At 37.1% G+C, this 288,358-nt stretch overlaps 5 protein-coding genes, 1 long non-coding RNA gene and 2 pseudogenes across 23 annotated transcripts; 4 read left to right on the plus strand and 4 right to left on the minus strand.

The window, feature by feature from the left end:
* Positions 1-899: 899 nt before the first annotated feature.
* On the plus strand, positions 900-16,693 carry GEMIN2 (gem nuclear organelle associated protein 2). Its single transcript, XM_061159199.1, has 10 exons — positions 900-1,079; positions 1,458-1,542; positions 2,948-3,037; positions 3,307-3,366; positions 6,270-6,383; positions 7,931-7,975; positions 9,127-9,195; positions 10,471-10,581; positions 11,930-11,988; positions 16,284-16,693. The coding sequence occupies exons 1-10, from the start codon at positions 910-912 to the stop codon at positions 16,321-16,323; spliced, it is 843 nt and encodes a 280-aa protein (XP_061015182.1). The 5' UTR covers positions 900-909; the 3' UTR covers positions 16,324-16,693.
* Positions 16,694-21,199: 4,506 nt separating this feature from the next.
* Positions 21,200-32,300, minus strand: TRAPPC6B (trafficking protein particle complex subunit 6B). Of its 2 annotated transcripts, none has more exons than XM_061159200.1 (6): positions 31,929-32,300; positions 27,009-27,076; positions 25,956-26,073; positions 24,816-24,899; positions 23,057-23,150; positions 21,200-22,341 (listed from the first exon to the last, which is right to left on the minus strand). In XM_061159200.1, exons 1-6 carry the CDS (start codon positions 32,007-32,009, stop codon positions 22,310-22,312), a joined length of 477 nt encoding a protein of 158 aa, XP_061015183.1. In that variant the 5' UTR covers positions 32,010-32,300; the 3' UTR covers positions 21,200-22,309. The 2 variants fall into 2 exon arrangements, with proteins under 2 accessions (XP_061015183.1, XP_061015184.1); XM_061159201.1 differs by lacking the exon at positions 31,929-32,300 and adding an exon at positions 31,810-31,872.
* LOC133068732 (U4 spliceosomal RNA) lies at positions 24,960-25,091 on the minus strand (annotated as a pseudogene).
* A 3,584-nt stretch (positions 32,301-35,884) lies between the features above and the next one.
* Positions 35,885-42,884, plus strand: PNN (pinin, desmosome associated protein). The gene is made up of 9 exons (XM_061159202.1): positions 35,885-36,062; positions 36,717-36,788; positions 37,174-37,242; positions 37,764-37,836; positions 37,949-38,043; positions 38,203-38,278; positions 39,289-39,444; positions 39,521-39,659; positions 40,419-42,884. Exons 1-9 carry the CDS (start codon positions 35,950-35,952, stop codon positions 41,789-41,791), a joined length of 2,166 nt encoding a protein of 721 aa, XP_061015185.1. The 5' UTR covers positions 35,885-35,949; the 3' UTR covers positions 41,792-42,884.
* A 17,472-nt stretch (positions 42,885-60,356) lies between these two features.
* Positions 60,357-149,057, plus strand: MIA2 (MIA SH3 domain ER export factor 2). Of its 12 annotated transcripts, XM_061159203.1 has the most exons (30): positions 60,358-60,681; positions 62,392-62,525; positions 65,326-65,412; positions 71,654-72,881; positions 79,056-79,274; positions 79,379-79,479; positions 93,836-93,964; positions 99,445-99,466; positions 99,554-99,642; positions 104,262-104,333; positions 105,799-105,825; positions 106,377-106,487; positions 107,133-107,204; positions 108,098-108,202; positions 112,366-112,488; positions 114,537-114,657; positions 116,134-116,180; positions 116,928-117,018; positions 119,434-119,572; positions 120,217-120,318; positions 121,328-121,388; positions 122,011-122,046; positions 125,314-125,381; positions 126,603-126,685; positions 128,296-128,424; positions 131,375-131,533; positions 142,365-142,484; positions 146,391-146,449; positions 147,108-147,342; positions 148,454-149,057. In XM_061159203.1, exons 1-30 carry the CDS (start codon positions 60,567-60,569, stop codon positions 148,618-148,620), a joined length of 4,251 nt encoding a protein of 1,416 aa, XP_061015186.1. In that variant the 5' UTR covers positions 60,358-60,566; the 3' UTR covers positions 148,621-149,057. The 12 variants fall into 12 exon arrangements, with proteins under 12 accessions (XP_061015188.1, XP_061015186.1, XP_061015187.1 ...); XM_061159205.1 differs by lacking the exon at positions 128,296-128,424 and having other exon boundaries at positions 60,357-60,681; XM_061159204.1 differs by lacking the exon at positions 105,799-105,825.
* LOC133068454 (mortality factor 4-like protein 1) lies at positions 96,827-98,783 on the minus strand (annotated as a pseudogene).
* A 6,136-nt stretch (positions 149,058-155,193) lies between the features above and the next one.
* Positions 155,194-180,134, minus strand: FBXO33 (F-box protein 33). Its single transcript, XM_061159215.1, has 4 exons — positions 179,323-180,134; positions 161,816-161,926; positions 160,509-161,194; positions 155,194-157,327 (listed from the first exon to the last, which is right to left on the minus strand). Exons 1-4 carry the CDS (start codon positions 179,922-179,924, stop codon positions 157,056-157,058), a joined length of 1,671 nt encoding a protein of 556 aa, XP_061015198.1. The 5' UTR covers positions 179,925-180,134; the 3' UTR covers positions 155,194-157,055.
* A 148-nt stretch (positions 180,135-180,282) lies between these two features.
* On the plus strand, positions 180,283-239,188 carry LOC133068137 (uncharacterized). 6 transcript variants are annotated; one of them, XR_009695455.1, is made up of 5 exons: positions 180,283-180,413; positions 191,099-191,378; positions 196,640-196,703; positions 196,945-197,040; positions 205,313-212,190. It is a non-coding gene; the product is annotated as an uncharacterized LOC133068137 (long non-coding RNA). The 6 variants fall into 6 exon arrangements; XR_009695454.1 differs by lacking the exon at positions 205,313-212,190 and adding an exon at positions 237,912-239,188 and having other exon boundaries at positions 196,640-197,040; XR_009695453.1 differs by lacking the exon at positions 205,313-212,190 and adding an exon at positions 235,284-236,585 and having other exon boundaries at positions 196,640-197,040.
* Positions 239,189-288,358: the final 49,170 nt, after the last annotated feature.

The following is a 288,358-nucleotide window of genomic DNA, read 5'->3' on the forward strand; positions in this document are numbered from 1 at the left end:
AAATAATAGTACCCCCTCACAAGATTGCCCCGAGATTAATAATGATAACTTCTGGGTGTTGGCATTAGCTTTGTTCTTTGCACTATTTAAGAAATCTTTCTTAAAAAAGAAAAAGGGATGGCTACTCTAGTAATAAACTTCATTTTGGATAAATATAAACTGATCTGTGGCACAACCAAGTACAAGAAATTCCTCTGGGATACTAGTTTTACATTCATTTGGCATCAGATAAATCTGGGTTGGAATTGGCTCTTCTCTTCTGTTGTTCTTGTTCATTGGTGTCTGACTCTGCGATCCCATAGACTGCAGCACGCCAGGCTTCCCTATTCACCATCTCCCAGAGTTTGCTCAAACTCATGTCCATGGAGTTAGTGATGCCGTCCAACCACCTCATCATCTGTCACTCCCGTCTCCTCCTGCTATCAATCTTTCCCAGCGTCAGGGGCTTTTCCAATGGGTCTTCTTTAGAAGAAAGTTACAATTGTCCTTCACCCCTCTTTCAGTCGATTTCCTCCCCCACAAACCTTGCATAATACCCCTTACTTTAAAAGACAGTAAAAATTAAATGAGGAAATGCAGGTGATGTGAATTTAAAGCTCAGTAAATGATCGTTACAGTAACTGCTCATTAACTTAAAAAGCACTTACAGTTCCCTCAATACTAATGATGCATAAAAGTTAATAACCCTCGGTCTTAGAAAGGTATAAGAATAAAACCCAGAAAAAACTTCAGAACCACTTCTACCAGGAACTAAGTTCGCAGTCTTCACTACAGCACCGGACCCTTAAACTCTGGGACAAGCTTCAGGTTTGCTCATGCGCAGTTACGCCCCCTAAGGCCGGCCTCTTGCTCAACTCCGCGCCTAACGCGCCTCCATGTGCGCCTGCGCTGTGACCCCAGCTCCGGCGCATGCGCGGGGTGGGACGCTCTTCATTGAAAACTATGGCGTGGGTACCTGCGGAGTCTGCGGTGGAGGAGTTGATGCCACGGCTTTTGCCGGTGGAGCCCTGCGACTTGACGGAAAGTTTCGATCCCAGCGTACCTCCGAGCACTCCCCAGGAATACCTGAGGCGGGTCCAGTGAGTGTTGGACCCTGTGCGGGTGGGCCGGTTGTCCTTACGCCCTTGGGCACAGTACCCGTACCCCGCTCGACCCCCAAGTGCGATAAAGCCCCACTTCTGTTCCCTTCCCATACTCGGTCAGAACAAAATCCCTTGATTACATCTTTGTGTGAGTGAGTTTCTGTGAACTTCATTTTATTAAACTTGATTACTCGTGACAAGATACATGCTCTTAGATTGCTTTCAGTCCAGATAATTTCAGAAATTTATTGTTTAGAGCTTCAATTGCAATTCTGAACTTTGTAATTTTATATTGAACTGTAGAAGTTGGATCGCTTGTTATACTACACGTGAACAATAGTAATCACGTTTTTTGCATTTATTACTTGTTTGTAGGATCGAAGCAGCTCAATGTCCAGATGTTGTGGTAGCTCAAATTGACCCAAAGAAGTTGAAAAGGAAGCAAAGTGTGAATGTTTCTGTGAGTGTTATTACGCGTCAGGGGATTTTTTTTTTTTCCCTCCCCACAAATTAAAAGACGGAGGCTCACCGTATAGTCAGAAAGTATCAGACAGGATCAGTTACAGTGTAAGATTTGACTGCTGTATGCTCAGTTAGACAATTGCTTGTACTTTAGCCCCCAAAAGGACAGCTGGCGTTTACTGCCTCGAAAGAGGCTCTCAGTAACCCTGACATTCGTGGAGTTTTGCTCATAACAGTTTAGGAGCATGATCCGATCTTCATGGAGTCTTTAAATAGGTTGTTTATGCTAGCCTTTATTTTTAAGGTACCTTTTACCAGTTCATAATTATTATTGGGCTAGCGTTTAATCTTACTTAGAGTAGTTTGTATGTTTTGAATTTGACTAGGTTTTGTTTTTTAAAAACAGAAAGCCAAGTGTCACACTTTTCTACCTACTTGCCCACTGTGAACCTTTTCATTCATTTATTTATCCAGCACATTTTTTTTAACTAAGCAGCTGTATGCGCCAGGCACTGGGAATACAACAGAGGATGAGACAGAAAAAGTCCCTACCCTTGTAGAATTTGCTTCTCCTGAGGAAGACATTTAAAAAGCAAACAATTATATATTGTGTCTGTTGCTGTGAAGAAAGTTAACATATAATGACCAGTAAGTAACAGGGAGAACTAGTCTGGATGGGGTAGCCACAGAAGGTCCACTTGATGCTGTTTAACCTATGGTGGAAGGAGAGCAGCATTTTTTTTTTTTTTTTTTTTGAGAGCAGCATTTTTAAAATTACCACAGTTCCTTTTCCTTTTTTGTTCTAAGTAATTTGTTTATCTGATGTTTATTAGGAGATTTTAACTCAGACACTATAATGTTTCATATAATTCCTTTACAGGAATTTTTAGTTGATGACAGATGCTATCTTGTATACCTGGCTTTTAAAATGTACCACACTCAGTTTTATTTCAAGGCAATATGTGATCAGTTGTGACCTATGTGCTGTTTTGAAAAAACTCAAATGTAAAGTCAAATGTCTTGAATTATTTGCATTCTGCTCATACCGGAATGTTTTATTTGCATTATGTCTTTTTGTTTCAAACAGTTTTGCTATTATAGAAAGGTAGTACTGGGTTATATCTTTAGGTCTTATATTTGGATTTTGTAGAAACTTCAACTATAAACTGTTCCAGATTGCTTTTACTAAAGCAACTATATAAGGATCTTTTCCTGATGTTTTAAACTCAAACATAAATGAATTGCCTCCTTTTTTACATCTGCAAAAAGTACTTCCTTTCTTGTGTAGTCTTACTTGCTTTATTACTCATTTTTCCTCTTGATTCTGCTTTCACTTTGCAGAGGCTTGAGATTCTAGTGGTAACACTTAACACTGATTCTGAAATTTATGAACTGATCTCTAGCTTTCAGGATGCCAGCCTGCCCCGGAAGGATACTCCCCCACTCTTCAGTGGCAACAGCAACAAGTGGCACAGTTTTCAACTGTTCGGCAGGTAGGTTTGTACTTTTATCATTTAATCAAATTAAAGCCTTCCTTCAGATTTATTTCTGTTCTTAGACTGTAGTTGGAAAATTTGGGCCACTAAATATATAAAGATAAGAATATTCATGAATCAGTTACCAAATTAATATTATAATCACTCAACATAATACAATTTGAAACATTTTCCAGGCTTTAGATTGTTAGAATGTTGTGCAGCAATTGATTTCTTTTGAGTTATCCATTCTATGAAGATCATTTGTCTGATTTCTCTTCCTTTAGAGTGTGAACAGACATAGAAGTCACTGGAAATCACAACAGTTGGATAGTAATGTGACCATGGTATGTAAGTTTCTCTCTTTCCATTGTACAGTGTATAACTATTTGAAACAGTCAGTATTTACTTCAGTTCTTAAAGATTCTCTTGTTTAATCCATGTTATTTTAGTTCTCTCCCATCTACTATTAATAGTAACAGTTCCGTTGTCTTTTCACCTGAAAAGGATAGAATAAGTAATGCAAGTTATGTTTATGACACCCTTAATCCACATCTTGAGAGACTTTGGATCACTCTCTACAAGTCTGTAAAGGTCCTTCTAGACATTTGGTTTTCAAGAAAGTAAATACATTTTTAGTATTTACAAAAAGATTGAATAAAGGTGCCTTGGATTTTCCTGATGGGATAATGGTGCCAGTACCAGTGACTGACTTTTTAGTAAAGTTTGTCATGCTTACTGGAAAGTACTGCTTCATATTTTATCAGCTTAGACTAATTTTTTAAAATTTTTAATTGGAGGATAGCTATTTTACAATATTGTATTCGTTTCTGCCCTACGTCAACATGAATGGTATACATACATCCCCTCCCTCTTGAACCTCATTTGCACCTCCCACCCCATCCAACCCCTCTAGGTTGTCACAGAGCACCTGATTTGAGTTCCTTATCTCATCCAGCAAATTTCTACGTGCTATCTATTTTACGTGGTAATTTGTATGTTCCATGCTGCTCTGCAAATTCGTCCCACCTTCTGCTTCCCACACCGTGTCCCCAAGTCTGTACCCTATGTCTGTATCTCCACTGAAAAAGTGAAAATGTTTGTCACTCTATCGTGTCTGACTCTTTGCGACCCCATGGACTGTAGCCCACCAGACTCCTCTGTCCATGGGATATCCCAGGGAAGAATATTGGAGTGGGTTGCCATTTCCTTCCCCAGGGTATCTTTCCAACCCAGGGATTGAAGCCGACACTCCTGCGTTGGCAGGCCGATTCTTTACCACTGAGCAACCAGGAAAGCTCTTTAATGTCTTAGGGAGTCTCCTATTCTTCTGGAGGATCAAATGAAAGCTGTTTATTTTCAGAGGGGGGAAAATGCACCTATGCATACAATTTTGCTCATTGTTTCACGTGGTTCATAGATTTCAGGGGGTTTTTTGGCCATGCTGCGCTCCCCGTGGGATCTTGGTTCCCTGACCAGGGATCAAACCCATGCCTCCTGCAGTGTAAGCACAGAGTCCTAACCATTGGCCCACCAGGGAATTCCCCATAGATTTCAGATTTTAGAAGCTTCTTGTAGGCAGTGCTTCCTAACATCTTTTAAATGATGTCACTTTGGGATAAATGGAGGAAGCTGCTTTCATTGCTTAAGACTACCAGCTGAAAACAGAGATTCAGTAACCTCTGTCTATGCTTCTGTATACTAGTTGGAAACTCTGCTCTAGAAAAAGTGTGAAAGACACTAACATCACTTGCCCAAGATCATTTAACTCATAAAATAAGTATAGCTGAGATACAGACCAGACTTTGATTCGAAAGCCTTTCACTGTACCGTGAGGCCTCCTGGTAAGAAGAGGGGGAGGGCAGTAGGTAGGTAGATACATTTTTTTCCTTGCTCAAGGTAAGGACTTTTGGGTACCTATATAATTCAAAAAGAAGCTGCATCAGTAACATGATGATGATATAATTTTGTCAAAAAAGAAATGACAACATAATTGACTTAATAAATGAAGATCCTCCATCAAAACAGTGGAATATTACATAGCAGTAACATATATTCATCGTGGCAGATGTGAAACATGTAAATAATAATATGAATTTTTAGAGCAACCTCTGAAGGCAGCTATGTAAATATGAATATTGATTGATTGATTGATCTAATCATTTGTTAAGCACCAACCATATGTAATAATTAGGATTTTCAGTGCTACCTGAAGTAGAAACAGTCTCTGACCTAGTGGAGTAATGGGAAAACATTGTCCCAGGACAGTAAGTAGGCTTTTACCTTTTAGGGGTTTTGTTTTCCTTCTGAGAATCTAACTGCATGTGTGTGTAAAATGATTTGTGAGGTGATGTGTCCAAATAAAAATTGTTCTGTTAACTGAATCACTTTGCTATACACCTGAAACTAACTCAATATTATAAATCAACTATAAATAAATAAGTATTTAAAAAAAATTTTTAGGTTCTGTTAAGATTGAGCTGAAAGGTCATGCTTTTTTCCTCTGACAGTGTAAATCTGTTCCTTCTTTGATTGGACAGCCTTTTATGTGAAGTATGTAATTATGTCTCCTTCCTTGGGATAAATAGGCTTTATTCTTGTAAGCACTCTTAGTGTATTTTTTTTAATACAATTTTACATCTTTATCACCCTCTTTTGAGCACGTACTTGCTTGTCAGTGTTCACTAAAGTATGATCCAGACTGAAAAGGTCCCACATATGGTGTGACCACTTGGGTCCTGTATTGGTTTGCTAGGACTGCTATAACAAACCACCACAGATGGAGTGGCTTAACAAACAGTAATGTATTTTCTCACAGCTTTGTGGGTTAGAGGGCTAAGATCAAAGTTTCAGTAGGTTTCTCTAAAGGCCACTCTTTCTCTCTGGCTTGCAGATGGCCATCTTCTAGCTGTGTCCTCACATGGCCTTCTGTGTGCATACGCATCCCTCATGTCTTTTTATCCAAATTTCCTCTTCTAACAAGGCTGTCAGTCAGATTGGATTAGGACCCACTCTACCCACCTCATTTTAACTTAAATCACTGCTGTAAAGACTCAGTCTCCTAACTGTCACATGCTGGAGGTGAGGGTTTCAACATACGAATTTTGAGAGGACACAGTTCACTCTGTTACAAGCACTATATGTTTGTGTGAGGTGGTGGGAATATGAAGGAATCCTCACTTGTTTTTTCATTGATCAGTATTAAAGAAAATACATAAGTAAATTCTTTTTTTTTTTTTTTTTTTTTTAGCCAAAATCTGAAGATGAAGAAGGCTGGAAAAAATTCTGTCTAGGTGAAAGGTTATGTGCTGAAGGGGCTATTGGACCAGCTGCAAGTGAAAGTCCTGGAATCGATTATGTACAAGTAAGTGATACTGTGACTAAACAAACAAAAAACAGGTCATAGTTTTGGTGCGAGATTTAGTATAGAGACTTAGCAGAATACAGCTTAGGCCAAATCCAGTCTCCTGACTATTTTTATAAGCTCATTTGCTAAACATAGAAGCATAATAGCTTTTTTGTTTTCCAAGTTTATAAAAAAATTTTAAAAAGCAAATAATATATGACTGATTTAGATCAGCCTGTTTTCTAAAACAGTGTGTGCTTTAGCTGTTGAATAACTTTTTGAGCTAGATAGGACTTTTTTTTTAATGATTAGGCAAGGGTCAAACAATGAGTTCTGAGTAGTCAGAGAAACAAAGGAAAACATGACTCAGGTGCTTAAAAATGCTTAATAAATTGCATATTCTGGCGGTGAAATGTTGAAGCTATATTTATATTTTATAAATATAAAGATTATTTATGTTTCATATGACTTTAATAATAAATTATGTGGCCAGCTGCTTCTTGTCCTTCAGGATTCACCTGCCCCCAAGCTTGCAGATGTCCATACATCTGCATTACTGGTAACTCCCTATTCCATGTTGTCTGTTCTGTTGAATAGGTATTTATTGTTTTCTCTTTGGTGCCACGTTTTGTTTTTCTCATTTAAAATTAGTTTATCCCCTAAATATAAAAGCAAAGACCAAGACCCCAATTGAAAAAAAAAAAAGGCAAAGGATGTAAAGAGACATTTCACAGGAAGGAAATGTAAATTGTTCTTTTATGAGAAGACGCCCAAACTCACTTAAAATAAAAACATTACTTACAGCTCCATTGAGCTGGCATTTTTCATTTAACATTGGTAAAGCAAGTTTGACACACTCTTAATAAGGGCTGGGAAAACAGGCACTCTTAATGCATGGTGGTGGGAGTGTAGACAGATTGAGTTCTCAGAGCTAGTTTGATGCTGATTCTTATACAGCATTTCGTCTATTGGATTATATCCCTAATATATGTTACTTTTCAAAATTTTAATTAATTTATTTAACTTTTTTTCAAAATTTTTTAATTTAGCAAAGAATGTATATTTATTCAGTTTGTTACTGCAAAATATACTTTAATTCGTGTCCACTTAAGTTTCTCATAAGTCGGTACCGTTTTCATAATCAAAGCTCCCAACATTAAAGTCCAAAATAATTTTTTTTATTTAAAGCAGATTAGGTTTGAAAGAACTCATTCAAGTACCCTTACTTCCCCAAAATGTTTGATTTAGCTAAAAGTTTTTTGAAAGAGTGCACAAGTTATTAATATCATACTATGTTTTTAATTACATGCTTTATTTTAATATCTTCATTACTCAGATCATTCTATATTTTTACATTTATGTATTCAAATGTCAAGACATTGTTTTCTTGGGCATTATTAGCATAATAGTTCATGGAATGTTTTATTGTAATATATAATGAAGGAATTTTATCTATTTTTTGTTTTTATAAAACGGCATGTTGAGAAATTCACCAATTTAAAAAAATGAAGCCTCCCCGCCTTTGTAATACCACTTAGTAAACTTCAGTCTCATTTTTCTTTCAGATTGGTTTTCCTCCCTTGCTTAGTATTGTTAGCAGAATGAATCAGGTAAAATATATCTAATAATAATAAGAATATATGCATTCTTCTGTTTGCAGTGTGTGTTAAGATATTTGAATACATTTATTTAATTTTTACAGTATGTAAGACCCTGTCCTAAACTCTTTAAAATTCTTACTTAATCCTCACTACAGCCTTATATGGGGAATTATTATTAATATCCATTTTTTTTTAATAAATGAGGAAACAGTTGGCGATTAAGTCATTTGCAGGTGGTTTATTAGCAAGTTTTACTGGCAGCACTGGAATTCAGTCCCAGGCTGATCTCACTTCAGAACGCATGCTCTTTATCATGCTGCTAAACTATTCATACGCTTATGTTTCAGTTATAAGTCTTAGATTATGGGGTTTGAAAAAATTACTAAGGTTAGATTGCTATTTCTAGTTCCAGATGTTGTGCACACTTCATTAAGAATTAAATTTGAATTTCTTAGGTCAAAAGGGAAGCAATATGGATTTTATTTGTTCAGTCTCTCAGCACTAGGAACTCTGTTACCCACTTAAAGAGCAAATAAAACTTTGATTGTTTGTATTCACATATATTGGCTACCCTTGGAAGATAAATTTTTTAACAGGTCATACTCTGTTGTAAATAATATACTAGCCTACAGTTTTACTTATTTGATCATTTACATTAAGATACTCAAATAATTATATTAAATTCAATGAGAGTGAATTTTGTAAGTGTCCCATCTGTATTAGAATAAGCTAGAGAATTTGGTAAATTCTCTCTGTATAGCTTTAAAATTAATCTTTCTCTAGCTAACTTTGTCTTTAGATTATTTGTACTTTGATTTAATGAAAATAAGCTGAAGGTATTTATGCAAAGACCTTTTTTTAAGAGTAGGTGAAATTTTTAAAAAGTAGTTCTGAACTAAATTAGTAGTTACTAACTAAATCCTAGGATTTAAACCGTGTTGATAATTGAAAAATATATAAAAATATTTGTCAAAAAAGCCTTATCTCACTGAGTGTTCCATCTAATCAAATTACTAAATAGAGTCAAAGGTTTCTCTTTAAGTCTAAGGAAGTCCATTTTAAGCAGAGCTGCTTTCTCACTGAACTTAGTGTAACTCAGCTTGTCAGTGCTATATTACTAATGCTGTTCTCCCATCTCTTCCCCCTCCCCCTTTTTTTAGTCAACAGTAACTAGTGTCTTGGAATATCTGAATAATTGGTTTGGAGAAAGAGACTTTACTCCAGAATTGGTAGTACTGCATCTTTTTCTTTTCATAATGCAGACAAAATTATATATACTTACCTTATATGTAAGCTATGGCTCTACACTATTTATATATATGTATGTGTTATTCATCTATATGTATAATGCCGATAATGCTTGTTTGCAGTAAAATAAGGAACTTACAATAGAATGTTAATCAACATAGTACTTCCTTCATTGAGAGTCTTGCATTGAGGAGGAAAAAAAATCAACCAAATAGTTGGTTTATATCCTGGGAGAAGCTGCTTATCTTTTCACAGATCAGTAACAAACAGAATGGCTACCAGTCTGCAGACCCCATTTCAAATAGTCCTGGCTTAGAGAAGTTTGAAATGCATTTGTAAAATGGTTTTGAAATCCAGTCCACTAAAGAATATCAGAAATAGGAATAATAGCAAATATATGTGCCAGGCTTCATTCTAAGGATTTTATGTATAATAACTCCGTGACTCTTTCAATAACCTATGAGCTGTTATTTCCATTTTACAGATGAGGAAACAGCTCATAGGGATTCAGTAACTTGCCTGAGGGCACACAGATTATATAACTGGCAGAACCGAGACTCATGCTGGGGCAGTCTGGCTGTACTCTGATCAACTATACTGTACTATCCTTCTATTTTATTGCATTACACTCAGAGCTTAAAATTTTTTCACCTTCAAAATTGGGTAAATTTGACAAGATGTTATGTAAATGAATTGCCCACTTAATCCCCTAACAGGAAATTTTATCATCCTTTGCAGTTAGAATTGATTTTAAAAACAAGTATTTTTCACCATTGAGGATACTTGCAAAAAAGAGTATCTGAAGCTTCAAGGCTCCCAGTCAAAACAAGATATAATCTTGGCCGTCCAGAATCTTCTGGTCAAGTTTAAATGTATACCTCTCTTTTCACGTAGAAGAGAATCCCACTCACTCTTTGTGAAAGGAACCTGGATGTGAATCTTTTTGTTCAAGAAAAAGTCATTGAAATAAAGCTTGAATAGATCGAAACCATTTTTTTAAAAAAAATGGGAAAAAAAGCCATTGACTTGGGGTTGCTTGAGGAGCTACCTTAGTGTGTTGCACAGATTGCTGTTTAAATTTTGTTCTAATCCTCTTGAGTAGTCCCTGGAGCGATGTGTTGCTCCAAATAAACTCAGTCATGTGTACTGCTGGTGGAATATAACTTGATACGGCCTTTCTGAGGTACAATTAAGTAATTATAAATTAAACTTACGGTGTAGTTTGCCTACTTACTACTTTTTTAAATCCTGTATAGGGAAGATGGCTTTATGCTTTATTGGCTTGTCTTGAAAAACCTTTATTACCGGAGGCTCATTCACTGATTCGGCAGCTTGCAAGACGGTGCTCTGAAGTGAGGCTTTTGGTGGTAAGTTCAGACTCACTATTTCATATTGGAAGTACTCAGCAGCTTCTGTGGTGGTAAAGAATGATTTCAGTGAAATAACAAAACTTGGACTATGTTGTTAGACAGGATTAGATTTAGCTGCATAATAGAAGAGTCCAAAATAACATTATCTTAAATAAAATGGAAGTTTTTTCTCAAAGGGAGTATGAAGGTAGGCAGATTAGATCTAAGGTGGTGGTAACACAGGCCTTCGAGTTCTGCCACATGTGGTTTCCCTCCCCAGACTCACTTCATAATCCAGGTTCCGCCAGTATGTTTCACTAAAGGAAGCTGGAAAGAAGAGAAGGTCCTTCCCTCTAAAGAGCCTTCCCAAAGCCTCTTACAAGCACATCTGGCCAAAACAGCTCATTGGCCAGAATTTGGTCACATGACCATAAAGAATTATAGGAAACGTTTATTTTGGTTGGGTGACAGTGTACCCATCTGAAAATGAGCTTCATTTGCTACATAATAAGGGGAATCAAGCCAGAGTGGTCAACTAGCAGTCTCTGGCATGATAATGGTTTTGAATTTTTCTAGTTAGACCCTTCCTCTTAACTCATGCCTGCAGCATTACGATATAAATTAATTCGATGCAGACTAAGTTGATTTTTTTTCATTCCTCCTTTCACCTGCACAAGATATGTAACTGTTCTCCACTGACTACTCCAAAATATTTTCATTAAACTTCCATGAGATGGCACAGACTAATTTAAATGGCCTGTACTCTGAGCAAAATGTAACTTATTACTCACTGTATATTTAAAGTGAATTTTAGGAAATGTATAGTTCAGGAACAACTTCCTTCATCATTGAGAACTCTGATCTGAAATATTTTCTTTAAAATATGTCTATATATTTTGCTTCCATTAGTGTCCAGTTAGGACACAGGCTTTTTTCAGTCTTATACTTGGAATCAGGAAAAGTATATCTCCCAAGTTATCCTCCTTAGAGCCCTCAACTCTTATTCCTTTCTAGAACCTATTCAGGAGCTTTCTTTAAAAGATCTTAGATGTTTCTCAAGGAATCATTAACTCTACAGTTTCTCTCTTTTCTTTGATGTTTCCTATATCCATGGGATTATGATTGTCATATAATAAAATGTTCATGTTTTGCACCTTAAAACTTCCTTCAAAAATAATAGGTGGTTGGGGCTTTGCTGGCAATCCAGTGGAAGCAAAACTCTGCTTCCACCACAGGGAGCGTGGGTTTGATCTCTGGTCAGGGAACTAAGATCCCATATGCTGCGAGGCCACAATAAAAGAAGAAGAAAAAATTAGGGGATAACAGACTACATTGCAAGCTTTCTTTTTTTCTTTTTACTTTTTAGGACAGCAAAGATGATGAAAGGGTTCCTGCTTTGAATTTATTAATCTGCTTGGTTAGCAGGTAAGTAATCCTTGACTTCTTTATGAGCTTCCCTGGCGGCTCAGATGGTAAAGCATCTAGCTGCAATGTGGGAGACCCGGGTTCGATCCCTGGGTTGGGAAGATCCCCTGGAGAGGGAAATGGCAACCCACTCCAGTACTCTTGCCTAGAAAATTCCATGGACGGAGGAGTCTGGTAGGCTACAGTCCATGGGGTCAAAGAGTCAGACACGACTGAGCGACTTCACTTTCACTTTCTTGCTTTATAATAGCATTATTAATGGTGGTAGAAAGTATTGTTTCCATTTTACAGTGAGGAAGTTGAGGCATAAGGAAACAGTATTATATGTATCACAATTCCCTTTATTTCTAGTTTTTCTCTATAAATAATGCTGCGTTGAAGATTCTTATACCTACAGCTCTACTTATTGCCAAAGGGCAAATTCCTGGAAATAAATTAAAGGACTTGCATGTACTTGTAAAACTGAGATGTTTATTGCATTTGCCTTCTAGAAAGATCATGCCACTCTGGGTTCCCACTAAAATGTTGGTGAGAGTGCCCATCTACTATTCAATGCTGAGTGTTTTCAGTTGATGTAAATATTTGCATTCTAGTAATAAAAAGATGCAGATTATTTTTATTTGCTTTGTGTGGTTATCCATAAGGGTAGAGTATGTTTCATTTTATTGCAGTTTTTTTTAATTGCTTGTGTCCTTTGTTCATTTTCAGTTGGAGCATATTTTTATTTAGTTTATTTTTTATTTCATTTCTTACATTAAAATTCCACCTGGAATTTACATGAAAATGTCTTCATATTCTAAGTTCTTGTATGTGAATATGTGTATACATACACATACATATTTATTTTAGGTCTCTTTCTGGACTTGATATTTTTGTTCATTGGTCTGTGTTTTTAGTTTCTTGGCCTATAATAATTATGCTAATGATAATAACTAATACTTGCTGGTCAGTTGTGCCAGGCATTTTTCTTAGTGCTTCAAAATAGGAACTCATTTAATCCTTAGAAGGTAGGGCAGAAGTTTCTGAGGCTATAGACTTCACTTAGGAAAACCTATAGGTTACAGCAGGTTTGAAAACCATATAACATAGGCCTTGACTCTGTTTTAACTGCTTCAGTGTAAGCAACTTACATGGTTATAAAAGTCTTCTGTGTTTTTTGTTGTTGGTTTTCTTTCGATAGCTTTAAGGCAATAGCTGCTAATTCATAGAAATACCTTATCAGATGAGTAGGATCGCACTCACACAGGATCCAGTAACTGTTGTGTGTGCCTAGTTGCTTCAGTGTAGTGTCTGACTCTTTGTGACCTTACAGACTGTAGCCCACCAGGCTCCTCTGTCTGTGGGATCCTCTAGGCAACAATAGTGGAGTGGGTTGCCATGCCCTCCTCCAGGGGATCTTCCCAACCCAGGGATCTCACCCAGTCTCCTGCACTGCAGGCAGATTCTCTACTACTGAGCCACTGGGGAAGCCCCCCAGTAGCTATTAGCCACCTTAATTATTTTACCAATCATAATTATTTTTTATGCTCCTTATTATAGAGATTTTTAAACACATAAAAATATTTTAAACAAATATTGGACATATTATTTCTCCTGTTTTAGTGTATCTGACTGATAAAGGGCTTTTTAGAAAAATGACTGTAATATTGCACTCATAACCAGTATATTTAGTATATTTAGTGATAACTCAGTATCATCGGATGCCCAGTTGTGTTTCATATTCCCTAATTATCCCAAGAATGTCTTTTTATGTTAGAATTTCAATCCAAGATCCAAGTAGGATGCACTCGTTGCATTTGTCTGATATGTCTCTTAAGTACCCCCATCAACACTTTCGGTTTTTTTCTTTGCTATTTATTTGTTGAAAAAAATGGATCCTTTGACTTGTAAAATTTCCTGTATTTTGGTTTTGACAGCTAACTTCATGGTGGTGTTTAATGGTTCATTTATCCTGCATGTTTTCGGTAAACTGGTAGGTAGGTCTAGAGGTTTGATTACATATAGTGGTGTTTGTGTGTTTGTTTACAAGACTGTGTGCTCTTGTGTCACGTCAGGAAGCATACTGTATAGTTTTCTTTCGTAGAGTGGTGTGAGGATGATCTTCACATTCAGGTAAAGGGATATAGCAGTCATTCTTTTTGATGCTCAAATTGTTCTATCTTTGGATAGTGGGAGCCCTTCAAATCAGTTCCTGTGCTTTTTGGTCTATGACCTCAGTGGTCTTTTGATAGCTTTCTTACTTTCTGCTCTGCCAGAATGACTCAGTTATATCTTGGGCACTTCTGGCTCCAGATCTGGGAATTAGTCTTTTCTCCTGGGAGTGCTGGTTCCTCTTTCAAAGTAGAAAGTGGTATCTAGAGTCCATAATTTGAACATTAGGGAAGCTAGATGTTTTCGGGTTGGTCATTGCATTTAGACCTTTTCACTGAACAGAGCTATGAAGTATGTATTTTTTAGAAAGAAAAATAAAATCATAGGTCCAAGTTGATATTTCAGTTCTAACTTAAGATTACTTGATTTTTCTTAATAACATAATTATTGGCTTTATCCTACAATATTCACATAGTAGTTTCAGAATAACAATACTAACAATATTACCAGTAGTAAAACTGTTGAAGTCCCTTTAAGAATTCTTTGCAGTTCTTTTTGTCTTGGTGTATCTTACTAGTTACATATATCAGAACATCATGTTTAAAATTACTTGGAATTATTCTCCTATTTGGTTTATGCCACCAACATAGTATAGGAGAAGATTCATTTAGTAGAGTCTGGTTAGTGATTTTATCTTTACTTAAACTTGTTTTATAATTTCATAAAATATTTACATTGTTCCAAAGTTAAAATTGTAATTTGTATTGGAGCATTTTAGAATCCACCTTTATCCTCTGTAGTCTCTTTTCTCCCTTTTGTAGTTATCTGTTTTATTGTTAATTTTTGATTTATCCTCCCATTCACTGTTTTCTTTTTTAAAAATATAAGCAAATGTATATATACCCTGCACATGCTTATAAAACATAACATACTTAGCTTTCCATTCTGTACTTTGATTTTTCACTTAATGAATCCTGGGAATTACATGGTTTCAGTGTAGATATTTTCCTCATTCCTTTTTTTATAAAAGCCTTGTAATATTTCACTGTGTAGATGTACTATGGTTTATTCAGCCAGTCGCTTTATTGATGGATATTTGGGTTGTTTGTAGTCTTTTGCTATTACAAAAACATTATTTTTTATAGCTGAGTAATATTCCTTATATATGTATATAGATGTATCCTTTTGGATATGCTACAATTAATATTTTTAAGTATACATTCATTTTTAAAAATTGAAATATAGTTCATTTACAATGTTGTATTAGTTTCTGGTGCATGGCACAGTGATTCAGTTATGCATATATATATATATTCTATTTCAGATTTTTTCCCTTTATAGTTTATTATAAGATATTAAATATAGTTCACCATGCTGTACGGTAGGACCTTGTTTATTTTGTATGTAGCAATTTATATCTGCTCACTGGGAACTCCTAATTCAATCTCCCCTGCCCTGCCCCTCACCTTTCTCCTTCAGTTACCATAAACTTGTTTTCTATGCCTGTGAGTCTGTTTCAGTTTTATATCATTTTGTTCATTTGTATCATTTTTTAGATTCCACATAAAAGTGATATCATATGGTATTTATCTTTGTCTGACCTACTTCACCTTGTATGATAATCTTTAGGTCCATCCATGTTGCTGCAAATAGCATTATTTCATTATTTTTTATAGCTTAGTGATATTCTTTATATATGTATATACATGTACCTTTTTAGAGTTTTCTCCAGATAAATGCCCAGGAGTGGGATTACTAGATCATATGGTAACTCTATTTTTAATTTTTTTTAGGAACCTCCATACTGTTTTTCCATAGTGGCTGCACCTATTTCCATTCCCACCAACAGTGTAGGAGAGTTCCCTTTTCTCCATACCCTTTCCGTCATTTGATGATGACCATTCTGATTGGCGGGAGGTGATACCTTATTGTAGTTTTGATTTGCATTTCTCAAAAAATTAGTGATGTTGAGCATCTTTTCATGTGCCTGTTGGCCAGCTATATATCTTCTTTGGAGAAATGTCTATAGGTTTTCTGCTCACTTTTTTTATTGGGTTTTTTTGTTACTGAGTTGTATGAGTTGTTTTTTTATTTTGGAAATTATACCCTCATGGATCACATCATTTGCAAATATTTTCTCCCAGTTCATAGGTTCCCATTTCATTTTATGCTTTCCTTAGCTGTGCAAATTCTTTTTTCACCAGGTATTTTGACCAGCGTGACTTAGCTGATGAGCCATCTTGATGTAGCTGATCTCTCAGAGATAGAAGATACTTGTGATGAAGACAGCCTGAGTCTGAGGAATGCACTGCCAGTTCAAGTGCAGATCGCCTCACATTTTCAGCACCGTGTGAAGAGTCTTCAACTTAACCTGTGCAATTCAGGTTGATCTTAGAAGATAGGTTGTATTATTTTGAATATCTGAGGTATCTTTGAAAGATCTTACCCAGTTTTTAATGAATAAGCAGTTTTCTGTAATCACGTGCTTTTAGAGCAAAAGTAAAAGGTTTATTGATGAAGCATCCTACACAGAACCTGTATGGTAAAATTGTACAGAGGTCTTTGGTGCTGTTTTGTTATGTACATATACACATATAAAATTTTATTGAAAATATGTTTTGGTTACTAAATTTTGTTTGACTCTTTTAACAAAACAAAAGACAGCAGACTAATGTCCTTAGTATTAGAATTAAGATAATCTAGATTATATGACATGTGTATTCATAGTTAGCTACAAAATTAGTCTGATGTTTTCTCTTTATGCTCAGTACTTTTATTTTTTAAAGTTTTCTTGCATAAATGCAATTTTTTCTTTACAAATCATTTTCTGTAATATTATAAAAGGTCAACACTTAATTTTTCTGTCACATCTTTTATCGTATCACTTACAGTTTTTCTACTTCTATATCAGGTAGGAGTGTTTCATACTTTAAGTGACAGAAGATCCAAGTAGCAATGGTTTTGCAAATAGGGATTTATTTTTCTCATGTAACAAAAAAACCTAGAGGAGCTGGCATTGATTCAGTGACTCCACTTTACCAAGGTCTCTGAAAGTCTGTTAGTTTTTCCCTCATGGTAAGATGGCCACTGCAGTGCAGAGCGGTGTGTCTGTATTCAAGACAGAAAAGTGAGGGAAGGAGGCAGAGCCTCCCACATCTGATCCTTTTCTCATAAAAGCAAAACCTTCTCCAAAAATCCACAGCAGACTCTTGTGTTCATCTGTTGGCCTTGAATGTATAAAATCATTACCTCTAGCTCCAAGAAGAATGGGAAATGAAATTGTAAGCTTTTCCAATCTTTCTAATGGGAAATGGAAAAGGAAAAGAGGATTGGGAATAAATGTGGATCGGGCAACCAATAGTTTTGCCACTAGTTATAAATGGAGCAGATATAATTTTGTATTTTAATCTTTTCTACCGTGTTGTCTTCCAAAAGTTGGTTTTGGCAGTGGGGGAGGGGGGTCGCGCCCAGTGGCTTGTGGCATCTGTTACCCAACCAGGGATTGAACCCCTGGACCCTTAGCAATCAAAGCAAGGAGTCCAAACCACTGGACTGCCAGGGAATTCCCTCAAAAAACTGAGTTTTAAATGGTAGCCTAGTAGTCTTAAGTTGTGTTTTACCAGAATTTAAACATTCTCTCATTGTTGGATATTTAATCTGTTTTCAGTGCTAATCCAATATAGAAAGTATCTTTATGTACAACTTTTTCCTTTCTTTGACCAGAAGTTCCCAAGAGTAGGATTGCAAATCATAAGATTCCAACAGTTAAATATTGCTTTTGAAACTTAACTAAGGTTTTAAAAATTAAGAATTTATTTTTTTTCTCATTAATTCTGGTTTGAGAAGTTCAGGGCTGGTGTAGCAGCTGGTTGTAACAATATCTTAAATATCCTAGGCTACATACAAATTTCTCTTTCATCAATCTTAGAGGATAGTTTTCATGTTTTTGGTCATGATATGGTGGTTTTATCTTTTTGAATCTACATTCCAGGGAGGATAAAAAGGTATCACACTTCTTGATGTCACATCAGGGGAGAAAAGTATTACAAGAAATCCTCAACTTACACATTATTTGCCAGAATTATGATATTTTCTACTTAGAATGAAGGCTGGAAAATGTAATTATTGGTGAGCACATTGTCACTCCTACCAAAAATGGTTCTGTTAGACAAGAGGTGAGAGGGGCTGTTGCAGCCAACAGTGTCTACCTTGAAGAGTTTAGATTTCCAACCAATAACCACAAGTAGCCTTGTAATAGCCACATGTTCTTTGCTATTTGATCTTTAGTGGGTAAGGCTAGGGACTGACTTATTAATAGTAAAGGTATAAAGTGTCAGTTTTTGTTGTAACTAATGTATAGCTTTTCCATGGCTAGTGGCTGAGCATGTAATTATGGTCACTACTCACACAGAAGAATTAACTTTCCTGAGGACTTGAAACAAAACAGGCAATTTTGCATGTACAGAAGACAATTGGTATATGAAATTATTTTAATGCTCTTACACCTCTGTTTTCCAGCAAGCTGTAGGTTTCTAATATTTAACTGAAAATTTATTTTTGTAATAACTTTACTTGGCATAAGGATATTTTTCAGGAATGTAGAAACAAGATATTTTAAGCCACAAATATAGTTAGGCAGACTACCAATATAGCTGAAGGGTTTATCAAGTCTTTAACAAATAAAAGTATCTTCTGATGTTAATGAGAAATTGAAGAGGAAAATTTTTCCAACTCTTTGACACAGAAATCTTTTAACTTCATTGAGAAATTACACATTTTAAATACAGAATTTAGAGGTAATTATTTTGAAAATAATAGCTACCATACAGTAGTTTAATCAGGTCTGTGGCGGTAGGGACTAGATAAATTGGATTGCACCTATTTTTTTTTCACATAAAGATTGATTACTTCTTTTGGTCAGGAGGACATTATGCATTCATTAAATTGTGTTTGTACTTTTATTGTATTCATTTTTTAACATAAGATTATTTCATCTGTATCTCTTAGCAGAATTAGTCAATTAGAGACTGAACTAGATGAAAAGTGGTTCAAGTTACCAGTTCTACCATCTGGGGACAAAAATAATAAAAATGCGTTCAAAATTGAGAAAGATGAGTATAGCAGTATTAGTAGAAAAGCAGACCAAATGGACCAAGACAGGTTCTGATGACATCTCCAGGCTTAAGTTCCTTTACAGAGGTTTGGATGGTAGACAAGGGTTGAACTGTCGTCATGGTTAGTATAGGCCACTGACTACAGTTTATAAAAACTAGTTTATAAAGCTACCTCATAGTTTGTCATTCATACAGTATATTTACCTTTGAAACACACACCTGCTCTTCAACACAAGTTTACAGTTCACTTAGGGCTGTTGATGACTATAATTAAAACATAAAGTTGTACAGAAAGATACCCAAATAAAAATATCTTTATTGTGGGATTACTTTAAAATAATCTACTGTACAATTTACTTACACCTTTCAAGTCTTTTGGATACACTCATAGTCATGTATATTTATATTTTACATATTGCATGTGTGGTATCCTGTAAAAAAAACAAACCTTTCTCTCTTAAGACCAATTAGCATCATTCCATGTAAGCAAATACATACAGCTCTATTTCATCCTTTTTACTGGCTGCACATTATTTCCTGGTTTGCCAGTACAAATCAAGTGCCATCAATGAATATAGTCAAATAGTGAAAATCCTTATACATACAATGAACATTTAGGTTGGTTCCACTTCTTGGCTATTGTTAACAATGCTGCAGTGGACATGGGAGTGCAAATAACTCTTCAACATCCTGATTTAAATTATTTGTAATAAATACTCTCAAGTGGGATTGCTGGAATATATAGTAGTTTTAGTTTTAAATTTTTGTGAAATCTTTATACTCTCTTCCACAGTGGCTGTATCATTTTAACATTCCCACTGAGAGTGCACAAGGGTTCCAATTTCTTCACATCCTTGCCAACACATATTTTCTGGTTTTTTTAATGGCCATCCTAACTGGTGTGGGGTAGTAACTAGTGGTGGTTTTGATATGCATTTCCCTCATTAGTCATGATACTTAGCATCTTTTCATATACCTGTTGGCCATTTGTATGTATTTTTGGAGTAATATGTGTTTCAGTCCTCTGTTCATTTCTAATTGGGTTATTTGAGTTTTTTTGTTAGTTTTAGTTCCCTGTATACTTTAGGTATTAACCACTTACCAGGGAACATGGTTTGCTTCAATTTTCCGCATTCCACAGGGCCACTTCACACTCTGTTCTTTTTTTTGCTGGGCAGCTTTTTGGTTTGATAGTCTCACTTGTCTGTTTTTGCTTTTGTTGCCAGTGCTTTCAGTGTCAAATCCAAGAAACCATTGCTAAGACCAATATTATAAAGCTCTTTCCCTGTTTTCCTCTGGGAATTTTAAAGTTTCAGGTCTTGAGTCTTTAACACAGTTTCAGTAGATTTTTGTGTATGGTATAAGGGTCCAATTCCATTCTTTTGCACGTGGATGTGTATTCAGTTTTCCCAGTACCATTTCTTGAAGATACGCTATTTTTCTACTATTTGGCTTTATTTGATTTTCTACAAGTCTTTTTTTGTGTGTGTGTGACCCCATGGACTGTAGCCCACCAGGCTCCTCTGTCCATGGGATTCTCCAGGCAAGAATACTGGAGTGGGATTTTCTACAAGTCTTGAAAAGGCCTTCTCTACTGCAAGATCATAGAACCTCATATTGTCTTTAGCACCTTATGGTTTTATTGTTTTAAATGTAAACCTTTGTCTTGCCCTCCCCCTATAGAAAAAAGAAAATTCAATATTCCCAGACTGTTTCTTGTATAACCTAACTTTTGCCTCACCTCTACCAAGACAGGCCTATTTTTTGGCTACAGGTGGTGGCACTAATGGTAAAGAACCTGCTTGCCAATGCAGGAAACACAAGAGATGCAGGTTCAATCCCTGGATTGGGAAGATCTCCTGGAGAAGGAAATGGCACTCAACTCCAGTATTCTTGCCTGGAGAATTCTATAGACAGAGGAGCCTGGCGGGCTACGACTAGTCTATGGGGTCGCAAAGAGTCAGACACAACTGAGCGCACACACACAACAAAATACACAAAAGGGAGACTGAACAATATAAGGAATTTATTATAAAAGAAAAAGTCCAAAGGTATAGCAGTTCCAGGATTGGTTAATTCAGGAGCACCATTCAGGTGCTTTCTGTCTGCACCTGCTATCCTCGATAATGACAGCTTTCATCTCCATGCTTGTCCTTTCATGATCATCATGTGAAAGAAGAGGTAAGAGATACACTAGATGAACACTGACCTCAACCCACAGAAGCTTACGGGCCCATGAATACTGGTGTGACTATCGATTCATCCACCCCTCTGCCCTTGGGGAAGACTAAAAGTAAGGGGGAAAAGTACAGATGTTAGAATCTTCACCAGCACTTCCACATATGGAGAGAGAAACGGAAAGTCATGACTAACTGGAGTAAGTATAACAATTCCTTCCTCAAATACCTATTATTCTTTGGCTCTGGAGTCACTGAATTCACATCTGTATCCCACTTTGTCTAGATCTATATTTTACTTTATTATATTAATGGAGCTTTCAAGAACTGAATTCTATTAAAGTAAAATAAAGTTTTAAAGCAATTTAGGCAGTTAAATATATATCACACACAACACACAATGTATATAATGAAATCCTTATACATGCATAGAAACTCTTAATAGAAATAAATTATAAGCAATAAGATAAAGTTTAAAATTTAGTGTACTATTTGCTTTTTTAATAACAAATTCATAAACCAAAATTTGTTCATTTTTACACAAATGATTCTGATTGGTGCATACTTTTCTTTATGCTAATTTACCAAACCCTGAGTTTTGCTTCTCCATTTCTGGTTAAATACGTATCACTCTAAGCAAATAAAAATGTTTAAATAAGGGTCCTGCATTGGTGTTTAGTTATTTGAAATTAGATTTTCATTCTAAATAGTTTCAGTAAAGTGTATGTTATAGTAGAATGTCTCTACTTGCTTTAAGGTCTGTCTTAAATTGATAAAATACAACCTTCCTCTGCTTAAGCGTGCATCTTTCATTATACAAGTTAGCAAATAGCTTATATCAGTACAAATGTCCAACAATGTAATCATTGCCTTCTGAAATATTTTATACAGGAATAATTTATCTCTTTACACTAGTAAAGCCTTGCATTTCAGTAGGTTCTATAGCTTCTGTATCATCACTTGAAATTTACCTAAAAGGAAAACATGAAAATCATTTTGATTTCAGGTAAAAGGTAAACATGTCTAAACATCCATTTTCTGCTCTATTTATTAAGTTGTTTCAATCAAGAAACTTGCTATATCAAATGACTTTTCACACTTCACACTATTTGATAAAGTCAATTTCATTTTTATCATGATTATCCGGTTTGTGAATGAATGCCTTTGTTTCTCTGATTTCTATATTTTAGGTATTTCATTGCTAGTTACTATGAATAGAAAGGAAATAGAGTGATGCTCAATCCAATTTTATTCTTGGTTAGTAGCTGTGGCAAAGAGATTTTTGAAAAGGAGTTTAGTGATAAAAGACTAGTTGGCTTTATCTAGCTTTATATAATAGATATATTTGAGAAAATTTTTAAAAAATCTTCAACATTATAAGGAAATTTGCTATCTTAAAATTTTCCTTTAAAAATTGAGTCACCCTTTAAGTTGTCTTATAAATTTACATTTCCTTAACACATTTTCTTAAATCATGGTCTCTCATGAATTTTAAAATCATTGACTATAAATATAAGTATGCTACATATAACTACATTAAATGTTAAAATTGACAAAAGTAAAATGAAATGGTTTTGGCATTTTAAATGTCCTCTAAGTAACAAAAACAAGAAACAAACAAAAAGAACACCAGACCTGATAAATAACTGCTAAAAACATTTGTTAAGAAATATGAAGTCAACTTACAGGCAGGCATTGAAGATACTTCAGCTGTTACAATACTTTTTATCCCCAAGTTTGACAAGCCACCTCTGATTAAGCCACATGTAAAAGCTAAATACTAAAAGGAACAAAAGTGTGAAAAGTATTAAGGGTTTACTAAGACAGTAAAGGTATTGATAAATATCACATTTAGTTAAACCTTGATGTTAATAAGTCACTTATTTGGAAAAGCTATGTAATAATTTTTCAAACTATCAAGAATTCTTGCTATTAGATTTCCCAGCTCCTTGGCAACTAAACATGGACACATGACTTAAGCTCAGTCAACTCACTGGCCCAGTCCATGACCCTGAATCTACGATGAGTGACAGAAAAAGCTGGAAACAGGTTAGAATTTGTTCTAGAGACAGCAAAGGTGGTTTGTGTCTACTGTCAGTGCTGCTTGAAGGATTCTAACTAGACTCTCCTTGTGCAACGATCTGGCTGCTTTAACTTCCCATGGTGTCTTTTTTTTCCTTCTTTAATTTTGGCCACACCATGTTGCATGGCTTGTGGGATCACAGTTCCCTGACCAGGGACTGAACCTCGGCCACAGCAAATCCTAACTACTAAACCACCAGGAGATTCCCCTTCCCTGGTCCTTGCCTGTTTTCTGAGCCTTCCCATCAGTTCTGTAAGCTAACTAACATGATTCCATGCAATCAAAATTGGTTTCTGAAGTCAAGAATCTTGTTCAAGACTTATAGCCTGCCACAACAAAGACTTAACCAGTTTAAAGGATCAAAGTGCCAATGTTGAGAAACTCTGTTAAGGAAACAAGCAAATGGGACTAAGCCATAGCAGAGACAGCACAAAAAGAGAACCAAAAATCAAATAGTCCAAGGTATCATCTACATTTTTGAGTTGCATGATATTCAACAATATGTATGAATAATATAAAAATTATTTTATAATATACATAAATTGGTACTGATAGGTAATCAGATATAGAATCATGAAATTATAAACTGGGAGAGAACTTAAGAGATTGTTTATAATATACTGTTACAATCAATTTTATTAATAAGGAAACTAAGGTCCAGAGGGGATCTATAAGTTGTGGAGTTAGCTTAAAATCTAGATTTATTTGGTCCCAAGTTCATACTCTTCCCACTACACCAAACTGCCTTTGTGTTAGATTAATTTAGGTGTGGACAAATTATACAAATAAAAAGCAGCTTTTACATACTGCCCAATGTATTTTAATCTGTAATACATCTGGCCTATTTATTGATTCCTACTTGAGACTGAAAAAATAATACATGAAACCCTGAAATGCAGATATACTTAATACAAGACATATATTCTTAGAAACAAATATTAACTATATTAAAAATTTTTTTAATTTACTGACAGAGATTGTAAATATGAACTCTTGAGTTGAATAATTTTGTATAGCTAATACCAGTTTTTTAAGCTTGAGTATTTTTTCTGATGTATCCATACTATATTTGAGTACTATCTCATCATTAATCTACATTTTTAATGACATTTAAACGATAGTGTTTCTTGAATTGGTCATCATAAGCCTACTTAGTTACAAGTTAATATAAACTATTTCAATATGATAAATATCTTTGTATTTCGTAGAGAAATGTTTAGGCAAAAGGAACAATTTTAAAACATTTTGAATTCAAGTCTACTGTGATTAGCATTGTACTTTTCCCTACATTTCTACTTGTTTCATAATAAAAATGGAATTTTTTTTTTAATAAAAAAACCAATCTTTTATTCCATTAAGTACCTTTGATGCATGTTCTAAATACTGTTTTCCTGCAGACATTTGAGTAAGCAGGCGAAATTTGTTGTCCTGAAGTACATAGATGCCCTGTCCCGAAAACAGAAAGACATCCAAAGTCAATGTAATCTGTACTCTTCCCTTCAAAACAATTTAAGAATTTTTAAAAGTTATTAAAACTTTCCCTTCCATTGGTCAAATTTTCTTTTTTTTTTTTTCAATTAGCAATAATCGCGCCTCAGATAAACCTCATTGGCTATGATACTGCCACTGCGCAAAGCTGGTCAAATTTTCTTTATACAAAGAAGTTTTGCAGTGTTCAAGTTGAAGAGCTGTTCATCATTTATAACACTAATATTTACTGAATGCTTTAAAGATACTGAAGATACAATGATACATAAAACAGTTCCTATCCTTAAAGAATTCAGTCTAGTGTGAAAGAATCAAAAATACATTCTAGGTGAAATTAGCAGCTATATCTAATTAACTCATACCTAGAAAGCCAATAATCAGTGTCACTTTTTCACATAAGCATTTCAAGTACTTTTAGGTTAAGGCTGATGTTATCTGTAAAAATGAATTCTACTGGTAGCTAAGAGATAACATTATTTTCATTTTGTATACTTTAGTAAATGCCAAATATATTCTAAATATCTCCTAAAATTTTATAAGTCAATTTTTGCATAATCTCTCATGCAACCTATTAACTTTTTTTTTTCCTATTAACTTTTATATTAACAAAATATTTTAAGAAAAAAATACAATGGCAACTGAACAGGCAAGAATTACAATGAGACTTCAGGAATTATTTGAAAGACAGAAATGTGATATATCTATGGTTCTGCATATTACCACCACTAAGTAAGAATAATGAAAGAACCAAGTCCTAAAACTTATCATTCTGATATTTGCTACTTTTTAAAACTTAAAATTTTATTGAGAGAAAGGGACAGCTGTCATTACAGATAACTGCTCTTGTCTTTATTCACTATACCCTATTAGAGAAAAAAAAGTAATGATGTATTAATAACATAGAAACATTCCTCAGTTTCTGAGAAATTAAGTTTTATATAACAAGTTACTAAAATAGGACATTTATATTAATATAAAGGACTTTAAAAAATAGGCCTTAATTTATCTAAATACCTGATGATTTGTCCTTAAATTGTCGATTTGCTTCTTGAATACTGTAGTCCAAAAATCTTTACAAATGAACTTCATGATATCTAACTCATCCTTGAACCTTGCAGTATCTTTTGTAAACCTAAAAAGATCAACTAGAAGTAATACAGTACTTTTCATCCAGAGAAAGGAGGGACAAATTATTCACTAATTTCCAAATGCCACAATAGCACTGAACATTTACTGACAGTCATAAAGTGATAAGCACCAAGCAACGTAGTTCCCATTTCAGTGAATTCACATGCTGTTATATAATGATGGGGCTAAAATTAGTCTTAACAGTAAACAATTTTAGGTACAGCTGACACATTTTTTTAAAAAAAAAGCTGAGCATGATCATGGTACTGTTATATAAAATATGAAAGAGAGAGGTCGCTCAGTTGTGTCCGACTCCTTGTGATCCATGGTGTAGCCTGCCAGGCTCCTCTGTCCATGGGATATTCCAGGCAGGAACACTGGAGTGGGTTGCCATTTCCTTCTCCAGGGGATCTTCCCAATCCAGGGATCAAATCCAGATCTCCTGCATTGCAGGTGGATTCTTTACCACCTGAGCCATGAGGGAAGATCAGGAAAATATAACAGAGTTCAGTTATTTCAGATAGTGAGAAAGGAATACTAAAAGAAATTGATCTGTAAGTTTGAAGATGATCACATGCATAAACAGACTCTTAAGGTACACATTTAAACCATATTCCATTTAGGATAAAGAACCTACTAGAGCTTAAGTAGGAAATGCAACAAGATTTTAGATAGTTGTTTCAGCACATCAAAGTTTTCAGGAAAAAAATTTTAAACAAATACTTATTTTCTTCAAATTTTGAAACATGAAAGTTGGATAACTGAGTTAAAAATAGCATCAGACCTAAAAAGAAATTTCAATCTGTGAATAAAGAACAGAGAATAAATAAAATTTAGGAATTAAAATGAAAGTATCTCAAGTTTTATGCAATCTTTCGAAATGGATCATCTTTGTTCATAACCTACCTGGAAGAAAATTTTCAAATCCATACTGCTCACCTTTCTATCAATCCTTGTCCCACTCGAAACCCCATGTTTTCCAGTTTAGTTATACAGCGTCCATTTTCCTATTTAAAAAAATAATAGTTTTGAATAATTTTAGAATACCAGAATGTAAATATTTCACTGAACATTGTGAGAAAAAGTGAATTACAGGTCATATTTGAATTTTCTTAATAATTTTCATAAGGCAATAAGATAAACAGAACTGTTACTACTTTTCAGAAATGCCAAAGCCTCTTCCCAATTACTCTTCCTGCTTTCCCTGGCTTTTTCCATTTTCAACTATTCTTTCCGTTATAAAATTGAGGTCAAGGTATCGCTTTTGACTTTTTTCTGTCGTTCCCTTTGTGCTGTCACTAAGTTCTAAGTTCTGCTTCAAAATGTCTCTTAAGAGTCACCCAAGCTTTCCATTTCCCAGTATATCTTAGTTGGTGACCCCACCATCCTATTTCTGGAATCATGCAATTGCCTCACTCTTCCTTTGACAATCTCATCCACTCTTAAGTCTTTAAATAACACCTATGTCAAAGACTCTCAAAATCCTCTGGATGACCTACAGAGCCCTATACAATCCAGACTCCTGTGCCTCTCTAACCTCACCTCCTCTTCTTCACTCACTCCATCCAGCTTCACTGATTTCCTTGCTGTCCTTAAACATGCCAGGCAGGCTCTAGGCAGCTCTCCATCTAAATAACTCACATGACCACCTCACTGGCTTTAGGTCTTCACTCATAAGTCATCATCTCAATGAGGCCAATTTCAGTCTTTTAAAACTACAGTATCATTCCACTTCAGAAACTACCTAATGATTCTCAAAGTGTGTCCCAAGACTAGCAACATCGGCATCACATGGGAACTTGCAAAAATTGCAAATTCTGTAACCCCACCCCCAATTCAGTGAATCAGAAACTGTTCGTATGGGTCAGTAACCTGTGTTTTAAGAAGCCCTCCAAAAGTGATACTGATGCTCTGATTTCTCTGCTTAATTTGTCTCCAAGGAACTTCTTTCACCATTTAACCCAATATACATGTTACTAATTTTATACTGTTCATGTTCCTCCATCCCCACCTACTAGAATACAGCAATAAGAGGGCAAGAAATTTTATATATTTTGAAGCCTTTGTCTTCCATTAACACCACAGGCCTCGTTATCTGCTGAACTTTCTTCTAAGTACTCCACTAATAGGGCTGACTACTAAATCTTTATTTTTAGTACAGATTTTAGCAGACACAGTCATCTAGCGGTCCCATTGTGTGCATGCTCAGTCATGTCCAACTCTTTGCAACCCCGCTGACTGTCACCCATCAGGCTCCTCTGTCTGGGATTCTCCAGGCAAGAATACTGGAGTGGGTTGCCATTGCCCTCCTCCAAGGGATCTTCCCAACCCAGAGATCGAACCCATGTCTCCTGCGTCTCTTGGATTGCAGGTGGATTCTTTACCACTTGGGAAGCCCCGAGGTCCCACAGGCCCCTTAAATACGGCATGTTCAAAATGATATTATCTTAGCATCCTCAGCTTGCTCTGCCTCCAAAATTCTTTAACCTCACTAATGGCACCACCGTCTATCTAGTTAGCGTAACAACCAGAAAACTTCCATTTCCTTCACCTCTGTGCTGCCAAGCCTACATACACACTGCAGTCCTGTGGAGCCTATCATCTACATGCTTCCCCAAGTCCATCTTCTCTCTCCTGACTGCTTAAATTAGCTCTTAACCTTTCTCTCCTGGTCTTCAGTTAGAACCTCCTAACTGACCTCCTTGTCTCTAGTTTTTTCTCTTTTGATTTATTTTCTGTATTTATGCTATCGACTTTCTAAAAACCAAATTGTGTTGTTTCTCCACTGGACCATAGAGCACCACTCTGTTCATTTCCACACCCGTTTCCAAACATGCTCAGGTAGAATGACCTGTAAATCATGATGCTCTTTGTAGAATCACCCAGGAATATATTGATAAGCAGGAAATATGCTTACATGCAGACATTCTCAAATCTTAACTATGAATCACATGAACTCTTGAATTAAGCCCTAGGAAAACCTTCTGATGTTACCACATGTTCATTCACTTTGGCATCTGTGAGTGCTCACTAGTAAGTACCAAATTTTTAAGAAAAACTTAGGAATATTTTATCCATTAATGTAAAAAAAATTATTCCCAATAAATTGCTAAATGTCCAGTTATTCAATTATTAGATTTAATACCTCTTTGGTGCAGTTGGAAAATTATTGAAGTGTGAGAACATTAGTCTTTTCCTTGATTTCACTTAAACTTATGACTTCACGTCTAAAAAGATATATAAAGGCCATTTCTGAATGATAGAATTATGTCTTTCTTTTACATTTTTTTATTATGAAAAATTTGAAGCACACACAAAGTAGAGACGTTACCAAACCCTCACACACCAAGATGCCAGTATGGATTCTAATCATCAAGCCTACTACATAACTTTTTAAAAATCCTTTTTGCTTATATGCACTTAAAATTTTTTCCCCACCAGACACAACTGCAATAGGAAAAGAAAGTTATTTTTAATGATTCAAAACTTTTGGATTTCCTTTCTCTTATAGGACTAGCACATCTCTCAAAATTATCAGTCACGATTAGAACAACCGTTTTGTTTTATTTTGGCTAACCCATTGGGGGGGGGACATTTTTAAAAAAGGTTTTCCTGGGCAAGAGCTGAAAGAGGGAAAGAAAGTAGAAGAGAGTAGAATCAAGCAAGCTGATGCATGTGTGGTGGGGCAGGGAGCAGGGATTTTATGATAATAGAGTAAAAGAGATGTGTTACTAATTATTCTCTGGGGAAAAGGATTTAAGGAATGCTAACTCTACACAAACACAAATGTCTGCTACTCAGCACTAGCACTCAGCACAGATGCTAAACATTAACTACTGGTTGTTAATGATGTTAAAGTCAAAAGTTTGTAATTTGGAAAAAATCTCTTATTACTGATGAATCTGAATAATAGACTTTGTGGGATTCCCTGGTGGTTCTGTGGTTAGGACTCACTGCCGCGGGCGTGAGTTCAATCTAGGAACTAAGATCTTGCATGCTGCAAGGTGTGGCCAAAAAAAAAAAAAAGATAAAATTTGCTTTATTTCCAATACTCTTCCTGATATCTTCCTCTTAATATCTCTAATGCATAATTAATACCATAGATTGACTGTATCTCCCCAAAATTTGTATGTTGAAATACCAACCCCCAGATGGTATTAGGAGGTAGGGGCCTTGGGAGATGATTCTGTCTTGAGGGTGGAGCCCTCAAGAAAAGCATTACTGCCCTTATAAAAGATACCTCAGAGAGCTAGTTAGTCCCCTTCTACCATGTGAGCACACAGCCAAAACACCACTATCTATAAACCAGGAAGCAGCTTTCACCAGACACTGAATTTTCTGGTGCCTTGACTGTACTTCCCAGCCTTCAGAACTGTGAGAAATGAATTTCTGTTGTTTATAAATCACTCTGGCATCTTTGTTGCAGCCCCCTAAAACAGACAGTATCCTTCTTACAGTTCACAAACTGACAGCCACTCTTCCTGGACGTCCTAAGGTACCACAAATTCAACCAATCCAAAATAATTCAGTATCTTCGCCTCTTCTTTATTCCTTCTCCGTCCAACCCAGCAGCTCAAGCTAAACACCTGGGGATACTTTTCAATTCTCATTCCTATACCTTATCACGTCTTAGAGATTCGGCCTCCTATCTCTCAAACCGTTCTCTCCTCTTCTCTTTATCCAGATCTTCATCATCTCCTGCCTGGACTCCTACAATAAGGAAGCTTCTCACTACAAGAGCTTCCCTCTCCAGTCCAAAGAATACTTTCGTCTTTCTGAAATGCAAATGGACTGTGTCATTCTTTTTAAAAATCCTCCACTGAGAAGGTCCATGTTTTTAATCATACAAGGCTCTTTCTAGCTTCAGCTTTCAATACTTTTCACTCTCCACCTATTCAATCTAGTCACAGTGAATGCTCAGGCATATTTAAATACTCTACACCTTTCATTCCACTATGACTTTACCTTTGCCTAGGATGCTTGACCTGCCCTTAATTTCTACCCCTCTTTATCAACAGCATTATAGAAACTAGAGCTTCTGACCTGAGCATGACTTTAGAATACTTTATTTATGAAATCCTACAACTCCATTATTTCATACCACCAAATACTGTTAACTATTCACTGAACCACATTCCCCAATGACTCTGAGGCAGGGACTTCATCTTATTAATCTAACAGTGTCAGGCCCACAATACACTTAACATATTTTCTAAATGAATCAATTAGTGAATGAAGACTCACATACATTAGAAGTAACCTCCAGGAGGATGGGGCCATTGTTTGCTTCTTCATTACTATATCCCCAGCGACCAGCTCTGACATATAATGCACACTAAATTTTTTTACATTGTGTTTCCTAATCATAGTAACACATGCAAAGTTTCCTTTGCTTCGACCTCAAATCTCATTAACGTTCTTTCTCTGAGTTTCCTGGAGTGTTAGTGAGGGTTAGGGATGTGGAGGGAGGGACAGGATTCTCAGGCTAGGAGAGATCTGTCCAGTGGACAACTGGGAAGTGCTGTTAGTGACACTGTAATTAAGTAGGGGTGCCAAAATCAGCAGTTAACTCTTTCGCAAATCAGGGCAGGGACAACACATGGAAGGGACAAAACTAAGAAAATCTGTGGCCTGCCAGACACAGATACGGGACTGGACAAAAAGGTGTCACAGAGTAGAAGATACGAAAGAGACAAGAATGCAAGACTGGACAGCTGACAGGTTCTAAGGCTTAGGATACCTGAAAGTGTACCAATTCGTCTACACTTCGGGAGGCGACGAGTGGCATGCGATGGGACAGGGGGTGAAGGAAAGAACTGAGTGGAAACAAGCAGTGTCAGGGCGTGTGGCAGCACTCACCACCTCCCCCTGCTCCGCGGACTTGTACACTCCAGACACCATCTCGTTATGCAGAAGCAAAAACAACGCCTCGTCCGCCATTTCCTGCTTATTCCTCCAAGCTCGGGGTTTCGGCTCCCGTTTGGGTCCGGCTTGGGGATTCTGGATAGCGCCCCAACTGCTTGGACAAGCTACGCGGCTGGCTCAGTCCGCGGCCGGGCCCTCGTTGCTAGGAGACCGAGGAATCCACTCAGCTTCCTGAAGGCTGGTAATGGAGTGAGTCTGGTCCCGGGGCGAGCTCACCCCAGGGCCACTCGGCCCTGCGGCTGAACGGGAGAGTCTGACAGCAACGGGAACCAAACCCAGCCCGGGGAGACCCGATCCGGCCCCTAGGCGGGGAGGTGAAAACACAACATCCGGTCCCCTCTACCCCGGCGTTCCGCCAGCTCTATGGTCACAGAGTTCCTTCCCCGGGGTGAACTGCTGGCGCCGATAGGAAGAAGGATTTTTCGTGTGCTAAGTGGCAAAGTTGGTAAGAGAAGAGAAGAGCTCCCGCTGCCATCTCTGTTAATTTGTTATGTTAGGCACAACAATGTCTAACAGCTTCATTAAAAGCTTCCACTTCTGCTATATGTTCCTAAATATGAAAAGTTGTAAGGAGTGAATAAATCGTCAGTTTTCAGGCTATAAATTTTAGGTTGGTGATGGGCAGGGAAGCCTGACGTGCGGCAGTGCATGGGGGTCGCAGAGTCAGACACAACTGAGGACTGAACTGAACTGATAAATTTTAGGTATATTGAGAAATCATCCCAATCCATTTTGGATAAGCCTAGGTGTAAGATTTAGAGCCATTTTGGCCGCCAGGAAGTTTACTGGAAGTAAGGGACAAGAAAGGGAAATTTGAATCAGAAAATGCAAATAAAAGACTTCAGAAATGCGACTGAAGGGATGGAGTTCATATAAGAATCTATGGCGGATGTGGGACAACTGCTGCAGACGTGCAAATACAAATGTTAGACCATATATACATTTTAAATTTGGCAAACTTTGTCTTAAACGTGTTGCTGCGCCTATGATTAGTTCTTTTCTTAGTAACTTACAGAAAAGATTTTTTGCCCAATGAAGTCATTGCTTCCCTCAAAGTGCTGAGTTTCTCAAATTGTTAACCTTTCAACTCTTCATATCCTTTCACAAAATTTAAGACCATGTACCATAATTGGAATAGAGGCGGGTTTGTTTTGTTTTAAAACAAGTCCATTCTAACGTTTCAATCAGTTTGTTCAACCACACAAAAAATCAAGCATATGTTTCAACAAACCCTTTGAAAATAGACTAATTTTGAAGAGTATTTTGTAATCTTAATCTTGATTTTTCCAGCACTAAAATCTCCCATTTGTGAAATCAGGTCCTTTATGTCCCAATTGTATTCTCCCTTGTCACCACCAGCAAGGTCAAAGATTAGGAAAAAAATTGGTGTCTTACTAAGGTCTATTTCCTAAACCACAATAACGGTGTCTTCGGATATTTCGGCGACTGGAGGGGAAACTAATATTTATTGAGCATTACTAAATGTTGGACGTGGCATTCTACTGATTATCCCCCGTAAATGAGACTGTTAAATTTCCCAAGGATGTTAGTAATAGAGTCTAAGGAAGTAGGACTAGATCCTACCTTTTTGGCTGACTCTAAAAGCATCTTCCCATGGAAACACTGTTACACTTCATGGCACTATTACCACACTCAGATTCCAAGTACTGTCTACTACACAGGATTGTGGTAAGGATCCATGAGACTAAGCATGCTGACAGTCAGTTCAGTTCAGTTGCTCAGTTGTGTCTGACTCTTTGCAACCCCATGGACTGCAGCACGCCAGGCCTCCCTGTCCATCACCAACTCAAGGAGTTTACTCAAACTCATGTCCATCGAGTTGGTGAAGCCATCCAACCATCTCCTCTGCCTTCAATTTTTCCCAGCATCAGGATCTTTTCAAATGATTCAGTTATTTGCATCAGGTGGCCATAGTATTGGAGTTTCAGCTTCAGCATCAGTCCTTCCAATGAATATTCAGGACTGATTTCCTTTAGGATGGACTGGTTGGATCTCCTTGCTGTCCAAGGGACTGAGTCTTCTCCAACACAACAGTTCAAAAGTATCAATTCTTCTGTGCTCAGCTTTCTTTATAGTTCCAAATCCATACATGACTATTAGAAAAACCATAGCCTTGACTAGATGGACCTTTGTTGGGAAAGTAGTGTGTCTGCTTTTTAATAAACTGTCTAGATTGGTCATAACTTTTCTTCCAAGGAGCAACCGTCTTTTAACTTCATGGCTGCAGTCACCATCTGCAGTGATTGCTCACAATCAGAACCATGTAATTTTTTCCCCCCATACAACAGCTGCAAGCAGAATTTTGGTTCTCCAACCAGGGATCAAACCTGAGCCCCCTGCAGTGGAAGTTTAGGAGTCTTAACCACTGCACCACCAAAGAAGTCCCAGAATCATTTAATTACTTATCAAGACTCATCCTTCTTGGCTTCCCAGGTGGTGCTAGTGGTAAAGAAACTGCCTGCCAATGCAGGAGATCCCTGGATCAGGAAGACTCCCTGGAGGAGGGAACGGCAATTCACTCCAGTATTCTTGCCTGGAGATTCTCATGGACAGAGGGGCCTAGGGCTATAGGCCATAGCGTTGCAAAGGCACGACTGAGCACACACGCATCCTTCTTACCCAGCTTTACATTTTCTTTTTTTGTATAGCACTTAACCCATTTCTACCACATTTTATAATTTACTTATGCTTTTGTCTGTCTCCTCATTCGTCCCATCACCAAGCTCCTTGTGGGCAGATATCTGTATTGTACAGTGACTAGCCAAGTGCACATAGTAGGCATTTCATAAATATCTGTTAAATGCATAAAGTACAGGAAGCATTTTGCTCCCTGAAAAGCCTACAGACTTCGTGGAAGCAGGAACCACAGCTATCTTGTTCCAGGATTTTTCCAGAGTCCAGATTAACAGATCAAGAACTTTTAAGGATTGTTGGATGAATTTAATGGTAACTCGGATTAAATACTGCTGGCCTGCTAAGCTTAGTGCACGATGCCTAGCTAACGAGTGAAGGATGAGAACATAAAGATTATCCATAACATTGTTCTTCAGAACCCATTTTGAACCAACCAGCTGCAACCTAGGTATAGAGGCTAATACCCGTTATCGTCGCTTTCTTTCTTTTTTTTTAGTATAACCCTGCACATGATCTCATCATTTTTTTGTAGTACAATCTGGCACTGGTCTGATCATAAGGTGATTCTGGACCGGCGTGACCTAGGACAGTTACATTATCTCCAGATTCAATTTCCTTATCAGTAGTAACAAGCCTGAGTAACAAGTTTATTCAAGCCTTTGGCTCGTGGGGGATAATGCACGTAAAGTGTTTCACAGAGTACAAAATAATTGTTAGCTATTAGGAGGAATGACTTTTCCTCTTCACTCGCTTCCCTCCGCTTTTCTAAGGTTTAACCTAATCAAGAGAAGTCTGCGCCCCGCCCACCGCCTCTCTGGGCATGCGCACCAACGGAATGGCCGCACCCTGTCCTAATCAAATCATTTACCGGGGGAAGACGGGGAAATAGACTCGTCTGAACCCTACTCTGAGGGGATCAGGTGGTAAAACGATAAGAGGCACGTCATCTACAGGTTAAAAGGACCAGGAAGACTCCGCTCTCCTCACCAGAAGAGGTGGGCCGCGAACCCACGCCTCCGAGGACCCAAGTAGTCTCAAACCCGCCCCGGCTCTGCGCTAGAAGCGGAGCCCAGCCACCCGCAGCTAACTGGGGAGGGAGGGGACCCCTGCCTGACTTTTCATTGGCCCAGAGTCACAAAGGCCGGCAGTTTCTCCCCCTTCCGGTTGCTGAGTGGTTGAGGCCGAAATACAACTCCTTTTGCCATTGGCTGAGCCCAGCTGTCAGTCCTCTGGCGTCTTGCGGCGCGACACAGGCAAGCGCGGCCTATAGAGCAGTCTCGAAGCCTGCTGCAGGGAGAAGATGGCGGTCGCAGTGAGAACTTTGCAGGAGCAGCTAGAAAAGGCCAAAGAGAGCCTAAAGAATGTGGATGAGAATATTCGCAAGCTCACCGGGCGGGATCCGAATGACGTGAGGTAAGGAGTGGATGGGGGATGCTGGTTCCCAGAGGCGGCCGTGAAGCCGGGGTGAATTGGGGGCGGGGAGGGCGGTCAGCCCTGAGAAGACTGGAACATCGAGGCCTGTTCCCGGGCAGCCGTGGGACCCTGTTCTCTGTGAGGTGGGAATTTCCAAGGCCTTCAGCGTTAAGTCCTGGGTGCGTGAGGAAAGAGAGCGGAGCCTGGGTGCACCGGGATGGCCTCCCGTCCTGTGGGAAGGCCGGGACTGCTGATTCCCGCCCTCGGCTCGGCAGGCCCGGAACTGCAGCACAAAGCCTTCCTCCTTCCCGGGCTACCCGATTCAGGGTTGGCCCTGGGACCCTCCGGGGACGCGGTCCGCCGCCCCACCCTCCGGCTCTTGCCCACGTGCAACTTTCTTTGGGTTGGTGAAATTGGAACCTGACTCAGGTCTGTTAACGTGTAGTGGTGTTGAGAGAAATACATTTCTGTGAAACTGATCTTGGGAAAACGAGGCAGTTAGTAAAGTGCCACTTGCCGTGTTTCAAACACGTGGATTTGAAACCTTTTTCTTAGAACTTTTCTGTTTATTTTCTCTTGATGGTGAACCGCACCCGTTGAAGTGTTTGGTGCTGTTAGAAACGATTGTTGCACTGATTTGTAAATATTTTGTAGGCCCATCCAAGCCAGATTGCTCGCCCTTTCTGGTCCTGGTGGAGGTAGAGGACGTGGTAGTTTATTGCTGAGGTAAGATTTCCTTAAAATTTAATACATTGGTACTGTACTAAATTAATGAATCGGTTTAAACAAATTTCGTGCTAGAGTTAGTGTTAAGGAAAGTGGTTTGTTTGAAGCTGTGATTAGCTGTAGTTTTCTCTATAGTTAATTTCATTTACATTTACAGCTAGAGATTGAAGAATATAGTAAGTATATCAGTTATGTGCAAACTTAATTTATTCTCATAGAGCTAAGAGAAATGCTATAAAAACATCCATCTTGAAGTAAATGTCCATTTGAGGTTACTTTATTTGGAAGAGGAGTTTTTAATAATTGCAACTAAATTATCTTCTTAAGTAGAAATAACCATTTTTCTTAATTTTCATGTGCTTTATGTTGGACATTTTTATTGCAGGCGTGGATTCTCAGATAGTGGAGGAGGACCCCCAGCCAAACAGAGAGACCTTGAAGGGGCAGTCAGTAGGTATGTTGGAGGACATGATTCTGGAAGCATACTTTATTTTATGAGGTAGACTATAAGTACTTAATATTGTTGGATTGAGTTGTATTAGAATTGAGTAGTATCACTTACTCTGAGTCTTTCACTTGGTATTTGACTGAACTGAGACAGCCAGTATCCCTGAAAACTCAGTTCTTCATGGCAGTAACAGAAATCTTAGCACATGGAGAAGGAAATGGCAACCCACTCCAGTATTCTTGCCTGGAAAAGTCCATGGACAGAGGAACCTGGCAGGCTGCAGTCCATGGGGTTACATGACTGAGCACGCATGCAGGATAGATATTGGAGGGAGATGGGTTGGTAGCAGTAAACTGATAGAACTAAAAAAGAATGAAAGCACAGTAAAGGTCAGGAGAAAAATAAGATTGAGGAAATAGTCAGTTTGTGTTACTTTCCTGTCTTACACTACAAAAGCTTAACTGGATTGAGAGCTCTAGGAAATCAAAGTTTGAATTGGCCTTTTTAAATTCCCTTTCCTATGTCAGGCTGGGAGGGGAGCGTCGGACTCGACGAGAATCACGCCAAGAAAGCGACCCAGAGGATGATGATGTTAAGAAGGTAATTGAGATTAAAAGAACTTCATAGAGGGTGAATGTAGTATTTTCACCTTGCTACATTTAGTAGAGTGCTACTGGTATGTTAGATTACTGAGATTTCTTTTCTCCTGCAGCCAGCTTTGCAGTCTTCAGTTGTAGCTACCTCCAAAGAGCGCACACGGAGAGACCTTATCCAGGATCAAAATATGGATGAAAAGGGAAAGCAAAGGTATCTTGAGTATCTTTCTGGAGGAAAATAACTCTTGTTAAATAATGCAATTTTAAGAAAATTTTAGGAATTGTTCAAGTGTATACTGTGCTGCTTATAGGACATGGCAGGCTCAAATGAAGTAGAACCTTTTGAAACTGGATTTTTTCTTTTCTTTAGGAACCGGCGAATATTTGGCTTGTTGATGGGCACCCTTCAGAAATTTAAACAAGAATCCACTGTTGCTACCGAAAGGGTATTTATGCACTTTTTCTTTTGCTTCCTTTATTAAGCTGTCAAGGTAGTTAATTATGTGTTAAATGTTTTAAAAAATCTTAAGATTTAATTGCAAGATTCATAAAGTGTATTACTGATATTCCTAAGGAGGGAAAAAGATTTAATTGCCAGCCTAAAATAAAGCTAAGGAAAAACTTAAAACTTTCTCAAGTTGTTATTAACTGGTTCTTTCTGAGGTGCTGCTAAGTAACTTAGTGAACTTTTCTTTGTTGTTCATTGAGCCTAATCTGACTCAGGAGAATCTGGATTCAGGTTTTCAGCTCTATAGCAGTCTCACTTTCAGGTCTTGGCCAAGTCTCTCCATTTCTTCAGGCCTTATAGTACTTTCTTTAAAACAGCAAGTTGAACTTATTAATCATTGTAATTTATTAAGTAATTATAAATTCTAAAACACACTCAGAGGTACTCTAGAAGCAGAAGCATAAATTATATTTCCTGCTCTCCTGAGTTTATTTGTCCTATTTCTGGAAGTTTTTATTTTACTAAAGCTACAAAATTGTGTCCTTGGAGTTGAACACCAAGTTACTGCTTCTCAGGGGAGAAGGGAGATAGCAATTCAGTTACAGGAAGTTAATCAAGTTTTATTTCAGAGAGAGTGAACTAATTGTCTGTTCTAGGATATCACTTGTCTCCAGTTTTTTGCTTTGGAAAGAGTAACTGAAAATAACCTATAAAGACAGTACTCTTCTCTTTCAGGTGAACTTTTAGGTTAAGTTCTTTCATATATTGTGTTGGAATGGAATAGTAACTGATATTACAGCTGGCAGCTTTAAAATTTAGAATTTTTACATGAAAAGGCTTCAGTCCCCATTTCCTGAAAGGGAAACTGCAGTCTGCTTCAGATGCCTAGTTTGAATTAGCTGGTGTCCTGAATTGCAGATGTGACACATGTTTGTAGACATCAGTAAAATTGCAGTGTTTCACATCAGGGTGCATAATAAGCTTTTAAAGGTTATTGTTTATCCTTAGCAAAAGAGACGCCAGGAAATTGAACAAAAACTTGAAGTGCAGGCAGAAGAAGAAAGAAAACAGGTTGAAAATGAGAGGAGAGAACTGTTTGAAGAGAGACGTGCTAAACAGACAGAACTGCGACTTTTGGAACAGAAGGTTGAGCTTGCGCAGCTGGTGAGTATATTTTGGAATTCTAAGATTGGTAATCTTTCATGTTGACAAAAGCACTGACCTTTTATCTTTTCTTTAGCAAGAAGAATGGAATGAGCATAATGCCAAGATAATAAAATATATCAGAACTAAAACAAAGCCCCATTTGTTCTATATTCCTGGAAGAATGTGTCCTGCTACCCAAAAATTAATAGAGGAGTCTCAGAGAAAAATGAATGGTAAGTATAAAGAAGAGGTCCCTTGAAATTTCCTTGGTGGGTAAGGTAACAGATTCATACATATATACATGTTTGTTTCTTTCATGTAGCAGTTGCAATTCGTTAATGTTTTAGAACGATATTCTTAAGGTGCTAACATGTTTCGAGTACAGGATCATTTGTTTCATGACAGATATTAGGTACAGGAAACTTAACATATTAGGTGGTACTTAATGCATGTTTGTTTCTAAAGCATTTGTGTGAGCTGACCTCGTGTTTTGCTTGACATCCTTAGTAGCCAGGTTCAAATGCTGATGATTCAAGAAAAAGGTGAAGATTGATGTAGTCTATAGAAGAAGTATATACATGGAAGGGTAGATACTACTAAGATTGTGATTAGCTCATTTGTCTCTTTTTGGGATCAGAAAAGTTAATTCATGGTATGATACCATGAAATTGATTGTTTAAAAGAAGTTTTGTTCTTTTTCATTTAGTCTGCAGTAAAATAGCAAAAGATAGTCCTGTTTTTCCATCAATTAGATAATATGTAGTTTTGCCTGCTACTGATTTCTTAAAGTGTATAGGTTTCCAGTGGTTGTTTGCTTTTGTCATCTTATATCAATTTGGAATTACTTACTTGACATAATCAGTCTTGTCATCTCTTTACAAAAAAGACATTTAGATAAAACTCCAATGACATTCTGTGACCAGATGTCAAATTATGACTTTGAGTTTTTTAAATCTTAGTAAATTTTACACATGTAAATTTTTATTCTTTAGCTTTATTTGAAGGTAGACGCATCGAATTTGCAGAACAAATAAATAAAATGGAGGCTAGGCCTAGAAGACAATCAATGAAGGAAAAAGAACATCAGGTGGTGGTGCGTAATGAAGAACAGAAGTCGGAACAAGAAGAGGGTAAGGTGGCTCAGCGAGAGGAAGAGTTGGAGGAGACAGGTAATCAGCACAATGATGTAGAAATAGAGGAAGCAGGAGAGGAAGAGGAAAAGGAAATTGGTATAGTTCATAGTGATGCAGAGAAGGAACAGGAGGAGGAGGAACAAAAACAGGAAATGGAAGTAAAGATGGAGGAGGAAACTGAGGTAAGGGAAAGTGAGAAGCAGCAGGATAGTCAGCCTGAAGAAGTTATGGATGTGCTAGAGATGGTCGAGAGTGTCAAAAATGTAATTGCTGAGCAGGAGGTAATGGAAATCAATCAAGTTGAAAGCATAGAACCGTCAGAAAATGAAACTAGCAAAGAATTGGAGCCAGAAATGGAATTTGAAGTTGAGCCAGATAAAGAATGTAAATCTGTTTCTCCTGCAAAAGAGAATGCTAGTACTCTAGAAATGGAAAATGAGCCCGAGGAAAAAGAAGAAAAAGAATCTGAGCCCCAACCTGAGCCTATGGCTCAACCTCAGTCCCTGCCTCAGCCCCAGCCCCAGTCTCAACCTCAATCCCAGTCTCAGCCCCAACAAGTACTCCAGCCCCAGCCTCTCTCTCAGCCTGAGAATTTGCCGTTAGCTGTTTCACAGCCACCACCTCAGGTTGTTCAGGAGCAAGGGCATTTGCCACCTGAGAGGAAGGAGTTTCTTGTAGAGTCTGTAAAACTCACTGAGGTGACAGAGCCAGTCCTGACGGTACATTCAGAGAGCAAGAACAAAACCAAAACTAGGAGCAGAAGTAGAGGTCGAGCTAGAAATAAGACAAGCAAGAGTAGAAGTCGAAGCAGTAGCAGCAGTAGTTCCAGTAGCAGCTCAACCAGTAGCAGCAGCGGCAGCAGTTCCAGCAGTGGCAGCAGCAGCAGCCGCAGTAGTTCCAGTAGCAGCTCCAGTTCCAGCGGCAGCAGCAGTAGAGACAGCAGCAGCAGCACGACTAGCAGCAGTGAGAGTAGGAGTCGGAGTAGGGGCCGGGGACATAACAGGGATAGAAAGCACAGGAGGAGCGTGGATCGGAAGCGAAGGGACGCTTCAGGACTAGAAAGAAGTCACAAGTCTTCAAAAGGAGGTAGTGGTAGAGATGCGAAAGGGTCAAAGGATAAGAATTCCCGGTCTGACAGAAAGAGGTCTATATCAGAGAGTAGTCGATCAGGCAAAAGATCTTCAAGAAGTGAAAGAGACCGAAAATCAGACAGGAAAGACAAGAGGCGTTAATGGAAGAAGCCAGGCTTTCTTAGCCTATTCTTTGCAGCAGAAGATTTCTTGATGAGTTAAAAGGATTACCTTTCCTTGTAAGGAGAATGCTGCCTTAAGAATTGCATGTTGTAAAAAATTTTTTGGAAAATACAGACTGTTTGTTTACCAGACATTCTTGTACTTTTGCATAATTTTGTAAGAGTTATTTATCAAAATTATGTGAGGTTCCAAAATATGTAAAAACAATAATAATAAAAAAAGATTAACATCCCTTGTCATCTTTTTTAAATATCCTATACTCTTCAGTAAGAATCTGTATATTTTAATAGGTAAATCTTTAAGTCTGTTCCCTTCTGTATCATACATTGCTTTTGTAGAAATAAATGTGCATTTCTTTCATTAGCTTTGGGATGTCCTCGTTGACGCTTGTATAATAAATACCCTCTTGATACCATTTTCAGCTTTTATCACTAGATACTAAACGTGATTAGAATGTTTTTGAAGGTTTCCTCACATTTATTTGCCTTAGACAATTATTTTGAGTTGTCAAAGTCAGAACTTTCCGGCTCTGATGGGAACATAGTTTGTTGCCCTTCAGAATCACTTACCACATCTTTCTAATCTCTCTTGTTATTTTAATCTAAGCATTTCCCCATTTTTCCTGTTTTCTCATATTTAAACCATATATTTGGTAGATAAAACAGTATGACTGGCATTTTCTTTATGATTATGGGAGCATCTTTTGTCTCCATGGTTACTTCTGTGATACGGCATATACATCTGTTAAAGAAAATAATCACTTTCTAGGGGAGGGAGGTAGAAAAGTATATTCTAAACTTGGATTTTAAGTTTGTGGTCTTGTCTTAACTTTTGTGTTGGCCCTATCTGAAACATGCCAATATGTGTTTTCAAGAATTTTTGTTTAAGTATTTGTGTGAAAGTTTACAAAATGAAGGAACTTCATCTACACTTGAATCTGTAAGCAAGATAACACGCAAGTGGTACCAAATGATTATTTGTTGTTTTATAAATTTGTATGAATTTGGAGTATCTGTTGCCCATTACTATACATGTGCAAATAAATGTGGCTTAGACTTGTGTGACTGCTTAAGACTAGTACTTGTATTAACTTTTTGATGCTTTATACAAGAGAGCGCTTAAATTGCAGATGGTCTTTGAGTTCATAATTTTTTGTTGTGACTGTAGCTTTAGGCTTAATTTTGAATATTCATTATGCCTTTTCTTGACAAGAAAACGGTAAGAGTTAAAATGTCAACACATTTCCAGCATTGTGTAAATGATAGTGAACATGGTAAAAGACCTTTTTAAAAAATACTTTCTTGAAGCAGTTATTAAATAGTAAATGTGTAGAACTTCTCAAGCTGCAAAGCTAGATACCTGCATCCCTGGGCCAGTTGTTTCTAACAGTCACTTTACCGAGGAATTGTAATGCTTTTCAGCATACAGTATAAGCTTTATTTTCTTGTGTGCCATTATGGGAGGAAGGTTGGTAAACACTTAAAAGGGATAACCATAGGACAACCTGATTCTTTTCTTAAAGCATCCTTGTTCGATGAATCTAAAATACTTTCATGTATTACGATCTTAAACGAATTAAATGTTGTTCACTCATTTTTATCCAGAAAATTTGAACTGTTGTCATGGTGCTTATACAGAAGATTATTTTGGGATTATAATGCATAAGGAGAAAAAAGGAAAAGATCTTTGGAATATGCAGAACAATTTTATTTTGGTTAAGCTATATTGATGATGTATATAAACAAAATTCTAATTGTTAGCTTTTTAGTGATATGCATTTATAAATGAGAAAATTTCATTTTTAAAATTGGGGTTTGCTTTGTCCTTGTAAATGATACTTTAAGGAATTTATGTTTAGAGAATCGTGTAATTGGTTCCTTAAAAAGATACAAGAAATGTTAGAGTATAATAAAAGTAGTGACAGTTTCTTAGGGGAAAAAGACATACAGGAATCCTATTAGAAATTATTTTTATGGGAAAATTTAGAAGGGTAAAAGGGGTACATTTACTGACCAAGGACTGAAATTAGTTTGGAGCTCTGTTAATTAGAGACATCTAAGAAGCTGTTAAGAAAACCCTCTGCTCTAAGAGTCCAACGTTTGGTATGGCCACAGAAATTAGAAAATGGTAGTCTTCGATGAGCTGCATCCAGTCTAGGGCTTGTCTTTGCACTATCGAACTCTGGTAATTATACACATGTTTTAGAGCCAAGCACTAATGCAGCAATTGAATGAGTTCGTAGGCTGCTGAATTGACAGTTGATTACATGGGATAGTAATGTAGCCCAGTGCCCTCAGAATAGCAAGTCACTAGCATGTTTGGGGTTCAGTATCTTAACATGAGTTTTTTAGATCATTTTTTTTAAATCATTGAATAAAAGTAAAATCAGTTTCCCATCTTGAAATACTGCCATTAAAGCACTTAGCCCAGAAAACCTGATGCCTGTTTACATGTTTGGACTTTGCTTCTGTAAGAAGTCAATGGGGAGGACTGCAGCTTGGCAGACCTGAGGTAGCTGAAAATCTCAAACACTACTCTTTGTCTCACCTAGCATACTTCCCATTGCCACTTCAGGACCTTATTTAAGTTACAACACCCTTACTATCCTCTTTATTTTCTTCCATAATACTTAGTGTTATGTAGTTATATTGTACTTCGATATGTTGTATATGTCCCATTAGAATTCAAACTCCATGAGTGATTTTTTTTTTTTTTTTAATCCCATTGCTGTAATTCAGATACCTTGGATATGGCCTTGTTCGTTTTAGGCAATATCATGAATAAATTATGATGGGTAATTAATGTTTGTGTGATTTGATCTTTTTCTTTCCAGCTCACTTTGCCTCTCCTATCACATTAAAATATGCTTCTTTAAAACAATGAACTGTTTCAAATGTACCAGCCATTGTAGCTGGACCCAAGGAGACATTCTGGCTTAAGTTCTTTAGCTTTTGTTTATGGCATGTCATTAGAGAGTTTTGAACAAAGAGGTTAAATGATAGGATTTAATAGAATTACTTTGGCTACTGTGCTGAGGAAAGACTAAATGGAACCAAGGCCAGTGACAAACTGTTAAGGAGCTACTATAATTAGGCACAATGTAGTGATTTGGTGGTAGCAGTAGAAGTTGTTAGCAGATTCTGGATATATTTTTAAGATAGTTCCTTTCTTGTGGACAGTATGTTGTGAGAAGTCAGGGGTGATTAAAGATTTTACCTGCACAACTAGAAGTGGATTGCTAGTAACTGAAATGGGAGAGATCAGGATGAATAAATAGATTTGAGAATAGTGAAGGTGAGTGGGTCAGGAATTTAGTTTGAGATTCCTATTGGATATCCAAGTGACAGTATGCAGTAAAAGGAGCAAGACATTTTACTGGAAGTGAAAGTTGATTCAGGAGATGCTTTATTGGAAGTACAAATTCGAGAGTTCTGAGGGTATCCATGGTAAGATCACCAAGGGTAAGAATAGAAGAAGAGTTGTAATGAGAGTCCTGGGTGTTTCAGCTTTTAAAGAGAATGGGAAGCTAAGGAGAAAGAAAAATAGGGAAATAGAGGGGCGTTTTTGAAGTTCAGGGAAGGAAGTCTTTCCAGGAGGAAGTAATAATCATGTGCCAAGTGGTGCAAATAGGTTAATGAAGAGTAAGAACCCTTGAATTTAGCAACAGGTCACTAGTGAACTTCAGAAGAACAATTTAATAAAACAAAGCCCTAATATATATGTAGCACAGTGAAAATATATTCACTATCCTGTGGTATAGTGGAAAAGTATAAAAAAAACAACTGAGTCACTTTGCTGTACAGCAAAAATTAAACTATTAGAATAAATTTTTTAAAGAACAGATTCAGGACAGTGATGGGGTAAGAGCATGATGGAAAAGAAATGTATCATTTCCAGTTAAGGTAGTTACATTGGACCTATCTCCCCACTGAGAACTAGAAAAGCTGTGACTTATGTATGTGTATGTCTGTGTATATATATATAGAAAGAAGTATAGATATAAACATCTGAAACCTTCAGAGAACCACCAAGGTACTAAAGAATTACAGGGCCAAAATCTGAGAAAGGAAGAACAAAGAGGTGCTTGGTGTTTGAGGCTATTTTTCCCCAGGACCTATTCTGGAAGAGGCTACCAAGAAGCTGAAAAACAGATGTACAGAATCAAGTGCCAAGCAGACAAAACCTTGATTCAGTGGTCACTAAAAAGGGGAGCCCTTTTAAGCCTCCCATGCCCCAGGCTTTGATTGGGAACCCCAAGTTACTATATACTCTAGGTTGAACCAGAAGTATTAATAGACTAGTCTTCAAAGGGACTGAATGAACCTTACTGGATTATTATCTGAGATTCAGAGGAGCAAAGTTGTTTTGTATGAAGATAACATTACTGGTGTTTCAAGTTTTTGTGCAATTTTTTGTACGTGATCAAATATATTTGATCCAAGAGTAAGAGAGATAAAGACCTGGTCAAAAGACAACAGACACAAAGGTGACAGAGTCAAAGGGAATCCTGATAATATGTAATCAATCCTGAACTTTAACTGCTTAATATATACAAGGAACTAAGGGAAGATGGAGAATTTAACAGAATGGAAAATTAGTTTTAAGAAAGAGCAAAATGGAAATTCTTAGAACTGAGAAACTTTTTGAAATCAAAGAGTTCAGTAGCCAAATTTAACAATAGATAGAGACAGTCACTGAACAGTGGCTGAGGATCTCCCACAACTGAGGAAACACAATAAAGCCATAGTCTTGAACCTCAAGTGAAATAAGTAAAAAGCTATTAAGCATGGTAAAACTTTTCAAAACCAAATCCAAATGTATGGGAATTTTCTAGTATCTTTTTATTATTGATTTATAGTTTAATTCTGTCATTAAAGAGCTTATTCTGTGTAATTTCAATTGATTAAATTTTGTTGAGAATTACTATTAGGTTAGACCTTGCATATGTTTAGTTGACTATTACATGGCCTTGAACAAAACAGTGATTCTGTAGCTATTTGCAGTTTATGGCAATTAGATTCTTTTTATTGGTGTGTTGCTTAAATCTTTTATATCCTTATTTCTTTATTGACTTAGTTACCAAGAGGTGTGTTATAACTTGCCACTAAGTTCATGGATTTGTCTTTCTCGTTTTGTTTTTATTTTATGTATTTTTGAGGCTGTTGTAGTGCATATAAATTTAAAATAGCTTCTTCATCTTTGTGAATTGACCCTTTTAGAATTTTCAAAGGTGTTTACTTCTAACAATATTTTTTTCTTAAAGTCTACTTTGCTTGATTCTAGTATAGCTACTGAATCTTTCTTTGGGATAGTGTTGGCATAATTTCTTTTCCACATTTTACTTTCAAGCTTTCTGTTATCCTTGTATTAAAGATGTGTTTTATAAGCAAGATATTTCTAAAAACCAACATGATAGTCTTTGTCTTTTTTTTTGGAATAGTCTGCCTAACTTTAATTATTGACATATTTAGGTTTAAATCTTAACATATTAATAATTGATTATTTTTCTTTCCTGTTCTATTTCTTTATATTTCTTGACTTCTTTTGAACTGAATGAGTAATTACTAATATTTTGTTTTCCTGCTCTATTAACTTGATACATTCTTTTAAAGTTTCTTAAGGGCTTCCCTGGTGACTCAAATGGTAAGAAATCCGCCTTCAATTCAGGAGACCTGAGTTCAATCCCTGGGTCAGGAAGGTCCCCTGGAGAAGGGAATAGCTACCCAAAATATTCTTGCCTAGAGAGTTCCATGGACAGAGGAGCCTGTCAGGCTACAGTCCATGGGTTGCAGAGTCGGACACAACTGAGCGAGTAATACTTTCACCTTTTCAGGTGGCAGTCCTTTAATTTACAATATGTATCTATGCATGAGGCAATACCCTTAGAACATTTTGCTCCATTTATATGCTAGTTTTTTCATATAGTTTGTCTATTTATGTTTTAAGCCTCATAACACATTGTTATAGATTCATACTTTCATATTCATTTACACTTTCCATTGCTTTTTATACCTTCCTGCACCTTCAAGCTTTGATCTGGGATCATTTTCCTTCTGCCTGAAGAACATTCTTTAGTATATCCTTCAATGCGGGTCTTCTGGTGATGTAGTCTCTGTTTTTATTTATCCTAAAATTATTTTATTTCATCTACATTTTTGCAGGATATATTTGCTCCGCATAGAAGTTTGGGTTGGTAGGTATTTTCTTTCTATATTTTGAACAACTTGTTTTATTGCCTTCTGTATTCATTGTTTCTGTTGAAGTCAAATGATGGCCTTATTTTTGCTCCTTTGAAGGTAATCTAGACCTTTCCCCTAAGAGGAGAGGGAAACATCAGAGGAGAAAATTCCAGGCCCCACTTATTTCATCAGTGAATTCTATTAATTTGACACAGACCCTTACAGAGAGTAGAAGAGCAAACACTTCAGAGCTCATTTTGAGAGGCCTGTATAACACTGATAGCAGTATGACACACGGATATTAGACGAAAGGGAAAATTACAGTGCAATTCACTCAACCTACAAATGTAAAACCTTAAACTATGGGAAGGTCAATTCCAGCAGTGGTTAAAAATGATACACAGCAGTAAAATACTCTGCACTTTATCCTTGAGATTAAGAACAAAAAAAGATTCATTATCTCCACCTTTATTCAACATTTTACTGAATGGACAACTCTAGTGCCATAAGGCAAGAAGAAAAAATAGATGGTAGGAAGATTGGACAGGAAAAAAATTGAAAACTACAGAGAAAACTAAAAGATTATTGAGAGAAGTTTTAGAAGAATTAAGTGAAAGAATGTACCAGATTCAATCATTAAGATTATTATAAAAATGTTAACTTCCATCAAGTTGGTCTATCAATTCAATATAATTCTAGTATAGGTTCCACAAGTGTGGGGGGGAAGGGAGAGGTGGGGTGTGTAAGGATTGACAGGGATCCCTAAAATGTATATGAAAATAGAAAAGGTAAAAAACCTAATCCTTGAAGAAGGATATCTGGATATCTACCAGATACCAAGACTTTTTATAAACTAAAGTAACTAAGACTGATATTGGTGCAAGTACAGTCAAACAGACCAATGAAATAAAGTCCAGAAATAGATGGTCACCACAGTAGCTAAAATTAAGAATGACAATGCCATATGCTGGTAAAGTTATGGGGTAAAGAGAACTCTCATATATTGCTGGTGAAAAAGTAAAAAAAAAAAAAAAGTAAGTTGTATAACCAACCTACTTAGAAAACTGGCAGTATCTGCTGAAGTACATTTCTCTGCAGATCCTATATCCAAGCAATTTTATCACTAGGTATAAATCCAATAAAAACAAGATCGGGAGCTGACTGTGGCTCAGATCATGAACTCCTTGTTGACGAATTCAAACTTAAATTGAAGAAAGTAGGGAAAACCACTAGACCATTCAGGTATGACCTGAATCAAAACCCTTATGATTATACAGTGGAAGTGACAAATAGATTCCAGGGATTAGATATGATAAAGTGCCTGAAGAACTATGGACAGAGTTTTGTGACATTGTACAGCAGGCAGTGATCAAGACCATCCCCAAGAAAAAGAAATGCAAAAAGACAAAATGGTTGTATGAGGAGACCTTACAAATAGCTGAGAAAAGAGAACCTAATGGCAAAGGAGAAAAGGCAAGATATACCCATTTGAATGCAGAGTTCCAAAAAAATAGCAAGGAGAGATAAGAAAGCCTTCCTCTGTGACCAGTGCAAAGAAATAGAGGAAAACAATAGAATGGGAAAGACTAGAGATCTCTTCAAGAAAATTAGAGATATAAAGGGAACATTTCATGCAAAGATGGGCACGATAAAGGACAGAAATGGTATGGACCTAACAGAAGCAGAAGATACTAAGAAGAGGTGGTGAGAATACACAGAAGAACTATACAAAAAAGGTCTTCACAACCCAGATAATCATGATGGTCTGATCACTCACCTAGAGCCAGACATCCTGGAATGCGAAATCAAGTGGACCTTAAGAAGCATTACTACAAAGCTAGTGAAGGTGATGGAATTCCAGTTGAGCTATTTCAAAAACTAAAAGATGATGTTAAAGTGCTGCACTCAATATGCCAGCAAATTTGGAAAACTCATCAGTGGCCACAGGACTGGAAAAGGTCAGTTTTAATTCCAATCCCAAAGAAGGGCAATGCCAAAGAATGTTCAAACTACTGCACAATTGCACTCATCTCACACGCTAGTAAAGTAATGCTCAAAATTCTCCAAGCCAGGCTTCAACAGTGTGTGAACCATGAACTTCCAGATGTTCAAGCTGGATTTAGAAAGGCAGAGGAAGCAGAGATCAAATTTCCAACATCTGTTGGATCATCCAAAAAGCAAGAGAGTTCCAGAAAAATATCTACTTCTGCTTTATTGATTATGCCGAAGTCTTTGTGTGGATCACAACAAACTGTGGAAAATTCTTCAAGGGATGGGAATACCAGATCACCTGACCTGCCTCCTAAGAAATCTGTATGCAGGTCAAGAAGCAACAGTTAGAACTGGACATAGTCCCTTGGACTGCAGGGAGATCCAGCCAGTCCATGCTAAAGGAAATCAGTCCTGAATATTCATTGAAAGGGCTGATGCTGAAGCTGAAATTCCTCCAATACTTTAGCCACCTGATGCAAAGAACTGACTCATTGGAAAAGACCCTGATGCTGGGAAAGATTGAAGGCAGGAGGAGAAGGGGACGACAGAGGATGAGATGGTTGGATGGCATCACCAGTTCGAGGGACATGAGTTTGAGCAAGCTCCGGGAGTTGGTGATGGACAGGGAAGCCTGGTGTGCTGCAGCTGCAGTCCATGGGGGCGCAAAGGGTCAGACATGACTGAGTGACTGAACTGAACTAATAAATCCAATAGAAAAGTATGCAGTCTTCACCAAGATATGTACATAATATCTCTAGCAGCCTTGTTTATAGATGGCCCAACTGTAAAAATCCAAATTCCCTCAACAATGAGATGAATAAATTGTGACTTACTCATATGATGGAATGCTGTTCAGCAATTCACAGTTACATCATCAACATGATACCTCCTACAACTGCAATATTGAGCAAAAGAAATCAGTGAGGAATACATATCATGTGATCCCATTGACACAAATTTCAAAAACTAGTCCATAGTTTTAGAACTAATGGTGTTAGAAATCAAGACAGCGGTACCTTTGGGAGGAATGGAGAGGTTAATGACTGAAAGGGGTCATGAAGGAAACTTCTAAGTTGCTGGTAAAGTTCTTTCTTCGCCTGGATAATGGTTATATTTGTGGGAATCTGCTGCATTGTATAGTTAAAACGTGTACTTTTCTGTACCTTTGTTATCCTTAAGATCATCTCAAGAATGCTTATAGATTATTACTACTTCTAGATCAACCCAAACAAGTTAGTCTCTCAACATAGCAAAGTTAACAATCTGTTGAGTGATTCAATTTAGGAAATATTTATTGAAAGCCTATTTATTTTATTTTTGTATTATTTATTTTTTTTAGCTACAGTATGTGGGATCCTAGTTGCCCCAACCAAGGATCAAACCCACACCCCCTGCATTGGGAGTGCAGTCCCTACCATTCGTCTGCCGGGGAAGTCCCAAAATCCCATTTATTCAGTAAAAGGAAGACATTGGAGAATGAGAGAGTGAGTGGTAGTCCTTGCCTTCCATTACTAAGAAAAACTTGAAGCTGCTTTCATTCTCTTAAGAACTGATAATAGTCCTACATTTATTGAGCATCTGTTCAACACAAGATGCTGGAAATGGAATATATTCACATAGACCTCACTGCTTCTTAGAAAATAGTCAAGATTCATATGTTTATAATGCATTGTGGTTTAGCTTCTACAGATTTTTCACAATCTTCCCATAAGAATACTTAGCAAACCTGGTTCTAATGGTTACTTTATGGAATTAGTTTCCAGTGAAAAGTGAAAGTGAAGTTGCTCAGTAGTGTCTGACTCTTTGCGACCCCGTGGACTGCAGCCTACCAGGCTCCTCTGTCCATGGGATTTTCCAGGCAAGAGTACTGGAGTGGGTTGTCATTGCCTTCTCTGATTGAAATAATAGCAGTGTTCATTTAATGAACAGTTAGGTGCTTTCAATGAGAAATATTGTATGCTGGGCGATTTTGGGAAAAATCTTAAATGTTTTTCCTTTTGGAAGAGATTAACTGGGCAGATTGGTGATACCAGCAAAAAACAAACAAACAAAAAGCCACATTTGTATATATAGGCAGTCCTTGACTTATGAGGTTCAACTTAATAATTTTTTGATTTTATGATTTTTTTTTTTTTACTTTACCATGGTATGAAAGCAGTATATGGCATTCAGTAGAAACTGTACTTCAAATTTTGATCATTTCCCAGATTTAACAGTATCTGGTAGGATGCTCCATCATTCAGTGCACTGAATAGTCATCTGCCCAAAATATAGACCTTCCATTTTGGCTTAAATAGTGTGACACTCTGAAAAAGAAGTTAATCATGATAGCAATAGGACAAAAATCGGAAGAAGTCAGATGAAAATGCACTGCCAACTCCCACGTTACTCATCTCCAAAGGAATTTCCATAAAGATATTCAACAACATCTGAAAAGCTAGCCATGGAGATACATCTATAAGTGTGTTTGCCACAACGTGACTCATTTAACATGGCATATTTTTAGAAGCCCACACACAGTTTGTAAGGTTTCAAAGTAAAAATTTCTAAGCTTTTAAGTAGCTCTTTATTACTGTGAATTTATAATAGTCTGAATTTTATGTGCAGGTCTATAAGAAGCAATACTTTGTAATTTGATAATATTTCTAATTATTTTTGTTTGAACTACTGCTTGATTACTGTAACTCGACATGACTTTCCTATTGAGAATGAAAAATCAGGATTTAATACTGGAGATGCAGGTCTTAAGTCTTTTAACATGCACCATTTAAGTTTTTATGCTCTACAATACGGGGAAAAAAGTGTTCTACAAATGTGAGGAAAGCAGACAGGCAGAAAAGCCTCTTTGGCTGACATTTCACTCTTCACATGCTTTAAGTTGAATTTTTGGAGAAAAGTTTTTTATTATCACTAAATTTTGAAACATATGTATGTAGCTCTAGGTGCCGATTTTGCTGTAACGGAGTCCTGAAGAATGCATGAAGGCGACATGAATTCTCAGCAGGACTGTTGTGGGGCTTGAGTGAAAGTAGATATGTTGGATCTAGTTTACAGTACTCTGTAGAGTGTAATCCTGTGTAAGACAGGTCTCGACCCTTATATGAATGGCTGATATATCAACATGAACTTTCTTATGAGGCAGTTCTCTGGCATAGGCCCAGAAAGCAGTCCTAAAGTAAAAGCCCTTCAATGTCTCTAAATTGTTGATCCTGAAAAAAAAAAAATGCTCACACTTTTGTCACTTGAAAATATTATTTCTTTTAAAATAATTATGGAGATAATTTTCTGTCAACAGGTTATATAAAACAAAATCTGCTCAAGTGTTGGTAATATGTTTATTGATAAGACTAAAAGCATTTTCACAATATATTGGCTTTGTTCCAGCATCATTCTCACACCTTGTCTGAGAATATTAGAAATACAGATCTAATATAAAGTTAATCTCAATCCCCTGATTACAGTGTGGGTGGGTTATAGATTTTTGTAACATACCTTCAGCAATGCAAATTTAATGAAAAGGATCACTTGACTTTTATTGAAATGAGAGAAAGAAGCAGTTGAGCCTCACAGCTGAAGATACAGTTTCATTTAGCACTGGGACATGACGAATCTTGCCCTTGAAAAGAAATCAGTTTGTTTACTCATTCAGGAACGTGTTAATTTATTCACTTAATGAAAAATTGAGTGATATATTCATTAAGTGATTTAACTTAAGATACTTGAACAATAAGTAGGGGTTGGTAAAGCAAAAAAGTGAGGTTATATATAAACACAAATAATGTCAGTCCCTTCCTTAAAACTTCCTATGGCATCCCACTGCACTTAGAACAAAGCTCATTCATTTCCAAAGTCAAAAGTCCCTACACGATTGGATCTGTGTCTCCTACTTCATCTCTGACCACTCTCCACCTGCCTTTATGTTTCATGATTATATATGCCAAGTTAGTTTGCACTTTAGAGCCTTGTTTCTGACATACTATAATGCATTCAATGTGACTTTTTCATTTTTTTTCTTTACATCTTTAGTAATCAAACTTCTGGAGAAGGGAATGGCAATCTACTCCACTATTCTTGTCTGGAGAATTCCATGGACAGAGAAGCCTGGTGGGCTACAGTCCATGGGGTTGCAGAGTCGGACACAACTGAGTGACTAATACACACACACACAATCAAACTTCAGACAATGAAGTAGACTTTCTCATTAATTCTCCCCTCTGTACACAATGTTCTGCCTTCCTGCTCCCCGATCTGAAATCAAACGTCACTGTCCAGAAATGCCTTTCCTTGCAATTTTATCTTAAGCAAACTTACATAACAAGTTATCACTACTTTCAGTTATCCTGTTCATTTATTTGCTTGTTTGTTCTTGTCTGTCTCTCTTCACTAGCATACAAAGTCCTTGAGAGCAAGGACTTTGCCCTGTTCATTCCTGTACCTCCAGTCCCTAGAAGGGTGGCTGACACATCACAGGCACTCAATGAATAATACCCATCCTGGAAGGTGAGATTTGCATGTGAAATATTAAGCTTATTGATACAGAGCTGGTGTTCAACAAACTTTAAATTCCTTTCCTACCCACTGATGAGACTTAACCAATTCAGTCCCCTGACCAGCAAATATCAACACACATGCCATCTTGACTATAGAGGATATTGCATACTATCATTCAAAAACACACAGTAAAGGAATAATGACAACGTGGAGGGTATTCTTTTCTGCTCCTCCCACTCCACTCTTCCACTCTGCTCTGCATCTCTAGAACACAGAACTTTAGAATGGCTTCAGAGTGTTCCCTATTCGCTAGCTTCTGGCTGGGTTTGATGGATTGGAGATAAAATCAGAAGATCAGAAAAAGAGAGATTCTCTTGACTGAGTTCCTTTACTGAGGGTTTCAAGTTTGTTTTGGGCAGTACTTTCCTGGAGTTCTCTCCAGGTTGTGGTTACTGTTCCTTCAGGCCTGGAGATGTTACACCCCTGCTGGTCTTTCTTAACCCTGCCCCCACCTTTGTTATTAAAAACTCCTCAATCACTCAGGAGTGCCTCCCTCAAAATGAAATACTCATCTGTCTCCTGGTAGAACTCTGACTGATAGAATAAGAGGAAGTGGTCAGAATTAAAACATAGCCTTCAGCAACACAAAACAACACAAGCCATGGAGTGACTAGCACCAATGGCAAGTCAAAGTGTGCACTTTCTCCTCGTTTTGCATCTGCAGATCACTAGCATCTGAGATTGGGTCCTCTAGGTAATAAATACCGAGACAGAGTTTTGGGTTCAAGAGATTAACACCTATTAAAGGAGAGGAGAGAAGGAGGGACTGGGCAGAAAGGGAAGTCAAACTCCAATGCAGGCTCTGCAAACTTCAGTCAACCCAACAAGGAGCTCTGTAGTGAGGAATGCCTGTCAGAGTGTCCTGCCTTAGGCTGAGATGATCCTGCTTTTGTATTCACTTGTCATTTATTAACAAGATTCATCAGATCACCCAGGAAGGGGTGATCTTGGGTAAGGTGGCTCTCTGCAGCTGAGGCAGACCTGGAAATAGGTGCACTGTTAGAAGTCATATGAATGTGGTCTCTCTCTCAACATTTCTTTTTTTGTTATTAATTTTTATTGGAGCATAGTTGCTTTACAATACTGTGTTAGTTTCTGCTGTACAAAGTGAATCAGTTAAATAAACATATACATATAATATATATATCTCCAATCTTCTTTGGATTCCCTTCCCATTTAGATCATCACAGAGTATTCAGTAGAGATTCCTGTGCTGTACAGTAGGTTCTCATTAGTTATGCATTTATATATAATAGTGTGTATATGGAGATACACAATCTCATACACAATTCCCAGTCTCCCAATTCATCCCACCCCTATTTCCTCCACTGGTAACCACAAGATTGTTTTCTACATCTGTGACTCTATTTCTGCCTTGCAAATAAGTTCATCTGTAAGTCTGTACCATTTTTTAAAGTCCACTATGAGTGATATTATACAGTATTTGAGGTTTCTCAGGTGGCTCGGTGGTAAAGAATCTGCCTGCTAATGCAGGAGACGTGGGAGAGGCAGATTTGATCCCTAGTTTAAAAAGATCCCCTGGCGTTGGAAATGGCAACCCACTCCAGTATTCTTGCCTGGAAAATTCCATGGACAGAGGAGCCTGGCAGGCAATTCATGGGGTTGCAAACAGTCTTGCATGACTGAGTTCACATATTTGCCTTTCTCTGGCTGTATGACAATCTGTATGTCACACTGACTGTATGACTCTATGACTGTATGACTCTAGGTCCATCCTGTCACTACAGGTGGCATTATTTCATTCCTTTCTGTGACTGAGTAATATTCCATTGTATGTATGTACCACATCTTTATCCATTCCTCATTTAATGGACATTTAGTTTGCTTGCATGTCCTATTGTAAAACAGTGCTTCAGTGAATATTGGGGTGCATGCATCCTTTTGAATTATTTTTTTCTGTATATATGCCCAGGAGTGGGATTGTTGGATCATATGGTAGCTTTATTTTTATTTTTTTTTGAAAGAATCTCCATACTGTTCTCCATAGTGGCAGTATCAATTCACATTTCCACCAACAAGGTAGGAGGGTTCCCTTTTCTCTATACACTTTCCAGCATTTATTATTTGTATATCTTTTAATGAAATCTATTCTGACTGGTGTGAGGTGATACCTCGTTGTATTAATAGTTTTGTTCTGCATTTCTCTAAAAATTAGTTATATTGAGTATCTTTTCATGTGTTTTTTGGCCATCTGTATGTCTTCTCTCTCCAAGCATTTCTTATTGTACAAATTTAATGCCCTTTCCATCTTAACTAAGCATTTACCAGACATTGTGGGTGTAACTTTTGCATTTTGAAGTGTGATAGCAAAACCAGCACAAATTTCTTTTTCCTTCTTCACAATTTCACAGATAGATTTGTTTCTACCTTAGATCTCAGCAATCTCAGCATATGATTTTTTTCTGCTTATTAAGTCAAGTACTTTCCCATTTTCACCTAAAGGAAGTGCTTTATGGCTTCTCTTTGGCATACCCAATTTGCCAGCATCGTTACTCCTGTGTTTGGGGTCATTTTTAAGTAAACCAAAGGCTCCTTGAACACAAGCACTGTGATACCTTGACAACCCATCTGATAACCAAGGTGGCTACTAGGTGACTGATGGACAGGATGTACTGGACAAAGGAATGATTCTGAGCAGGAGGGAGAAGGACAGCAGGAGATTTCATCACACCACTCAGAACAGTGCACAATTTAAAACTTGTGACTTGCTTATCTCTGGAATTTTCAATATAATGTTCTCAGATCTCAGGTAGCAGAATCCATGGAAAGTGAAAATATGGATAAGATGGGAACACTGTAATCAAGCTTCTCTATTTTATAAACTGCCAAGGTAACAGGCAGCTGGTTGAAGAAGTATGTTCCCACTTTAGGAAATCTGAGGCACTAAGAGAAAAGGTAGTACCACATAGTATCAGAAATAACATCACCAAGCAGTAGAAGTGCAGCATTCATGATTATGTCTGTATATTCCCATGGGAAGGTCTGCTTTGTCATACTACCTCTAAGATACTGAACATTCGTGGCTTTGAGGATTGATTCTTTAGCTCAGTGCAGTAGTTACTCTTACATCCTGTGTGGTTTCTGAAGAAAGCTGTTGTTGCTCAGTCACTAAGTTGTGTCTGATCACTCAAATATAGACCCTATGGACTACAGCATACCAGGCTCCCCTGTCTTCCACATCTCCCAGAAGTTATTCAAATTCATGTCCATTGACTGACTGATGCTATCTAACCATCTCATCCTCTGCTGCCCCCTTCTCCTGCCCTCAATCTTTTCTAGCATCATGCTTTTTCCATGAGTCAGCTCTTCGCACCAGGTGGCCAAAGTATTGGAGCTTCAGAATCAGTCCTTCCAATGAATATTCAAGGTTGATTTCCTTTAGGATTGACTGGTTTGGCTTCCTTGCAGTCCAAGGGACTCTCAAGAGTCTTCTCCAACACCACAATTCAAAATAATCAATTCTTCTGTGTTCAGCATTTTTTATGATACATTTCTTATAGCTGTACATGATTACTGGAAAAACCATATCTTTGACTATACAGACCTTTGTTGGCAAACTGATTCCAATACTGATTTGGAAGAAAGCCTTCCAAAGGCCTATCTTTTGGAAGATAGGCCTTCCAAATCAGTGTTCCTGACTCATACTATGAAATCCTCCTCAGAAGCAGTATTATATTTTAATACTGACACAACACTTGAGCTGCAAAATGCATCAGCCATTATATAACGTCTGACTAAGTTAATATAACTATTTTTGCAGTGAAAATTGATACTTCAGTTTCTTTAAACTAAATGTTCTCATCCTTTTCATATACCACCTCTTCATCTGGATCTGTTAGAGACAGTTGACATTATGCTACCACATTTTCAGATTTCTTGTTAAAATATATTTGAATAATAGTTTGAACATAAAATGAGATCATTTGAGTGCATTAAGTAGTAAGAAAGTGGGAGCATTTCTAGCAAGAGTAAATCTCTGCAAGGTGGTATCTTAGGCAAGGATTTTTCTCTTGTTTTTCTGGACTCAAACAAACAGACACATTTCTCTGGGTTCGTCTGTCTCATAATGGAGAACACAATTAAATTAACTAGTTAAGAATTTAGCTTTAACATTTTTTAATACTGAATACAGAAAAGGATGAAGTACATTAATTATTGAACATTCTTGATTTGATACCACGGACTATGTAAGTAATTCTGTGCTAAAATTTGAAGCTGAAGAGCTTCTTCAATATCTTTGACAAACATAGTTTACAGATTTGCGAAAGTATTCAGGAAACAAACCTACACCTTTTTGAGTGTGCACATGTACAGCTATGCAGTGCTCTAATTGTAAACCAAAGGACCCTCAAACTCACGCTCTGTCAGATTCTTTCTGAAGAGGCAAAAATCTTTGATCTCAGAGAACAGGTTTCCTACTAATTATTGGTTCTGGAAAACAAATAGAGAACACACATCCTTTTATTTAGGACTTTGAATGCAACAGACTTTCACTTTAGCTTGCTCAGGCACTAGAGGGGAGTGTGGTGTCACACAAGTGTTGCAAGTGCTGCATTCTGCAAAGTGCATATATGTTGGCATGCCCAGACACTGGGAAAAGGTACAGCAAAGAAGGACTAAGAAAAATATTCCCCTAAGATTGAAACAGGACAAACTTAGTTTCCAAAAGTCTACTTTGACCTAGTGTTTTACACAAAAATTCCCAATATAGGGATTTGATCTCCTTTAAGGGACAATATCATTCAATTTGGAGAAAGAAATGGCCACTTACTCCAGTATTTGTACCTGGGAAATGCCATGGACAAAGGAGCGTGGAGGGCTACACTCCATGGGGTCACAAAAAGAGTCAGACGTGACTTAGTGACTAAACAAGTCATTCAAGTAATTTAATTTCCATAACCTTACTGTTATTTAAAAATGATATATGCTTACTTATTTTTAAGAAGAAAATTAAACAATATAGAAAGTACAAAGAGGAAAGTGAAAACAACTGGAACTCAAACGATATATTCTCACCGTATGGGGGAGGAGTCTTTCAGACCTCTCTCTCATTCACCCTTTACATACAGAAATACACATATGGTTTTAAATACATTAAATGACACTGTATGTATGTGTTGTATGAAACTGCCTTCTGTTTCTGGAATGGTATTGTTGCAGAGGGAATAGACATCTTTCTGTGGTCGTGAGAAGGAGGAGTCACAGGACCTAGGTTTAAATTTCTTCTCCATGCACTATGTGACGTTGGGCAAGTGAGTTAACCCATCTGCATGTACCTCAGTTTCCTCATAATGCAAGAATAGGGATGATAATGTCACCTATTTAGACAGTTGATGTGAAAGTAAAATCAGATCGTGTAATTGTTTAAGACAGTACGTGGATCTTAATGAGTACTTAATACATTTTAACTATCTTAACTGAATACACGTTTCAACCTCAGAGTAACATGGAAGGTTGTTATAATATGAAAGTGGGATTTTTTTTTAAATAGCTTTCATCATGATAATCCTGAATGATGCTTTTAATATAAATTATTATTGCTTCTACATTTAACTATATCTTCCCTGACGCTGGTATTTACATGCAGCAAATACTATGTACTTATTTACTGATCTACCCGAAGACTTTAACAGAAAGAGATAAACTACCTTTTGTGGAGGCCATTTAAGAATTGTTCTGTGGAACACAAGGTGCCTTTAAGCAAGAGAATTTTCCGTGGGCTGGCTTTATAAGACATGACTCCAGCTAAAAATCCCTGTTAATTATTAAACCCTTATGTATAATCTGGATACCTGACTCTGCAGATACTGAAGACTGAGAACAGAGAGTGTTTGCCCCTCAAGTGAAGCCTAAGCACCGATAGAAGAAAGTAGTTATCAAGAGGGTGGAAAACCTCAAACCTTTCCCCCTTACATTTAGAAAATAGGCTGGGTTATCTCCTGTTTTGGCTGGCATAAATACTGCCTAAACGATCAGTTTCAACCTTGTTTGGGATTCCTGCTTATTTTAGCATGGCGGATCTTAAAGTTCACAGGATCTTCCTTTTGGTTATTTCTCTGACAACGTGTTTGGAGAGCACAAAACTGCTGGCAGACTTAAAAAAATGTGGCGACTTGGAATGTGAAAGTAAGTTGCTTTTCTTTTTTTCCTCTTAAACTAAAGCTCTGAAATGATATAAAATGTTATTGTGGACATGTATGATAAAAAATGAACATTAATATCATTGGGAAATATTTGTAGTTATAAGGTGTAGTCCACTATAAAAAGGACATGCTAGAAGCAAAACATTTTGTGATAGTTTTTAATGTAAATATAAAGGAGTAAGGATAACCTTATATATAAATATATCAGAAATTATAAGGATATTAATCCAGCTTTCAAAACAAACTAGAACTTTTACTACTTTTTAAGATAAATGTAAATGATTTGTATTTAAAAAAAGCCATTTGATAGCTATTTTTATGAAGCTCTTACTTTTTTAGTTTCTGTTTCAAAATCAGAAGTTTCTGACTCTCATGAGTTTTCTAAGACTGTTTTTATTTCATACCAGCATGATTTATTGTCTAAAACTTTATCAAACATTAATCATTTTTGCATAATTTATTATGTAAAAATAAGGAAATCAATTTTAGGAGTTGAAAATTTTATTTATGTCTGAATATTAAGCTTTCTCCTACAATGATAAATTAATTTTCATTTTGTTCTTTAAGAACTTATTATGGTACAGAACGAATAGCATCTTTCATCCCAATATATTAGAATCGCTTTAAACCTTCTATCCCTCCAGTATGTGAGAATTATTTCTAATTTGCAACATGGAAATTAAAAATTTAAAATATTATTAGTATTAATATAAATAATTTAAAAGTAAATTTTTATGTGTAAACATTTTCCTTAATAATTTGGATATGTAATTTAATATAGAAAGAATGTTTACTAGATGATAATAATAATATTATTATTATATAACCATTATATAATTATATTATTATCTAATTATATAATAATAATTAAAACAATTTTTATTTCTTTCTTTACAGCCTCATTTTAGTTGCCTTAGGGTTAGGCATATATCATGTAAACAGAACATTCACATTTATAGTAATCGATAAAAGTTATTTTAACTTTAATTGCACAACTTAATCAAAAGGTTTTACATATGTCAGTATAATTATAATAGTTAATATGATATGTATATTACTTTACATGTTGAAGGGCTAAATCTAGCATATGGGGATATAATCGTTCATAGTTACTAAGGGTCTGTTATGTGCTGGGTCTGCAAGATGAGGGATGTGTATCTAAGCAGAATAAAATAAAATGTAAGATAAGTTTCTCTTCCTCCAGGGGTTTTCATTCTAGTAAATGATGATAAGACAGGTCAATATGAAATAGTAAATAGGGGTATAACATAAGAATAATAGGTAATTTTGAAATTCAGAGAAGGGGCAGAGTAGGCTGGACCAATTAGGGATATCTCATATAAGAAGTAGAATATGAGTTGTCCATTAAGAGAGACTGATGGATTTCTAGAAAGGTTTAGGGAAAAACAAAGAAAAGCTCAGAATATAGAAAGCAGATGTTGCAGTGAAAAGAAAGTCAGTTCAGATCTGGCTCCACTATTTATCAGGTGTGTGACCATCTCTTTGAGACTTAATTAAAGGCTCATTTGTTAGTCTGAGATGAGATTATTTACCTCATAGGCTGTTTTGAGAATTTAATAATAACAAGGATAAAAGGTATGAAAGAGCTTATCATGATGTCTGGAGTATAGTAGATGCTAGGAAGAAAACTAATTATCTTTTCCTTCCCTTCTCTACTTTGCATGTTACATAGCTTTAATAAGCAGAGTCTCAGCCATAAGAGATTACAGAGGACCTGACTGTCGATACCTGAATTTCACTAAGGGAGAAGAGATATCGGTTTATGTTAAACTCTCAGGAAAAAGGGAAGACTTGTGGGCAGGAAGTGTAAGTATCTAACCTTATAAATCAAATACAGAATAAATGACCAGCTTGCACGAAGAAGCCTTGTTTTCATCTCTAAAAGAACTTTAAACATTTCAAAGTACTATATATATATATATATATATATATAACTTTTGATATATTTAAACAAACAACATGGACATGTTCACTATTGGTTCCAGAATTTCTATAAAAGTAGCTTTGGGGAAGCCAGTCTGATTGAGATGAAGGCTTAAGAGTGCCTTGAAGTTATTTTACATAAAATGCATAGTTTTTTAACTTAACTTTTATATTTGTTTGGAGAGACTTTAGAGGTATTGATGGAGGTTACCAGGTGACTAGGTAAGCCCAGCCATCCCTTGGTGCTACCAAGGTTTAGGAGAGACTGGGAAGTTTTAGTTAATCAGATTAAAAGACATGTCTTGGGACTTCCCTGGCAGTCCAGTGGTTAGAGCTCCATGATATCACCTTTCACTGCCAAGGGTGCAGTTCCATTTCCTAACTGGGAAAACTGAGATCTCACTTGGCCAAAAAAATAAAAAAGACATGTCTTTCTGAGCAAATAAAGGTCTGAGTTGCTATTGAAGAGGTCCTCTGAAAGATTAGTAGCCTAAGGAAATGAGATATATTAATTTTTCATGGAAAAAAAGAATAGCTGAGACACTTTTATTCAGCCCAAAGTCCTATTACACTGAAATTCCGAGGATCCTGAATCATCTTTCTGAATGCATAACGTAGAAAAATTAATGATTAATATTTACAGTTGAAAATAGATTGGTATCTAAGATTATATCATTATGTTTAAGAATGAAAACATACCATGACACATGATTTTATTCCCAAGCTGAGCAAGCATGACCAAACTATACATACATCATTTCCATATAGCATATGCATAAGATCTCTTCGTTGTATAGCATCTAAATGGGAAGCCTCTGATCTTTATTTGAAGGTGCAGATTCTATGTGGGTCAATCCTGCTTCTTAGCATTAGAGGCTATATGACTGAACCTCAGACATTGTTGACCAGAATTGTTTACCTGGACTTTGCAGCTCCCAAGACTTCTTACTGCTTATGGTTCTTTAAACACACTATTTCTCTGACTTGAATGCACTGGAGGTATCTAATGCAACTATAAGAAAAATTAAACAGTAGGTATCATAAGAAGAAAAGAAAGCATTCTTTCTTGTCTGCTGCTAAGTCACTTCAGTCATGTCTGACTCTGTGCGACCCCATAGATGGCAGCCCACCAGGCTCCCCCATCCCTGGGATTCTCCAGGCAAGAACACGGGAGTGGGTTGCCATTTCCTTCTCCAATGCATGAAAGTGAAAAGTGAAAGTGAAGTCGCTCAGTCATGTCTGACTCTTAGCAAACCCCATGGACCGCAGCCTACCAGGCTCCTCCATCCATGGGATTTTCCAGGCAAGAGTATTGGAGTGGGGTGCCATTGCCTTCTCCGTCTTTCTTTCTTGTCCACTATGTGTGAAAATGATAGTTCCACACAAAGCAAGATGTAATGTGTGGAGCCACGGTGAAGTTTCAAGCACACTTAGTTTTATGCTTTAGGTGTCTAGTCCAGGCAGATAGTCATTTAAGCAGCCACACTGTGGGCTTCCCTGGTGTCTCAGCGGTAAGGAATCCACCTGCCAGTGCAGGAGACACGGGTTTGATCTCTGCTCTGGGAGGATCCCAATGCTGTGAAGCCACTGAGACTGTGGGCCACAGTTACTGAACCTGCACTCTGGAGCCTGGAGTCACAACCACTGAGCCCACATGCCACGACTCCCGAAGCCCATGTGCCCTCGAGCCCATGCCCTGCAACAAGGGAAGCTGCTGTGATGAGAGGCCTGCACACCGCGACTGGAGAATAGGCCCTGCTCGCTGCAACCAGAGAAAAGCCTGCATGGCAACAAAGACATAGCACAGCCAAAAATAAGTAAATAACTAAAATTAAAAGAATCCACACTGTGTGATTAAGACTCTGGGCTTTTGTTGCTGAGGGCCTGGGTTCAATCCCTCATTAAAGAACTAAGACCCTGCAAACCAGGTTTTGCCACCATAGAAAAGGAGCCACACGGTGGAGTTCGCTTTGTCAGTTTTCAAATATTTGCAGCAACTGAAGAGCTGGAAAAATCAGAAATGAGGTGTAATGGTGCTAAATCAAAGGGCCAAAAGAAATACACTCTTTAAACTTGGACAGGGGTAGGAAATGGACTGACAGTGGCCGTGTGAAGCCTTCACTCTTGGGGGACATCTTGAAGGCACTTAAACATGATTGAGAGGACCTCTGTCACCAAGGTACAGAAGTTGAATGGAACCCAATCCCCTCTGGAGGACTCATAGATCTTTACTATCTTGATGAATCCATCTTGGCCTTTCAGGTTTAAACATCTTATCTTATTTTGACATCCTGACAATGCTGAATATGTCACAGCTCCATCTAGCTTGGCTACTGTCACCATTCCCTTGTTTTTTCATATTCCAGGTTTATTAGTATAAATCTGTGGTCCACTAGGCAAGAAAGGTCATTAAGAACAGAAAAAGGAAGAAAATGAGTGGTTTTCCCTCTGAAATCTGAAAAAGTGCCATTTTATAGCTTGCCCCTTTGTTCCCTCAAATTAACCCTGTTCTGTTGAGTAGCAAGCGGAATATGATTTAATTGGACTTTCTTTTAGATAGTAAATGAAAACCAATAAATATTTGTGATTTGAAATACATGAAAGTCAAGGACATGGAACAAAATTAGACTCAATAGCTATTGCTTTGATCACTCTTGTTAATATTTATTCTTCATTTTGATAGAAAGGAAAGGACTTTGGATATTTTCCCAGAGATGCAGTCCAGATTGAACAAGTATTCATATCTGAGGAAGTTCAAATACCAACAAAAGTGAGTAAACAGATTTTGGTTGTTAATTGAACTTATTTATTTTTTTAAAGTAAATTTATGATTTTTTTTCCCTAACAAGAATTCTCTTTTCCAATTACCCGTTTTCTTTTTCTTCTTTCTCCTTTTAATGAATGTATTCTTTATTTAATTTAATTTATTTTTTAATTAATTGATATGGGAGTATAGTTGTTCTGTGTGTGTGTGTGTGTGTGTGTGTGTGTGTGTGTGTGTGTGTTAGTCATTCATTCATGTCTGACTTTTTGTGACCCCTTTGGACAGTAGCCCACCAGGATTCTCTGTCCATAGAATTCTCAAGGCAAAAATATTGGACTGGGTTGCCATTCCCTTATTGGTTATTAGTTGAATTTAAAATTTCTTGATTAACACAGTTTTCTGTGGTGTAAGTGCCCATTGGTTATACATCTTATAGAGTGGATACATAAAATAGTCTTAAGAACTCACGCTAGGAATAGTTTGAGTATGTGAATAAAATCAGGTAAGACAGGGTTAATGACAAAGATTTTGCTTACTGAAAAATTAGCAGGCAGTAGAATATAGTAGTTTAGAGCATAAATTTTGGAGTTGGGCTGGGTTCAAAGCCTGACTTAGCCACTGAGTTGTTATGTGATCTTTCTGCCTTTTTTCTCATTTGTGAAATGAGGATGATGATTATAAACTTACCTCATAAACGTATTGAGGAAAAAAGAGCATATGAAAGCACATAAAACAGCATTTACTAAATGCTATGTAAATGTTAGATATTATTACTAATGTTATTGTCTTCCTGAGACAGAGTTTATCTCCCATCATACTCTCTAGGTCTCCAATCTATAAACTTCTTTTGCTGTTGGAGCTTTAACTGAGTTTGATAATGCTGGGCTTGATAATGAGAAAGGGAATCAGAAGGTGACTCTTCAATACATGAATTTGACTAGTGCATTTAATTCAGATTCTGGGTTCGATCCCTGGATCAGCAAAATTCTCTGGAGTAGAGTATGGCCACCCACTCCAGAATTCTTGCCTGGAAAATCCCATGGACAGAGGAGCCTGGCAGGCTACGGTCCATAGGATCACAAAGAGTCAGACACAACTGAAATGACTTCGCACACATACATGCAGGTTAAGCCAGTTTACCTTAAATGAGGTCAGTGTGAAGTCAGTTCTGCCTGGTTAAGTAAACTGTCTATTATCTGGCTCTTTCCCAGCACAAATTCTGGGATTACATGTCTATTCACTGTGTAACTATCGGTCCTGCCAGTTCTGTCTCCAAAATATATCTATCTGTCTTCTCTTCATTTTTACTCTCCCTATAGCTCTGACTCAAAGCATAATTACCTCCTGAGTAGAACCTGTAGTAGGTTTCTAACTGGTCTTTTTACCTTTACTTTTGCCCTCTTCTAATTCATTCTCTAAACAGCCATGAATCTTATAGTCATGGATCAAAATCCAAAAAATCAGATCTTGTCATTCACTTGGTTTAAAGCCTTTTAACGGCTTTGCGTTGAATCTGGAATTAAGCCCTGACTCCTTACCTGGCTCTGCATGATCTGTTCCTGCCCTCTGCTGACCTTGTCTTATGCCCTTCTTCTGGCCCCGACTATGCTCCTAGCTATGCTGGCCTATTGACTGTTCTTAGACCATGCCAAGCCCTTTCCCCGCCTAGAAACCCAAATTGGTCATTCCCTTTGTTTGGAATGCTTTCCCTAAGTTCTTCACCTGGTTAGTCCCTCCTTATCCTTTTGTTGTTGTTGTTTAGTCCTTAAGTTGTATCTGTTATTGCTTAGTCGTTAAGCTGTAGGTCGCAGCTTAAACATCAGTGCCTGGGAGAGCTCTTCCATGATGATTCTAAACGAATTAATGCTTCTCAACCACAACTTCCTATTTCCTGCATAGCACTTATAACAATCTATTATTTATTGTTTCTATCATTTACTGTAGAATTTCAGTACTTGGCACAGAGCAGAGCACATAGTAGGCATATCAGTTCAGTCAGTTCAGTTCAGTCCCTCAGTCATGTCCGACTCTGCGACCCCATGAATCGCAGCACGCCAGGCCTCCCTGTCCATCAAAAACTCCCAGAGTTTACTCAAACTCATGTCCATCGAGTCAGTGATGCCATCCAACCATCTCATCCTCTGTCACCCCCTGCTCCTCCTGCCCCCAATCCCTCCCAGCATCAGGGTCTTTTCCAATGAGTCAACTCTTCGCATGAGGTGGCCAAAATATTGGAGTTTCAGCTTCAACATCAGTCCTTCCAATGAACACCCAGGACTGTTCTCCTTTAGGATGGACTGGTTGGATCTCCTTGCAGTCCAAGGGACTGTCAAGAGTCTTCTCCAACACCACAGTTCAAAAGCATCAATTTTTCGGCACTCAGCTTTCTTCATAGTCCAACTCTCACATCCATACATGACCACTGGAAAAACCATAACCTTGACTAGATGGACATTTGTTGACAAAGTAATGTCTCTGCTTTTTAATATGCTATCTAGGTTGGTCATAACTTTCCTTCCAAGGAGTAAGTGTCTTTTAATTTCATGGCTTCATTCACCACCTGCAGTGATTTTGGACCCCAAAAAAGTAAAGTCTGACACTGCTTCCACTGTCTCCCCATCTATTTCCCATGAAGTGATGGGACCAGATGCCATGATCTTAGTTTTCTGAATGTTGAGCTTTAAGCCAACTTTTTCACTCTCCTCTTTCACTTTCATCAAGAGGCTTTTTAGTTCCTCTTCACTTTCTGCCATAAGGGTGGTGTCATCTGCATATCTGAGGTTATTGATATTTCTCCCAGCAATCTTGATTCCAGCTTGTGCTTCTTCCAGCCCAGCGTTTCTCATTATGTACTCTGCATATAAGTTAAATAAGCAGGGTGACAATATACAGCCTTGACGTACTCCTTTTCCTATTTGGAACCAGTCCGTTGTTCCATGTCCAGTTCTAACTGTTGCTTCCTGACCTGCATATAGGTTTCTCAAGAGGCAGGTCAGGTGGTCTGGTATTCCCATCACTTTCAGAATTTTCCACAGTTTATTGTGATCCACACAGTCAAAGGCTTTGACATAGTCAATAAAGCAGAAATAGATATTTTTCTGGAACTCTCTTGCTTTTTCGATGATCCAGCAGATATTAGCAATTTGATCTCTGGTTCCTCTGCCTTTTCTAAAACCAGCTTGAATATCTGGAAGTTCATGGTTCACATGTTGCTGAAGCCTGGCTTGGAGAATTTTGAGCATTACTTTACTAGCGTGTGAGATGAGTGCAATTGTGTGGTAGTTTGAGCATTCTTTGGCATTGTATTTCTTTGGGATTGGAATGAAAACTGACCTTTTCCAGTCCTGTGGCCACTGCTGAGTTTTCCAAATTTGCTGGCATATTGAGTGCAGCACTTTCACAGCATCATCTTTCAGGATTTGAAATAGCTCAACTGGAATTCCATCACCTCCACTAGCTTTGTTCGTAGTGATGCTTTCTAAGGCCCACCTGAAAAAAAAAAAATAAGGCCCACCTGACTTCACATTCCAGGATGTCTGATTCTAGGTGAGTGATCACACCATTGTGATTATCTGGGTCGTGAAGATCTTTTTTGTACAGTTCTTCTTTGTATTCTTGCCACCTCTTAATATCTTCTGCTTCTGTTAGCTCCATACCATTTCTGTCGTTTATCGAACCCATCTTTGCATGAAATGTTCCCTTGGTATCTCTAATTTTCTTGAAGAGATCTCTCGTCTTTCCCATTCTGTTGTTTTCCTCTATTTCTTCCCACTGATCACTGAGGAAGGCTTTCTTATCTCTTCTTGCTATTCTTTGGAACTCTGCATTCAAATGGGAATATCTTTCCTTTTCTCCTTTGCTTTTTGCTTCTCTTCTTACAGCTATTTGTAAGGCCTCCTCAGACAACCCTTTTGCCCTTTTGCATTTCTTCTCCATGGGGATGGTCTTGATCCCTGTCTCTGTACAGTGTCACGGACCTCTGTCCATAGTTCATCAGGCACTCTGTCTATCAGATCTAATCCCTTAAATCTATTTCTCACTTCTACTGTATAGTCATAAGGGATTTGATTTAGGTCATACCTGAATGGTCTAGTGGTTTTCTCCACTTTCTTCAATTTCATTCTGAATTTGGCAATAAGGAGTTCATGATCTGAGCCAGAGTCAGCTCCTGGTCTTGTTTTTGCTGACTGTATAGAGCTTCTCCATCTTTGGCTGCAAAGAATATAATCAATCTGGTGTTGACCATCTGGTGATGTCCATGTGTAGAGTCTTCTCTTGTGTTGTTGGAACAGGGTGTTTGCTATGACCAGTGTGTTCTCTTGGCAAAACTCTATTAGCCTTTGCCCTGCTTCATTCCATACTCCAAGGCCAAATTTGCCTGTTACTCCAGGTGTTTCTTGACTTCCTACTTTTGCATTCCAGTCCTCTATAATGAAAAGGACGTCCTTTTTGGGTGTTAGTTCTAAAAGATCTTGTAGGTCTTCAGAGAACCGTTCAACTTCAGCTTCTTCAGCATTACTGGTTGGGACATAGGCTTGGATTACCGTGATACTGAATGGTTTGCCTTGGAAACGAACAGAGATCATTCTGTCATTTTTGAGATTGCATCCAAGTACTGCATTTCAGACTCTTTTGTTGACCATGATGGCTACTCCATTTCTTCTAAGGGATTCCTGCCTGCAGTAGTAGATATAATGGTCATCTGAGTTAAATTCACCCATTCCAGTCCATTTTAGTTCGCTGATTCCTAGAAGGTCGACATTCTAGGCATATAGGAGGCCCAAATTCTTAGGTCAAGTCCCCTGGGAAATAGATGGACTTTTGCATCCAAGAAGGGTACTGGGGAGTACTCTTGGGAATAGCACTTGTAAAGAAACACCAGAAAATGCAGGATTGGACAGACAGAGAAGTTGAACTATAATGCAGTTGCAGCAATGATTTCAGGTGATTCTATAAGGAACTTAGAAGCTGAGATGACTTTTCAGATTTGTTCTGAATAGAGGCAAGGGGATGAGCCTTTTTATCCTTGCACGACTGGCTCATCTAGGGTAGTATAACCTTGGGCTACATTAGACTAGTATTTACTAGAGACAGTTTCTATTTTAAGTACTTGATTCATTTAATCTTTTACAACAGCCCTATAAGATATTATTTTTCTCATTTTGCAAATGAAGAGACTGAGGCATAGAAAGGTCATCTAATTCACCCAAGGTCACAGAGCTAGTAAACAGCAGGATTAAGATTTCAATCCAAGGGTGAAACAGATCACCAGCCCAGGTTGGATGCATAAGACAAGTGCTCAGGGCTGGTGCACTGGGTAGACCCAGAGGGATAGGATGGGGAGGGGGGTGGGAGGGAGGATCGGGATGGGGAACACATGTAAATCCATGGCTGATTCATTTCAATGTATGGCAAAAACCACTACAATATTGTAAAGTAATTAGCCTCCAACTAATAAAAATAAATGAAAAAATAAATAAATAAAAAATAAAAAATGAAAAAAAAAAGATTTCAATCCATAGTGTTTGGCTCCAACATCTATTAATCACCTACAGTGTTGTAGTGCCAAAATTATACTGTAGAAATTGCAATTCTGAAGTTTTTTTTTGTAAAATTCTGAGTTTTATTCTCATTTTATAATGGTGATTACCAAACAGCAGTGCATATCAGTGTCTCATACCTTCAGATAAAAATAATAGCTTTTATCACTTTATTCTTGAAAATTCGGTTTTCTGTGAAGTGAGCAAGGGGATCCTTGTCTCCATTGGCTGCTTACAGTAACTCAGTTAAAGAAGCCTGAGTGTTTTAGTGTAGCTTCTAACCAGGCCATCATGCTTTGGAATCTGGTTTTTCTGAGCTGTGATCATCTGCTGTAAATTCCGGTCTGAAACCACTGCACAGCTCCAAATGTCCATTCAGTGTACCCTTACAAGGAGCAAGATTTTGTGGCCATGTATGCCTTTTCATTAGAGTTTCTTTGCGGAATATACTCAATACTGGATTGTCTTTTCTTCTAAAGTTCTTCAACTATTTGATCACAAATCCTAATGCAAGTGGATCTTACTGAGGTTTATATCACTAACCCTGAAAAGTCAGTTAGGATACAAATGTTTGCGATTAGGAGTTTTTGCTCAGCTATTGAGCTAGTTGTGTGGCCTTGGGAAAATGACACTCACTTGGAATGATTTTGGACAAACAAGGAGTTTCAGTATATTAATGTCAATCATATATATATTTTTCCTTTCAGGAATCTGACTTTTTCTGTCTTCTTGGAATAAACTATGTATTTGAAAATGAAGCTAGTGAGTTAAACAGTGATAATAGTGAAAATATGTATCCATATGAAGAAGATAATGACCCCAAATCTAGTGTATATGAAAATGATTTTCAGATAGAACCTGGCTTTTATTCAACTTCTGAAGGTAGTTTGTTTGAAGACCAATTTCCAGCTTCAGAGGCTCCTGAAGATATCAGAAGTACTAGTCAATCAGAAGATTGGGAAGCAGAAGCTGGAAGTATGGAACAGTATCTTATTCCAGAAGGGGATCATGTCCCACTGTCTTCAACTGTGCCTGAAGTGAAAGAATGGTTTGGATTCGGAAAGGACCAAACTGAAGAAAAGACTTTTGAATCAGTTATTGAACCTCAAGAAGAAAGCTCATTTCGAAGTAGACAAACAGCAGTGGAAGATGGGAATGACCCAGAGGAATTAAACAGTGGTAAGCCCCAAACAGAACATAAGCAAGAACTTGAATCAGAGTTTGATTCAGTACCAAAGGAACAGTCTGAACTAGTATCTGAGTCAGAGCACATTTTCAATCCTCAAGACACTGGTTGGTTTGGTGGTGGATTTACAAGTTATTTGGGTTTTGGGGGTGAGGATACAGAGCTTGAGTTATTGTCCAAAGAAAGCAACCCACCTTTAGAAGATGTTCCTAGTTCCATATCCTCTGAAGAAGAACCCACTGTTCGGTGTACAGAAATATTAACAGAAAAAGAAGACATAATCACTAATAACAGCTCAATTCTCAAGCCAAGCTGGTTTGATTTTGGTTTTGCTATGCTAGGCTTTGCATATGCTAATGAAGATAAAATGATATCAGATGATGGAATAAATGAAGAAGGAGGTGTGGTAGATAAACATAGACATCCTTCAACAAGTGAATTTGACCCTCATGAGGAACAAGAAATAAAACTAATAAAAATTACGGAAACTGAAAATCAAATAGTCAAGGAAAGGGTCTTAGAGAAAACAGATGATTCTGATACTGTACCATATTTTAAAAAGCTATTGTATAAATTTAACAATCGCTGGAGGTTCCAGAACACTCCAAAGGAAACGGAATTGACATTTCCCAAACAGACTCTGGATGAAAGTAATATAGGTGAAAACGATAAAACAGAAGAATTTTCAGCTGAAAAGTACCCCACAGATAATATAGAAGATATGTTGAAAAGTGATTACAGTCAGCCAGGTTAGTATAAAATATCTATAATGTGATTTCTTTTTTAAACATAGGAAAAAGTGAAATTGCTAGTTGCTCAGTCTTGTCTCACTTTTTGAGGTGCCATGGACTGTAGCCCGCCAGGCTCCTCTGTCCATGAATTCTCCAGGCCAGAATACCAGAGTGGGTAGAGATTCTCTTCTTCAGGGGGTCTTCCCAAGCCAGGGGTCAAACCCGGGTCTCCCGCATTATGGGCAGATTCTTTATAGTCTGAGCCTACTTTTAAAAATACAAATCACATGAAAAATCCAGGAATCCTTGTTTTTCTAAATAAACAATAATCAGCAACAACCTTATCAATCACCCTTTTATCAATATATCTGGTTTGCTCTGGGACTTAGTAGATCTTGAAGTGAAGTGAAAGTCAGTCAGTCATGTCCAACTCTTTGCGACCCCATGGACAGGCGCCTGCCAGGCTCCTCTGTTCATGGAATTCTGCAGGCAAGAATACTGGAGTGGGTTGCCATTCTATTCTCCAGGGGATCTTCCCAACTCAGGGTTCAAACCCAGGTCTCCCACGTTGCAGGTGGATTCTTTACTGTCTGAGCCACCAGGGAAGCCCTTAGTAGATCTCAATATCATAAAATCTCAAGGGGCAAGGAATGATTGGATATATATGGATATTTCAAGGAGATCTCTAGGTATTTTACAATAAGTTTTAATCAAACTGCTATATGTAGACAGGTTTAAAAATATATGTAGTGCTAAGGCTTTTTTGATTTTTTTTAAACAAAAGCAATTTCTGTTCCCTTTGTCCATCTCTACTTCCACCTCTCTCCCAAGGATAATAATTTCTTTTATTTTTTAGAGAAAATTTATTTTAGTGTTTATCTATTTTCTAAATAAAATATTTATATTGTTCTTCTTTGATTAACCTATTTTAGATAATGTCCATTGACTTCTTGTTCTGTTAGGTGATAATTTTGCTTATTAGGTTATTCTAAAAACACCTTTCATTAATTTAAAATAGTCTTGGTTTCTAAATTATATTTTATTCTAGATCTATAGTTCCTCACCTCCCCCCTAAGAAGATCTGTGATAACAAGGGTTTTCTTTAAGTGTACAAGATAATATGGAAACTCAAGCAAAAACAATGTAAAAAGTTTTCCACATTCTCCCTCAAGTCTCTCAATTCTGGGAGCTCAACAGAGGACAACAGAAGAGGGCAGAGTAGCAGAGGAGACTTCTAGGTGTCCAGGCATCAGTGACTCCTATGATTAAAAACATGTGGATTATATTTTAAGTGGAGTTATATAACATGACTTTCTCACATCTCCATTCTGATGTCTTTATGATGGACAGATTAGAAACTCAACAAATATTGGCCAATAATACAGACACAATTGAACTTTAGAATGACAGAATAACTTTCACAAGAAGAGATCAATAATGCAAACTCAGAAAGAAACACATTTCTTTGGAGCTAGTTGATTTTCTTGAATTTCCAGAAGAACTATATGTTATTTCTTAATATTCTACAAAATGTGAGTTCTTTACTTGATCAACATCCTCTAACCAGAATATAGACTTTAGATTCTAAGTGAAGTGAAAGTATTTGTTGCTCAGTCATGTCAGACTCTTTGAGACCCCATGGACTGTAGCCGGCTAGGCTCTTCTGTTCATGGAATTCTCCAGGCAAGAATACTGGAGTGGGTAGCCATTCCCTTCTCTAGGGGATCTTCCTGACCCAGGGATCGAACTTGAGTCTCCTGCATTGCAGGCAGATTCTTTGCCATCTGAGCCACTTCTAACACTTTTCTAAATAAGAAAGGTGTAGATATGATGATTTTCATGATTGAAAACATTAGAGACCTAGCTTTTCAAAGGCTAGAGGAAATCATTTTATTCTAAGCTTGTTAGATCCTAAAGAGATATTTGTGAAAAAGCAGATGAGAGTAACTGGAAAGAAGAGAGACTAAAACAAAGCAATATCAACCCAGAAATATAGGCGAAAATTTTTTATAGATATATAAAAATATTTTAGAGCTTATTTACAGAAACTTCAGGGCATTCTGAATATCATTTTAGTAGAATTTATTTCATGTAGTGATGCTGGGAGAATAACTTGGTAAATAGTCAAGCAGTGCATTTATGCAACTATAACTAGTTTTGAAGGATTTTTATAAAAGTGTTAAGAAATTCTTTTAAGGTTCAGAGAAAAGATGCCTTACTCTACAAATATTTCAAACATTTCACTATTAACTAAATGAAAAGCAAACTAGGGTCATGCAAAGTTTGCTATTGAAAAAGAGAATACTAAAGGAAGGATTCAGTTAATGCCACAGAGTCTATTTTCTGGATATTGGAGAAATAGCTAAAATAGCCAATATTTTCAGATAATTTCACTAACCCTTTTAGGGAATAACAAGTGAAAACTGGACTTAATTATAAAGAATGCATAAGAAAAATGAACCACTGATCTTGAATAAGTATTTGTGAAAAGCTGAGACTTGAGATAACACATTGACAAAAAGCCAATATTGCTGATCTAAGAATTTACAAAATAAATTAATTAGATAAGTTATTTATATTACAATATTAATAGCTATTTTACAAAAAGATTCCAACTGAGCTTATTTAAATAATGAATTTTTCAAGTACAGTTAAATAGGAAAGAAAATTCATTATTTTATTTGAATTAAAACTTTATTAATTTATTAACAATTGTAAGAAAGTCATAACTGTATCTAATGTAAATCTTTTTAAAAAATTGAATTATTTACAATATTTCAGGTATACAGCAAAGTGATTCAGTTATATATAACAATATATGTACATATAAGAACATATATGAGTACATACATAAGAATATATATTATTTTTCAGATTGTTTTCAATTACAAGTTATTATAAGATATTGAGTATAGTTTCCTGTGCTATTATTAGGACTTTGTTGTTTATTTTATATACTGCTGCTAAGCTGCTTCAGTCGTGTCCGACTCTGTGCGACCCCACAGACAGCAGCCCACCAGGCTCCTCTGTCCCTGGGATTCTCCAGGCAAGAACACTGGAGTGGGTTGCCATTTCCTTCTCCAAGGCATGAAAATGAAGTGAAAGTTAAGTCGCTCAGTCGTGTCTGACTCTTGGAGACCCCATATATACTACTGCTGCTACTGCTGTCATTTCAGTCGTGTCTGACTCTGTGCGACCCCATAGATGGCAGCCCACCAGGCTCCCCCGTCCCTGGGATTCTCCAGGCAAGAACACTGGAGTGGGTTGCCATTTCCTTCTCCAATGCATGAAAGTGAAAAATGAAAGTGAAGTCGCTCAGTTGTGTCTGACTCTTAGCGACCCCATGGACCGCAGCCTACCAGGCTCCTCTGTCCACGGGATTTTCCAGGCAACAGTACTGGAGTGGGGTGCCATTGCCTTCTCCACCCATATATACAGTAGTATATAAATGTTAATCCCAAATTCTTAATTTATCCCTCCCTTTCTTTCTCTTGGTAACTATAAGTTTGTTTTTTGCCTGTGAGTCATTTCTGTTTTGTAGATAAGTTCATTTGTATAATTTTTCTAGATTCCACATGTAAGTGATATCATATGATATTTGTCATTCACTATCTGACTTCATCTAATATGATAATCTCTAGGTCTATCCAATGCTGCAAATAGCATTATTTCATTCTTTTTTATGGCATGTAGTCCATTGTATGTATTTAATACATACAATCTTCTTTTTCTGTTCATCTGTTGATAGACATTTAGATTGCTTCCATGTCTTGGCTATTGTAAATAATGCATGTATGTTTTCAAATTGTAGTTTTCTCCCAGTATACGGCCAGGTGTGGGGTTGTTCGATCCAATGGAAGTTCTATTTTTAGTTTTTTAAGGGACCTCCATGCTGTTCTCCCTAGTGGCTGCACCAGTTTATGTTCCCGCCAGAGTACAGAAGGCTTTCCTTTTCTCCACACCCTCTTCAGTATTCATTGTTTGTCGACATTTTGATGATGGCCATTCTGACTGGTGTGGTACCTTACTGTACGTTTGATTTACATTTCTCTAATAATTAGCGATGTGCTTCTTCTTGGCCATCTGGATGTCTTCTTTGAAGAAATGTCTGTTTAGGTCTTCCACTCATTTTTGATTGAGTTGTTTGCTTTTTTGATATTGACCTGTATGAGCTGTTTGTATATTTTGGAAATCAATCCCTTGTCCATAGCATCATTTGCAAATATTTTCTCCCATTTCATAGGATGTCTTTTTGTTTTGTTTATGGTTTCTTTCGCTGTGCAAAGATTTTTAGTTTAATTAGGTCCGATTTATTTTTGGTTTTGTTTTCTTTACTCTAGGAGACAGATTCCCCAAAATATTGCTGTGATTTATATAAAAAAGTGTTCTACCGTTGTTTTCCTCTAGGAGTTTTATAGTATCCAGTCTTGCAGTTAGGTCTCTAAATTTTTTGTGTATGGTATTAGAGAATGTTCTAATTGCATTCTTTTACATGTTGCTGTCTAGTTTTTCCTGTACCACTTATTGAAGAAACTATCTTTTCTATATTGTATATCCTTATCTACTTTGTTGTAGATTAATTGACCATAAGTGTGTGGGCCTATTTCTGGGCTCTCTAGACTACTCCATTGATCCATGTATCTATTTTTGTTCCAGTGTCATACTGTTCTCATGATTGTAGCTTTGTAGTGTAAGCTGAAGTCAGGGAGTATGATTCCTCCAGATCTGTTCTTCTTTCTCAAGATTGCTTTGGCTTCTAATGTAAATCCTAAGGCTTGCGTTTGAGTCATGTAAAAATAATACCTCAGAAATGTAATTAAATATGAAAATAATATAGGAAGTTTTTGGTTTTTTACATATATTTATTTCAAGTGTATTATCAGATAACATTTTAAAAAGAATCAATCTAGGCACACATAAATTTTGGGAAATCAATTGTTGAATAAGTCTTTTTTCCTCTTATGCCATTAAACATCATTGTAGATCACTATTTGAATCCTGTATTTACAATGGTCCAATTATATTCAGACTCCTGAATTGATTGTTAATTTTAAATTTTAATGTCCACATGTGATATTATTAAATTACAGGTATCTGTTTGCTCACTGGGGACTTTCTTCTTTTAAACAATGCTAACTAAGTGTCAGCATGAAAATGATATGTTACATTCATAACTCAAAGAGCGAAGTTAGATATTGAATAATTCAGTTAGGACTATTCTTTAATATTGTTTTTCAGGACTGCAATGATAGTTATCTATCTTTGTCTTAAAAAGTAACTGAGAAATAAATTCCACAACTTACTTGACTACTATACCTCAGGCTAGGACTAGTTAGAACCTTTTTTAAAAAAAAAATCCTGTTTGATTAGTTCATTGAATCAAGTGATCAGTTTAAACTATATTTGAAGATTGAATTGATGGCTGTGTGACATGGCAAGCACATAAATATATGGTGCAACATTACAAGTATGGAAAATTATAACACATATATTTCAAATTAAATTTTTTTCTTAATTTTGGAGAAGGGTAATCCTTTTTAAGGGCTTCCCAGATGGCTCAGTTGTAATCTGCTTGCCAGTGCATGTCGGGTTCACTTTCTGGGTTCGGAAGAGCCCCTGAAGAAGGAAATGGCAACCTGCTCCAATAGTCTTGCCTGGAATATCCCATGGACAGAGAAGCCTGGCAGGCTACATTCCATGGGATCACAAAAGTTGGACACAACTTAATGACTAAACATCAACGACAACAATCCTCTTTAAAATGAATTTTCTTGAGATATGCATATAGATATATATGTGTGTGTGTGTGTGTGTGTGTGTGTGTGTGTATATCTTCATATATACAGGGCCATGAGCCAAAGGATGCAGATGGCCTCCAGAAGGCAGAACAAGCAAGGATATGAATTCTCCTCTAGACCTCCAGAAGGAACACAGCCCTGCCAAAGCCTTGGTTTTAGGATTTCTGATTTCTAGAAATATATTTGTGTTGTTTAAGCTATTAAGTGTGTGTTAATTTATTATATCTGCGTTAGGAACTAATACAGACTATAAATTTGTTTCAATGAATTCTTTCCATAATGAAGTATCACAATGCCCACAAAGATTCAAAGGATGACCTGCCTAGAAAAAAATAGGAAGCCTACAACAAAGTAAACATTATTAAAAACCCTAAACATTTCTCTCTATTTGCAGATATGGACTCTGAAATAGAGTTCCCTATGGGAATTCATGAAGAAGCTCATTTCAAAACTCTATCTTCTGAAAATAGTGATGAAAAATTAAAAACGTCACTAGACACTGAAAGGCCTACTCAGGTGGAAATGGACACATCTATGGAAAATACCCTGTCAAACAGTCAGATCCTTTTAACTGATAACTCTTTATCTCCTCAAAATTACATTGTTAAAAAAGGTAAGAAACAAGTTATTTGTTCTCTAATGCAGCAATTAAGGAAGAAATTAAACTCAAAATTTGTATCTTATCAAGTATTAACATTTTAATTTATAAATTGACAGAAGATGCTTCTTGGTGTCAGCTTCTGGAATATTTATTTCAAATTGATGTTTATGATTTCCTGAATTCTGCATTTTCACCAATTGTAATTCTTATAGAAAGGGTAAGTTGAAATTTTAGATATTTTTCAATACTTTTATGTGTGTGCTAAGTTGAGTCAGTTGTGTCTGACTCTTTGTGAGGCTATAAATTGCAGCCTGCCAGGTTCTTCTGCCTATGGGATGATGTAGGCAAGAATATTGGAGTGGGTTGCCATTTTCTTCTTCAGGGGATCTACCCGACCAAGGGATTGAACCTGAATTTCTATGTCTTTTGCATTGGCAGGTGGGTTCTTTATCACTAGCGCCACCCAATAATTTTACCTATTTTACTAAATATAGGAGTAACTGAAAATTATGTTTGAGTGAATCCTCCATATGTAAATATTATTGATGCATAACATTTCTCTTTGCGTAAAACCTTACATGAAGCTTTTCCCTTACATGAATATTTGCATGGATGTTCTTAAAGATGTTTTAAAAAACCTTTCCTTAAGCTTTGTTGATCTTGAGCATTAGGGTTTTTTCCTTCTCTCTTTTTTTAAATCAGAAGAAATCATACTAAGATTTAACTCAGAAATAATATGAACTGAAACTTAATCTTAAGCAAATTACTAATATTTGAATAACAGCTGTGACCTCAAAATGATGTAATGTGAGAATCTTGCAAAAACAACTAGTACTTCAAAATTTAACCAAGTCATAACTAAAATTCTAAAGTTTGTCTGCTTTTTCATTTATTGTAACTTCTATTAAATTCTATCTCATTTATTGTAAATGAAATATTACAAAAGCACCTAGCCGTAGTATTTGGCACATAAGGTCTTTTGCAAGTGTTTGTTCCTTTTCTCATTTACTACTATTATATAAATAATTGAGGAAGCACTTGTATCTTCTCATTTACATTTTAAGATGAAACTTAACAGTGGTTGCCTTCAAGGAGTTCATTCCCGTTGGACACAGGAGAAAAAGCAATAACTGTACTATGTGCTGTAATGGCCACAGGATGCTACTGCTACACAGGAGGAGCTGCCTGGTAGACTGATTGGGAATGGTAGGTAGAGAGAGTGGGAAGGAGGAGCCTGGGAAAATGTCCCAGAAGAGATCTTACTTGAGCTGATGTTGAAGAAAGAGTAGCAGTTAGCCAGGCAAGAAAGGATGAACATTCTAGGCTGAGAGTGCATTTTTAGAAAGCACAGAAGTGGGAGAGATTCTGGCATTTCTAAGCAATTCAGTCTGATTGAATTTATAAGCAATAAATTTATAAGCAATTTATTAGTAATTCAGTCTGATTGAATATAAAGTGAGACTAAAGTTGAATATTGGGATTAAAGAGAAAGGTTAGCTTTGCATTTGTGATAGGAAGTTGAACTCTATCTTTTCAATAATGGGGCACTATTTTTTAAATTTATTTTTAATTGGAAGATAATTGCTTTAAGTAAAGTGAAAAAGTTTCATGTATGAAGTCTGTCAACCCACACTGTCAATATTAATAAGAATTGAATGAAGACCAGAGGAAGGGAGACCAATCAAGAAGTTATCACTTGAGTTCAGGAAATAAATCGTGAAGGTCTAAATTAGGGTTTATAAACTCAAATGAAATGAGTGCAGCACAGGTAAAGGAGAGAACTGTAGCCAACTATAGAGTGTACGCCTTCTCCAAAGGATATAGGTCCTTCAGTCTGATTTTTTTTTTCGAGATTTTCTGATACTTCGAGAAAAATTGGAAATCTAGATTTTTGTGTGTGTGAAATCTCCCATTTTTAAAAAAGAACCTGCTTTTTAAAAATAATATTTAAAAATGTTTATTGATTTATGGCTGTGTTGGGTCTTTGTCGCTGCACAGGCTTTCTCTAGCTTCAGTGAGTGGGGGCTGCTCTAGCTGTGGTGCAAGGGCTTCTCACTGCAGCGGCTCCTGTTACGGAGCACAGGCTCCGGTGCGAGGGCTCCGGCGGTCACAGTCCACGGGCGCAGCAGCTGTGGCTTGAGGGCCCGAGAGCATGGGCTCAGTAGTTGTTGCACTTGGGTTTAGTTGCTCTGCGGTATACGGGATCTTCTCTGACCGGGGATTGGACCTGTGTCTCCTGCATTGGCAGGTGGATTCTTTTTTATTTATTTATTTATTTTTAGTTGAAGGATAATTGCTTTACAGTATTGTGTTGGTTTCTGCCAAACATCAACAAGAATTGGCAATAGGTATACATATGTCCCCTCCTTCTTGAACCTCCCTTCCACCTCCCTCCCCATCCCACCCCTCTAGGTTGTTACAGAGTCCTGGTTTGAGTTCCCTGAGTCAGACAGCAAATTACTATTAGCGATCTATTTTATATGTGGTAATGTATGTTTCTATGTTACTCTCTCCATACCTCCCACCCTCTCCTTCCTTCCCTGCCCTGTGTCCATAAATCTGTTCTTTATGTCTGTGTCTCCATTGCTGTCCTGCAAATAATTTTATCAGCACTATCTTTCTAGATTCCTTATATATGTGTTAGTATACGCTATTGGCTTTTCTTTTTCTGATTTACTTCACTCTGTGTAATAGGCTCTAGGTTCATCTATCTTATTAGAACTGACTCAGATGTGCTCCTTTTTATGGTTGAGTAATATTCTATTGTATATATGTACCATGGCTTCTTTATTTGTTCATATGTTGCTGGACATCTAGGTTGCTTCCATGTCCTAGCTATTGTAAATAGTACTGCAGTGAACATTGGGGAACATGTGTCTTTTTCAATTTTGGTTTCCTCAGTGTATATGCCTAGTAGTGGGATTGCTGGGTCATATGGTGGTTTTGGAGAAGGGAATGGCAACCCACTCCAGTACTCTTGCCTGGGAAATCCCACGGACAGAGGAGCCTGGCGGGCTATAGTCCATAGGGTTGCAGAGTTGGACACAACTAAAGCAACTTAGAAAGCACACACATGGTGGTTTTATTCCCAGTTTTTTTTTTTTAAATCTCCACACTCTCTTCCATCATGACTGTATCAATTTATATTCCCACCAGCAACGTAAGAGGGTTCCGTTTGCTCCGCAGCTTCTCCAGCATTTGTTTGTAGACATTTTGATGACAGCCATTCTGACTGGTGTGAGGTGATATCTTATAGTTTTGATTTGCATTTCTCTAATATTGAGCAATGTTGAGCATCTTTTCATGTGTTTGTTAGCCATCTGTATGTCTTCTATGGGGAAATGTCTATTTAGGTCTTTTCCCACTTTTTTCTTTCCATTTATTTTTATTAGTTGGAGGTTTTTCCCACTTTTTGATTGAGTTGTTTTTCTGATATTGACTTATATGAGCTGCTTGTTTATTTTGGAAATGAATCCTTTGTCAGTTGTTTCATTTGCTATTATTTTCTCTCATTCTGAGGGGTGTCTTTTCACTTTGTTTATAGTTTCCTTTGCTGTGTAAAATTTTTAAGTTTAATTAGGTTCCACTTATTTATTTTTGTTTTTATTTCCACTACCCTAGGAGGTGGGTCATAGAGGATCTTGCTGTGATTTATGTCATAGAGTGTTCTGCCTATGTTTTCCTCTAAGAATTTTATAGTAGCTGGTCTTACATTTAGGTCTTTAATCCATTTTGAGTTTATCTTTGTGTATGGTGTTAGGGATGTGGGTTCAATCCCTTGGTCGGGAAGATCCCCTGGAGGAGGGCTCAGGCAACCCACTCCAGTATTCTTCCCTAGAATATCCCCATGGGCAGAGGAGCCTGGTGGGCTATAGTCCATGGGGTCTCAAAGAGTCGAACATGACTGAAGAGACTTAAGATGGTGCGAGGAAGTGTTCTACTTTCATTCTTTTACATGTAGCTGTCCAATTTTCTCAGCACCACTTACTGAAGAAGCTATCTTTGCCCCACTGTGTATTTTTGCCTCCTTTGTTAAAAATAAGGTATCCATAGGTGCATGGGTTTATCTCTGGGCTTTTTATATTATTCCATTGGTCTATATGTCTGTTTTTGTGCCAGTATCATACTGTCTTCTTGATGACTACAGCTTTGTAATATAGTCTGAAGTCAGGAAAGTTGTTTCCTCTAGCTACATTCTTCTTTCTCAAGATTGTTTTGGCTATTTGGGGTCTTTTGTGTTTCCATATGAATTGTGAGATTTTTTTGTTCTAGTTCTGTGAAAAATGGCAGGTGGATTCTTTACCCCTGAGCCACCAGGGAAGCTTGAAATCTCCCAATTTTTAACTGCTGGCAAATATTCAGATTAAAAAAAAAAATACCATGCAGGTCAGACAAAATGTTCTGTGGGTTGAGTTTGGGCTACTAGCCATATTTTTTAACCTCTGACCTAAGTATCTGATAATGGTTATTAAAATGATTGGAAGAACAAACTAGATAGACCTTTTGCAGATAGACTACTGGATTTAGTGATTGATTGAAAGTAGCAAGGAGAAAATGAAAAACAGGAAAATTTATGAGATTTCTAGCTAAGGTGACCAGGTGCCACTGACTGTAAGAGTATTTGTGAAAACTAGGCTTAATGACACATATTGTTTTGCTTTCAGAGGCTTCCTCCTCACTTTATTTGGTGGGTTCCAGAGAGTTGACATTACCTAGTAAATAAGCTCAGAGAAATGATTAATTTACTCAGTATGATTTGGTGTTGAAGATGTTGGTTAAAAACATTACTCAGAAATCTGCTCTAGCATAGGAGAGAATAAAAACTAATGATGATGTAGTTTCTAAAATAGTTGTAATAAAACTTTCAACTGCTTATTTAATTCTATTTATTAGTATGTCCTACTGACATAGCCCTTACTTGTCATCTCCCCATAAATTATATCAGTGAAGTTACTAAATTAAAAAATAATTTATTGCTACACCATATTAACCTTTCTATACAGTAAAGTGCTTATTTAATATAGGCTGTGCTAAGTATGCTTACTTTTGTGGACTCAGTAAATTTTGTCAAATACATTTTATATGAACATCTTGTTTGAGATTCTTTAGACATGAAAATATTGACTTTAAATGTATTAATTATCTTGTGACCCTGGAAAGTCACTTATTCTCTGGGGAAGTCTCAGTTTAAAACTCTAATATCAGAGCTTAGATGACAGGCTACTGGTCATAGACTGGCTTGAGCTTTGTGTAAAACATTATGAATCAGTTGCCTGCACTTAAAATGTGCATTAATAAAAAAAATCTGGATTTCTGCACTCTGTTGAAAAAGTAGAAGACTGTAATACATAGTCTCCCATTCTTCTACGGCAACAAGAAGTTCAAGCTGAATAGAGCTTGTACTGAGTAGACATGCATTTTTCATTTCCCTACACTTATTTCAACTGTTTGGCCTCTATATGGCTTTAAGTTCATAATGTTTGGACTAAATATTCTGAAGCGTTCCTGTCAGACCAGGAATTTCAACAATCTTAATGTGTCTAATAAGCACCAATAAATTTAGGTGAAAGGGTTTCCTTTTTTTCTTGCCTAAATTGTTTTTATTTGTTGATAAGTTCAGTTAGATTTTGTAAAAAAAAAAAAAAAAAGCTTAAGCAATAGGAATCAACACTACTTTTATCTACTTTATTTTATAATTGAAGAGGCTCTTTGAGTTCTAACATTTATGTATTCTTAACTAGAATGCTTCATTTATATATAGAATAAACAATGGAAATTACCCAACTCTTGTTCAACAGGTAGCTTCTGATTTAAATGTTTTGAGAACAAACTCTTACATCATTAGCGAATGAAGATGTGGCTCAGCATGTTTGACTTTCTTTTGAAAGACTAGATCTTATAGCCAGTGACACTGACTGTTTAATCAAAAGGGAGTAACTAGTATTTATAGTTTAGCAACAGGGCCCTTTATAAGGGAAATCAGTTTCTGGATTGTGGACAAAGTTGGTCTTGTATGGGTTCTTGTAGCGGTCACAAACACTGACTGCATGTGTTCTCCATTTCCTTTTAGGTAGGCCTATATAAGTGGCAAAATCCCATATCTACTTAAGGAAAACAAACTTTGAATGTAAATATGGTAAAAATCATATACTCTATATGAATATATGTTAAAACATTCAATTTTATTTTTATCAAAGTTACCTAATCCAGGATTTCTCTTTTCAATTGTAGATTTTAAGAGAGTAGTACTTGCATGATATTTAAAGACAAAAATTGACCAGGAGTTTTGTCCATGAAATTAGATTATGGGTTGGTAGTCACAACTCCACCTATAACACCCCTTTACCACACAAGTGTCAAAACAGGATCACAGTCATTGTAGAAACAGAAAAGTGCAGGATGTATTAGAACCTGAAATCTTTCTCAAAGATACGAGGTACTTACTAGAATTTTACTTACATATTAGGATATTTTAACATGAACTTTTTAAAAAATGGAATTGAAAGATCTAGAGGAAGAGGTAAGTTTCAATATGACTATTAAGTGTCTACAGAAATGAGGTTCGGATCTGGCATTGAGTTTAAGGTTTACTGTTTTTGCCATGGGAAATTTGTAGATTTTTAAAAAATGTCACTTATCCTCTTGTCCTTGATCTATGTTTTTAATATTTGTGGTGGTAATTATTGTTAAATTAGAAAAAAGCACAGACTGTCTCTGGGAGAGCAAAGGGACTTAAAAAAAATGTTTTAGGTTGTAAATAAGTCCTGAAAGCTGAAAGTAATTCTAGAGTTCTCTGAAAATGTTCAGATTTACTGAAGAATTTTCATCCAGTAATACAAGGTTTTGAGGCATACTTTGTTCTAAGATTCTTTTAAATTTTAAAGACAGAGTTTTAGTTTGGCTTCTGTTTGAATAAGCTATGCATATAGTTTAGTTTGAGTATATACTGTCCAACACATATAAAGGTTGTGTAATACCTTAAATATGGGGAATTATTAAGCAATTTCTGCTGTTTTTTGCTACCGATAGTTCCTGAAACTCCTTAGGCTGATGTGGCAAATGAGAGTTCCGAAAATCTAGGCGGCATTTTGGTTCCGAAAATCTTCCATCGTGAATTGGACCATTTTTGGATTCTTTATGGCACAATGCTTTTGTTGTTGCTGGAGCTAAACATTAGGGAAGTTTCCTAAGGAACTAACATATTGTTCAACTGCTGAGTTCTCTGAGGTGATTTGTTAAGGAAGACGTATCCGTTCCGTTCCTTTTCTTGTTGCTTCAACGAGGACTTCAGTTGGAAAATGCAGAGATGGGCTATAAAACCCATCTCTAAGAACAGAGCCATCCCCGGGTATTTTATTCAACAGATCTAAATATAGGGTCCTAAATTTAGAGGGCAAGGTGCTACTTTTAGCTCCCGTTTTCAGAGAACACGCGCTCAGCCGAGGTTCACACGGGTTTGATTTGGCGTCTGGGTAACTAGGAGCTCATGGAGTTTAAGAGTTTTGCGCAGCAAGTGCCCAGGTAACTCAGGTAAAAGTGAGTAAGCCCCTGGAACCCTCCGCTGGGCACCGAAGGCCCGATCGATGTTCTCTTGCGTGGGAGAGGTTAAACTTTGCCCAGATCACAGCTGACCCAAGACGCCTTCCTGTCCAAAGTCCGGACACGGTTGGCAGGACGCAGAGGCCCGGGCCTCGCAAGCCATTTTGTGACTGCAATGAAGACGGCGGTCGGTTTCCCTGGGCCGGCGAGCTCCCCCGGGGTACGACGCCATCAAGGCTTCTGTGGGGTGCGGACAGCAGGCTCTTGAAGCGCTGCGAGATGAAAGCATTGGGGGCTGGGCTTGGGCCAGGCGCCGGCAGTCGGGCAGAGGAGGCGCGTCGCGCTGACCCAGCCGGGCGACCCGAAGGGGCCTCCGGGAGAAGTCTAGCAGCCGCCAGTCCGGTGGTGGGGATTTCTGGGCCGTGGTCTTGACGTTCGGTGGGGATGTCTGGGGCCCGGGCTACAACTCAGGGCCGGAGGCCGAATCCTTCTCTCTCAGCCCTGAGCACCTCGATTTCCAAGGATGGCTAGCTTCTCTAGGTAGAGGGCCGGCCCCTTTAAGAGAGAAAGACAAGGACACGTCTACGAACCTCGCGCGAAGAAGGAAGGGAAATTAACAGAGTCCCCGCGACCCCGCCTCCCCGCCGCGGCCCGGCCGAAACCAAACCGCGGGGTAGGGCGGCAAGGAGAGTGTAGATCGCAGACTCGCGCGGGCGGGTTTGAACCTTCCCATCTTCGGTACGCAAAGCGTAACTTGGGGTGGGTGGCGAAGCTCCCCGGGTGGTCAGCATGGACGCTAGAGGCACGGCGGCGCCATTCATCTCCAGCACCCCCCTGTAGCCGGCTCCGCAGTGGTCTGCTCCGGTTGCCGGGTGCAGGTTTGGGTTCCGGACCGAACGCTGCGTGTTCTGTTCATTTGTTGTGGCTCGGCCAGGCCCTGGATACGGCTCCGATTGCCAGAGCAGCCTTGGCGCTATGGAGGGGCCCGGGAGTGCCCCTCAGCCGTACCTGGGGCTGCTCCTGGCAAAGCTTCGCTGGGTGAGTCCAGGAGCGATCAGGGTTACTTGGCCCAGGGGTCGCGGGTGCCTCCCGGGGAGGGAAGCTGCAGACTTTGGCTTTGGGGTCTGAGCCGCAGTGGTCGGAGGTCCTGAAGCCAGTTCTCACCTGCCGGCGGGGTGCGGCCTGTGTCCAGGGCAGTAGCCAGGTTCCTAGGGTGTTTGGGCGGCTTCTGATGTGGTGTAGGGGGACCTGGAGATCCGGAAGGTGAAGAGAGCATTTGCTTATGCTTAGCAGGACTTTAGAAAGGTGAGTTTCCTGATTTCTAAAATCAGTTAGCCTTTCGGTCACGTTATTTATTTTGATGACACGTGGTTTCCCAGACTGTGAGAAACTTGAGGACTGATCCTCTGAAATGAGTTCCTTTTAAGTGCTGAAACTTCGCGTTGCTTGAAAGGACATCTAAGCCTGGATAGGGAATTTGGATTCTAATTCTGCGGTTTCTTTTAAGAAAGAATGCTCTTTTGAGGTGCTTTACCATAAGTGAGATTGTTCGTTGCTTCTTTCTGTCTTGTTAATGTAAACGGTCTTGTTAACGTCAAGATCTGGAGATAATGAGCTCCCAGTGTTCACAATTTCTCTTTTGTTTTTTAAGGTTCAGTTTATAATCAGGTTGCAGGGATTTTTCTCAGTAACTTTACAAGTGTCTTTGTTGACATGTTTAGGGGCATTTATGTCACCGTATTTTTTTAAAAAAATATTTGCGTTAGAAATGTCAAAAGCCCCTTTAAATATTGGGGCAATTACAATTTTTGGTTTCTTATACGTAAATTAAAAAGTTCTATTGCCCTGGTATTCACTGGTGTGTCTCGTGTCTGTGTATGTGTAGATGTAAACACAGATGATAGTTACATGGAGCGTCTAGATAGACTAAGACAGGCTGGGCCACCGCTGTCCTACTGTCAGTTACGGGGGAGGAGACAGAAGGAGTAAGAGGTAGAAATGGATAAAGTGCTTACTGAAGCATACATACAAAGTGCTGAGGAAGTTGAGGGGTGGGAGAGAGGACATTTTCTTGAGTGATTATGAAAGCCTCTGCAGACTGAGTGAATAGCCTAAGCGAGCAATGAAAACAGCATGGTGTGTCCAGCCGACTAGAAGCCGTGTTACTGGAGTGTAAAGTGGGCTCAGGGAGCAATATGCAGTGATGCTTGTTGGAGACATAAGTAGGTTCCAAGTGATGGAGGTGCTGGAGAGCCTTCAAAGTATTTCAGTGGTTAGGCTTTTGGCTTAAATAGATGTTCCTGGTAGGAGGGTGTAGGTCAGATGTAAGAACAACCCAACTAGGAGCACAGTGTACGGGAGAGGTGACAGACTTGTCACAGAGGGATAGAGAAGAGGGTGTGCTCATGCTCAGTCGTGTCCGACTCTTTGTGACCCCATAGACTATAACCTGCCAGGTTCCTCTGTCCATGGGATTTCCCAGGTTAAGAATACTGGAGTGGGTTGCCATTTCCTTCTCCAGAGGATCTTCCCGACCCAGGGACTGAACCTGCATCTCCTGCACTGGTAGGTGGATTCTTTACCACTGAGCCACCTGGGAAGCAGCGAAGAGGGTACTGAATGGGAAATATTTAGTAGCGAAGTGCTGTAGTGGGTAGGAATTTATTGACTGGACACAAAGGATCAGAGAGAGAAAAGTAATGTAGAATGACTCCCAGGTTTCTGGTTATGGCAGCTTTTTCATTCAAAGAGATAGTATATGTAGAAAGGGAAGGATTTGTGGGATGAGAGATAATTTCAGGTTGCACATATTTCCTTCTTCACGAAAAACAACAATAATCAAAACTTAATTTTTGTGGGACTGTCAGTGGAGAGAGACATGGAGAAGGGTAACCAAGTTTTGGGTAAGTTGTTCTACTGTGTGAACAATATCTTTACCTGGATGATTTTTTTTTTTTTTTTGGCTAAATACACTATTCTCACAAAACTAGCCTGGGGCCTAGGATTGCACAGCACTGCTCTACTTTTTAATTTTTTAGATAAAAAAATAATTTATTGAGATAAAATCAGATAACATAAAATTTACCCATTTTTAATGCTGAATTCAGTGATTTTTTTTGGCGTATGTTCACTGCATTGTGCAACCATCACCACAATTTTGGAATACTTTTATCATTCTAAAAAGAAACCCTGTCCTTATTAGTAATCAGTCCCAATTCTTGCCTCACTTCATTCCTTCAGTTCAGTTCAGTTTACTCAGTTGTGTCCAACTCTTTGCAACTCAATGGACTGCAGCACGCCAGGCTTCCCTTCCATCACTACCTCCTGAAACTTGCTCAAACTCATGTCCATCAGGTCGGTGATGCCATCCAACCATCTAATCCTCTGTTGTCCCCTTCTCCTCTGGCCCTCAATCTTTCCCAGCATCAGGGTCTTTTCAAAAGAGTTAGCTCTTTGCATCAGGTGGCCAAAGTATTGGAGTTTCAGCTTCAACATCAGTCCCTCCAATGAACACCCAGGACTGATCTCCTTTAGGATGGACTGGTTGGATTCCTTGCAGTCCAAGGGACTCTCAAGAGCCTTCTCCAACATCATATTTCAAAAGCATCAATTCTTCAGTGCTCAGCTTTCTTTATAGTCCAACTCTCACATCCATACATAACTACTGGAAAAGCAAAAGCCTTGACTAGACAGACCTTTGTTGACAAAATAAGGTCTCTGTTTTTTAGTATGTGGTCTAGGTTGGTCATAACTTTCCTTCCAAGGAGTAAGCATCTTTTAATTTCATGGCTGCATTCACCATCTGCAGTGATTTTGGAGCCCCCAAAAATAAAGTCTGACACTGTTTCCACTGTTTCCCCATCTATTTGCCATGAAGTGATGGGACCAGATGCCATGATCTTAGTTTTCTGAATGTTGAGCTTTAAGCCAACTTCTTCACTCTTCTGTTTCACTTTTTTAGTTCTTCTTCGCTTTCTGCCAAAAGGGTGGTGTCATCTGCATATCTGAGGTTACTGATATTTCTCTCAGCAATCTTGATTCCAGCTTGTGCTTCTTCCAGCCCAGCATTTCTCATGATATACTCTGCATATAAGTTAAATAAGCAGGGTGACAATATATAGCCTTGACGTACTCCTTTACCTATTTGGAACCAGTCTGTTGTTCCATGTCCAGTTAACTGTTGCTTCCTGACCTGCCTACAGGTTTCTCAAAAGGCAGGTCAGGTGGCCTGGTATTCCCATCTCTCAGAATTTTCCACAGTTTATTGTGATCCACACAGTCAAAGACTTTGGCATAGTCAATAAAGCAGAAATAGATGTTTTTCTGGAGCTCTCTTGCTTTTTCGATGATCCAGTGGATGTTGGCAATTCGATCTCTGGTTCGTCTGCCTTTTCCAAAACCATCTTGAACATCTGGAAGTTCACAGTTCATGTATTGCTGAAGCCTAGCTTGGAGAATTTTGAGCATTACTTTACTAGCATGTGAGATGAGTGCAATTGTGTGGTAGTTTGAGCATGCTTTGGCATTGTATTTCTTTGGGATTGGAATGAAAACTGACCTTTTCCAGTCCTGTGGCCACTGATGAGTCTTTCAAATTTGCTGACATACTGAGTGCAGCACTTTCACAGCATCATCTTTCAGGATTTGAAATTAGCTCAACTGGGCTTCCATCACCTCCACAAGCTTTGTTCGTAGTGATGCTTCCTAAGGCCCACTTGACTTCACATTCCAGGATGTCTGGTTGTAGGTGAGTGTGAGTGATCACACCATCATGATTATCTGGTTAGTGAAGATCTTTTTTGTACAGTTCTTCTGTGTATTCTTGCCACCTCTTCCTAGTATCTTCTGCTTGTAGTTTTCTTTATGCATAGTAGTTTGTACCTCTTACCTGCCTTCCCTTATCTTGCCTTTTCCTGTCTCCCTCTCCCCACTAGTAACCACAGATTTGTTCTTTATAACCTTGAGTCACTTTCTGTTTTGTTGCATTCATTTGTTTTATTTCTTAGATCCCGCATATAGTGATAATTCCAGTGTCTGTCTTTCTTCGTCTCGCTGATTTCGCTAAGCTAATACCTTCCAGATTTACTCATATTGCAAATAGCAAAATTTTATCTTTTTTATATATGACTAACATTCCATTGTGTGTGTGTGTGTATACACTACACCTTCTTTTTGAATTTTTTAAAATTTTTATCTTGTATTGAGGTATAGCTGATTAACAGACAATATTATGAGAATTTCCAGGTGTACAGTGAGATAGGACATGGCCATACATATACATGTATCTGTTTCTTCCCAGTATTGTGTATCCAAATACTTCTTTTTCTCAGAAACAGAAATAATTTTAAAAAATTATCATTAGTTGTGTATAGTGATGTCACAGTTCTGTGAGCTGGTAGTGGGTAATGTAGGGAAAGGCAGAGGTAAAGATCAGGGTAAAGGGTGTTTTTTTGTATTTTGGAAAGGTATAAAATAAGGTTTATTTAATACAGCTTAATGAACTGTAGATAGCATATATGGATCAGAGTTATAAAAAAGATTTTAAAAAGGAGAGTAGATATTGAAGGGTGTTTTTCTAGATAGAAATGGCCTAAAAAGGAAAGATTTGCCAATAGAGGTTTTGGATTGAAGTCTGGAAAGTCTCAAACCTGATCAAACTTCAGGTTGTTCTTAAAAAAATGGATATTTTTCTCCTATTCCCCTACCTTTTACCTTTTTTTTACCCTGTTTATTTTTGATGGCCCTGGGTCTTCATTTCTTTGCGTTGGCTTTCTCTAGCTGCAGGGAGCAGGCGCTTCTCTTAAGTGTGCACAGGTTTCTCACTGGACGCCTCCCTTGTTGTGGAGGAGGACCTCTAGGTGCTCTGGCTCAGTAGTTATGGGACAATGAGGTTAGTTGCCCCGTGGCATGTAGAATCTTCCAGGACCAGGGATTGAACCCGGGACCCTGGCATTGGCAGACAGATTCCTAATCATTCAACCACTAGGGAAGTCCCCTCTTACCTTTTTATGTGATTGAATAATATGTGGGGCCTGGTAACAAAGAAAAAATAACCTCCTTGGATGACAGTGAAGACGAATTGACCCAGAGAAAGGTAAAATACAGAAGGAGCTGCAAAAGCCTTCCACTGTTTTGTGCTGAAGTCTTGCTAGGGAAAGAAGTAATGTGGAAAGGCCATGGTTACAGTATCATGGTCTTTGGAAGAGGAATAATAGAAACAGTTACCTGTATTGAGCACCTGTCCTCCATGTTCAAACAGCATTATTCCCATTACAGATCGAGAAGGTATGGTGAGGGATTCAGATTCTAAAGCCAAGGTTTCATCAGTAGTTTTTAAACTTTAATAAAACAGCAGATCTGTTTTTTTACCCCCTAGGTAAATCTTATATGGAAGCCAATATACACTATGGAAAAAACCTAAAATGATTGAATCAGGATAAGAGTATCTGATTCAGCTTCTTTCTTTGGCCTTCTCTTACTCTCACTTTCAGGCATCTCTGTAGAACTCTGGTTTAAAAATCATTACATTTCATCCTACTGTTTTCCTTCATCACTTGGTGATAGTGGTTAATAACAGGTCATTTTATAAAACAGGTTTTATACATGTAAACATGTAAAACAGGTGTTTACATGTAAATTTGTACTTATGTTTATGTCTTAGTCTGACAGGGCTGCTATAACAGAAATGCTGTAGACTGAGTGACTTAACAAACATTTTCATCATAGTTCTAGGGGCTGGGAAAGTGAAAGAAAGAAAGAAAGTGAAGTCGCTCAGTCGTCACCGACTCTTTGTGACCCCATGGACTGTAGCCTATCAGTCTCCTCCCTCCATGGGATTTTCCAGGCAAGAGTACTGGATTGGGTTGCCATTTCCTTCTCCAGGGAATCTTCCCAACTCAGGGATCGAACTGGGGTCTCCCACATTCCAGGCAGACGCTTTAACCTCTGAGCCAGGAGCACCATGATAAAGGTGCTGCAGGTCTGGTGTGTGGTGATCAAAACTTTTTAACAAGTTAATTTTCTTTGTCTTGAAGGCTGTGGCAGCATTGCCTGAAGATATGAGACAATCCAACTTGTATGGTTTTCCATGGGAGTTGGTGATATGTGCAACTATTGTTGGATTTTTTGCTGTTCTCTTGTTTTTGTGGAGAAGTTTTCGGTCGGTAAGTAACCTATGCTAGGTATACTAAGAGAATGTTCGTTCAGTCTTCACGTTGAATAGGTAATATGAGAAACGTATCTTTTGTTTTAAGGAAACAGGTTGTCGTTTTGTGGGCTACTCATGTTAATGTGTAGAAACTCAATATAGATTTTAAGAAATTTTTTTTTTCTTTCATTTTTTGGCCACACCATGCAGCATGCAGGATCTTAGTTCCCTGACCAGGGATAGAACCTATGCCCCACTGCAGTGGAAGCATGGAGTCTTAACCACTGGACTGCCAGGGAAATCTCTAGAGGAATTTTTTAAAGTGCTGAAATTAAAAAAAATTTCTTTACACGAGTATTCCATACTAACACTAAAACCCTGCCTTTATTTCTTATTTATTATTTGGGTGGTGTTTGTTTTTAATAGTCTACTAAATATCTGTGAATATATGACCCACCTGGAATCAAAGACATTGACCGTCACTTATGTTTAGATGCTCCTCCTCATTTCATCCCCCTGCCTCCCTGAAGTAGAGGTAATCCTGTTCAAGATCCTGTGTTGATATTCCAGTGCCTCAAAAAAAATTAATTTTTGTCATATGTATTAAATACATATATCCTTCAGAAGTATAGTAATTTTGCTTAGTTGCATGCCAAATATCAAGTTTTGGAACTTGTTTACTCCATCCTATATTGCTAAGATTCATCCATATTTTTGGCTCATTTTGATTTAATATTACATCATGAGAATATATTACAGTTAATTTATATTTTTTATGGTCTTGGGCCTTTGAGTTTACAGGTTTTTTCTATTACAAATCATGCTGCTGTGTAAATTCTTATACTTGTCTCCTGTTGTGTGTTTGTAAGTTTCTCTTGGGAATATACTGGGTCTGAGATTTACTTGGTTTAGTGCATGCTGGAGGTTCTACTTTTAAAAGGTAATGCTAGATTCTTTTCCAGTTGTCTGTACCAGTTTATCCTCCCAACAGCAATATATAAGAGGTCCTAGAGATCCATTTGATCTCTGTCCTCTCCAACAGTTATTATTGTTGAAATTCTTTATTTTTGCCACTTGAACGATATCTTATCGTTCTGATGTACTCTTTGATCACTAAGGAGATTAGAAACTTAATTTACTGGCCATATGTATTTGTTCTTCAGGGAAATATTTTGTTTATTATGTCTTATGCCCCTTTTGAGTAGTTTGTTCTTTTCCTTTTTATTTGTAGGAATTTCTTATGTTTTCTTTAAAAATTTTTTTTAATTGGAGTTTGATTGCTTTACACTGTTGTGTTGGTTTCTGCTGTATATCAAAGTGAATCAGCTATAAGTATACATATGTCTCCTCCCTCTTGAGCCTTCCTCCCATCCCCTCCTTATGTAATCTTGATGATATCCTTGTTGATTATGTCTATTACAGATGTCCCAGTATGAAACATCTTTTCATTGTTCTTAAGATGTTTTCTGATGAGTAGAATTTCTTAATTAAAATAATTTCCATTTAGTACAGAAGTGCTTGATTCATTTTGAGTTAATTTGCTGGTTGGTGTAGGGTAGCAAGTCTGTAATTCCCCATCCTCCTCACCCTACCCCCCAAATAACCTTTTTCCCAGCTTTGTTTATTGAATAGTCTTTCTTTTTCCCATTTGTCTGCCATGCTACGCATGAGAGTGCCACGTGGACGTAGACCTTTTCTGTGCTCTTTTTTTCTATTCAACTGAGTATTATTGAAAACAAATACATATGTATCATTCCATATTCATCCATTATTAGGTCAGTCTTGCTAACTGACTAATTTATAGTGTTCATGTATCACATATTCTTGCTCTTTTTTGTTGTTTCCTTCATCTATTAAGAATAGACAAGTTGGCTGAATTCTACTCTCATGATGGATTTATCAGTTACTTTCTATAGTTTTTTCAATTCTTTATTTACATATTTTGAGAATATTGTGTTAGGTGGATATATGTTTAGAATTGCTATATATCTTCTTGGTGGGTTAACTGTTTAATCAATATTTAGTGACCCTCTATAACTCTACTGATGCTTTTGTCTTAGAAGTTTCTTATCTGATGTTAATACAGCTAGACCAGTTTTCTTTTTGGTAATATTTATTGTGTCTTTTTTCCATCCTTATGTTTTCCAGTCTTTCTGTGGTCTTTTACTTAATGTATGTACTCTATGAATTTCTCTTTTTATTTTATTGGAGCATAGTTGATTTACTGTGTTGTGTTAGTTTCAGGCATACAGCAAAGTGATTCAGTTCTGTATGAACTTTTTTTATATTTAATCCGAAAATCTCTGTGTTTTCACTGAGTTTACTGTATCTACATATACTCTGATTATTGATTACCAATGTATTTGGACCACTTTCTCCTAGCATACTTTATTAATTTGTTCCACTTTTTATATATTTCTTTTCAGTTCTTTCTACATTCATAAAGTAGATTTTCCTAGTGAAAAGACAAGAACCTTATTTAGTGTACTCTCACATCCCTTGGTCTCTTTCACTTTCCAAACTACTTTCATATTGGTGTAATCTAGAATTTTAGTTCTAAAAATATTTCTCTTTTCTTTTTTACGTTCTTCTCCACCCCTTCTCCATCCCTGAAGACAACAATAAATATTACCAAGATATTTGATCACCAGTAATTGACATATCTCTTGTAGGGTCTTCTGGATTTAATTCTTCTCATATTTGGATACTGCTTTCTATATTGTGTTTAATATTGGTCTTTGTATGGCAAATCTTTTGTATGCTTGAGGATGTTTGAATTCAGTCCTTACGCTGGAACAGCAGTTTGTCTGATTTAAGCATTCTGGGTCTAAAGTTTCATCCTGCTAATGTTTTAAAATCCTTTACTTCCTTGTCTTTTTATATCTAATGTTACTTATTGAAAGGTCTCTTGTCAGTTTGGTTCTTATTCATTTGTAAGTGATCTGTTCTCTGTAGAGGCTTTTAATTTGATATCCTTATTTCAATATATTTTGTTTAGGCTTGATTGTTTTCTTATTTCTTCTTTGAATTATCTTAAATATTTAAATATGAAATCTTTTATATTTTTTAAATCTGAGAAGTTTTTTCTGCATTTTACTTTTTTTTTTTCCTCTTTGGGACTGTTGCTGTTTAAGATGTTGGCTTTTCTCACTTCCCTATCTCTTTAACGATTTTTTTCATTTTTTTTTTAATGGTTTACTGTTACTTTTTTTTTTAATTTAAAGAAAAAATTTATTGAAGATCTGAAAAACAATTTCTAAAAGATTAGCTTTTCCAGAAAACTGTAGCTATACAATGCATTGCGTCTGTCATGTTAAAATCTGCATTAGACACAAATACAAAAACCATGAAACAAGCCACCTTTCTTCAGCAATCTGAGCAACGATAAAATGCCTAAGGAACAACTTGGATGGATGACTCACAAAGGATGGGCTCTTTACTTTAAGCACCATAAAAAAATGGGGAGCACAAATAGATGAATGTCTTCAGTTATATACACTGAGTTGGTCCTTTGGCACTAGGAATCAGAGCATTCTGTCATATGGCATTAACACATATTATAAAAGTGCGTTGTGTCAAAGGAATAGAAACCACCAGTATTCAAAAGCAGCTTTGTCAACTAAGCAATTAAACACTCTACAGTATGTCTCTCTTTTGTCCATCACTGTATACTCTGGCAGCAACTTTGAAATGAAAAAAAGGAAAGGAAAAAGGAGCTGTTTTGTTTTCTCTGTTTAAAATCAAACAGAAAACAAACATCAATTTTGTTATACATGAACATTTCCAAAGTACATTGTTTGTACAAGAGAAGGACTAAGAAACAAAAAGCTGTTTATAGAGATCGAATGTGGGTGGGTGCACACACCTCACATGGCTTTCCGATGATACTCAGAGGGAGCCACTTCATAATTGCTGGCACTAAACAAAATTGCAGAGTTCTTTGCCAGGTATTTTAGGAAATCATGAAGATTATTCAGTAACAAAGCAAGGCTCTTCTTATCCAGAGGTGTATAGGCCAACATTGCTCCAATTCTTACAAAACAGTCTCAGGAGATATGGTGGCCCGTACACCTGGGACATGGGTGCATCAGGGTGGTCTGCAAGGATCTCAGCGTACTGCGGCCTCTCAAATTTTAGAGCAGTTGAGTGCCCAGCACCACACTGAAGTACTCCTATATCCCAGCCCCAACCTCATTGACTGCATACTCTATATTATCTGTGTTTCCTCAAGATTTCTTGTAATTTGCATAATCCTCTAGAATGGAATACACATTTTTCTTGGCAGGAAGATAAAAGAGCTGTTTTTGCTATGTAATTAAGTCCCAGTCATCAACAAGCCATGGTTTCAGTTCTTCAGGAATCTTTAACTTCAACTCTGCTCATGAATGTTGCCTCATTTTCAACAGTAGGATCTACTCTAGCCCTTTTCTTGCAAGGAGACTGAGGGGTCTCACTGGTGCTGCCACCATCTCTGTTTCCAGGTGTCTTTGTTCTTTTTTGTTTCACTGGAGTGTTTCTCTGCCGCAGCCCAGCAGTCTTCTTTCCAGGGGCAGCCCCTCGCATCTTCCCCTCTGCATACTGCTTCTGATTGGCTTTTTGAAGTTCTCCTCGTTTCTGCAGATTGACATCCACGTACTTGAGTACCCTGCTTTCTGGAACCCATTCATCCCAATTTTTATTCCAACCACTGTAATGTATAAAGTATTTCACTTGTTTATCCTTTATGGCAACTTTTACACGCTTTGCTTCATAAAGAAGAGGCCCATGGAAGCACAGCACTCTCTCACCCTCCTGGAATTTAGGCTTCGGGTCCTGCTTCGGCACCATTTGGAAGAGACTGGCCGCTGCCGCCTCCTCCTCCTGTTACTTTTTGAGATAGTTTCTGAATCTGTTTCAGTTCACTAGTTGTTCCTCATCTAACTAATTATACTGTACCTTGACTTTTAAATCTTGTTTCATTTAATTTTATTCCTGTATATCTTCTGTAGATTATCTAAGTCCCCATTGTTTTTTAGTCCTAAGCCTGACCCACTTACAAACTGAAATTTTTCCTTCATTGTTTGAAAGAGAGGTTAAAGAAGAAAAAAGTTTTTTTTACTTTAAAGTCAGCAGATCCATGGCCCCATGGTAACAATTTTCAAATTTTGTTGTTTTAGATATTAGTACTAGAGGAGATGATAGTAGGGGCTTCTTTAAGTAGTTTGTTTTGGGGTCAAATATGTTTGAGGAGCAGTGGGCTAAATGAAATGAAACGGGTATCTTTAAGGTAGAGTTATTTCATAGCCTTTATTATGCTAATAAGTAATGTGTATCTTCAATGGGGGGACTTTAATATGCAGTATTATTTTCTCAATGGAAATAGACCACTTTTTGGCTAGCTTACATTTATACTAAAGGTAGTAAGAAACATTTAGGTTGTCAGTAGCAGTTAAATAAGTAATATTTGCCTGAATGTATGTTTGTTTTAATGTAATTTTTCTTAAAAATTTGTTTCAGGTTAGAAGCCGGCTTTATGTGGGTAAGTTCTTTTTTCTATTTTAGATCACATCTTTGTTGTTTGTAATTGAATACACTTAAAAACATGATAACATTAACTCTTTTTTAGGGAGAGAGAAAAAGCTTGCTGTAGAACTTTCTACACTAATTGAAGAAAAATGTAAACTGCTTGAAAAATTTAGCATTGTTCAAAAGGAGGTAAGAAATTTTTGAAAATGTTGACATTCATGTTAGGATCCTCTAGGATCCTTACTTTTCAGAGCAGGTATTTCTGTATAAGTTTAAGATTATTAATGCTTTGGTTGCAAAGTATGAGAGTTCAGTTGCTTTCATATCACCAATCTAAATTGTAACCATTGTGGTCGATGCATAGAGATGTCTCATTGTGATTTCATTTTTCGTTTCCCTGACCAATGAGGTTGAGCACCCTTTGATGTTTTATTGGCCATTTGGATATAACCTTTTTGTTTCATGTTGCCTAGTTAATTTTTTTCACATTTTTAAAATGTGAAGAAGTACAGTTATCTTTTTCCTTTTGATATATAGATTTTTCCTATATTTTGGATACAAGTCCTTTGTCAGATACATGTATTACAAATATCTTCTTCTACTCTGTGGTTTGCCTTTATATTTCAAGTGGTATCTTGGTAAGCAGAAGTTCTTATTTATACCAGTCTAATTTGTCAGTCTTTTCTTTATGATGACTGCTGTCTGTTTCCTACTTAAATTTTTTTTTTGTCTACTCAAGAACATGAAGATATTCATCTGTGTTATCTTTTAGAAACTTTTATCTTTTTTACTTTTCTTATTTAGTCTTTTTATTAGTTTGATGGGACTGTCATAACACAATACCACAGACTGGATGACTTACGTAGAAATGACATTTTTCATGGTTTTGGAGGTTGGAAGTCCAGGATCAAGGTGATGACTGGTTTGGTTTGTTCTGAGGCCTGTCACTTTGACATAACCGGTCAACCTCTTAGTCACTTCTCACATTGTCTTTTCTCTGTGCAGGTGCGTGTTTCTGACGTTTCTCTGTGTCCAAATTTCCTTCTCTTATAAGGGTACCAGTCAGATTGGATTAGAGCCTATCTTAATCCAAGGGGCTCATCTTAACTTAATGCCCTTTAAGAGGCCTGTCTCCAAATACAGTCACATTTTGAGGTATTGGAGCTTCAACAAACAAATATTGAGGGGAAACTCAGTTCAGGCCCAAATTAATCAGTCTTTAATCCATCTAGAATTGACTCTGTGATGTGTGATTTGGTGGTTAGTATTTCACATTTTTCATATGGCTGTTGAATTTACCAGTACCGTTTATTAAAAGGCCATCTTTTCCCTTTGTTATATAGTGTTGTTGTTAAGCCTTGTTAAATCTTGTGACTGTATATCTGAGTCTGTTTCTATAATATTTTCTGTTCTGTTGGTATATTATATATATATATATATATATATGTATATATTTTTGCACCAGTACCATGCTTTTTAAAATCTACCTAGCACGTCTTGGCCTCTGACAGTGTAAATCTCCAGACTTGTTTTTCAAGATTTTGTCTTTTCATATAAATTTTCAGTCACTTCATCAGTTTACACATGCACATAGCCTGCTAGGAATTTGGGATTACACTGAATATATAGATTAATTTGGAGAGAATTTACATTTTTACAATGTTGAGTATCTATCGATGGACCATGATATATCCCTCTAGTTATGTCTTTTTTAAATTCTCAGTATTGTTTATACACTCTTGTGTTGAGGTCTTGCACATCTTTTCTTAGATTTATTCCCTGGTATCTGAGGATTTTGAAACTATTATAGTATTTTTTTTAACAGCTCTGTTGGGATGTAACTCACATACTGTACTGTTCACCCATTTAAATTATACAAATGATTCTTTGTATAATTAGTATATTTTAGTATACTTTTAGTATTCTTAAGTATATTTAGTATACTTTTGGTATATTTACCACAAAATGTTTTTGAACATACTTTTTACACCTTAAAGGAGCCCTGCACGTCTTAGCTGTCACCCTTCACCCAATCTCCCCTATTCCCAAGCCCTAGACAGCTTACCTACTTTCTATTTCTATAAACTTGCCTACTCTGGATTCCATTTCACATAAATGGAATGATATAACATGTGCTTCATTGTGACTAGCTTTTTAAACCTAGCTTAATGTTTTCAAGACTCATCCATGCTGTAGCAAATACCAATACTATATATATATATCTTTTTTTGCCAAATAATATTCCTTACTACAACTGACATATTCATTTTTCAATTGATGGTCATTTGGGTTATTGTACTTTTTGGCTGTTATAAGTGATGCTGCTATGGACATTCTTGTACAAATTTTCGTGTGAATATATGGTTTAAATTATTTTGGGTATATACCTAGGAGTAGAATTGTTGGATCTATATTTAACTTTTTGAAGAACTGCCATATTGTGTTTCACAGTGGCTGTGCCAGTTTATATTTCCACATTTTCTCCACATCTTTTCCAACACTTGTTATTATGTCTTTTGGTTATAGCCATCCTAATGGATGTGAAGTGTTGGCTCAATGAGGTGTTTGTTTTTTTAAATTTTATTGATGTATAGTTGATTTATAGTGTTGTTCAGTGAGGTTTTAATGTACATTTCCCTCATAGCTAGTGATTTGAACACTAGCTATGTGTTTTTTTTTTTTTTACGGGGTTTTCTTTTTTTAATCAGTCTAAAAAATCTTTTTATTTAATTAGACTATTTAGTTCATTTGCGTTTAATATAATTTCTAATTTATTAGGGGTCAAATCTACCATCTTAACTATTTTCTATTTCACCCATCTGTTCCACATGCCTTTTTCTCTTCTGTTTTTTTACTTTTGGGTTGAAAAGTTTTTTTACTAATTCAATATTTTCTACATCAGTGGGTTTGTTAGTTATGGATTTTTTTTTTAATGGTTACCTTCAAGATTATAGCATATATTTTTAATTTATTGAGTTCTAATATAAATTTGTGCTATTATAATACTGCTTAATTGATAGTACAAAGATCTTAGAATGTTTTAATTTCATTTGCCCCCTTTCATGTATATGCCATTGCATTATATTTTGCCTTTATATTTATATAAACCCCCAAATAATTTTATTATTGAGACAGTAAAGATTCATTTGGATTAATCCACACATTTATTCTTTCCATTACTCTTCATTCTTCCTTTCCTTTCCAGCTTCCATCTGGGGTGATTTTTCTAAAGAATAGAAGGAGCTCCTGTTCTTTTTTTTCTATAATATACTGTTGATAACTCTTAGTTTTTGTCTGATCATGTCTTTTTTTCTCTGTTTTGTATAATGTTCTTTATAGAAGTCTGAGTTGGCAGTTATTTTCTTTAAGCACTTTGGGGACACCTCATTTTACTACTTTTTTCTTGGCATGTTGTTTGTGGGTCAAAGTCAGCTCTAAGTTTTATTAAAATTTGGTGTTATGTCTTTTTTTGTATTATTTTTCTCTTTCAATTTAAAAACTTGAAGTATAGTTTTCAATAGTTAAATGGACATTCTTAAATACGCAGTTCTGTGAATTTTCACAGGTGTATTCACCCAGGAATCTACCACCCTCATTAATACATAAAACATTTCTATCACCCTTGTAATTCCCTTGTCCTCATTTTCATTCAGTCCCATACCCCTGCCAGCAACCACTGTTTATATTTTTATCTCCATAAATTAGTTTTTGTCTATTTTAGAGTTTCTGTAAATGAAATCATACTTTTTTGTGTCTGGCTTTTTTTCAGGTATTTTTGAGATTCACTATGTTGTTGCATATAGTAGTTTGTTTTTTTTTTTTAACTTGAAAGTAAATTTGCATTATATCAACATTCCACATTTTCTTTTATCCATTTACCTCTTAATGTGGTTATTTCCATCTTTGGCTATTATGAATAAAGTTGCTATGATCATTCTAGCTTTTTTTGTGTGTGGGTATATATTTTTATTTTTCTTTTGTAAGTATCTCAGAATTAGTGGGTCATATGGCAGGAAGTGTATAACTTTATAAGAAACTATGTGCCTATTTTTATGATTTTCTCTTTATCTTTGATTTTCAGCAGTGTTATTAGTTGTGTGGATGTGGTATCTTCTGTTATTCATCCCTGGGCTTCATGATGTTCCAGAATCTGTGGCTTAATGTCTTATTTGTTTTGTAATTCTCTTGATCATAACCTTTTCAAATATTGTTTTTGCTCTTTTTTTCTTCTCTTGCTGGGATTCCAAATACTTGTATTTTAGCCTTTTACTATATCCCACATATCTGTTATTTCTCTGGATTTCTTATCTTTTTGTTCACACTTCAGTCTGGATATTTTCTTCTGCTCTAGCTTCCATTTTACTAATTGTCTTCACCTATGCCTAATCACCTTTTAAGCCTTCTTAATTTCATCTATTGCCTTTTTCGGTTCTAAAGGTTGTGTGGCTCTTTTTGTAGTTCTTTTTCTTTGGCTCAGTGATTGTCTTTTAGTTCCTCTTATATATTAAGCTTACTTATTTTGTTGTCTGAAGAACTCTGTTACCTGAACCCTCTAAGATTGTTTTTTTCTCTTGTTCATTTTTTCTCTTGATTCTCACTCAGATCTTATTTTCTTGAATGCCAGATTTTTCCATGTTGAGTATCAGTAATAGTATAATAAAAATTATTGTGGTAAATTTGAAGCTGTGGATGATGCTGTCTTTCTGCAGTGTGGTCTTAACTGTTGCTTCTCATAGAATTGGTGGGTCAGAGGGCAGGTTTGGAATAAAATTTATAGTACTTTCACTTATAGTGTTGCTTTTTTTCAGTATGAAGGCTTAGAGTCATCTTTAAAGGATGCCAACTTTGAAAAGGAGTCAACAGAAGCACAAAGTTTGGAGGTAAGAACAAATAGATACTTACAAAAGTTAAAAGAAAGGTTCTTACTAAATGACAAACTTTAAAAGTCATGTATCTTCTCAAAACTCACATTTCATGGATATTAAAACTTAAAAAAATTTAAGTTAAATATAGGAAATAGAATGTTAGTAAGTAGCATAAGGTATTTTAAAATTTTGAGCCTTTGTTGATGACTTGTTTTGAGTGAAGCATATTCAGTTCATTGTCATCTAGAGTTGTATAGACGCTCTTAATTCTTCATTCCTGGGAAATGCATTAGGGTAATCATTCCTTTTTTGGCTCAATTTGCTTCAGGACGGAAAAATAGAATTCATTTTCATAAATTTAGGAGTAATTTGAAATAGTAAATTATGTAAGTTGAGGCAGTTCTTGCCTTTACCTCATCAAAGGGTTAGGAGCTGACTAGAATGTTACACACAGTGATGTGCTGGTATCTAAAAAGTAGGAGCCTTTATTTGTAACACCTGCTGAGTTCTGTTGTGTATATACTCCTACTATGACCAATTTCAAGGTACCAAATGATGCCACAGAATGTAGAGTTTGGAAGAAATACAGAGTTGGCGCTCCTGAGCCAGGTTTGATTTTGGCTAATAGTAAGGAAGGAAAATGTCAAGGTATGACAGATAAGGGTTTGTAATAGGAGTGTCCTGCTACTGTTTAGAGATGGAATTGTTGTAAAAAGCATACTAATGTTAAAGTAGAAAATGATGGACTTTGTACCTTTGGTATATATGTTCAGTTTAGCTTCGCAATTCTCCGTCACTGATGTTTATAATCATCAAAGCATATGGATCAGAATTTCCTAGTAGCGTCCAAAGGAAGTCATAAATTGAATTCCAAGTAAAACTGAATTCTTAACCTTTTCTTTCTTCATTTTACCAGTTAATATTCTCAAGAACTTGTTGAAATTATTATATTTTATTTGTTGACCCTCTGTGTTAACTGGTGTTCTGATAGTAACTTATTAGATTGAATAAAATAGAATTTCACACGGAATTTAGCATGCTGACAAAAGAACAAAAACTGAAGCGCAAATATATTTACTTAAGCTTTGCAATGTTGTGGATAAAATAAAGCACACCAATTTATTCTTAGGCATTGAATTTTTACTTTAAAATGAATATTTTAGAAGTTTTTCTCTAATTGTAGTAATTTTTTGAAACATACAGTGTTTATTTTCAAGATTGGTAAGCATAGTTGAATATAAACTATAATGTGGTATAGTTACAAAAAATTGCTGTTTGAATCTGTAGATAAAATCCAAATATCAGGGTAATTTTGATTCAAGTCAGAGAACTCGTATCATCAGATAGTCAAATCTGGGGAAATATATGCATATATATAAATATGCTTTTTAACCAGTATGATATAGTATGTACTTATTCAGTTTTATTTTGGCCTGCATTAAGTTCTTTGATTCTTTTGGTTTATTTTTCTTTTAACAAGTTTGTTGAAGGATCACAAATATCAGAGGTATGTTTATTACAGTATTTAAATTCCAACTGGATAATCCAATAATTAATCATTTTAAATTAAAAAGGCCACAGAAAATAAGTCTTAATTCAGTGTAGAATATTATCTTGATTGTCTTTTGAGTTTATTTTTGATTTTATGTATTCTATGAAATTGGGTTTTTTCTCATTGCTTCTTTTATAATGCTTTAGAGCAGAAGTTGGCAAACTAGGCTCTGAGCGCTCCACCTGTTATTGTAAATAAAATTTTATTGAAACACAGCCATGCTCATTCATTTATGTATTGTCTTTGCTTTCTTGCTACACATGTATATGACTTTAGCTGGGACAGAAACTGCATGGCTTTCAAGCCTAAAATATTTACTATCACTTTATAGAAAAAGTTTGCTAACACCTGCTAATATTGCTGTTATTTCAGTGTTATAAAAATGAACGAATATTTGAGCTAGACTTTTTATTTAACTTACAGTGTGTGTTTTTGATTACATTCATCTGATTTATCTTGACCAAATATTCCCATGACTGTCTTATAAAGTTTTATTCCTCTTTCAGGCATTCTGTGAAAAATTGAACGGGTTCAAATCTGAACTTGAGGATGAAATACTCATTCTAGAAAAAGAGTTAAAGGAAGAGAAATCTAAACATTCGAAGCAAGATGAGTTGGTAGGACTTTTGTGTTTGAGGAGACTATAGGAAAAACACAGTTATTGAGTTAAAAAAAAGTTATATGATCTCGGTTAAAGTATTACATGCACTGTAAAAAAAAAAGTCCAAAGAATAGAGAAGGCTATAAAGTGGAGAATAAAATTTTCTGGGTCCTCTAGCTCTTTTCATTTGCTAGAGGTTAGCATTCCTATGTTACATTTCTTGCATATTCTTATAGAAATTTTCTGTTTGCACTATGGAATAGCTCACATAAATCATTTAAGTTGAATAATCACATACATAGTAGTTTTGTTTTTTATTACTCAGAAAGTGTTTTAGGAAGTTAAACTTTCCTTTATTTGTCTTTATATTAAAATCTGTCCTAAGGATGATCTTAATGTGTGAGATTATTTAGTAAGATATAATGCTAGTAGCCTTCTTATATATAACTTAAATGTTAAGAAATATTAAAGATGAGTTGAAATGTTGTTGTTATATAACTTTCATATAAAATCCCTTTAAGCATATAGCTGTTAAGTTTTCTTAATTTGAATCCTCCCTTTTGGAGCAAAAGTGTTAGGTTAATAATATACTTGATAGAAATAGCATCTTGAAAATTGGACAAGTTCAGTAAATACTTGTTGATTGATACTGTCTTTTTAGATGTCGGACATTTCAAAAAGGATCCAGTCCCTAGAGGATGAATCCAAGTCCCTCAAATCACAAGTAGCTGAAGTAAGTTGAATTATTTTAATAGATCTATTGCTTTCAAAATCATTTACGTTTTGCTATTACTTTTATGATTAAAGAATTAAATATTAGAATTTAGGTACAGTTTTTAAAACATCTTATTTATTTTTGGTTGTGTTGTGTCTTTGTTGCCATGCGGGCTTTTTCTCTAGCTGTGGGCAGTGGGGGCTAACTCTCTGGAAGCTATGCACACCTGTCAGTGCAGTGACTTCTCTGGCTACAGAGCACAGGCTCTAGGTGTACGAGGTTCAGTGGTTGTGGTGCGTGGACTCAGTAGTTGTGGCTCTTGGGCTCTAGAGTACAGGCTCAATAGTTATAGCAAACAGGCTTAGTTGGTCCTTGGTATGTGGAATTTTCCTGGATCAGGGATTGAACCTGTGTCTCTTGCATTGGCAGGCAGATTCTTTACCGCTGAGCCACAAGGGAGGCCCTAATACAGTCGTAAGATACACAGTATCTGAGGAGAGTTCATTCTTTTCATTGAATAGTATTTCTTGAGCCATAGCTGTGTGTACTGTTCACTGTTGAAGGTGATCGGCACTTGATATTACTAGACAAAATGGACAGAAAGGCTCTTGTGGATTTTAAGTTCTAGTAAGAGAGACAATAGAAAGTTAATGAAATTTGCCAGGTAGTACATAGAAGGTTACGAGAGGTTAAATCATTTGTCCAGAGTCATGTGGCAAGTTAGTGGCAGAGCAACTAGACCTTGAGGGACTAGACCGTGAGTTTAAGTCAGCCTTTTTTCTGCTATAGCATGCTGCCTCTCCTATTAATATTGGCATATTTTAAATTTTAATCACATATTTCAAGGAGTGTGTATAAAAAAGGGCTATCAAACCAATTCTTGTAATCTCACTATGTTGTATTTTACTTAGGCCAAAACAACCTTCAAAATATTTCAGATGAATGAAGAACGACTTAAGATAGCTATAAAAGATGCTCTGAGTGAAAATTCTCAACTTCAGGAAAGCCAGAAACAGGTTTGTACTGAAAAGGGACTCCTCAACTTGTGAGTATATGGTTATAAATGTTCCAGGCATACTTATGACTGACTCATGCTTAGGGGCAAAAGTAGGCTATTTCTGGAGACCACAAGAGCAGGGCAATCTCTATGTATCCTATGGTGTCTCTTTTGTATAGCATACAAAGGTCTGTATTCCTGGAACCGTGTTCCCCCAGGAGTGAAAGTAAGCCTGGACACTCACCATTTTGATAATAATAGCAAATAGCGTTTAGCACAAATCTTCAAAGCCAGATTGTAGGAGAGCAGAGAAAACCATGGCAGTTATTGCAGCTAGGGGCCTAAAGACAGAAGCAGTTACTTAAGGTGGCAGATATTGTAAGGATTTAACTTTTATCTTCTTCCTCCTCACATATGTAGACACTGCCACATACCCAAACATATTTCCTCTCCTACTGTTCTCCCAATACAGTTAGAATTTTTCAGTGGGAAATTTTTTAAAATTATAACATTATTTATAATTTTCTAAACTTGTTCACAGCTAAGCCACATGATGTGCTCTGATTACGCATTCTGTTTCACTCAACTTTTTGTTTGCCATAGAGTTAATAATTGTCTTGCTTCTTTTATACCTATCTGTAACTTATCTGTATTTCAATCATAAATGTCTCTTTTAGAGATTATGTAAATATTTTGTTTATGTGTGCAAAGGCTTTGGTTAATCTACTAATTTCATTTTTTTCCCTGAAGCAGTACTTTCTGGGGTCTTCCATCCTAGTTCAGTAGGAACTTGTTCTCTAGGTCTGTTATATTTCTGCCGTTCTGAGATTTCACTTCTCCCCGTATCCTTTGACTTGTCTGTCTTCTGTGTTGGATCTTCTATTTCTTATGTCCTGTGTGTGCTTTATGTGGTAAATTCCCTTGATTATCTTCCTGAGGAAAAGTATAGGAGGGAACTTTTAAAGAAGTTTCATGACTTAGAATGTCTTCTCTCATACTGCTAACATTTTGGTTGGATACCTTCTGGGTTCCAGTTTTTCTTTTCTTGAACTTTTGACATTATTGCTCTATTGTCTTCATTTTCCAGACTCACTTGTAAAAAGTCAAGTGCTGTTTGGATTACTGAACCTTTTTTGTGACCTACTCTTTTCCTCTGTGGGAAATTTTAGTATCTTTCATTATTTCCACTTCTCTGAAATTTCACAATGATATGGCTTAGTGTGGGTCTTTTTCCATATATTTGTTGGATACACTCTGTCTAGAAACTCTTGATTCAGCTCTGGGAAATTCACTGGAATTATTTCATTCATTTTGGGGTGTATTTTGTATGATGTATGAAATTATTTTAAAATGTCTTTTTTGGTTTCTTTATGACTATGAAACTTTTGTTCACTTATTCTCTGATATTTTTTACTTGTAAGAATTCTTTGTTGTTTTGCTTATGCTTTTTACTGGTTTCATGGATGCAATGTCTTACTTTGCTGAGGACGTCATGTTTTTTCCCCCTACTCTTTTTTGATTTTTTTTTTTTTTTTTGCTGAGTTACCTTGTTTTCTTTGAGTTCCTTTGTTTTCTGTTTTAGTCTATGTCTTTTGTCTAAGAGTGTCTTTTTTCAGATGTTTGGTGATTCATGGGTGTCTATTTATTTAATAGTAGGGGTCTCCAAATCTAGTTGGAAGCCCTGTGTGTGTTTCTTATGGGCCTTTCTACATAGTAATCTGGCTAGGGTATTTCTTTGGAGGGTGTCCAGATGTTGGTATTCAGAGACCATTTTCCACAGGGATGAGTCCTCCACAGTTCCTATTTGGGAGGTATAGGGCTGTTGGTGAACATTGAGGTAAGCAGCTTAGTGAGGTAAGGAGCTGGTATCTCACTGTTCAGTAAATCAGTTTTCACTTAATGCTTTTATGCTTACAGCTTATTACTCACACCTTTACCTGGGTCAGGTGTCCCAGAGTTTCAGATTCTAGCTCTCCAGAGAATAAAACCCTCCAGGCTTTTGCCAGATGTGTATGTCTGTGTAAGTGTGTGTGCACATGCATGTGTTCGTGCATGTAAAAGAGGGAGAGAGGGATGAACTGAGAATTAGAATGTTTGTATATGTATGTGTGGGGAGAACATGGGGTTTTCTCTAACTGGTTTTCATACAGATTTTTGAGCAGTACTTCTCTTTTCATTCCACTTATAAACTAGTACATGAGCCTTCCTGGTTTGTATCAAGTCAACACTGCTTTTAGACTCTACCATCTTCTGCCTTAGATTTCAATTGTCTGGTCTTTTACTATGCTTCCATCACTTTCCACTTCTGGAACTATCTTTTTCTTCATCACATTTGTCTTTTTTCCTTGTGGGTTTATGCTTTTTTTCCCCATTACACCTCTTTACTGTCATCTTAGTAGATGTCAGGAGAAAGTGGCTGGTATCAATACATCCTGTGTTAATTTTGCTGTGTTATCAATATAGTCAAAAGTGACCTTCTGTACATTGAAAATATTTCATCTAGATTGTCTTACTCTTTATAGCTGCTTTAATCTAACTCCTTTTTGGTCATCAGAGTTTTTGAAATAAACTATTCTGTATGCACTGACTCCATGGTCTAACACATTCCTTCTTTAACCTAATAAGACTGCTTGCTTTGCATGCAGTCTCCTTAGTAACTCACTAAAGATCAGCCAGTCACCAAATCCAAGTTTTATTCTTCAATTCTTATTTATTTTTAATCTGTCAAAATTGTCTTATTTTACTAACATACGTGGAGAAGGACTAGTATTTTGTGTGCTAGGGAATATGCTGATGAAGCCTTAATTTTGCAGGGAAACCCAGTAATTACTATTTAATAAAATAGAGTTTTAAAGATTAAATAAAATTGGCCTTTTTTCCATATATATATAGGCTGATTGTTTTGTAAATTACTTGCTGATTCTGTTTTTTGGGGGAGAGGACCTGTTTTTCTTACTGACTTCTAAAAGCTTTTTGCATATTACAGTTATTAACCCTTTGGTATATATAAATATTTCTTTCTAGTTACTTGCTTGTTTTTAAATTTTAAGTTTTATTTTTGTTAATTTTTGATTTTTAAAACTTTGAAATAAGCATTATGTAGTTAAGTTTATCTTATATGACCATCTTTACCGTTTATTCATGTTGAGAAAGTTCTCCTCTGTAAAAGTCTGTACAGTAGAAGATTGTTTATGCAGAATTTGATCTATTCTAGATTAAGGGTATTTCTGAAGGTTAGTTAGCCACAAAATGGCCCATGATTAAAAAAAAAAGATTAATATAAATGAGGTATGGCATGTTATATGGGATATAAAGAATGGCAAAAAATGGCCAAATCTAACAAGTGTGTTTGTCTCAGAAAGCTTTTAATTTGATATAAATTTGTCATGTAAGTAGTTGAAGAATGTTAAAGTGTCTGTTATTTTACTTTAAAACCCATGTTTTAAAAGTTCTTTGAAAAAGGGAGCCCTTCCTTCCTTCCCTTCTTTCCTCATTACACTCCTCCTTCCTCACCACTTCCTTTTTTCTCGCCTTTCTTAGCAACACATTTTGTTGTATAATATTTATTAGTGGTGCATGTGTGCTCAGTTGCTAAGTTGTGTTGGACTCTTTGCAACTCCGTGGACTCTAGCCCACCAGGCTCTTCTGTCCATGGGATTTCCCAGGCAAGAATACTGAAGTGGGTTGCCATTTCTGTCGCCAAGGGATCTTCCCAACCCAGGGATCAAACCCAGGTCTCCTGTGCTGGCAGGTGAATTCTTTACCACTGAGTGACCCGGGAAGCCTCTTTATTAGTGGTGCTCCTAGGTATATATAAATAAGTGCATCTACACCTGAGTTTGATACAAGAATACGAGTTACTCTCCTTTTTGTGAGGTTCTATTAATGATACACCTTACATACATAAGTGTGAAAGTGAAAGTCGCTCAGTTGTGTCCGACTCTTTGTGACCCCATGGATATACAGTCCATGGAATTCTCCAGGCCAGAATACTGGAGTGGGTAGCCTTTCCCTTCTCCAGGGAATCTTCCCAACCCAGGGATGGAACCCAGGTCTCCCGCATTGCAGGTGTATTCTTAACCAGCTGAACCACAAGGGAACCCCATAAATAAGTGTACCTGTGCATAAATATGATGAGATAATAAGAGTTGCTTTTCTTTTTCTTTGGGGTTTAAATTTTAGCTTTTACAAGAAGCTGAAGAATTGAGAGAACAAGTGAATGAGCTTAATAAACAGAAAATAACATTTGAAGACTACAAAGTACATGTGGAACAAGTTCTGTGTGATAAAGAAAATCAAATTAAGGTAAATGGCCCTGCTGGTTTAATGACTGAGTTAAGCTACAACTTTAAATTAATTGTGAAATATAAGAAGTTTTGTTTTTAACAGCTTTTATTTTGAGGACATTTGAGGAGATGTACTTTTTGGCAAACATTGCTAGTTGTACTGTGTTTTTATTCTTGTTGCCAAATGTTCTTTGAAAACTTGTAGATTTGTAGTGTGTGTGTGTATATATATGTGTGTGTGTATATATATATATGTATATATATGTATTCCCCGTGTCCTTTTTTCTTCTCTCTTCTATTTTAGCCTAGCTATTTAATGAAGAAAGACAAAAGACTTTGGATTTTAGCTTTTATCTTAAGATTTCCATCTTTTTTTGTTGATGAGAAGAGTTAGAAAGAATTTTATAAATTGGACAAATGAAGTTATATGCATTGAATATAAATATGAATATCTTTAATGCCTAGATTAACCAGTATATGTACTTTCACAGAGATGAATATTTTAGGTAAATCTAGTTGCACTTTAACTCCATTAGGAATAAAATAATTGGTATTACTGTTAAGATTTATTGATTTTTTTCCTACTTCTTATCTCTCCCTTCTACCAGTTTTTCCTGCCTACACTTTTAAATCTTACATTTTTAAGCTGCAAACAGATACTCAAGTGTGAATATTAACTAATAAGATGTACAACTAACATTCTGTAACCTGCACAGTGAAGTGGATGATGTCATCTTGAAAGCTATACATTTACACTATTTTCTTCACTACTAAGGATGTTTTGGGGGCTTCCTCAGTGTCTCAACAGTAAAGAACCCACCTGCCAGTGCAGGAGACGGGGGCTCAATCCCTGGGTCGGGACGGTCCCTGGAGGAGGGCATGGCAGCCCACTCCAGGGTTCCTGCCTAGAGAATCCCATGGACAGGAGCCTAGAGGGCTGCAGTCCATGGGGTCACAAAGAGTTGGACACGACTGAAGCGACTTAGCATGCTTGCAAAGATGTTTTCACAGTTCCATCATTAGGATTTGTATTTGTAATTTGGCATATTGTTTTGTTTTATTTTTTCCTAAACTTTGCTAAAAGACTTGGGACTCTTCCTAACAGAAGAAGAATGAGGTGCTAATCTCAAGCTCTACTCAGAGCTGTAGGCCATGATATTTGTGCCTGGAACTCTCAAAAGGGAGGAGATTGGAGGGTGGAAATTATAGAGCAGAATCAGTCTTTTAGGTGTGTCCTTCCACAGAAATACATGGAATAGTCTATTTTATTCTCTATAGTGTAAGAAAATCTTTAAGAAAATTCAAAAAGAACTATAGCAAAGACTGTAATGTTGCAACTCAGATTCTCTTTTACAATTTCTTTTTCTTTTTGTCAGTTATGTCAGTTGATCTCCTCAGCTAGTTGTCTACTTGAATAAATTGAATCTGTGAAATCTCTTTTTTCATATATCATGTACTTCACCTGGGGATTTGTTTGACTTCACACAAAATTTGTTCTCATGTTAATGACTGCTCTTATTGTGGCAGTGAGAAATACCACGTAAGAAATCTTGTTACTGTATAGTCATTGATACATTTAGCAAAAATGGGCCATTACTAGGTATTATATTTATTTGATTTGGGCTTCCTTGGTGGCTCAGATGGTAAGGAATCCACCTGCAATGCAGGAGACCTGGGTTCGATCCCTGAGTTGGAAGATCACTAGAGAAATGAATGGCTACCCACGCCAGTATTCTTGCCTGGAGAATTCCATGGAGAAAGGTGCCTGGTGGGCTACAGTCCATGGGGTCATGAAGAGTCGGACCTGACTGAGCGACTGACACTTTGCGTTTTCACTTTTCATATTTGACTTAAGAGTAACCAGTTGTTATTTCTAACCTGTAGACCTTAATAGTAAATAAATGTTAGTTTTTGAGAGTATTTACATATTTTATGCTGGGTAGAGAGTAAGAGCTCATGTACTTTTATCTATGTGGATTGATTTTTAGACTACAGTTATGCATTCAGAGGTTGTAAAGTCAGCATAAGGCATTACCCTCTTTTTTTCCCCCTTTGGTAAATGTCAAGTCTCTGACAGAGCGCTTACGAAAGATGAAAGACTGGACTGCTGTACTTGGTGAAGACATTACAGATGATGATAACTTGGAATGGGAAATGAAGAGTGATTCAGAAAATGATGCATATCTAGGTATTAAGTCATAACTCATCTTCTTTTACTGGAAATGATGACTGGCTCTTGTATATCCTTTTAGTTCCCCATGTGCATAATACTCTTTATATACTCATGTAATATTCTTTTCGTCTCTCGCTATCCCTTATGGTTGTTTCAGCTAAGATAGCTCCATTTCAGTAAATCTTTCTTCAGTGCCTCAGATAGACTTTCAGCCTTCCTCATCTCTGTTCTTTTTATGTGTTGTACATTATAGCAGTCTTTGGCTTCCCTGGTGGCTCAGTGGTAAAGAATCTGCCTGTAATGTAGGGGACCGCCTGCAAGGCGGGAGATGTGTGTTCGATCCCTGGGTCAGGAAAATCCCCTGGAGAAGGAAATGGCAGCCCACTCCAGTATTCTTGCCTGGGAAATCACATGGACAGAGGAGCCTGGTGGGCTACAATCCAAGGGGTCGCAAGAGTCATACATGATTTAGTGACTAAACCACAACCACGACCACAGCAGTCTTCACATTGCATCATAATTCTTCCCATGCCTATTTGCCCCTGTACTGTAAGCAGATCAAATGGATGGGTGAGTAGTTGGAAAATTGAGTGTTATATAAATGAATGCCTTAAGATGCATTTCTTTAGATGGTTCATTTGGTGACAGTACTTTAATTTTTACCAGCCCAAATTCTGTTGCCATTGCTGGTTGCAGTATGAAAACTCAGCAGAAGTTAGATTCCCTATAGCCACTTAGTGTGTTTTCAGATCAGTTCTTTTGACTTTGAAAGAGAACATCTTGTTTTGATGTATAGACTCACAGAAAATCATAAGAACAGTGCAGAGAGGTCTCAGGTATCTTCTTTGAGTTTCCCCCCAGTGATAGTTTCTCTGACTTTTGTAACCTTTCTCTTTTCTCTCCCTCCATCCTCTGTGTCAGTAAAAAATGTGTTAAGGAGAAGGTGTGATTTTTTTTTTTAAAGATTTTCTTTGATGATAACATTAATGTCTTGGAAGAAAAGTACACTCCAAAGTAAAGACATATAGTTCTGTTTGTACTTTTTTACTTCTGCTTTATCCTGTAAGAAATAATTATTTTTCTTTTTTTTTAATTTTAATTTATTTTTTTTAGAAATAATTATTTTTCTAATGAGAAAACTCATGTTTAATGTTATTTTAATTTGGAATATAATTCTGGTCATATTTTGTCTGATGAGGGATTCTAAGAATAATTGAAACTGTGGGCTAGATTTAGGTGATTCCCAAATGCTTATTTTAACTCTGTTTTTGGAGTTAGTGGTGAAGAACCGTGTTACATGATACTATGATAATTCCATTGCTTTTTTTGTTTAGCTTCCTTGGAGCAGGTCTGAGGCCACTGTGCCTTATATTCTTTATTGTAGCAAGGGATTATAAAGCTCTAGTTGAGTGAACTAATAAAATCATTTGGCTGTCTGTTGTGGCATTGTACTGTTTTATCAAGTTATTATGTTTTTGTTTTTCACTATAGATAATCAACCAAAAGGAGCTTTGAAGAAACTGATTCATGCTGCTAAGGTTTGCATTACTACATAAGAATATAGAGAAACAGATAAAGCATGGATTAAATCCATATATTCTAGTAACTGTTTTAAATGTCCATTTTATAGTTAACCATATAAGTGACAGAAGTTTTAGAAGTGATCAGAATTTTCTTCAGTTGCTTTTTAATTTTTTTACGGTAACTAGAAATTCATATTGTTAGTTTTTAGAATTTATTGTAATAAAAATTTTCAAGGTGTGCACTCGTTTCTTTGGATAAGGACTGTATGAAGATTGTTTACTACATATTTTCCCACAGTTTTCCTCTTTCAGTGTTCTTCATCCTCTGGTCTCAGTGTTTTCTAATAATCTGTTGCCCCATATCTTATCTTGAGAAGTAGGTACTAGATTCATTTTCTTGTGATTTATCCCTACTCTGTTTCATCCTAGTAGTGGTATCTTGATCTTTATTGATCTATGTGAAGTTTCAGTAATGTAGCTTGAAGGTTGCTTTGATCAAAATTTATGTGCTGAAGGCAAACAGCTGCTGTTCAAGCATTAGTCACTGACTTCTTTATTCCTGTTTTGAGATTTACATGTGTTGATGACTTTGCTAACTTTCTAAGATGGAAACTCCATTGTTGGCTTCTGTAGTCTGGGTAGTAATTTCATCGGAGTGTAAAAGAGCTTCAAAGGATTAAGATGTTATATTGAGATTTTTGTTTGTTTTGGTATAATTGTTTAATGTTGCTTTTTTCCTTCTCCTTCTCCCATTCTTTGAAGTTAAGAGCTTCTTTAAAAACCCTAGAAGGAGAAAGAAACCAAATTTACACTCAATTATCTGAAGTTGATAAAACAAAAGAAGAGCTTACAGGTAGATAATCTATAGACATACAAAGTTTCTTTAAATAAATATGTCTTCTTATAGAGAATAGAACATTAATTGAATCAATTATGGGGAGATACAATTTGATTTTTTTTTTTTTACTTTTGTTTGTTATTTGTGAAAAGTTAGTCTGAGTTTTTATTGTTGGTAAAGTCATATCGTTTCCCCCATATTTATATAAAATTAATGGCATTATTAAAAAAACGTAAAGCTGTACTTTGAATTTCGTTGTCAAATATTTGGTATGGTTTTAGTTATTAAAAAGTAGCAAATTAAAACTTAGTTAAAAAAAACTTTGTTAATTGCCAATTTGATTTTTAGTAGTGGTACTTCTATATTTTATAGATCTTTTTATGGTACAGTTTTTTCCTCTAATGTCCTTGCATAGTATATTAACATAAATGGGAATGATGTTAGACCTGTAGAACTGATGTTTTTTTTCATTGAAAAGATGATTTTTTTTTATTTTGCTGATAGCATTTTTTTCCCTCAAGTGAACAAATACTGTTATGTTCCAAAATTTTAAAAGTTGATGTAAGGAACATTCCATATTGTAAAAAAAAAAAAAAAAATTCAGCATAACTGTTAGCATAAAAAAATGATGGAAGGACATTCTCGAATGTCAGCCATGATTCTCTTTGAATATGGGATCATGGACAGATTTCTGTTTTCTTTTTACTTATCTATATTTTCAAAAATTTCTAAAATAAGTAAACTGGGTTTATAATAAGACATTTTTTGAAAAGGTTGAGCCACCAAAGATACAGATTATTTAAAAAATTATCATTGCCCTATTCACATGGTACTGGTAGTTCGGTTATTTGTGAGTTTTGAAAAACATTAATATTAACTTAAAGTTTTGCTAATGTATAGTACTGAAAGCCATGGGAGATTTATAAGAGGAAAAGATACGGAGCCTACTTTCAAGGAAGCCCTATTTTAGTACATTAACCAGCTCTCAGTGAGGAACTGTAGTGAGTGCTGGGATAGTAAGGAATTTGCTCACCAGTTACCCCATCACTTAATATGGTATCTTGGCAAATTACTATTTTTCTAAAACTAGTATTTGGAGACTTTGTGTCCCTTCTTGCAAATCTTTCTTATTTTAGGGAGTCATGAAAGATAAATTTCTATAATTTATCTTCTATTCAGAACAGAAAGGTTTTCTTCTGAATTGTTTCTCCTCTGACCCTGCCGTTTTTGGTAATCATTTACAGTGCTATTTTAAGATACAGAGGATTTGAGACAAAATAGTTATGGTAGAAGTGAAAAAATAGAATGAAAGTTTAAGTGTTGGTTTGATTTTTCTTTTTAAATAGAGATGATCCAATTTTAAAAAAAGTAATATCCAACATGAATGTCAGTTAAGTGACTTAACAATGGCTTGTTAAGAATTGTTAAGATGACATGGCAATGGCTTAAGGCCAAAGGTCAACAAACTTTACTGATCTAGATTTAAAAATTTCTTGGAAAGACAGATGTGGACAATTTTCTGCACATTTAATCATTTAATGTTAAGGTATTAAACTGTCTTTTTGGTGTGTATATTTAATTAGTAGATGTTTTAGAATAATTATATAACATTACATAAATCAATAAAATTCTAATGATTGTTAGTATGGTTTGGAATTGTCCTGTTTAGGCAGAGTGAGTTTTGCCTTGTTTCAAGATTTGTCGTATGGTCGTGATTCATACACATTTTTTGGGGAGATGTCACCTTAGTCTTAGAGGAGTTGAATTATGTTATGTTGAAACAAATAATTTCCCTAATTAGTGTACCCACTAATTATTTTATAATCATAATTAATTAGAATTGTTTAATTTTCATGGATGATTCTTTTAGGTTGAAACAAAGCTAAAGTTAGTATTTTCCTTTCCAGTCTTGATCTGGTGTGAACCAGCAGGACTTTGGGGCATTCATTATGAGAAGACCCAAATTTCTGGCTTGATTTTTACCATGTATAAAAATTTTGGCTTAAAAAGAGGCTGGGTAGAAGTATTAATGGGTAAACTTTACTAGCGAAAAAAAGATACATTATTAATCATGTGGGAGAGAGTCACAGGAAATATTAAGCTAAAGTATTTGCCTTCAAAATCCTCATCACCAAAACTTTGAGAATTTTAGTGACTTTTGTCTCCTAGACTGAAAATTAGATGCTAGAATTAGAGTACTGAAGGTTTTAGAAATTTTTTGTAGGAAATCCTTAAATAATAAAAAAAATTATAATTTATATAGCTCTTTAACATGTTAAAAGGTATTTAGGCGAACAAAATATCAATTTTCTGTCAGAAAGAATTTAGCTTATTAATAATTAGTTTTTGTAATTTTTATTTTTATAAAATATCAATGTGTAGCTCAAAATATTTGCTCCCTTAATTGTGATTTAAAAAATTTTTCTGTAGAGTGTATTAAAAATCTCCAGACTGAACAAGCATCTTTACAGTCAGAAAATACACAGTTCGAAAGTGAAACTCAAAAACTTCAGCAGAAACTTAAAGTAATGACTGAACTATATCAAGAAAATGAAATGATACTTCACAGGTAATAAATTACATTGATCACTCCATTGAGTGGCAGATAAAACAGCTTAAAGATATTTTGCTTTCAGCTTATGTGATTATTTAGGCTTCCCTTGTGGCTCCGCTGGTAAAGAATCCACCTGCAATGTGGGAGACTTGGGTTCAACTCCTGTGTTGGGAAGATCCCCTGGAGAAGGGAAAGGCTACCCACTCCAGTATTTTGACCTAGAGAATTCCGCAGACTCTATAGTCCATGGGGTCACAGAGTTGGACACCACTGAGTGACTTTCACTTTCATTATGTGGTTATTCAAAGTTCTTAATTTATGATTGGGTTGCATCTCATCAATTTATTTTTTTAAGAAAGTTATTTGATTTTGAAACATTTTTTGTTCAATGATAAAAATATAAATGCTAATGGTGAACTCTTAAAGCGTCTGTATTAGTAGTACTGTATTGATAAGGTGCTTTACAATTTGATTCTATTATATTAAATTCCACACTCAGGTACATTTGTTTTTTTCTTACGTGTGATGTTTTTATTGATATTTACAGGTTGCTTTATGGGAAGCAGTAGAATAAATCACCAGTTGTGATATAATTAAAAATATACCATTGGTTATTTTATGACATACAATAACAGAAATAAAATACTTTTTCTTTTAAGGAAATTGACAATGGAGGAAAATTACCGGTTAGAGAAAGAGGAGAAACTTTCCAAAGCTGATGAAAAGATCAACCATGCAGCTGAAGAGCTGGAGACCTATAGGTATGAATATATTTCACCCCTTTCTTTTTGAGGTAGGAAGGGTATCCATACAAAAGCCCAAAAGCAGAAAAAAATAATAATCAAAAAAAATCCCCCATAATTTTGTTTTATTATTTTCATTTAGATGTCTTGCTCTTATGCGATTATACAGAAAATATAAAAAGGAAAAAAGTTTTACTTTATGTAATTCAAAACCTCTTAGAGTAGTTGGATTTGAATATGGGCAATCCTATATTATGTTAAAGTTAAGAACTTTGTCAATGTGACTAATTTTAAGGTCTTTCCTCTTTGGTTCACATGGGGAAGAATGTATATAATATCAATCAGTTTGAGAAGTATGCTGCAAAAAGAATAAGCCTTAATTAAAGTTATGAAGAAGTGTTTATAAGACCATAAATCTAGTTTTTACCTTAGCTCAATCCTTACTGAAATAATCAATCCTAAAATAATAGAAATAATAAAAACCTAGAGAAAATAAGTGACAAGATTCAACAGTACTCCAAATTGTTGTGATACTTCATTTTACATTAGGAAGAGCAAGCTTGAATTTTATCCAAAAGAAGTTTTTAGTCTTATAAGGTCTTTTTATAGTCTTATGAACTTTAAGTCTTTTTAGTTTTATAAAGGTAATAGCATTTTCTTTCTCACAGATCTTTAATTTCCTAGAGTTCTATTAAGACACTAGACATCTGAATACATCTCCCAATATGCTTCTTAAAAATGAAAATGAGCCAGTATTCCATCTAAATCTTTTCATGATTTTTGTCTTAGGTAAACTCAAGTAGTAATATTCCTAAAGCTTACCTAATGTTTAAATTATATCAGGAAAAAAATATGCTTTAGAACCTTGCAACTAAACCAGCAACACCAAAGGTGATGAACATGTGGAGTTCTAGCATTACATGAAACAAAGCAGTCTAGGTGTTAAATTAATTAATATTTTCAGTAGAGATAGCGTGTTCTGTCATTTCTTAGTTTATGTTAAGAGTAGAATGATTGTTCTTTATAGAAAGCGAGCCAAAGATCTAGAAGAGGAGTTGGAGAGAACTATTCATTCTTATCAAGGACAGGTATGTGTGTGTGTGTGTGTGTGTGTATGTGTAACTTAAAACAGTGGTGATTTGTTTGAATTCATATCTGTTTTGATGCAGGAGTATAGTTAGTCTCTTGAGGTTTTGCATGTGGTGGCCGAACATTTCTAGGGAGCAAAGATTCTGGGACAAGAGACATTGTTTAAAGTTGCTATGTGAACTACTGCTGATTTGGGAATTTGAGTTGCATAAATAAATAAACATATATCAGCATTAGGGTCTTTTATTTATATATATATATATGACCAGTCTGGCTAGTTGTTTCTTAATTGGTATCTCCTATTCATGGGGTCGCAAAGAGTCGGACACGACTGAGCGAGTGAATTGAACTGAACTGAACTGATTGTAATTGATTATTGTGTAAAACAGAAATGTACTAGACAAAAATTTCAGTTGTCTTAACATTGTTTTTGTTTTAGAAGTGTAATAGAGTAGATCATATGTATATGAAAATTTGCTTTAAAATAATACTTGCTGACTTTTTAGAGATGATTGAGTTACATTTGAGTTTATGAGTTTTGTATTAAATCAGTGGTAGGTATGAATGTTTTTTACAGAAAAAATAGTTATTAGTAGTATTTTAATGACTTTTCTTTTTCAGATTATTTCTCATGAGAAAAAAGCACATGATAATTGGGTAAGTATTAAATTTTCTTAGGCTTTTTTGTCAAATTGTTCTTTTTCCTAATTTAGATGAGCAGTGTAAAGGTACACTTTTATAACTGAGAAAAAAGGTAGTGTATAAAGAAATCAGTTTCTTTTAATTTCACCAGTAGTGGGATTACATCCCTTATGAACTAAATACTTTGTTATGATACAGTTATTCACAAAATCTGATTTTTCCTTCTCTGCTTTTAGCACATTACTTCTTTGCAAGGAGCTTTACTCTTTGGGGCTTATACTCTGGGGGAAGTGAGGCAACATTCATAGACTTGTTTCAGGCAGTGGATTGCCAGCTAATTACTTGTGGACAAATTTTTAAAATTCTCTGGGCTTGTTTACTCATCTGTAAAACAATGGGACTAGCTGAAGTAATAATCTAAAGCCCCTCCTAGTTCTAAAAGTTATATTAATATAATTCAGGTATCTGATTCTCTGATTTTTAATTACTTGTTACACATTAAAAAAAAGACCTTCACAAGAAATGACATGTCAGTGTTTTGGAGGAACTGTATGAGAAAGTGATAACTATATAGATTTTGAGTAATGATCAGGATGGTCTCTCTAACATGAAGAACTGTTGTTAACAGCTGGCCTTTGAAAGACTTGCCCCTCAAAGTCTTCAAGGGGAAGTGATTTGCACAGTAGGTGAATATGGGGTCTGGAGTCATCTTGTCTTGGTTGCTATCCTGGCTCTATCACTTACCACCCGTTCCTTACCTAAAGACAGAGATATTACTAGTATCTATTTCACAGTTATTGTGATGACATTAAATAAGATAATTCTGAAGCCAAGTACCTGACACATAGTAGGCATTCAATAAATGTTAACTGTTAAATTATCATTGTTGTACTGAAGCTTGGAAGATATTTTTATTTTTAGGCATGGATGTTTCTTGGAATGGAGATTTCAGCTTAGAGTAATAAATTAGATAAGCTGAATATCAGGATCCTTCCCAATTTTGAGCTTTTATGTATATGCTTCTGTAATATTTGTTACTGAAATAATATTTGTTATTGAAATAATATGCTGGTCTTGGAAGTGAGTTTAGTCTTCCTCACTCCTTTCTAAATGCTCAGATGCAAATTATTTTTTAAAGATGGAGAGGAACTGATGTTTATTAGTATTGCATATATTCTAGGCAGTGTACTCAAAGGCTTTTTACATATATTACTCACTTAGTCCACACAATAACTGTAAAAAAAAATGAGTATTGTAATTCAGGTCTTCCTGATGAGGAAACAGCCCTAGGTCACGTGATTAGAGAGTTAAGATTGGAGATTGAAACATTGACCTTTTAGATTCTAAGTCTTATACGTTTTTTTTTTTTTTTTTAAGATTCCAAGTCTTATACTTTTTCTTTTCAATACATTGAAATTCTTGTTTAGTAAATAATGACATTGACCTTAAATTAAAACATGCAGAAAATATGCCCTTCATGTCTCAAACTAAAAAGATATTTTATAAAAATAATATATACTTATTGAACAAAAATTATACCATGTAGAAAAGTACAAAGAAGTAATCAGCAGTAGTACTTTAATTTATTCCATACTTTTATAGATACATTGAGACAGAAAGCACATATATATGTTTAAAAAAACAAGATCATATATTAATGTTTTATAACCTTTCTTAATATATCATAGATACTTTTTATGAAGTTTTATCTTTTCTATGAAGGTTTTCATTTTATAAACTTTCAGTTTGTTTCCACTATTTTACTGTAATAATTTCTTAATTTTAGGTGTTAGTTACTCTGTTGAGCATTTCTTTGCTCCATCCTATTAGATTTAATCTTCCTTTAAATTGTCATAGTACTTGGGTTTTTTTTTTGTATCCTGTGGCAAGTCCTGTGGTTATTTGTATTTGTTCTTACCACAGATTTAAGCTTATAGGGACTGTCTTGTTTTCCTTCTTAACACCTGTACCTAATAGAATCTTTTTGCATCTTGTAAGTGTTCAATATCTGAATATAAATGTTCTAGATTACAATATAGTTGGTTATTTACTAAAATTACAGTTTTTGCTAACTTCTGGGTGTAAATTTTTCAAATGTGAACCATTGTCATCAGTCTATTTTTATATTTCTTTGTTGTAGGTATATCTTTAATATATACTATACTATAATCAGAGTAGAACTTACTTTTGACTTAACTACACATTTTTGTGCCATATATTTAAGAGTAAATATGTTACACATTAGCAAACATTTAGAAATGATTTTAGTTCTGCATCATTAAAAGTTAAATGAATTGGTATTTTGTTAACAAAAATTGTCACAATGGTGTTCTTTTTTGTTAGTACAAAATTGATTATATAATTTGGAAAAAGATTTACACCTGGAATCTTTTGATATTGAGTGCTAACATGTGGTTAAGCTATATTTTTGGTGAATATTGGCCCAGTTAAAGTCAATTCTCAGGTACAGTTCACAATTACAGACTGCGTTAATTTGCCTGCCTTTTGGTGACTGTCACATTTGCCCTAGTGAACTGCATTAATCTGGCGGGTGTGGTGTTCCCCATTCTGCTGCCTCTACCCTGGAGAGTCCACAGGATAACAGGGAAACGTAGTATTCTATGCAAGCTTAATTTTACCCACAGCTGTTTGGGTTTATTGCATATTCTTGGTATAGCCTTTTTTTCTTGTAACATCTGTATTGGTACTCTGATTTTTATTAAATGAAAGTGTCTGTAAATAAATGTTAAAGACTAAAGGAATGTATCTCTACAGTGCTGTGTACTTAATAAACATGCAGCATTCTATGATTATATTCAGTCATTAAAAAAAATGGCCTTTACCAGCATGTTTAGACCTTTATAGTTTCACAGAATTACAGTGATCTCTTTCCAGAAATAGGTACTTTGTTCCGCTGCCAGTGCTGCCACGCATAATTCTGAGTCTCCATTTCTAAGCTTGAGTCCTCTTCCATAGCTCTTGTCATGTTATTTGGATATTTACAACACCAAGTAATTCTAATCCTTGACTTCACATCTAGCTGAAAGCATTTCTTGGCAAGTACATGATTAAACTCCAGCCTTAGGTTCATCTGGTTGTATGAAACTCATTTCTTTTTGATATAATTTTCTAAATTAATTTTTTTTTACATTGAGTTTACTGAAATGCTTACTTACATACTTAAGTGATTGTGATATTTGTATGCAATTATTGAGATATTTATGTATGCTTATATTTCAAGTTTTCATAAATTTATTTTAAAAATATATTATTTTCCTTAAGTTGGCAGCTCGGACTGCTGAAAGAAACCTCAATGATTTAAGGAAAGAAAATGCTCACAACAGACAAAAGTAAGTATCTTAGTAGGAATACTTTAAAAACTTTGCTTATGACTTTTATTCTTAGTTGTTATTTTATTAAGTAGTTGATATTTTTATAAGGATAAACAGACTTTCAGTGATCCAACATATCTAGTAATAAAGTATACCTTAGTTCTATTAGAGTTTACTAGATTTTTTGTTTGAAACGCTTGACTAGAGGTTACTGTAACAGAGAGAAACTTTTCATAGATTTTTTTGTAAAAAGTATAACTTAAAAAAATTTTGTTTAAATCAGAGTAGGTAGAAAGAGATTATAAGAGATGGAGATAGAAAGGATAAATCTTTTTGACATGGTAATTCACAGAGTATTAACATCTTTTAATGAATAAATGGATAGAATGTTTATTATTTCTTTTTCCATGATTTTATTATATTGGATGGCATTGCTTTACAATAACAAAATGAATGAGAGGATAAAAGAGTACAGTGTACAATTGAAGGGAAGAGTAAATGGTTTTCTATGAAGACTGTAAAAGTCTTCCCATAGTGTTATAATTTCTTGACAGAATGTACTATTAACATTATCCAGTATTAGTTTTAGTCTCTTACTTGTCTTTTCTACTCAGAAATTAAAGCCATATGATTAAATGTTTTATTTCAGATCTAATGGTATAGAACTAGAAATAAGATTCTTTTAAAATGTCATATTTTTCAGATAAAAGTTTGGAAAGGAATAAAATAGTAGGATGAATTAATCAGGTTCCAACTTTATGTTATGACTGGAATCGTATGGGTAACACTACAACGGAAAGCTTATGTGACTCAGAGCTGGGAGCCCTGAGTTTTAACCCTGGTACTTTCATTTTGCATAAATCATTTAAACTCCTAACCTCATTTTCCTTAGTTGTAAAATAGTAGTTTTGAACTCATTGACCTTTTAGGGCCCTTCACGATCTTTCTAAAAGTTGGATTCTGTGATATGGTATTCTTTGTAGCCTAGTTTTGAAAGAGAATAAAACAATTCCAAACCTCAACAAAACATCACTATCATGAGGCAAAAGGAACCTGTTACCCTAAAATAAATAGTGGGGGATATGTAAAGGTATTTTGGTCAGAATAATTTTAAAGGACCTGTTTCTTTTATGTAGATATTGAGATAATAAAAAATAGTTTATAATAGTGGCATTTTTCTTGAAATGTGAGTGCTTCTCTTAGATAAGTAACTTAGTGATGTTTGTTCTTTATTTGCAGATTAACTGAAACAGAGTTTAAAATTGAACTTTTAGAAAAAGATCCTTATGCACTTGATGTTCCAAATACAGCATTTGGCAGAGGTAGTTTTTTTTTTTAACCCCTCATTAAAAAAATACTTAATATATTTTGTACATACCATTTATATTAGTGTGAATTAACACTACTTATGAATTTTTTAGATTTTGGAGCTAGGGTTCTAATCTGAGTTATCTTGTGGTCTGCCAAGTTTCTGAGTTTTGTTCTCTAGCAATAATGTGAGTAATGGCTTTCTCAGTGGTATTTTGTAGGATGATGTATGTTTAGTACCTTGAGCTCCTTGGGAAGCAAAGTGCTTGGTACATAGTAAGGTACTCATTATTTTTTTGGAGAGTGAATGGGTAAAGATTGCTTAAATGGAATAGCATTGTGACTGTTTACATATTAACCATTCTTTGGAATTTGCTTGAATTTTAAAAATAAGAATTAAAACAGCTGGTTTTAAATTATTTAAAACTTCATTAAAAGGGTGGGAAAACTTTATTAATCTGAGTTTTGATTGCTTTAATTACCTCCAAAAGAACCAGTTATTTGGAAGATGTATTTAATATTTCTGTCCATTCATTAGTGAGTTAGCATCTTTATGATCTCATACTATTCCAAATAGTTTACATTTTTCAAAGTAATTTTGCTTGAATTGGAATTAAGCTTCTAGGGTAGTAAAAGCAAACCTATCTTGTGTAGGTAGACTCCTCTTTTAATAACTGTTGAAAAGTTATAAAAATCACTTTGAGAGTCCAGTTTCATTAAGTATTTCTACATTAAGAAATAGCAGATTGTTATGAATTTCAAATAGGAACAAAGTCTGGAGTTGAGGGAGTTACACAGAAAGAATTTTTATCTGAATCTAATGCAAAAATGTCTCAGGGTAAATAATGCTTTGATCTTTTGTTGTAACTACATTCAAATATTATATAAGCTGCATAATAAAATTTAGCATGTTTTGAAAAGTGTTATTTTGGGTGGCATTGAAGTTTGTTTGTTTTTTGATAATGTTGTTGATTTTCGATCTTTGGAAGAATAACCATTATTTGAGAATGGTGAAGTTTGTAAAATGATCAGACTTTTGGTTATATGGTTTATAGATAAAGTGATTTATTTGATGTGTAAAACTGAGTTTTCACTGGTGATAAATCAGAAGTAATTTCTGATGGTTCAGAGTATTTTGTGGTTTTTTTTTTCCTGCTTTTGAAAATCTGAACTTTACTCGGGTAATTCATAGCCCAATACAGGCCCTGTCTGGCCCTGATTTAAACAGAGCCCTTCTGTTGGTACAACCCTCACCAGCTGAACTATCTGGAAGCATACTGCCATTAAAAACAAAACAAAAACAAACAAACTTCATGCCCCTCAAATTCTCTTATAACTCTAAAATATGGTGTCCTTTACTTAATAGTGTATGATCATTCAAGTGTAATAGTTACCAAAAGAGTGATGTTTTTATTGACTGAAGTGTCTGGTAGATAAACACATGGTTCTATATATAGCTCTATCCCATATTAGCTAAACCCAAGGCACCTTTAGTATTTAGGACAGAGATTAAATTTAAATTGGCAATAGAATGACCCGATGGTAATTTGCTGAGTTAGGATTCTAATCTATAGTGTAGGTAATTGAAACTATGAATTTAAATATGCTGTTTTAATTATTCCAGAGCATTCCCCATATGGTCCCTCACCATTGGGTCGACCTTCACCTGAAATGAGAGCTTTTCTCTCCCCTCCAACTTTGTTGGAGGGTCCACTCAGACTCTCACCTTTGCTTCCAGGGGGAGGAGGAAGAGGTATATTGTTTAAACATCTTTATTACTCTAGATTTCTTCCTTACTTTATATTTTCATCTCAACTTATCTTTAAAATGATCTTTAAAATAAACCTTTGAAAAATACAGGCATTCCTTGCACTTACTTACTCTGGGTTAATTTTTGTTTGGAAAAGAAACTCTGTGACATCTAATTTGAATATATTTTCCCCTTAGAAACCTATTTCTGATGGATTACATTTTGGTCAGGGACTTGATATATCATCTTTTAAAATCTTTTTAAAAGCTGGAACTTTTACTACATAATATATAACTTTATAAAAGTATACATGAAATACAGTAACAGTATAACCTAGCATAAAATTGTATTTTAATTAAGCATTATTGGAATACAGAATTTTTTAAAAATCTTTTTTTACTTTATTATCATGATCTTTTTATTGTAAAAAATCAGAAAGTGAAAGAGTTTTTTTTTTTAAGAAATAAGGAATTCAGAAGTGCTCTCTTGTAGACATAGTTTTGTTGGGAACCTTAAAAGAGCCCTAAATCATATGTTAATACTTTAAGAAACTGACCCAAGATCGTGTGCTTTGTTACCCCCTTATGTGTTTTTGAGAATTTCCAGAGCCATTCAAGCCCAAGCATTAGCTATTGATCTTTCTGCAGTTACCTCATCAGCACTGATGTTACCTGTATACCTCTTTTGATCTGGAGTTTTCCTCTTTTAGCTCTCAACTATATTTTGTTTGTCAAGTTACTTTAGAACTTTCCCTTGTGTTGTGGCAAAATTCAAACATATTTATTCCAAAATCGAGAGCCTTAGGTTTTTAGCCCTGAATTTCTGTTTATATCATGTCAGATTACACGTGAACATAAGTGTTATCGAAGCCAGTCACATGAGGTAGTACTACCCTTACTATCTTTGATGCTTTTTGATAACTTCTATTCAGTTCTATTCCATTTCATTAAGAAAGAATACTAGTTAAGATTAACTTCATACGCCTCAATGGGTTGCAGCCAACAGTTCTGAAAAACAGTGCCCTATAAGTAAGGGTATAAACTAGCTAAATTGGCAATGTGAATCACTAGAAGTTGAATGACATAAGTCAAGGATTGCTTGTAGTTAACTGAATATTTGAAATAACAGTAAAAATTACCTTTGATTTCTCCTCTCCTATTTAAGTTACTTTCCTTTCTTTTTTAAATAACTTTCAAGATACAATGTGATTAGATCATTTGCAAGGGTGTTTTACTGTTTGTTAGAAAAGCTACATAAGTTTTAGGTAAGTTAGCAGCAGGCCTTAAAAAGAGTTGCTTTGAACTGAAAGTTTCTATGACCCACAAAAGAAGAATGACCTTTCTTTTCCTTCCTCTTTTTTTTTTGAAAGTTTGGATGAGATACATGTTTGAGTAAGATTGAGTGTAAGGAAAATAATTTCTTTTTAGAGTAAATTGTATGTAACTTGTGGACTGAATGAAAAACCTTGACCTTTAGCATGTTCATGTTGGCAGTTTTTCACCTAATAGTCACTTGCCTGTACTTTTTTCCTCTGGAGGTAAGCAATCAGGAGAAAGTCTTTGAGTGTCTCCTTTAAAGATCCATTTTTCACTCTAGACAACCTCAGCCTAATTGACTCTTGCACATATTTCACCGATTTAATTTTCTGCTATCCCAGCCTTTTTTTCCCTTCTGATGAACTGATTAAAAGGATGAACAAACTAGAAGGAATAAGGATAAACAGACCTTCTGACATAAAAGTCAGTTGGCTTCCTGACAACAAGAGTAGATAGAACAATTTTAAAAATTACTAAAATTAAAAAAAACAAAACAAAAACAGAATGCTTATACTGATTGCTACAAGTTACCATGAAAAGGTACTTTTATCTCTTAAAGGAAGTGCTGAAATGTGGGGAGCATTTTAGAATGATTTCTATTAAAATAATTGTTTTTTAAAGTTGTTCTTTGAAAAATTAAATAAGCTTTGGTTTTCTGGGCAATGTAGTTTTGAGGAGACCTCATTCTCCCCTCAATGATAGATGAAATATTAATTAATTAATTTTGTTATTTAATATTAAACCTTTTTATATTTGTGTTTTTCACTTTAATTGAGTATGGGTTATTAGTTGAGGTGCCATTCTTTCTGTGGTCATAGGAAGGGAATTTTGGAATGATTCCCTTTCTTTATAAATGTTAGCATGTCAGATTTTCTTACCCAAATGAGTGTTACCTTGTTCGGTGTTTATTTCAACAGTGCTGTTGCTTTTGAAACTCTTTATTTTAGACTTGACTTCAGAGTTATGAGCTCTCTTTGGAGGTGAACTTGATATTTAAAAATTGCTAGAAGCCGCTTAAAGTCAAATATATTTGGCATATATAAATTTTGTAATCAGACTGGCTAAAATCATTTCTGAGGCAGAAATTATGAAGAATCATGCCTCTACTTACTACAATAGTAAGATGCAATTTCTTAAGTAGCTGTTAAGTTAATCTGAGTACATTTCTAAAATATACTTTGAGTAGTTGCAGAATTATTAAAATAGGTACATAGCCTCTAAGATGACTGTTTTAAAGGCTTCATACTCTTTGACTATTGGCATATTAGTTTAATTAACAAAAATCTCATAATTATTACATCTGATATAGAAATCCTTTACTTTGCTATTTACTTTCTACTCTTATTTTTCAGACTTAGTATTTATAATTTCCAATTTAACCACTGATATTATATGTAAATAATGATGGTAATAACATTTAAGAATGAGTTTTATAGGCAAGTATTTATGTATATGACAAAATATTTCCTTTTGTTTTAGAAATGGCTTTGGTAGGATAGAGTTATAGTCTAATGTGTCTTGGGAAAACTTGGTTAGAATCTGATTGTTTTGCCTTTCAAAAAAGGCCTGGATTTTATTTGATGAGATCTTATAATACTTTTTTAGATAAAACAGTTGTATCTTTCTTCTTTAATTAGGCTCAAGAGGCCCAGGGAATCCTCTGGACCATCCGATTACCAATGAAAGAGGAGAATCAAATTCTGATAGGTTAACTGATCCTCACAGAGCATCTTCTGACACTGGTTCCCTTTCACCACCCTGGGAACAAGATCGTAGGATGATGATTCCTCCATCAGGTATGGAATGCGTATAGTTGGTGTGTATATTTGAAAGGCATCCAATGTGTGTGCAACATACAGGAATAGAGAAGTACACGTGTGCCCTGTCTTAAGGAGAACCATGATACATATTAGAAAACAGTAGTAACACAAATTTCCAAAGAGAGTAATTAGGGATAATTATTCACATTATAGAAAACTGTCCTCCCTCCACCCCCACCATGCAATGTCTTTACAGTTTTTGTTGCTCATAGATGTGATACATGTTTATATTTATGTTAGAAAGTTCAAACAATGGAGAAATGTGTAATTAGGAAAGTGAAAAAAATCCCCCTTGTCATCTTAAGCATGCCCCTCCCAGAATGTAGTTTTATATCTTTTAGGGAGTTCTTTTTTGATATGTTTTCATAAACATAGGTATACCCATTCCTTCATCACTTCTGTGCAGTTATACCATTCACCTTATAATTGTCTTTTTACCCTTGAGCAATATATCTTAGATTAATTGTCAAGATAAATATGTTTACTGGAAGACTCACAGTAGAATATTCTGAAGTAAGGCAATAACTGCTATTCCCTTATAGCCTCTATTTGCCCAAGGAATGTTATTAAAATTATTCAGTTTGCTAAACTTTTATTTATGCACAGTGTTTCAGGGACAGACACTGTTATGTAAAGTGAGCTATGCCTGCTTTGCATAAATTAGTTACATTTTAAAAAATATACTAGTTCAGATTGCTTCCTGAGGAGTTGGAGAAGGAAGAATATTGTGGTTAAAAAAACCCTTTAATTCCAAGAGTTAGCCTTTGCTTTGTTAGTGTGTGTATGTTGTATGAAGTGGTAATTTCTTTGGTTTGAGGTTACTTTCTTTTGTTTGATATCATTAGAGTATCAGCTTCATAAAAACAGAGATTTGTGTCACTTTAGTTCACTGCTGTATCTCCAGAACCTAGAACAGTGCTGAGCCTGTAATATTTGCCCAGTAAATATTTGTTGAATGAATGAATACCCAAATAATTCTAAGAAAGCTGAATATTTTTCTTACTGTTTTTATGTTTAGAACTATATATGCTGTGACTTTCAGACTTAAGAATCTGTTAATAGGTGGCATAGAAATCCTCCTTTCAAGGATTTTTTTCTTAAGTAGCATTCATTTTAAACTTTAGATGTGATAAAAATAAAGATGAATAATTTACAGCCCCTTTCATAAGGAGTTTGATTTCAAGCTTTTGGTATATATTATATTTCCGTGTGTGTGTGTGTGTGTGTATACATACACATATATATATATTTTAAATTTTTTGTTTGGCTGCATTAGTCCTTAGCGGGATCTTTCTTTGTGACTCACGGACTCTAGCTGTGGTGCATGGGCTAGTTGCTCCAAGGTATGTGGGATCTTAGTTCCCTGATCAGGGATCAAACTCATGTCCCCTGCATTGCAAGGTGGATTCTTAACCACTGAACCACCAGGGAAATCTCATATTTTTGTAAAGGATGTTCCTTTTGAGAATTTACAAGCTGTCAGTACCAAGAGTCCCTGTCACATGCTCTGCCTCTCCCCCCAAGTATTAGCTAGTGTGATGATGCTCAAACTTGGCTTATCATCAGAAATAATCTAGGGGACTTAAAAAAAATGCAAATGCCTGGGTTTCACCACATTCCCTCGCCCTAGTTTTTCTGTAAATTTCATTGAAGTATAGTTGATGTACGATGTTGTCATTACACCTTCTGAACATAATCTCTGGAGGTAAGATCTGTATTTCCCAAAAAAACCTCTCTAGGAGGTTCTGAGGAATAGCTAAATTTAAAAACCACTAATTTATCCAGTGTCCTTACTAAATAGAGAAGGGAACTGAGTCCCAGAAGAACGATTTTCCCTGACAGTCTTCAGTTAGAACAGTTAGCTAGATGAGGAGCTGAGGCTGGAACCCAAACAATAGTGACCGTTATTCATAAAATTGGAACATATTTGACATGTTGTTTAACAATTGCCTGAAACCTATAATTTTTCAGACCTTTTGATGTTGTCCCATGGATCTCTGTCTCCTCATTTTATTGCCAATTTTTTTTCCTTTCTTTCTTTTTATGGTTGAATAACTTCTGTTGATCTATCTTCAAGTTTACTGACTCTTTCCAGTGTTACTTCCATTCTGCTGTTAAGCCCATCTGGTACATTTGGAGCTTTCCTGGTGGCTTAGTGGTAAAGAATCTGCCTGCCAATACAGGAGACATGGATTCGATCCCTGGGTCGGGAAGATCCCCTGGAGAAGGAAGTGGCAACCCACTCAAGCATTCTTGCTTGGGAAATCCCATGGACAAGGGGCCTGGCAGGCTACAGTCCACAGGATCACAAAGAGTTGGACACGATTGAGCAACTAAACAACCCCATGGACTGTAGCCTCTGTCCAGAATTCTGCCGGTGAAAAAGTATTTGGATTGGAAATTAAGAAATTTGATTTCTAATCTTCACTCTTTAATCTTTTTATGTAATTTTTGAAATTTGTTTTATCTCTTTGGAGTTCAGTCCTTTTATACAGTGAGAGAGATGAACTGAGTGATCTGTGTAATCTGTTTATCTGAGTAATAGAACATTTAGTTCAGTATTAATGGTTAATGTTGAGATGTTCTAGATAATGTTCAATCTAGTTGACAGACCAAATAATATAATATACAATTTAGTAAAACCAGACTACAGCATTCTTTCCTAAATCCAGTTGTGAATACACCTTTTTCAGTTTAAAAACTTAATTGAGGGACTTCCTGTTCTAGATCAAGCTACCTTTTAATCAAACTGGTAAATGTTTTCAGCAGTTAACAGTGATAAGTTACGTACTACCTAGAGCAACCACTAAAAAGTCTTCTTAAAGAGAAGAATCTGCCTGCAACGCAGGAGAGCCGGGTTTGATCCCTGGCTTGGGAAGCTCCCGTGGAGAAGGGAATGGCTACCCACTCCAGTATTCTTGCCTGGAGAACTCCATAAACAGAGGAGCCTGACCGGCTACAGTCCATGGGGTCTCGAAGAGACAGACACAACTGAGTGACCATAAGGCCATGATGGTGACTGAGAAAAATATCTCATAAGTTCAGATAATATATGATTTTATGTATATGATCCTTTAATGACAAAATTATAGAACTAGAAAACAGATTAATGGATGCCATGAATTAGGGATGGTGGAGGGAGGAGAGTGGATGTGATTAAAGGGAAGCCTGAGAGAGATCCTTTTGGTAATGGAATAGTTCTGTATCTTGAGTGTGCTGGTGGTTTCATAAATATATTCATGATAAAATCTATCCATGGCAAGAACTATACACATTAGTTAGTAATAATGTTAGTTTCCTGTTATTACATTGAACTATAGTTATGAAAGATGTAAACATTTGGGGAAACTGGGTAAAGGGTATGCAGGAACTTTCTACATTATTTTTGCAGCTCTCTGGGAATCTTTATTTTAAAATCAACAGTTAAAAAAAAAACAAAACAACCTTCTTATCTGGGTACAGTGCATATAAAGTGCAAGTGTTTTTAAGCATATAACCTGATGATTGTTTCAAAATTTGAGCACACCTGTAAGCCAGCATTCAGGTTAAGAAACTGTTCTCAGTTTATTTTTATTTGTCTTATGAATTTAGGTAGAAATATCACGTCATAAGTAATCAGAATTAAAATTTTAACAAGAAGATGTCCTGTAATTAACAAGCCCATTATAAATTCTTAATAAATATTGAACTGCAACACGAATTTCATCACTGTTACTTACCTTGTTCAGTGTTTCATTCTGTGAGAAGTAGAACTTTATTTTGTGAGGATCTCATCCTTGAAGTTCAGGAGTAGAAAAGCAAAAACATCAAAATGCTTTTTGAAGCCTCTCTGAATCACAACAGCTAACATTTGGTTGACAAAGCAAGTCACATGGCAGAATTTGGAATCATTGGGCAGGATAGGTATTTTACCTCTTAAGGACAAGCATACAAGGAAAGGTAAATAATTGAGGTCATGAATACAATCTAGCCAGAGGGATTATATGAATACTATTGTGATGTATTTTCACTTACTATATAACTAGCTTTAAAAAACATATTTGGGTAATATAATTTTAAAATTTTAAAATTACTTTTTGGAAGAAAGCAATATATGGTTTTTCTGTTAAGTTCTTCCTAAGTAATTGCCTTGTTTTCTTTGTAGTTGCTCTTATTTACAAAGCTGTGCATAGTAAGCAATCTTGACTAATGGTTGAACAAGTTTTTAGAAAGTCTTAAAATATGATCTAACTCCCACATGTGTGTTCGCTGGGTCACTCAGTCATGTCCATTTATTTGCAACACCATGGACTGTAACCCATAAGGATCCTCTGTCCATGGAATTTTCTAGGTGAGAATACTGGAGTGGGTTGCCATTTCCTACTCCAGTAGATTTTCCCAACCTAGGGATTGAACCCATATCTTCTGCATCTCCTGCTCCCACATTTAGTAGTTATTAATAGATTTTGAGAGACATGCTTATTAAAATGTTCTTATGCTTTTTGTAAACTGTAATTAGTAACTGTGTGTTTCTACGATACTAGTAACATAATTCAAATAAGAAAAGAAATGCTAAAATTTAAATGATAGCTTTTTGACTGTCAGGGTATGAATCTGCAGGATTCTTGACTTTTAGTCTTTTGACTGATTCTTGAGAATTATATCTATAAGTAATTTATAGTATAGGTATTAATCACAATAATGATTCATCATATGTACATGACTATATTCATGAATCTAACAAGAAAGATAGTAATTGTGTCTAAGTTCATGTAAATATTTTGGTAAAATTTTAAGTTAAGAAAATAAAACCACAAATACTTTAATGAAACAAAGTTTCAGTTTTTATCATTTTTTTTCTCTTAATCTCTCAATGCCCCTCTTGATCTTTCAGTGCTCCAACTTCAGTGTCCTTTTATTCCTCTATGCTACTTCACAATTTCTTTTTCCCGGAATAGAGAAGTACTAGAGAAGAATAAGAATCTTAATTCTCAGCAGATCTTATGCTACTCTAGAGATATGCATTAATAGTGAATTATATAATTTTTCCTCCTTGTACTTTTTTGAACTTTAGCAAAGAGCAGGGAATATGTATGTAGGTATGTATTCCATTTTTTTTTTTTGGTCAGTGCTTATCTTTAACTGATTTAGATAATATATTTTATGTAAAGGGTAGCTAGCAAAGAGACTTAGCTGTTATTTCTTGGTGGTTTTATCATGAATTAAGTGTGGTCTTCAGCCTTGCATATTTAAAAAACTTACTTTTTATCTCTCTTTTTTTAAAAAGCTATGCAGAAGACATATACAGCCAACTTGATGAGGACAGTTCTAAATTTTACCTTGAGAGAGAAGAGCAGGCTAAACAGATCAGAACAGTTGGGAGAGCTTTATCAGAACAGTTTGGAGAACACAGGCGTAGATTTTTACATTACTGGCTCTGATCTGTAGATGTTTGTGTAGACCATTGCCCTGCATTGCAAACATTCTTTCAGATAAGATGCGTTTGATAGAATTATAGTTTGTCTCAAGTGAGGTTCACTTTGATTTCCTTGTTGAGATTTTGGAGTCTTCATAAGCTGAAAAAGTGTACTAAAACCCATAGTGATGCTTTTCTACTCTTAGAGGATGAGATTTACTTTAAAGTTGTTTCCAAATTTTGAGGCTGTCACTTTTTTGGGAGTATATATTTCTTGTGGTGCTTCAACTCTCTTGTGTAATGATCCTTTTTAAATTCTAATGATTAGCATTTGGTTGCTAACTTACTGCTATATGTAGTTATATAAACTTGAAAAATCCATGTTTAATTTTTCAGTCTTCCTGAAGAGAGTAGATAGAGGAAAGATTAAGATGTGGGGACAAATGTAAACAATATTTGAAAAAATTTGCTTTTAATAAAAATGAGAGATGAGGTGGTAATTGGATGGAGAAATGTTTTTGTTTTTAAAGATAGAAAACATTACAACATGTTTATTTGCTGATGGGAATGATCTAAGATCAGAGGAGAAATTGATGATGTATGGGAGAGGGTATAAAAATACACAAAAAGAGTGGGATCCAGAGGGTAATTAAGAAATTAGATAGTGTTTGAATAACTTTGTGAAAGGAAGGAAGGCAGAGCAACTGGGTACAGATTAGAGGCTGAGTGAGGTTAAGTGAGTGTGTTTAGTTGCATCAAGTTTCTTGATGTGTAAGATTAACTTGGGATAGGAGAGAAAGGGAGGGGATTGTCAAGAGATTTGGAGGGAGAAAAAGGTACACAGTAGCCATTTAGGAGAGTGAAAGAATTTACATGTAAGTGAAATGTGGTGTGATTCCAGGGCAATGTTGAGGATCCAGTTGAAGTTTATGATCATAGATTTGAAAGAGACTAGTCGATACTGTAGGCTTCCCAGGTGGTACTAGTGGTAAAGAATCTGCCTGCCAGTGCAGGAGATGCAAGGGACGAGTTCAACCCCTTTGTCAGGAAGATTCCCTGGAGGAGGAAATGGCAGCTCATTCCAGTATTCTTGCCTGGAAAATCCCATGGACAGAGGAGCCTGGAGTACAGTCCATGCAGTCACATAGAGTTGAATGCGACTGAGCACACAAGTCAATACTATATTTTAATATAGTTTGTAATAATAAAAAATTTATCATTACAGCTACTTTGGGATGCTTACTTTGTGCCAGATGTTAAGAGCTTTATATTAATCATTCTAACACTCTTAAATTTATTATTCCCATTTTACAGGTGAAGAAAAAAAAAAATAAGAAGTTAAAAAACAGCATAATCCTGTCTATCACCTACCAGAATTAACATATTAATATTTGTTTCATATATATATGTGTGTGTGTGTGTGTGTGTGTGTGTGTGTGTAGCTGTGTGTCAGAGAAAGAGAATGGGTAAATAAAACAAATATAAACAGCATACTATATGAGTTGAAGTCTATTCTGTTTCCTTCGCAGCAGGTGGATTCTTTACCCTCTGAGCCACCGGGGAAACTATTCTGTTTCCTTTCCCAAGGTCGTCATTACCTTCTTTCGCAGAGACAATTACTCATAAGTTTAGTGTTTGTAAACTTAATAGTCTATATATGATTTTTTAAAAATTTCTATTTTATCAAGTTTTTGTCAGCGTATGTTGCTGACTTCTTTCTATTTTAATAAAAAATTATTATTGCTGTATTTAAGTATATGAATATACCACAATATATTTATCCCGTCTTATCCATTTTCCTCTGATGAACATTCAGGGTGTTTTCAGTGTTTCACCATTACTAACAGTGCTGCAGTTAAAACTTTATTTTTGCACATATGTTCTTTAGAGATGAGTCCAGGTTATGAAATTACTGGGAAGTAAGATACATATAGTTTCAGTTTTAATAGATGTTGCCCTTGGTCTTCAAGGGTGGTTATGTGTGAAGTATTTGAGAGTAGCTGTTTCTTCAATACTTGATATAAAACTTTTAAAAAATATTTCCAGCCATATGAGTTAAATTTTTTCTCATTTTTCTTTGATTTTTTTTTTTTTTTACAGTTCCTTCATTATTTGTGCGCTTGAGCCTCTTTTCATGTTTATTGGTCATTTGTATTTACTTCTGTAGATTGCCTGATCCATTTCTCTTTAGGTTAATAGGAATTCTTAGCATCCTTTGGATGCTAATCTTCTATCTTTTGTAAATATTTTCTTGGTTTATTGTTATGTATGTTATTGTTATATGTCAAAACCCAAAAGTTTTCTATTTTTGTTATGGGAAATTAATCCATTTTTATTTTTACTGAATTTTTTTTCTTTAGAACCTGTCTACATCAAAAAGATACTCTTTTCTTCTAAAAATTTAATATTTTGTTTTGACTTTTTAAGTCCTTAATATGGATTTTATTTTGGTTTTCGTGTTTAGTTGAAGAGTTTTTTTCCCCCATGGGTAGACAGTTGTTTTAATACTGTATATTTATTTATCAATTTGAAATATTACTTTTATCTTAAATGTCCATGTTTGCATACGTATGTTTCTTAGACATTTTCTCTGTACCATCGGCCTCTTTATTCCAGAGCCATAATCTATCCATATTGATGGTTTTATCAGCTACTTTCTGGAAGTTTTACTTTCCATTAATTCCTTAATCATTAAATTAAATTATTTTTTCACATTCTGAGTAAAGATGCCTAGTGTACTTGATTAGTGAACAGTATTGAGTTAAAAAATGCAAATCCTTTATCCATCTTTATAATTCTCTTCTCAACCACATTAATGTTCTTGTTATATGATAGACCCCCAGTTATTAAAGCTGCTGAAGGAACTATTATAAGCTGAGATTTGTTTTGGAATGAAAAGAGATGAGTAACATTTTTGTTTAAACTAGACATTGTGAATTTTTTGGTAATTTTTATTTCATGAAATTGCTTCACGGTGCTCTGTATGCTTCTTCCTCCTTTTCTATTTTTTTTCCCTGATTCTTTTCCTTCTCCCATTCTTTCTTTTTAATCATCTATTCTCTGAGAAGGGTGGTAGAAAACAAAGGTAAGCAGGCAAAAGAGAAAGGAACCCTTCATGTACTTATTTGTATCTTAGTCTTTCATTGGTCATATGCTTTCCACGTAGTTTTATCTTAATACATTAAGTATATGTGTGTGTTTATGTATGTACATGTACATATATACATGTATATGTATATTTGAATTTGACTAGAATATCATTGTTTACTCGTTTGTCCTTCCTTATTTTTCTTTCAGGGCAAGCTTTACCTTCTCTGTGGCACTGTTTCTGACTCCTCCAGTCAGAATTAGATACACCATCTCTCATATTATTTTGTATGCCCTTTTATTTAAGATATGATTTGTTTTTGTTTTGTCACCATAAGGGCACAGATTGTATTAAAACCAACTTTGTATCACTGATGCCTGGCACATAAGAGCTGGTAGATTTAAAGAGTGGATTATTTTCCTAGAGGAGGGCAATGTGTAACATATGGTCAGTAAAACAGAATACTTATAACAAAATCTTGTATTTCTCAGGTTACTGATATTGTGGGGATATATTTTAGAAGCAAGATAATGATATGGTATCTTGAGACCTGATTTTAAGAAAGAGTTGGAAAGTCTGCCATTTAGTTAATTCCGTGTTTAAAGTAGGGAAAACTCAGTTTAGACCTCAGTGGTTGGTATTGGCTTTTTCTCCCATGGGGCTAATTCAGATGGTTACAACTCTGAAAGAGGGAGGAAATGAGCCTTCAAGACTCTCTGAATCTTTCTTTCCTAAGTCACATCCCTTGATCCTTGCTGCTGCTGCTGTTGCTGCTAAGTCGCTTCAGTTGTGTCTGACTCTGTGTGACCCCGTGGACAGTAGCCCACCAGGCTCCTCTGTCCACGGGATTCTCCAGGCAAGAATACTGGAGTGGGTTGCCATTGCCTTCTCCAATGCATGCAAGCTAAGTCACTTCAGTCGTGTCCGACTCTCTGCAACCCTATGGACAGCAGCCCACCAGGCTCCTCTGTCCACGGGATTCTCTAGGCAAGAATACTGGAGTGGGTCGCCATTTCCTTCTCCACTTGACCCTTGAGCACTCATTAAATATAATTTTCATCATTGACTTGAGTTGATGGCAGGTGGTATCCTTGGCTTTTTGTGGGAAAGATGTCTCTATAAGGTCCCAAGGGACTGAGTCATATAACAAGTATGTATGGAGTTCACATTATGTTCACCTAGGACAGTCATGGAAGGTAGTATGAGACTGTATCTGTTAGGATGGGAGAGTGAAACAGGGCAAAAAAAAGTTATCCCCTTTCTCCTCTGCCATATTTTTTTAATAGTATTATTACTTATTAACTTTTGCAAGAATCTGGTTGCTTAAGGAAGCTTCTGGCCCTTCTCTCCCACCGTAGCAGTGTCTTTAAGAACTTCCACCTAATTATTCAGATAGAGGAAGACAAGTACTGCAGGACCTTACTTGTACGTGGGCATCTGAAAATGTGGAACATATAGGAAGAGTGGACCGATGGCTACCAGGGGTTGGGGATGGGGAAATGGGCAGATGCTGGTCATGTTCTCTACTATATTTTTGAAGATTGGCAAAAGCACCCTTAATCAAAGTCTACCATCACCTAACAGATGAGATAGGCTACCTATATTTTTTCAAGAATGATAAGTTCCACAAGGATCCATGAATTATTACCATTTTGTCTTCATAAATGACAAAGAAGGCTGACTGTAGAAGCATTTGAGTCCGAGCCTGTGCCTAAATTTGTGTCCACCCAGATGCCCTTAATCTGAGCATTGTGAACCTACCATTCATCTGTTGAGTCAGAGACTTTTCCCTTTAGTTTTGGAGGGATGCTAAATTCTAAAATATTGAAGTTACTGAAGATTTGATTACTTGATGACCTCACAGATACTATTTCTGCTCTGGTGACCCATTTCTTTTATCATCAGTTCTGCTAAATTTCTTTCTATGTTTACAGCATATTCTGTCTTTTCTTTGTTTACTAGTAGCTAGCTCCTCGAAGCCTTTTTTTGATTTATTGATGTATTCACTTCCTTCCACTATTATTAAAATTAAAGTTAAATCTATCTATCTATCTATATATATAACTAAATTCTGTTCATATATTCTGATATACATGTAGTAACGGAACCTTTCAAACTCCAAGGTATCATCATGTTTGTGTTAACTAAAAAGCAAAATTATTGCCTTAAGTAAAGTGTGTAGTTTTCCTAAAATTGTTTACTATCGTCTACCAAGAATATGTGTCAAAGTCTTTTAGAGAGAAAAATTCTATGTTCAATGTATTAAATTTAAGGAAACTTGATTTTTATCTTTAATGAAGATATTTTAAAAACATGTTTTCTAGGCCAGCCATATCCTGATCCAGTTCTTCCACAAAGGCAAGATAGATTTTATTCTAATTCTGGTAGACTTTCTGGACCAGCAGAACTCAGAAGTTTTAATATGCCTTCTTTGGATAAAACAGGTAAGAAATATTCTGGGTATATATGTATTTTTTAGTAATGATGGCATACTAAAGAACTGGAAGCTGCATAAAGGACTAATATAATTGTGATTTCTGCTTAGCTCTTAAGGTCACAGTTTCTTTCCTGGGAACTTCCTGGTTTTATGTTTCTTGCTATTTTGTACACATCCATGGCATCTGCACATGTGTCGGTGGTTGGTTTGGGCACTATTGCAATGACTTTATTCTGTGTACCTATCATGGTAAATTTTACTGTATTTCATGATTAATTTTCTAGTTTTTCCAGTCCACTTACATAAATCCTGTGTAGTAATCAGAGAAATTAGGCTGTGTGAATGATATGTGAAAATCAGAGAAATAATTTGAGTGCATGTTCTGTTGATAGGTTAATCAGTTACCTTGTTTAAATTTTTCATGCTTAGGTAGATTTAACATTTACTGAGCAACCAACGATTTGTCTTGGGCTCATTTTCTTAAACCACCTCATAGCAACCCAGTGAAATTGGGAATTACATACACCCAATGTATTTTAGAAGTACATAACAAAAGATTAAAAGTAGAAAATGAAAATTTATGGGTAAAAAATTTCCTCAGGAAAGGGTATATATTTTGGAGAGGGAAATTATCCAGTTGGAATATGTATTATTCTGGAAAATCATTCTTCTTTGAATATTAAGCAAAGAAGGAGACCTGTGGCCTGGTTTTCTGTTATTATAATTATTTCTGTTTGGTGTTTGAAATTGTTTTCCCCCATTAATTCAAGCTTAATGTGAATGAAAGTATGTGTGATTAAACATCTATTTCTAAACTAATGCTATTTAAAATTTTTCACATTTTTGTTCATTTTTTTTTTACGATTGAACAATATTCAATTTAGCAAATAATTTTTATGTTCTTTCACTTTAGAAGGTACACTGCATGACATGGTAGACAATATAATTATAGTAAGGTATAGTTTTTAGCTCTAAGGAGCTAATAATTACTAATAGAGGGGAAAGACAGATATATATGCTTGACTGATACTAGCCAGGATGTTAAGTCCCATTAGAGAATATGTTAGGTTCACAGAAAGTGAAAATGCCCATATAGTTGAAGGATCAGGGAAAACACTTTGAAAGAGGTGGCATTTGAGCTGCTTTTGAGGAAATTTGAAAATTTAGTTAAAAGGTAAAGGTCTGTGCCAGTAATAATGAAGAGTGTGAGCAAAAATAAAGAAAAGAGCATACGTTATTGATGGATAATGCCTGTAAAACTGACATATGAATCCCTTGATCTTATGAGGGTTAAATGAGTTAATGTGTGTGGAAGTATTTTGTAAGCTGAAAAATTTCTATATCTATGTAATGTTTTGTTATTGGTTTATCAGTGTATGGTGTTTACATGAAGGAAAGTGGTGTGAAATGGTGGAAATACATTAAGTAACACTAGTGCTCAGTAAATATTTATTGAATGAAATGAATGACCTCATTTCATCTTTACAATAAACCTGTAGAGTAGATACTATTACCTTTATTTTATAGATGAAGAAATCAAGGCTCAAAAAAGGTGCTAAAGAGCTTAGGTAGGAAGTGTTAGAGCTAGGATTTGATACCCTGTCTGACTCCAGAGCCATGGTCTTGATCCTTAGGCTTTACTGAAATGAGAGGGTAGTGGATCAGTTTAGTGCCTCAGCCCTGCCATTGATGCACTAAATATCTATAGACTGTTTACCGTTTGACAGGCACTGTGGTAGCTGCTATGTTTCACTGGTGAATAGGAGGTCAGCATTCCTTATGCCTGTGGTCTGCAGGCAGTTGCACTATATAGCGACAAAAGTAACACGTGCAAAATGTTATGGGAGCTTTTGGGCCACGAGCCACTAACCTAGATGAGAGGTGGTGATGTTTTGAATGTGGGGTTGTCGAGAAAGTCTTTTTGGAGAAAATGATGTATAAGCTGAGAATTAAAGGAGGAATTAGCTGGGCCAGAATGATGTTTGATAATGTTCTGGGAGGAGAGAATAGCATATTTAAAGACACAGGTAGGAATGCCTTGTAAATGTGGCTGCAACATGGAGTGGAAGTCAGAATATTGAAACAAGTAGTGTAGAAGTAAGCAGTGCATAGTTTTCAAGGCCTTGCAAACCTGTTCAGAAATTTTGGACCTACTTGTGGGATAATGGGAACATGTTAAAGGATTTTAAATGGAGAATAATCAGATCAGACCTGCATTTTGGAGAAATTATTCTGGTTGTGTTATGGGGAATAGATTAGAGAGAGTGGTTGAGATTGGAGAGAGGGTAACTTTTTAGAAGATTGTGACAGAAATCTACATGGATGATGGTGGTGACTTAGCTGAGCAGACAGAAAGATGTGAAGAGACACAGAGATAATATAATTGGGAGGACTTCAGATTGAACGGAATGAGGGAGGAGGGAGAGTCTTGGCTGCTCGGGTTCTTGGCTAAGGCATGTGGGCCATTCATTGTTCAGAGACAAGGAGCAAGAAGCAGTATAATGTTTGACGGGAAATATTTTAAGTGAACTTTGAACTTAAATTAGCTGCTCCTGTGATACAACTGCAAAGCCATTCAAGTAGGCACTTCAAGCTCGGAAGTCCGGGGGGAAATATATAGATCTGACTTAAACGTCTGGAAGTACAGTAGTAGTGTACATGAAATTAGAGCTGTGGAATGGGTGAACTTTCCCAAGGAGAGGATGAGAGGAGAGGAGGCTGAGGGCGGAACTCTGAAGAGACCACCCCTGAGGAGTCGTGGGGCCCACGGAGGAGACTGAGAAGGTGCCCTCCTGGAAGGTGAAGGCGGAGAGGAGGGAAGGAGGGAGGGAGTAGTCAACTATGTGAGAAATCACAAAAAATAAGAACTGAAAGTTCTATTTTAATTGAGAGGAAAAAAAAAAGACATTTTATCTTGGGGGATATAATTTCAGGGGAACAGTGTATGCTGCACATAGATTGAGACAAAATGGGAGGAATTCTGAATAATATATATAGAAAAACTTTTTTTTTGAAGAAGAACTTTTGACTGTGAAGGGGAACGATAGCTGTCAGGGGGTTCTCTTTTTCTTTATAATTTTAAAATAGTAGTTGGGAGAAACCTGCCGATAGGATGGGTCTAGCAGAAAGGGTGGAGGGAGGAAGCAGAATGGAAGATCCCAGCGGAAGCTCAAGGCAGGGGACTCTGAGTACAGAATCAGGCTCTTAGAATGTCTAGAAGAATCCTAGGCAGGTGAAAGATGGCCGATAGGATAAAGACACTAGTGACTGGCTGTTAGCAATGGAGTCTCTGAGATCAGCTAATTAGGGAGGGAAATGAAAAAAGGAGGAAACTGAGCGATCAGAGGACTGGAAGCTTCAGTGATAGCCAAGGGCAAGTATAGTGAGAGTAATGAAATGAAAAGGCTGGGAGGGGACAGGCAGTTGTGGTCAGAGAGAGGGTTGTTTAAATTTATGTTCTCAGAGCCTGTGCAATTCTTAATGATAAAGCCCAGACATATTTATTTAGAAACAGCGGCTAATTCAGTTGCTAGTCCATGTCATGTGATGGAGAAATAAGGAAGGAAAGATGAGAGAGAAGGGAGGAAGAAAGGAAAGGAAAGGAAGGCAGGAGGAAAGGAGCTGGGGAGAGGGAGAGGACTGCTGTCTGCTGGAAGCTTCCTTAATGATGCAGCTTGTAGGATTGTCTAGGCACGTGGTGGGGAAACCACAAACATACGCCTTGACCGAACTCTGAGTCGCCGAAAGCTCCACGGACCCCGAGCTGTCCTTGTGGCCCCAGTACGGGATGCTGGTGTCAAGCTGGCTTATGTGCCGGCAAGGGGAGTAGGGATATCAGTGTCCTTTGTGATCTGAAGCTGTAAGAATGGTGTGTTAAACCAAGTATTTTTCATGGTTTAACTTTTATTTTTAGATGGGCCAGTATCTTCAGAAATGGAATCCAGTAGAAATGAAAGCAAAGATGATCTTGGTGTAAGTATTCAAAGTGGAATTGTATCCATGTATTCAGGATCTTTCTAATCTCTTGGTTTACTAGAATAGTAATTTAGCCAGCATCTGGTTTTTTGATTAAAAGCTGCTGCTTTCTTTTTGACAAATGTACTTCATGCTTTGCATTATAGCTATTTCCTTTTTGGATTGTACCCCATGGTGATAAAGTACAATGTACAGACTCAAGGCTTGATTTAGTTTGTATAGTTAAACAAGAACTTGAATTCCCTCTTCGACTTTTATTTTAAATCCAGGACTGTTTTAAAGTATGTTTTTTGTTTACTGTGCTTACAGTCTTGGTTTTTGGTCACCTTGAAAATATTAACATAAGCATTTTTTTTTTAGTGTATGCTTGATAAAAGAATGTATATTTTGGTACTCTTGGGCTATTCTTATGTTTTATTTTTAGTTGGGCAGTTACTTTGTTGGTTAACACTGTTTTCTGTTGAGTTAATAAAATATTCATGATAGCTAAAATCCATCTGATGTAGAAAACGGAATCTTTTTCTGGAGCCTTTTACTGTATCATAGACTGCTTTCTGCCTAGGTGCTTAGATGCCTTCTTCTAAGCCTAAGCTTACAAGGAAAGCTATTGCAAACTTTGCTATTGCAGTGACTGCTGTATGTCAATTTGTTGTAGAATTTAAATGTTCCTGATTCATCTCTTCCCATTGAAAGTGAAGCAACTGGACCTGGTTTTGTTCCTCCACCTCGTCCTCCAGTCAGAGTTCCATTGTTTCCGATGGATACAAGGGGTCCTTTCATAAGAAGAGGGCCTCCTTTTCCTCCACCTCCTCCAGGAAGCATGTATGGAGCTCCCCGAGATTATTTTCCACCAAGGGATTTCCCTGGCCCACCACCTCCGCCATTCGCAAGTATGCTTCATAAAGCTTTATATATGTCTTATAGAGTAGATCAGAAACATTAATTTTACTTTCTATTCATGTAGTAATACAATGGAGGAAAATTTTTCTCATCTTCTGTAAGTATACCATTATTTTTCCAAATTGGCAAGATTGCCAGCCATCAGTAATGAGGTCTCATCAGTAATGAGGCTTCAACTTGATTCATCTTAATAGATGTAGAATTACTTCTGTGTGTCAGTAATCAAGAAAATCATTGGCTTTTTGCAAACAGTCTTATGTTAAGACTAAAACTATTTGTATCTTTTTAGACAGAAATTGGGTACTATGTCAATTAGTAAAAATAATTACAGTTTATGTTTTTGCGTTAAAATGACTGACTAAAGTATTTTAGAAAATCTTTTAAAATCCTTTTTCATAAGTAGCCCCCATGTAATCCTACTTATTTAAAACCTAGAATGTGTTTATCATCATGTTTGGACTAATTGTTGAATTTATTAAAATTCCTCATAGCCTCACATTTGAGAAAAGAAATGATTATTGCTTTTATGACTATCTGTTTCCATTTAGAACTACAGATTTCAGTAGGATAAATACATGGTTAACAAACACCAGGAAAAAGCCTGTCATTTGTCTGATAGAGTCATTCCTTCCCTCATTCCTCCTCTTTTTAAAGTTTAGAGTGAACTAAAATTAATTTTATTTGAAGAATTTCAAGACAGTTTTTGATATAACTGTAAATGTTTTAGGATACTGTCAAATTAGATTTGGGAATTACTGATCTTAATTTTAAATCTGGTGAAAATTACATTACATGAAAGCTTTTTTGAGTTACTCTATTTTGAAATAATTCTTCTCCTTTTTAAAAAGTGTTAAGATGTTAGATTTTCATAGGACAAAAACCTGCTGCTAAAATTAGTGATATTCCCTTTAATCACGTAAAGTTGAAGAGCATATGTTTTTCTCAGTGTTTTAAGAATTCATTTGTTAAATTAGGTAATTATTCTGGTGTCATCTTTTGAAAATAAAGATAGGTACTAGATGTTATAAGCTAATGATTTATTGGGGCCACAGTGTAGGTGCTGAAAGTTAAAACCTGTCTTTTACCAATCTCTTTGAACAGTGAGAAATGTCTATCCACCAAGAGGTTTTCCTCATTATCTTCTCCCGAGAGCTGGATTTTTCCCCCCACCCCCACATCCTGAAAGTAGAAGTGAGATCCCATCAGGGCTGATTCCACCTTCAAATGAGCCTACTACTGAGCATCCAGAGCCACCGCAAGAAACTTGACCATATTGTGGGTCTCTCTTCAAAAGCGATTTTGACTTCTCTCTCATTTTCAGTTTAAGTAACTGCTGTTACTTAAGTGAGTATACTTTTGCTCAAATTGAAGCTTAATGGAATTATAATTCTCAGGATAGTATTTTGTAAATAAAGATGATTTAAATATGAATCTTATGAGTAAATTATTTCCATTTTATTTTGTTCTAGATGGTATAATTAATTCACCCACTATAACATAAACAATAAAGAGAGTTTTATATATGTAATCTTGCAGTTGGGGATATTTTAAACTCCAAAGGCTGTGCGTCTTTATGCCAAGAACTGTATTTACTATGGTTGCAGACAAATGTGAAAGTAACTTTATGCCAAATTAAATAAATTTTGATTGATTTAAAGACTTGATTGGCATTGATAATAATAAAATCAGCTAGTTTTTTCATAAATATGGCTCCATTAGTTAGTTTTTTTTTTTTACTTCTACCAATGGCTTTGAGGCTAAAAATAATACTTTGAATCTTTCGCATTCAGTTATCTTAACCAAAACTGTGCCCTTTTCTTATAAATAGACATGAATGACCCAGTGCAAAAAGTTAATACACTTAAATATCATATTTTAAACCCAGGATATTGTCTAATGGCAAATTTCAGAATTTGGATATTCTTAGTTAATTCACTGATTTCCTGTGCAGCTTTTTTTTCTTGTTTTTCTCTTCATTTGTAAGATATTTACTGTTTTTAGTGGGGAAATGTTGAGATTTACTCTACGATAGCTGTATTGAGGCAGTGTGTCATTTTGAACTTTGAACTCAGTATCTTTAGAATGTCTCTGTAACTCGGGTTTGTATTCTGTTGTTAGTCATCTTGCACATTAATATGATTATGAAAGGAAAGGCAATTAAGTATAGCTAATATTACACTATTTATATTGAAAAGTTGATTGGTTTCAGTTGTTTACTTGGGTTTTTTCCTTCAGTGCCAAGAGACTGAAGATTAAATATTCTTGAACAAAGCAGTGATGCATTATAATTGGAACACTTCATACCAGCATTCCCCCAGATGTTCTTTGAAATGCTGTTCTTGTGAAGCATTTACACTCTGTCTCCATTTTTACCCCTGCCATAGAAAAAAGGCTAAAAAGAAAGGCTGCATGTTAAATGCTTGGATAAAATAATAAGTAGAATGAGGACCAAAAAGCATCATTATATTCAGTATTTTTTTTTTTAAAGATGGAAAGGGAAAGAAGAGAAATGTAAAAGGAGTAATGTGGAAGGTGGTAATCAAGTAAATAAAATTTTTTTTGCCCTGGGGTAGGAAAGACTTGTCTTGGCTTAAGACAGGAGAGAGGAGAAAGCAAATCAAACATAACAGAGAGAATGGTAATAAACCAAGGAGGCAGATGAGCGCATGGTGGGAGGCAGGAGACTTGATGTGGGCTGAGTGGTCTAAAATACTTTGGGATTCCAGAATAAAGAAACATAAGTAGTTTAAAAATGTTTTATTAAGGTAATAGAAACAACTGGGAGTAAATCAAATAATAGAATTTAAGGATCAATTTCAAGTTTTCCCCATTTATTCCTTATGCCCAGTTATACATCCTAGACATTTTCTCTTTTTTTTTTTTTAACTTTTTTTTTTCCTTTTTAATTCTGGTGATTTTAGAATTTTAGAAGATATACATATAATCTATGAACTTACATTTATTAGTTTGTATGTGTATTGATTCCTTGAGATGAAATTGGGACTTAATGCACTTGTACTATTCTCATCCCTGTTTTCCTTTCTTCTTCATGTTTGATATTTATCCCAGTTAAAGTTTTCTATTGTTGCTTTTGCAATTTTTAATGTATTTAAACCTCTATTAGTATATCTCTTTTTTAAATTATTTATTTTTGGCCATGCTGGGTCTTTGTTGTTATGTGGGCTTTTCTCTATATTTTAGGAATATATCCCTGAAGAATTATCCTTCTCCCCTGTCCCAAATACCCTGTTTTATAGGGTTGCTATGAGAACTACATAAAATACATTATTGTGAAGTAGTTAAAAATATGCTTGGTACACAGTAAATATTCACTTTCTATCAGTCATGATATTTCTTAGCTAATAACTGTGTTTCTTAGAAAATTTCACTTAAGTATTTCTTGATTAAAATCCATTCTTTTAAACACAAATATTTATTTTAACCATCTTGTGTGAAAAGATTTCCAAGATATTATTAAGTGTTCTATTAACTCACTACAGAGATATTTTGAATATATTTTTATATTGTTTCAGAGTCATTGCATTTATCATTACAGTGTATTTAAAGCTTGTTATGGGGTTGTTTAGGTCTATTTCAAGTTTCTTCACAATGACTTAAGATTAGTTATATTCTTTTTTGAGGATTGTAAACTTCTGCCTTCCACAGTCATTTATTCTCTCCACTTCTAATCTACTGGAGACAAAGAAACAAACAGACTTACTAGAATTATGCTGAACATAAGAACAAATAAAAAAAAAAAAAAGAACAAATGAGCTGGAAGGAAACAAGTGGCTCTACTGAATTTGATGCCTTTTAGTACAGTTAATAATCTCCCACAAACCTTTTACATTTACTTGTGGATTCTTGGCCATACTCCAAATAGCTGAGGTTGTTTTCTGTAACAATTATGTAAAGAATACTCCTTTACCTAGAGAGCAAATTTAACATTTGCCTTAATTTTTTTCAAGAAAAAAAAAAAAGTTCCAGATACAGTTGTCCTCATGTTATAGAGGTAAGTACTCTTGTGAAAAGAGAGTGATGGTTTTTTGTTTTTCCAGTTAAATGTGTTTATGTATAGTATATAGGTTTATTTTTCCTGCCTTTCAAAAATGTACATCAATAATGTCTTTATATATATATATATATATGTATACACACACACACACACACACACATGTATATCGTTTAGAAGTTGCCTTTTTTTTACCTCAACATTATTTGGAGATCCATCATGTTAATAAATGGAGGTCAGGTTAGTTCATTCTGACCACTGTGTGGTATTCCACTCGTGGCTTTGCCAGAGTAACTCTATTCTGTTATTAATGGTCATTAGGTTGCTGCTGATTTTTCATTGTAAATAATGTGGAAATAAGCCTGTTAATATTTCTTGTCACAGAAGCTATAGTTTTCAAACTGGGGTACACCCCCTGAGGGGCTTCCCTGGTGGTAAAGAATCTGCCTGCCAGTGCAGGAGACACAGGTTTAATCTTTGGGTCAGAAAGACGCTTTGAAGGAATGACAACCCAGTCCATCATTCTTGCCTAGGAAATCCCACGGGGGGAGAGAGGGGCCTGGCGGTCTACAATCCACGGGGTGACAAGAGTCAGACACGACTTAGTGACTAAACACCACCACCAGCCCCCCAGAGTATGGGAAAAAATTTCCAAATGTTATGCGGGTATGCTTCTAGGAAAATTCACAGAATTCACTTCCATCTGTGTACTGCTTAACTGCTATTCTGCCTAGAAAGAACTTATGAACAAGTTCAGGTTCTCCTTTCCTTTTCTTCATTTTGCAGGTTACCCTTCTCCCATGTATAAAATGAGCACATACCTTTAACCTTCTAGTCTTATGATGATGCATCCAACTAAGGTGTGTAAACCTTTGGAGCTAAAGGCAGTTTGAGATATTGGTGTCAGTGATGAGAAAGTGAATTAATGATTGTTTTCAACTGTTGACCTATATAAAATAACTTCTGATAATAGGACAGTGCTTTGTTTGGTCCTGAAAACTCAGAAGTTGAAGAATGAGTGACATTGCTGTAACAAAACTCTCATCTACTTATATATGTGAAACATTTTTTTATCATTTGTGTTTATAAAAATGAAAATAAAATTGAGTGGATGATGAATCTGACTTATTTTCAGGAATAAGTAATAATATTTGTATTTTTGATCAATTATATTTAATAGGTATGAAATCTAGGACAAAAAATGTAATGGCCTTTAAGAAAATCACATTTTAAACTCTTTTGTTGCAGAAAATATGTAAGTAATCAATAATTGTAAAATGTGAGGAAACTGTATGTGGCCCCTTAAAGCTGAGGTGGGCACTCATGGTAGGACAGACTCAGAAGGGCTTCAGTCCTCTTTGGTGAAGGTATGTTTCAGCCCCCAGGACAGCAGAGATAGATCACTGGTTCCACAAGGCCTGAGCTAGTCTGGAGATGCTCAGCAAGCAATAGGCTGAGCAGGGTGCAGGTGGGGAGGAGGCCAACAGCAACTACTGGCCCTGGGTGTGCAGTGAGCGTGTGGACACCAGGGATGGAGAGGCCTGCAGAGCGCGTGTGGGCCACGTGACATGCAGGGCAGGGAACGGGAGTCCAGTGCGGGCAGGAAGCACATGAGCTTCACAGCCTGTGACAGTGGTCAGGCGGAGGCTGCAAGGTAGCAGAGGGACCACGGCTGGGGGAGGCTACACCGGGAGTCTTACAGCCAGGCTGCCTACCCTGGAACCTACGTGATAAACTTTGCCTTCTACCGTGTCCCTCTTGGCCCTTTCTGAACAACACTGTTCTGACTTTAAAGGTGTGTTACTCAAAGGAGTTCCATTATTGGAGAGCATACATTGAAGGGTGCATTCAGAGCTGAGGCAGCAAATTAATAACTTATATGATATATAGGTTTAAGTGGGAAAATGATGTAAAATTTCCAAATGATCAAGACCTTATTGCATTTTTAAAATAGATGAATGGTAGTAGGTATGGAATCACGACGGTATTGTATTTACCCGAGTGGTGTGTACTTGTAATTGTACCCAGGCACCCACTTCTCCCTTGCCAGATGCAGTGTTCTGCTGTCCACACACGGACAATGGGGACCTATGAAGCTGGGAAAGAAGTATGCTCCAGGTGTTTGAAGAGCAGGTAGGAAGTCCAGGTGTGAAATTCCAGATGTAGCTGGTGAGTGTGAGGAGGGGGGTGTTGGGGGCTGGAAGTGGGAGCGGGGCTTCCTGCAGGCCTTGAATTGCTTTCATATAAATCAGGTATTTCTGATTTGTTGGTAGCTGTGTGTTGGTAGCTGATGGGTGCTCTCAACAGTGGCTCAACTAGCAGCAGAGTTATGTATGTACAAATTAGAGCTTCATCATTATTTCTAAATACTTGTAGTGAAAAAAAATCACTTGAATTTGAAAATTAATTTACATTATGTAAGAAAGCTCAACATTACACTTACCATTACATTTAGAGCTGTTAGATTTCATAAGGATAATTTCAACTACATACATGTTTGATGTTGTGGATGGAAAGGTTTAAAAATTAGCATCCATTTGTGGGGTGTTTCTTTTGGGAACATTAAAATTTTTAATAGGTTATAAGTTAAAATATTTAAAAAGATTTTATTTGAAAGTTCTATACAAAAAATGATTTCCGCCAACCTTCTGCATTTTTCTAATTATGTAATGAAAACAATGACTTTTTTTTTTTTTTTGGCTTCAATTCCTTCTGTTTATACCAGTGTGCTGCATAATATTTTCTATGTGTCAGCATATGAAAAAGCTTAGGAAGCTTTGATACAGACAATGTGGTGTGACTGTTGGGTATTATTTACACCTACTGTATGTTACTCCACTAGTGCCATTTAATGTTACTAGCTTCATAACAACCCAGTCTGGTTCATGCTATTGGATAAGCCACAAGCAAGTTAGGTGCTGAATCTATGTGTTCAATCATAAGCACACTGTCCTTCCCAAGCCCCACCCTCCCAACTCCCTAACTTCTCTATTCCCAGGGTGGTGGAAGAAATAGGAAAGTAACTTTAGATATACAAATTTCATCTAGTTTAGTGAGTTGTGTTTTGAAAATAAATATTTGTCTATAAGCTGTCAGACTAACATCAGCTGAAACTTTCAATGAAGAATCAATTTTAGGCGAATCCCTCATTTCACAGATGAGGAAACTGAGGCTCGAGAGTCTCTGCTCTGCTCACGTAGCGTTAGTCAGAGCTTAGTGGAGAAAACGGGTTAACACCCCCAGTTTAGTGCTTTACTATATACAACTTCACTTTTACATATATGTATATATTCATAGACTTTCTTTTTTCATGTATTTTAGGTATTGTTTTGGTATTTTAAATACAGACATGTTGATTCATCCAAAGGAGTTAGATGTACCCATGAAATGAGGGAGCAATAGGTATAATAACAGTTCTTTGTGAACCCCAGATTATTCCATGATGAGGCAGTGCTTGGAAGAAGTGTCTGGAATGATTAGAGAAGGAAGAAGGAATGACAGCTGTTTGCCTTAACAACCAAGAGTGGAGATTACAAAGCCAAACTAAAGCAGTGTAGAAGTTTAAGATCTACTTAGTACTGGCATACTGAAATGGGTTTTTTTTTTTCTTTTCATCCAGTAGAAGAATTTTTAAAAGTAAGTTCCTATAGTCTATAAATAATGTATTCTAAATACATAATACACTTGGATTTGGTGGTAACCAGTCTGTTTGCTTTTATGTTTATATTTTGCCACAGTGAGTTAAAAAAAAAATCAAAACTCTCCAAATTGTTCAAATTTAAGCTTTGCTATACCAGACTACCAATAGGAGCTAACGTGATTATACACATTGTTAGGATTACTCTAGTTTATTTAACACTAAAGGGTTTCATGCTTCATGAACAAGAAAATGTTACAATGATCACATTTTAATGCTTTATTCATTGATTAAAAGAATATACATTTAACATAAACCATACAACATCAGTCATCAGGTCAAACATTCAGCTGGTTTCCTTACAGTTTCTGTCAGGAGTTATTTTATCTGATCACATTTATAAGATAAAATCTCACCACATCTGGCATTTACACACCCTGTGCCAGTGGATTCACACTACTGATGTACATAAAAAATCCGCATGGTATGTGCTCACTGGAGACAAAACAGTGCACACCTGTCAAAAGGTCATTTTAATATAAGATGGTAAAACCATTTGTAAAATACATATAAACTTTTTCCATAAATAGAATCATATCTGGACATCTGTTGCATAAATTGTGTTTCCAAAGCTTACAATAGAGCAGCCAGGTCTCAGCACTGCTGGGCACCCACGTTGGCTACTTACTTTATTATTGCAGACTGTCCTTTAACATTAAATGCACAACATTCGTACCACTTAAAACTGGGGTCAGGTGGAAGTCTCACAGAGACCACGTCTGTACCGCGGTTGCCCTGAAACAGTTAAGTCGGCTTTTAAAGCCTCTCAGATATAACAAGGTTTTAAAACATACTTCATGGAATGTTCTTCATTTATCATAGCAGCTCATACCTGTGATAGAACAAGCTTTCAGTTTTTCCTTTTTTTCCTTTACATTCACTATTCACAGTGAAACAGGTGCATGGTTTTTTTTTTCTTTTTTTTTGTTTTGTGTTTTTTTTTTCAGAGATCTGAGGTTGCTGACTGAGCCACAGCACAGCTGTGTACCACAGGTCGAAATTCGACCTTAAATATTACAATCTAGCAGTATCTGGCTGGCCAGAGTGGGCCAGCCCCTGCCAGCATGTGGGCACTTCTTCAGTTAAGTCTATTCTTTGGCAGCTGACACGCGTGCTGACAGAGAAAAATCCAGTGACTTGTTGCTAGGGATTTCACGACTAATGTTTGTTTGCAAGCATGTGTGTTTACAACTCTGTGATTTGATGATATTTTTTTAGGAGGTTTTACCCTGGAATATTATTTCTTTCTTCCTCCACTATTTGAAATCTGGGCTAAAAAGCTAACTTGAATGTATAATGTAATTGATGAATTAAATTATGTCAGATATAGTTAGGAAAAATCCAATAATTTGAGTATTCATGTTTATGTAAATGCATTTTAAAAAGGATTAAGCAATGTTCTAACCTTCTACTATACAAAATTCAGAGTGGTAATTGATGATAATTGACTATTATATATGTAATGAAAGTTAAAAGTCTTGGCTTTTCTGTTAAAGATGACTCACTTGGGATCGTAGTATCCTCCCTTCTTCCATTTCAAATAAAAATCAATGAAATGCTATCAGAATGAATGAATGCAGTGCATTGCATACAAATCCATCAGGCTATGGATATATATCTATATATGTATAAAAATATTTTGGCTCCTGAGCTCTTACACACAAGAATAAAAACATCAAAAGGCAGAGTAACTCAGTGAAAAATAGTTAGCCAGCAACCTCAGACAACCTTCGGTTGTATATTCTTAAGGTCTGGTCTGGTAACAAGTCCATTAACCGTGAAAGCCCTATACATTGTCACTTTGAACTTCTAAACCAATACCCGACTATGTTCTTTGATCAAGAAGTAGAATATACACATATAATTTCTATAAAGCTAATACTGATTAAACACAGCACAAAGGGGTTAATTCACACTACTGAGGGAAAAAAAAAAAAAACATAATAGGACCCTACTTGCAAATGTAACCACAGGAATCGTACATTAAAAAAAAGCTAAATGTCTTCGCTGAAGCTCTGCATCTCTCTGTAAAAATGACGATTTGGTTCAGTGAAGACACTGAGTGATTCGATGTCCATGACTGCATGCCAAGGCTGACCGAGGCCCAGGGATACCTGCTCAATAAGATTATGCACTGGATCCACATCCTGGTCGGCCAGTTCGCCTTGGTCAAAATCAATGCTTTCTTCGGTGACTTCAAGTACTTTTAGATCAGAGCCACGAAGACGAGCAATGGCTATGAGGTTGTGTGCCCACACTGTGTAACCTTAAAAATAAGCAAAAGACAAGCACTGTCATTTCCTTGTATTTTATTTTGTCTATTTTATACATCTGTCTTTTCCACAAATTTGTATCTCACCACTTTGGGGTCCTTTTCCTTTAAAAATATGCTGAGATTTGTGGATTCTTTACCACTGCCAGGGAAGCCCCAGTAATTGTTTAGCTCAGAGGAAAAAAAAAAAAAAAAAGACTAGAAGTCTGATATTATCTCCAAGACCATCACTGCAGCTGGTGAACAGATAGGTGCTGTAACTGTATTCTGATATCAGCACATTTAGTAAAATTGAAGACATTTAAAGTATAATTTTATAGCTTTTGATTAACAATACATAGTAAGCTGGTATTTTTCATTAGTAAAAGTCATCTCCTATGGTGCTTCCCAGGTGGTGCAGTGGTAAAGAATTTGGCGTGTCAATGCAGGAGAAGCAGGTTCGATCCCTGGGTTGGGAAGATCCCCTGGAGTAGGAAATGGCAACACATTTCAGTATTCCTGCCTAGAAAATTCCATGGACAGAGAAGCCTGACAGCGTACAGTCCATGGGGTCCCAAAGAATTGAGATGTGACGAGCACCCTGCGTGTGCATGACACACACACACACACACACACACACACACAGGTATTCACAGTCCAAAGTTATAAAGTGACACTTTAATAAGAGAAAAAAACTTTAGCAAATTCTCTGGTGACCCAATGGTTAGGATTCAGCTCTTTCACTGCTGGGGCCTGGGTTTGATATCTGGTTGGGCAACTAAGATCCCAGAAGCCTCTCAGCAGAGTCAAAAAAATAAAAAGAAGTTTTAAAAAGACTGACTTAATTTTAAATATCTTGCTATTTCTTCATCCTATTAAAAAAATCCTAATTTATTAACTTCAATATTGATCTATTCTTTGCTATTACTTCCAATGACTGGCCAAATTATAAAGCAAAACTTGAAAAGTAAGATACACTCCCAAAGACAACCTCTTTAACAAGTGGTGCTGGGAAAACTGGTCAACCACTTGTAAAAGAATGAAACTAGAACACTTTCTAACACCATACACAAAAACAAACTCAAAATGGATTAAAGATCTAAATGTAAGACCAGAAACTATAAAACTCCTAGAGGAGAACATAGGCAAAACACTCTCCGACATAAATCACAGCAAGATCCTCTATGACCCACCTCCCAGAATATTGGAAATAAAAGCAAAACTAAACAAATGGGACCTAATGAAACTTAAAAGCTTTTGCACTACAAAGGAAACTATAAGTAAGGTGAAAAGACAGCCCTCAGATTGGGAGAAAATAATAGCAAATGAAGAAACAGACAAAGGATTAATCTCAAAAATATACAAGCAACTCCTGCAGCTCAATTCCAGAAAAATAAATGACCCAATCAAAAAATGGGCCAAAGAACTAAACAGACATTTCTCCAAAGAAGACATACAGCTGGCTAACAAACACATGAAAAGATGCTCAACATCACTCATTATTAGAGAAATGCAAATCAAAACCACAATGAGGTACCATTACACGCCAGTCAGGATGGCTGCTATCCAAAAGTCTACAAGCAATAAATGCTGGAGAGGGTGTGGAGAAAAGGGAACCCTCTTACACTGTTGGTGGGAATGCAAACTAGTACAGCCGCTATGGAGAACAGTGTGGAGATTTCTTAAAAAACTGGACATAGAACTGCCATATGACCCAGCAATCCCACTTCTGGGCATACACACTGAGGAAACCAGATCTGAAAGAGACACGTGCACCCCAATGTTCATCGCAGCACTGTTTATAATAGCCAGGACATGGAAGCAACCTAGATGCCCATCAGCAGATGAATGGATAAGGAAGCTGTGGTACATATACACCATGGAATATTACTCAGCCATTAAAAAGAATTCATTTGAACCAGTCCTAATGAGATGGATGAAGCTGGAGCCCCTTATACAGAGTGAAGTAAGCCAGAAAGATAAAGAACATTACAGCATACTGACACATGTATATGGAATTTAGAAAGGTGATAACGATAACCCTATATGCAGAACAGAAAAAGAGACACAGAAATACAGAACAGACTTTTGAACTTTGTGGGAGAATGTGAGGGTGGGATATTTCAAAAGAACAGCATGTATACTATCTATGGTGAAACAGATCACCAGCCCAGGTGGGATGCACAAGACAAGTGCTCCGGCCTGGTGCACTGGGAAGACCCAGAGGAATCGGGTGGAGAGGGAGGTGGGAGGGGGGATCGGGATTGGGAATACATGTAAATCCATGGCTGATTCATATCAGTATGACAAAACCCACTGGAAAAAAAAAAATAATAATAAAAAGAATGAGATTAAAAAAAAAAAAAAAAAAAAAAGATACACTCCCACGCTCAAATGAAGCTAAGATTAATTTCAGAAATAATGAAACATAATAAATTTAAGTTGTTCATGCAGACTTTCTATTTTATATTCTCTAAATGTCTTACAAGTTTCAGAAAAGAAGTAATATGTTCTTCTAAGAGGAACTCTGTCCAAATGAAAAATAGTTCACATTCAGATGAAAGGCCTGCCAGTAAGAAAAGAGCACTTCCCAAACAACAACCATCATTTTAAAAATGTTGTACAAATTAACATGTTGATACCAAGAATCTAGAAGATGAGGCAGTGAGCATGAAAGAAATCATACTTTCTTCTTCCTTCTGTGTTATGTTTTTAAGAGGAATAAATATATCTATTGCAGGTGAATATGTATGTTTTCTTGGATAATTTCAGTGCCATTTTTGTGAAGTACTATTAATCACATGGCAAAAGAAAAACAGTAATACGGGAGTTGGAACAAAATAGGGTAGAAATGTGTCTTTCCACTTGTAAGCGGTCTATGTTATACACATGTTCCTGCTGCTGCTAAGTCGCTCAGTCGTGTCCGACTCTGTGCGACCCCATAGATGGCAGCCCACCAGGCTCCTCCATCCCTGGGATTCTCCAGGCAAGAACACTGGAGTGGGTTGCCATTTCCTTCTCCAATGCATGCATGCATGCTAAGTTGCTTCAGTCCTGTTAGAAAGTATAAAAAATCTGCATATCAACTTGTTGTAAGAGTTTTTGACAGTATACATGTCAGTGTTATCTTTTTATTGGTATAAAATGTTTCAGCTGTAATAACAAATTCAAACTATAACAAACAAAAGTCACCTACCATGAATTGCCAGAAGAGAGAGCTTTGTGCATCTCCATGCTAATAAAACCAACGGATCTTCATTTCGGTTGTCACTAAGATCTGGAAAACCAGACGTGTCAATCACATCATTCATTAATATAAAATGAGTGAGGAACTTGTCATACTGCCTAGATATAAGATCAACAATAGCTCCTGAAACACAAGTGATATAGCTGTCAAAATGAATCCTCTCTAGTGGTATACTGGGTTTCAGAATCTTTAACATATCTTCACTCTTGATATCAAAAGCCATAATATAGACCCGAAGGCTGGTGCTCTTTCTTGACAAGGCTTTCCAATGCTCATCATTTGGCATGTTGTCCAGAGACTTGTGCATCACGGAAACATTGTGAACCAGGAGAGAAAGTCGCTGCAAAGGCACATGGTTGTTATCGGTTAAGACTCTAGCCATCTCAGCTGTAAAGTCACAGAAATCCAGGGCAAGTGAGCGCAGATTCACGAATCGCTCCAGTTCTGCTGCGGTGATAAGGGTGCTGTTACCAGAAATGTTGTTGTCCAGTAAACTCAGGTGCTCCATGGTGTTGGCAATAGAGTTTGAGAGAGATGACAGTGATGTTGGGGTTACTATTTCCAGCATAAACCCACAAGACAGCCATTTCAGTTGCCTACTATTACTCAGTATTTCTTCAAACAGTTGCTGAATTCTGTAAGGAAAACACATGCCACACAATCCTGTTAAGACTTGGCTCTAGGTGGCTCAGATGGTAAAGAATCCACCTGCAATGCAGGAGACATGGGTTTGATCCCTGGGTCAGGAAGATCCTCTGGAGAAGGGAATGGTAACACCCTCCAGTATTCTTGCCCGGGAAATCCCATGGACAGAGGAACCTGGCAAGCTACATTCCATGCAGTTGCGAAGAGTTGGACATGACTGAGCAACTGAGCACACTCATTTAACTCACAAGTAGTATTATCATTAAAATTCACATAAAAATATAATACATATTACACATACAGAAATATGTGTACTTGAAATCCTTCGAGTGAAGGAGCATTTTATATCAGTAGAAAAGACTGATGATTTACAATTCATGTTATAGCAGAGTAAAGTAGAGAAGTTAAGTTTTAAATAGCAATTACACAGCAAATTCTTGTCTTAAAGATTGGAATGGTATGTATTGATCACTATTTTATTGTTAAGGCATTTCAGAGTACATGTTCTTTTCAGAAAAAAATATCATTACTCTTTGGACAGTATCTTAACATTGTTCAGAAAAATATTTTTATTATTATAGAGTCCCCTTTCCATTAACTATATAACTTACTGTTTAATTTTTTTGCCATCAGGGTCCACCTTGCTGAGGTATGTATTTGACAAACTTCCTTGCTGTTGTAGAACGCTTATGTCTCCAAAAAGGCTAAACTTCTGGAGGTTCCTATAAGAAAAGTAATTTAAAATGATTGTCTAAATAATTAACATAAAAGTATAAATATTAAAAGTAAACATATGCAGAAGGGATATTCTACAGATGTTTCCACCTTAGTAACTCATTTAGAATCCAACTAAGTACTTTCAGATTGCTTTTAACATACAGTGAAAAACTTGTGATAGCATGACAAGTGAAGCATACTTGTGAAGCACAAGTAGTTCAGAACTCAAGGTTTTATTTATTTTTTCCATTTATTTTTATTAGTTAGAACTCAAGGTTTTAGTGACCATGGAAAAGTCTTCTTAAAGTTGCTGGAATTCAACTCTATCAGTAATAATAATACCTACCTTAAAGGTTTAGGGATGAATAAATAACAAAATGACATATGGAAGAACATTCAAGCTCTAAGTTTCATATATATATTTTTTTCATATACATTTTAACTATAATATAAAATTCTCCCAAACCAGTTAACTTAGTGCATTAAATGTTCTAAGGTGGGGCACTGCTTTGGAGATATCTCTATCTCCACGGTAAGAAATACTCTAACTAAAATCTAGAGAACCTTCTGTGATTTTGTGATCAAACATAGAGCTTACCATTAAGAGGTTAATTAAAAAAAAAAACTGTAAAAATCTGTAAATAACTTTAGCTACAAAACACACTTTTCTAAATAGTAAAATTCTAAACACAGTAGGAGAAAGGATAAAGATTAAAAATTCCTAAATGCTAATAATAAGGGTTAAAACAACAAAAATTCAACTGAGTAAATTGCTTTTAAAATAGAAAGGAAGTAGAAAAATAAATTATTAGTAAATAATGCACTGTTCCAGGCAATAGTCACCCTCCTACAGGGAACTGAAGGGACTATATGGCAGATTGCCTCACTAATGCTGACCTGGTAATTCCAGGCTAACTGATTAAAGGTTACAATCCTGAGGCTGATTAAAACCACAGCTGTGCTAGGTACTGAGTCTTAGTTTGGTGACATGGGGTTTAGCACAACTGACTCCATTTTGGGTCTGCTGTTTTGTTTTTAACATAACCACTAGAGAATTATGTCTGTAACTAGAAGTTTGGGATAACTTTAATAAGAAATGTATAATCCACAAAAGTGATAAAAAGATTTAAGTAAATGAAAAATAACTTCTTAATATTATGTCATATTTTCCCAAATTAGTAACCTTAGTTTCGCTAAAAAGTCTGATGATTCTAAAACTTAGCTTGAAGAATGATCATTAATTGCCAAACAATCTTGAGAAAGAAGACCAGAGCTGGAAGAATCAGGTTCCCTAACTTCAGACTATACTGCAAAGTTGTAATAATCAAAACAGCATGGTACTGGCACAAAAATGGAAATACAGATCAATGAAATAGAACAGACAGTCCAGAGATAAACACAGGCACCTATGGTGACCTAACTGATGACAAAGGAGGCAAGAATATATAATGAAGAAATGGACAGCGTCTTCAATAAGTGATGCTGGGAAAAGATGAAAATGGATAGCTACATGTAAAAGAATGAAATTAGAACATTCTCTAACACCATATACAAAAATAAACTCAAAACAGATTAAAGACCTAAACATAAGACCAAATAATATAAAACTCAAGAGGAAAACACAGGCAGAACATTCTTGGACATAAATTGCAGCAATATTTTTTGGATTCAGTTCCTAGAGTAATGGAAATAAAAATAAATGGGACTTAATTAAACTTAAAAGCTTTTGCACAGCAAAGGAAATCATAAACAAAATGAAAAGACAATCCCCAGAATGGGAGAAAATATTTGCTAATGATGTAATCCACAAGGGGTCACTTTCCAAAATATGCAAATAGCTCATACAGCTCAACATTTTCCTGAGGAGACATATAGATGGCCAAGAGCACATGAAAAGATGCTCAACATTGTTAATTATTAGAAACACGCAAATCAAAACTACAATGATGTATCACCTCAAACCAGTCAGAATAGCCATCATCAAAAAATCTACAAATAATAAATGCTGGAGAAGCTGTGCAGAAAAGGGAACCCTCCTATACCTGTTGGTGGGGATGTAAATTGGTGCAACCACCATGGAGAACAGGACGGAGGTTAATTAAAAAACTAGAAAATAGAGCTACCATATGATCCAGCAATCCCACTCCTGGGCATAATGTGGAGAAAACCATACTTCCAAAATATACATGAACCCCAGTGTTCATTGCAGTACCATTTATAATAGCCAAAACATGGAAGATACAGAATACACATACAATGGAATACTACTCAGCCATAAAAAAGAATGAAACAATATCATTTGCAGCAACATGGATGGATGTAGAGATTATCATACTAAATGAAGACAGAAAAACAAATATCATATGCTACTACTGTATGTGGAATCCAATTAAAAATGATACAAATGAACTTATTTACAAAACAGAAACAGATTTCAAAAACAAACTTATGGTTACCAAATGGGAAATGTCGGGAGTAAGGATAAATTATCAACTTGAGATTAATAAACACACATTATTATATATAAAATAACCAATAAGGACCTATTGTATAGCACAGGGAACTCTACTCAATATTCTGCAATAGCTTATGTGGGTAAAATATCTGGAAAAAAATGTATAACTGAATCATTTTGCTGTACACCTAAAATTAACATAATATGGTAAATCAATTACACTCCAAAAATTTTTAAAAAAATAACATTCCACACCCATATTACATAAATAAATACACCCAGATCATACAAAAGTAAGGATTTATAGGCTCTTAACCTATAGAAACTGTTGGCAAAATATTTTGTTTATGTGCACTTTCTGGAGAAACTGTCTTTATCAGACAGTTCACTGTCTGTGCTGTACCTTCTATAAGCTTGGACAAATGCAAAATGATATGCATATAGTATGATACAGGAAAGCTTCATGACCCTAGAAGTCCTCTGAGCTCCACCTAGTCATCTGTCCATTCCCTCTAGCCCTTGGCAACTACTGATATTTTAACTGTCTCTGTAGTTTTGTCTTTCCCAGAATATTATATATTGAATAGTTGGAGTCATTCAGTATATAGCTTTTTCAGGTTGGTTTCTTTCACTTAGTTCTATGCATTTATGTTTCCTCCATGTCTTTTCATGGCTTAATAGTCTGTTTTTCTTTCCTAGTGCTGAATATCATTTCATTGTACTCTGAATATCATTCAGATTACATCATAAGTAATCTCCTACTTAAGGGCATCTTGGTTGTTTCCAACTGTTGGCAATTATAAATGAAGCTGTTGTGATGGGTTTTGTGTGGCCAAAAAGCTTTTAACTCTTTTGGGTAGGAACATGATTTTTAGATTATAGGGTAGAAGGAAATTTAGTGTTGTAAGAAACTGCCAAACTGTCTTTCAAAGAGGCTATACCATCTTGCATTTCCACAAAGAATGAATGAGAGTTCCTGTTACTCCACATCCTCATCAGTATTTGATGTTGTCAGTATTCTGGACTTCGGTCATTCTAATAGGTGTGTAGTGGTGTCCTGTTGCTTTAATTTGACATATAATGTGGAACACCTTTTCACATGCTTGTTTGTCATTTGCACATCTTCTTTGCTGAGGTTTCTATTAAAGTCTTTGGCCTACTTTTTAATAGGGTTTTTGCTTTCTTATTATTGAGTTTTAAGAGCTCTTTATATATGTTGGACAAGAGCCCTTTCTTAGAGGTCATTTATGAATATTTTTTCTTAGTCTGTGGCTTTCACTCCATCAACAGGGTCTTTCACAGATTGAAAATTATAATTTTAATGTAGTCCAGCTTATCAGTGCTTCTTTTCACGGACCATCCCTTGGATGTTGTACTGAAAAAGTCATGATCAAACCCTAGACTACATAAATTTTCTCCCATTTTTTTGTAGGAGCTTTACAGCTTTGTGTTTTACACTTAAGGCCTGTGATCCTAAGTTGAGCTAATTATTGTGAAAGGAATAAAGTCTGTGTCTAGATTTTTTCCCCATGTGGATGTCCAGTTGTTCCAACACTTATTTGTTGAAAAGATGATCATTTCTCTATTATATTGCCTTTGCTCCTTTTGCATTTCCCTGATGATTAGTGACGCTGAACATCTTTTCACGTGTCTGTTGGTTAACTGTATTTCTTCTTTGGAAAAATGTCTGTTCAGGTCCTCTGCCCACTTTATAACTGGGTTGCTTGTTTTTCTGATGTTAAGTTTTATGAATTCTTTGTATAGTTTGGATATTATCCCCCATATGGGATATCTTACTTGTGACTACCTTCTCCTATTTAGTTGGCAGTCTTTTTGTTGGTAGTTTCCTTGACTGTGCAAAAGCTTTTTAGTTTGGTGTGGTCCCATTTGTTTAATTTAGCTTTTGTTTTCCATTTCTGAGGAAACATATCTAAAAAAAATACTGCTAAGACTGATGTCAAAGAGCGTATTGCCCATGTTTTCTTCTAAAAGTTTTACGGTTTCAGGTCTTAACCAACTGAGCCACCGGGGCAGCCTGCTTTTAGGTCTTACAGTTAAATCTTTAAACCATTTTCAGCTTACGTTTGTATACATTGTGAAAAAAATAGTCCTGTTTGATTCTTTTGCATGTAGCTGTCCAGTTTTCCCAATACTGAAGAGGCTGTCTTTATACAATGTCTTCCCACTGTATATTCTTAGCTCCTCTGTTGTAGGTTGGTTGATCATCTAAGTGTGGGCTCATTTCTGAGTTTTCTATTTTGTTCCACTGATCTATGCATCTGTTTTTGCAATAGTACCATACTGTTTTGATTACTGTAGCTTTGTAGTATAGTTTTAAATCAGAATGTGTGATACTTGAAGCTTTGTTCTTTCTTAAGAAAGCCTTGGCTTTTCAGTGTCTTTTGTGTTTCCATGAAAATAACAATTATTTATTCTACTTCTGAGAAAAATATAATTGGCATTTTGATAGTAATTGCACTGAATCTGTAAATTACTTTGGATATTTTAACAACACTGGTTCTTCTTATCTATAAGCATGGTATGTTTTTCTGTTCGTGTCATTTTTAATGTCTTTCATCAAAGTCTTTATAGTTTTTGGAGTACAGGTCTTTCACCTCCTGAGATTTATTCCTAGTTATTTCACTCTTTTTGATGTGGTTATGAATGGGATTGTTCTCTTAATTTCGCTTATAGTTCACTGTTGGTACATAAAAAAGCAACATATTTCTATACATGAATTCTGTATTTTGCAACTTCACTGAATTCATTGATAAGTTTTAATAGGTTTTAGTGGAGCTTTTAATATTTTTGGTATATAGTATCATGTCATCTGCAAACAGTGACAATTTTCCTTCTTTTCCAACTTGGATTTCTTTCATTTCTTTTTCTTGTCTGACTGCTATTGCTAGGACTTTGATTATACTGAACAAAAGAATTGAGAGTGGACATCCTTGTTTTACTCCTAATCTTAGAGGAAATGCTTTCAGCTTTTCACCATTGAGTATGATGATAAGCTGAGGGCTTGTCTATATGACCTTTGTTATACTGAGGGATGTTACTTTTATACTCACTTTGTAGGGAGTTTTTAATCATAAATGGATGTTAAATTTTGTCAAAGAGCATTTTCTGCTCTATTTAGATGATCATATGATTCAGTTTGTTGTATCACATTGATTGATATGTGGATAGTGAACTATCTTTGCATCCATAGGATAAATCCCAGTTGATCATGGTGTATGATCCTTTTAATGTATTGCTGAATTCAGGGTGCTAATATTTTGTTTAGAATTTTGCATTTATGTTCATCAGTGATATTATTTCAGTGTAACTTTCTCTCTTTCTTTTTTGTGGTGTCATTTTCTGGTTTTGGTATCAGAGTGATGCTATCCTCATAGAATGGGTTCAGAAGTGTTCCTTTCTCTGCAACAATCTCTTTGGAATAGTTTTAGAGCATAGGTGCTAACGCTTCTCTAAATGTTTGGTAGAATTCACCTATGAAGCTCTCTGGTCCTGGAATTTTGTTTATTGGCAGATTTTTAAAAAAATTACTGATTTAGTTTCATTACTAGTAATTGGTCTGTTCATATTTTGTGTTCTCTTCCTGGTTCAGTTTTGGGAGATTGCACATTTCTATGTATTTGTCCATTTCTTCTAGGTCATCTATGTTATTGATGAATCATTGTTAGTAATCTCTTATGATCCTTTCCATATCTGTGGTGTTGACTGTAATTTCTCCTTTTTCATTTCTAATTTTATTGATTTGGGTCCTCTCTTTTTCTTGATGAGTCTGATAAAGGTTTGTCGATTTTGTATTTCTTTCCAAAGAACTAGCTCTTAGTTTCATTGATCTTTTATATATTTATATATATATTTTACTCTATTTATTTCTGCTCTTTTATTCTTTTTTTTGAAACTTAAGGTTTCGTTTTTTTCTTTCTTTCCTAGTTTCTTTGGGTATAAGTTTAGGTTGTTTTGAGATTTTTCTTCATGAGTCTAGTTAAAGGTTTATTCAAAACCACATATATATTATTATTCCAATTTTATAAAAGGATGCTTCACATTTTACTAGAATTATCTCTGATGAATTTTTCCTTTAAATCAGCTTTACATAGCTTTCACCTGTATAAGAGCTTAATTCACATCAAGATCATTAAAAGAATTAACAACCTGCATGTTAGTAAAATTTAACAAGTTAAAACAAGGAAACTGTCTGGATGACCCCTATTTTTAGTTCCAGGTATATAATACAGAATTCTTTCCTGCACAATATCCACAACACAATTTTGATCAAAAGGCATGAACAAAAACATACTGGGAAAACAGTTCCGTTGGTCAGAAGTATTTTCTTTCATCTTAGTTCTTCAAATTAACTTAGTTCTGTTCCTATGGTAATACTAATAGGATACAACCTACTTAATAGTCCCTTTGCAAATCCTAAAATGTGTTGTAAACAAGCATAAAGTCATAAGAAGTGTTGATAATCAAGAACACATTTCTTCAACTAATTGCATTCTTTTTCAATCCTATTTTACAAAGTCATCATCTAGATCCAGAGCAGTGTCAGACTGTTAAGTACTTATAATTTAGAAACTGAGGCTACAGACTGCTCTCCTACTCTCTGCTCATTCACTTATCAGATATGTACTGTGTGTCAGTTACATGAAAAATTAACAAGTTTAGATTCTTGGCGTGGAAATAAAGGTTTTATTTTAAAAAGGCTAATTAAAAAATCAGGAGAGACTAAAGAATTATTGACAATTTTGCTAAGTGTATTAATGTTATTTTGGTTATATGTACATGCGTGCTCAGTCACTTCAGTCATGTCCGACTCTGTGCGACACCATGGACTGCAGCCTGCCAGGCTCCTCTGTACATGGGGATTTTCCAGGCAAGAATACTGGAGTGGGTTGCTGTGCCCGCCTCCACAGGATCTTCCCAACTCAGGGATTGAACCTGCATCTCACACTTACCTGCATTGGCAGGTGGGTTCTTTACCACTAGCGCCACCTGGGAAGTCCTATATGTATATATATGTCCATAATTTTCAAAATTTTATGTTGAAGTGTGTAGTATAAAATGAATGACATCTATATATTGGATTTCCTTTCAAATACTTCAGTAAAGATAAATGGTTGCTGAATACTGCTGTTTCTCTAGGAAAATTAGTTTACGATTTCAAGACTATCAAGAACACAAACACTCCTCAGCTCTCTGCAGTACTGGCAACATGACTGGGGCTCACCCAGCCCCATGACCACGGTGGTAACTCTACTAGGACTTTGGTATGGAGAAGGTATGTGGCTTGGGAAGGTGGATCTAAGCTATAGGTCAAAGTCTTTTGCCTCAGGTGAGTGCCCTTCTCCTTTGCCTTGAACCAAAGTTGATTTTTTGAGGTTTCTAAGAATGAGATTCTTTTTGGAAGTTATCAGCAACATCTGATTAACAAACTGGGTTAAAGATGGCTCAAGTGTGGCCTCAGTTTCCTTCTTTTTCCTTGCCCATTTCAGAGATGTAACAGAAGAGTACACAAGACAAGTTTCTGGACAGAAAAACCTATTTACCTGACTTAGTGTTAACAGTGGTAAGACCAGTGATTTGGAGCAAACGAAAGGAAGAAGCCTTATGCAGAGTACTATGAGATTGGTGCAAAAGTAATAGCAGTTTTGCACTGTTGAACTTTGCCATTTCATAGTCCAATACATTCTTAAATAAATGTGGTTATGTTATACATTAGTTTAATGTGCATTTCTCGCTTTATGTTTTTTGCTTATGACTATTTGCTGTGTATTTTATATTTATTTTAGACTAGGGAAATGATATTAGACAAAAAGCAAATTCGAGTAATTTTCTTATTTGAGTTTAAAATGGATCATAAAGCAGTGGAGACAATTCACGATATCAACAATGCATTTGGCCCACAAACTGATAATCAACATACAGTGCAGTGGTGCTTCAAGAAGTTTTGCAAAGGAGACCAGAGCCCTAAAGATGAGGAACATAGTGGCTGGCCACTGAAATGATGATGACCAATTGAGAGCAATCATCAAAGCTGATCCTCTTACAACTATATGAGAAGTTGCTGAAGAACTCACTGTCGACCATTCTACAGTTGTTTGGCATTTGAAGCAAACTGGTAAGGTGAAAAAGCTACATAAGCTGACTGAGCTGACTGAAAATAAAAAAAAATTGTTTTTGAAATGTCATCTTCTCTTTTTTTTTTACACAACAACAAGGAACCATTTCTTGATTGGATTGTGACATGTGACGAAAAGTGGATTTTGTACGACAACTGGCCAATGACCAGCTCAGTGGCTGGACGGAGAAGTTACAAAGTACTTCCCAAAGCCAAATTTGTACCAAAAAATGGTCATGGTTACTGTTTGGTGGTCGGCTGCCAGTCTGATCCCAATTGTTTTCCATGACCATGCCTGACCACATGTTGTACAACCAATGCTTTAAAAGTTGAATGAATTGGGTTATGAAGTTTTGCCTCATCTGCCAACTCACCTGACCTCTAGACAAGTGACTACAACTTCAAGTATCTCAACAACTTTTTGTAGGAAAAATGCTTCCACAACCAGCGGAAGGCAGAAAATGCTTTCCAAGAGTTCACTGAATCCCAGAAGCATGGATTTTTATGCTACAGGAATAAACAAATTTATTTCTCATTGTCAAAGACATGTTGATTGTAATGGTTCCTATTTTGATTAATAACGATGTGTTTGAGTCTAGTTATAATGATTTAAAATTCATGGTCCAAAACCGCAATTATGTTTGCACCAACATAATACTTGCTGCTTCTTTTCACTTAGTCTTACCATTCTATAGCTTACATGTGGGTCAGACTTTAGCAAATTTCAAGGAATAGTGGGTTTACATGAAACAGGAAAGCGAAGGAGGAGAAAAAAATCCAAGTGATTGCAGTGAGGAAGCCCAGGAAGTTTCTGGGGAAATTTGACAAATTGATTCTGATTTATGTAAGGCCTATATAAGCAGAGCACTGCTTAAAGAAAAGCCATGCTTTCAATTTCTCAAATAAATATGGTTATGTTATACATCAGTTCCACTTGACAAAATTAAACACACAACAAAAACAACTATCAAAACACTCATGACACTTCACAGAACTAGAACAAATTATCCTAAAATTTTTATGGATATTAATCTAAGACAAAGGAGAGAAAAATATATTGATACAATGAAGAAAAGACAGTCTCTTCAATAAGCAGTCCTGAGCAAAATGGACAGCTACATGTAAAGTGAAGTCAGAACACTGCCTCACACCATATATAAAAATAAATCCCAAATGATTTCAAAACCGAAGTATAAGACATGACACCATAAAACTTAGAAGGAAAAAAAAAAAAACTTTTAGAAGGGAACATAAGCAAAACATTCTCAGACATAAACTGTAGTAATACTTTCTTATTTCTTAGCTATGTCTCCTAAGGCAAAAGAAATATGGCCATCATCAAAAAATCTACAAACAATAAATGCTGGAGAGGATTTGGAGAAAAGGGAATGTTCTAGCACTGTTGGTGGGAATGTAAATGGATACAGCTACTATGGAGAACAACATGGAGACTCCTTTAAAAACTAGGAATAAAACTAACATATGACCCCGCAATTCCACTACTGGGTGTATACCCTGAGAAAGCCATAACTTAAAAAAATACATGTACCCCAAAGTCCATAGAAGCACTATTTACAATAGCTAGGATATGGAAGCAGCCTAGATGTCCAGCGACAGATGAATGCATAAAAAAGATGCAGTACATATATACAATGCAGTATTACTCAGGCATAAAAAAGAACAGAGTTCAATCAGTTCTAGTGAAGTGGAGGAACCTAGAGCCTGTTATCAGAGTGATGACTTCCCTGGGGGTTCAGTGGCAAAAGTCTGCCTGCAATGCAGGAGATGTGGGTTCATGGGTTCAGCCACTCGCTTGGGAAGATCCCCTGGAGAAGGAAATGGCAACCTGCCCCAGCACTCTTCCCTAGGAAATCCCATGGGCAGAGGAGCCTGGCAGGCTACAGTCTATAGGATGGCAAGAGTTGGACACAACTTAGCAACTAAACTGCTACCACCACCATCATACAGAGTAAGTCAGAAAGAGAAAAAGAAGTATTGTATATTAATGCATATATACAGAATCTAGAAAAATGAAACTGATGAACCTATTTGCAGGGAAGGAATGGAGACCCAGAAAATGGACTTGTGCACACAGTAGGGGAAGGGCAGAGGGAAGAATTAAGAAAGCAGCATCAACATATATATGCTACCATGTATAAAACAGAGCTGGGGAGAAGCTGCTACATAACACAGGGAGCCAGCCTGGCCTCTGTGATGACCAAGAAGGGTGGGACAGGGGAACGGGAGGGAGGGGATATATGTATAATGATGGCTCATTTGCATTGTTGTATGGCAGAAACCAACACAACTTTGTAAAGCAATTTTCCCCCTATTAAAAAGAAATAAAAATTAAAAAGATAATCTATGGAATGGGAGAAAATATTCGTAAACGATGTGACTGACAAAGGGGATACTCTCCAAAATATACAAATAGTTCATATAATTCAACATCAGAAAAACCAATCAGTGAAAAAAACGGCCACTTATTTGTGGAATCTAAAAAATAATACAAATATACCTATATAGAAAACAGAAACAAACTCACAGACATAAAAACACAAATTTATGGCTACAAAAGCGGAAAAGGAGGATGGAGAGGGATAAATTAGGGGCATGAAATTAACAGATATAAACTATTACACATAAAATAGATAGGCAACAAAGATTTACTGTATAACACAGGCAACTATATTCAATATCTTGTAAAAACCTACAGTGGAAAATAATCTGAAAAAAAATATGTAAGTGAATCACTTTGCTGCATACCTGAAACTAATAATATTCTAAATCAACTATACTTCAAGAAAAATTTTTTAAAAAGAAATTAAACCACCACACAACTTTTCACTGAAAAGAGTGATCTTATTTTCTTTTTAGGGTAAAAATTTCCCTATGAATCAAACAATCAACACAATTTTTGATAGCCTTATTATAAAAACCTGTACATACAGATTAAGTGCGTTAGCTTGGGCAATTCTTTGAAAACAATATTAACCACCTTTGAGCTTAAGAAATACTCCCCAAGGTCTAACTGCAGTGCTAAAAACTCTTCATTTTTCTCTGAGATTTCTTTGGATTATTTAGTATAACCTTAAATTAGAGGTAATACAGCTAAGTCTAATTAACTATGAAAAAGGAGACTACATACAAACTTGATTATTTAAAAAGAAGCAATTATTAACAAGGTTAAGTCTTTCTCAATGATGTATAGGAGGTCACAAAATGCAATTTTTTCCTTTTTTAACCTAATAAGCTAATCTGTATCACTGCATAAAATTTTTTCAGACCAATTCTAATCTTCTTAGTCCATGTTTGATATCAAATGTGTTTGAATTTACATAATACTTAATGGTAGCCAGTGGCCACATATGGAGCACTTGAAACGTGTCTAGTACAGTAAACTAAATCTTCAATTTTATCCAAGTAATTTAAAATTTGATTAGCTATATGTAGCTATTGGTACAGCTTTAGAGATTCCACAACTAAGTCACAGGCCTATAGTAGTATTCCTTATCAACTTTCTTATGAACCATTAACTAAAAGCAATTTTCCAGAATTTGCTCTATGAATTCACTTACTGAATTGTTGCTGCTTAGTGGCTAAGTTGTGTCTGACTCTTTGTGACCCCATGGACTGTAGCCTGCCAGGCTCTCTATGTCCATGGGATTTTCCAAGCAAGAGTATTAGAGTGGGTTGCCATTTTCTCTTCGAGGAGATTCCTGACCCAGGGACCAAGCCTGCATCTCCTGCATTGGCAGGAGGATTCTTAACCACTGAGCCACCAGGGAAGCCCTCACTTACTGAATTACCATCATCCTCAAATCCCAGGGGTTACGAAATAAAAAAAGATTTAAATAAGAGTGACATTTAAAACTGTCATTTAACATATCATTAAAAGATAATTTTAACAGTACTAAGGAAGAAAGAAAGAAAACTGAGTGAGTTTTAAAGACAAATGGTAAAAAAAATTTGATTCTTCCTTTCCTCTATATCCTAGCAGCAAGTCGTTTTGGCTCTACGTCCACACATATATATTCCATATCCATCCACCTTTAAAAAAATCTTCTTTTCTTCCATCATACTCTAGGTTATCATCATCTCTTACGAGGATTATTCATTCATTACACAGTAACCAGAATGACTGCCTTAAAATGCAAATTAGATCACCTTATGCTTGTCCTTAAACATTTTTTCAATAACTTCTATTCTTGGAATATAGTCCAAACTTTATTTCACAAGTCCCCATAAAAAAACACCATTCTTTCCTCCTTCTACACGTAAGAGCTCGCTGTGACAGTGCTCTCACCCTTCACATGGTCCTGCCTTACTTTCTTTCCTACTGTTGCAAGCAGTCAAAAATTTGGCTGACCTAAAGCCTTGGTGCTTACTCTTTTTTCTGCTTGGAATGCTGTTTGCTCAAATCTTCAGATGGGTGACTTGTCATTCATGTAGCAGCTTAAATGTCCTTTATAGAAAAAGTTTTTCCCTTACCAATCTATCTCATGTTGCCACCTAGTCACTATTACATAGTCCTCTTTTACTTTCACAATCGAAATAATCTTGCTTTTACTTGTTTACTTGCTTCTGCCTATCTTTTCCCTCTGGAATGTCAAATCCATGGGAACAGGGAGTTTGTCTTCACTGCTTGGCACATAGCATATTCTCAATATTTGGAGAGGAAAAAAACACATTTTAATAATTATCATCTTAAATCAGCTATAAATTTAACAACTTGGGTGAACTCTTCCGAGGCTGCCTCAGAACTAAAATATTAAAATGGAGTTAACTTAATCCTTTCACGCAAAAGCTGCTCAGTCACTTCTTTTAACACAGGAAAAAGTATTTTACTTTGATGACCTTTTTGTTGAGTTTTATCTCCTATCCTCTATCTTCAGTTCTCAGTCACTGGAAGAAGTTACCTATGGACTAAAGAGAGCCCTAATTCCTCTCAACAGCCCTCCAAGGAGATTAGTTTCTTCATCAGGTTAGTCTCCTTTCTGCTCAATGACCTTGAAGCTATCCCCATGGAGTCACTTTACTTTGTCCGTTTTAAGGTGAGGAGTCTGTTGGGTAAGGTATCTCTTCTCTAAAAGCAACCATCTCTTGGGCAGCAAGGACTGGTCAGAGTCCCAATATATTTTAATATACATGTTCTCCAAATGGGCTTTTTAAAACAAATAAGAAAAGTTAGCTCTCAAAAGTGAAATATTATCATTGCACGTATTTATTGCCCCGTGATGGGAAAATATTTCAAGAAAAATAAGGCTCAGGGTTGTTGGAGATGATACCTTCAAGAATTTCCTATGTTCTTGGATAGTAATAGGAAATGTCCAAAGATTTTTTAATCTATTTTAAGATGTATTTTTAGATTGCTTTATCAGTTGCTGGGTCTTGGCATACTGATGTTGAAAAAAATACTAAGGTAAGATTCTCTGTGACTGCATGTGCCAAATCAGCAGACCACATCTAAGAATTATTGATAGATGTTCTACTACTAGCAGGGTATATAAGCAGGCACAGTCAAAAAACTGGTCAATCTAGATAGTTAGATTTTCTTAAAATTGGAGGATAATTGCTTTACAATGTTGTGTTAGTTTCTGCCATAAATCAATGTGAATCAGCCATAAATATACATATGTCCCCTCCCTCTTGAACCTCACCCCCACCTCATGTGGTTAGAATTTTAACAAGAAAATCACTCTATACAAAGTCTCTATGGCTTGCATCTTTTAGAAAAGCACTGCCCTCAATTTAGTATTTCATCCAAAAAGGCTCATGCAAAATATTTATATAGTCCAGGAAAGTATAAATCAGATGTTGACAATGTACCTATGCTTACTGATTAAGAATAAGTATTTTTAGTGACTGAGTCTATTAGCTATTATCATAAATCTTATTGTCCCTGAAGTTTCCTTTTTCCTAAGGAGTATGGAATACAGTATTTTAATAGGTAGTACTCAACTTGACAACCAGGTTAAATTCTAAAAATGTTTATTTATATTTGTTGTTTCGAACTTCTAAGGACAATTTCCTATAGAAGAAATTCAGCCAATTTAACCTACAATACAGTTGAAAGTGTGATTTTTTTTCTTTTTTAGTATTTTGACTACTAATTTTTTATTTACATTCTTACTGTTGATCAAGAAGGCAGGTATCCTAGCACCCTCTGGAGAAGTGAACTCTGAAGACAGAAGACTGTCTTTTACCCTCCGAGAGGCATTTCCGTACCTCTTTGATTCTCATCAGTTGTCCCTAACACCTAAGAAATTGGTAAGGTGGCTACAGTCACTCTGAGAGCACATGTGCATACCCAGGAATTAAGCAAAACAAAATGCCAATTATTCTTTCAGAACAGTACCCTTGAAAAGTTCCCACAATTCAAGGTTACAGTTTTAGTTCTTTAACTCAGAGACAAGAAAATAACTGAAACACAGCAAAATGAAAGTTTGAATTGTATGAAATTCAACATAAAGGCAGGAAGCATAAAGCTTGTCACTTGGTAGGTTCATATCCTCCTCTTCTACCTATAAAATGGTAGAAATCATAAGGCAAAAGCACTGTAAAATTTACCTTGGAAATGTAAACAATGTCAAATATTGATTTTTCTCATTAGTTATTAAATTCTATGGTTTTAGAAAACCAAAGAACACTAAAGCATTTGAGTCATTCTTCATTGAGCCTGAGTCTGATGTTTAAGTGATTACGAAGGAAATAAGAATAGGCTTTATCAGAGTTATCAAATAAATATCTTGGTTTAAAACATTTCCAATTTCTCTAAAGAAAACTAGTTTCACTTAAATTTTTAACATTCATATTAGTACTTCCAATATTAGTAGAGTATCTCAAAATACTTTAAAAAATAAAGCTGAGACATTTTTTCCAAATATATAAAGATTATTTATAGGGCGGTCTTATAGACAAGTAGATAGAGATGCTAAAGAAGAGGTAGGTTCACTTTTATTTGTCAACTTTACCTCAACACACACAGCTAAAAAAATAAAAATTGATGAAAAATTAAACAACAAAGAAAAGAGGTGATATATCACTATTTTGCCTATATAACCTTTACCTGTCCAACCAACCAATCAGTTAAAAGGAACTAGATAGAAACTTTGTAAAGTGGGTCCTTACTTGGACAAAAGACATGCATTTTTAAATGACTGCTCAGAACTCCTATCTAACCTCAAGAAAAATCTAACTGATACTGTCAAATTACTTGACCCTGTTATGTTTCAGTTTCCTTTCTTTAAAGAATCCATCCCACTTCTACCCTCCAATGAATCATCAGCAGTAAGTACTCACTGACTGAATGTAACCTCTGGGTCAGTTGGGCCTCTAGCCACACATCCAACTCTGACAGAAAGTCTCCAACATGATCAAGACCAACTTATAGTCTTAAACAGCCTCTTTTGCCACATAAAATCAAAGTGAGGAAATAAGATGGCTTGGTGAGAAGCTAGGAAAATACACAGTACACTGAGATGATGCAGCCATGCTCCAGATACAACTTGCAGCCAGCTAACGCTTATATTCCACCCTTGTGATTCAAACAGAGATTTAAGAATACACATGTATCTATCTCACTTAGCATAACCAGGACCTTCACTCCATCCTGTTCAACATAATGTATTTACTGCAAAAGGAATTCACTGCTGTCAGAGAAAAACAGTACTGTATGATAATTTGCAAATTATTTGACCCTGTTACGTTTCAGTTTCCTTTCTATAAAGCAGGGATAATAACAGCTGTCCTAACTCACAGGCTCAGCTGAAAGGATCAAATAAGATCCTGAATGTGAAACTACTTGCAAACTGCTGAACTATTACTACTATCTAAGTTGCTCCTTTTTTGAACTTATGAACTTTCCTCTACCTCCCAGTTTAATTTTAGGCTTAGTTAGAATATCCAGATAGAGAAAATCTACGTTAATAGGATTCTGGAGAGGGCGGTAGATAAAGAATGGAAAACACTGATTAGGACGACGGGCCAAAACACAGGAAGTTAACCCCAGAATGAAAGATTTTGATGCAAAATCAGGACAGTTTGGGCTTACCCTTTGCAGACACTGGCCAGTTCCCCCAACACACGCAAACACCAAGCTGTACTGTGCTACTTTTAGGTGAATCACTGGGGACAAGTTGAGTATGGAGGTTCGCAAAAGGGAGGGACCTTCTAATCCTGATTATCAGGCAGTTCCCCGATCCCTTAAAAAAAAAAAAAAATTCCTCCTACTCTTTGTGCCTGGCCTAGTTAAAACCATTCCCGGTAAGAAAATGGCTGTCAAAGATTTCTTTTTATGCCTGGAGAGTCTCGAACCTATGCGAAACCTGTGGCATACCTACTCCCTCCGCCACCACGAACTATTTTGATCGGAAAGGTTCAGAATAAAACAACAACAACAACAAAAAACAGATTCGTTTTGTTTCTCCCAAGACTCATTCACAGGCCTCACCCTCCAAGCTTCAGCTCTCTCATCTGTAAAATGAAGAATGACCGCGCCTGTCAACTCCATCCCACTGCTGCCGAAAGGATGAATGAGACAGTGCCTGGAAGGCGCCAGGAGTGCTGTCTGATAAACACCAAGTCCATCACTGTTTATAAAGTATTAGGATGAGTCCTGTTATGCCCTCCCGCCTCAAGGAAATCGCCGGATTAGAACTGACACCCCCAGTTACTGAAAAAGGCAACGCTGAAGCGCGCGGGGCGTTTCCACACTGAATCTATTTCGAGGTGAGAGGAAGGAGGCGACCCTGCGCCCCGGGAAGTGGAGGCGGGGGGGAGGAGGATTAATGGAGGGGCTGCGAAGTGGTTACCTGTTGTTCCGGATGCTGACTAGCACGCACAGGACCAGCTCTAAGTAGGTGCGCAGCACTTCCAGCCAACGGGTTGAGAGCTGCAGGGCTTCGACTTCTTCCCCGCCAGTCCCGGCGTCGGCGCTGCCTCCATCGCCCGGGCCGCCGCCGCCGCTCAGGTAGTTCTCCGCGGCGAATTCAACACGCAGCTCTCGCACGAACCAGCCGCACTTGCGCATGAGGAATTCGAGCCGTGGCTGCTCCGCGGGCGAGACGCGGAGGCAGATGCGGAGCTGGGGCCAGAGAGCCGGATAGAAGAGGCACTCGCGCCAGTGCGAGCAGGAGGCCGAGGCCCGGAGCCGGTCGGACGCGGACAGGAAGGAGAAGATGTGCACGATCAGCTCGCTGGGCAGCGACGCGGCGCCTGCCGCCTGCCCGCACAGAGCCATCCGGCCCCGCCGCCGGCTGCCGATCCCCGGCCGCCCCCGCAGTCCCCGGAGCAGCCCCCGCAGCCGTCGCAGCTGCTGCAGCCGCAGCCGCCGCCACCGCGCCACCCGGGCGGCCCCGGCTCGGGTTCGGGCTCCCGGTGGTCGGGGCTGCGGCACTGACAAGAACAACAACATCAATGACAAGGAAGAAGGGGGCGGAACCGTCGTGGGTCTCGGCGGAACCAAGTGCGGCACCAGTTGCGGAGAGGGGGAAAGGCCTCTGCGGGGGTGGCCTCCAGATAGCCAGCCTCTGGCCTCTCAAACTTTACTCACGCACGTCCGAGGCCTGCGCTCTCCGCAACTTCAAAACCCTCGCTTGTACTGGTTAGGAGCACGGAAGCGGCAGGATTTATTTTAAGGAACCGGGAGCCCTCCCCGCGCCTGGAGGCGGAGGCAGACCAGTGGTAGGAGCTGAGTTTGACGTCACCGGTGGTGGGAGGAGCCTGGGCGTGACTGGGCGCGACTTCCGGAAGAAGGGAGCGCCCGCTTGCCGGTAGGGATGAGAGACGAGGCACGTGATTCCTGACGCACTTAGGCCGGTGGGGCGGGGCGGGAAGCGCTGGTGGTGCCAGCAAATGGGCGCCCTCTCCCGTCCCTCAGAGACCACTCAGTTCAGTCAAGTCTGTAAGTCGGTTAACTTGAGCGCTCAGGAGGTCGAAGCGGCGTTAACTCGCGTTGGTGCGAGATGTCCTGACGCTTTTTGTTGTACGCTTCTCTGTTTCTGGGCTGAGGGCTCAGAGCCAGAGTGCTGGCTTGTGTCTTTCCTAGCCGTCCCGCCTGCCCCGAGTGTTGTGGAGAGTTTCTGAGAGAGAGCCCCTGAGAAGGGGAGCGGGCGCTTTCGCGGGCTCACTCGGAGGGGCTGGGTTAGGGAGAGGAGCCGCGCAGGCCGGGGCGGCGGAGAGGCCGGACCGAGGTGGTCAGTGGACGCCGCCACCCCTCGGTCGGACCTCGAAGTGGACCTGCGCGCGCACCTGGTGTGTGGGGAAGGAATGAGGACAGCGCCACCCTTCGGATTTAGAGGGAGAGGAGAAAACAAGGCAAATGAGTTAGATCTGCTGGTTGATGATCGGCGTCTTCCCTGGGCTTCGAGGGAGGCTCTGCGTTCCCTGTTTTGAGGCCCTAGAAGTAAAGAAGCTGGTGGTTACAGTAAAGGTTTTCTTTAGCTTGGCTCCCCTCGCTTGAGAGAGGGATTTTCGAAAGAGTTTCCGTTAACTTCACCACATCTTGGAAAGTAGTAAACTGGTTGTACAGGGCAGTGAAGTCAGAAGGGAATAGGTAATTTTATGTAACAATTGAGGATTGCATTAGTGAGGCTGCCGCTTCAGAGCCTTAGCTGTGATCTCGAAACAGCATAGTTTTCTTGTAATTAACTTCACGAAACTGTTCTACAAGATATTTTTAGCTCTTTGAGGGCAAAATTCCCCATTCGTGATGCCTTGATGCCTTTTGGTGTCTTGTTGTCTGTGATACTGAGTTGTTACCTCTGAGTTATCTGCCTTCCTTTCGGTCGCTGTAAAAACAACGACAAAAAACCAACAACAAAAAAAATGCTTTCCTTCGTGGTAGATCACGTCTCTGAACCTCTTGACTGCAAGATTTTTCTATGTAATTCTTCTTGTAATAATTTTATGAATGAATTAATGAGCAGTAATGGAAACAGCAATGAATTAGGAAGTTGAGACTTGGATTTAAATTTTTTATTTTTTAAATTCATTGAAATATTTTGAAGTGGACCATGGGTATCTGAATCTCCCACTTGTAAGTAGTACAATATGTGTTTCTGAAAACATAATCGTATATAACAAAAATAGTGTTATCACACTTAAGGTAACTTCTGTTATCTTCAAGTTTGTCTAGTTATCTCTCAAATATTCTTTATAGCCGTCATGTCCAAACCAGGATCCAATTAAAGACCACACTTGTTTTTGTTTATATTTCAAAATCTCAATCTAGATTAGTCACCCCTACTTTTTTTTTGGTTTCTCTGATTAGCTAAAGAGGAGGCATATTGACCTGGAGAATATCTTACCTTCTGTGATTGTTTGACTACTTTCTCTTGGTGTTTAGTGTATTACTCTAGTACCTGAAGTTCTAATAAACCTGGACATTTAATGCTAACGGCTTGATTAGGTTGGTGACGTCTCCGTAAAACAAAGTGATCTGTGAGGTGTGATGTTTTCTGTCCACCTTTCCCTTCAACCACTTAATGGCCTTAATAATAATTGATAATTCTTGCCTGAATTGTAATTTTATTATGGGCTTCAAAATGATAATTTGTAATTTTTTCATTCCATCTACATTCATTAATTTGCATTCTTCTGTATTGGAGAAGCTTTCTGTCATAAACTGGCAGCATTTCATTACCCTGAAATATAACTTTCATTGGAAAGTCAGAAAAAATGCTTAGTTCTTTTTCTTTTATTACCAATTTTGAAAGTTGTATGGCCTCAAAGAGTGACAAATGAGTTTTTCTAGCTTTTATTTTATTTTTCTGAACATCAGGTTCTTAGGATTTTTATGTTTTAAACATTCTTTTAGGTTCTCAAATTTTGATACTTCTAGAACTCCTCACAAAGAAATCTATGTAACTATTATTGTAATTTTAAACAATTCCATGGCATTTTATTTTTAGTAGGAGGCTGAGACTGGATTTTCGTCTATTCTACTTTTGTCAGAATCTAGCTGGGTAACATTTAAACAAGTTGTTTAACCCTTTGGGGCCTCACTTTCTTCATTTGTCTAAGTTCTGGCAAGGTTCCCTGCAGCTCTAATGTTCTCTGACTTTAAAAAAGAAAACACCCTATTTTATTGAGATATGTTTTTCATATATAATTCATTTATTTCAAGCATACACATTAATAATTTATATTATCAAGTGGTACAACCAACACTATAAATTGATTTTAGAACATTTTCATCTCTTTAATAAGATTCCACATGCCCATTTACCTCCACTTCTACCTCCAGGCAACCATGAATGTACTTTCCTTTTCTGTAAATTTGACTTTTCTGAATATTTGATATGAATGTATTTATACAGTGGATGATCTCTTATGTCTGTCTTCTTTGACTTAACATAGTGTTTTTGATCTTGGGTCATTAATTAATACCTTTTATTATTGCTGAATAGAATTTCATTTATTTATGGTTTACTCATTTACCAGTTGATTAACATTATTTGTTTGTTTATTTATGGCCACTCTTAGTTCTGTGATTAGGGATTCAATCCCAGCACTGGTAGTGAAAGCACCAAATCCTAACCATTGGACCACCAGGGGATTCTCTGATGAACATTTAGGTTTCTAGTTTTTGGCTGTTCTGAATACCATTTCTATAACTCTTCATTTGCACGTCTTTTGTGGACACATGGTCTTGTTTCTCTTGAGTAGATACCTAGAAGTGAAAATGATAGGTTGTATGATAGTTCTCTGTATAACTTTTGGAGAAACTTACAAGCTGTTTTTATAGTGACTGTGTCATTTTCCAGTCCTAACAGCAATGTATGAGGGTTGCCAGTCTCTGACTCTTTGATGGTCTGGAGATATTCTCTGATTGATTTGAGAATGATATTTTTCCTTATTCTTAGTGTTGTACTAGCAACAAACTATCCTCTCCTTGTTGTTGTTGTTGTTTAGTCGCTAAGTTTTGTCTGACTGTTTTGCTTCTCCATGGCCTATAGCCCAGCAAACTCCTCTATCTATGAGATTCCTCAGGCAAGAATACTGGAATGGGTTTTCCTCCAAGGTATCTTCCTGACCCAGGGATTAAACCTGCATCTTTGGCATTGGCAGGCGGATACCTGCCTTAGATACCACTAATAATTAGTCTTTAATTATTGGGAATAGTTTCTAAAGGAAATAAAAATGCAGATAGTCTCCAAAGTAGGTGGTTCTGCTTATGATTTTTTAATTTCACAATGGTGTGAAACCGTGATGTGCATTCAGTGGAAACCTAAGTTTGATTTCCCCCAGGCTAGTAATACATGGTGTGATACTCTCTCACGATGCTAGACAGTGTCAGTGAGCCACATATCCCAGTTGCATCACAATATTGAGGGTAAACAACCCAATACACTAAAAAATTTATGTTTTTCACTTTTAGAACAATGTACAATAAGTCACATGAGATATTAAACACTTTGTTATAAAATAGGCTTGTGTTAGATGATTAGCCAACTAAATTTAAGTGTTCTAAGCATGTTTAAGGTGTAGCCTAGGCTAAGCTGTGATATTTGGTAGGTTAGGTATATTAAATTGTTGTTGACTTATGGTATTTTCAATTTATAATGGATTTATTGGAACAGAACCCCATTATAAGTCAAGAAGGACCTCTTTATCAGTCTGCTATAAAATAAAATGCTGCTTCTTAGTGTTGCTTTTGAATTTTAGTTTCATTTAATATGAAAATAATTTAATTTTCATATTAAATGAAGGATGGTAGGATTACTATTATTAATAACATTGAGCTAAGACATGAATTAATAAGATATGATCATGCTCAGTTACGATTTAAAAACAGTATATTTCAGGGACTTCCCTGGTAGTCCAGTGCAAGGGGTGCTGGTTGGGGAGCTAATATTTCACATGCCTTGTGGCCCAAAACCCAAAACATTAAATAAAAAGAAACAATATTGTAACATGTTCAATAAAGACTGGTCCACATCTTTAAAAAATTCTTTAAAAAAATACATTTAAATAATGACATACAATTTATTTTATTAAGCCAGAATCTTTAATATTAATCCACTAAGCATGTATTGAGTATGTATATTCTTAACATGTTAAATGACTTAGGTTGTTTCTCTTGACATTTACTATACTACATAAACTATAAATTATTTTAGGGGAAACTATTTTTGAGAAAGTAACAAAATTCACTTCTTAAAGGACAGAATGAAATCACATTTTGTGAAGTTTTAATGTCGGAATGTGTAATGTTGGATGTATAATTCAAAGTGTGGGAGGAAGTACTGACGTTATGAAGACCATAAGTACTCAGTAGTACTAAGCTTCTGGTTCCAAAAGTGGCATATTGTCACTATAGCAACTACCCATGCTTATTTGGATTTGAAACCCAGGCAACGAATAATGGATAAGAGTATAACATCAAGATGGATATGTACCCTGGTGGGGTGATATGTGTGCCTGCTGATGGTCAGGTGTTTGTCCTGTTTCTCTTGTTATGTTTATTATGATTGATTCTTCTGTAGAGTTACCTTAATTCTTGTTAATGTGTTTTTTTGGAGAAAAACATTCAATATTCTTATGTTCTTCCTTTTCTAACTTGCTAAAGTTAATGCTTTTTCCAATTTGGTTATTAGGATATTAAATCTATTTTTCCTCTAACTTTCTCTGCATTGCCAAACAGTAGTTATAAAAATATAACTTTACTGAATCATTTGAAATTTCAATACAGAAAAAACTTGTGACACAAATTTTGTTTTAATTACATTATGAAAAGATGTTCAAGGCTACCAGTAAACATGCAAGTTGCCTAAATTCAAAAATTTTTTAAAATAAGTTTTTTTTTCCTGAGCAAGGTATGAGTTTCAGACACTGCTGGCTGGTAGAGATGATGTAATTTCCTTCCAATTATCTGTTAGCTACATCCATAAGTACCTAGAGGCACAGGAGCCGCCTGGAAGATTAGAACTGAGAATTTGATTCTTCCTCTCCACCTTTGTCTGAGGGATTGGGATGGTTCCTAGAGAGGTTGTATTACAGGAAAAAGAAACGAAGAACTGAAGGACACTTGTCTTTAGGGTAGGAAAAGTCTGCCCTGGTATGCTGGATGCAGGACAAAAGACCAAGTCTGTTTTTTTTTTGGCTCTGTTAATAGTTGCACCATGTTGTTGATGTCAGAACTGATCTTAACCAAGCCACTCGCAAGTTGGTTATGCAAGTTTGTGAACTGGAAGATCTATATCAATGGAGAGATTGATAGCTCATATCCTAAAGGCTCATATCCTCCTGCAGTTCGGGAAACCCCAGTTCTATTCATAGGTCAGGAAGATTCCCCTGGGGAAGGGATAGGCTACCCATGCCAGTGTTTTGGGACTTCCCTGGTGGCTCAGATGGTAAAGAATCCACCTGCAATGCGGGAGACCTGGGTTTGATCCCTGGGTTGGGAAGATTCCCTGAAGGAGGGCATGGTGACCCACTCCAGTATTCTTGCCGGGGGAATCCCCATGAACAGAGGAGCCTGGTGGGCTACTCTTTAGCAAAGAGTCTGACATGACTGAGTGACTAAGTACAGCCTTTCCTAAAGGAGTCAGGAGCAACAGGGGAAGAATTGGGTTCTCAGCAACATAATAGGTAGTGGGGAGGACTGTGGCTTCCCAGAGGATGCTTTTCCCAATGGGAAACTGGATTCTGTGTTTCCAGGTTTACTAATTTTTCAGGAGAAGCTAAAATTTTAACTTTTTAAAAGATGAAATGTCTTGATTTTCAGCTTTCACATTAAGAATATTCTGTACGGCAAACATAACCAGATTCAAACAAAACCAGAAATCTGGCAGGATGCCGGATTACAACTTCTTAACCAAAGAACTTTCATATGTGTGGCTGGAGCCCCTTTGTGTTCCAGGAGCAGGGCCTGCTAGCTAATTCCTGTGTTTTCAGTTCCACTCCTAGAACTATTATGTATATTATTATATATATATGTATGTATTTTCATTCATTCCTTTCAGAGTTTAAAGAAAAAAGAGGTTTAACTTGAATGTCTTATTTTTATAGCATTACTATTTTCCTGCTTTTAATTCAAGAGATTGAATGGTTCTATAGGTATCTTTTGTAATTAAAAACTGCATGTTGCTATCTTTAATGCAAGTTGATAGAACCAATAGGTTCCTTGACTTCTAGTCAAGATCAGTAATTGACTGATTTTAATTATCTTGGTTCCAGTTGTACAGCTTATATTGTGTATTTGCAGTATCCCACAGTTACTCCAAGGGTGCTGTCTCTAAGTAGGCATTTTAATTGGGTTCCTTTAGTTTTTAACTAGTTTATGTAATGAGGGGATTTTTTTTTTTTTTTTCATTTTCTTTTTTTAGAGATACTTTAGGGAGTTTTGAGGACATCCATATGCATACATTAGAACACACCTGAACCTTACCGGAACTAGATGGGGAACTAAAAACACTGATTAATTGTTCCATGGAAGTGGAAGTGAAAATCGCTCAGTCATGTCCAACTCTTTGCTACCCCATGGACTATACAGTCCATGCCATTCTCCCGGCCAGAATACTGGAGTGGATAGCCTTTCCCTTCTCTAGGGGATCTTCCCAACCCGGGAATCGAATTCAGGTCTCCCACATTGTGGGCGGATTCTTTACCAGCTGAGCTACAAGGGAAGCCTAGTTGTTCCATTGAAAAGGAGAGACCTTTTCAGCAGGCTTCCTTTGCTGTTACCTTTTGCATAGGGCCCAGCTGCTGGCCCTCACTAGTTTACATGGTCTTCTAGTTTAAGTATCTACTTTCATTTGCAAGTTTGTTCTTTGTCTCCAGTTGAAATTCGTGTGAAGATCTCATTGGGTTATTTTGGAAGATATGCCACAAAAAAGTTGATCATATTCCTCTTGATTGGCTTGCTTTAAAGTGAAGTGTCCTGCCCTAGTCTAATTAGCTGAATTTAGGAGGATGGAGTAATGTGTGGAGTGCTTTAGACAGATGGATGTGGGGATTTGGGTGAAGAGAGGAAAGAACTTTGTTCAGAACAGGATGTGGGCCAGCATCTGTCTGCTCATCTGCTCGATACCATGGCTCAGTAATAACCTTTGATCCAGAGATTCCTGGAACTCTGTATTGAACAAAATCGGTCTAAGCTGTCAACAGATCTTTTAAATAGTTGTTGAAAAGTGTTTGGACAGTCTTTTTGCCTTTCCTTACTGCTTGAATATCCATCAGACTTCCAGGTTATATTAGTTGAGTAGCTACAAGACTCCGCCATGAAGAGGTACATTCTTAATGTTCAATTATGGCAAGATTCTCATCACAGAATGTAATATGTAACTTTTGGAAAAATTTGTTAAGCCTTTTAACTGCTGAAAGGGCTAAATGAAGTAAATAATTTCATGTCGTAAACTTTAATTGTGTTGCTTTGTTCTAGGGTAAAGAAGTTTCACTTGATTTGCCAACTCTGATCAGTTTTGGAGGGTGAGGAGTACTGTATTGAGATGGATTTTGGAATTTGAGATTGTTCCCTTGTGTTACTGGGCAGAGTGCCATGTTTGATTTGTGATGTCTGCCATGGTTGGAAAGAATTGTTGACCTGAATGACCTGTGTTTTATTTGTAGTTTGGGTTAATTATTGTTTAAATAATCTATTAGTGTTTATTTTCTATCTTCCTTTTGTTGTACATATACTTTTTGGTGGCTAGTATTCATATCAATTCTCTATATTGTGAGTAACAGCAGATCACTTAAGTCTTAAGTTTTATAAGTAAATTTTTCCATATTAAGAATTTTTTATGGTGAAAGTGATGTTAATTTCTAAATATTAAACTTTGTTACTTCCTAACTGCATTCTCTAGGAATGTGAATTACTTCTGCACTTATACTGAATACAAAGGGGAGACTCATACTTTTGTACCACAATGAAAGTATAAGTTTCCTTTCATGTACACAGTTTTTTCCATGGTATTCAGTTTATATATAGGAATATTCTCTCATCTCTAAAATCTAGCCTTTAAGTGAGAAATGTCTAGTAGAAATTCATTACTTTTTTTCTTAGAGTAATACGTGAACATGTCAACAAAAAAATGTAGTACAACAACACTTTTGATATAAAGCAACAGTTTCTATTCTTTGCCACTAGTTGTTAGGCCTACCCTCAGAAACAGACATTTGAACTAATTTATTGTTTGTTCGTTAGGAAACTTTATATGCTTTTACCTACACTCCTTGGTTGATTAAACACCATCAATTTCTTCCACTTTATAAAAGATGAAGATTTAGTTCAGTTACTTCCTTTTCCCTCCCCTAATTTCTACCAGTGTTTGGTAGTTAATTGTAACTTTAAGTTTTTTTTTGTGTATGTGTATACACACATATAGTTGTGTATATACATACATACGTATGTGTGTATGTATATACACATATACACATATATACACATATATATGTGTGTATGTATACACACATATAGTTATGTATATACATACATACATATGTGTGTATATGTATACACACATATAGTTACATATATATTTATTGAGGTAACATTGACTTATAACATTATAATATGTTTTAATATTGGTTTATAATATGTGTGCAACATAATAATTTGACAACTTTATGCATAGCAAAGTGCTCACCACCAAAGAAGTCTAGTTTCCATCCATCACCATACACCCTCTTTATCCATTTTGTCTTCTCCCCACTCCCCTTCCCCTCTGGTAACCACCAGTCTGTTCTCTGTATCCGTGTGTGTGTGTGTGTGTGTGTGTGTGTGTGTATTTTATTTTTAAAAATATTCCACATGTGAGTGAAATCATACAGTATTTGTCTTTTTCTTACTGACTTGTTTATTTGGCATAATACCTTCAGGTTCACTCCATATTGTACCAGATGGCAAAATTTAATCTTTGTTTAATGTCTTGGTTCTTATTAATCACCTTTTACTGCATAGCAGTCACAATCTTTTGTGTGCAAGAGAGTGAATTGTGACAGATTAGGTAACTGTTTAGCAGATATTTACTTCTTGACCAGAAGAACTTGTGAAGAAGTGACAATGCACCAGTTCTGAGCCTAGGCCTTATAAGTTATTAAATGTTTCCACTTGCCCCTCTGGGAGTTTCCAATCTTTGCCTAATAAAACAGGTCCCAAGTATCTGGTGGCCACTGTAGAGCCCTAGATAGAAACACATGGAAAAGATGTCAACTCGATCTACAGCCTGAAACAGAACTGCCCTATTTGACTTAAATAATTTATTTCTCTAAGTGAGAAATATATGCTTATTTTTGTATGTTATCAAGATTTTGTGTTTGCTTGTTTTGCCTGATAAGGATGATTAATTTAAAAATGAGTACCTCGGAGTGGGGTGCAGCTATAACAGAAACTTCAATTACATACCATTGGCTTTGAAACTGGTTGGTGGTTAGCAAGGAAACCACTATAAGGAGGCTGGGAAAATGGTGAATTGTGTTATGTAGTAGCAAAACTTTTGATAAAACTGTTGTCTGTGGTATCATGGAAGGCAGTTTAATGAAGTTGCAGTTTTGGACAAAGAAATTTGTTGAAAGTTGAAAGCATGTGCTAGTTGCTATTGGCCGCATAGGATAAGGTACTACAAGAGTAATCCAGTCTACACATCTGACCTCTTGGTGATAATCATTCATGTCCTTCCCATTCCAGTGACCTAGTTCTTCATCTTAATATGCATGTGTGATGGAACATGCCAGCTGCCAGGCTTTCCTTTAGTGTGGGTGGATAGAAAGCCGACTGTCAGGCTGCTGATATTCCAAATGCCACAAAGAGGAAGGCCTGCCTCTGGGTCGCTAAAACCGAAGCTTAGTTTTTCTGTTGATGTTTTTCCCTTCCTCCTTTTTTTATTTCCTTTTTAAAAAAGTGACTATCGTTAGTAAGGATGCTGTTTGCTGAAATCAGTAAACCTGAAAATTCAATGGCTTAACAAAAAAGCATTTTATTTTTTTGCTTCTTTAGTCGTCCAATGAGGGTCTTCTCAGCAGGCAACTTTCCTTCCTGTGATTTAGTGTACTGAATTTCTTTTGTGATTCTGTTATCCTTAAAATTCCTTGTGGTTCTCTGTCTCCTAGAGGAAGGGAAGGAGAGAATAGAGAAGGCCCTTCATTGCCTGGCAGGGAAATGACCCATTACTTCTGTTTCATTCCATTGGCTAAAACTAGTCATATGGTAGTACCTAGATACAAGAGGGGTCTGAGAAAGGGTGGCTTGTTTGGCTAAGCAGTTCCGTCTTAGAGATAACTCCATCTTTTAGGTTGATAGTTGACCATCTTTGCCACAAAGGACAGTTATCCTCTTGTTATTTTTGGTTAGGGATAAATATTAGGCTTCCATGTATGCTTTGTGGTTAGAGGTGGAAGAGGAAGGTAGATGTGGAGTATTTGACTAGGTACAGTTTTTTCTATATTCAGATCTTCTTGTTGTTTCTGTCCTTAGCTAGTCCCTTCTTTAATAACCCTTTGAGACAGCTCCTCTGGTATCCCTGAGCCTAGAATCCATCTGGGGTTCCAGGGGGCAGGTCGGCTTTCATCTCAGTTGCAGCTTCCTCCTATTGTCGTCTGTTCTGTTTAATTGGTAATACACTCCTGTCTGTTATTGTTTTTCAGAAATTTGTTGAAATCTCTTGCTGGCCAATGATCAAGGATCATTCCAAGCTGAGTTTTCTTTAAGACTGTTATACAGATGAAGTATCTGTAAGTTGTTTTTTATTTTAAATTTTAGAAGTCATATGTAGTAAATATAGAATATTCTCAACTAGTACATCTAACAGAATTTAAAGTATTTTTTTAAACACCTGCTACTTAATGAAGATGCTTTACATCCATCATCTACTGAGCACTTTTCCAGGCTCTGGAGGACATGAAAAAAGGTATAATATACAACACTGTAAGTATAAAGTCCCTCCTCATCCTGTCCACTCCCAGCTTACTTTTTCAAAGACACTGATTCTTTCATGGTACTCCTTTAGAAATATTTGGGGCTTTTCCCTCGCTTATCTTTCCCTCTGTAAACCCTACCTGGCTTTTTATTCCCTCTCTCACAGTACATGCCCCTCAAGTAAGAACTATACTGTTCATTATGTCAGCAACATGCCATGTCATTTTCTCGCATCTGTGTCTTTGTACATACATGTAGTGTCTACTTTCCAGAGTTACTGTCCCTTTCATATCTGAGTCCAGCTTAAACAAATGCTGAATTCAAGTTTCAGATTTTTTCAAATAAGTGAATATTCATTAATTTAAACCCTGAGTTGTTTTTTTTTTCCCATATATTAGTTGGAGGCTAATTACTTTACAATATTGTAGTGGTCTTTGTCATACATTGACATGAATCAGCCGTGGATTTACATGTATTCCCCATCCCGATCCCCACTCCCACCTCCCTTTCTACCCGATCCCTCTGGGTCTTCCCAGTGCACCAGGCCCGAGCACTTGTCTCATGCATCCAACCTGGGCTGGTGATCTGTTTCACCCTAGATAATATACATGTTTTGATGCTGGTCTCTCGAAACATCCCACCCTCTCCTTTTCCCACAGAGTCCAAAAGTCTGTTCTGTACATCTGTGTCTCTTTTTCTGTTTTGCATATAGGGTTATCGTTACCATCTTTCTAAATTCCATATATATGCGTTAGTATACTGTATTGGTGTGTATCTTTCTGGCTTACTTCACTGTGTATAATGGGCTCCAGTTTCATCCACCTCATTAGAACTGATTCAAATGAATTCTTTTTAATGGCTGAGTAATATTCCATGGTGTATATGTACCACAGCTTCCTTATCCATTCGTCTGCTGATGGGCATCTAGGTTGCTTCCATGTCCTGGCTATTATAAACAGTGCTGCGATGAACATTGGGGTGCACGTGTCTCTTTCAGATCTGGTTTCCTCAGTGTGTATGCCCAGAAGTGGTATTGCTGGGTCATATGGCAGTTCTATTTCCAGTTTTTTAAGAAATCTCCACACTGTTTTCCATAGCGGCTGTACTAGTTTGCATTCCCACCAACAGTGTAAGAGGGTTCCCTTTTCTCCACACCCTCTCCAGCATTTATTGCTTGTAGACTTTTGGATAGCAGCTATCCAAAAGTACTATTACTAGCATGTAATAGTACCTCATTGTGGTTTTGATTTGCATTTCTCTGATAATGAGTGATGTTGAGCATCTTTTCATGTGTTTCCATAGCGGCTGTACTAGTTTGCATTCCCACCAACAGTGTAAGAGGGTTCCCTTTTTTCCACACCCTCTCCAGCATTTATTGCTTGTAGACTTTTGGATAGCAGCTATCCAAAAGTACTATTACTGGCATGTAATAGTACCTCATTGTGGTTTTGATTTGCATTTCTCTAATAATGAGTGATGTTGAGCATCTTTTCATGTGTTTGTTAGCCATCTGTATGTCTTCTTTGGAGAAATGTCTGTTTAGTTCTTTGGCCCATTTTTTGATTGGGTCATTTACTTTTCTGGAATTGAGCTTCAGGAGTTGCTTGTATATTTTTGAGATTAATCCTTTGTCTGTTTCTTCATTTGCTATTATTTTCTCCCAATCTGAGGGCTGTCTTTTCACCTTACTTATAGTTTCTTTTGTTGTGCAAAAGCTTTTAAGTTTCATTAGGTCCCATTTGTTTATTTTTGCTTTTATTTCCAATATTCTGGGAGGTGGGTCATAGAGGATCCTGCTGTGATTTATGTCGGAGAGTGTTTTGCCTATGTTCTCCTCTAGCAGTTTTATAGTTTCTGGTCTTACATTTAGATCTTTAATCCATTTTGAGTTTATTTTTGTGTATGGTGTTAGAAAGTGTTCTAGTTTCATTCTTTTACAAGTGGTTGACCAGTTTTCCCAGCACCACTTGTTAAAGAGGTTGTCTTTTTTCCATTGTATATCCTTGCCTCCTTTGTTGAAGATAAGGTGTCCATAGGTTCATGGATTTATCTCTGGGCTTTCAATTCTGTTCCATTGATCTATATTTCTGTCTTTGTGCCAGTACCATACTGTCTTGATGACTGTGGCTTTGTAGTAGAGTCTGAAGTCAGGCAGGTTGATTCCTCCAGTTCCGTTCTTCTTTTTCAAGATTACTTTGGCTATTTGAGGTTTTTTTGTATTTCCATACAAATTGTGAAATTATTTGTTCTAGTTCTGTGAAAAATACCGTTGGTAACTTGATAGGGATTGCATTGAATCTATAGATTGCTTTGAGTAGAATAGCCATTTTGACAATATTGATTCTTCCAATCCATGAACACGGTATGTTTCTCCATCTGTTTGTGTCCTCTTTGATTTCTTTCATCAGTGTTTTATAGTTTTCTATGTATAGGTCTTTTGTTTCTTTAGGTAGATATACTCCTAAGTATTTTATTCTTTTTGTTGCAATGGTGAATGGTATTGTTTCCTTAATTTCTCTTTCTGTTTTCTCATTGTTAGTATATAGGAATGCAAGGGATTTCTGTGTGTTAATTTTATATCCTGCAACTTTACTATATTCGTTGATTAGCTCTAGTAATTTTCTGGTAGAGTCTTTAGGGTTTTCTATGTAGAGGATCATGTCATCTGCAAACAGCGAGAGTTTCACTTCTTCTTTTCCTATCTGGATTCCTTTTACTTCTTTTTCTGCTTTGATTGCTGTGGCCAAAACTTCCAACACTATGTTGAATAGTAGTGGTGAGAGTGGGCACCCTTGTCTTGTTCCTGATTTCAGGGGAAATGCTTTTAATTTTTCACCATTGAGGGTGATGCTTGCTGTGGGTTTGTCATATATAGCTTTTATTATGTTGAGGTATGTTCCTTCTATTCGTGCTTTTTGGAGAGTTTTAATCATAAATGGATGTTGAATTTTGTCAAAGGCTTTCTCTGCATCTATTGAGATAATCAAATGGTTTTTATCTTTCAATTTGTTAATGTGGTGTATTACATTGATTGATTTGCAGATATTAAAAAATCCTTGCATTCCTGGGATAAAGCCCACTTGGTCATGATGTATGATTTTTTTTAATATGTTGTTGGTTTCTGTTTGCTAGAATTTTGTTAAGGATTTTTGCATCTATGTTCATCAGTGATATTGGCCTGTAGTTTTCTTTTTTTGTGGCATCTTTGTTTGGTTTTGGAATTAGGGTGATGGTGGCCTCATAGAATGAGTTTGGAAGTTTACCTTCTTCTGCAATTTTCTGGAAGAGTTTGAGTAAGATGGGTGTTAGCTCTTCTCTAAATTTTTGGTAGAATTCAGCTGTGAAGCCATCTTGTCCTGGTCTTTTGTTTGCTGGAAGATTTCTGATTACAGTTTCGATTTCCTTGCTTGTGATGGGTCTGTTAAGATCTTCTATTTCTTTTTGGTTCAGTTTTGGGAAGGTATACTTTTCTAACAATTTGTCTCTTTCTTCCAAGTTGTCCATTTTATTGGCATAGAGCTGCTGGTAGCAGTCTCTTATGATCCTTTGTATTTCAGTGTTGTCGGTTGTGATCTCTCCATTTTCATTTCTAATTTTGTTAATTTGGTTCTTCTCCCTTTGTTTCTTAATGAGTCTTGCTAACGGTTTGTCAGTTTTGTTTATTTTTTCAAAAAACCAGCTTTTAGCTTTGTTGATTTTTGCTATGGTCTCTTTAGTTTCTTTTGCATTTATTTCTGCCCTAATTTTTAAGATTTCTTTCCTTCTACTAACCCTGGAGTTCTTCATTTCTTCCTTCTCTAGTTGCTTTAGGTGTAGAGCTAGGTTATTTATTTGACTTTTTTCTTGTTTCTTGCGGTAAGCCTGTAATGCTATGAACCTTCCCCTTAGCACTGCTTTTACAGTGTCCCATAGGTTTTGGGTTGTTGTGTTTTCATTTTCATTCGTTTCTGTGCATATTTTGATTTCTTCTATGATTTGTTGGTTATTCAGAAGCGTGTAATTTAGCCTCCATATGTTTGAATTTTTAATATTTTTTTTTCCTGTAATTGAGATCTAATCTTACTGCACTGTGGTCAGAAAAGATGACTGGAATGATTTCAATTTTTAAACCACTAGTTCTTTAAGACACATGCTGTTCAACGTGCATTCTATAAATTCGTTTCCCATTTAGGTTATTGCAGAATATTGAGCAGAATAACTGAATCACCTTGCTAGACATCTGCAACTAACACAACATTGTTAATCAACTATGCTCCAATATAAAATAAAAATTTTAAAACAAAATGAAAAAACCCAAAGTGCAGACTGATACCAGTGTGTGAACTATTACCACTGTGCTGAAATATAAGTGTAGAAATTAAGAGTAATCTTTAGCAACTTTTCTAGGAATTTGACAGAGAAATTATATGCCTGTCAAATTTATAATAAAATTTGGTTTCTATTTTACATGTTTAAAAAATTCTAGTAATCATTTAAATTTCATTTTATAAAAGGCCTGGTCCACAAAGTAGAAAAATTTTTTAAATGGCATTTTACCACAGATAGTTCAAGAAGTATTTCTTGGGACTTCCTTAGTGACTCAGTGGTAAAGAATCCACCTGCCAATGTAGGAGACTGTTTCAATCCCTGGTCCTGGAAGGTCACACATGCGGCAGAGCAACTAAGCCCATGAGTCACAACTATTGAGTTATATGCTGCCACTGCGGAAGCCTGTGCCTAGAGCCTATGCTAGTGTACTGCAACTAGACAGTAGCCCCCATTTGCCACAACTAGAGAAAAAGAAAAGAAGCACTTAATTTATTTCAGTTTCCCCACCAGGGACTGAACCCAGGTCATGGCAGTGAAAGTGCTGTGGACTGCCAGGAATTTACAAGAAGCACTAATTTAGACTGCAAAGATTATGAATATTTAGCAGTGAAGAGATTAGAAGAGGATTTCACAAAGGAGATGAGATCTCTTTTTGAATGGTGACTGGGATTCGGATGTTTGTAAAGCACTGTGGCATTTCCAGCAGGAATAATGGGGTTTTGGATTACAAATGAAGGAGAGTTGTGCTATGAATAATATGATCTGCGGTGACGAAGGAGAAAAGAGTCCTAGCAGAATATGTGAGGCTAGTTTATAGTTTTAATCACACAGAATCCTTAATGTGGTAAGTTTGGAACTCACAGCTCTAGTAAGGGAATTTGTACTTCTTATTTTGGTGGAAATTGCTGCATCTGAAGAGAAGCCTTAGCATCTTACTTGACTCTGCTCTGATTATATTTCAGGATTGTCATGAAGATGCCTTGAAAGTTACACAGCACAGGAGGAGTGTGATAGCCCTTTCAGTTGGTAATCTTCCTGTCATGAAAGTTGCTTGCCACCTTTACTTTTGAGTGAACACAGTAAACACCTAGGTGAAAATATCAATGAAAAAAATCTACTCTCCATACTATGTATATTTCCCTATATGTTCTGAACCTGCTTATAGCCACCTACCACAGTAGTCTGTAGTTTCTGTTTGCCAAACTATTAAAAGTCTTAGTTAAAATCATCTATTTTTTCTGCTGTTCTACCTTGACTTTCCCTTCAGCTCTTGCTCCTCAGGATTGAGATGTGGAAAGATCCTTCTGTCCTTTACCACACAGTTCCTTTGTCAGGAATTCCAGGATTTCCTCCAAGTTTGCAAGTATGTATTTGACATATTCCTTAATTTCAACACTGTTTCATTTTATGTTTTCCTACTTTTGTAATTAGGGTTGACTCTTCTAAAGTTTTTATTTTATTTTTTACTTGAAATATAGTTGACATACAATATTATCTTAGTTTTAAGTGAAAACAATGCTTTGACATTTATATACGTTATGGGCTTCCCCAGTGGCTTACACAGTAAAGAATCTGCCTGCAATGCAGGAGACTCGGGTTTGATCCCTGGGTGGGGAAGATCCCTCGGAGAAGGAAATATCAACCCACTCCAGCATTCTTGCCTGGAAAATTCCAAGGACAGAGTAACCTGGCAGGCTGCATTCCTTGGGGTCACAAAGAGTCAGACATGACTGCGTGACTAACACACACATGCATTATGAATTGATTACAACTGAAAGTTTTTTAACCAAATATCACCATACATATTTATTGCAGTTATTATCAACTGTGTTGCTTGTGTTGAACATTACATCTTGGTTACTCATTTGTTTTATACCTGGAGGTTTGTACTTCTGAATCCCCTTTACCTATTTTACCCAACCCCCACCCAGTTCCCCTCTGGTGCCACCAGTTTGTTACCTGTTTCTCTGACTCTGTTTCTCTCTTGTTTTCCTTTGTCCTGTTTTGTAGAGTCCATGTATAAGTGAAATTACTTGGTATTTGTGATTTCTCTGACTTATTTCACTTAGCATAATACTCTGTAAGTCCATCTTTGTGAAGATTTGTCTTCCCAGTTCTAGTGCCCCAGACTAGGGAGCCTGACAAGGGGTTCAGTTGCCTTACTCTCCAGGGGTAATGTCTGCGGTTGTGATACCCCTCCTGGTTGTGGGTTGCTGCACTAGGATGTGGGTTCTGTGTCCCTCCTACCCATTTTCTTTTATATCTTTAGTTGTAGAAAATGTATTCTGCTAGTCTTTAAGTCATTTTCAGAGAGAGTTATTCTATATATAGTTCTGTGTGTGTGTACGTTGGAGAAGATGAGGTTGGGATCTTCCTACTCTGTCCACCGTCTTGCTCTTCTAGATCCAATCTGATAAAAATTATTTTCAATTTAAAAAACTTGTTTTTATCTTGTTCTCTATTTTCCTTTGTCAATTTTATCTTGGATCACAGCTTTTCTTCCTTGTTACTGAATTGCAGTGATAGGAATTCAGAGACACGGGATTAAAAAGAATACTGATATAATCATTCCTTCTGGAGAATTAGCATTTAGCTTATAGTACATATATGAGCTGAATTAGGTTTTTTTTTTTTTTTTTTGGTAGTAAAATATACATAACAAATTCAGACTTAAATTGAAGAAAGTGGGGAAAACCACTAGACCATTCAGGTATGACCTAAATCAAATCCCTTATGACTATACAGTGGAAGTGAGAAATAGATATAAGGGACTAGATCTGATAGAGTGCCTGATGAACTATGGACGGAGGTTCGTGACATTGTACAGGAGTCAGGGATTAAGACCATCCCCAAGAAAAAGAAATGCAGAAAAGCAAAATGGCTGTCTGAGGAGGCCTTACAAATAGCTGTGAAAAGAAGAGACGCAGAAAGCAAAGGAGAAAAGGAAAGATATACCCATTTGAATGCAGAGTTCCAAAGAATAGCAAGGAGAGATAAGAAAGCCTTCCTCAGTGATCAATGGAAAGAAATAGAGGAAAACAATAGAACAGGAGAGACTAGAGATCTCTTCAAGAATATTAGAGATACCAAGGGAACATTTCATGCAAAGATGGGTTCAATAAAGGACAGAAATGGTATGATGTAACAGAAGCAGGGCTTACCTGGTGGCTCAGAGGTTAAAGCGTCTGCCTGCAATGTGGGAGACCTGCATTTGATCCCTGGGTCGGGAAGATCCCCTGGAGAAGGAAATGGCAGTCCACTCCAGCATTCTTGCCAGGAGAATCCCATGGACGGAGGAGCCTGGTGGGCTACAGCCCACAGGGTTGCAAAGAGTCGGACACGACTGAGCGACTTAACTAACTTAACTAACAGAAGCAGAAGATATTAAGAAGAGGTGGCAAGAATACACAGAAGAACTGTACAAAAAAGATCTTCACGACCCAGATAATCACGATGGTGTGATCACTCACCTAGAGCCAGACATCCTGGAATGTGAAGTCAAGTGGGCCTTAGGAAGCATCACTACGAACAAAGCTAGTGGAGGTGATGGAATTCCAGTTGAGCTATTTCAATTCTTAAAAGATGATGTGGTGAAAGTGCTGCATTTAATATGCCAGCAAATTTGGAAAACTCAGCAGTGGCCACAGGACTGGAAAAGGTCAGTTTTCATTCCAATCCCAAAGAAAGGCAATGCCAAAGAATGCTCAAGCTACTGCACAGTTGCACTCATCTCACACGGTAGTAAAGTAATGCTCAAAATTCTCCAAGCCAGGCTTCAGCAATAAGTGAACCGTGAACTTCCAGATGTTCAAGCTGGTTTTAGAAAAGGCAGAGGAACCAGAGATCAAATTGCCAACACCTGCTGGATCATCCAAAAAGCAAGAGATTCGAGAAAAACATCTACTTCTGTTTTATTGACTATGCCAAAGCCTTTGTGTGGATCACAATAAACTGTGGAAAATTCCTCAAGAGCTAGGAATACCAGACTACCTGACCTGCCTCCTGAGAAACCTGTATGCTGGTCAGGAAGCAACAGTTAGAACTGGACATGGAATAACAGTTCAGTTCAGTTCAGTTGCTCAGTTGTGTCGATCTGTGTGACCCCATGAACTGCAGTACGCCAGCCCCCCTGTTCCATCAACTCCTGGAGTTTACCCCAAGTCATGTCCACTGAGTCGGTGATGCCATCCAACCATCTCATCCTCTGTTGTCCCCTTCTCCTCCAGCCCTCAGTCTTTCCCAGCATCAGGCTCTTTTCAAATGAGTCAGCTCTTCGCTTCAGGTGGCCAAAGTATTGGAATTTCAGCTTCAACATTAGTCCTACCAGTGAACACCTAGGTCTGATCTCCTTTAGGATGGACTGGTTGGATCTCCTTGCAGTCCAAGGGACTCTCAAGAGTCTTCTCCAACACCACAGTTCAAAAGCATCAATTCTGGAGGAGCCAAGATGGCGGAGGAGTAGGACGCGGAGACCACTTTCTCTCCTACAAATTCATCAAAAGAATAACTGAACGCAGAGCAAACTTCGCAAAACAACTTCTGATCGCTAGCTGAGGTCATCAGGCGCCCAGAAAAGCAGCCCATTGTCTTCGAAAGGAGGTAGGACAAAATATAAAAGATAAAAAGTGAGACAAAAGAGCTAAGGACGGAGATCCGTCCCGGGAAGTCTTAGGCGGCATTGCTTGGGGTAGGGTCCGGGCCTGAGTGCCCTGAGGACAATCGGAGGGAGCTTCTGTGAGTTGCCAACTTGAACTGTGGGAGACCAAAAGAGAGAGTAAATTAACCGGCCCGAACACACTGCCGGCTGTTCATAGAACAAAGAGACCGAGAAAATCCAGAGAAGAGCTCGCAGGCTGCGGACTGGCCCAGCCCCACCGGAGGCAGGAGGCAGGGGGGAGGGGAAGGTCGCGGCGAGACACAGGGCGCAGGCACCCGACCGGCGCGGGCGGGGACTGGGGCTGGGGACGCGGAGGGCAGAAGGCGCACGCACCCGACTGGCGCCGGCGGAAACTGAAACTGAGACTGGGTCCGAAGAAGGGAGTGGGCGCGCCACACCTGGGGAGAGTGCGCCCACCAAGCCCCTGGCTGCCTGGACCGCTCTGACGGGGAAGGCACTGAGAGCAGGTGCAGCTTTTCGTTCCGCGCTTTTGTGGAACACCCGAGGGCTGGAGCCTCGCGCAGCGCGGGGCGCGCTCCATATAGAATAGCCGGGAACCTGAGCAGCGCAGACGGAGAAAGCAGCGTCAGCCCCTCCCTGCAGCGCCAGCCCCTCCCCGCAGAGCGACGGAACTAGCCACCTGAATAAGAGTCCACCTCCGCCCGCCTGTGTCAGGGCGGAAATGAGGCTCTGAAGAGACTGGCAAACAGAAGCCAAATAAACAAAGGGAACCGCTTCAGAAGGGACTGGTGCAACAGATTAAAATCCCTCTAGAAAACACTGACTACACTGGAAGGGGCCTGTAGATATCGAGAAGCGTAAGCTGGAACGAGGAGCTATCTGAAACTGAGCCGAATCCACACTGACCACAACAGCTCCAGAGAAACTCCTAGATATAATTTTACTTTTTTCTCTTTTTTTTTTCTTTTTTCTTTTTTCTCTTTTATTTTCCTTTAAAATCCCCTATTACTCCCCCATTACTCCTTAACTTTCATTTCCATAGATTTTTACGATTTTTTTAATTAGGGAAAAAAAAAATTTTTTTTTCTTTCTTTTTTTTTTTTCTTTCCTTTTTCTTTTCTATTTTCTATATTTCTTTTTCTCTTATTTCTTTTAAAGTCCTCTAGTACTCCTCTACTACTCCTTAATTTTCATTTTCGATACACTATAACCTTACAAAAAAAAAAAAAGAAGCCCTATTTTTAAACTGAAGATTATTCTCTCCCAATCTTGACTCTCTGTTTTCTATCAGAACACCTCTATTTCCTCCTTTCCCCTTCTCTTCCCAATCCGATTCTGTGAATCTTTGTAGGTGACTGGGCTACGGAGAACACTCTGGGAACAGACAGCTGCGTAGATCTGTCTCTCTCCTCTTGAGTCCCCCTTTTTCTCCTCCTGCTCATCTCTATCTCCCTCCTCCCTCTCCTCTTCTTCATGTAACTCTGTGAACCTCTCTGGGTGTCCCTAACGGGGAAGAATCTTTTAGCCATTAACCTAGAAGTTTTCTTATCAGGGCTGTATAGTTGGAGAAGTCCTGAGACTACAGGAAGAATAAAACTGAAATCCAGAGGCAGGAGACTTAAGCCCAAAACCTGAAAACACCAGAAAACTCCTGACTACATGGAACTTTAAGTAATAAGAGACTGTCCAAAAGCCTTCATACCTACACTGAAACCAGCCACCACCCAAGAGCCAATAAGTTTTAGAGCAAGACATACCACGCAAATTCTCCAGCAACGCAGGAACATAGCCCTGAGCGTCAACATACAGGCTGCCCAAGGTCACACCTAACACATAGACCCATCTCAAAACTCATTACTGGGCACTCCATTGCTCTCCAAAGAGAAGAAATCAAGTTCCACGCACCAGAACACTGATGCAAGCTTCCTTAACCAGGAAACCTTGACAAGCCAATCGTCTGACCCCACCCACTGGGTTAATCCTCCACAATAAAAAGGAACCACAGACCTCGAGAATACAGAAAGCCCACTCCAGATACAGCAATCTAAACAAGATGAAAAGGCAAAGAAATACCCAACAGGTAAAAGAACATGAAAAATGCCCACCAAGTCAAACAAAAGAGGAGGAGATAGGGAATCTACCTGAAAAAGAATTTAGAATAATGATAATAAAAATGATCCAAAATCTTGAAAACAAAATGGAGTTACAGATAAATAGCCTGGAAACAAAGATTGAAAAGATACAAGAAATGTTTAATAAAGACCTAGAAGAAATAAAAAAGAGTCAATTAAAAATGAATAATGCAATGAATGAGATAAAAAAACACTTTGGAGGGAACCAAGAGTAGAATAACGGAGGCAGAAGATAGGATAAGTGAGGTAGAAGATAAAATGGTGGAAATAAATGAAGCAGAGAGGAAAAAAGAAAAAAAGGATCAAAAGAAATGAGGACAACCTCAGGGACCTCTGGGACACTGTGAAACGCCCCAACATTCGAATCATAGGAGTCCCAGAAGAAGAAGACAAAAAGAAAGGCCATGAGAAAATACTCGAGGAGATAATAGCTGAAAACTTCCCTAAAATGGGGAAGGAAATAGCCACCCAAGTCCACGAAACCCAGAGAGTCCCAAACAGGATAAACCCAAGGCGAAACACCCCAAGACACATATTAATCAAATTAACAAAGATCAAACACAAAGAACAAATCTTAAAAGCAGCAAGGGAAAAACAACAAATAACACACAAAGGGATTCCCATAAGGATAACAGCTGATCTGTCAATAGAAACCCTCCAGGCCAGAAGGGAATGGCAGGACGTACTGAAAGTAATGAAAGAGAATAACCTACAACCTAGATTACTGTATCCAGCAAGAATCTCATTCAGATATGAAGGAGAATTCAAAAGCTTTACAGATAAGCAAAAGCTGAGAGAATTCAGCACCACCAAACCAGCTCTTCAACAAATGCTAAAGGATCTTCTCTAGACAGGAAATAAACGTGAACCCAAAACAACAAAGTAAATGGCAACGGGACCACACCTATCAATAATTACCCTAAATGTAAATGGGTTGAATGCCCCAACCAAAAGACAAAGATTGGCTGAATGGATACAAAAACAAGACCCCTATATATGCTGTCTACAAGAGACCCACCTCAAAGCAAGAGACACATACAGACTAAAAGTGAAGGGCTGGAAAAAAAAAAAAAAAAAAAAAAGCATCAATTCTTTGGCACTCTGTTTTCTTTATAGTCCAACTCTCACATCCATACGTGACCACTGGAAAAACCATAACCTTGACTAGACGGACCTTTGTTGACAGAGTAATGTCTCTGCTTTTCAATATGCTGTCTATGTTGGTCATAACTTTCTTGCAAGTAGTAAGCATCTTTTAATTTCATGGCTGCAGTCACCATCTGCAGTGATTATGGAGCTCAGAAAAATAAAGTCAGCCACTGTTTCCACTGTTTCTCCATCTATTTGCCTCAAAGTGATGGGACCAGATGCCATGATCTTAGTTTTCTGAAGGTTGAGCTTTAAGCCAACTTTTTCCCTCTCCTCTTTCACTTTCATCAAGAGGCTCTTTAGTTCTTCACTTTCTGCCATAAGGGTGGTGCCATCTGCATATCTGAGGTTATTGATATTTCTCCCTGCAATCTTGATTCCAGCTAGTGCTTCCTCCAGCCCACTGTTTCTTATGATGTGCTCCTCATATAAATTAAGTAAGCAGGGTAACAGTATACAGTCTTGATGTACCTCTTTTCCTATTTGGAACCATCTGTTGTCCCATGTCCAGTTCTAACTGTTGCTTCCTGACCTGCATACAGGTTTCTCAAGAGGCAGATCAGGTGGTCTCTATTCCCATCTCTTTAAGAATTCTCCACAGTTTATTGTGATCCACACAGTCAAAGGCTTTGGCATAGTCAATAAAACAGAAGTAGATGTTTTTCTGGAACTCTTTTGCTTTTTGGATGATCCAGCAGATGTTGGCACTTTGATCTCTGGTTCCTCTGCCTTTTCTAAAACCAGCTTGAACATCTGGAAGTTCACGGTTCACTTATTGCTGAAGCCTGGCTTGGAGAATTTTGAGCATTACTTTATAACCGTGTGAGATGAGTGCAATTGTGCAGTAGCTTGAGCATTCTTTGGCATTGCCTTTCTTTGGGATTGGAATGAAAACTGACCCTTTCCAGTCCTGTGGCCACTGCTGAGTTTTCCAAATTTGCTGGCATATTGAGTGCAGCGCTTTCACCACATCATCTTTAGGAATTAAAATAGCTCAACTGGAATTCCATCACCTCCACTAGCTTTGTTCGTAGTGATGCTTCCTAAGGCCCACTTGACTTCACATTCCAGGATGTCTAGCTCTAGGTGAGTGATCACGTCATCGTGATTATCTGGGTCGTGAAGATCTTTTTTGTACAGTTCTTCTGTGTATTCTTGCCACCTCTTCTTAATAACTTCTGCTTCTCTTAGGTCATACCATTTCTGTCCTTTATTGAACCCATCTTTGCATGAAATGTTCCCTTGGTATCTCTAATTTTCTTGAAGAGATCTCTATTCTTTCCCATTTTATTGTTTCCCTCTATTTCTTTGCATTGATCACTGAGGAAGGCTTTCTTATCTCTTCTTGCTATTCTTTGGAACTCTGCATTCAAATGGGTATATCTTTCCTTTTCTCCTTTGCTTTTTGCTTTTCTTCTTTTCACAGCTATATGTAAGGCCTCCTCAGACAGCCATTTTGCTTTTTTGCATTTCTTTTTCTTGTGGATGGTCTTGATCCCTGTCTCCTGTACAGTGTCATGAACCTCCATCCATAGTTCATCAGGCACTCTATCAGATCTAGTCCCTTAAATCTATTCCTCACTTCCACTGTATAGTCATAAGGGATTTGATTTAGGTCATAGGTTTGATTAGGTTTTCTCCACTTTCTTCAATTTCAGTCTGAATTTGAAACAACAGACTGGTTCCAAATAGGAAAAGGCTGTAAATTCTCACCCTCTTATTTTACTTATATGCAGAGTACATCATGGAAATACTGGGCTGGATAAAGCATAAGCTGGAAGCAAGATTGCAGGGAGAAATATCAATAACCTGAGATATGCAGATGGCACCACCCTTATGGCAGAACGTGAAGAACTATAGAGCCTCTTGATGAAAGTGAAAGAGGAGAGTGAAAAAGTTGGCTTAAAGCTCAACATTCAGAAAAGTAAGATCATGGCATCTGGTCCCATCACTTTGAGGCAAATAGATGGAGAAACAGTGGAAACAGTGGCTGACTTTATTTTTTGGGCTCCAAAGTCACTGCAGATGGTGACTGCCACCATGAAATTAAAAGATGCTTACTCCTTGGAAGTAAAGTTATGACCAACCTGCTGCTGCTGCTAAGTCGCTTCAGTCATGGCTGACACTGTGCGACCTCATAGACGGCAGCCCACCAGGCTCCCCCGTCCCTGGGATTCTCCAGTTAAGCACACTGCAGTGGGTTGCCATTTCCTTCTCCAATGCATGAAAGTGAAAAGTGAAAGTGAAGTCGCTCAGTCGTGTCCGACTCCTAGTGACCCCATGGACTGCAGCCTACCAGGCTCCTCCGTCCATGGGATTTTCCAGGCAAGAGTACTGGAGTGGGTTGCCATTGCCTTCTCTATATGACCAACCTAGACAACATTAAAAAGCAGAGACATTACTTTGTCAACAAAGGTCCGTCTAGTCAAGGCTGTGGTTTTTCCAGCAGTCATGTGAGGGTATAAGAATTAGACTATAAAGAAAGCTCAGCACCAAATAATTGATGCTTTTGAACTATGGTGTTGGAGAAGACTCTTGAGAGTTGCTTGGACTGCAAGGAGATCCAACCAGTCCATCCTAAAGGAGATCGGTCCTAGGTGTTCATTGTAAGGACTGATATTGAAGCTGAAACTCCAATACTTTGGCCACCTCATGCGAAGAACTGACTCATTTGAAAAGACCTGATGCTGGGAAAGATTGAGGGCAGGAGGAGAAGAGGACGAGAGGATGAGATGGTTGGATGGCATCACCGACTCAATGGATATGAGTTTGTGTAAACTCCGGGAGTTGATGATGGACAGGGAGCCCTGGTGTGCTGTGGTTCATGTGTTGGTAGAGTCAGATTTGACTGAGCGACTGAACTGAACTGATACATAACAAAAGTTTATCATTAAGCATAGAGTTCAGTGGCCTTAAGTATATCCACATTGTTGTGTGACTGTTAACCACCATCCATCTGCAGAACTTTTTTATTTTTCCAAACGAAAACTCTATACCGATTAAAAAATTCCTTATTTCCTCTCCCTACCCTGAACTAATTATTTTAAGTTTATCTATTTTTGTATCTGTTTACCTGTTTTGCTTGCTATTATTATAAATGAGTATATATTGAATACTACGTATATGTATGGAGCTGGGCCAGATCAGGGTGAAGTTACATTTATAAGGGAGGCTGAGCAGTTTGCCATTAGGTGGTTTCCTGGCTGACAGACTTGTATCATATTCTTGATCTTACATCTGCACTCCAGTCCGTGAAATGTGCAGAAGTACATAAGCTGTTTTTTGTTTCAGAGTTTACCAGGAAAATGCCTAATTTTACCAGTCTGACAATTCTAAGTCAAGATTCAACTGAAATATTGCTTTGATTTCATCTGATATCTTGAGTACTTGAATGAACATATTTACAAAATTGCTAAATGTAAAATGAATGGTAGCTTGATTATTTTTTTAACGCCTGGAAAAATTTATATATTTATATATTTGAGGTGTCCTTGTTTTCATTCTTTCTCTCTTTTTTTCCTTTGTTATGTTCAAGTGCACCTCTTCCTTCTCCTGCCCTGTTGGTTACCTATTTCTCATGGTTTTTACTTTTAGTCTTTTGCTTAGAAATCTCACTTTTTTCAGTTCACCGATGTCTTTGTGAGAAAATAACTCCTAAGTCTTTATAGTTGCCACTTGAACAATATGTGTTTGAACTGCGTGGATTCACTTTTATGTTGAGTTTTTAATAATAGTACACAATTTGTGACTGGTTGAATCTACAGGTACAAAACTACAGATACCGAGGGCTGACTATAAAGTACACGGGTTTTTGACTGGATGGAGGATTGGTACCCGTAACTCCATGTTGTTTAAGGGTCAACTGCATTCTTAACCCGAAGTCATAGTTCTGAATCTAGAACTGTCCTGAAATTTTCTCTTATGTGATCTGGTATCACCTCAAATATATCTAATATTGGACTTAACATTTTTCCTGCCACTTTAATCCTCCTCTTTTCTCTTTTTTTTAAAAAAAAAAAAATAGCACTGCTATTTTTGTCATTACCTAAGTTTGACATTTAGCAGTGATTTGCTGTTTCTTTCTGAATTCAACTAGTCACCAAATCCTACCAACTGTTTCTTTTATTATGATCATTGTCACATATGACCCTTTCCATTTTTATTGTACTCTAGCCAATATAGGGCCTAATCAGCTGATACCTAGGTTACTGCAGTTGTCCCCTACTGATAGAGTTTTTCTCTTGAGTCCCTTGTACCACTTTTTTTTTTCCTGTAATTCTCACATAAAAATTGTGAATGTCTGTTTTGGATTATAGTTAATTATGTCCCACTGCTGTCTTTTTAGTCTTTGTACTCCCCAGAAGCCTTGCAACAACTGAGTGACTGAACTGGAATGTTTTTAAGAATATGGTATTCTTACGAATATTGTATAATTATGTATTTTGTACAGCATTGCCATGTTCTTTCATTCATTTAACAAATATTTATTGAGTGCTTATTATGTACCAAGGATGTGTAGCTTCGAAGGGTATAATAATCTTATAGCAATCAATAATCAAACAAAAACTTATGACTCTGGTGGCTTATATTCCAGTGAGGTCGTGCAATGACAAAGGAGCAAAATGCATAATGTCTTAGATGGTGATAACTGAAAAGGAGAAAAAAATAAATGAAGTGGGGAAATAGGGAGTATTGAGGGTGAAAGGTTGACATTTTGGATAAGGTCCTAGGAAGGCCCTTCTGTAAAGGTGGCATTTCAGTAAAGACTTGAAGAAAATGAGTGGGAAAGGCAGCAAATATCTGAGGAAAAGAGGTTTCCAAGCAAAGGGAGCAGCAAGTGCAAAGGTCCTCAGATGCAAGCATGTCTGGCATGTTTGAATATTAGGGAGGAGTAGAGTGAGCTGGAAGATGGGTAATATTAATAGAAATCAAAGGTATATATTAGGAAGATAGGTATAGAGTGGAAAAATACAGGTTGAGTGGGGCCTTGTAGGACACAATTAGGAGTGTGTTTTTTTTTTTTCTCTGAATGAAATGTTTAGCCTTGGGAAGATTTTGAAGTTAACAAGTGACAAGATCCTTTTTGTTAATAGAATCATTCTGGCAGCTATAATTGAAAAGAAAGAGGAAGCAGGAGATCAGATAGGAGCTATGACCCAGATCTCAGTGAGAGATCCTAGAGGCTCAGACATCAGTGATAGCAGTGGCAGTCGTGAGAGGCATTCTGGTTTGGGATGTGGTTGAAGTAGAACCAGTAGAATTTTCTGGTGGGTTGGATGTGAAACATGAGGGGAAATGGACAGTCAAGGATTATTTGAAGTTCTTTTGGCCTGAGCAGCTGAAGAATGGAGTTACTATTAACTGAGATACAGGTGCCTCTGAGAGGAGCAGGTTTGGTAGTGGGTTGGGCTTCCCTTGTGGCTCAGAGGATAAAGCATCTGCCTGCAATGCAGGAGACCCAGGTTCGATCCCTGGGTTGGAAAGATCCCCTGGAGAAGAAAATGGCAACCCATTCCAGTATTCTTGCCTGGAGAATCCCATGGACAGAGGAGCCTGGTGAGCTACAGTCCATGGGGTCGCAAAGAGTTGGACACGACTGAGTGACTTCACTTTGTTAGGAGTTAAGATCTGTACGTGCTCAGTTTGTGATCCCAGCTTGACATCCAAGCAGAGCAAAACTGTCCAGGTTCAGGTGGGTATGAAAGTCAAAGTCACTCAGTCATGTCCAGATATTGGCGACCCCTGGAATTCTGCAGGCCAGAATACTGGAGCCGGTAGCCTTTCTCTTCTCCAACGTCTCCCCAACCCAGGGATCAAACACAGGTCTCCCGCATTGTAGGCAGATTCTTTACCAGACCCAGGTCTCCCACACTGCAGGTGGATTCTTTACCAGCTGAGCCACAAGGGAAGCCAGGAATACTTGAGTGAGTAGCCTATCTCTTCTCCAGCAGGTCTTCTTGACCCGGGAATCGAACCTGAGTCTCCTGAATTGCAGGCAGATTCTTTACCAACTGAGCTATCAGGGAAGCCCTATTAGACTGAAATCTAGGAATCAGGTCTGGGAGTCATCAGAATTGAGATAGTGTTTAAAACTATGAGACTGAGTCATCAGGAAATGAATGTAGTAACAAAAGATTAAACTTTTTGAAATAAACTATTTGAAATACCCTGTATCTCTGCTTAGTACATACCTTGAAAGGCTCCAGGTTCTCATGCCTTTCACAGTTAGTCTAGTATAAATCTCTTCGATCAGTCACACTGGATACTTGCTGAAGATCTCCTTTATCCTGTCACCACAGAATGATCTATTTCTTTTCCAAACACCAATTATTCTTTCATTTTGTGAAAGTCTGCATCTTGATTCCACTCCCCCTTTATCTTGTCTGTGTTGTGAAGTTCATTATATTTTTATACGTGTCCTTTTTTCCTCTAATAAGCTAATGAAATCTGTAGCAGGAGCCATGATTTTTAATATTTTCTACAATGATCAGAAGCTCAGATCTCCTCCTCAAGGGATATCTTTGGAGAAAGCCTTTACAAACATTAGAAACCCAGGGGAAGCAAGGCTGTTTAGAAGCATCTGGACATTAATTTTGGTTCCTCCCATTACATAAAAAGTTGTGATTGTGATCGCCAGATGTACGCTGTTGACACTATGTATAAAATAGATAACTAATGAGAACCTACTGAGAGAGTCACTTCCTAGGCAGTTTGATGAGAAGTCTGGGGTCCCCGAGGAGGAGAGAGGGTCCTGGGGTTCTCAAAGAGGAGATAGGGGTCTGGAATTCTCAAGAAGGAAGAAAGACCAACTCTTTTTTTTTTTTTTCTTCCCCTCTACTTTCCTTAGTCTTAGTCACATAAAATGTTTTTTTCTTCAAGCCCGGAATTGATGATTACACAACAAACAACTCAGTTTAAACTGAGGATAATATACCAACAATGTATTCTGCTTGAGGACAGTTTCTCCTTCCTGAAAACCTTCTGACTAATCTTGTTATTGTAAAGTGTTTATTATGGGACTGGGTCAGGTAGGATCTTTCTTTTTTTAAGTTCTAATCCTGTTATCCTAAAATATAAATTGTGGGAGTAGGTCTGGTAAAATTTTTACAACCTTGAGACATTCTTTTGATTTATTGTAATAACTAATTAAAAAAGTATATGATTCCCTTGCTAAAGACTAGCGAGTGGGGCACTCTCCACCTCCTTCCCCTGTCTATCGTCAGAAGGTTTCTCTGTCTTTTTTCACTGTAATAAAACTTCTGCCACACAAGAGCCCTGTGTGGTCAAGCCTGGTCTCTGGTCCTGAAGCTAAATCTTTGGAGATCGCGAATCCGACATCGTTCACTGTAAGCTGTCACTACTCCATAGCACGGGGAGCTCTGCTCAGTGTTCTGTGCTGACTTAAATGGGAAGGAAATCCAAAAAAGCGGAGATACGTGTATGTATAAAGCTGATTCAGAGAGCAGCCAAGATGGCGGAGGAGTAGGACGGGGAGACCACTTTCTCTCCTACAAATTCATCAAAAGAATAACTGAACGCAGAGCAAACTTCGCAAAACAACTTCTGATGCTAGCTGAGGTCATCAGGCGCCCAGAAAAGCAGCCCATTGTCTTCGAAAGGAGGGCTGTATAGTTGGAGAAGTCCTGAGACTACAGGAAGAATAAAACTGAAATCCAGAGGCAGGAGACTTAAGCCCAAAACCTGAAATCACCAGAAAACTCCTGACTACATGGAACTTTAAGTAATAAGTGACTGTCCAAAAGCCTTCATACCTACACTGAAACCAACCACCACCCAAGAGCCAATAAGTTTTAGAGCAAGACATACCACGCAAATTCTCCAGCAACGCAGGAACATAGCCCTGAGCGTCAACATACAGGCTGCCCAAGGTCACACCTAACACATAGACCCATCTCAAAACTCATTACTGGGCACTCCATTGCTCTCCAAAGAGAAGAAATCAAGTTCCACGCACCAGAACACTGACGCAAGCTTCCTTAACCAGGAAACCTTGACAAGCCAATCGTCTAACCCCACCCACTGGGTTAATCCTCCACAATAAAAAGGAACCACAGACCTCGAGAATACAGAAAGCCCACTCCAGATACAGCAATCTAAACAAGATGAAAAGGCAAAGAAATACCCAACAGGTAAAAGAACATGAAAAATGCCCACCAAGTCAAACAAAAGAGGAGGAGATAGGGAATCTACCTGAAAAAGAATTTAGAATAATGATAATAAAAATGATCCAAAATCTTGTAAAGCTGATTCACTTTGCTGTATGGCAGAAACTAACACAACATTGTAAAGCAATTATACTCCAATAAAGATTGTTTAAAAAGTGGCCTCATTAGCACTGAGTTTGGCTCAGGAACCAGCAGGAACCCAGATGTCTGTAATATCTTGCCATTAAAGGGCATAACTTGTTAGAGATTGTATTGCACAAAGTGCTGATTTAAGCCCTAAGCATAAAAGAGAGTGGAACCAAGAGAACTGAGCTGGCCAGATACTGCAAGACCCCACCTTGTCCTCTCACTGTAGGCCGATGGAAGCTCTGCTGAGATATGCTACATTTGTCCCTGCTTTTAGTGGCACCCTCACTGCTGAGATTTGAATCTTTGGCTAAGTAAGTCAGGAGGTAAATACAAACTTATTTTGTGTGTGTTCCCTCTAATTCATAGCTGATAGCTAACGTTTAGGGTTTACTGCTCTGAATCACTCACAGTTCTAATGCTCTATTTGTATTAACTCTCTTAATCTTCATAACATCATATGAATTAACTATTTTCAGCATATAGCCATTTTTAGATAAGAAAATTGAAGAAGAAAAGACCAAGTAACTTTACTTAATAGCACTATTGACACTAAATGGAGGAATGGAGCTTGATCCCAGGAAGTTTTGATCCAGAACTTTAATTTTTAACTGCTGAAATACTAAAAGCCAATTTTAATTATTTCTTTTTGTTTTCTATTAGATGCCTCTATAATTTATAATAATATGCCACTATTTTTCTTGATCCGTCAGCTAAGGCAGTAAGTGTTGATGACCTGTCATTAAAGATTAGGCTTTAGGGAATTCCCTGGTGATCCAGTGGTTAGGATTCTCTTGCTTCCACTGCAGGGGAACTCTGTTTGATCCCTGGTCAGGGAACTAGATCCCACAAGCTGTGTGATGTGGCTTAAAAAAAAAAATGATGAGGCTTTAGTTTATTTACACTACTCTTGTGCTACCCCACTTTCCTTCAAATTTTATATGCTTAATTGATGTTATTCCTCTGTTTTTGCGGCTCCAGTGTATGTAAGCCTCTATTTTGTGTTCCATTAATTGTTAGCAGTATCTCTTATTTTCCTTTTCATAAAGCGAGACTATTATCAGTTATATCCTTTAACCTTTTTTCTGTCTTTTAACTTCTGTTAAATATCTGTTTACTTTAAAATGATCAAAGTTGATAATATTTATATTGTATTTAAAGAAGGCTAGAATATAAATATTATCAACTTTGATCATTTTAAAGTAGATATTTAACAGAACATTTATAATATTTAGATAAATGTAGATTATATTATAATATGTAATTATGATTATAAATATATATAAATATAATATATAATTATATTATGTAATATGTATATGTAATATATTATATAATTATATATTATATTACAATATTATATTATAAATATTATATTATATTATATTTAAAGACGGTGGACTTCCCTGATAGCTTAGTTGGTGAAGAATCTGCCTGCAATGCAGGAGTCCCCAGTTCAATTCCTGGGCCAGGAAGATCTACTAGAAAAGGGATAGGCTACCCACTCCAGTATTCTTGGGCTTCACTTGTGGCTCAGCTGGTAAAGAATCACCTGCAATGCGGGAGACCTTGGTCTGGTAAACAATCTGCCTGCAATGTAGGAGACCCTGGTTCAGTCCCTGGGTTGGGAAGATCTGGGAAGGGAAAGGCTACCCATTCCAGTATTCTGGCCTGCAGAATTCCATGAACTGTATAGTCCATGGGGTCGCAAAGAGTTGGACACGACTGAGTGACTTTCACTAAAGAAGGCAGTATAACATTATGGTTAAGAATGTAGATTTTGGAGCCAGGCCTCCTGGGTTGAAATCCAAGCTCTACCACATCCTGACTTTGTGATGTTGGCAAGTTATTTCATCTCTGTGTGCCTCACTTTCCTCGACTGTGAAAAGGGGATAATAATGATGTTATTTCACAGGATTAGTGTCACGACTAACTGACTTACTATAGGTAAAGTATTTAAAACAAGGCCTGGTACCTACTAAGTACTATATGAATGATTGCTATCAGTGTTATCATTATTCTGAAATCATAATCAACCGTTGCATGCTTTCAATTCTAAAAGTTTATTTTAGTACATCATGATTATATTTCTTTGTTTCTGGGTCCAAAATCATAACCTTAGCAATAAGGTTTTTTTTTTTTTTTTTTATAATTTATAATTAACTTTATTTATTTATTTTTTTTTAATTTTTATTTATTTATTTTTTTCCAGTGGGTTTTGTCATACATTGATATGAATCAGCCATGGATTTACATGTATTCCCAATCCCGATCCCCCCTCCCACCTCCCTCTCCACCCGATTCCTCTGGGTCTTCCCAGTGCACCAGGCCGGAGCACTTGTCTCGTGCATCCCACCTGGGCTGGTGATCTGTTTCATCATAGATAGCATACATGCTGTTCTTTTGAAATATCCCACCCTCACATTCTCCCACAAAGTTCAAAAGTCTGTTCTGTATTTCTGTGTCTCTTTTTCTGTTCTGCATATAGGGTTATCGTTATCACCTTTCTAAATTCCATATACATGTGTCAGTATGCTGTAATGTTCTTTATCTTTCTGGCTTACTTCACTCTGCATAATGGGCTCCAGCTTCATCCATCTCATTAGGACTGGTTCAAATGAATTCTTTTTAATGGCTGAGTAATATTCCATGGTGTATATGTACCACAGCTTCCTTATCCATTCATCTGCTGATGGGCATCTAGGTTGCTTCCATGTCCTGGCTATTATAAACAGTGCTGCGATGAACATTGGGGTGCACGTGTCTCTTTCAGATCTGGTTTCCTCAGTGTGTATGCCCAGAAGTGGTATTGCTGGGTCATATGGCAGTTCTATTTCCAGTTTTTTAAGAAATCTCCACACTGTTTTCCATAGCGGCTGTACTAGTTTGCATTCCCACCAACAGTGTAAGAGGGTTCCCTTTTCTCCACACCCTCTCCAGCATTTATTGCTTGTAGACTTTTGGATAGCAGCCATCCTGACTGGTGTGTAATGGTACCTCATTGTGGTTTTGATTTGCATTTCTCTAATAATGAGTGATGTTGAGCATCTTTTCATGTGTTTGTTAGCCATCTGTATGTCTTCTTTGGAGAAATGTCTGTTTAGTTCTTTGGCCCATTTTTTGATTGGGTCATTTATTTTTCTGGAATTGAGCTGCAGGAGTTGCTTGTATATTTTTGAGATTAATCCTTTGTCTGTTTCTTCATTTGCTATTATTTTCTCCCAATCTGAGGGCTGTCTTTTCACCTTACTTATAGTTTCCTTTGTAGTGCAAAAGCTTTTAAGTTTCATTAGGTCCCATTTGTTTAGTTTTGCTTTTATTTCCAATATTCTGGGAGGTGGGTCATAGAGGATGGAGCTGGAGGAATCAACCTGCCTGACTTCAGACTCTACTACAAAGCCACAGTCATCAAGACAGTATGGTACTGGCACAAAGACAGAAATATAGATCAATGGAACAGAATAGAAAGCCCAGAGATAAATCCACGAACCTATGGACACCTTATCTTTGACAAAGGAGGCAAGGATATACAATGGAAAAAAGACAACCTCTTTAACAAGTGGTGCTGGGAAAACTGGTCAACCACTTGTAAAAGAATGAAACTAGAACACTTTCTAACACCATACACCAAAATAAACTCAAAATGGATTAAAGATCTAAATGTAAGACCAGAAACTATAAAACTCCTAGAGGAGAACATAGGCAAAACACTCTCCGACATAAAGCAATAAGGTTTTTAAGATCAAAGTCAAACGGATTATATTTTCTTGTATACCATATATTTTAAAAATTATGTATATTTTAATTTTATTTATAGTTGGATAATGACTTTCTTTTAGAGCCCTTCCCAACCCCACCAGAGTTTTGAATTATTTTTTTCCTTCTTATTGACAAAAAAAAAATTTCATCGTGTCCTCACAATTACCTTTTATGTTATACTTAATTATAAAAACTCACTTCCTTCTTGGAGATGGCCCTTTCACAGTCTGTGAAAGATAAAATTGATAAATTGGACTTTATCAAAATTAACAACTTTTGCTCTACAGAAGATACTGTTAAGACAATGAAAAGTCTATTTATACCTAGGAGAAAATGTTTGCAAATCACATATTTTAAAAAAATGTATGTCTTGAATATATAACAGATTTTTAAAGCTCACCAGTGAAACAGTCAATCATTATAAAAATGGACAGAAGATCTGAGTAGACACTTTAAACAAGATTTATGGATGCCAAAAACCATATGAAAAGATAGTCAACATTATTTTTCACCAGGGAAGTGAAGAGTGAAACAGTGAGGAGCTACTACACATTGATTAGAATGGTTAAAATCCAAAATTTGGGAGTACCAAATCCTGGTGCTCTCGTGTGCTGGTAGAATGCACAAGGGTGTAGCCACTTTGGAAAACATTTCAGCAATTTCTTATAAAATTAAACACAGACTTGTCATATGACCTAGCATTGCACTCCTAGGTATTTAGCAAGTTGATTTGAAAATGTATTTACACACAAAAACACGTGTGTGCTTTATTCACAACTGCTGTCTTTTTTTCATAATCATCAAAAAAGTTCTTCAATAATAGTTGAACAGATAATCAAAGGATGGTACAGCTATACAATGGGTATGAAAAGCAGGGATAACTGTAGATTAATGCTGCAACTTCTTTTGTATATTCAACAAGTATGTAATATGAATATGAATACTCATTCAACGAGTATGTAAAACTCCAATACTTTGGCCACCTGATGTGAAGACTGACTCATTGGAAAAGACCCTGATGCTGGGGAAGATTGAGGGCAGGAGGAGAAGGGGACGACAGAGGAGGAGATTGTTGGATGGCATCACCGACGCAATGGACAGGAGTTTGAGCGAGCTGTAAGAGTTGGTGATGGACAGGGAAGCCTGGCCTGCTGCAGTCCATGGGGTCGCAAGAAGTCGGACATGACTGAGCAACTGAACTGGACTGAACTGAGTGCTACAGTATGAATGCATCTTAAATGCATTTTGCTGAGTTAAAGAAGCCAAGGACTGAAAAGGCTACATAGGAAATGATACCATTCATATGGCCTTCTAGAAAGGGCAAAACTATAGGGCTGGAAATCAGATCAGTGGTTGTCAGAGGTTTGAGGAAGGGGGAGTGTTTGACTTGGGGGAGCACAGGGGGAGTTTTTAGGGTGAGAACTAAACTGTTGGGGTGGACATATGATGCTACACATTCTTTAAAATCCATAGAACTCTATAGCATAAAACGTTACTGTATGCAAATTAAAAAATCAACCAGGATTTTGAGGGATCCCAAAATGGGATGCAGAGTAATAGAATCTAACAAGTGTTTTAAAATGTATATGACATAGTCTCATTGAAGGAATGGGTAAGAAAATCCTTGACATGAATAACTTTGGAAAAGAATACTTTGACTCAGAAACTGTAAAATTAAAGACAAAAGTATACGTAAACACTGTACTGTGATTGATAAAGTTGTTTCTCACAGGGGTGCAGATGACAACTCTGGAACTACAAGTGTACTGGGAATGAACGAGTGTTTAAAAGTATGGTGGCTGATAGCCAGTTTTCTCACTATTGGAAAGGGAGATTGGAGATGAGCATGGGGAGATGCTACAATGAACATGTAGCTGACCAGTACTGCTTAGAACTGTGAAGATCATCAAAAGTAAGGTCTTTAGAAACTGTCACCAGAAAAAGGTGGGGAAACATGATCACTAAATATGATATGATATCCTGAATGGGATCTGGAACAGAAAGGACATTAGGGAGAAATTAGTGAAATCCACGTTAAATGTGTAGTGTGAAGAAGTGAAAGTGAAAGTGTTGCTCAGTCATGTATAACTCTTTGCAACCCGATGGACTGTAGCCTACCAGGCTTCTCTGTCCATGGAATTCTCCAGGCAAGAATACTGGAGTGGGTTGCCATGCCCTCCTCCAGGGGATCTTCCCAACCCAGTGATCAAACCTGAGTCTCCTAAAATGTGTAGTGTAGTTAATACTAAAGTATCAGTGTTCATTCCCTAGTTGTGACAGCCATGCTATATTATAAAGTAAGATGTTAATAATATGGGAAACTGGCATATAGGAACGAACTCTACTATCTTGATAACTTTTCTATAAATCAAGCTTTAAATTAAAAGCTTGTTTAAACAAAAGTTTGTTTAAAAAAGTCAGTAAACAACATTTAACTTACTATGATTATATAATGCAGAACCAAATAGTTTATACTATGATTACATTTTTTTTGTCTCTGTGTCCAAAATCATGACCCTAAAGAGAATATTTCTAGGATCATGGTCAAATAGATTATTTTTTTCTACTACTACATACATTTCTAAAAGTTATATAATAGTTCAATTTTCTTTATAGCTGAATCTTGACTTTTATATATAGCTTTTTTTCCTCTCTGAATTTAGAATTACTGTTTTTTTCTTCTAAATGACATAAGAATAAAATGCCTTCATTATATTCTCAAAATGATCTGGTTTCTCTGTCATACTCAGTTTTAAGACTCCACTTTCTTCTTGGAGACCGTCGTTTCAGAGACTTTTGTCTTAGTGTGAGATTTGTTATTCTCCAGGTCTGCCATGTGTTTGTCATTCTGGATCTTTCCTTTCTGTGTCATTGGACTAGATATTCTATTTCTTAGATCCTATGTTTTGTCTTTCACTTCATTTCGCTGAACTATGTCCTTGATGTCTTCAGAACATTGCTTAACAACAAATTTTAGCGTTGATTGTATATGAGAGTGTTTTTGCCTGATCTTTATAGTTGATGGAGCTATGGGTATAGAATTTTAAGTTCAAAGTTACAAACATTTTTTCTTCAGAACTTTGAAAACAAAGCACATTGCCTTCAAGCATTTTGTGTTGTTACCAACAAGCCTGATAGCTGCTTATTTCTTACCTTCCAGAAGCTTTTAAATTATTTTTCATATATTCCTTATACTAAAGAATAAGTTTCAAGAATGTATCTAAATAAGGATCTTATTTTTATTCATTTGATTGGTGTTTGGTATATAGCTTTTCAATATAAAGACTTGCACTTTAAGTTCTCTGAAAATGTCTTCTGTTATTTATTTAATTATTTCCTCCATCTGGAACTTCTGTTTGTTTATCTGACATTGAATCTTTTAGATTTATATTCCAATTTTTATATCATTTGTTCCATATTTTCCTCTTTCCTTTTGCTGTATGTTCTAGGAAATACCTTTGCCTTTATTTTCTAGTCCTTTCAGAATGTTTTCAGCATTCTTTATAAGGATGATCAACTCTTGACTGAGGTCATGGGGACAGTGAGCCTTGTGTGTCTCTCATCCTAGCATCAGGCTAACCTAGACTTGTTCACATGACAGATGCAAGGATCTAAGTGAGGTAAGCAGAATTGGAAACACTTTTGAAGTATAGACTTTGAACTGGCTGAGAAATTAACATTGTCACTCCCTTGGACCCTTTTGACCAAAATAAGTCATAAAACCAGCCCAGATTCAAGAAATATTTGTTAAATATTTTGTTTATATTTTTCTTTCAGTATGAAAGAGCTTTTTAGTTTGATGTAATCCCATTTACTCTTGCTTTTGTTGCTTATGCTTTTGGTATCCTATCCATAAAATCATGGTCACATCCAATATCAAGGAGCTTTTACCTTATGTTTTCTTCTAGGACTTGGATGGTTTCAGGTTTTAAGTTTAGCATCCTTTTTTGTCATTAGATCACTTGCCTCTAAAATGAATGTTGCAGTTCTCTAAGGTGTCTTATGGAAGTTTTGCAGAAAATTTGGAGAATCTTTAATCTGTATAATGGAGAGTGGCCTTTATAGCTGGTCACCAGTGTCATATTTTGCAGTGTTCTCTTCTTTCCCCCTAACTCCTATCTAGATCACTACCCAGACACAATTGCCTTTATTTATTTATTTATTCTTTGCATGTGTCTCCTTTTGGCAATAGCCAAATACATTTGCTCACTCTTGAGAATATTACACAAATTTTTAATCTACTTGTCTAAATGGTACCTGTTGTAGATACAAGACCTTCCAGTGTTTTCTGAACAAAGGAAGATTACCTTGACTTATTTTCTTTTCAATAGAAAAGAATTTTTTTTTTTTTTGTGAAGTCTTTTGGGTGCATTGAGGTTTCTCTGGGAACAATTTTGGGATAAAGAAACTACTGCATAATCAAAAGAACATAAATATTTCTGCTGCCAAACTGTCTATAAGATTTTACCTTAAGATTTTTCTTTGAAAAGGCCTATTAAGTAGAGCTACTAAAATAAATAATTAAAAGATAATGTGTATTTCAAAGTAGACGACAGTAGCAAGTTGATAAATAGGACTGAGCGCATTAGTGCCTGTAGGTTTTAGAGCAGGTTACTACCTGATCTGTGCAGAGCTTGTTATGGCCACAGTTCTTGCTGGGGAGGCAGTTGTAGGCAGTCCTTGCAGATGGTGGCTCAGTGCAGTGCCATGGGACTTGTCCAGCTCATCAGCAGCTGTCTGCTGACGGTTGGACTCAGTGCTCCATCCCTCCAGCTGTAGCCAGCCAGGGCCTACGAGATGCTGCCTTGAAGGCACTGCCAGCATAAGGGAATTGGTCATTTGCGGGTCAATGAAACTTGGTTTTTAAAAAAAAAAAAAAACCAAAAACTTTGTTTTTTTTTTTTAAAGAAAATTTAAGCAGAAGTTACAGTGATATAGGCAGTTAGTTATAAGAGCACGAAAATGCAAGGAAATGCAAGTAAATAACTGAGTCGTATCAGTGTTGAAATAATAAAAAAGAGATCCACCAACTCCTGCTAGAGCTGCCTGAATCTAAATCTTAAAAAATGTTTTTTTTCATCTGATCAGGTTCTGTTTAAGTTTCATATAAGCTTGTTTTCAAGCATAAGTGAGATTTAGGCTACTAGAAGTAATGCTCATGTTTTGGCAGTTTATAGGAGACATTATTTTCTCCCTCCTTCTTCATACATACCTACTTATCTGAGTGGCTCCAGTTGTTGCAGTAGAGATTCTATTTGAAATTTCCACTATAATTCTTGTCCACTTGAGCTATAAGAACTGACAGCATCTCCAGCTGTCATCATGACTCCTTTAGGCATAGAAAGCACAGTTAAGATTTTGTATCTGTTAGGAAAGGAAGGCATGGTAAGATAGTGTTTATTTTACAGAGTAATAATCTTTTATCTGAATGTTGTTCTCAATTCTGTTCCAGAAAGTCACTGGCAAATAAAAACTTCACTTCTTTTAAAAACGAGAAAACTTCTTCTAAAGAGAAAACATATAATAGGGAGTCAGGATCCCATAGAGAGTTCATGCTATTGGTTTCTAGTGGGCTTGAAATAAGAGATTTGCCTGTGGTTATATAGAAATGTAATAGGTGAAATTGGAGAGAGAGAAGAGAGGGGAGGGAAAGGGAAAGAGATGGAGAGGGGGGGAGAGCAGAAGAGAGAGGAGAGGATCTGAGAGAATACAGGCTTCTTTTCCAGGTTTGTGCTTTTCCTACCATGAAGCTGAGAGAATAATCTGGCCTGTATTAAAAACCGCAGGGCCTCCGTGAGTTTCTGAAGATTTTTCTGGAGAGAAATTGTGTTGAGATTCTCATGATCACTATCACCTCTTAGTGTCAGTAGATACTGGGGAAAACCTCCTCTATCCCCAAGGTAAAGGTGGGGTGCGTAAATTAGAAATAGAGAATGTGCAGGGAACCCCAGCCTGACTTTTTCTTGCTTTTCTTCCTGGTAGCTTTTCTCTCAGATACCACTGAAATGACACCTTCTGACAACCTCTCTGTGACAGTACCTCTTGGACTTTTTCTTACTATTGGCTCTCATCATAGGGGCCTGCCTTTAGTGGTTGTAGTTCTTTAGAGTCCCCAATAATTCCCAGCCGCAGCTGTTCCCCGTGGTAGTGTCACACCTGATTTGACCCTAGGCCTCTTGCTTACTCCTGTAGAAACATCATCTGTTCTCAGCCTTGCTTTTAGCCTCAACTCTCACTAATTCCTTCCTTCCTCCTCTCCTACCTTAATGGATTTATTCATACCAATACAGTGGTTTCCCAAATATAACCCACTGTTTGATATCTGCTCCTCTTCATGTCAGCCCCCAACTTTGGTTCAGGGGTTACTTATTTCTGTGATTTGTGATTTCCCAGGTGGAATTAACCACTGTCTTCTTTGTGCTCCTCATCTGTTCTTTACAACATCTATCATAGCATCTGTAGTTCTTTGTTGTTTATGTCTACTTTGGATGGAGCAGAAATGAATTATCCCCACCAATTCCTGCACAAATTGCAGATTCTTGAGCAAATATTGTTGTTCTTTTAAGCCACTAAATTTGGGGGTAATTTGTTTTGCAGTCATAGAAACTGAGTTAGATTTTGGTATTTAGAGGTGGGGTGCCATGTGACAGAAACCTCAAAATGTAGTGGTGACTGAAGCTAAACTAGACAGGACTAGACAATGGGCAGAAGGTGGGAGGACATTGAAGAGATTGTTCAGTTCAGTTCAGTCCCTCAGTCGTGTCTGACTCTTTGTGACCCCATGAATGGCAGCACGCCAGGCCTCCATGTCCATCACAACTCCCGGAGTTTACTCAAACTCATGCCCATCGAGTCAGTGATGCCATCCAGACATCTCATCCTCTGTCGTCCCCTTCTCCTCCTGCCCCCAATCCCTCTCAGCATCAGGGTCTTTTCCAATGAGTCACTTCTTCGCATCGGGTGGCCAAAGTATTGGAGTTTCAGCTTCAGCGTCGGTCCTTCCAGTGATCACCCAGGACTGATCTCCTTTAGGATGGACTGGTTGGATCTCCTTGCAGTTCAAGGGACTCTCAAGAGTCTTCTCCAACACCACAGTTCAAAAGCATCAATTTTTCGGCGATTGGCTTTCTTCACAGTCCAACTCTCACATCCATACATGACCACTGGAAAACCACAGACGGACCTTTGTTGGCAAAGTACTGTCTCTGCTTTTTAATATGCTGTCTAAGTTGGTCATAGCTTTCCTTCCAAGGAGTAAGCGTCTTTTAATTTCATGGCTGCAATCACCATCTGCAGTGATTTTGGAGCCCCCAAAAATAAAAGTCTGATACTGTTTCCATTGTCTCCCCATCTATTTCCTATGAAGTGATGGGACCAGATGCCATGATCTTACTTTTCTGAATGTTGAGCTTTAAGCCAACTTTTTCACTCTCCTCTTTCACTTTCATCAAGAGGCTTTTTAGTTCCTCTTCACTTTCTGCCATAAGGGTGGTGTCATCTGCACATCTGAAGTTGTTGATATTTCTCCCAGCAGTCTTGATTCCAGCTTGTGCTTCTTCCAGCCCAGCGTTTCTCATGATGTACTCTACATATTTAAATAAGAAGAGATTGTTAGTGAAATCCTAATGGTCAAGGAGGATTTCAGTGAAGGTTTAAAGGAAAGTGAGAAAGTATCATTGGGAGCAGGAGAAAAGATCCTTGTTATGCAATAGCAGAAAGTTTAGCAATGTTGTCACTTATGGTAATGTGGAAAAGAGAAAATGGTTATAAGGAATCGCACAAATTCAAAGGTATTGTCTGGCTGTTTCTTGCTGCTTATAGTAAACTTGACAGGAGGAAGTGCTGTGGTGTGACGGCTTGTATCCCTCAAAATTCATATGCTGATGCCCAGTGTGATGGTAGTAGGAAATGGGGAGGTGCTTAGGGAAGTACTTAAGTCCGAATGGTGGAGCCCTCATGAATAGGATTAGTGCTTTTATAAAAGAGACCATGCAGAGCTCCCTAGCCCTTTCCACCATGAGATAACACAGTGAGAAGGTGACAATCTGCCACTCGGAACGCTCTGGCCTTCACCAGAACCTAACCATTCTGGCACACTGGTCTTGGACTTCCAGCGTCCACAACTGTGAGAAATTAATTTTTGTGATTTATAAGCCACCAAGCCTCTGTCATTTCATTAATAGTAGTCCAGTTAGGCTAAGAGAGAGAATTTAAGGAAAGAATTGTTAAATATAAAGGAACCAGAACTTACTGAGTCTGAAAATAAAACTCTCTTTTCTAGTTTCTCCAGGTGGCAGAAAATTTTCAAATTAAGAAAAATCTTATGGAAAGAGATTAAATCGAGAGTATTGTGATTTACTCTAGATTCACGTGGTTTAACTATGAAACCAAGGGAGTGATTGTGACATTCTTTGATAAGGTCTCAGGAGATTTAATGTTATGCCTCACCAAGGCAAGTAGTCCATCTTGAGGATATACCATGCCTCACACATCTTTACTAAATGAAAATGTCCTCTAAGAATTTTAAGAGAATTGCCTCTCAGGATACCTAGAGGGGGCTCAAGGACATATACTGAAATTTATGAGTGTGATTTTTGTCTGATGGAGTGGATTATAAATTGATTCACAAGAAATCTACACAGTTAAAAGATTTTATTTTTTAGAGCAGTTTTAGGTTCACAACAAAGTTCAGCAGAGAGCACAGAGAATTCCCACATGTCCCTTGTCCTTCTTGTACACCTGAGTAGCACCTTTGGTAAAATCGATGAACCTGAACATGGATGCATCATTATCACCCCTGGTGTATAGTTTACAGAAGGTTTCACTCTTGGTGTATATTCTATGTTGTTGTTCAGTTGCAAATTGTGTCCTACTCTCTGCACTCCCATGAACTGACATATATCCACTATTATAGCCCTTAAAAATCCTCTGTGCTTTGTCTTTTCACCTACCCTACCCCAATCCCTTGTTGTTGTTCAGTCACCAAATCATGTCTGACTCTTTTTGACCCCATGAATTGCAGCCTGCTAGGCTTCCTTGTCCATCTCTATTGCCCCCAGTTTGCTCAGACTCATGTCCATTGAGACAGTGGTGCCATCCATCTCATCCCCTCTCACCCCCTTCTCATCTTACCCTCAGTTTTTCCCGGCATCAGGGTCTTTTCCAATGAGTCAGCTCTTTGCATCAGGTGGCCAAAGTATTGAAGCTTCAGTTTCTGCATCAGTCCTTCCAATGAGTATTTAGGGTTGATGTCCTTTAGGATTGACTAGTTTGATCTCCCTGCTGTTCAAAGGACTCTCAAAGGTCTTCTCCAGCACCACAGTTTGAAACTGTCAATTCTTCGGCACTCAGCCTTCTGTATGGTCCAACTCTCACATCCATCCATACATGACTGCTGGAAAATAGCTTTGACTATAGCTTTGACTATGTGGACCTTTGTCAGCAAAGTCATGTCTCTGCTTTTTAATACACTGCCTAGGTTTGTCATAGCTATTCTTCCAAGGAGTAGGCATCTTTTAATTTCATGGCTGCAGTCATCATCCGCATTGATTTTGGATCCCAAGAAATTAAGATCTGTCACTGTTTTCACATTTTCCCCATCTTATTTGCCGTGAAGTGCTATCATCTGCATATCTGAGGTTATTGATATTTCTTCTGGCAATCTTGATTCCAGCTTGTGTTTCATCCAGCCCAGCATTTCACATGATGTATTCTGCATATAAGTTAAATAAGCAGGGTGACAATATACAGCCTTGATGTACTCCTTTCCCAATTTTGAAGCTGAAGCTGAATGATTCTATGAAGACCTATAAGACCTCTTAGAACTAACATCAAAAAAAGATTTCTTTTCATGATAGGGGACTGGAATGCAAAAGTAGGAAGTCAAGAGATACCTTACATCAAGGTAAGTTTGACCTTGGAGTACAAAATGAAGCAGGGCAAGAGTTTTGCCAAGAGAACACACTGATCATAGCAAATACCCTCTTCCAGTAACACAAGAGACTATACACATGAACATCACCAGATGATCAGTACTGAAATCAAATAGATTCAGTTCAGTTCAGTTGCTCAGTCGTGTACGACTCTTTGCGACCCCATGGACTGCAGCACACTAGGCCTCCCTGTCCATCACCAATTCCTGGAGCTTACTCAAACTCATGTCCATTGAGTCAGTGATGCCATCCAACCGTCTCATCCTCTGTCGTCCCCTTCTCCTCCTGCCCTCAATCTTTCCCAGCATCAGGGTCTTTTCATATGAGTCAGTTCTTCGCATCAGGTGGCCAAAGTATTGGAGTTTCAGCTTCAACATCAGTCCTTCCAATGAATATTCAGGGATGATTTCCTTTAGGATGGACTGGTTGGATCTCTTTGAAGTCCAAAGGACTCTCAAGAGTCTTTTCCAACACCACAGTTCAAAAGCATCAATTCCTTGGCACTCAGCTTTCTTTATATTTATAGTCCAACTGTCACACCCTTACATGACTACTGGAAAAACCATAGCTTTGACTAGATGGACTTTTGTTGGCAAAGTAGTGTCTCTGCTTTTTAATAGGCTGTCTAAATTGGTCATAACTTTTCTTCCAAGGAGCAAGCGTCTTTTAATTTCATGGCTGCAGTCACCATCTGCAGTGATTTTGGAGCCCCCCAAAATAAAGTCTGTCACTGTTTCAACTGTTTCCCCATCTATTTGCCATGAAGTGATGGGACCGGATGCCATGATCTTAGTTTCTTAAACATTGAGCTTTAAGTCAGCCTTTTCACTTTCCTCTTTCACTTTCATCATGAGGCTCTTTAGTTCTTTGCTTTCTGACATAAAGGCGGTGTCATCTGCATATCTGAGGTTATTGATATTTCTCCCGGCAATCTTAATTCCAGCTTGGGCTTCCTCCAGCCCAGCGTTTCTCATGATGTACTCTGCATATAAGTTAAATAAGCAGGGTGACAATGTACAGCCTTGACGTACTCCTTTTCCTATTTGAAAACAGTCCATTGTTCCATGTCCAGTTTTAACTGTTGCTTCTGACCTGCATACAGATTTCTCAAGAGGCAGATCAGTGGTCTGGGATTCACAGACCACTTTCAGAATTTTCCACAGTTTGTTGTGATCCACACAGTCAAAGGCTTTGGCCTAATCAATAAGACAGAAGTAGATATTTTTCTGGAATTCTCTTGCTTTTTCAATGATCCAACGAATATTGGCAATTTGATCTCTGGTTCCTCTGCCTTTTCTAAAACCAGCTTGAACATCTGGAAGTTCATGGTTCACGTGAACTTGCTGAAGCCTGGCTTGTAGAATTTTGAGCATTACTTTACTAGCGTGTGAGATGAGTGCAATTGTGCAGTAGTTTGAACATTCTTTGGCATTGCCTTTCTTTGGGATTGGAATGAAAACTGACCTTTTCCAGTCCTGTGACCACTGCTGAGTTTTCCAAATTTGCTGGCATATTGAGTGCAGCACTTTCACAGCATCATCTTTCAGGATTTGAAATAGCTCAACTGGAATTCCATCACTTCCACTAGCTTTGTTCGTAGTGATGCTTCCTAAGGCCCACTTGACTTCACATTCCAGGATGTCTAGCTCTAGGTGAGTGAATCATGCCATCGTGATTATCTGGGTCGTGAAGATCTTTTTTGTATAGTTCTGTGTATTCTTTCCACCTCTTCTTAATATCTTCTTCTGTTAGGTCCATACCATTCCTGTCCTTTATTGAGCCCATCTTTGCATGAAATGTTCCCTTGGTATCTCTAATTTTCTTAAAGAGATTTCTCATCTTTCCCATTCAATTGTTTTCCTCTGTTTCTTTGCACTTAGGTCAATAAGTACTAGGGTAGTTTTTTAATACAGTCTTAGTAGCTGAGATAATTAGAATGGTTTATCATTTTGGGTTTATTTTTTATTATTTTTTTCCCATTTATTTTTATTAGTTGGAGGCTAATTACTTTACAATATTGTAGTCGTTTTTGCCATACATTGACATGAATCAGCCATGGATTTACATGTGTTCCCCATCCTGAATCCCCCTCCCACCTCCCTCCCCATCCCATCCCTTTGGGTCATCCCAGTGCACCAGCCCCGAGCACTTGTCTCATGCATCCAACCTGGACTGGTGATCTGTTTCACACTTGATAATATACATGTTTCCATGCTGTTCTCTCAGATCATCCCACCCTCGCCTTCTCCCATAGAGTCCAAAAGTCTGTTCTATACATCTGTGTCTCTTTTTCTGTCTTGCATATAGGGTTATCATTATCATCTTTCTAAACTCCATATATATGCGTTAGTATACTGTATTGGTGTGTATCTTTCTGGCTTACTTCACTCTGTATAATGGGCTCCAGTTTTATCCATCTCATTAGAACTGATTCAGATGTATTCTTTTTAATGGCTGGGTAATATTCCATTGTGTATATTTACCACAGCTTTCTTATCCATTCGTCTGCTGATGGTGGGTTTATTTTTTAAATTAACTTCTGGTAATAAAGTTATTCTGGCTTCATGAAATGAATTGAGTCACATTTCATCTTTCTGTTTGATATGAAATAATTTAAATAATATTGTAATTATTTGTTACTAAAAGGTAGACTAAGGTTTAAAGATTTTTTGGATATATTATTATTATCTAAAGTAATAGTCACCTTTCCAATCCCTTCTTTGGTAATTAGTCCAGTTGGTTTTCTACTTGGTTTTCTCTGGTTTATTTGTATTTTCTAGGAAATCACACATTTGTTCTATGTCTTGTCTTGCTAATATTTGTTTTGTCTTAACATTTTTAAGCAGGATCATAAATGGTGTGTGTGTTTGTATGTGTGCGTATGTATCTTGTTTGTTAGTCTTTAAAACAGCATCTTTTGGAATTATTTATTAACTCTTTCTACTGTTTTCCTGTATCATAGATTATATCTGGTATCTTTCTCTATTCACTCCTCAAATTTTCTTTTAGTTAACTTTGTGCTTTTTAAAAAAATACTTAGGATAAACATGTTTCTGAACTTGTGCTCATTTGTCTTCATAATGAAAGGATTTAGGGACATCAATTTTTATCTAATTATGGCTTTTTCTGTGTTCTGTAAATTTTTACATAGTTACTTTTTCATTAATTTCTAAAGTGTTTGTGGGCTTCCCAGATGGCACTAGTGGATAAAGAACCTGATTGCCAACGCAGAAGATGCAAAAGACACAAATTCTATCCCTAAGTCAGGAAGATCCTCTGGAGGAAGAAATGGCAATCTACTCCAGTATTCTTGCCTGGAGAATACCATGGACATAGGAACCTAATGGGCTACACTCCCTGGGATGGCAGAGAGTTGGACAGACTGAAGTGACTTAGTATGCATGCAATCACGAGTGTTTATTATTTTTCTCCTTGATCAGGAGTTAATTTTCAAGTCAAGGTATTTCAAACATTTAAAAATTATTTCTTATATTTTTAAATTATGATCAGTGGCTGTGACTTGTAATATATTTACTTTTAAGTATTTCTTATGATTTGCTTTGTGGACTTTATTGCACCTTTAGTATCTCTTCAAGGAATGCTTTCTTAGTTTGCCAAATAGGTAGGCTGAGAATTTTCTAAATCTTTCAGTTACTAGTTCCTTTTTGCTTAAGAATTCCATCTTCAAATCATTTCTTTCTTTTCACATCTTGCCATAAGTAGTCAGGAGGAGCCAGCCCACTCCTTCAGTATTTTGCATAGAGATATCCTCAGCTAAATATCCAATTTAATTACTTGCAAGTTCTACCTTCCACAGAACACTAGAACATGAAGTCAGTTCAGTCAAGTTCCTTGCGACTTTATAATAAGGATCACTTTTTCTCCAGTTCCAATGACATGTTGCTTATTTCCATCTGAGACCTCATCATAATGGCCTTTGTAAGTCCATACTTCTACCAACATTCTCCTCAGGGTTACTTAAATCTTCTCTAAGAAGACTGAGGTTTTCTCTCCTCTCCTCTCTTCTTTCTGAACCCTTAGCATAAATACCCTTAATGCTCATATTTCTAGTGTGTACCTCTAAACTCTTCCAGCTGCTACCAGTAAACCAGTTGCAAAGTCACTTCTACTTTTTAAGTTATTTGTTATGGCAACATCCCACTCTCAGTACCAGAATCTGTAGCAGTCAAGGTTCTCCAGAGAAACAGAACTTCCAGGACCTGAGGAATCTCGTGATCTGCTCTCTGTAAACTGGAGACCTGAGAATTGCGGTGGTGTAATCCAGTCTGAGCCTAAAGGCCTGAGAACCAGAGGAGCCAGGGAGATAAATTCCACTTCAAGGGCAGAAGATGAGATGAGATGTTTCAGCTCAGTGAAGCTGGGAAAAAGAAGCAAATATGTCCTTCCTCCACCTTTTGTTCCATATAAGCCCTCAACAAGTTGGATGGTGCCCATCCACAACTGGACAAGGCATCCCAGTGCGTCTATGAATTCAAATGCTAATCTCATCCAGAATCACCCTCATAGACCCCAGAAATAGTGTTTAATGTGAGTACCTCTTGGCCAATCAAGTTTATGCATAAAATTAACCACCACACATATAAACATAGGAAAAAAAAATCATTGAAATTAAACTTTAGAAGATGAATTTAAGGAGAGTCACTCTGGAGATCAATCCAAATTAGTGTATTGGAAAAATCAAGAGGAAGAATATCTAAAAACTAAGAACAAATTCATACAGAGAAATAAATTACAACAAAAACATTCAGAGGTTGATTTTCCATATACCATTTCGGTGGACGTTATTGGAGCCTGTGCATCATCAAAATACTGGTGTAAATCAAGGAAGAAGAAAACAAAATTGAGGGAACAGGATCCAACGTAAAAGAGAGACAAAGGAATTTACTTGAGTGGGTAAAGAGACACATCAAATGATAGTTTTGCAGCAGGCCTGAAAATGAATCAATCTAGATTGTAACAGGTTAGAAAGCTCAAGGAGAGACTTCTTTAAGAAGATGAAATTAATAAAATACCCAGTGGGTTTGACTATTGGGAAGAGATTTACACAAGCTTTGGAGAATATGGGAGGAAAAATTAATGTTAAAACATAGTAAAGTTTAAAAAAATTTCTTAATTAGAGATAATAATCATAGTAAACATGATTGAGTTATCATAGTATTTGCATGGTCAACATAAACAATATTAATCTAAACAATAGATATGGGTCCTGTAGTGTTATCCTGTGGTATTGATACCACAGACCTTTAGAAGGGCTGGCTAGGGGAGTTGTGTGAGGGAGAGACTCGGAGAAAATGGATATTGATTTATCATAACTTTATAAGATTTTGGAAGAACGTGGGAACCCAAGTGTGTGTGTGGGAGTGGGGTGAGAATGGTGGTTATATGTGAAAGAGCTAAATTCTCATCTTCTGTATTAATAATAGATGTTATCAGTAGATAGTAATGCCAGTAACTGATAGTAAGAACATAAGACTGTAAACATATTATTTAGAGATTGGGGATAAATACTGGAAACCAACAGGAAGAATTGAAAGCAGTTGCTTTCCAGGATGAGAAATGTGAAATGTGTGGAATTGTGAAGTGAACTCAAAGTTGCTCAGTTGTGTCTGACTCTTTGCGACCTCATAGACTGTAGCCTGCCAGGCTCCTCTGTCCGTGGAATTCTCATGGGTAGCCATTCCCTTCTCCAGGGGATCTTCTCAACCCAGTGATTGAACCCAGGTCTCCTGCATTGCAGGCAGATTCTTTACCGTCTGAGCCATCAGGAAAGCCCCTGAAATGTGTGGGACCTAATGTTTTTCATAACAAGTCTTATAAAATTTTAAATGATGCACATGTGTGACTTTGCCAAAAATACCTCTCTGCCAACCCTAGATTAAAAACAAAATGGAAAAACAAAAGAAGACAAAAACTTAAGATTCAGGAGATATAAGGAGGAGTTCTACAAGGTTAAAAAAAAAGAGAAAATTGTAAGAACTCATATTAGAAAGAAGATCTGCATTTTGAAAAATACCCCATTCCTTCCCCTCAGTCCAAATTTCAGTTAGCATTGATGAGGAAAACTAATAGATATATTCCTATACATTTTTTAAGTTTCAGGGATAACAAAATCTTGCTGAGTTCCAGAAAGAAAAAAAAGTTACTTGTGAAAGAAAAAAAAAATGATAGACTGAATTTCCTGCATTGAACTTTGGAGACTGGAAGATGGTAGGATAATGTCACTGAACTAGTGATAGAATTACATCCTGTAAATCCTATACTGGGCTAAGTAATCAGTCACCTGGCAGGGAGAGAGATGTGCAGATGTTTGAGGAGTCAAATATTAGAGAAGTCTTGAGAAAAGACACTAACCAACAAAAGGATTTGAACAGTGACTATGGGAAATGAAAAATAAGAGAGGAAATGGTGCTAAGTAGTGAAGTCAATATACCCATGGTCCAGTTTTAGTGGTTAGAGGCCAACTTAGAAAATGTTTACTGTAAGCTCTAAAGAAGTATTCTTTTTTCTCAACCTTTCAGCTTGAAAATTTTCAAAATAAAATCTGAAAGACTTTTACCTAGATTAACCAGTTTCTTTTGCAGTAGAGTGCTTCTGATTCTTTAGAAATGGCTGATTCTAGGGCAGGAAAAATAGGTGAGCCTGCATTTTTTTTTTAACATGACAAAGAAATATGTCACAATAAAAGGGCAGAGAGTGCATACAAAAGATTTATTGGTGAGTGCCTTTTGAAAAACCACCTGTCAGGGAGTGAACAAAGTGGGATTGGAAGAGGAGGAAGTTCCGTTGTGGTGCATTTCATCTTCCGCACTGTGAGCTCTAGACCTGATATGGTCCAGCTCTGACTGTCGTATTTGTCCATTTGTTGTCAAAATTGGACAAAGGAGTATGAAGAGATAGATCCCTTTCATATATGCCTATCATATGACAACTGTATTGTCATCTGGTGATAAAAAATACCCTGCACTTTTGTGACAGAAGCCCTACCTCTTTCTGATGACCAAGATCATTTACTCCTGCCAGATTTGTTTCTTGGCTCAAGGTACTTGGAGTGACCAGGCGACAGTTGTAACTTAAAGTTTAATGGGCTCTGTCCCTTGGTGAGAACAGGACTTCCAGATTCATAGAACCTAGCGTTGCAGGGAAAGGAAATATAAATTTCTAAATGGGCCCTGGGACTGAGGCGGCCATTCCTGCTTCTTCCCCTTGTTTCTTGCCTACGTGTATGTTACTTCTTAGAGATGCTGTAGCATAATGTTTACTGATTTAGGGCACAACTACAAGCCAGAGGAGGGTGTCCTATCTTCACATGGTATCATCACCTCAACCATGCCTTCAGAATGCTCCTCAAGCATTTCAGATCACTGTCTCAGATTGGCAGCTTCTGAAGGTTGTGGTATGTAATAGGACTAGTGGACCGAGCAGTCTGTATTGACATCTCCCTTGCTTTAGAACATCTGTTTGGTCGGTAGCAAAGTTCTGTAGGATATAAAGTGAACCAGAAGCATTGTTAAATCTCAGGTACTGGTGTTAAGTGTCTTCTTTCCTTGTTCCATTTTATTTTTAACTTAAGTTTGGGAGTTTATTTTTGGCAAAGTCATAAATGTGAACCATTTAAAATTTTGTAATTCACAAGCTCACATTTATACTTGTGGTCAGGAAAGGTAAATCCATACCTGTAATAAGTGTTGATTCTGGTCAGGGTGAATCACTGCACCTTTCAGAGTATAAAAGGGTCCAGTGTAATCAGTTTACTCTGTCTGATGGTCTCCTGGGGGAAATGTTCTATACTGGGGGTTCAGCTTTGGTCTCTTTCAGATTAGATAATCTGTTTTAGCACTTAGCTAGATCAGCCTTGATGAGCGGGAGCCCAGACTGTTGGGCCCATGCATAATCTCTATTTCTGCCACCCTGGCAGCTTAGCCCATTATGCTAGCACTGAGGTGGTCAGTGACATGCTGGATGATGTCAACTGGTTAGTATTCTGTCTACTTGGTTGTCTAGTGCCTCTTCCTTGGTGGAGTCCTTTCTGATGGGTGTTAATATGTGATACAAAGATTCTCACATTTTATGTCCATTCCCACAGGACTATCCTCATGCCCTTTTCCAGAAAAACCAGTCAAGAGACTTCAACCTTTTAGATGAAACTAAAGATTTCCTGAGCTAGCAGAGTGGCAGAGACTATAAATAAACATTGTATCTGAACAGTATTTCAGGTTAGGCTTGTGATACTTTAGAGACTCCCAAAATTTTCAATCTGATTAATTAGGAGGATCAGAAATTCATCTTAACTGAGGCAAGGGATTTAGGAAAAAGTTGGTCTGTAGGTGAGACAGATACATTTTATTTATTTATTTATTTATTTTTATTGGAGGATACTTGTTTTACAGTGTTTTTAGTTTCTGCTGTACAACAGCAGGAATCAGCTGTAAGTGTCCATGTACCCCCTCCCTCAGGAGCCTCCCCCCTCCCACCCCTGTCCTGCCCCTCTAGGTCACTGTGGAGCGCCAAGCCGTGTTATACATGGTAGTGTGTTTATGTCAGTGCCACTCTCTTAATTCATTCTACCTTCCCCTTCCCCTGCTGTATCCACAAGTCTGTTCTCTACATCTGTGTCTCTGTTCCTGGTCTGGAACTCAAGAGAGAGGTCAGAATTAGAGACACACACACATAGCCATGTCATAAGGCTACCCATTTCAAAACTCAGAACTGCAGGAAAAAGTTTATTTGCTATCACTGCTCTAATTCATCCTCTACAAATCTCAATTTGCTGGTTATTGGGGGATTGGTAGTATGAGGGAACAAGTAACAGTAACAAAAAATACAAGGAAATTACCAGGTTTTAAACTTAGGTGCGTGTAAGCATTTTTTTTTTTTTTTTTGGCGTGTAAGCATTTAAACATTTCCTTTCAGTTTTCAGTAGTGTTTAATGTCTTAGTATAACTGCTCTCTTAAGCGTTTGTCTCTAAGATGTTATCTGAGTATGTGATGGAGGGGTGGCTTCTGTGATCTTATGGCTTGAAGAAGGCAGGTTTCTCAGATTTCTATATTGTTTCAAGGTTCCTCTGGTCACCATGGTGATGTCCTTCGTCAGTTGCTGCTCTTCTGTTTGGACTCCTCTCCTTTAGTTTGGTCAGAGCCTAGTGATGCTTCTTGGCTCTCAAGACCTCTGGTGTTTGAGACCCCTCTGAAATCTGGCAGTGACTTGGGTCAGTTCAGCTTGGGTGGCTCACTTTGAGCCATGGACCCTCACCCTCACACAGAAACCTCAACTGGCAGTCTCCCTAGCTGGATATTCTGGGGTTAACCTATGCCAGCCTTGGGGAAGCTAAGCTCAGAGTGCCTCTCTAACAAGACTCAATTGCAAAGTTTTTGTTACCATATTTTGATACTTTCCTATTTATTTGTGGTTTAATTTGTTTAGTATTTGTCACTACCCACCCTTCCCTTACAATATCAACTCATGATAATCAAGAATATCAACTCATGATAATGGGGACCTTGTCAGTCTTGTTCATCACTGAATCACAAACTCCAAGGATAAGTACCTGTCACATGGTTGGCCCTTAATAGATTTTTGTTAAAGAAGGACAGAAATAATAGATGAAATCCCTAAGTAAGAGTATATCAAGTGAGAACAAGATGAGGACTAAACTGTTTAGTACATCTTCTGCCTTCTCTTTTAGAGGTAGGAAGCAGAAGAGGTTCCAGGGAAGAAAACTGAGAACTGATCAAGAGAAGTATGAAGAGGATGGAGTGCAGAAGATGGGGAGAAGCATGTTCAGTCGAGTGTGATAATCCCTGTTGTCCAAAGCGTCAGGAGTTGAGTCGGAGTAACTGAAGCTGACAAGTCTGTTGATGATTGGTAATCTGGGGTAGGAAAGCAGTATCAAGATATGAGTTTGAGAAAACTCAGGTCTCAAGAAATTGTGCCATCAAACGGAGAAGATAACTGTGGCAGCACGGAAAGTCTTTTATGAAGATTGTTGGTGAAGGTAGGAAGGAGTTAGGATTTGTCACTGGCCTCTTCAGAAACAGGACTCAATGGAGGGCTCTTTTCCCCCCCAAGACAGAAGAAGCTTGGTGTTTTGATATGTAGGGAGGAAGGAACTGGTGAGGAAAAGAGGAGGAAGACTGAAGAAAGAGATAATTTATGAGTTAAGGTCTCAGAACTTAACTGGAAAAGGATGAGATCAACCTTGGAATGGAAGGCAAGAAGGAAAGAGGAATGAATGGAAAATAGAAGGTGTGAGGCAAATGGGAAGAACATACAGGAATTTCCATCAGCTTTTGTTTAATGAAATAGAGGTATCCAGATTATCTGCTAAGAGTACATGTATATAGACCCCTGTAAGAATTGGTCTCCTACCTCCCACACTTCATTTGCATGTTCTTTGACTCTTTCCTGACTGAGGGTTAACAGCCAGGCTCCCTGGAAGTGCCTTTCCAAAGAGTTCTGAAGAAGAGAACTCTTCAGTTCTTGTTCAAACTCAGGGGACTTGGGTGCCCTGGAGTTCCACAGAATTCGTATGCAGATCTCAGTAGATCTCACACTCACCTCTGTCTGTGATCCTGGGTTATGTAACTAACATGAAAAATTCAAACATCACGACTTTCACTTTGTTTTGTACCTCAGCAATGCTGACTCATTATCAAATAAATAAAAATTATTTACCCCGAATGTTTCGTCTTAGTTGGTGCTCTTAACTGATGAGAAAGTCCATCAATATCTTCTTTTAGATTACCTTATGAAAATGAAGAGTTTATGGATTATATGCTGATGGGAAAATTACCTGCTGAGTTAGCTTCATATTCTTTATTCTACTGAAAATTCATATGTATATGAATTTTGCAAAATGTGAGTTTTTTGAATGAGCACACACACACACACATATATGTGTGTGTGTGTGTGTGTGTATATATATATATATACATAATAGTGCATAATGTGCATGTCTGAAGCCAAAATATTTAAAGTTATTTTGAATTAATAAAAGTTTATATGTAATAATATTTACTTTGTTTGTGCTTTTTTGACTGTCACTCATTTATTCATTTACCATATACTTACTGGCTACAATGTGTAGGTTCTGTTCCAGGTGCTAGGAGTATAAATGCTCAAAAGATACAGTCCCTGAGTTTCAAGGAATTTATGGTCTGGTTATAGGAGACAGATGTTGTAATAAAACAAGTACTGTGCTATATTGTATGTGCTAAGAAAGAAATATGTACAGGATGAACTAGGGCCTGAGGGAGGGAGCAGCCAATTTCTGTTTCAGAAGGGTGAGAACTTGCTGTCAAAAAGTTTTGAGGTAGGTAGGAGGCAGATTGCCCTGCACCCAAGGTAAAGCAATTGGAGATTCATTCCCTATGGACTGAAACTCCAAGAAGAGAAAAGCAGAACAATTAAGGGAGGAGGCTGGACCCTGCCCAAACTCCCTGACCACACACGCACAGAAACGTCTCCTTGGATGTTAAAGGAGGAGTTCTGTCAAAGGATGTTCTGTACCCATATGCCTTTTCGGTAAAATCCATCTTGGCTAAGAGATGCATGTGCACACATGGGAGATCAGATATACCAAATATGGACTGAGCCAGCTAATCAAAATGACTGGCCAGAGGAAACCTGTAAGAAATACCCCGTAAAATTAATTCCAACTGCCACAACAGTGCAACTCAGGGACTGTCCCTCTGAGTCTGCTCGTGTGTATCCACACGTACTGTACTCTTTTTCCTCTTAATAAATACTTCACGTGCTTCACTATTTTCTGTATCTTGGTGGAAATTCTTTTCTGCAAAGCTGAAAGGCTGGGGCCCATGTCATGGACCACTGGTCTAGTGGGTAGGCTCTGGTGCTTTCACTGCCATGACCCCGCCTCAGTCTCTCCTTGGGAACCCACTCCCCCTCCCCCACCCCCAAGCCACTGCAGCCCGAGGCCACCTTAGTTAAGTTTTACTGATGAAATGGTTCCTGAATCTTGAAAGGTAAGAAAGTGTTTTTGTTAAGTTTGCCATCAGATAATACGAAGTCTTTGGGGACAAAGAACTTCCTTTTATACAAGTTTATATTCTAGCCCAAAGGAAGAATTTGCCAATAAATGAAAGTCTCTTAAGGTTTCAAATTTAAAACTATTGACTATTATAAAGGTATTTCTGTTTTCAAATACCAGCAGGTGGCACTATTACCCCATGAAAAACTGATCACCAAAAGCTGAAAATGTCTTTCTTGAATTTCCATATCTGGTAATGAGGGTGTTCTGGATTAAAAATGGATGAGAAAAACTAAGTTTGAATTTTTTTATTTTTCTCAACAGGCCAATTGAAAATGCCAATGTCGGAACCCCACCCCCCTCCTCCTTCCCATTCATCCTGAGCCCAAGAGATCTCCATAAAATTGACCTGGATACCTTTCATTCAAGGCTTGTGGGAGTCTGAAGCCGGTCTCAAGATTTCTCCACTACACTGACCCAGAAGAAAAACTGAGCTCCCTGTCTGACGTCCAGTAAAAGCCAATTCACAGAAAATATTCATGAATCTAAGAGATGTTAGTGACGATTTGGGGGAAGGATAATAGAGTTTACACAGAAGCAATGCAAACAAGCACAAGTGAATTGGCCTCCCAGGTCTCAAAATGTCTGTTAGCCATGCACCATCTTGAAGTTTCACGGGATTCTTTTGTTTCAGCCCTTCATCTGGTTGGCTCCTCTTTTACCCTTCTTGGCCTTGGAACTTCAATTTCTTTTCCTTTTCTCCTTCTCTCCCTCTCTCTATCTCCTTCCTATTTCCCTGTTTCCTCTCCCTGCCTCTGCCTCTCCTCCTCCCTTTTTCTTTCTCCTGGTCTTGCACCCCCAAAACCCACTAAGATTGCTTACAGTAAAGGGCCCTACCCTCTGTGTGGCCCCCACTTCCTTAAAGGCATTAGTAGCAATTTTTTACCTTGAAACAAAGCAGACCAATTTTTCAGTTTTCAGTGTAATAAAAATACTTGAAAAAACATGCCCTGCAGATATTAAAAAAAAATCCCCAAACCTGTGATTTTGGTTTTCAGCTGGTGTTTGCAGGTTTTTCTTTAGTAGGGTAATGTTAAGTGAGCTTGTTAGGATCCTCTGCACCTCTTTGCATCTTCCATGTGCCTACAAAATAAACTGCCCTTGTAGCTCAGCTGGTAAAAAATCCTCCTGCAATGTGGGAGACCTGGGTTCTTTCCTGGGTTGGGAAGATCTGCTGGAGAAGGGAAAGGCTACCCACTTGAGTATTCTAGCCTAGAGAACTGTATAGTCCATGGGGTCACAAACAGTTAGACACGACTGAGCAACTTTCACTTTCACTTTCTTCCATGATCTATCGTATTTGCATTATTTGCCATTGATTTTTTTTTTTTTTTAAATTGAGTTTCTCACCTCTGGTCCCAGATAAGGATCAGTTAGGAGACTCTGGTCTGCTGTGGTGGACCATTTTTCCTCTAAACTTTTTGTTATGGAAATGTTCAGTACAAAGAATATTTGAATCTGTCACCTAGAATCTATGATTGTTAACATTTTGTTATATTTGCCTTCTGTGCATCTGAGTTTTTGATGCATTTCAGACTAAGTTGCAGACATAGGTACTTTTCACTCCTAGACATTTTAGCATTCATGTAATTAATTTTTTTCAGGTTTTTTTTTTCCCTAGGTAAAATTTATGTAACTGTGATATTCAGATTTTAAGTGTACTATTAGATAAGTTTTGAGCAATGCAAAAACCTGGGTTTTCTAAATCCCTATTGAAATATAGAAAATTTCCATAAAGGATTTATTTGTTTGTTAGTTTTTCCATATGCAAGGAGTGTAAAATGGTTAAGTTCTAGACATTTCCAGGTCTGAGTACACTATTGGTAAGAAATTACTTAAAGTATAATGGATTTTAAGTGAGTTTTATAGGTATAGAAACACAGTTCAAATTAAGCTCTGCATCTGTGCTTTTTTGCCGTGTTTCAGTTTGAGCTCAGAGACTTTAACAAGCAAGCAGAAACATTCAAGCAAAATGGGCACTGCCTGTCAGTTAAGAGCAGGAACTAGGTCTGTTTTTTGATACGTATCTCAACTACCCAGGATGCTTTATACCTTTGACACTCAAATATTTCCTGTCACCACACTATCTGCTACAAAAATTTATTGTCTATTCTATGGCTGGTGTTTGTGCACGTAGGAAATAATCGTGGGACTATAGAAATCAAAACCATCGAGAGTGTCACATATCCTTCTTAGGTGGTCATCAGTCAGTACTTGAAATTGGGTTAAAAGAATAGGATATGGTAGAGCTTCTCCACAGCTCAGAGGTAAAGAAAGATGGATAACTAAATTCAGACAGAACAGCCTTGAGGCTCCAGGAGTAATAGACCTGGATTCTGAGTTCTCTTATGCTTCCTATTGGAGTTCAAATCAATGCTTGACTTTCCCAGGGCCTGTAGGTTCATGCAGATGAGTAGTTACTGCTTCTTGAAGGTGTTTATGTGGAAAAGTCCTGATGCATGTTTATAGAAAGAAATATATAGGAAAACAGTGCATGTTACTTTCTTAAGTAAAGAAATTTGGATATCTTTTTAAATGCTGCATCCAAATTTCAACATGCCAAATGCCCACTGAGGACCATAACAAGCCATTACTTGCCATTCTTTTTTTAAAATTGAAGAATAGTTGATTTACAATGTTGTGTTAGATTCTGTTTACAGCCAAGTGATTCAGTTTAATATATATGTAAATATGTATATTATTTTTCAGGTTATTTTCCATTATGGGTATTGAATATTGATACAAGATATTGAATATCACTTATATGTAGAATCTAAAAAAATGATACAAATGAACTTATTTACAAAACAGAAACAGACTGACAGACATAGAACACAAATTTATGGTTACCAAAGGGAAAAGCAGGGTGTGGGATAAATTAGGAATCTGGGATTAACAGATATACATTATTATATATAAAGTAGATAACAAGGACCTACTATAGCACAGGGTAATTGTCATTCTTTGTATTTTAGGTAGTTCCTGCTTTACTGACTTAAAGTCAAACGTGCAGAGTGAAATCTGTGTCTGAATTACTGACTTGGTCACAAATCTCTTTCTTCACAGATGGAAATTTTCTCCAGAATAAATAAGTAGTATTTTGGTCAGTGTTCAGTTTTGGAGATTAAAACTCACTATAGCCAGTTTGAGCACAAAGAGATTCTTCAGAGTATTAAATGGCTCACAGATTCTAGGCTGAGCTTCCAGGAATGGTTCCCAACTTACACTGGCTGTCAGGAGATTATTGCTTTTAACCCAAGCAGGATGCTGTAGTATCAGAAAGAAACAACTACAAGTTATTAGCTCCCGAACCTCTGCTATGAGCAGAAAATAGTCTGCCAATTTAGGAAGCTGCTGTTACAGCTGCTGTCCCAGCCAGTGCCACTGCTGTCCCAAACCACACCAACAAATGAGTGCCAAAGTCCAGTTTAACATCTGACGGTAGGAACTTAAATAAAACCTAGAACCCTAGGTACAAGGGGTTGTGAAATAGTTTTTAACTGGTTAGCCTTAGCATGTTAGAAGAAGTTAAGACACGTAGTGAGTGAGCCATTTCAATGTCTTCCAGTGTCTTCTAGGAATAGCGAAAGTTTGGAGAGTTTATCAGGATGTTGACATAGGAGGCTCCTGAATATTCTTCCTCTCATGGAAGCATTATGTATATAGGTACATTCTAAGAAATTCCCTCTGAAAAAAAAATTGAGAAACTAGCTAAGCAATTTCTATATTGCAGACATATGAAAAAACACAAAACGGGTAGGAAAGGCTGAGGCACACGCTCACCATAAACTCTGCGCCCAGCTGTGAAATACTATTGAGAGAGAACGCCTATTCCGAGCTTCTCCCTGAGAAGCAGAATTTGGATGGCACATCTAGAGCCTCAGCTTTTGACTCCCACATGAAGGATGGGTTTCCAAGACACCAAACCCACAGCTAACATCATACTTAGTGGTGAAAATCTGAAAACTAACATTAGGAACAAGGAAAAGAATGTCACTTTTATTCAACATAGTACTGTAAGTTGTAGCCAGAACAATTAGACAAAAAAATAAAACAATCCAAATAAATGAGGAACAGAAGTCTCTTTTTGCAAATTATATGATATTAGATAAAGAAAACCATAGGACTTCTCTATAAAACTGTTAGGACTAATAAAAATTCAGTAAATTTGCAGGATACAAAATCAAGATACAAGATTGTTGCTTTTCTATACATTAACAATGAACTATCAGAAAGAAATTAATAATCTCATTTATAATTGCATCAAAACAATAAAATATTAATACTTAGAAGCAAATATAACCAAGGAGGCGAGAGATCTGTACACTGAAAAGTGTAAGACATTGATGATCAAAATGAAGACAAAAATGGAAAGATATTCCATATTCATAGATTAAAAATATTGCTGAAATGTCCATTCAGTATAATCTCTATAAAAGTTCCAATGACATTTTTCATAGAAATAGAATAAACAATTCTAAAATTTGTTTGATCCATAAAAGACCCCCAAATTTGAAATCAATCTTGAGTAGGAACAGCAAAGCTGGAGGCATCACACTGCCTAACTTCAAACCAAATTACAAATCTGTAGTAATCAAAACAGTATGATGCTGGTACAAAAACACACTCAGAGAGTGTAACAGAGTGGACAGTCTTGAAACAAACCATATAAGGTCAGTTATTTTTGACAGAAGAGGCAAGAATATGCAATAGAGAAATGAAAGTCTCTTCAATAAATGTTGGGAGTACTGGATATCCGCCTGCAAAAAATGAACTGTACCATACATTAAAATTAACTCAAAATAGATTAGGGAATAGGCCTTAATTGAAGGTGTTGGTGAAATTGTGTTCCTTTATGAAGGCTCCAGGGGAGAATCCATTTCCTTGCCTTTTCCATTTTCTAGAGGCTTCTTATATTCCTTGCTTTGTGATCTCTTTCCTCTATACTCAAAACTAGCAAGGGAGACCTGAGTGAATAATCCTTATTTAAAATTGTTTCTTCAGTTACAAGCATATTTTGAACAAATATTTTTCATTTGTTTTTCTCATATCACATTTATTTAATTCATTTAGTAATAGTTTTTCACAGGCTCTGTATTCAAGTTTTTCTGTTACTCATCTATAGAGGCCTGCTGTTTGCTTAGAGAATTATGGGTGCACTGTCTTTGACTTGACTTCCTACTCTACTTTAATCTGGTACTTTCTCATCTGTACTCTTAGAATTTATGCTGGATTTGAGTTGGAGGCCTGGAAACACTTGGCTTATAATCTTTGTTAAGGCCTTTAGCTACCCAAAAGTGAAGGGAAAGTAAGCTGAGTTTGCTGTCAACTGGCGTCTACAGTTTGGGTGTGGTGAATCACGTCCCCTGAGCACACATCGTTTCTGGGGATGCTTTCTCCCAATCTTGGTCATCCAGAGAAGCAGGCAGCCTTAGGAAGAAGAGGGACAAGTGTGTGACTCTGTGGCTCACGGGCATTTTATTTGGTGGCATCACTGTGATTCTTTCTGTTCAGCAGTTATTTGCCATATACTTCATTCTTAAGATATTGCTTCCTACCCCTCAAGGATATCCTTTTTAAGTAATTTAATGATGAAGAGAAGAGACAGAAGTTGCAACCGACAACTTTTTTTGGAGATGCATAGGTGGGTATATAAGGTGAATTTGATTCTTTAAAGATCTAAGGTGCATAAACCAATAGATAGGCTAAAATGTAAGGGCAAGGATCTTTGTTTTGTCCACTTATATATCCAGTTTCCCTTGAACAGGTTCTGACACCTAGTAGATGCTCATGAATATTTGTTGAATGAAGGATTGAAGATAGAAGAGAAACAGATGAAATGAGATCATGAGGTAAGAAAGAAGGGGTTGAGTCAAGGCAATCTCCTTCCTTTGAGACTGGCAACAAGAAATAAGCACCCTTCAATAAAACTGGAGCTCAAGGAGAGGGAAATTATGCTTTAGTATATCTGTATTCTTCATAAAGTTGAAGTTCAGGCCACAGGTTGAGAGTGAAGATGAGAATAGAATAGAGTTGAGTAGAGTAGCAGAAGAGAATATAAAATGCAGCTTGAACAGAGGGTTAAAGCTTTGGAACTCTTTCATAAAAGTGGCAAAGGAATTTAACTTAGGGTGCATATGGGGCTACTGAATAATGCTGGAGGTCTAGCGTAGGAACCTGAACCAATCAATTTAATTATGCTGTTTTTCCTATAATTATGTGATTTCTTTTTTGGAAGTCTGAAAAAAAAAAAAGAGGATAAAATATGCCCACAGTTGGGTAGGCAAGTGTTGTGCACTGTCAAAGGAAATTGAAGGCATGGCTAGAAAATGGTAGAAATAACTGTTTACACGACTGTAGCGACTTCTTCTTTGTAAGGTTGCTGTGAGAATGAAAAGAAGTGCTACCCACACAGCACTTAGAGTAGTGCCTGGCAGAGTAATTTCTCAATAAACATTAATTATAACTCCTGATTAAGTTGGAAAGACAAAATTAAAGAAAGGGGCTGATAGTTTGGGAAAGTGGTTAGAGAGAGAAGCTTTAAGGTAAGCCTTAAGATGAGTGAAAGGACTAGAGAATTTAGGTGGATTTAGTTTCAGAGTTCAGTAGTCCAGAAATTAGTGATTCTAATTAAGGTTGATGTTTTGGTTATTTCCTGACACAGGATTGCTGAAGTGCCGTAGAAGCCAAGTGTGTTGTAGGGGTCTGGATCAGACAACTGTGCAGTTACTACTATTTAAGGTTTCCTTCACGTCTGTGATTAAATCAGGCCGAACGTGGCAGGATTCAGGGTGTGAAGGAGTATCTTGAGCCAGATGCTTCAGATCTTAATGAGCATGGTGGAGTGGTTTGGAGGCTGGTAACGAAAGTGATAAGCATGGGAAAAGAGTGGTTCTATATAGTGGTGGGAGCTTCCAAGGAGAGGGTATAGTTGAAGAGCATCAAAAGAGAAAAGTTCTGAAGTTGGTAGCACAAAGTCTGGAGAGCAACTCGACTTTGAGAGTACCCGCAGTGTTCGCCTCCCCAATACAAGGCTACAGAGGTGAGAGATGGCATGTTTGCTTCCTCCCAGGGCCTCACAACAACGCGCATCAGCAGTAAGTATGCATGTATTCCCCTTCGTCTTGAGCCTCCCTCGCCCCATCCCACCCCTCTAGGGCCACAGAGCCCCAGGCTGAGCTCCCTGTGCTAAACAGCAACTCCCCTCTAGCTGTCTCTTTTCCACATGGTGGTGTATATGTTTCAGTGTTAGTCTCTCAATTCCTCCCATCTTCTCCTTTTCCTGATGAGTCCACCACATGCCCATTTTCTATGTCTGCATCTCTGTTCCTGCCCTGCAAATAGGTTCATCAGTACCGTTTTTTCTAGATCCCATATATATATGCATTAATATATGATATTTGTTTTTCTCTTTCTGACTTACTTCACTCTGCCTAACAGGCTCTTGGTTCGGCTACCTCAGTTCAACTGACTTAACTCATAAAGTTTCTATTGATAAAATTATGTCACTAAGTAGTATTTTATATCTAAGTAAAAATTTATAAGTAAAAGCCAGCAGTATTGTGTCAGTTAACTTCTTAAGCCCTTTTGTACCCCGCTTTGTGATGCTTGGACTCTGTAAACTCCATTTTTACTCTGTTAAGCTGGCTCCCTGTCAGGCTTTTCCGCTAGGGAGTGTTGGAGGAGACTGGGAGGTGGCAGGAGAAAGGAGGGACTTGCTCCAGACTGTCAGCTTCCAGTTTTCTTTCTGCCTTCTTTCTGTTCCTGTGAGCATTAGCTCAGCAACCCTTTACCAGGCGGCCGCAGTTCCCTCCCTCCTACAGCATTAACTGGGCCTGGTTTGCCAGTTTTCCTGATACTTGCAGAAAGAAATTCCTCCTGCACAACTCCCTCCACCCCAGCCCCCAACAGAAGCATCAGGGCATGCAGCGTTACCTCAGATGTTTGAGTCCATATGGGCTCCCTCCTCTACCTTTCCAGTTTCTAAATTTTAACAACCTCTTTCCTTGTTCCTCCAACGCTACAGGTGGAGATAGCTACTTTCTGCAGTTGCTATTTCTGATATCTTAAGAACTTTTTTATTTCTCCAGTTTCCAATTTTTAAAATTCTCTTCATTCAAATAACTGTGTGATTGCTACCTCCTCACTGTAACCCTACTGATATAATTGTTTACTTTAGTTTTTAATTCATGGACAATTTAGGATTATATCTTAATCACATGCAATATGCATTTGTTATATGGTGTTATTATTTAATGTACAACAAATCTTTCCAAGAATTAATTATAAAATAAATATTATAGATAGAAATAAAAAATTAGTTTTGTGAAGTTCTTTCTGCATTGCTCTTATTTTTCTCAATTTCACTGTAAATAATGAAACCTTAATCAGAGCCTCATTTGCCTGTGGACAGCCATTTGGGTACTCCCTATTTAGTACAAATGACTGGATTTTAAGTTAAAATATTTCACTTTGGTCAAGACTCACAAGTTTAGGTAATACAATTAAAATTTCTGAGCTCTGAATCAAACCAGATGGAGTTCTAAATTTACTTTTGAAAGATAGGATGTAAATGCCAATCATAAAAATTTGGTTTGAGGTGGTTAATTGGAAAATCTTTGAGAGCAGATAAAGATCTTCAGTTTGGTCTCAGTAAAGTACTTTCTTCCTTTATCATTTACAAGCCCATAAAGTTAAAGATGAATGGGTTATGACAAGCAAAAACCTTGTGGGGTGGATATTCTGAATTGTTACTCTTTCCTGGGACTGAACCTGTCCTGAGGGTTCTGCTTTTAGCTGTAAAATCAAAGTGGATCAGTTTTTCATTGTCAAGGAAGTCATTTGTTAGTCTGTCTATCTACCTACCTACCTATCCATCTATCATCCATTTACCTATCCATCCATCCATTTATCCATCCATCCATCCATCCATCCATCCTATCATCTATCTATCAGAAAAGTATAGGACTGAATAAAATAATGAATAAAAAGCACTTCTACACCAGTCTTTTCATTCTATTTGCTTAACTATTTGGAGCATAACCTAGTTTCCCTTGTGGCTCAGACAGTAAAGAATCCACCTGCAGTGTGGGAGACACAGGTTTGATCCCTGGGTTGGGAAGATTCCCTGGAGAAGGAAATGGCTACCTACTCCAGTATTCTTGCCAGGGAAATTCCATGGATGGAGAAACCTGGCGGGCTATAATCCATGGGGTGGCAAATAGTCAGACACAATTGAGAAAGTTTCATTCATTCATTCATGCACACATGTTCTTTTCCTCTTTTACCTCACCACACATCTTAGTGACCCAGAGCTTATATAATATTCTATATCCATAATTTTTCAGGCTTCCCTCCTAGCTCAGTTGGTAAAGAATCTGCCTGCAATGCAAGAGACCCAGGTTTGATTCCTGGGTCAGGAAGATCCCCTGGAGAAGGAAATAGCAACCCACTCCAGTATTCTTGCCTGGAGAATCCCATGGACAGAGGAGCCTAGCAGGCTTCTCCAAGGGGTTGCAAGAGTCAGACATGACTTAGAGACGAAGCCACTACACTACCATAATTTTGTGTTTGCCTTTGAACTTCCAAAATAACAAACCTTAACTATTAAAGCATATATTAAGTGGCCTTGAGAGTCCATCTCATCTAGGTGTGGTCTCACAATAACCTAATTTACTGGACAGGGGTTATTGGTTTTAATACCAATATTTAAATTTACATGGATGTGGTAATGGTGAGAGAACCACTAATGACTTTATTTTGTTCTCTCTGTTGGAAATCTGTTTTTTGACTAGATATGAATACATAAAAAATGAATTCAATGATCATAAAATTGTTTTGGTGATCACAGATTTAGGTATAGGGGGATGATATGATCCTAAAGCATGTTTAGGTTAAACTGTTCAAATGGTCTGATTCATCCTTCTAATTTTGGGGATATGTTATTTTATTAAATATTATATTGACTTTATTTAGACATGAGTAATGTTTAAAGTTTTTAAATTACCATTTCTTTGCTGGAACTTGTCATTTCGAATTATGTTTTGGGAGCTGGGTCAGATCAATGGCAATGCTCTTAAATAGAGTCCGTGAACTTCTATGTTTGAGATATCCAGTTGCTCTTGCCCTTTCTGGGGTGTGTATATATGCTTGGGCTTTCCAAGGGGTGTAGTTGGTAAAGAATCCATATGCCAATGCAGGAGATGCAGGAGACTTGGGTTTGATCCCTGGGTTGGGAAGATCCCCTGGAGTAGGAAATGCAACCCATTCCAGTATTCTTGCCATATGTTTTCAAATTCTTGAATTCTGAGTTATCCTAGTATCCTGTTAATAAGTTTATATTTTGTCATAGACTAACCAGAATTGACTTCAGCATCTCCCAAAAGTAAACCAGAAGAAAAAGGGGCAAACACTGAATGAAGAAAGGATGTTTTAATATTACCAAAAATTGGAAAGCTGAAATATACTGATTAAAACAAGGTTGATAAAAATGTTAGGTTGTTTAGACTTTAGGGAGTTTATTCTTTATATATTGCCTTTAACAAGCTCTTGTAAATAGTAAGTGCTATTCTGCTTTGATTTAAACATTTCATTCCTGCAATGACAGCATATAATTAACCTACAAAATGTCTTGTAAGCCAGTTCGTGATTATTACAACTGTTGAATAACAGGGGAAACATTTTATTTTTCAAATATATTACAGATAAATAATTTTATATTCTCCCAATGAAGAGAGGAATAACTTTAGTAACTCTGTGTTTCAGAGTAATATCAGTCCAGATTTAGGGAAATTGCTTTTATTTATAATAAACAGTTTGCTATGTTTGACCCACATAACACCTAACTTGTCAAGTTGTCAAACCTGAGCACTATTGCTTCAATAAGAGAATGTAGAAAATAACTCACACTGGTAAATTTTGGTTGTATGTGTCACAAAGATAGTTCCTTACCTTTATTTATACATTCATTTATTCTACAACTATCTAATGCATGCCTTTTATATATTAGGCTTTTACTAATGCCTAGGAGTCACCAGTTAAGAAATGGACACAGATCTTTGTTCTTGAGATGCTTACTTTCTAGTTTTCAAATGGGTTTGCTTTCTGTATTTGTTAATTCAGGAATCTTTCTATTACCTTCCTTTTTTGGCAATACAATATGTGTTTTATTTTTTAAAATTTATTTTATTGGAATATAGTTGATTTACAATGTTGATTTCTGATGTATAGCCAAGTGAGTCATATATATATATATATATAATATATCTCCAAGTGATTTATATATGTATATATATTCTTTTTCATATTCTTTTCCATTATAGTTTATCACAGGATATTGAATATAGTTCCCTGGGTTACACAGTAGAACTATGTTCTTTATTCAGTCTACATATAAAGATTTGCATCTACTAACCTGTAAATCCAATCCATCTCTCCCCCAACCCCCTCCCCATTGGCAACTACAAGTCTGTTCTTTATCTCTATGATTCTGCTTTATAGATAAGTTCATTTATGTCCAATTTTAGATTCCATAGACAAGGGCTATCATATTGCATTTGTCTTTCTCTTTCTCATTTACTTCACTTAGTATGATCATTTCTAGGTCCATCCAAGTTGCTGCAAATGCGTTATCTCGTTCTTTGTCATGACTGAGTAGTAGTCCATTGCATGTGGGTACCACATCTTTGTCCATTCGTCTGCTGATGGACGTTTAGGTTGTTTCCATGCATTGGCAAAGGGTCGGACAGGACGGAGGGATTAGGCGCACGTGTCTTGGCTATTGTGAATTGTGCTGCTGTGAATATAGGGGTGCATATATCTTTTTGAATTATAGTTTTGTCTGGATATATTCCCAGGAGTGGGACTGCTGGATCATATAGAAACCATTTTTAGTTTTTTGAGGAATTTCCATACCATTTTCCATAGTGATTGCATCAGTTTACATTTCCACCAACAGTGTAGGAGGGTTCCCTTTTCTCTACACCCTTTCCAGCATTTGTTATTTGTATATTTTCTAATGAAGGCCATTCTGACCAGTGTGAGGTGGTACCTCATTGTCACTGTGATTTACCTTTCTCTAATAATTAGCAATGTTGAGCATCTTTTCATGTGCCTGTCGGCCATCTGTATGTTTTCTTCGGAGAACTGTCTGTTTAGTTCTTCTTGCCCATGTTTCGATTCGGTTCTGTGTTTTTTTGGGTGGAGTTGTATGAGCTACTTGTGTATTTTGGAAATTAGGCCCTTGTTGGTTGCATCATTTGCAAATATTTTCTTCTAGTCCACAGGTTGCCTTTTCATTTTGTTTATGGTTTCTTTGGGCTTCCACCTTTGCTGTAAAAAACTTGTAAGTTTAATTAGGGCCCGTGTATTCATTTTTGCTTATATTTCTATTGCCTTGGAAGACTGACCTAAGAAAACTTTGGTATAATTTCTGTCAGAGAATATTTTGCCTACATTCTCTTCTAGGAGTTTTATGGAGTCCTGTTTTAATTTGTCTGTAAGCCATTTTAAGTTTATCTTTGTGTATGATGTGAGGGTGTGTTCTAACCTCATTGGTTTGTATGTGGCTATCCAACTTTCAGCAAACACTTCAGAATTCTTGCCTTGAGAACCCCATGAACAGTAGGAAAAGGCAAATTGATAGGATACTGAAAGAGGAATTCCTCAGGTTGGTAGGTACACAATATGCTAATGGAGATCAGTGGAGAAATAACTCCAGAAAGAATGAAGGGAAGGAGCCAAAGCAAAAACAATACCCAGTTGTGGATGTGACTGGTGATAGAAGCAAGGTCCAATGCTGTAAAGAGCAATATTGCATAGGAAACTGGAATGTTAGGTCCATGAATAAGGCAAATTGGAAGTGGTCAAACACGAGATGGCAAGAGTGAATGTTGACATTCTAGGAATCAGTGAACTATAATGGACTGGAATGGGTGAATTCAACTCAGATGACCATTATATCTACTACTGCAGGCAGGAATCCGTTAGAAGAAATGGAGTAGCCATCATGGTCAACAAAAGAGTCCAAAATGCAGTACTTGGATGCAATCTCAAAAACGACAGAATGATCTCTATTTGTTTCCAAGGCAAACCATTCAATATCACGGTAATCCAAGTCTATGCCCCAACCAGTAACACTGAAGAAGCTGAAGTTGAACGGTTCTATGAAGACCTACAAGACCTTTTAGAACTAACACCCAAAAAAGATGTCGTTCTCATTATAGGGGTCTGGAATGCAAAAGTAGGAAGTCAAGAAACACCTGGAGTAACAGGCAAATTTGGCCTTGGAGTACCGAATGAAGCAGGGCAAAGGCTAATAGAGTTTTGCCAAGAGAACGCACTGGTCATAGCAAACACCCTGTTCCAACAACACAAGAGAAGACTCTACACATGGACATCACCAGATGGTCAACACTGAAATCAGATTGATTATATTCTTTGCAGCCAAAGATGGGGAAGCTCTATACAGTCAGCAAAAATAAGACTGGGAGCTGACTGTGGCTCAGATCATGAATTCCTTATTGCCAAATTCAGACTTAAACAAAAAAGAAAGTAGGGAAAACCACTAGACCATTCAGGTATGACCTAAATCAAATCCCATATGACTATACAGTGGAAGTGAGAAATAGATTTAAGGGACTAGATCTGATAAACAGAGAGCCTGATGAACTATGGACGGAGGTTCTTAACATTGTACAGGAGACAGGGATCAAGGCCATCCCTATGGAAAAGAAATGCAAAAAGGCAAAATGGTTGTCTGAGAAGGCCTTACAAATAGCTGTGAAAAGAAGAGACGCAGAAAGCAAAGGAGAAAAGGAAAGATATTCCCATTTGAATGCAGAGTTCCAAAGAATAGCAAGGAGAGATAAGAAAGCCTTCCTCAGCGATCAATGCAAAGAAATAGAGGAAAACAACAGAATGGGAAAGACTAGAGATCTCGTCGAGAAAATTAGAGATACCAAGGGAACATTTCACGCAAAGATGGGTTCGATAAAGGACAGAAATGGTATGGACCTAACAGAAGCAGAAGATATTAAGAAGAGGTGGCAAGAATACACAGAAGAACTGTACAAAAAAACATCTTCACGACTCACATAACCACAATGGTATGATCACTCACCGAGAGCCAGACATCCTGGAATGTGAAGTCAAGTGGGCCTTAGAAAGCATCACTACAAACAAAGCTAGTGGATGTGATGGAATTCCAGTTGAGCTATTTCAAATCCTGAAAGATGATGCTGTGGAAGTGCTGCACTCAATATTTCAGCAAATTTGGAAAACTCAACAGTGGCCACAGGACGGAAAAGGTCAGTTTTCACTCCAATCCCTAAGAAAGGCAATCCCAAAGAATGCTCAAACTACCACACACTTGCACTCATCTCACACGCTAGTAAAGTAACGCTCAAAATTCTCCAAGCCAGGCTTCAGCAATATGTGAATCGTGAACTTCCAGATGTTCAAGCTGGTTTTAGAAAAGGCAGAGGAACAAGAGATCAAATTGGCAATATCCAATGGATCATTGAAAAAGCAAGAGAGTTCCAAAAAAAATCTATTTCTGTCTTATTGACTACGCCAAAGCCTTCAACTGTGTGGATCACAATAAACTGTGAAAAAGAAAAGAGATGGGAATATCAGACCACCTGACCTGCCTCTTAAGAAACCTGTATGCAGGTCAGGAAGCAACAGTTAGAACTGGAATGGAACAACAGATTGGAGTACGTCAAGGCTGTATATTGTCACCCTGCTTATTTAACTCATATGCAGAGTACATCATGAGAAACGCTGGGCTGGAAGAAGCACAAGCTGGAATTAAGATTGCCGGGAGAAATATCAATAACCTCAGATATGCAGATGACACCACCCTTATGGCAGAAAGTGAAGAGGAACTAAAAAGCCTCTTGATGAAAGTGAAAGAGGAGAGTGAAAAAGTTGGCTTAAAGCTTAACATTCAGAAAACTAAGATCATGGCATCTGGTCCCATCACTTCATGGGAAATAGATGGGGAGACAGTGGAAACAGTGTCAGACTTTATTTTTTTGGGCTCCAAAATCACTGCAGATGGTGACTCCAGCCATGAAATTAAAAGACTCTTACTCCTTGGAAGGAAAGTTATGACCAATCTAGATAGCATATTAAAAAGCAAAGACATTACTTTGCCAACAAAGGTCCATCTGATCAAGGCTATGGCTTTTCCAGTGGTCATGTATGGATGTGAGAGTTGGACTTGTGAGGAAAGCTGAGCACCAAAAAATTGATGCTTTTGAACTGTGGTGTTGGAGAAGACTCTTGAGAGTCCCCTGGACTGCAAGGAGATCCAACCAGTCCATCCTGAAGGAGGTCAGTCCTGGGTGTTCATTGGAAGGACTGATGCTGAAGCTGAAACTCCAGTACTTTGGCCGACCACCTCATGCAAAGAGTTGACTCATTGGAAAGACCCTGATGCTGGGAGAGATTGGGGGCAGGAGGAGAAGGGGACGACAGAGGATGAGATGGCTGGATGGCATCACCGTACTCGATGGACATGGGTTTGAGTAAGCTGCGGGAGTTGCTGATGGATAGGGAGGGCTGGCATGCTGGGATTCATGGGGTCGCAAAGAGTTGGACACGACTGAGCGACTGAACTGAACTGAACTAATCTGACTTTCCCACTTGCTGAAGAGATCATCTTTTTTTTTTTTTTTTTCCATTGTGTAGTCTGTTGGTTCTTAATCAGTTTGAAGCCCACTCAGATTGTAATAATTAGGATCATTTAGGGTACAGTTAATGTGTTGGGGAAGAGAATAATTGTGGACAAACAAAATGTCTACTATATAGACACCAAAAAATTATTTAAAAATCTTTGTAATTTTGTCTTGAAATTCATTGAGTTGTAGAAAAATGTTCATATTTTGGTTTTGCTTAAAAAAGGAAATTAATGTGGTAAATTCCCTGAATGCTTAGTTGGTTAAGAATCCGCTTGCAATACAGGAGATTCCGGTTCTATTCCTGGGTCGGGAAGATCCCTGGAGAAGGGCTAGGTTCCCCACTCCAGTATTCTTGGACTGCCCTTGTGGCTCAGCTGGTAAAGAATCTGCCTGCAATGTGGGAGACCTGGGTTTGATCCCTGGGGTGGGAAGATCCCCTGGAGAAGGGAAAGGCTACCCACTCCAGTACTCCAGCCTGGAGAATTCCATGGACTGTATAGTCCATGGGGTTGCAAAGAGTCGGATGCGAATGAGCAAATTTCACTTCACTGTCACTTTTCCCATGCATGTTTATGTATGCAAAATAAGTATAAACATTTGCTACTGACACACACACTGATTGTACAGATGTTCTTCATTAGCTCTTTTGTCAGCTCCAGCTCAAAGACTTATTTATCTATCCTTAGGAGTTTTAGCACACAGAAGATGTTTTAGACAACACAAGAGAAACAGAAGCACAGTTTATCACTTTTTTAAGTTAACTGCAGTATTGATATGTAATTAACTCTAATGAATTAAACAGTCGTAAAGAAATCATTAAGTTAATTTTTAGACTAAGAGCATTGTCACAGTTAACTCACTGCTGATCACCATGTGCACTTCAAAGCATTACTGCTGTCTAGGAGTATATCCAGGCTCTGCTGTTATTGGCTAAGGCTGAGAACTTGAACTTTGTTTAAAGTTAGAAGTTAAAGTTCTTATCTTAGTCACCGGACTTGGGCTGTTTCTTGAGACTCTAAGAACTGGCTTGGTTACTGTTAGTTCTCCCTTCTGAAAACAGCATTTTCATGTGACCTAGAAGACAAATTCAGCTTTTCCTACTGATAAACTGAAGATTTAGAGCAGCAGTTCTCAAAACAGTTCTCTTCTTCGGGGAGTCTGCAAGGTCAAAACTGTTTCCTTAATGATACATTTTGTATTTTATTTTTATTTTTTTATTTAAAAAAACTCAGACTTTTCTTTCTTCCTTTCATGTCCAGAGGTCGCAGAACAAGATAGCATAGTTGTTCTGATATTAATATGTGGTGTTTATTATGATTTTTAAAAAATTTCCTAAATAAATAAATACCTATTTAAATATTTTCTCTGTTTTAATTTCTTATAAGGTAATAAACCATTGATTGAACTCACATAAAAACTTTCTTTCTGGGATGTTTCAAAAGAACAGCATGTATACTATCTATGGTGAAACAGATCACCAGCCCAGCTGGGATGCATGAGACAAGTGCTCAGGGCTGGTGCACTGGTAAGACCCAGAGGGATCGGGTGGAGAGGGAGGTGGGAGGGGGGATCGGGATGGGGAATACGTGTAAATCTATGGCTGATTCATATCAATGTATGACAAAACCCACTGAAATGTTGTGAATTAGCCTCCAACTAATAATAAAAAAATAAAAAAACAAAAACAAAACAAAAAAAAAACCAAAACTTTCTGGGGCTCTCTATAATCTTTAAAGGTAAAGGGATCCTGAGACCAAAAAGTTGAGCACTATTATTGGTTTAGCATAAAGTAAGCAGTTGTTTGAGGATATTAGTGTTCATGTTCTAAATGTTCTTCTTGTGTATTTAGACATTATATTCTGAATTTTATATAGTTGCCAGAAGGCTCTAATGCATTAGCATGGTAATGAAATGCTGTTCAGGATTTCTTTCAGTGTTTCTACTAAAACATGATCCTTGTGACACATATTTACAACTGACATAACTTGCCATTCATTATGGGATAATTGATTTGTCACCTTGAAGCTTTAAATAATTTTGGATTCTCCATTGCAGATTCAAATGCATCTTATTACAAATAACTATGGGTCATTATAGACAATTGATAATAAATACCCTTTCAACTCTTAAAATTACTACAGATCTTTTCTGAAGACATTTATCTTGGTTGTTTGGATTATGATACTTTGTATCTATATATTATCTATCTTTTGAAGTTAATAGTTACATTTCCCTTACTTAGGGAATCTGCAACTAAAATTCTTCAAAACATGCTGGTGAAAGTAATTTTAGTTAGGTTTAGGTAGCAAAAATAGCAACATATAAAACTTCTTTAATGTGTATAGCCTCAAGGTTTAAAAATTTTTTTAATTTCCAATGTTTCCCATATTTATGCCAATATGAAGTTTTTCAATAATGCTATTGTTTATCTTAATGTGGAAATTCATGTATGTTTATTTTTATTATAAAATATTAACAACATATTAGTAATATTTATTGAACTAGGTTGTATGCTTGAAAAACATGAAATATTACACAAATTCTCTATTTTATTTATTAATTTATTATTTTTTATACTTTTCATTTATTTTTATTATGAATCCTTCTTTATTTGACTGCATCAGGATTTCTCTATTTCTTTATTTAGCTGCTGGTCACGGGTCTTCATTGCATCATGCAGGATCTTTTGCTGTGACACATGGACCCTCTAGTTGTGGCACATGGGCTCAGTAGTTGCTGCACTTGGGCTCTCTAATTTGGCACATGGGCTCCAGAGAGTGCGGGTGCATGGACTTAATTGTTCTAGTGCATGTGGGATCTTAGTTCCCTGGGATCAAACCCATGTACCCTGTGTTGCCAGGCAGATTCTTAATCACTGGACTACCAGAGAAGTCCCATGAATCCTCTTTTTTTTTTTTTTTTCATTTATTTTTATTCGTTGGAGGCTAATTACTTCACAACATTGCAGTGGGTTTTGTCATACATTGACATGAATCAGCCATGGAGTTACATGAATCCTCTCTTTAGATAAGCAGTATAGATGAGAGAAAAGGGATACTTTGGGGAAGATTATTGCAAGTTTTCAAGAGTTCAACTATTCATTTGCATTATCATGGGAAAAAATATAGTGAAACTTATATTTAAGAATTACTTCCAAGTATAATACCATTTTTATATGTTGGAGGATATGACAAAAGCCATTTAGTACTCTAAAAATTAATCTGATTATATGAAGTAAAACTTTAGTTAACTACCATGATAAGGTATTCTTTTGGCTGATGATAGAAAATGACTGCCATTGAAAAAATAGTTTTTTATAGTTTTCAGGATGAGGTATGCCATGCCATGCAGGGCCAGATGGAGAAGCAGAGGGGTAGGTCAGGATGTAGGAGTGAGGGGAAGGCATGGACCAGAGCCTTTATTGTGGTTTTTGTGGGAAGGATTGAGAAAGGCAGAGTAAGTAGTAGAACAAATTTAGAATTGGATAGTTCGAGTAACTTCTGCAGCCTCTGAAATATAAGGGTGTTTCCTAGTTGTCTGGTACCCTGCCCTGGGGTGACTTCGGCCCTGGGAGATAGTGTATCAGACTTCAGGAGACTCATAAAAGGAGATGTCAAAATATCATAAAATACAGATAGTAAAAAACATGATTAATATACTGACATGCCTTGTGCTTATCTTTAATTGCCTGTGTCCCTCCACAGAATACAAGTTCCATGAGACAAATCTTTGTCTACTTTATTCTCTGTAGCAGTCCCAGAACTTGAAATGATGCCTGCAAATGACAATTATTTGTTGAGTGAAGCAGAAGTCCAGTGAACCATAAACCTACTTTTCTTTTTATGCTCCCATTCTTTTTGTCATCTAAGGTTAAGGTCTCTCGGTCCTTGTTCCCTGCATCTCCGTCCCCACTATATCAATTGCTGAGTCTGTCAGGTCTACTGCTCTAGTATCTCTGGTATCTCTTCTTTGATTCAGATTACCAATGGATACTTCAGGCCCTCACTGACCCTTGCCTGGATTATGAAAAGTGCGTACTCTGTATTTTATACCTTTTACTTACCCTGTTTTAAAGTCTATACAATACTGTTAAATTCCTTATTTATTTTTGACCCTCACAGCAAATGATCTTATGAGGTCATTATGAGGTCATTATGAGGTCATTTCAGTTAATTCCATTTATAGAAATAAAGTCTGAGATCAAGGAAGACAAGTAATTTGCCCGAGATTAGCATAAGTGGCTGAGCCAGAACCTGATTCACTTTCACCAGTCTTCTTTTCCTAGCCGCTTTTCCTATTATACCTTGCTCAATTAATTTCTCAGTCTTATCACTCCTTTGCTTTACACTTCTTGTGGGTTTTCATGGCCTATAGACAAGTCCAGCCTTCTTAGCCTGACTTTTACTATTTTGTTTCCAATCGATTATAAACCCCAGCCAAAGTCATCTCTGTACAATAAATTGGACACACGATACTTTATCAATTGAACTGTTCATCTTGGCACATTAGATCATTCAAGGCCTGCCTTCTCCATGAGCTGTTTTCATCACTTTCACCCTCTTCCCACCCTAGCTGTATAGAAATTTCTCCTTTCTCTGAACTCTAACCTTTTACCTATAACTCTCTTGTTATATATATAACTTAGAGAAGCACTCTTATAATATAGCTATCTGTGTTCATTTTATCTTTCGGTAGGTCTGTCCCTTATTGCTTGTAGGTCCTATACAGCAGAAATCAGCACTGGAAAGTTTTTGTTTTCTGTGGCTCACTCCTCCACCTCCCAACATCAGCAACTGGCACATTGCTTTGTATGTTTGCACCTGGCAAGTATGCACTGAGGAAACTATCAATCTTTTGGGTGAATTGGGGCATATTAACTGAGAATACAGTATGCTAAAATTAGCTCATGCATTCACTGAGGATAAGTGGATTAATGAATTACCATAAAGCACTTAGGTTTTATTTGAGAACCCTCTGAAATCTCAATATATCCCTATATATTTGCATTTTAAACAATCCTTAATGAATTAAATAAATGCTTTTTATAGTCTTATTTGAGTTTTTGAATAAGTAGGCTTACATTCCATGTTTGACACCACTTGAAATGGTGAATAACTAGTGAATATTAAAGCCCAGCCCTTAGCAGACACAAGATAACTTAAGAGTAAAAAAATCACAACAGACTTGTATGTTTTAAGGTCTCCATGATGAGCCACATAAACTATGTTCTAATATTTGTTTTACCTTTTCACTTTCTGTGAATATTTCTGTGTTCTATAAAATGCCACAATCCATATCAATTTGGAAAATAGCTTACTATACAAGTTTAAAAAGGGGTATTATTTTGAGAGAGATTATACAATTTTCAGTGTTAGACAAGTTCTGTAATTAAATGGAGACAGGGTTGACATTTATTACCTGTCTCCTGTCAGTTCAGTTCAGTCACTCAGTTGTGTCCCACTCTTTGCAACCTCATGGACTGCAGCACGCCAGGCTTCCCTGTCCATCACCAACTCCCAGAGCTTACTCAAACTCATATCATTGAGTCGGTGATGCCATCCAACCATCTCATCCTCTGTTGTCCTGTTCTCCTCCCACCTTCAGTCTTTCCCAGCATTAGGGTCTTTTCCAATGAGTCACTTCTTCACATCAGGTGGCCAAAGTATTGGAGTTTCAGCTTCAGCATCAGTCCTTCCAATGACTATTCAGGACTGATTTCCTTTAGGATTGACTGGTTGGATCTCCTCACAATCCAAGGGACTCTCAAGAGTCTTCTCCAATACCACAGTTCAAATGCATCAATTCTTCGGCACTCAGCTTTCTTTATAGTCCAACTCTCACATCCACACATGACTACTGGAAAAACCATGTCTTTGACTAGATGGACCTTTGTTGGCAAAGTAGTGTTTCCTGTAGCTGCTGTAACAAATGATCACAAACTTTGTGGCTTAAAACATCAGAAATGTTACTCTCTTACAGTTCTGGAGGCTGGAAGTACAGGCTCTTTATCACTGCACTGAAATCAAGGTGTTGGAAGGGTGACATGCCTTCTGGACACTTTAGGGGAAAATGCATTTCTTGTCTCTCTAGCTTCTGGTGGTTATCAACATTCCTTGGCTTCTGGCCACTTCATTCCATTCTTTAAGGTCAGCATCTTTGTATCTCTGCTCTGTCGTTATATTGCTTTTCCTTCTGTGTGTTGTTAAGTCTTTTTATAAGGATACATATAATTACATTTGAAGCCCACCTAGATAATCGATGATGATCTTTCCATCTCAAGGTCCTTAACTTTATCACATCTGTGAAGACCTTTTTCTCTTGTAAGGTAGGTAACATTTACAAGTTCCTGGGATTACAACCTGATATATTTGGGGGACCATTATCAGCCAATCATAGTAACTGAACACAGCTTTCTAAAGGAAGATACAGAGAAGACTGATTTGTTTTTGACAATGACAATCAGCACTTTCATTTGGAAACTTCCTAGTGAAGCTCAAACTTTTGTCCTTTGAAAGATTAACAAGTTAAGGGGATATTCAAGTGTAATAGGCTTCTAAAATGCTTTCAAATGATTTAACATGCTAGGATGATGTTCTTAGTTCAGAAACTGGTTCTAGGAAATAATAACATGGTAACATGCTATTCACTTTCTTATTGGTTGTAGAAATTATAGTCCAACCGGCAGATCATTAAGACTGCAGAACTTAGGAGCAGTGCAAGTTAATTTTTAAGTAAACTTTTTATTGAAGTATAACATACATAGAGGAAACTGAAAATCATAAATGTACATACAACTTGATGAATTTTCACAAAATGAGCAAACCCATGTTAACAGCACCCAGAAAGGGATACAGTGTTACCAGCACCCCAAGAGGAGCGCCTTGTGCCCTGTCCTGGCCATTACACCCAGCTCTGACTTCTATTGCTATAGAGAAGTTTCACCTGTTTCTTGAAGCTTATATAAGAAGAATCATGTAGTATGTACTCTTTTGTGTCCAGCTTCTTTTGTTCATCATTTTGTGAATTTACCAGTGTTTTTGCAAGTAGCAGTAGTTCTTTCATTTTTGTTAGTGTATAATTTATATTTTATAAATATACCACAATTTATCTATTTAATAGTGGATGACATTTGTGTTGTTTCCATTTTGGGGCTATTACAAATACTGCTTTTGTGAACATTTTTGTTAATTTTGTTTCATAAAACATTTATTGAGCATATAGTTTGTGCTAGGAATTGTGTTTGGTACTAATGGTATAGATACAAATAATAGATTCTCTCCTGAAAATGTCCTTGAGTGGGGAAAATAATAAGTGAGATGAAAATGAAAAATGCAGTTATCATATTAAGAACTATATGTTGTAAGGTAAAGAAATGAACTCTTTGTGAGAGGGATGAGGAAGTCTCTGCTAAAGGAGGCAACATTTGAACTGGATCTTCAAAAATGAGTAGGAATTTGATGAATGTATTCTATATATAGAGAAAAATGTGTGAAAAGACAGAGTGTTGAAGAGCAGATGTATTCATAAAATGACTAGAGGTTTGTTATAGGAATGAGCAGTGTGCAAGAAGGTGAGAGGGAGAAGGATCAGGGAGGAGACAAGAGTGGATGGATATAAAGCTAGAACATTTTAGAAAGAGAGGACTGCATGTGTAAAATTCAGTGATTATAAAGAGACGGCATATTTATCAAACTGTGAGAAATTCAGCATGGCTAGAAGATAGACTGTGTGGGAGAAGTAAGAACAGAAGAGTGATGAGCAAATGGAGATAAGGATGAGATTTGGGTTGGGCTTATCCCTAATGAAACTGGGGAGAGGGAGAGTTTAACAGGGAGTGGCATAATCACTTTTGATTTTTAGGAAAATGATCCCTAGGAGCCTGGAGGATAGATTAGTAGGTGGAAGGTTGGTATTTGGAAATCAGTTAAAAGAAATGAGGCTTGGCTATGGTGTGGCAGTGGTGATGGTAGAGAGTCAGATGTGGAACTAGTCTGATTATACACAAGAAGACTTGCTGACCAGGAATGATAGGCAGATGTGACAGACAATGCCAAAATTTATAGTTTGAGAGACTGAGGGTATAGTTATGCTATCAGCCGATATAGGAAATATAAGAAGGAGAAGGTATGGTGGCAGCAAATAATAAAATTTGGGCTTATTAGGTTTGAGATGCTGATTAGTTAAGTAGTTGGAGGTATGTAGGAAGAATTAAAACTGTGTGTAGAATTCAAAAGAGAGGTCAGGGATATAAATATATATCTGATACTGATCAGTGTGTAGAATATTGTTGAAGCCACAGGAATGGGTGAAATCATCCAGGGAGAGTATAAAGAAAGAAGAGAGTAAGTCCACAGAATCAACACTAAGTAACTTGAACACTTAGGAGAAGAACAGGAAAGTAAGTCTGTGAATGTGAGATTTTTCCATCCCCTGTCTGTGATTTCTAATTTTTTTTTACTGTAACATTATTCTTGTGTAATATAAAACAATAACACTGAAATAGTACATAAAAGCATATGAAGAAAAGTCTGTCTCCCTGCTCAGTCCATTCCTCAAAACCAATATATGTTTCATTGTATATTTTAGTTGTTAAAAGTCTATATCTAAGTTTGAATAGTATGCTTGTTCCTCTGATGTTTGATCTACCTACTTTAGAACATGATGTGTGCTAATCAGAAGTCTAAGATGACCACCAAGACTCCCTCACTGGGGGCTTCCCTGGCAGTCAAGTGGCTGGGATTCTGCGTTTTGACTTCAGGGGGCCTGGGTTTGATCTCTGGGTCAGGAAACTAAGACCCTGCCTGCTGCGTGGCCAAAAAAACCAAACAAAAAGGAAAGAAAATTAAAAACTATTTCTTCAACTGAATAAAAATGAAAATACAAAATATTAACTTAGAAAATTAAAAAAATTTCCTCCTCATGGTATGCATGCCCTGTATAATCTTCTCCCTTTGAGGGCTGCTGAAGACCTGTGAATATTATCAGCTATAACTAACAATTGGACTTCCCTGGTGGCTCAGACGGTAAAAATCCTTCTGTAATATGGGAGACCTGGGTTTGATACCTGGTTTGGGAAGATCCCGTGGAGAAGGGAATGGCTACTCACTCCAATATTCTTGCCTGGAGAATCCCCATGGATAGAGGAGCCTGGCAGGTTACAGTCCATGGGGTCGCAAAGAGTCGGACACGACTGAATGACTAAGCACAGCACATAACTCTAACAATTAGGTTATTAATCAGTTGACTTAGTTAATACATTGGGTATTATCTTGGGTGGACCTGACCTGTTCAGATGAGCCCTTAATAGAGGGGCTGGGTCTTTTCAAAACTGGGTCTTTCCTCCAGGTTTGAGGAAGGAAGCTGCTGTATTTTGAGAAAAGAGAATCACATGGCTAAGACCTGAGGGTGACCTCGAGGAGTGGAAAGTGATTGCTTGCTGACAGCAGCAGGAAATCAAGGGCGTCAGTCATACAATTGCAAGGTGATGACTTCCGCCAGAAATTAAAGAGTTCTGAAGAGAACTACAAACCTCATATGTGACTACAACTGTGACTTACACCTATATTCCTCTATTTCTTTTTTTTTTATTCCTATATTTCAACTTGGTGAGATCCTGAACAGAGCATCTGGCTAACCCAGATTCTGACCCACAGAAAACTGAGAGGTAATAAATGTGTTTTGTTTTAAGCTGATAAACTTATAATAACATCTCATGCAGAATTAGAAAACTAATCCAACTTTTAACTGCAAATAGAAAGATGGAGATATAATTTATTTACTTTATCTCTACCTCTCATTATTCAAATGTTAGATTAATTTTTAATTTTTCAACTGCTTAATTTTGTTTAATTCCTTTTGCTCCCATTTTTGTTCTGTTTAAACTTTAGCTAGTATCTTGATTTCTATTACTGTGAAAGAAAGGAACCTGGCTTTAGTCTGGGGCAATTTAAAATGATGAAAATATTATGTAATAAAAACACACCGCACCTGTTCAGGGTGAATTATTATTAGATAAAAGTCCCTAAGCAATGTGAGTTACTTGAAATAGGGTGGATGCACTTGCAAGTTGACAAAACCCAGCTAGACCTTTCAGGAAGGCTCTGCCCTGCTTCTGAAACCATCCCCTGAGATGCCCAGGAAAGACAAGTAAAAGCTGCCAGGAAAAGGCTAAGGGAAATTAAGTATATGTGCTCCATCTTGGCAGCTAAGGGATAATTTAAGTTTATCTGATAGAGACTTAGTGAAGTGTAATTTAATGCTGGGAAGATAAGCAACAATGCCATCTAATTGGGAACCCCCAGCATCATTGGATTTTCTGATGCTCTTCAATCTGCTTGAATTCTTTGCTGTTAAAGAAGTCACATTTTATAGAGTTCTTTGTAAGTGTGGTAATAATGTCCTGCAACGCCACCTGCTATGTATTTCAAGTCATGACCATGAAAAGTCTCTTCTGTAACCAAAATTGTGTTCTCAGGGCTTGGTTTAGATTGATTCTCAAAGTTAAAAAACCCATAAATAGTGTTTACGATGACATCAAAGTGCCACTGTTTTTAAATTATGTGTAGAAGAAACCTTTAGTTCACTTAAGCAAAAGTTTTTTTTTTTTTTGGTGGGAGGATCTCAAGAAGTCTCTGGGGTTGATGGAAAGTATAGAGGAGGAGGTTCAGAAACATGGTGCTATCACTACCGTAAATGTGTGGTAGATTTAAATCCTAGGATAGGGAATCTGATAGTTTCCACTTCCAGAATCTAAGCTCTCAGAGGGACTCTTAAGGGACTTCTTTGACTTTCATCAAGAATTGAGGGCAGGGAACTTGGATTGCAATTGCACCAATACTGTACCCTATGATAGAGCCAAATGGAGTAATTGTTCAGAAGGATACCTGGATGCCAGGCAGGGAGAAAAAAGGTACTGAGGATTATAGGTTGTCTAGCATTTACAGTCTGAGGGCAATCTATGTCCTTTTCAGGGGCTACAACAGGCTAAACTGAAAAGGTTATGGGGGGAAAGCAGGGATGTCAAACACTAAACTAGGCTAAAAAAAAAACAATGTTCCCATTCACTAAGCTAGAACAAAAATGTACCTCTAAATCTGGAAATTGATACCTTTCTGCTTTAAATTATCACCAAAGAGTGAAGGGAAATGAGAGATTTCCAAGTGTTTTTACTTGCCTGCAAAGCTTTCCTCCAACTTGTCTGATTAATTTCAGATTCAGTGTCTACAATATTATTAAAATATGATTTCTTTCAACTTGTCTCTAGAGTTAATAAATGTTTCTATGTTATTTTCTATTCCCAATTAAATAGAGTATGGGAAACATTCTGTTTTATTCCTGATTGTTCTCTGACCAGCAACCAGGCAGAGGGCAGATCGCCCTCTTTATTTGCTATTGTATTGTTCTCCCTAAATTTCTTGTGCTTCTCTGCTTTAGGGTTTGCAGAAAGTGCTACTTAGATTGCAAAGTCCTTTTCTTCAAGTTACAGCATGTTCAGGAAACTTATTTTCTGAATTTCTTAGAGCATGCTTCTTTCAGACCAGTTCTTCTGGGACAATTAAAGCTGCGAATTGGTAATTATCTTGATACTTCAGTAGGAAAATCCTCCTGCCTCAATTACGTGAAAGTGGATTACTTGGCTGTAATTTGAATAGCTGTATTTGTTCTTCTCTTCACTTAGCCTTTCAGGTCTTTTATAGCGAATTCTTTTTTTAAAAGTTTTTTTTTTTTTTTTTTGATGTGGATCATTTTTTAAAAGGCTTTATTGGATTTGTTACAATATTGCTTCTATTATTTATGCTCTGTTTTTTTTTTTTTTTTTTCTTCTTGGCCACAAGCATGTGGAATCTTAACTCCCTGACCAGGGACCAAACCCATACCCCTGCATTACAAGGGGAGTCTTAACCATTGGATTGCCAGGGAATTCCCTACATAAGGTTCTTTTGAAGGGAGGTAGATGCTGAAGGAGGCAGCTTCTTTTCAGAGATTGTGAACATCTAGTTATGATATAGTTGTGCTGTATGATCTGAAAAATGATTACTATAAGGATAATATGATCGACTTTTCTACCATCACTTTAAAATGTAATTATGTAGTCAACTGCCATTGGAGAAAAGAAAATATTGTCAAATTAGATTTTTGTTCCCATTACAAAATGAAAACATCTTCTAATTGCTCAAGAAAAATAAAGCCTGTATGATTCCTTTAGGCACATGTAAGCCTAAAGTTGGAAGCCTAAGGAGTTTCATCTTATTGTGCTCATTTAAAAATAAGTAAAAGCTTAGTAAAGTTATATCTGACTACATATTAACATTCTAGGCCTTTCTGCTTTATACATCAATTTGAGGTGACTGCATAGAAATTGTTTCAGTGAGTTAAAAGAGAAAGTTCTCTTAGGGGTAAGACAAGAGAATCCATTTCTTCTTTAGTGTATCTCTTTCTGTTAAGCAAGACTGAGTCCGGCAAGATAAAAACTAGTTCCTTGGGCAGTCTTTATACAAGCCGGAAAATTGGATGCTAAGTCCACTTTGTATTTCCATGCTGAGGGAAGAGCCCTGGCATGGAGTTTGATCCTGGATACTCTGCTATGCACGACAGGGTGAGGGACATGAACAGGTGTGCCAGACACTATACTTTTCCTATCCCTTTCACTGGGATCTCTTCTTGGTTTTACAATGGCCTAGGTGCTATAGCTCCTCAGCTGGTCGCCAGAGTTTTCACAAAGGTATTCTGATTCACATATTGCTATTTATTCAATATCTCTGTGAAGGAAAGAACGTCTGTAGCTACATAGTCCACCATCTTTCTAGAAATATTTTAAAGGAAAAGCATTTTTAGGGTATAGTATCTGTTGTCAGTAAATAATGATCTCTTATTCTAGTCTAGGCTTCCCTTGTGGCTCAGCTGGTAAAGAATCCGCCTGCAATGCGGGAGACCTGGGTTCGATCCCTGGATTGGGAAGACCCCTTGGAGAAGGGAAGGGCTACCCATGTTAGTATTCTGGCCTGGAGAATTCCATGGACTTTACAGTCCATGGGGTCGCAAAGAGTTGGACACGACTGAGCAACTTCACTTTCACTTTCATTCTAGTTTATTACGAAATGAAACATTCTATAATTATTTTCATGTTCAGTTTATCCTGAGCTACTCTTTGCTATATCAATTTATCTAGGGGAAGACAGGCTCATTTGTGAGTTTTTTAAGTTCAAGTTAACTATTGGTTTGCATAATCCCAACCTCATATTTTTTGTATACTTAAAAAAATAAAATAGATTATTTTTGTTAAGGATAATAGGCTATTGACTAGGTTTACTCTCTCTCTCTCTCTCTCTGTGTGTGTGTGTGTGTGTGTGTGTATGAGTGGTGTGTGTGTGTATCAAGGAAACCAAGAGAAGAGCTTGGGTATTTCCTCCAGACTTATAAGAAGTAGGATGCCTGTCTTTCAGAATAGTGGGAAATAGAATGTCTGTGTTAGCTGGAATTCATTATGGATGCATTAAAATCAGGAAGGAAGTCAATTTATATGGAATGACCCTTTGGCATTAGTAAACTACAAAGAGTTATTGATTGCTACTGATTCCCACTGTCAAAGGCAGTTGTGTGATTATGCTAATAAATTTGTATCTACTGCTTACCTTAAGGTAATTTACTGTTTGAATTGTGTCACTTTCAAAAAGATACATTGGAGTCCTAACTTCTAGTACATCTGACTGTGACCTTATTTGGAAATAGGGTGTTTACAGAGGTAATCAAATTAAAACAAAGTCATTAGGGTGGCTCCTAACCCAACGTGACCAGTATCTTCATATAAAGTGGAAATTTGGACACAGAGATAGACACATACACAGGGAGAATGCCATAGGAAAATTAAAGCAGAGATTGGGATGATATCTCTTCAAGCAAAGAAACACCAAAGATTGTCAACAAACCACCAGAAACAAGGAGAGAGGCATGAAACAGATTCTTTAAAGTTTTCAGAAGGAACCAGCTATGGCAACACCTAATCAGACTTCTGGCTTCCAGAATCGTGAGACCATAAATTGCCATTGTTTGAAACCATTTTTGTGGTATTTGATAAAGCAACCCCAATAAACAATACAATAACCTCTTATATTATGTTGCAGAATTTTTTCTAAACTCTTTACAAATGATTATCAAAGATATTCAATAACTATTACTGTAAATGCATCCTGGGGTATATAGGTTTGTCTTATTGCCTGTCAACGTGTGGTTGAGCCACGGACTCCATTTTGAAGGCTCCATGCAAGGCCTGTCCCCTGCCCTTCCTGTGTGACTCAGCTTTAGCCTCCTCACAAGAAATGTGCCCAAGCCAGATAAATTCCCTAACAGCTTTTACCCTTGTCTTCATCTGATACAAAAACTGGAAGAATGCCTTTGCTGACACAGATGGTTGATGGTCTTCAGACCCCTGAGTTTCACTGGTTCTCATCTCTCACAGGTGTGGAGGTGCTTCTCACTATGTAGTCAGATTCTGGTTTTAACCTTGGCCCCTGAAAGGGGCCTGAAAGGCTTCTTGTGCCCCTTTAGGCATCACAGAGTACAGCTTCAAATGCCTCTCCATCATCATCTGCCCAGTCCTGCCTGTAGGTAAGTTACCTGCAGTAAACTTCCTAATTGCACTTTATAGAGCTTCCTGCTTGGTTTTTTCATTTCAAAGCTTCTCAGTTTGGAGGATGGTAATCAGATATCTCCACCTTCCAACACAATGCTGGAGAATCATCGTTTCAACCTAAAATTTCTCTGTTCTTACCTCATTCAGATGTTCATTGTGTTGACATGCATTATACAAGGTTATTTTGTGATTTTGGTGACAGTATTTGGCAGAATGAATTGATGATTGTATGAAATCTTTTAGAGTCACCATCATCTTTGCTTTTCCCTAAAGACATGTTTGGGTAGGATTCACCTCATAATTGTATCAATGACAATTTTGGAAGGTAAATGATTATGGTCAAATAAAAAATACTAGCAATTTCAACGTGTCTATTTCTATTGAAAGATGTTTTTTCTCTCTTAAATGGGTTTTACTGGTCAAATCAGACTTTTTCCTTAAGTTATTATTTTGTCATGTGAATCATTATCACTTTAACTCACTCAACTTTGGGTTAAATCAAATTTGCTGATCAAGATAATACAGTTATTTGTGTGCACAAGAGAAAGAAGAATGAATGACTTGTAACAGATACTGTGCTTACAAATGTAAAAGTTTTCAATGAGCCCCTGACTTTAAAAGGTCATACCATCTTACAGTTACACTTTTTAAACTCAGTAATAAATACATGATAAGTGCTATACTTCCTACTCTAAATGCACTGATTTTCCAGTTTTCTGTGTCAAAGAATGGCTTTACCATCTGCTGCTGTTTGGTAGTATTCCTTCGAACCCAGGCTTTTCTTCTTTTCTGATGTGTTTGTTAACTTTTAGTCAGTGTTATCGCTGAGTCCTCATACTGGGGAGTGGTTTTATAGTATCGGGCCAACAGTGATATGAGTGATTGGTTTGGAACAAATTTCAATGTCAGAAATAAATTTGGAGAAGAATTATACGAACTCTAAGATCATTGGTGAAATTCAGTTCAGCATTATTTAATAAGCAAATTATGCTATATTCCTTCTCTGCATGTCAACTATATCAAACCTTGGTTGTTTTGTTTTAAAATTTCTATACCCCTATTTATATTTGTGTACTTGAGTTTTCCTGAACTGATAGAATATTATAATCTCCTACTGTGATTGTAGATTTATTTTCACATTTCTATCAGACTTTATGTATTTTAAGCCTATGGTTAAAATTCCATATTTCATATCTCAAATTCATATTTAATATTTACCATATAGTTTACCATATGAAACACCTAACTACATGTGCATGTGTGCTAAGTCGTTTCACTCATGTCAGACTCTTTGTGACCCTATGGACTGTAGCCCGCCAGGCTCCTCTGTCCATGGGATCTTGTAGGCAAGAATACTGGAGTGGGTTGCCATTTCCTCCTCCAGGGGATCTTCCCAAGGTCCAGGGATCAAATCTGTATCTCTTATGTCTCCTGCATTGGCAGGCAGATTGTTACCTCTAGAGCCACCTATATTTTGACCTTTAATTATACTTTAACTTACTATACTTACTTTAAAATTTTAATTTACATTAAATTTTACTTAATATTAAATATTATTTAATTTACTTTTTCATTTGCTTTATCATTCTCTTTCTCTTTGTATGTATATAATTTTTTTTAAGAACTATTTGAGAGTAAGTCACAGAGTTAGTTTCCTGTTTCCCTTAGACCCTTTAGTGTGTAATTTGTAAGAGCACAAGGGTATTCTCTTTTATAACCATATTACAATGAATTAAAATCAGGAAAATTTAGCAATGATATATTAATACTCATACTAACTAGTTAAAATGTTTTACTATATCTTTTTGCTATATTTGTGGTACAGTCTGAGTATCTTTAATTTTTATCTGTGTTCACTCTTTTTTTTTTTCCAGCCTGAATTTTGAGTTTTTATTTTGATGACTGCATTTTTCATAGGCAAGATCTCTAACTGTTTCTTTTTTATAGCCTGACTGGCAGTAGTGGTAAAGAATCCACCTGCCAATACAGAAGACATAAGATACGCGGGTTTGATACTTGATTTGGGACGATCCCCTGGAGGATTGCATGGCAACCCATTCCAGTATTCTTGCCTAGAGAATCCCATGGACAGAGGAGACTGGTGGGCTACAGTCCATAGAGTTGCAAAGAGTCAGACATGACTAAAGCCACTCACACATGCTTGTTTCATCATAGTTTGTCCTTTCTTATTTCATTAAGGTTATTTAAATTTCTTTTAATATTTATTCTTATTTAGTTCATGTGTTCCCATTTCTTCTGTTGTTTAATTCTTCTCTTTTATTGTGTTATTTTCCTTAAATGTTTTGGTCATTTTTAGTTATGTGTTCACCCTTGTATTTGAGAATCCCTGTGATAAGACAGTGAATGTTATAATGTTATTTCTGTTTACCACAGCTTGGTACAGTTATTGTGGGGAAGGGTGAGCCCATTGCCAGTATTCTGATTCTGGATATTTCCTATTTCTCCTAGATGTTTCCAGGTACCAGATATCAGCAAGGTATGCATTCAGGCTAACTGCTGTTGCCAGAGATGGCTGACTTTCATGCATTGATTGGTTCAATAGTAGAAGGGGAAGTTGTGTCAATTATCTATGGTTGTAATAACGTCAACAACAAAAAAAAACAAAACTAAGTGACTTAATAAAACAGCACAGTTATTAAACTGACACTTTTGTGGGTCTGACGGCACCTCATCTGGTCTTGGCTGCCCTGCGTTTCTGCTGATCTCCACACTCTGTGGCCGGCAGGTGGTCCTGTGACTGTTCTGTTCTGCTGTTGGTTGGTAGGTTGGTTTTGAAACGTCTCAGACATTTGGTTTCATTCTGGCGGTAGGCTGAACACCTGGATTCTGCTTCATGAGGCCTCTTATCTTTTCGGTCAGCTGGGGCTTGTTCAAATGGCTGTCTCAGAACCCTAAGCACAAGAAAACAAGATTTTCAGTCATATTTGCTTGTATGATATTTGCTAATGTCTGCTGACTGAAGCAATCAAATGCGTGGGGAAGTAGATTCTACTTCTAGAAGGGAGGAGCTTCAACAGCATGTTGCAAGAATATGAATGAAGCGAAGGGAAAGATAAGTGACCATCTTAACAGTCTGTCCCAGCCTGGCAGACCCATCTGGATGCACGGAATCTGGTTCTCCTGACAATAACCTGAGCAGTTTTCCAGGTTCTCTTCTCCCATCAGTTTTTGCTGCTATAGTGCTTAGAGTACTCCTGGCATTAGAGACTCCATCTTTTCTGTGTTGGGGCCATGCTTTCCTTCATACTTCTGAATCCACCTGCCCTCTGTTTTTTAGGGTTCTTTGTTATTTCTAACATACTGAAGTCATTTGTTCTTATTCTCTAGAGTTCATATGGAGTTTTTCAAAAATAAAATATTAAAAAGTAATTCTAGGTATGTTTTAGGCAGGATTAGGAATCAGGGGCATATTCTTTGTTTGCCTTCTTATGTATTACTTTCAAAAACAGAATCATAAATTTAAAGTATTACACTAAAGTGCTTTCACTTTAATATCACTTATTTCTGTATACTACTTCCTCTGGGATAATCACATATCGAGCTCACCTAAGATGACTGTGTTACACTATGAAAATTTTATCTCAGTTAAGAAACTTTATTGGGATAAGTGAGTTTCCTTTGGAAGAATACAAGGGCAAAAGTTAACCACTTAAAAATGATCCTATTTTATGGTATTAATGAGAGACTTGAAAATAATGACCATAGAAAGACTTTCACCTTTAACTGTTACCTAAAGTAGGTATTTTACAAGAGGAAACAATTATTATTTCTTTTTATTCATCAAATTAGTCATTGTAGTCTTCTCAGTCCCAAGGTGTAATATTAAAAGTCTCTTCCTTAGCTAATGCCTAGCCTTCTAAAACTCTTTCCAAAAAATTGCAGAGGAAGGAACACTTCCAAACTCATTCTATGAGGCCACCACCCCCTTGATACCAAAATCAGACAAAGACAACACAAAAAAAGAAAGCTACAGTTTTCTACAATATCACTGATGAACATAGATGCAAAAATCCTCAACAAAATTTTAGCAAACAGAATTAACAACACATCATAAAGCTCATACACCATGATCAGTTGGGTTTATTCTAGGAATGCAAGGATTCTTCAATATATGCAAATCAATCAATATGATACACCATATTAACAAATTGAAAGGTAAAAACCTATGATAATCTCAATAGATGAAGAAAAAAACCTTTGACAAAACTCAGCACCCATTTATGATTAAAACTCTTCCAAAAAATGGGCATAGAAGGAACCTTCCTCAACATAGTAAAGGCCATATATGATAAGCCTACAGCAAACATTATTCTCAATGGTGAAAAAGTGAAAGCATTCCCTGTAAGATCAGGAAGAAGACAAGAGTGTCTACTTTCACCACTATTATTCAACATTGTTCTGGAAGTCCTAGCTACAGCAATCAGAGAAGAAAAAGAAATAAAGGAATCCAGATCAGAAAAGAAGAAGTAAAGCTCTCACTGTTTGCAGATGACATGATACTGTACAGAGAAAACCATAAAGACAGTATCAGAAAATTACTAGAGCTAATCAGTGAATTTAGCAAAGTTGCAGGACATGAAATCAATACACAGATATCACTTGAATTTCTATATACCAACAATGAAAAATCAGAAAGAGAAATTAAGGAATCAACCCCATTCACCATTGCAACAAAAAGAATTAAATATCTAGGAATAAACTTACCTAAGGAGACAAAAGAACTGTACACAGATAACTATAAGACACTGATGAAAGAAATCAAGGATGACATAAGATGGAGAGATATTCCATGTTCCTGGGTAGGAAGAATCAATATTATGAAAATGACTATACTACCAGATGCAATCTACAGATTCAATGCAATCCCTATCAAATTACCAATGGCATTTTTCACAGAACTAGAACAAAAAATTTCACAATTCATATGGAAACACAAAAGACCCTCAATAGCCAAAGCAGTCTTGAGAAAGAAGAATGGAGCTGGAGGAATCCACCTTCCTGACTTCAGATTATACTACAAAGATACAGTCATCAAGACAGTATGGTACTGGCAGAAAACCAGAAATACAGACCAATGGAACAAGATAGAAAGCCCAGAAATAAACCCATGCACCTATGGGTACTTTATTTTTGACAAAGAAGGCAAGAATATGCAATGGGGCAAAGATAACCTCTTCAATAAATGGTGCTGGGAAAACTGGACAGCTATGTGTAAAAGAATGAAGTTAGAACACTTTCTAACACCATACACAACAAAGCAAGATCCTCTATGACCCACCTCCTAGAGTAACAGAAATAAAAACAAAAGTAGACAAGTGGGACCTGATTAAACTTAAAAACTTTTGCACAGCAAAGGAAATTATAAGCAAGGTGAAAAGACAACCCTCAGAATGGGAGAACGTAATAGCAAATGAAATAACTGACAAAGGATTAATTTCCAAAATATACAAGCAGCTCATACAACTCAATGCCAGAAAAACAAACAACCCAATCAAAAAGTGGGAAAAAGACCTAAACAGACATTTCTCCAAAGGAGATATACAGATGGCTAAACAAACACATGAAAAGATGCTCAACATCCCTCATTATTAGAGAAATGCAAATCAAAACTACAATGAGATATCACCTCACACTGATCAGAATGGCCATCATCAAAAAGTCTACAAACAATAAATGCTGGAGAGGGCGTGGAGAAAAGGGAACACTCTTGCACTGTTGGTGGGAATGTAAATTGATACAGCCACTATGGAAGATGGTATGGAGAGTCCTTAAAAAACTAGGAATAAAACCACCATATGACCCAGAAAACTCACTCCTATGCATATATCCTGAAGAAACCAAAATTGAAAAAGACACATGTATCCCATTGTTCGTTGCCCCACTATTTACAATAGCTAGAACATGGAAGCAACCTTGATGTCCATCGACAGATGAATGGGTAAAGAATTTGTGGTACATATATACAATGAAATATTACTCAGCCATAAAAAGGAACACATCTGAGTCAGTTCTGATGAGGTGGATGAACCTAGAACCTATTATACAGAGTGAAGTGAGTCAGAAAGAAAAAGATAAATATCATATTCTAATGCACATATATGGAACCTAGAAAAATGGTACTAAAGAATTTATTTATGGGTCAGCAATGGAGAAACAGATATAGAGTATAGACTTATGGACATGGGGAGAGGGGAGGAGAGGGTGAGATGTATGGAAAGAGTAACATAGTAACTTACATTGCCATATGTAAAATAGATAGCCAATGGGACTTTCCTGTATGTCTCAGGAAACTCAAACAGGGGCACTGTATCAACCTAGAGGGGTGGGATGGGGAGGGAGATGGGAAGGAGTTTCAAAAGGGAAGGGATATATATATACCTATGGCTGATTCATGTTGAGGTTTGACAGAAGACAACAAAATTCTGTAAAGCAATTATCCCTCAATAAAAAAATAAAAAGAAAAAAAAAGTCTCTTCCTTGAACATAGAGTTTCAACATAAAATTGTTCTTTCAGAGTCAGAAAAGATTGAATTTGTCTGGAAAACTGCTATCCTGTTGAAAGCTAATGACAACAAGTTCAGCTTGTTTATTCACTTCACTGCATTCATAAATGGCACTGTCACACAAATATGTTGGTTATTGAAACTATTTCTCACAGCATGTGCTTTTTCTCAAGAGTGCATGTTAGTCATTTTATTAGTCTCTCTTGGTTTCCTAAACCCAGGAGAATGAGTGAGTGAATGGATGAGATTAGAATAACAGCAGTGAATCTTGACTTCTTTCCCTCCCATTAGCATTTAAATATCCTCATCTGCTCATCATTAAAAAGCCTCCCTATATCTACCTCACCCTTGCAGCAATCCCACATCCACAGTTAAACTTCTTTGAAGAACTATACTCTCTCTGTTGATTTTTCTCACTTCCCATTCTCTCCAATTGTACTTCTCCATCTGAACTCTATTGAAATAGTAAAGATCACTCATCATCTCTTTGCCAGTAAACCAAATAGGAAAATTTCAATTTTCATTCATTCACAAAAACTTAGTAGATCTCCTGTTACATCCTGGAGCTTCCCCGGTGACTCTGATGGTAAAGAATCTGCCTGCAATGCAGGAGACATGGGTTTGATTCCTGTGTCAGGAAAGTCCCTTGGAGAAGGAAAAGGGTACTCACTCCAGTATTCTTGCCTGGAGAATTCCATGGACAGAGGACCCTGCAGTCCCTGGGTTTGCAAAGAGTCGGACACAACTGAATGACTAACACTTTCATGTTCACTATTGTATCCTGAGCACTGTTCTTGATATTGGGATACAGTGTTGAGCAAGACAGATGGTAAAATACCTGGTGTCATGGAGATCACATGAACAAGAATAATCAATTACTGGCAAGTGTTATGATGAAAATAGAGGAGAGAGAGAAAGAGAGGAAACGAATGAATGTTTTGACACTTGGATGGCTAGGAGCCAGCCTAGCTTCACCTGAATCTAGAAGTAGTGAGAGGAGCCACTGTGGCCAGGGTTGTGGTATCGCTGAGGAGAGCCATGCTAAAGCTTGCCTGGGTGAGCCGGGCAGTGGTGTTAGGAGATGAGGAGACAGGGGGCTGGTGGGGTGATTGGGTTCTCCTTGAATAAGAATCCTATGCCCAGGAGATGGTGGACTGGGGCAAATCTGGAAAGGTTTAATAGCCCAATTGAGTGACCATGAGACTAGTGGCCTATTATGGGTCTCAGACAGCAAAATGACTTTCTTTTCAGCTAACACCCCCTCACCCCCACCAATGTATGTAGTAATAGTCCAAGTACTATTTTAAGTACTTGAATGGCCTTATCAATAGTGTATAGGCTGCCCTTGATCTATGGTTTTCACTGTCATGCCAACAATGCCCTTTACTGGAGGTTTTAAAAGTCTGCCATACATTTTCTAAGGGATTGTGGCTGTTTATCAAGCATTTAGTTTGTCACGGTGTTAGATTGACCAGGCAATTGCTCATGTTGGAATTTGTAGGTTATGATTTGATAAATTAGATGACTGCTGCTACATAGGGAGTAGTTTGTGTTTGCCTTTTCTATGATAATCCACTGGAAAACTGTGAATAATAATATTGCATATAAAAGAGACAAGGATGGATAAAGGTGTAAGGGAATAAATTTTCTCTATAAGTAGCAAACAGCCATGAATTTCTTATTAAATTTTCCAGGCAGGGAGCCTGTCACTCTAAGCATGAGTTCTTATTGTAAGGAAAATTTAAACTGGTTATGGACTTACTGTTCTAAAGCAATCAGAATTGAAATGTTTTACATCTTGATCACATTTTTTTTTTTTTTTTTTTTGGTGGGGAGGGCAGGGTCAAGGGTAAAATAAAGCATTATTGAAAAATGTAAGCATAATACTTCTTAGGCATAAGCAGTGGAAACCAGTTTTGGCTGATTTAGGAAGAATGCTATTTATTCAGACGACACTAAGCTAGAGAACCAGTCTTGGGACCATGCAGATGAGAACAGCAGTCCAAATCCTGCTGTAGAACTAGCTCAGTGGGGACCTTGCTGTCACTGCTGCTAAGAGCCACAGCTCACACTGTCGGCACACCTAGCAACGGACTCTGGAAGCTGCCATAGACTCTGCTATCTGTGCTACCCAAAGAACCTGATTTTTGTGACAGCCCCTCCACTTTCATAGGTAATTTATTCCTCCTGTGCCTCTCTTGACAAGGAGAGTGAGATTGTCTTCACCAGCAAGGGCTTGTCCTGGGATTTGGTGAGTTTGGGGAATTTATGACATCCAAATCCATCCATTCCCCACCCTACCCCCCCTCCATATCTCAGTTTTGTTCTATTTTGATCAGTGCTTTTACTTGCACATAAGTGATCCCAGTGGGGTGTGAATTCAGCTGACATTATAATTTAGAAACCTGCAGGATCAAAGTTTGAGTTTGATTTTCAGTTATCTCAACCCTGTGGCTGAAAGCGATAAGAGATTCTTTTAGCAGTCAGAGAAACTTGGGATTTCACTTCATGCCTCTAGACAAGAATTTGTGATTTCAGCTTGTCATTCTTTTCCTTTAAGCACTGTAGCACTGTTAGAAGCAAACTCCATGCCTATAGTTCTTGAATTCCTCACACCTGTTGTATACTTTTGTGGCAGTGGGTTATGTGGTCCTTGTTCAGTGAGGACTTCTTCCAGATTCCCATCTCTTAGTATGGGCTGGCTTTTCATTGTTTTTATTTTCAACCAGGCCAGATATCCAATTTCTTTTTTGAGGGACTATTGGCTACAACTGTAACTGGTATCAATTGATGTTACTGTTCTTAGTTAAAGCAATTGTGTATAATGTAAGCAGAAAATGAACTAGTTCTTAGGACATTTAACTGCACAGAGTGTCCAGGGCTACAGAGCTAGGAACATTGCTCTAAATCATGTCCTCTAAGGATACCATTGCTGCTGCTGCTGAGACTGGGTGCTGTATTTTGCAACACAGACAACAGTAATAGTGGACTTTGGATTAGGGCCACTAGCACTGCTACAATTGCCATATAATCATGCTCTAGCTGTTGTCATTGCAAGAGTAAATTGCTCATGTTCTCCTCTTCTTTGTGTCATTGTTCACAGTTAAAATTAGAGTGGATGCATCTAAGACTGATAGAACTGAGGTCACAAGCCAAAGTGCCAGCTCTGAAGTCCACTAAGATAAAGTGAGTATCTGGCATTTTTTTCCCGTAGTGCAAAGCAGGCTCTGCCACCTACAATACTCATCAGGTGGGGAATCCTTATAACTCATAAGGTAGTAGCAAATATTATAGGTCGGCTCACCGAACAACCATTCCACCCTTCCTCTAGACAGTCTTTGGAAAATGGTGGATTACATTCCCAGGTTCCATTGCCACATAGACAGGGTTGGGATATAAAGCCAAGTCATATGAGATGTTGGTTTTATGCAGGGAGACTGGACCTTCTACAAGCATGGTTGTGAAGGTGATGAATTTTTTCAGAGTAGCTATGAGGACTTTGGGCACTCAGAACCAAGCAAACTAACTTGTAAGGATGTCAGTGGAGTTTCTTAGGACAGACCAACAGTGTAGCTATGCTTTTCTTCTCACTGTGTTCTTGGCTCATTGACTCTGTGAGCCTCTAAGCCTTGCTCTTTAGCCCTTTCAGGGATCCTATGAGTTAGCTAATATTCTCCTACAAATTCCTTTATGCTAAAACTAGCTCATTCAATCTGTTGTTTGCAAGTAAAAGCCCTAATAGAGTTTCAGACAGTAGGTTAATAAAATTGTGCTATATATTTGAAAGCTGTAGAGTGATAAATACAAAATTTTAAATACTCCATATGCCTGGAATATACATGTAAAGATTGCAGGTGTTGATCTTCACTTAGTGTTTGGAAGGAAAATTTGATTAATTTATCTAGAGGATGGGCATTGCTGGTGGTTGTGAGAGTAACATATTCTACTAGGCTAAATCAACTTGTGAATTTCAAGTCTCAAATGCTATCAATAGAGATGTGAGTACAAATTAGAGCATTGTAGATGCTGTGACATTGTGTTAGTCAATATTAATAACTAGCACTTGTTGAGTTCTCACCAGGTAATACTACAAGGATTAGCCTATGAAAACTTCAGAGTAAACTTTGGAAGGACTATTGTTATCTCTGTGTTTTACAGATGAGGAGACTGAGGTTTAGATTGGTTACACTGCTTTCCCCAAGTCACTTGGCTAGGTAGGCAGGAGAAGGATTTGGACCTATAGCTGTCTGACTGTAGATTCTTCATTTTCCTGCTGTAGTCCAAAGGGTTGCAAAGAGTTGGGCATGACTGAGCAACTAAGCGCACAGCACACTACCTCTTATCATTGAATGTAGATTTAATTGATCTGCACAAAATTGCATAGAATTTGATGATGAAGTTAAGATGCAGGATGAATATTTACCAAAGAAAGCTAGAGAAACAATATTAGCATCCCATAGAGGAACCACAGGCTGAGTTAGTGAGTCTTCTGGGTGGATTTCTTCTGTACAGGAATTAGGAAAATATTTCTTAGACAGATGAGTTAGGTTCATTATGCCTGAAAGCCTTGATACTCCAAGTATGTTCCTTGGGCCAGCATCATTGGCATCACCTGGGAGCTTGTTAGAAATGGCTTTGTTTATGAAAAACTGAAATAGGAAAAGCAAATGAAGGAAACTGAGGAACCTTCTGCATGAAGTCTTACATGTGAATCTATAGGAGAGGTTTTTGTGTCTAATGGAAATATTTGTTTTCCTATGTGAGAGTAAAATGTAGAAGAGATATTCAGTAAAATTTTTGGAATATATTTTCCTTCTGTTATCTCCTTTTATTATAATTAGATTATAAAGAATCAGAATCATATATGTATACTTATATAAGTGAAAGACACTAATGTATACTAAGGACCTAGCTATGAGTCCATCTCCTCACACTATTTCCTTGGTATTTACTGTGCTCTTTATTGTTCCAAGTTTTGATATTCCAAGTGGTATTATAGAATTTGTAAGACATGTTGTCCCCAAAAGATAATTCTATCATAGCAGTTGCTGACTTGGATCAATGTCTTACTTTCTTTGCTCTTGTCACGACTCCAGGTATGGGCTTTCATTGCAGAGATCGTTTAAATTCTCATTTCAGAAAGCACTTTAATGTCACAGATACAGATGTGGGGGGAAAAAAAACCCCATAAGATTTCTGTGCTGGAACCAAAAAGCTTTCTGCAGTTCAGGTGGCTCTCGTATCTCCAAGCAGATGTCTGTCTAGACTCATTAAGTCCTAGTTCGTATGCTTTTGGGAAAGGCCTAATACTGTCTCATGCTCAGTGCTCAGTTGCTAAGTCGTGTCTGATTGTTTGCAACCCTGTGGACTGTAGCCAACCAGGCTTCTCTGCCCATGGGTTTCTCCAGGCAAGAATACTAGAGTGGGTTGCCATGCCCTCCTCCAAGGGATCTTCCTGACCCAGGGATTGAACTCATGTGTCCTGCGTCTTTAGTATTGCAGGTGGCTTCTTTACCCACTGAGCCACCTGGGAAGACGATCTCACCCATAAACAAATGCTGAATGAATGGAAAGTTTCTAGCTATGTGCCCAGAAAGAATGTTTAATGAAGACAACTGGTATCACTGAGTAGTTTTTTTATTCCATCTGTTCTTAAGGCTATAATTGACTGATAAACACTTCTGAGGCAATAAGTAAGCAGAAAAGGCATTTAAGATGATAAAACTTTACCATTTATTAGGTAGTTGTCCTCATTTTCATGTTCTCATTTATTTTTATGTTAAATTTTTGGGAAAAATTTATAAAGATTCATTTTTTTAATTTAAAAAACTTTAAAATTTAATTTATTTTTTAAAACTAAAGGATAATTGACATTTAACATATTAGTTTCAGATTTACAAATACATTTTGAATGTTTGTATGCATTATGAAATGATCACCACAATGTCTAGTTATCATGTCACCATATAAAGTTACAAGATTTCTTTTCTTGTGATGAGAACTTATAGGATATACCTTCTTATCTATTTTCAAATATGCAATGCAATTTTATTAACTACAGTCATCATTCTGTGCATTATATCCCTATAACTTCTTTGTTTTATAACAAGAAGTTTGTACTTCTTGACCCACTTCACCACTTCTCTCTGCCCCCAACGCCTCCCCTCTGGCAACCACCAATCTGTTCTCTGTATTTGTTTTGCTTTGTTTATTTTTTTTTAAAATTGCACATAAATTGAATCATGCAGTATTTTTCTTTTGCTGTTTGATTCATTTTCATTAGTGTGATACCCTCAAGGTCCATCACATTGTCTCAAATGGAAAATTTCATTTCTTTTTTATTGCTAAGTATATTCAATGAGCTTCCCTAATGGCTCAGTTGGTGAAGAATCTGCCTGCAATGCAAGAGACCCATAGTCAATCCCTGGGTCCAATGATCCCTTGGAGAAGGAAATGTCAACCCACTCTAGTATTCTTGCCTGGAGAATTCTATGGAGAGAGGAGCCTGGCGGGCTACAGTCCACAGGGTCACAAAGAGTCAGACATGACTGAACAACTAACACTCCATGTATATGTATTCATACACACACACACACACACACACATACCACATCTTTATCTTTTTATCCGTTGATGAACACTTGATTGAGTGAGTGAAGTTGCTCAGTTGTTTCCGACTCTTTGTGACCCATGGACAGTGGCTACCAGGCTCCTCCGTCCATGGGATTTTCCAGGCAAGAGTACCTGAGTGGATTGCCATTTCCTTCTCCAGGGGATCTTCCCAACCCAGGGATTGAACCCAGGTCTCCCTTATTGCGGGCAGATGCTTTACCCTCTGAGCCACCAGGGAACAGCTCAAACACTTAGGTTGTTTCTATATATTGTCTATTGCACATAATGTTGTAATGAACATAAGGGTGCATATATCTTTTCCCATTTCTGTTTTCATTTTCTTTGGGTATATGCTCAGAAGTGGAATTGCTTTGTCATATGTTAGTTCTATTTTTAATATTTTGAGGAACCTCCATACTATTTTCCATAATGATTGCACCAATTAACATCCTCACCAAGGGTACACGAGGGTTCCCTATTCTTCACATTCTTGCCAGCACTTGTTTGTTGTCTTTTTTGATAATAGCCATGTGTGAAGTAATATCTCATTGTGGTTTGATTTGCATTTGCCTGATGATTAGTGACGTTGAGCATCTTTTCATGTGTCTTTTAGCCACCTGAATGTCTTCTTTGGGAAAATGCCTGGTCAGATCCTCTGTTCATTTATGAAATCAGATTTTTTGTTGTTGTTGAATTGTGTGAGCTCTTTTTTGTAATATTTTTTACCTCCTTATCACATAGATGTTTCGTAAATATTTTCTCCCACTCAGTAGGCTGCCTTTTGATTTTGTTGATGATTTCCTTTGCTGTGCAGAAGCTTTTATGTTTAATGTAGTCCCACCTTCTTATTTTTGCTTTTATTACCTCTGCTTTTAAATTCAGATGCAAAAAACCATTGCTAAGACTGATGTCAAGGAGTTTACTGCCTAGGTTTTTTTCTAGGAGACTTATGGTTTTGGGTCTTGTGTTCAAACCTTTAATTCATTTTGAGTTAATTTTTGCATGTAGTGTATGTTAAAAGTCTATTTTTTTTTTTTTTTTTGCATGTGGCTGTACAGTGTTCTTAACACATTTATCAAAGAGACTATCCTTTTGCCATTATATGTTCTTGAGTCTTTTGTCATAACTTAATTTACCATAGTGCATGGATTTACTTCTGGACTCTATTCTGTTCTGTTGATTTATGTGTCTGTTTTTGTGCCATTACCATACTGTTTTGATTGGTATAACTTTGTAATTTAGCTTGAAATCAGGAAGTGTGATGTCTCCAGCTTTGTCATTCTTTCTCAAGATTGTTTTGGCTGTTTGGTAACTTTTCAATGAACCAGCTTTTAATATCATTGCACTTTTCTATTGTCCTTTTAGTCTTATTTATTAAGATTCACTCGAATCTTTCTTTTTTTCACTCGAATCTTAATATGTTTTATTTTACTTACTGTGAGCTTCATTTGTTCTTCTTTTTCTAGTTAATTTAGGTGTAAAGTTAGATTACTTTGAACTCTATCGGCAAATTACAGAATGCCCATAAAACAAGTTTTACATGAACATTGAGTATGGTGACAAAGAATGAGCCAACGAAAAGGAAAGAGTCAAGAAGATTTCTTAAACCAGTGATGCAGGACCAGAAAATCACAGACAAGAATATCTTTTCTCTTTTGCATATGTTTATGCATTATTTGTCTATTGAAAACTCCGTGGAGCAGAGTACATGACTCACTCATCTTTGTATTAATATATCGAGTGTATTCTCCAGTGATAATTTTGTTCATCTGCTTGATGATGCTGTTTTTAGACATTAAATGACCAAATAGTGATTTCATTAAGAAACATTTCTTCTTTGGCTTGGGATATTCATCATGACCTTAGATTCCTTAGGACTTCTTGGTGGCTCAGATGGTAAAGTGTCTTCCTACAATGCGGGAGACCCAGGTTCAATCCCTGGGTTGGGAAGATCTCCTGGAGAAGGAAATGGCAACCCACTCCAGTATTCTTGCCTGAAAAATCCCATGGACGGAGGAACCTGGTAGGCTACAGTCCATGGGGTTGCAAAGAGTCGCACACAAGTGAGCAACTTCACTTTCACTTTCACTTAGATTCCTGAGCTATACTGCCTTTATTGAATATCTGAGATTTATTTTATGTTAAGGGTCTTTATACATTTTCTTCAAATGTCAGGATTAAGAGAATAGAAATGTTTGCTTCTGAATGTTTATCCTATTTAATGTTTATCCTAATTGATGAGCCTTTTAGAATGTGTCTGTTCAAACAAAAATAAACAGAACAAATGATCTCTCTCCCCCATGTGAGCCTTTGACTTTCTCTTTTCCCTAGAATGAAAACTGCTTCTTTTCCAATAGAGAATTTTTGTATTGTCATCTGAAAAAGAATGTTCTTTTTTCAGACCAGTAACCTTCGCATATACGTTGTTTTCTCTTATATGGAACTGTGAGATCAGTTTCCACAGATTCTGTTTTGTGGTGAGTGCTGTCAGTAGAAGGATGTCATTTGTCATACCTTAGATGAATAGCATCTCTTCCTTGTTACACCAAATAAGAAAAAACGAGTGCCTCGCTGCTCAGGTAAGATAAATGGACTTGGTACACATATTCTTTCCTGTGTTTTTTTGGTCTTGTATCACTGGTTTAAGAATTGAGGAATATTTTTGGTGCTTTATTTTTTATTGTTTCTCAGATCTTTGTTACTGCTTACTCAATATTCATGTAAAGATTGTTTTATGGGTATTTTGGGGATTGAACAAAATTGCAATGCAGTTCAGGTCTGTCTGTGGTGTTATTCTACCTCTCTTTTCTGTCAGGTTTTCCTTCCTTCTTTCCCTTGACCAAGTACTTAGTGTCCTTAGACTTTGATTGGTCAGTTTTCCTCAGAACTTGCCTACTCTCTTGGGCCAGTGTACCAACAACAAAACCATTCTCTTTGTTCCTTCAACTAAAACACTCCTTGTTGGTTGTCAAACAGAAAATCAATTTCATCAACTCCCCCTGGGGAGCTAGGTAAACATTTATGGCCCAATGTCTTATTCTTCTAGGGTGAAAATGAATATTCTGGAATACTATGCCATGACTAACTTCATAACAAATTCATTAACCAAGGAGGTGACTCTATGATTGTGCTGTTCAGCAGTCACGAGGTGGGATGCTGGGATGCTGCACATCTGAGAGAGATGTGTGGGCTTCTGCATACCCCTCCTGTTTGTAAGACGGGTCCTGGTGGTGGTGCAAGCAACCTGGATTTTCAGTCCTAGAGTCGTGCATCTCTGTTCTTCTGCGGAGGAATCTAATGTCATAGTAAGTGCATTGAGCTTCATATAACATCATAGAAATTAGAGGCAAAGTCATTTTATTTTTTATAAAAACATTACTGATGGAATGTAAAGAATAGCAGCAGTAAGACTATTAGCGTCTTGGTAGTCTGTGTATAACATTATAACGTGCTCAGTTACTCAGTCGTGTCTGACTCTTTGTGCCTCTTTGAACAGTAGCCCTCCAGGCTCCTTTGTCCACAGGATTTCCCAGGCAAGAATACTGGAGCAGATTGCCATTTCCTCCTCCAGGGGATCTCCCCAACCCAGGGACTGCACCCATGTCTCTTGTGTCTCCTGAACTGGCAGGCAGATTCTTTACCACTGTGTCACCTGGGAAGCCCAACATTATTGTATGTTCTAAATTTACTGATTTATAGATATCTCTGATTTCAGTAAAGGTGTGTTTATTTAAAGGTCCATGAGACATACCATATATTTAAAAATAGTTTGCTTCAGATTATTTTATGGGAACAAGTCAGTGGAGTAGACAGGATATGCCTAGTCAGCATAGCATTTCTTACCTTAGATGTAACACTGATAAATATAGAAGAAAATCAAAGGAAAAGATTTGAAATGTAAGATAATTCTAAGGAAACTATAAAAACAGACAGCAGATGTCACTGTTGCTTTTCCATTTCCCTTAACCTTATTTTTGGGGGTTTTGTTCCTAGTTAATGACATTTTCTCTCTCATCTGAGAACTCTAATAGGTTAAACAAGTTCACCTATGCTAAACTTCTGTTTTGAATTTTATATTTATTAAGATAATGACTATAAATCTTGTGCATATAATTTATAAAGATATTTATTATAGTTTATATGTCTAAGTTTAACTCAATATTGTAAATGGATAGAATAATACTTTTTACAATTATCATCTGACTCAGAATGGATTAGTATTAAAATGAGATGTTATTCACCTCAGATATAAACTTGTCCTAATGTTATTTTAAATGATCAATCATATTGTTTATTCTCTTTATGTAAGTACTCAAACACGTGAGTGCTTATATGAAGTACTCAGTTCAGTTCAGTCACTCAATTGTTTCTGACTCTTTGTGACCCCATGGACAGCAGCATGCCAGGCTTCCTTATCCATCACCAACTCCTAGAGCTTGCTTAAACTCATGTCCATCAAGTTGATGATGCCATGTGAAGTCCTACCTGATGATAATTTAAGAAAATTTTTGCCATGTCAATACATCCAGCCAGTTGTATTCAGAAAATATCCAGGGAAAATGTTCCACATCAACTTTCAAAATACCCATATTTTCCCCATCCCGTATTCTCTCCATCAATTCAACTCTAATTTCCTATTACAGTGTTTCCTCTTCAAGCTGCTGTCTAGGATGTATAAACCTAATTTTCTCATCTCCCCCACCTTGTCAATTATCAAATCTTATTGATTCTGCCTTCTGTATGTTTCTAAAATCAACTCCCTTCTTTATATTACAAACTTTAAGCTTCATAGTGCATAGCTGAAGTATGTGTCACATATATATTTTTGTAAGAACTTGGATAATTTTTCAGTTTTAATGGAGTCCCATTATTTCATGAGAAAGAAATTGTGCAACCCTGGTTTTTATGTGAGAGGAATGAAACAAGAAGTAGTAGTAGTACAATGAAAACTTAGGGAGATGTTTTTCTTACAAAATCTAATCTTATTATCATCTTTTATGCAGAAGGTTGAAGCTTTATCATTATGTTCTTAGGCTTATTGAACCTGTTGATTTTTTTTTTAATCTGTAAAAAGAAACTCGGATAAACTATTTCTAATGTGCTTTCTATAAATAAAATTCAGTGATTCAGTAGGAAACACTGAAGAACGATACTTAAGAGACCACGACTTGGCTTCCCAGGTGGTGGTAGCGGCAGAGGACCCGCCTGCCGATGCAGAAGACAGGAGACACGTGGGTTTGTTCCCTGGGTCAGGAAGATGCCCTGGAGGAGGGCATGACAGCCCACTACAGTATTCTTGTTGGAGAATCCCATGGACAGAGGAGCCTGGCAGCCTACAGTCCATAGCATCGCACAGAGTTGGACATGACTGAAGTGACTTAGTACCCACAGACCATCAGTTTTTTTTCTCTTGAAAAAATCTTATCAGTTGGTAATTTTGGTAGCATTTATGGTTTGCATATATGTTTCATCACAGATAACCGTTTTCTAGAACTAAAATGAAAGTAGATACTGGAGCACTCATTGGAAAATTAAGATATTTATAGTCAGTACAGTAATGAGCCCAGGCTTCCCAGGTGGAGCTAGTGGTAAAGAATCCAACTGCCGAAGTAGGTGACTCAAGAGACCTGGGTTTGATGCCTGGATTGGATCCCATGGAGGAGGAAATGAAAACCTACAACACTATTCTTGCCCGGAGAACCCCCTGGGCAGAGAAGCTTGGTGGGCTACTGTCCATGGGGTCGCAAAGAATCCAACATGACAGCATCTGAGCACAGTAATGAAATGTGGTTCATCCTTCACTTAGAATCTGCTAGAAGTGAGTAACAATTCAAAAAATTTAGTGATCCTAATTGAGGATAAGCCTGTGAATGTGTACATGATGGAACTGTTATAATAAATGATAAAAAGCAACTAATATTTTGGGATTTGTTATCTTAATTCTTTATTGAGAATATGATTAATGGTAATATTGACTTGGGTTGGAAAAGGAGGGAGTTCTGAGATCTAATGAGTTAGCACTGCAAACTGATGCCATGTTCAAATTAACTATAAGGAATATATTTAAAGTTGCTAGGGCAAATATTCTTTATCACCAGTGAATTGGAATATGGTTCTCTGTGTCTGGCTTATGTACTATTTAACTCAGCAAGTGTTCTGTAAAGGACACTTTACAGAATAATAGAGCATTTTATTCACCAGTAGGAACTTTGGTGCTTAGAGAAACATTACTGTGTTGCATGTTCCAGGATATTATGGTTTGAACACATTGTATTTTCAATCTATACCTTGGTTTGAAACTTGGCCCTGCTACTTTTAATGTTTCATTTTGGTCAAGAAACTTACCCTCTCATAAATGCAGTTTCCTTAGATAGAATAATGCAACCTATATTTTTCGGGGTTGTTGTGAAGATCAGAGTTGATGCATTTAAAGTACTCAAATATCAATACATGTGTAAGGTGTATTCATAAATTATTCACACATATACAATCATAATCACTAATGACAAATGTTTCTCAGTGGTCTATTGAGTACAAGACTTTCTGTTAGTTCTGGCAATATAAAAGGGTAAGATTTATGATTCCCAAACTCAGAAGCAATACCAAAGTAATATACTAATTGGTACAGTAGTTCTTTACTGGATATCTTAATTAAAAAATTTTTTTTATTATATTTGAATTTCAAAGCCTTAATAAATTTTTAATAGCAACTCTTTAACTATCCCTGTTCTTTTACCAACCAGTCTAGTAAAGATGAACCACCAGGTTTACTACCCTACTTACTTTTCGTCTTTAGACCTTGATACACAAATGATGGGGATTTGATGGAATTTCAGAGTTTCACTTCCTCTCTATTGCATATCTGGCTGGGGTGTGAAGTAGCCCAGGTCAGTAGGTGGGAGGTGCACCTCATGAAACACTAAGGTGGAAAGTTGACTGTACCCTTGGTGCATCTTGGGATGACTGGCTTGCAACTTTTATTCATGTAAAAAGGTAGAATTGTGACATGGAGATCATTAGTCATAAATTTAGAATATGGATCCCAGCTGTCAGACTGTTCCATGAGACTGGAGAGGCTGCTCGTGGGTCCTGCAGCCTCGTCCCACGTTGTCTGTTCCTGGGCCCCCAGTGCTTTTGACGACTACAGACGACTTACCTTTAGTTCCATCTCTGCCTCCCAACTCCTTCACAGTTTTAGCTAATACACTCTGTGCTATCATCTTTGAATTCAGAAATGAAGTTATCATGTATGTCCAGGTATGT

The sequence above is a fragment of the Dama dama genome, chromosome 13 (assembly GCF_033118175.1).
Source record: "Dama dama isolate Ldn47 chromosome 13, ASM3311817v1, whole genome shotgun sequence".
NCBI classification, from domain to species: Eukaryota; Metazoa; Chordata; class Mammalia; order Artiodactyla; family Cervidae; genus Dama; species Dama dama.

What these genes read in the sequence shown, in the direction of transcription:
- GEMIN2 (XM_061159199.1), top strand. Translation starts at nt 910, where the DNA reads ATGCGCGGGGTGGGACGCTCTTCATTGAAAACTATGGCGTGGGTACCT. An exon ending in GAGACTTTACTCCAGAATTG is followed by an intron (nt 9,196 to 10,470) that starts GTAGTACTGCAT and finishes AATCCTGTATAG; the next exon opens with GGAAGATGGCTTTATGCTTT. An exon ending in CTGAAGTGAGGCTTTTGGTG is followed by an intron (nt 10,582 to 11,929) that starts GTAAGTTCAGAC and finishes TTTACTTTTTAG; the next exon opens with GACAGCAAAGATGATGAAAG.
- TRAPPC6B (XM_061159200.1), bottom strand. Translation starts at nt 32,009, where the DNA reads ATGGCGGACGAGGCGTTGTTTTTGCTTCTGCATAACGAGATGGTGTCT. An exon ending in GGACAAGGATTGATAGAAAG is followed by an intron (nt 26,074 to 27,008) that starts GTGAGCAGTATG and finishes TGATCTTTTTAG; the next exon opens with GTTTACAAAAGATACTGCAA. An exon ending in ATTTAAGGACAAATCATCAG is followed by an intron (nt 24,900 to 25,955) that starts GTATTTAGATAA and finishes TTTTCGGGACAG; the next exon opens with GGCATCTATGTACTTCAGGA.
- PNN (XM_061159202.1), top strand. Translation starts at nt 35,950, where the DNA reads ATGGCGGTCGCAGTGAGAACTTTGCAGGAGCAGCTAGAAAAGGCCAAA. An exon ending in CCACTGTTGCTACCGAAAGG is followed by an intron (nt 38,279 to 39,288) that starts GTATTTATGCAC and finishes GTTTATCCTTAG; the next exon opens with CAAAAGAGACGCCAGGAAAT. An exon ending in AGGTTGAGCTTGCGCAGCTG is followed by an intron (nt 39,445 to 39,520) that starts GTGAGTATATTT and finishes TCTTTTCTTTAG; the next exon opens with CAAGAAGAATGGAATGAGCA.
- MIA2 (XM_061159203.1), top strand. Translation starts at nt 60,567, where the DNA reads ATGGCGGATCTTAAAGTTCACAGGATCTTCCTTTTGGTTATTTCTCTG. An exon ending in CAGAAGCACAAAGTTTGGAG is followed by an intron (nt 104,334 to 105,798) that starts GTAAGAACAAAT and finishes TCTTTTAACAAG; the next exon opens with TTTGTTGAAGGATCACAAAT. An exon ending in AAAGCAAAGATGATCTTGGT is followed by an intron (nt 146,450 to 147,107) that starts GTAAGTATTCAA and finishes AATTTGTTGTAG; the next exon opens with AATTTAAATGTTCCTGATTC.
- FBXO33 (XM_061159215.1), bottom strand. Translation starts at nt 179,924, where the DNA reads ATGTTGTTGTTCTTGTCAGTGCCGCAGCCCCGACCACCGGGAGCCCGA. An exon ending in GTCAGCATCCGGAACAACAG is followed by an intron (nt 161,927 to 179,322) that starts GTAACCACTTCG and finishes CTTTTCTTATAG; the next exon opens with GAACCTCCAGAAGTTTAGCC. An exon ending in CTCTCTTCTGGCAATTCATG is followed by an intron (nt 157,328 to 160,508) that starts GTAGGTGACTTT and finishes CTTATTTTTAAG; the next exon opens with GTTACACAGTGTGGGCACAC.